At 46.8% G+C, this 229,148-nt stretch overlaps 4 protein-coding genes and 2 pseudogenes across 10 annotated transcripts in view; 1 reads left to right on the top strand and 5 right to left on the bottom strand.

Moving 5' to 3' along the window:
* Positions 1-9,480: 9,480 nt before the first annotated feature.
* Positions 9,481-52,408, bottom strand: LOC144738212 (uncharacterized; annotated as a pseudogene). Its single transcript, XR_013589181.1, has 3 exons — positions 52,253-52,408; positions 27,295-28,312; positions 9,481-13,188 (listed from the first exon to the last, which is right to left on the bottom strand). The product of XR_013589181.1 is annotated as an uncharacterized LOC144738212 (transcript).
* A 19,524-nt stretch (positions 52,409-71,932) lies between these two features.
* Positions 71,933-130,303, bottom strand: LOC144738235 (uncharacterized; annotated as a pseudogene). The gene is made up of 7 exons (XR_013589189.1): positions 130,211-130,303; positions 110,994-112,505; positions 95,432-96,498; positions 91,328-91,538; positions 90,619-90,664; positions 85,949-87,163; positions 71,933-74,004 (listed from the first exon to the last, which is right to left on the bottom strand). The product of XR_013589189.1 is annotated as an uncharacterized LOC144738235 (transcript).
* A 43,500-nt stretch (positions 130,304-173,803) lies between these two features.
* On the top strand, positions 173,804-185,258 carry LOC144738126 (uncharacterized). 3 transcript variants are annotated; one of them, XM_078621051.1, is made up of 2 exons: positions 173,804-175,528; positions 181,131-185,258. In XM_078621051.1, exon 2 carries the CDS (start codon positions 181,141-181,143, stop codon positions 183,553-183,555), a length of 2,415 nt encoding a protein of 804 aa, XP_078477177.1. In that variant the 5' UTR covers positions 173,804-175,528; positions 181,131-181,140; the 3' UTR covers positions 183,556-185,258. The 3 variants fall into 3 exon arrangements, with proteins under 3 accessions (XP_078477177.1, XP_078477178.1, XP_078477176.1); XM_078621052.1 differs by having other exon boundaries at positions 181,128-185,258; XM_078621050.1 differs by having other exon boundaries at positions 181,101-185,258.
* Positions 185,259-192,611: 7,353 nt separating this feature from the next.
* On the bottom strand, positions 192,612-201,271 carry LOC144738186 (uncharacterized). Of its 3 annotated transcripts, none has more exons than XM_078621186.1 (2): positions 201,156-201,271; positions 192,612-194,438 (listed from the first exon to the last, which is right to left on the bottom strand). In XM_078621186.1, the coding sequence occupies exon 2, from the start codon at positions 193,681-193,683 to the stop codon at positions 192,988-192,990; it is 696 nt and encodes a 231-aa protein (XP_078477312.1). In that variant the 5' UTR covers positions 193,684-194,438; positions 201,156-201,271; the 3' UTR covers positions 192,612-192,987. The 3 variants fall into 3 exon arrangements, with proteins under 3 accessions (XP_078477312.1, XP_078477313.1, XP_078477314.1); XM_078621187.1 differs by having other exon boundaries at positions 192,612-194,411; positions 201,156-201,246; XM_078621188.1 differs by having other exon boundaries at positions 192,612-194,408; positions 201,156-201,243.
* A 7,148-nt stretch (positions 201,272-208,419) lies between these two features.
* Positions 208,420-216,195, bottom strand: LOC144738148 (uncharacterized). Its single transcript, XM_078621102.1, has 3 exons — positions 216,155-216,195; positions 214,228-214,422; positions 208,420-210,406 (listed from the first exon to the last, which is right to left on the bottom strand). The coding sequence occupies exons 2-3, from the start codon at positions 214,384-214,386 to the stop codon at positions 209,024-209,026; spliced, it is 1,542 nt and encodes a 513-aa protein (XP_078477228.1). The 5' UTR covers positions 214,387-214,422; positions 216,155-216,195; the 3' UTR covers positions 208,420-209,023.
* Positions 216,196-219,467: 3,272 nt separating this feature from the next.
* The window catches only part of LOC144738141 (uncharacterized), a 20,694-nt gene continuing 11,013 nt past the window's right edge, over positions 219,468-229,148 (bottom strand). The window contains exon 2 of the mRNA XM_078621086.1: positions 219,468-224,298. Within this exon, the coding sequence (XP_078477212.1) occupies positions 222,510-224,270 (1,761 nt within the window). The 5' untranslated portion in view covers positions 224,271-224,298 and the 3' untranslated portion in view covers positions 219,468-222,509. The remainder of the gene's footprint in view (positions 224,299-229,148) is intronic.

Raw genomic sequence — 229,148 nt, 5'->3', positions numbered from 1 at the left:
CGTGTGTGTGTATGTGCTTCCTGGAGGTTGTGAGTGGGGGAGGTGATACGACCCTGGTTCGCAGATTCCTCTCGCCCGTGCGGGTTGCAGCCGCGACTTTCTCCGCAGGGAGGTGAGCGGCGGCGCTTGGCGGCGCTTGGCGGCCCTCGGTAGCTGACGGCGCGGTGGCGCGTTCTTTGTAGCTGACGGCGCGGTGTCGCGCTCTCGGTAGCTGACGGCGCGGTGGCTCGCTCTTTCTCTCCACTGCTGGATGACGAGTCAGTTCTCGTTGGTTGTCGCTCTGGCGATGAACGATGCTTTCGTTCGTTGCTGGTATTGACGTTGGGTTGAAGTTGTTGGCTCGAGAGTGATAGCTGGAATCTCCGTCCGTTTCACTCGCAGCTCGGCGGCTCAGTGTAGTAATTCTTCTTAGGTGGTGCAGACCTCAGCTTGTCAATGCACGTCGCTACCCCGCGAACCTCGTCATTTTGGATGACGGAAGAGCTCCTTCGTTGTTGGCGACGAGATGAGATGGGGGGCCTGAGCCCCGGTGAGAGAGATGGAGGCCTGAGCCCCGGTGAGGATCTGTTTGGTGGGGCCCGTGGCCCGGACGAAGTGTGATGGGGCCAGAGGCCCTGACGATCTGTGATGGGGCCAGAGGCCCTGACGATCTGTGATGGGGCCAGAGGTCCTGACGATCTGATGGTGGGGCCCGTGGCCCAGACGATCTTAGTTGAATGGATTTTTTTCCGGCTTATATTGAGAAAAATCCCCTCCGTTTCCCGAGTTGTTCAAAGTCTGTCATAAAACCTTCCTGTGTGTGACCATCTGCATCCGTGTGTGTGTCCGTCCGTGTGTTTCGCGTGCGTTTATTAGCTTTGAAGACACAGCTGTTGTCGTTCTGGAAGAGGGGGGGGCTCGTGACGGCGCCAACGAAGTTATACATTAGCCAGACCGATGATTCGCGTCGAGTTATATATATATATAAAAGAGATATTCGAATCCATGTTTTTGTTACTGAATAATATTTGTCGCGAAAACCTACGCGTTAAGCGAGCTTAATTATTTCCTCCCTCGCTCGGGGATCATATCTTTTGTCTCACATAGCTTAAGTTGTTTTGGTTTGGAAGTTGAAATGCGACTTATTCCATTATGCCCCAGTTATGCCGAAACCGTGTTCCCGATGTTTCATCGTGACCCGATCTCTCATGGAGATGTTATTCCTTGCGTGTGCAATTTTTGCTGTCCGTGTTGTGGGAAGACAAAGACGGTTGTTTGCAGTGTGGAAGCACCCGGCGCATGCTTTTATTTATTTATTTTCTGAGAACGTGTTAATTTCCTTTGAGCCATTGCCCGGGAGTTTTATTGGTGTCATTCCCCGGCTTTGTGCCTGTGTGTGGAGATCCTCTCGGAAAGAAAAAGATGGCCGTGATTACCCTCTTTCATGCCCTATTTCCTTTGAAATGAGGTGTGCGCACATCTGTGTTAGTGTGTGGGGGCGTGTCCGTTCTCACGTTGCCCCGTGTCTATTAAAAAAACGGTATTATCTATGTTGGCAGAATAATTCTTAAAAAAATATTAATTTTAAAATTAAAAAGGGGGGCATATACACAACAGTCCGCCCTTTTGAAAATTATCAGGAGTCGATTTGGCCACTGGCGAATTTTCAAACAAAGTAATGCCCCCTTTTTATGTCATGCATCCCATCAGCCGCCCTTACTCTCGGCGGTTATTTCTTACAACGCGCGTGCACGTATTACAATCTTAATCTGGTTACATCTGAATTAGCAAAGGAAATAACAACCGTTAACATCGATATTGCGTTACATTGGTTCTCGTACATCATAATTCCGACGAATATTCATTTTTGTTTTTGCTTAACATGGTTACATTTGAATTAAGCAAGGAAAATAACAACACGTTAAAACATCGATATCATCAGTTACATGGTTCCCATACATCATAACTCCGACGAACTTCATCTTTGTTTTTGTTAAATCCTGGGAAACGCTAGGTAGCGGTTTCGAACGCATTTATGCGTTACCTTCCTCATGTTGCCTGGTTTACCACTTATCACTTTGATAATTCGATCACGGTTTTCGGGTTCGTTTTTGTAATTTCCTCTCTCACTCTCTCGCGTCGTGGGAGTGTGTGGTGAAAAATTGTGCTGTACATAATCAGAATTCGCGCACACAACCCACTTTGACACTTGGTTCGTGTCATTCGCTCTCTCTGCGATTACATGCACATTTGCCGAGTTTGTGTGTCGATTTAATTCTGTCCCTCGTAATGTTGCCCTCTTTGTTTTTACGAGTGTGTTAGATTTTAACACCATTCCCGATATGTCATGAACATTCGTCTCCATTTTAGCACTCCGATCCACATACATTTTGGTTTCCCTTGGATATTTTCCATTCAAAGGCTCACGCCTGCGCTCCTCAGGGCGTGTCTCTGTGTTCTCTCTTTGTACTGTCCGATCACGCTTCAATGCAACCCTGTCCTTGTATTCGATCCGCGCGTCATTTACAGGAGCACTGTCCGCGTTTTTGCCCGCCCTGTCACTTGCAGCCTGCCTGTATTTCTCATTGAGCTCCGGGTTTAATACCTCGGCGGGTGGGGCGCGTGTTGGCCGCTCGCTCGCGCTCACTGTGGGTTGTTTATCATGTATTTGGACCGCATTCTGTGTTATTCCTCTATTCCCTCCTGGTATAGCCGGTGGAGGAATTGGTCGGAATTGGATCGATTGTGTTTGACCTCCCATCCTACGATTCTTCTGCATGTTCGCATCCATACCTCCGCGGTTTGTGTAACACCTTCCCGCTAGGTGGTTATCTTGCCATCTCTGTGCGTAATTTGAACCTTGCGTGTGTCGTGGGATGGGGTGTTGATATGGTTCTGTTCTGAACCTCTCCCTCCTACGATTCTCGTACATTTTTGGCCCAGTGTTTTTCCCATTTGGGTGCCAAATTTTTTTTGGATTGTTACTTCGCCATCTCTGTGGGTAATTTTGACCTAGTGTGTGTCGTGGCATGGGGTGTTGGTATGGTTCTGTTCTGAACCTCCCCCTCCTGCGATTCCTCTGAATGTTCGGCTTTGTGCCGCTCTCATTCTCGTGCCAACCTCTCTCTGGTTTATTTTGCCACAGGTACGTGTGTGTTTGCTCTTCTAGGCATTGTGGGACTGTTCGGTGATTTTTATTCCTCTCTGAGAGGCTGGGTTCCTTATCCCTCTCCCTGTGTTCTGGATCCGAATTCTGATTCTTAGCTCTGTATAACCATGCCATGTACGCCTTGCTCTCTATGCGGCGTAAGGATGCGGTTTCTAGATTCAAAACCATTCTCACCCTTTCTGTAATCTCTGGGCTCAAGGATTCAAAAAACATAATTTTGAACATTTTATCTCCTTCGTGGTATTGATTCACATCGCCTGCGTAATACGCTCTTTTAAATTGTACGAGGTAGTCACGTGGATCTTGGTCCATGCCCTGGGTCATCGATTTTACAGCATAAAACCCTTCAGTGAGTGTCGAATATTCTCCAAACTTCCGAATCACTGCCAGGCTCAGTTGTTTAAAATCATTTCTAACCTTGTGTGGTAGTGACTTTACCCATGGAATAGAATCTTTATGTAAGCTTCGTTTCAACAAACTCGCTTTTTCATCCCGTCTCATCAGCCCTCTAATCATTGCCTCCTCTTCCACTGTCGCGATATGTGTGTGGATATCCATAGTCTTATTGTGGGGGTCAAAATCGGTAATTCTGACTAGAGCCTTGTCCATCAATTTAAGGGTTTTACTGTTGAATAAGTATTCCGAAAGTTGATCGCCGTCAGCGTCATCATCAAACAAGTTATCATCAGGCAATCTGTCACTTTTATCTGTTCTGTGTGGGGCGTGATTAAGCGGTGTGCATTTTCTGTGTGCGCGCCCAGTGCCGTGTCGCTCGTGTTGCCATTTCCCTTCAGTTTTTGCCTCTGCCCTTAGTGGAGCACGTCCTGTCGACTTTACTTTAACATTTTGCTTCCCTCTATCTGTGAAGTTGTCAATCTCACATGTTTTTGTTTGCATATGGATCTCTCCATCCCTTCTCTCGAATTGTGAGGGTTTCTGTTTGTCAAGGATTTTTTGTTCGATATCCATAATTTTTTTGCGATTAGTCCCTGGACTCTGTCCACGTACACAAGAGTGTGATTTACTGTTACTTCCATATTTATTCTGTGGATCAACGTCTGTGAGTTTCGCTGGTGTCGCGAGCACTGATTTCTCCTCCCTTACGATGGTGTGAGGACATTTTTCCTCGTTTATTAGAGACGATTTCTCTCCTGTTTCCTTTCCGAATTTTCCTTCATTCCACAATCCCTGTCTGTATGCCTGTGTGAAAAGGAATGAGTCCTGTCCTGCCTTCTCTGCAGCTTTTGCATCGTGTTCGCCTTCGTTACATTTTATCCAGTCAATTAGTTTCCCCCGAGGTGTGTTCGTGTTATCGATACAGCTCCCTTCCCATATGTCTCTCTGACTGTACTGCTTTGTAACAGATTGGTCGGTACGTTTTAATACGAGCTCCCCGTATCCCGTAACCCATTCAAAAATTATTCTTAATCCTAGCATCTTAGGTATGGCAAGAGTTACTTTGACAATTCCTTTTAGAGTGCATATAAAACAATTATCTCACAGAGTGTAGTCAGTTTGACTCGAGCTATTGTTATTTTCCGATTCAGAGTGCGTACCTCTAACACCATTTATCACAGGATGCAATCGGTTTGATACGATATTATCTTAATTCCACTGTCTCTGTTTCAACCTGCTATTCTGGGTTTTAACCTTAGAGGGCGTTTTTTTTGTTTTACGCCCGTTTACAATCACAATGCAATGTTTGGTCACGATATTCTGGTTAACACGAAGTGATTCATTCCATCATCCATGCAAAACACTGTCTGTGAGAGATCCCGGACGTGCCACCCATTATGTTGTATGTGTCGGGTTATGAAATTTTGATGGAAATTAATGAAAATTAATAATTTTGCGAAAAATGCGCAAATCGCATTAATTATGTTAATGTGTGTATTAACATGCATAAATTATGATAATGCGTGTAATGATATGCATAAATTATGATGGTGTGAGTAATTGTATGCATAAATTATGATAATCGCGGAGATAATCGTAGTAATTTATGCGGATGTTAATGTGAGCAGTTGTGGTAATTAGGCTCAGCTTCGTTTATCCAGAGTTATGTCAATCCGGATAACACGATGATCAATGATTAAACGTTTACCGATTATCCTAGTGTGTGTTATGATATTTAGGTCTCCATTTTCATATCTCATCACAGGATACAGTTATCAAGAATAAGATGGTTTTGCATGGACTTGGAAAGAAGCACTCGAACAGTTGGTGTTAAGCAATTTTATTCTAACAAGCATGTGACATTCTATCATGCAGGTCGAACATGCGTCAATAATTCATGAATAACCAAACCCCTATGCATTTTCGATATTGTGCATTCGACTAATATGGATAACTAAAATTCTTATGCAATTACGAGATTAAGCATTGACTAAAATGAATGAATAAACACTTATGCATTTACTAAATTGAATAACTCAAAAACTCTTATGCATTTAACGAACTGAATGACTAAAGAAAAAAAAACCTCCTAACAACCAGGCATCTCATTAGTTCGTTTTGGTATCGATCACAATCGGCGACTGGCCGAGTTTGAAACCAAGCATGACACACTTCATTTTGCGGTAAGAAAAAGCACTTATTGTATCCCAGAGGCGAAAGTATATGTCAATAGATTCGTCGGCAAGTGTGAAATCCTTTTAACGGAAGGTTGGAGTCAATGGTGGGTGCGGCGTGTTGCGGGAGAGCGAATTTGGCTCGGTTTTAATTAATTCTTCCGTGAGACTCTAAGACAAAGAAAACTGGTTTGACAAGATTTTCTCTCTTTGTGCACGGTCGATTCGCAATGAGGATTTCGAGGGTTTTAGTTTGCATCAACGAATCTATTGGTCGTTTATGCGATAAGAGAAACAAAAAAAAGGCAAGAAAAAAACTTCACCCTCTTATAACCGACGGATTCTTAATTACTCAGAGGGCCACGATTCCTTACGGCCAGCTGGTGTTCAAACTTTAATTAGTCTTCTGATGATTGTCTAGGGTTGGTCCCATTGTGAGAGAGGTGGATTGTCTCTTGGATAAATTCTTGCATGCCCCGCGGGAAGTAGGTGTGTGCGTGTGTGTGTATGTGCTTCCTGGAGGTTGTGAGTGGGGGAGGTGATACGACCCTGGTTCGCAGATTCCTCTCGCCCGTGCGGGTTGCAGCCGCGACTTTCTCCGCAGGGAGGTGAGCGGCGGCGCTTGGCGGCGCTTGGCGGCCCTCGGTAGCTGACGGCACGGTGGCGCGTTCTTTGTAGCTGACGGCGCGGTGTCGCGCTCTCGGTAGCTGACGGCGCGGTGGCTCGCTCTTTCTCTCCACTGCTGGATGACGAGTCGGTTCTCGTTGGTTGTCGCTCTGGCGATGAACGATGCTTTCGTTCGTTGCTGGTATTGACGTTGGGTTGAAGTTGTTGGCTCGAGAGTGATAGCTGGAATCTCCGTCCGTTTCACTCGCAGCTTGGCGGCTCAGTGTAGTAATTCTTCTTAGGTGGTGCAGACCTCAGCTTGTCAATGCACGTCGCTACCCCGCGAACCTCGTCATTTTGGATGACGGAAGAGCTCCTTCGTTGTTGGCGACGAGATGAGATGGGGGGCCTGAGCCCCGGTGAGAGAGATGGAGGCCTGAGCCCCGGTGAGGATCTGTTTGGTGGGGCCCGTGGCCCGGACGAAGTGTGATGGGGCCAGAGGCCCTGACGATCTGTGATGGGGCCAGAGGCCCTGACGATCTGTGATGGGGCCAGAGGCCCTGACGATCTGATGGTGGGGCCCGTGGCCCAGACGATCTTAGTTGAATGGATTTTTTTCCGGCTTATATTGAGAAAAATCCCCTCTGTTTCCCGAGTTGTTCAAAGTCTGTCATAAAACCTTCCTGTGTGTGACCATCTGCATCCGTGTGTGTGTCCGTCCGTGTGTTTCGCGTGCGTGTTTGTCCGTGTGTTTATTAGCTTTGAAGACACAGCTGTTGTCGTTCTGGAAGGGGGGGGGGGGCTCGTGACGGCGCCAACGAAGTTATACATTAGCCAGACCGATGATTCGCGTCGAGTTATATATATATATAAAAGAGATATTCGAATCCATGTTTTTGTTACTGAATAATATTTGTCGCGAAAACCTACGCGTTAAGCGAGCTTAATTATTTCCTCCCTCGCTCGGGGATCATATCTTTTGTCTCACATAGCTTAAGTTGTTTTGGTTTGGAAGTTGAAATGCGACTTATTCCATTATGCCCCAGTTATGCCGAAACCGTGTTCCCGATGTTTCATCGTGACTCGATCTCTCATGGAGATGTTATTCCTTGCGTGTGCAATTTTTGCTGTCCGTGTTGTGGGAAGACAAAGACGGTTGTTTGCAGTGTGGAAGCACCCGGCGCATGCTTTTATTTATTTATTTTCTGAGAACGTGTTAATTTCCTTTGAGCCATTGCCCGGGAGTTTTATTGGTGTCATTCCCCGGCTTTGTGCCTGTGTGTGGAGATCCTCTCGGAAAGAAAAAGATGGCCGTGATTACCCTCTTTCATGCCCTCTTTCCTTTGAAATGAGGTGTGCGCACATCTGTGTTAGTGTGTGGGGGCGTGTCCGTTCTCACGTTGCCCCGTGTCTATTAAAAAAACGATATTATCTATGTTGGCAGAATAATTCTTTAAAAAATATTAATTTTAAAATTAAAAAGGGGGGCATATACACAACACAGGGATGATGGGTCCGGCTCCGTCTGCGTCGATGTGCGCGATCATCCCGTCACCAGAAACCACTCGCACCAGACACTGTTGATCCTTGCAGACTGTGGAGCGAGTTGGAGAGACAGCGCCCGTCGTCTCCCCCCCCCCCCCCTCTTCAAGAGAGTCCTCTTCCAGTTGTTTGTACGACTCGTGCTGCACAGAGGACACGCTACAGATCAAGTTACTGTATATCGTTCCGTGTCAGTTTCTGATCCGACCCTCAACTAAACTTCGCCTGTCGGTTGCGATTTCAAGGGGCACTTGCACCAGTTTTCCCTCAAAGGGTTGACTTTGATCTGAGCACAATCCGAACGATTGTCACTCTATGATCAGGTTTGCTGTACAGAACGATCTCGCCACCGGGAATAGTAATGCTTGGCACTCTTCCCCACGTCTGTATTGCAATACTGCGAGCACCAGCCATGGCTGGCAGCCTCAATGACGCAACAAAAAAACTCTCCGTGATGCGTGGCTTCTGACGATGCAGAGCTCCCTATCAATTTGCCAGTCATGAGGGCAATCCCCGGTGCCGACCACTTACAGTACTTCTTTCATATGGCATTGTGAAAAGCAACAGTTTTTATTTTAAATGATCGTCATGAATGAATGCATAGGTTTCTTATCCAGTCCAATGATGTGGTTGATGCAGTGTGAATTTTAGCGATACCGCCAGGATGTGCATGGATGGAGCATTCATCGGTGATGTGCTTGATGGTTTGGACTTCTCCAGTCGTAGTTGGGTGTTTCGTTGAGCAGTGCTGATTTCTATTCTTGCATTCTTGCTTATATATATTTTCCACCTGTTGTATATATTCGGTCTGAAAAATTATAAAAATGTAAAAAATGAAATGAAATTTTTTAAAAACTGTAATGTTCCCGAAATTATGCTAATTTATTTAATCATGAAAATGTTGCATGTATGCTAATTAGGTAGGTGTAATTGTATTCAGTTATGCAAGTGTATGTAATTATGCTAATGAATTCAAATATTATCATTAGCTTCTGCTTTGTTGTCTAGGGTTGTATTATCACTGGTCAACAAAAAACACGTTTTTTTCTGGCCTGGACTTTTGCAGCTGTTCTAGACTAATTTCAGGGTGCTGATTCCAAATCTGATCTCAGATTTGCTCTATCACATCTGATTTTATGCTATCGGCATACCCCATTTTCATTGATTTTACCCGAAATTAACTGTCACATATGATTGCAAGTTGTTGCGAGTCAGTGACTGCTTTAGTGTTAAAATATGGTGCTGTATTTTTAGGATAGTGTGTTTATAATAAATTTATGTAGATATCCACATTTATTTAATATTTTTCTTATGCAGTTTTTATTGAAAATGCAATATTTGATATCTCAAAAACCTGATGTGATAGACACAAACTGATGTCAGATTTGGAATCAGCGCCCCAAAATTACCTTAAGACCATTGGAATACCTTATGCCAGAAAAAGTGTTGACCAGTGAATTATCAATCAGGATAATACAATGATTCTCACTTTAACTTTTACTGATTATGTCTTAGTGTGTTATATCAGGTCTCAAAATTCAGATCTCTCCGCAGGATATAGTTCTTATAATTAATATTATTATGCATGGACTTAGGAAGGCACCACTCAGACTCTTCTGTGTTAAGCAACTTTAATCTCTAAAAAACACGTAACATTCTAATATGTGAACTCTTATGCAAGGAATGCCAACACAGTACTCCTGGAGATGTCCTCATTGAACCGTACATTTAACCCTCAATAATTATGTTTGTCAAACTGGGTAACAGAACAATTGGCTCATTCTTCAGAATAAGGTGATCATACACAGCGACAGGAAATTAATGTGACAATATTCATACGAACAGTAATAAAGAAACATGTGCCTAAGCAAAGGTAGACCTCAATGAATTCATTTTTTAGATTATGCAATTAACGCAATGCCTTGGAACAATGGTGTGCGGTAGTGTGCTTGCTTGTCTAACAAATGTGCATTAATTGGCTAAGGGCTTTAATACATTCGCCGGCAAGATTATGTGATGAAAAGAAAGCTTTTAACACAATTGTATCCCTGTTTGTGTGTATTCGTTTTGGGCAGCGTTCCCCACAATTCCATCACGGGTTGGAAGTGTTTAACATTTTTTGCATCAGACTTGCAGTCGCTGTCAAAAAGGGGCGCTGTGGCCTTTGAAGTCGGGAAGTCGTGACCTACTGTGCAAGGGTGTGCTTGCTGTCACCATGTATTCCGTCCTCTCATCACGGGTTGGAAGTAAAAAAAAAAATATTATTTACAGTGAGGAAAAAAGTATTTGATCCCCTGCTGATTTTGTACGTTTGCCCACTGACAAAGAAATGATCAGTCTATAATTTTAATGGTAGGTTAATTTGGAGAGACAGAATAGCAACAAAATCCAGAAAAACGCATGTCAAAAATGTTATAAATTGATATAGATACAGTAATCCCTCGCCACTTCGTGGTTCAAGTTTCGCGGCCTCAGTGCATCGCGGATTTTTCAAAAATATTCATCGAAAAAAATTCAAAAATACCGCCATACCGGCAGCCGTATTGCGGAAAGCAGCGTTGTTTCATCGTGATGCGCGAGAGAAACAGTTTCCCAGGATGCCAGACAAAGAGAGAAACTCTCTCAGAGGCTTTGTACATACCCACGGGCACTCAGACAAGGCATGTGATTGGTTCCCGGCGCGAGATCGACGAATGAGAGCACGGGTGGATGTATCCCGTGAGCTGGTTGACTGCGCATCATCGTTGTCATTGTCGTCGTCGTCATTACTGGAGTCAAGTCTCAAGATATTACTGTCATTGGTGAGTGTAGAACACCATAATACGTATCGTATGAGAGAGAGAGTGAATGTATAATATTAAGGTTTTATAATTAAATAGATTTAAGTAAAATATATATATAAAGTATAAATATACATATTTTAAACATTCTGGTACCCACACACACATATACGGAAATTCCTAGGGGGCCAATCCTACTTCGCGGATTTTCACCTATCGCGAGGGGTTCCGGTCGCCATTAACCGCGATAAACGAGGGATTACTGTATACCCAACCCACAGGTCTGCAAATACTGCCCCCTCTTACTCTGCAGGTTGAACCTAAGAATTGAGTGTTCAACTTCACATTCTTTCATTAAAGGCCTGTGACAAAGGTGAATCTACTGGGGCTTCATTGTCTCAAGCTTACACATCTACCGGGTCTTCATTTGACTTTGTTTTGTCTAAGAAGTCCACCCACACCTCCACTTCCACAAATTCCTGGGAGGTTCCTCGCTCTGCCTCACAGTCAGAATTCTCCTCCTGCTTCACGTTGCCTCCATCGATGTGAAGGTCCGATTTTGGAGTTGAATCTTCATCTTCACATTTTACCTTCACATCTTCGCTCTTCACCATCACATCTTCACATTTTCCCTTCACTTCTTCGCTCTCCACTATTGCCTCTTCACATTTCACCTTGATACATTTCATAGTGTCCAAGCTGGAATGTACTTCTGGTTCTTTTTTCAGGAGGGTTGGGCTCATTGCAGCACTTTGACTTTCACAAGTAGATTTCAGACTACACTCCTTGGGGATCTTCTGATGCCTGTGTGTTCTCTGGTGTCGATGAAGAACTGATGACTGTGCAAATGCCTTCTCACAGACAATGCACTTGAAGGGTTTCTCTCCTGTGTGTTCTCTGGTGGATCTGAAGACGTGATGACCATGCAAATGCCTTCTTACAGACAGTGCACTTGAAGGGTTTCTCTCCCGTGTGCGTTCTCTGGTGTTTATTAAGATGTGATGAATCTGCAAAGGGCTTCCCGCACAGAGTGCACTTGAAGGGTTTCTCTCCTGTGTGTGTTCCCTGGTGTATTTTAAGATTTGATTCATCTAAAAATGCCTTTCCACACACACTGCACTTGAAGGGTTTCTCTCCTGTGTGTGTTCTCTGGTGCCTTTGAAGATATGATGACCGTGTGAACGCCTTTCCGCACACAGTGCACTTGAAGGGATTCTCTCCTGTGTGTGTTCTCTGGTGCCGTTTAAGATGAGATGAACCTGAAAATACCTTCCCACACAAACTGGACTTAAAACGTTTTTCTCCCGTGTGTGTTCTCTGGTGGATCTGAAAACTTGATGACCATGCAAATGCTTTTTCACAGACAGTGCACTTGAAGGGTTTCTCTCCTGTGTGTGTTCTCTGGTGAATCTGAAGACCTGATGACCATGCAAATGCCTTTTCACAGACAGTGCACTTGAAGGGTTTCTCTCCTGTGTGCGTTCTCTGGTGTTTTTTAAGATGTGATGAATCTGCAAAGAGCTTCCTGCACAGAGTGCACCTGAAGGGTTTCTCTCCTGTGTGTGTTCTCTGGTGTTTTTTAAAACAAAATGAACTTGAAAATGTCTTCTCACACAAACTGCACTTGAAATGTTTCTCTCCCGTGTGTGTTCTCTGGTGGATCTTCAGATCAGATGAACTTGAAAATTCCTTCCCACACACACTGCTCTTGAAAGGTGTCTCTCCTGTGTGTATTTTCTGATGTCTTTTAAGAACAGATGAATCTGAAAATGCCTTCTCACACACAGTGCACTTGAAATGTTTCTCTCCTGTGTGTGTTCTATGGTGTTTTCTAAGATTTGATGACTGTGCAAATGCCTTCTCACACACTGCACTTGACGGGTTTCTCTCCTGTGTGTGTTCTCTGGTGGATCTGAAGAACTGATGAATCTGCAAATGCCTTCTCACAGACTGTGCACTTGAAAGGTTTCTCTCTCGTGTGTGTTCTCTGGTGTGTTTTAAGGGCGAATGAATGTGAAAAGTCCTTCCCACACACATTACACCTGAAGGGTTTCTCTCCCGTGTGTGTTCTCTGGTGTTTTTTAAGAACAGATGAATCTGAAAATGCCTTCCCACACACACTACATATGAAGGGTTTCTCTCCAGTGTGTGTTCTCCGGTGTTTTTCAAGAACTGATGACCATGCAAATGCCTTCTCACACACAGTGCACTTGAAGGGTCCATCTCCTGTATGTTTTCTCTGGTGCTTATGCAGAATTGATGACCGTGAAAACGCCTTCCCACACACAGTGCACCCGAAGGGTTTCTCTCCTGTGTGTGTTCTCTGGTGTATTATAAGATATGATGACTCTGTAAATGCCTTCTCACACATAGTGCACTTGAAGAGTTTCTCTCCTGTGTGCGTTCTCTGGTGTTTTTAAAGATATGATGACACTGTAAATGCCTTCTCACACACAGTGCACTTGAAGGGTTTCTCTCCTGTTTGAGTTATCTGGTGCCGTGTCACACTTCCAGTACAATCCATGCTGTTTGCATCCTGGTCCTATTGTCTTTTTGTACCGGGCTGCGCTGAGTGCCTTTGCTCCATCACACCAAATCTGATGAAGCGTAAAAAGCGTCAGCTGCAGACAGAAAAAATATCCACACCATCTATGTCAGTATCGAGGCACAGAGGAATATATATATATACATAGTCACACATGACTTACACGTCTATATTTATTCATATATTCAAGATATTCCCCAATCCATCACACGGGCTGTTAAGGCACACAATGAGAGGGCAAATGGTTATAAATATGCCTGGAGGCCCTAGTATCTTCAAAATAAATATTAACCCAAAACACCAAACAGACAATTTCGGCTGCCTGGCTACAAAAGCAATATTTATTATAGTAAAATTCAGCTAACATAGCAAAGGCTGTTGAAAATATTACTATTTGTATTACGCAGGAATGCATAAATTAATGTTCAATCACAACTTGGGGTGTGAAGCCTGGCTCAGATTTGCTTGAATGCTTGGATGAACAGATCTAACTTTAGCAGCATATATGCTGTGTTGATTTCCTGACTGTTGCCATTCTTACAAAAAGTTCCAGAGGAAAACTAAAATAAGCTATTGTTTTGATTTAACCTCCATGTTCAATAGTTAATATACTTTACTGCAAATACAAACTTGACACTGTCACACACTGGCATTGTAAAAAGGTGGTGGTGTCCAGAACCATGCCTGGCCACCTTGATCTGCTCAGTATTAATGCTTCCTCACTTCATCATGTAATTAATTTAAGATCAATCAACATAGCAGAGGACCACAATAAGTTCAGCTTTCACTTATCAATCGTGTTTGCTGTCGGCGATAGTCAAACTAATTGTTGAATTCATAATGCAGTGAAATAACTGCGCCACAGCTCCCCACAAAGATAAACTCTTAAATACACATTTCACATGGATCATTACATCTTACCTATACAAGTCAGTTTTTGTTTGTTTTTCTGTCCATCTGTCTGTATACGAAACTTGTGACGGATTTGACTCACGAACCGTGGAGTTTTGTTTAAAAAAAAGTACCCGTGTACCATGCGATAAGCCCCGTGGTGAGCCAGCGCTAATCGTATTTTGCGTCCGTGAACGTTAAAGTAGTTAAATTAACAATTTAGTATAAGAATAGGTTTTCCCATTTTTTTCTGGCAACAAAACGGGTGTTAAGATGTTCAAACACCAAACTTAAACCTTTTTCAAGGAATCATTTCTGCATAAACACGATATATATTTATGGTTAAAATGCAAAAAAAACATGCTCTGATAGTATGTGCATTGTCATAATAATAGGGTTGTTCCCCTTTTATCTGGCAACAAAACCGAAACCTTTTTACAAGGAGTCATGTCTGCATTAACCACAATACTTGCAGTCAAAATGCAAAAAAAAAACACTGATAATATATGCATTGTCCTTGAAACTGATTGGTCCACACCAGAGACAGCTTTCTTTAGAGCCTCGTCTCAATTGGAAGACCAGATGACGCCAAAAGGCGTACAGCTCAAAGACAATGCACTATCAAAGTAATGAGGGCTCAGGGTAAGCATCTACATCATTAGACCTCCTTTGCCAGTACCAAAATATAATAATAGGGTTGTTCCCCTTTTTTTCTGGCAACAAAACTGAAACCATTTTACAAGGTGTCATGTCTGCATTAACCACAATATTTGCAGTCAAAATGCTAAAAAGAAATCACGGATACTATATGCATTGTCCTTGAAACTGATTGGTCTACACCAGAGACAGCTTTCTTTCGATCCTAGTCTCAAACAGTGTTAGACCAGAGGACGCCAAAAGGTGAAGGAGGTCCCATGGTATAACAATTTAGTACTATTAATGATTATATTACTACGCTGAGCGCTCGCCAAAGCACACACCTGCGCATGCGCGAGGCCGGGGCCCCTGCATGGGACTAGGCCTTACCACGGCACTGTTAAGTACTATATTCTTGGTTCTTTCGGTACAGTCACGTAGATAGAAAAATCTTAATAAAAAAAGAAGTTAATTAAAATCGAAATAGTAAAAATAAAAAGAAACACTAATGTAGGCCTGGTTCTTAATCGGAGTTAAGTGTACTGGCAGTCTATATTGTAGACTATGTTTAGGGACAGCCTAGCTCTAATCTCAGAGAGAATAAGATTGCTCCGATTTTAACTTGATAATTTAGACAAGACTCTCTTACAATCACACTTAGCATTAACAGATAAAATGTCCACATCTGATTGGGACCATGTAGATAACATGACAGTTTCTTCAGCTACTTTAATGCAAACTAAACGTAAAGTTAACTTGATTGCTAAATTCAATCTCCTGTCAAAATGAAGCCCAAGCCACACATTAAAAAGTCAGATGTTAACAAGATTTGTATAAATCAGAGTAACAGCCCAATTTCTGACAGCCTAAAATCGGTACTAGCTAAAGGGTTGAATTTCACAGTCTCCCCTAAACACATCCCAGTGTGTGACATCATTGCCCAGGTCGACATAGCCCTCAAAGGTTTGGGACACATCCCGGCAGACGATGCAAGATTTGAAATCGCTGCTATCCTCAAAGACGCTAAGAAACCCTTTAGCAACATCAGCAAGGACGAGCGTTTTGAACTCGCTCAATTAAAAAAGAGAGGTGACATTGTTATCCTCTCAGCCGACAAAGGCAATACCACTGTCATCCTGGATAAAACCACTTACAACAACACAATTCAGGACCTTCTTAATGATGGCAGCTATACCAAAATCAAGAGATCCCACCAACTGCCTAGCCACGAAAACCAACAATATCATCACTAATCCGACTTCTCTAATCAAACCGACCAAGCAGCTCTCTCTAAAACCTTCGGCTGCTAGACCACCCAGATTTGATGGCCTTACAAAAATCCACAAAGTATCGTCTTCACCATTAACTCACCCACCCACAAACTGCCCCGATTTCTGTCTGAGACCCTGCTTCCTTTCATGGGCACGACCACCTTAGCTGTATTTAACTCAGCTCACTTGGTTTCACTAATCAAGGACATCTCACTGTCTCCCGATGATTTGCTTGCCAGTTTCGATGTAGACTCCCTGTTCACCAAGGTACCTGTACCTGACACCATTGCAATCATTGAAGACTTGGTCCAACAGTGACTGAATCCAGATGTACCAACTTTGGTAAGGCACTGCCTTACCAACACTTACTTCACCTGGAATGGTACATTCGACAAACTAAATGAGGGTACCCCAATGGGTTCTCCCTTACTACTACAGCCAGGACACACTGCTTTAGAGTTAGTATAGCTACTAATACAGCCAGTACACACTGCTATAGAGTTAGTCTAGCTACTACTACAGCCAGTACACGCTGCTAAAAAGTATAGTAGCTATACTAACTCTATAGCAGTGTGTACTGGCCGTAGTAGTAGCCATATTAACGCTCAACCACATCAATTCCAAACACCCATCTATCAAATTCACCATAGAAGTGGAAAATTATGGCAAGCTACCATTCCTGGATGTTGTGATCGAGAAGAGACCTGGTGGTTCGTTGGGACACTGTATACAGGAAAGCCATCCACATGGATGCCTATCTAAAGCCTGACTCCCACCACCGTCCAGCCCAGAAGAATTCCCTCATCAAAACACTACACCATAGTGCCCGGCCCGTTGCATCTCCGACCAGCGCCACCTAGCTAGTGAGCTGGAGCACGTACACCAAGCCCTCAGGATGAATGGATATTCTGACACTACAATCCGCAAAGCTGTCTCCCCAGCCATGGGGAGACAACGATCTTAGGATCCAATCAAAACCATCACTTTGCCATACATAGCAGGGGTTACCAAAAATATTTCCAAAAATCGTAAACCAACACAAGATCAAGGTTTGTTTCAAAACAGTACACAAAATCCGTGATTTGATCCCATCTAGTAGTAGGTTTTTACCCTTTTAAACTGGTACAAAACTGACACCTTTATACAAGGCATCATGTTTGCAATAACCACAACACAAGTAGTCAAAAATGCAAACAAAAAGAAGCAACTCTGATGATAATAATATGCACTGTCCTTGAAGTTGATTGGTCCATACCCGAGACGGCTTTCTTTAGAGCCTAGTCCCCATTGGTGTTGGACCAGATGACACCAATACTCTGATATTGCACTGCGTTTGAGTTGTACGCCTTCTGGTGTCATCTGGTCCAACACCAATGGGGACTAGGCTCTAAAGAAAGCCGTCTCGGGTGTGGACCAATCAACTTCAAGGACAGTGCATATTATTATCATTATCAGAGTTGCTTCTTTTTGTTTGCATTTTTGACTACTTGTGTTGTGGTTATTGCAAACATGATGCCTTGTATAAAGGTGTCAGTTTTGTACCAGTTTAAAAGGGTAAAAACCTACTACTATATTTTGCCACTGGTAAAAGAGATCTCATAGTGTAAATTGATCCCATCTGTGAAGGATGTGATTCCTGACATGCAATACTCTCGTGTCTACAAACTAAGTTGTGGCTGCGGCAGCAGTTACATTGGGGAAACGAAACGACATGTCTCGGACCGTGTTCGTGAACACAAGGCAGATCTGAAACACGGTAGGATCAATACCTCTGCCATTGCTGATCATTGTTTTAACGCTGTGGGCTCACACGAAATCGATTTTTCCAAGACGAAGGTACTCTGCAAACCCACCGGCCATCATCAAAGATTTGTTCATGAAGCCATCTAGATATATAAACACAGACACAACTTCAACTGAGAAGATGGGTACAAACTGAGCAATCATTGGAAGGACGTTATTCGCCAAGTAAAGTCTTAACTGACTGTGATGTTTCCATCCTACCTGCCTATGTGAGTTGTTATTTCCGACTCTGTCTCTCTCTCTCTCTCTGTGTCTCTCTCTCACCATGTGTACCTCTTGCTCTTAAGGGTTTTTTGTTCCTGTTGCCGGGCTCTCTGACAATGACATGCTAATCTTCTCATTGGCACACCCCCGGTGGCTGGGCCGTCTCACATTGACATGCTAGTCTCTCACATTTACATTTATGTACAAATTCCTTCTCTAGCTCCGCCCACTTATCCTTGGGTTGGGCCCACCAAAATCCTATGTAAACTCTTGTTGCAGCAGCTCTTTCTCCTACGTCAGCAGTCGTCCTGCTGTTTGTTTCACACCTGATGACAGTTGCTTGAGTTGTGATCGAAACGTCGTGATCTATTATTTTTTCTACCTACGTGAATTTACCGAAAGAACCAAAGAGTATGGATTCCTGCAGTCACGAAAGCTTAAAATCAAGATTAGACTATAGCAATGGTTATTAAGTTGGTTGAGTGTACTGGCAGTCTATAATGTCGCCTGGTTCTTAACCTCGGTGAGTGTACTGGCAGTCTATAATGTAGACTGTAGCAATGGTTATTAAGCTGGGTGAGTGTACTGGCAGTCTATAATGTAGACTAGCATCATTCTTAACCTTGGTGAGCGTACTGGCAGTCGATAATGTAGACTGTAGCCTGGTTCCTAACCTCGGTGAGTGTACTGGCACTCTATAATGTAGTCTGTAGCCTGCTCATTAAGTTTGGTGAGTGTACTGGCAGTCTATAATGTGGATTGTAGCAATGGTTAAGCTGGGTGAGTGTACTGGCAGTCTATAATGTGGACTGTAGCCTGGTTCTTAACCTCGATTAGTGCACTGGCAGTCCATAATGTAGACTGTAGCAATGGTTATTAAGCTGGGTGAGTGTACTGGCAGTCTATAATGTAGACTAGCATTATTCTTAACCTCGGTGAGTGTACTGGCACTCTATAATGTAGGCTGTAGCCTGCTTATTAAGTTTGGTGAGTGTACTGGCAGTCTATAATGTAGACTGTAGCAATGGTTATTCAGCTGAGCGAGTGTACTGGCAGTCTATAGACTTATTCTTAGTTATTAATAACCATTTCTATAGTCTACATCATAGACTGCCAGTACACTCACAAAACTTAATAACCAGGCTACAGTTTACATTAATGGTTATTTTTATTCACGTTATTATTCACTTTATTTGTATTCTTATTTTTCTATCTACATGACTCAACGAAAGAAACAAAGATTACTATTATAGAGTTAGTATAGCTACTACTACAGCCAGTACACACTTCTATAGAGTTAGTATAGACACTACTACAGCCAGTACACACTGCTATGAAGTTAGAATAGCTACGACTACAGCCAGTACACACTGCTATATAGTATAGCTACTACTACAGCCAGCACACACTGATATGGAGTTTGTATATCTACTACAACAGCCAGTACACACTGCTATATAGTATAGCTACGACTACAGCCAGTACACACTGCTATAGAGTTAGTATAGCTACACAAAGTGTAGTATAGCTATACTTTGTTGTGGGCAGGTCGCTTCTGAAAACAAGAGCGGTATAGCAGCTGAAGTGGGCTTGACCTGGTAAGATAAAAAAAACTGTAGAAATATTTAAAAGAAACAAAGTTTCAAAGTAGTGAGCCAGATGAAGACAAATTAAACTTAAGCAGAGAATTAAAGCAAATCCAATCAGGCGAGGGCAGGAGGCAAGGCCCCGCATGGGTAGGCCCCGCGTTGTAATGTTCCAACCTGGACATCGATTCCATCCTCGCTGCTACTCAATTGATATCCCTACGAGAGGAGCGAGGCTCTACCTGGGTAAACAACAACAACAACCACCACGACAACAACAACCACGATGTGAACTTCTCACCTCGGATCTCAGTGAGCGCGCGCGATGATCGGCAGCTTCCTGGTGTCTCGTGACGTCACGCGGCAGCACGAGGTGACATGACGTCACTAGCGGAGTACACCTCCCCATCACGCCGATGAGGTAATGCAGTGGTGACGTCAGAGAGCGGGGTTAGAGTTTAAGTTCATTAAGATCCCTATTCCATTGATCCCTCTAGTGAACATTTACACTTTGGGTGCATGAGCTCAACAACGTGAACATTGTGTGTACAAACTGTGTATACAGTGTGTGTGTGTACAAACTGTGTAAACGGTGTGTGGGGCCGTCCATAAATGACGTCACGCAACTGTGGAGGGGACGGTCAGACATTTGTGACGATTTGTGACGATGGGGGGGGTGTGATAAATGTGACGTCACATCAAAATGCTCAACTTAAATATAGACAACACGTTCGACTTAATTAAATAGACTTTTTAATAAATGTTTTCTATTACAACATCAGAGTGTAGCGCCACATTAAATACGCACTACAATGATAATAGTTTAAAGCGATTTGAAGCATGTTTTTTGGGGGGAGGGTGAGCAGAGCTTTGTGACGTCATATTTGAGGGGGGGGTCTGACTTTTTGTGACGTCGTGTGACGAAGGGGGGGGGGTCACAATCGTCCAAAATCGCGTGACGTCATTTATGGACGGCCTCTGTATACAAACTGTGTACACACACACTGTGCGCGCGCGCACACAATGTGTGTGTACACTGTTGGCACAGTAGGGGGCACAGGTGGTGCATCGGCCAGTCATCTCAGTTGAACCATGGCACCTGAGTCTGCCCTGTGACTTCCTGCCGGCGGGAGTTCGACACTTGACCTGGCCTTAACGTGCACATAGCCTGGCGCAAGCGCCATGGTGACATCACCACCACGTATTGGCGAATTACATTAATTGTTTTTGTTAGTGTGTTTGTGTATACAGTGTATGTGCAGACTGTGTGTACGCTGTATATACATTGTGTGTACACAATACGTCTACCCTGCGTATGTGGACAGTGTGTGGGTGGTCCGAATCAGTCGGGCGGCATTATCTTTTCATCAGCTCTGCAATGCTGTGTGGAAGCTACCTGGCCTGTCGCTCTGCATGAAGCTTTGGGTCTTCTCGGCAACAGTCATGCCCTCCGTTCTCTAGGCATGTGAAACGTGGACCCCCTCTAAATGGAACATCTGCGCTGGTTAGAAACACTGGCTGGCATGCCTACACTCAGATTGAGGGAAGCCAAGTGGTAGAGCATTCTCTATTTATTGCAGAGGTTCAAGGTTCAAATCCGACAGGCACCCCTGGCTACTCCAGTAACATAAACCAAAATATGCACCGTCTGCTTAAAGAGTGGATGTAAAACATACTATTCGGTCATTCAAAACACATAGGTCTTTGCATGTTGGTGTCATTGTCAAAATTTTGGAAATTCCAAAATATTATCCAGAAATTGCACAACTGAAATTACACATCAATTATCGCCCCTGACTGACAGACTCATGCCCACATGCAGACTGGTGCTGGGCCACCTTATGCCACACAGAGGCAGCTGCCACTTAGGGGTGCTCTTCGAGTGTTTGTGATGAGATATGATACAAAACTCCGAATTGCTGAGGCAATTAAGCAAGTTTAATGCGTAGGCTTTCGCGACCAATATCATCTATAAGATTTTTTTTGGGTTAGATCGCGTAAATATAAATGTGCTCTCTCTAGTCGTCTAGCCTAGCCTAAACACAATTCTGACCGTGTAACACCAATGGCGCTGACCGAGACAGCCAACAACTATCCGGCCGTGCAATATCTAGCGAAGACGGCATTGACGAAGGTGGCGAAGATGACAGCCACGACGAGATGAGCCCACTCCCAAAACTGACAGCCATGAGCTCCCACTCTCAGCTGCTTTTATGCTACCCAGTAGGGCCTGACTCCGCCCTGGCTGCGCTTCCCTTCTCGAACCCACTAGCAGGTTCCAGGAGCTTCCAGATGGAGTCTTCCATGATCCTTGCCCCAGTTTTTCTGCCCTGCCGACTAACCCGTGTATATGCTCACTGGCGTGTGTACTATTTGTCCACCGCAGTTGCCGTTGCTGGATAACAGTCGGCGTTATTACACTACACTAGTACAGCACACCGGTGTGTTGGAGAACAAATCGCGAAGTGGAAGGTTTCACCAAACATTGAAATTAACGCGATCTAATTATGGGCTCCATATGAATGCAAATATTATCATAATATAGTGAATGCTTGGGAGCTTATTGGCTCTTACTCCTGGTTAGAGATCTACCCAACCCATAGGTCCACAAATACTGGCTGCTGTTACTCTGCAGGATAAACTTAGGAATTGAGTGTTCAACTTCTCATTATTTCATAAAAGACCTGTGACAAAGGTGAATCTATTGGAGCTTCATTGTCTCAAGCTTACACATCTACGGGGTCTCCATTTGACTTTGTATTGCCTAAGAAGTCCAGCCACACCTCCACTTCCACAAACTGCTGGGATTTGCCTCGCTCTGCATCAGTCAGAATTCTCCTCCTGCTACACGTTGCCCCCATCAATGTGAAGGTCCGATTTTGGAGTTGAATCTTCATCTTCATATTGTACCGTCAATTCTTCGGTCTTAATTCTAGATTTGAAGCTTTCGTGACTGCAATGATTCATATTCTCAGGTTTTTTCGGTAAAGTCACGTAGGTAAAAACATTAAAATTAATGAAAGTAAAATAAAACAAAACAAAATAAAATTCACGACGTTTCGGAGGCAACACAAGTCTCCGTCATCAGGTGGGACCGTCACAGCCGAATTAGCTGCATCAAGTGAAGCAATGATTCAAGATGTAATCCCTTATAAGCAAGTTGAAGGGAGGTGGAGAGGGGGGGAGCTTATCAGGCTGTGGTAGCCAATGAATGGAAACGTATCGGGAGGGAGGAGGAGCGGTGATCAAAGACTGCACGCAGTGCTCAACACAATGAATGGAGACGTGTCGGGACGGAGGGCGAGCGGCGATCAAAGACTGCACGCAGTGCTCAACACAATGAATGGAGACGCGCCGGGACGGAGGGCGAGCGGTGATCAAAGACATCACGTAGTGCTCAACACAATGAATGGAAACGTGGCGAGCGGTGATCAAAGAACAATGAAGAGATTACTGTTAAACACTGTGGATGTTAACACTCGGTGAAGTAAATTAAAATAGTGCCTGTCAGTTAAGATGGTCCAAAAAGTGTAATTAAGTCTTTTTTGCGTGGTTAATAACATCTTTCCAGTGATTACTGAGTTTGTACCCATCATCACGGTTGAAATTATGTCTGTGTTTGTATACGAAGCCATACAAATATACAAACACAGACATAATTTCAACCGTGATGATGGGTACAAACTCAGTAATCACTGGAAAGATGTTATTAACCACGCAAAAAAGACTTAATTACACTTTTTGGACCATCTTATCTGACAGGCACTATTTTAATTTACTTCACCGAGTGTTAACATCCACAGTGTTTAACAGTAATCTCTTCATTGTTCTTTGATCACCGCTCGCCACGTTTCCATTCATTGTGTTGAGCACTACGTGATGTCTTTGATCACCGCTCGCCCTCCGTCCCGGCGCGTCTCCATTCATTGTGTTGAGCACTGCGTGCAGTCTTTGATCGCCGCTCGCCCTCGGTCCCGACACGTCTCCATTCATTGTGTTGAGCACTGCGTGCAGTCTTTGATCACCGCTCCTCCTCCCTCCCGATACGTTTCCATTCATTGGCTACCACAGCCTGATAAGCTCTCCCCCCCCTCTCCACCTCCCTTCAACTTGCTTATAAGGGATTACATCTTGAATCATTGCTTCACTTGATGCAGCTAATTCGGCTGTGACGGTCCCACCTGATGACGGAGACTTGTGTTGCCTCCGAAACGTCGTGAATTTTATTTTGTTTTATTTTACTTTCATTAATTTTAATGTTTTTACCTACGTGACTTTACCGAAAAAACCTGAGAATATTCTTCGGTCTTCACTGCCGCATCTTCACATTTCACCTTCGCCTCTTCAAATTTCACCTTGATACATTTTAAAGTGTCCAAGCTGGGATTTTCTTGTAGTTCTTATCATTAAGGATGGGCGCCTTGCAGCACTTTTGACTTTCACAAGCCGATTTTAGACTCTGCTCCTTGGGAATCTTCTGATGCCTGTGTTCTCTGGTGATTTTCAAGAGCAGGTGAACCTGAAAATGCCTTCCCACACACACTGCACATGAAGGGTTTCTCCCGTGTTTGTTCTCTGGTGGATCTGAAGAACTGATGACCGTACAAATGCCTTTTCACAGACAGTACTTTCTTTGGTGTTCTTTTAGTCTTATTAAATAATCTCAAACACAACTGTCGGCAGTGGCAGAGCATACTTGTCAAAGACACTCAATTGATTTTGATAACGTTGAAGTGTTGTGTAAAACTAATTATTACTGGCCAAGACTAATTAGATAATCCATTGAAATTGAGCGAAATACAAGTAACTTTAATCGCTCTAACAGCTACAGGCTTAGTGCGGCCTGGAAGCATATTATTTTAAAAAGTATATATTACAATTCCCATTCCTTATAGGGGAAACAAATAGCAATTAACAACAATTGAATGATTACCAATCTCCTTATACGTATGTAGTGCCGTAAATGGGCCAAACTTACCGGCAGTGGTAGACGAGATCCATCTGCAAGTGTGCCCCGTACCGCCACCCCTCGATGGGTAAAAGAACATTAAAGGGGACCTCCCCAGTCGATCGGGACCAGTCACAGCTCAAGACCCAAGACCAGCCAGCTTAGGACTCTGGACCCCCTCGCCCCGCTTGTCCTTGTAAGGGCCGGCACGCTGTGCGGGCAGTGGTGGGACTCTGGGACTTCTGGCTCTACGTCCTTGTAAGGGCGAGTTCGGAGGAAGCCAGAGTCGAGACCCGCACCTTGGCTGGGTCGGGTCAGGTAGCCTCCCCTAGGGTAATTGTAGCCGGAGGACCCGAGAGCGTAGCCAGAGTAGGCTGTGTTCCTAGGTTGTAACAGAGGACTGTTGGAGTGTGGTATCGTAATAAAGAAGTTACGTCTACAAGTGTCTCCGGAACCCATTACACATAAAAGGCAAAGTTGTGATTATGTGTGTCTGTTCAAAATGTTTAGCGTACTTCCCGATATGCAACAAACTTGCCATGTGGGTACTTTCCAGACTGTACACACTTTTTTTGGGGGGGAGAGAGCATATATTTTTTGCACGGTGAGCTGTGACATCAAATCTGTCATGTGACCCGCGCATGTGGAAGCGTAACGCATTGTAGTGTAGTGGTTAGCGCGCTGCGCTACGAACCTGGCGATCAGAGTTTGATTCCCGCTCACGGCCACTACCGGTGACGATAATTTGAACTGGTCCTGGGCCTCCCCTAGGTCGACTCAGCCTCAAACGAGTAACTGGTATGGTGTGTGAACATCGCCACTGGGGAGACAAAGGCGGCCAGGCGTAGTGAATCCAAGTCCCGGGCGAAGCCAGGTAGTAAAGCTAGTCAATTATATAATTACAATACCCTCCCTGTCTCGAATCACTGCACCAGATTGAGCTAAAAGATGACGTCACCCTGTTGCTCCATTTAAGACCGGGAGCGAGTGGAGGGCCTCACCATTCTGGCAAATTGCCCGATGATGCTGGATGTAATTACCAGCGAAATGTTGTACTAAAAATGTTAAATGATGTTGATTCACTCAACACACCGGTGGTGGGCTAAAGTAGTGAACTATTTGTCTTGGTAAAAAACGCGACATATTTTTTTTACTGTTTGTCAGTGTCGGGTGGTGGAGGGTTACGACACATTTGACTAATATTGGTCGCGAAAGCCTACGTGTTAAACTGACCATGTACTGTGTTAGCTACTGGAAGACAAAGGCGGTTGGGCGAGGCTCTGATCCCGTGGAATACATATTATCTTGGTCGTTTGATTGACATATTTCGCATTATCTCTTCCGAATGACCCTAGGTCTAATACTTTCATAATTACTTGGTTCGTGCTTAACCAAGATTTGTGGTATACCATAGTTGTTACCAAGGATATTACGAGGGTTTAATTAATATTTGTTCCCAGTCTGTATTGCCAGGGATCCGTGCTTCTTATTCTCAAGTTATATTTTGATATCATGAGGCTTAAGATATAGCTAAGCTTCAAACCTTACTGTTGTATTTTAAAAAACCCCAGTTAACTCGTAATGATTAACTGCCCTTGGGTGAATTTCGCTGTCCAAGGGAGGTTCATGACCCCTGCTGTTTTCGTCTTTTGTTTTATTGTGGGGGTTTTCCTTTATGGCGGCCTTCTCTTGAAGTCAACTGGGGATTTCCCGCATAATCTCATTAGCCCCCCCACCCCCCTTGGGTTTGCCATTTTTTATCACATTTTATGACTTCCCAAACAGGCTTATGAGTAATTATCCTCCAGCTGTCTTTTGCGTGGCAAGGCATGAGGCAGGGGGGGAGACTCACCCTTTCCGTGCCCCAGCACTACATCCCGATCAAAATTATTACAAAACAGTAGAAAAAATAGAAAAAAATCACTCAATATAATTTTATGGAAAAGGCATATATACAACATGTTCTTCGAGTGTTTGTGATGAGATGATACAAAACTGAGTTGCTGAGGCGATTAAGCAAGCACCATATAAATGCAAAAATTATTATAACATAGCATAACATGAGAATGCTTCGGAGTTTATTGGCTCTGGCTCCTGGTTAGAGATCTACCCAACCCACAGGTCTGCAAATACTGGCTGCTCTTACTCTGCAGGTTGAACCTAGGAATTGAGTGTGCAACTTCACGTTATTTTTGTAATAAAAGACTCGACCACGGTATCTGGCTTGGTGTCCTTTATTCGGGTTCGTCTACTTTTCCCACACGGCTCCTTCCCTCTGAGACCCTTCGCTCGGCGCCGACGCTGCTGTCGCTCCCGTAGCCGCTAGCAGCCTCGCTGCTGACCTCCTTGTGCAGCCTCTCCGGCTGCCCTTGCTGCAGCTCCACCACTGCTCTCCCTCTCCGAGCAGTCCCACTGCTGCCTCTTCGTGCAGCCTCGCTGGCTGCGCTCGCTGCAGCCTCGCCGCTGCTCCCTGGGTTGGTCACCGCTGGCCGACGGTGCCAATCCCCTCTCCGAGCGTGTGTGGCGATCTCGCCACTCCTCCCAGCCTTCGCCCTGCGTGGCCTCACCCTAGTCCAGTCTCCAACAACCTCCCTTCCTCTTCCGGTTTCTCCCCTTAAGACCCGAACCCCTCTCCCACGTGACGTAACTCCTCCCCCCCGTGACGTCACATCCGGAAGGTCGCTTACGCCCGCATTACATTTTAATTAAAGGCCTGTGACAAAAGTGCATTTATTGGAGCTTCATTGTCTCAAGCTTACACATCTACCGGGTCTCCATTTGACTTTGTATTGTCTAAGAAGTCCACCCACACCTCCACTTCCACAAACTCCTGGGAGTTGCCTCGCTCTGCCTCACAGTCAGAATTCTCCTCTTGCTTCACGTTGCCTCCATCGATGTGAAGGTCCAATTTTGGAGTTGAATCTTCATCTTCACATTTTACCATCGCTTCTTTGCTCTTCACCATCACTTCTTCACATTTCACCTCTTCAAAATCCACCTTGATACATTTCATTGCGTCCAAGCTGGAATTAAATTCTGGTTCTTTTTTCAGCAGGGATGGGCTCATTGCAGCACTTGGACTTACACAAGCCGATTTCAGACTCCCCTCCTTGGGAATCTTCTGATGCCTGTGTGTTCTCTGGTGTCTTTGAAGATTTGATAACGTTGCAAATGCCTTTTCACACACAGTGCACTTGAAGGGTTTCTCTCCTGTGTGCGTTCTCTGGTGTATTTTAAGATGTGATGACCCTGTAAATGCCTTCTCACACACAGTGCACTTGAAGGGTTTATCTCCTGTGTGCGTTCTCTGGTGGTCATGAAGATTTGATAACGTTGCAAATGCGCTTCCACACACAGTGCACATGAAGGGTTTCTCCCCTGTGTGCGTTCTCTGGTGTGTTTTTAGATGTGATGACTCTGTAAATGCCTTCTCACACACAGTGCACTTGAAGGGTTTCTCCCCTGTGTGTGTTCTCTGGTGGCTTTGAAGATTTGATGACTTTGCAAATGCCTTCTCACACATAGTGCACTTGAAGGGTTTCTCTCCTGTGTGCGTTCTCTGGTGACTCTGAAGATGTGATGACTTTGCAAATGCCTTCTCACACACAGTGCACTTGAATGGTTTCTCTCCTGTGTGAGTTCTCTGGTGCTGTGTCAAACTTCCAGTACGATCCGTGCTGTTTGCATACTGGTCGCATTGTTTCCTTCTTGTACCGAGCTGAGCCGAGTCCCTTTGCTCCATCAGACCAATTTTGGAGAGGAAGAGTCAGAGGAAGCGACAGCTGCAGACAGAAAAACACATCCACACCATCTACGTCAGTATCAAGGCACAGATGAATGCATATATACACAGTCACACATGACCTATATAAGCTCCTAGCTTGATAATGTTCTCATTCTTCGCCTGAGGACGGCTGCTTGCGTTGTGGCCGAAACGTCGTGAGAATTGTTTTATTATGTTTTATTTTTATTATTTTATTACTTCCCTTCTACGTGACTTTACCGAAAGAACCAAGAAGATGAAAAAAAAAAGTCACACATGACTTAAACATCTATTTTCATGATATAGTGAAAATAATTCCCCAATTCATCACGCGGGCTGTTAAGGCACACAATGAGAGGGCCAATGGTCATAAATATGCCTGGACACCCTAGTGTCTTCAAAATGAATGTTTACCAAAAACTCCAAGCACACAATTTCGGTTGTCTAGCTACGACAAGAATATTTATTTAAGAAAAATTAGCTAACATAGCAAAGGCTGTTGAAAAGAATATTATTTGTATTATGCAGAAATGTATAAATTAATGTTCATTTGCAACTTAGAGGTGTGAAGCCAGGCTCAGATGAGCTTGAATGCGAGGATGAACAGATATAACTTCAGCTGCATATGTGCAGTGTTAATTTCCTGACTGTTTCCATTCTTATAAAATCTTGTTCGGTACCTGTTGAATTCCATGACGAAATGGGGCCTTGCATATGTTCTACAAAAAGATCACCTCAATGGGAAAATCTTGACTTAAAACTTGTGATAGCGGGAATTCATATTCTTTGGTTATTTCGGTAAAGTCACGTAGATAGAATATAATAATACGAATAAAGTGAATAGAAGAAAAAAACGACTAATGTAGACTGTAGCTTGATTCTTAACCTCGGTGAGCGTACTGGCAGTCTATAATGTAGACTATTGCTTGTTTTTTTGACGAGACCTTTGCAATGGACTAGACCTTTGCAATGGACTAGACCTTGGCGATGGACACTCACAGCTTTGTATGTAAAAAAGTCCAGGCAGCTTCCACATAGTGTTACAGAGCCTAATGAAAGAATGCTGCTAGACTAATTTGAAGTGAGACTTTGGATGTCAAACCAGAGCTGGTCGTGAACACATTAACCAGGTAGAGGAGCTCCTCAACCATGTGTAGAACAACCTGATTATTCATGGAGAGCTGAGCAGGTGCAATGCTGTATGACATTAAATTCCCAGGGAGGTGTTCTTTGGGTCTTTCGGTAAAGTCACGTCACTTAACCGAAAGACCCAAAGAATATGAATTCCTGCAGTTACGAAAGCTTTAAGTCAAGATTATCCCAGGGAAGTAATCTTTTTGTAGAACATATGCAAGGCCCCATTTCGTCATGGAATTCTCCAAGTACAGAACACGATTCTCCAACTCAATATCATTGAGTAGCCATGACCAGACATTCAACATGCGTAACATGGTTGACCAGCAGGGGACAATCCCTTGACTATAACCAGGCATCGATTAGCGTATCATTTTCTCAGGTTTTTTCGGTAAAGTCACGTAGGTAAAAACATTAAAATTAATAAAAGTAAAATAAAATAAAAATCACGACGTTTCGGAGGCAACACAAGCTTCCGTCTTCAGGTGGAACCGTCACAGCCATGACAGCTGTATCAAGTAAATGAGAGATTGCAGGAGCTACCACTCCGTTTATATAATGGTTGGAGAGGGGGGAAGGGCCAAGTACAGCACACTTTTTATTCATATGGTAAGGTGAGGCTTATGGTTTGTGACAACTAAACATGGTGAACATGGTAAACATGGTACACCTGTAATAGTTGTCTGTCAAATAATAAATAAGATTGGTCAAATAAGTGTAGTTAAATCTTTTTTGCATGGTTAATCACATCTTTCCAATGATTACTCAGTTTATAACCATCATCACGGTTGAAATGATGTCTGTGTTTGTATATTTGTATGGCTTCATGTACAAACCTTTGATGGTAGCCAGGAGGTTTGCAGAGAACCTTGGTCTCGGAAAAGACAATTTCATGAGAGCCCACCGAGTTGTAGCAATGATCGGCAACGGCCGAAGAATCAGTTCTGCCGTGTTTCAGATCTGACTTGTGCTCGCGGACACGATCAGAAACATGACGTTTCGTTTCTCCAATGTAGCAATCACCACAAATGCAACTCAATTTGTAGGCTCCAGGATACTGTAAGTCAGGAACGACATCCTTCACAGATGGAATCAGATCACGGATTTTATGCACTGTACTGAATCGGACTTGGATCTTATGTTTGTTTAGAATTTTGGAGATCTTTTTGGTCACGCCTGCTATGTATGGTAACGTGATAGTTTTGGTCGGAGTTTCAAGTGGCTGTTTCTGTGTGGTGGGAGAAACAGCTTGGCGGATAGTGCGGTCAGAGCATCCGTTCATCCTAAGGGCCCGATGTACATGTCTTAATTCACCGGCCAGGAGGTGTTGGTCAGAAATGCCATGGGCTCTGTGGTATAGCGTTTTGATGAGAGAATTCTTTTGAGATGGGTGGTGGTGGGAATCCAGTTTCAAGTAGGAATCTGTGTGGGTGGCTTTCCTGTAGACAGAATGTCCCAAGGATCCGTCAGGCCTCCTCTCAAACAGAATATCCAAGAATGGTAGTTTACTGTCTTTCTCCACTTCCATGGGGAATCTGATGGATGGGTGTCTAGAATTGATGTGGTCCAAGAAGTGGTTGAATGCTGGGAGGCCATGTGGCCAGATGACGAAAGTGTCATCCACATACCTCTTTCACAGGGAAGGACGCAGGGTGGATGTCTGGATGGCGTCTGATTCAAACTTTTCCATGAACATGTTGGCTATAACTGGTGACAAGGGGGAGCCCATAGGGGCACCCTCATTCTGTTTGTAGAAGGTGCCATTCCAGGTAAAATAGGTGTTGGTGAGGCAATGCCTAACCAGCGCAGGTACATCAGAATTCAATCCATGTTGGACTAAGTCCTCAATTATTGTTAGGGTGTCCGGTACTGGGACTTTGGTAAACAAAGATACTACATCAAAGCTGACGAGGATGTCATCAGGAGATAGTACCATGTCCTTAACCATAGAGACTAATTGGGTTGAGTTGAGTACTGCCGAAGAGGTCTTGCCTGTGAAGGGGAGCAGAGTATCTGATAGAAAACGGGCTAGTTTGTACGTAGGAGAGTTTATCGTCGACACGATGGGTCGTAGCGGGGTGCCTTCTTTATGGATTTTGGGAAGACCATAGAGTCTGGGAGGTCTAGCCGCCAAAGGTTTTAGAGAGGGACGTTTGCTTGGTTCGATTAGGGAAGTCGAACTCGTGATGATACTGTTGGTTTTTGTCGTTAGACAAGACTCTCTTACAAACACCAAAAAGATCTCCAAAATTCTAAACAAACATAAGATCCAAGTCCGATTCAGTACAGTGCATAAAATCCGTGATCTGATTACATCTGTGAAGGATGTCGTTCCTGACTTACAGTCTCCTGGAGCCTACAAATTGAGTTGCATTTGTGGTGATTGCTACATTGGAGAAACGAAACGTCATGTTTCTGATCGTGTCCGCGAGCACAAGTCAGATCTGAAACACGGCAGAACTGATTCTTCGGCCGTTGCCGATCATTGCTACAACTCGGTGGGCTCTCATGAAATTGTCTTTTCCGAGACCAAGGTTCTCTGCAAACCTCCTGGCTACCATCAAAGGTTTGTACATGAAGCCATACAAATATACAAACACAGACATAATTTCAACCGTAATGATGGTTACAAACTGAGTAATCATTGGAAAGATGTGATTAACCATGCAAAAAAGATTTAACTACACTTATTTGACCCATATTATTTATTATTTGACAGACAACTATTACAGGTGTACCATGTTTACCATGTTCACCATGTTTAGTTGTCACAAACCATAACAAAGGCTCACCCTCTTAAGCCTCACCTTACCATATGAATAAAAAGTGTGCTGTACTTGGCCCTTCCCCCGTCTCCAACCATTATATAAACGGAGTGGTAGCTCCTGCAATCTCTCATTTACTTGATACAGCTGTCGTGGCTGTGACGGTTCCACCTGAAGACGGAAGCTTGTGTTGCCTCCGAAACGTCGTGATTTTTATTTTATTTTACTTTTATTAATTTTAATGTTTTTACCTACGTGACTTTACCGAAAAAACCTAAGAATATGAATCCTTGCAGTCACGAAAGCTTCAAATCTAGAATAAGCGTATCATTGTTACTGTATGAAATGAAATTTTTTATAGGGCCATTGTGAGCTTCTCAAAACACATCATTATTTGAAAATGCTACGTAATGTAATGCATGGGGCCAGAGAGAATTTCGGCCACAAGCCAAATTGAACAGGAAAGGGCCCTGACTCCTGGTCACGCAGCTTTAGATGGGCCTGCCTAAATCATAAAAATACTCAACGAATGTGAACAGAGGCAGAGACATCGAAAGCAAAAAAACAATCCAAAACCCCAAGCCTCTTTATGGCACTATAGGCCGTAATTACACCAAAAAAGCAGAGATCTAGTTCCTGCTGAAAATCCGTACTCCTGTGCTATAGCTGATGGACAGAAAATACAGCAGCCCCTTGAATAGCGCGGAGGTTACATTCTTGGAAAGTGCCGATATTTAATATTTAAGCCTTACCTAAATAATGGGGTTAGGTAAACGGCATATAAAATATACATCACAATTGAAATAAGTACTGTACTGTATTCCCAATAAACTAAATTACTAAAATAAATGTGGAGAAACCGTATACAAAAAAATCCAAGATGAGTATAAATGTATATAAATAAAGCAGACTTACTGTGTTTTTTTGAGAACCAAATTGCGCTAACACAATGAAACATACACACATCAAAAATTCCATGCGTACTCAAGGTTAAGTTATTATGTTTTTCACACAATTTTTAGCTTACCTGTTCACCTTCAACACCTGTAACACCTGCACACTCCAACACCCCGCTGCTGCTATATTTTTCTCATTTACCACATTATCCTTACATATTATCAGGCCTGCATTTTTGCCACAAAATTCATTAACTTCCGGCTCCTTACTGTCCGTTCTACTGTTGTGTATATGCCCCCTTTTTATTTTTTTTAAATATTATTTGTTAATATTTTTTTTTAGAATTATTCTGCCAACATATAAAATATCGTTTTTTTTAATAGACACGGGGCAACGTGAGAACGGACACGCCCCCACACTCCCACAGATGTGCGCACACCTCATTTCAAAGGAAAGAGGGCATGAAAGAAGGGTAATCAAGATCATAAAAACTCCCCGAATTTCACACAGGAGGAACAAGGGAGGGGGGAATGGCAGGCGGGGGGTTGGAATGACACCCTCTCGAAAAAAAAGCCGTGCAGGGCCGGGCACCACGGATGAATATATAATTATATTCTTAACAAAGGAAACAACATTGACGATAAAAAAACACAGACGGGTTTTGAACCATGTTAGATAAACAATTACCAACTTAGCCATGAAGAGTAAGCAAACAGTATCCATCTTACTCCAATTGGAAAACAGACTACAGTCTACACCAGAGTCGCGATTCATCAATTGTTAATTAAATACGGACATTACTTACCTTAAATAATTTCTACGCGGCCGGGCCGAAGCACCAAAGAATAATTATGACTTGAGTCACCCCAAAACAAAATTCCTAGACGGGATACCAAATTAAATAATCACGAAGTCAAATAATAAGTACGGAATTAAAGAAGAAGAGGAATCAAGGGCGGATAAGGCTCTCAAAATTAACCAAACACAACACCCATGGGAAGCGAGCAACACGACCGTCTTTGTCTTTCCGAGAGGATCTCCACACGCAGGCACAAAAGCGAGGAAATGACACCCATAAAGGGGGCAATGGCTCAAAGGAAATTAAAACGCTCTCGGAAATAAATAAATAAGCGCATGCGCCGGGTGCTTCCACCGTGGAAACAACCGTCTTTGTCTTCCCACAACACGGACAGCAAAAATTGCACACGCAAGGAAATAACATTTCCATGAGAGATCGGGTCACGCTGAAACATCGGGAACACGGTTTCGGCATAACTGGGGCATAATGGAAATAAGTCGCATTTCAACTTCCAAACCAAAACAACTTAAGCTGTGTGAGACAAAAGATATGATCCCGAGCAAGGGAGGGAATAATTAAGCTCGCTTAACGCGTAGGTTTTCGCGACAAATATTATTCAGTAACAAAAACATGGATTCGAATATTTCTTTTATATATATATAACTCGACGCGAATCATCGGTCTGGCTAATGGATAACTTCGGTGGCGCCGTCACGAGGCCCCCACCCCCCCCCTTCCAGAACGACACACAGCTGTGTCTTCAAAGCTAATAAACACACGGACAAACACGCACGCGAAACACACGGACGGACACGCACACGACACACACACACACGGATGCAGATGGTCCCACCCACAGGAAGGTTTCATGACAGACTTTGAACAACTCGGGAAACTGAGTGGATTTTCTCAATATAAGCCGAAGGAAAATCCATTCAACACAGATCGTCAGGGCCTCTGGCCCCATCACAGATCTCCAGGGCTTCGGGCTCCAACTCTTCTCGTCACCGCCAACGAAGAAGCTTTTCGTTATCCAGAAGGACGAGGTTCGCGGGGTGCCGAGGCGCATCGCCTGACCCAAACGAGTACACGAGACTCAACCCCCTTGCCGTGTCACCACGCCGAGGTGCATCGCCTGCCGCACACGAGTGTACGAGCCCAGCTCCCTTGCCGTGCCACCACGCCGAGGTGCATCGCCTGCCGCACACGAGTGTACGAGCCCAGCTCCCGTGCCGTGTCGCCACGCCGAGGTGCATCGCCTGACCACGCAAACGAGCGCGGCCGCGCCGTCAATCATCGTACGGGGTCAGCCGAGGGCGGAGTCTGCAGCAGCTGATCACCGCAACCGCGACAAGGAGGGCCCTTCTCCGAAAGTCGTTCGTACCCACAACTTCCCCCACCAATAGACCCACACACACGCACGCATCGACGCCCCACTCACCTGTGAGACTATCCTATCTAGTTCACCCTTACCATCGTATCAACCCTAGTCAATTATCAGAAGACTGATTATCAACCACATGAACCATTAGCTGGCCATGAGGAATCGTGGCCCATCCAGTGATTAAGAGTCCGTCGGTTATAAGAGTGAGGTTGTTTTCCGTGCCTTTCCCTCATTCCGCTCATCACATAGGCGATCAATAGACTCGTCGAGGCAAACTCAACCTCCCGAAATCCTCATTACGAATCGACCGTGCACAAAGAGAGAAAATCTTGTCAAACCAGTTTTCTTTGTCAGAGAATCTCGCCGAAGAATTAATTAAAACAGAGCCAGATCCGCTCGCCACACACACACGCCCTCCCCCACCATTATATCAAACAATCCGTTAAAAGGATTTTATACTTGCCGACGAATCTATTGACATATACTTTCGCCTCTGGGATACAATAAGTGCTTTTTATTACCGCAAAATGAAGTGTGTCATGCTTGGTTTCAAACTCGGCCAGTCGCCGATTGTGATCGATACCAAAACGAACTAATGAGATGCCTGGTGGAAAGGTAGAGGTTACCATTGTTAGGAGGGTTTTTAGTCATTCAGTTCGTTAAAAGCCTCATGTCGCCAATGCATAAGTGTTTATTCATTCATTTTAGTCAAATGCATAATCTCGTAATTGCATAAGAATTTTAGTTATTCATATTAGTCGAATGCATAATATAGTTAAATGCATAAGAGGTTTGAGTTATTCAATTTAGTTAAATGCATAGTTTCGCCAATGCATAAGTGTTTATTCATTCATTTTAGTCAAATGCATAATCTCGTAATTGCATAAGAATTTTAGTTATTCATATTAGTCGAATGCATAATATAGTTAAATGCATAAGAGGTTTGAGTTATTCAATTTAGTTAAATGCATAGTTTCGCCAATGCATAAGTGTTTATTCATTCATTTTAGTCAAATGCATAATCTCGTAATTGCATAAGAATTTTAGTTATTCATATTAGTCGAATGCATAATATAGTTAAATGCATAAGAGGTTTGAGTTATTCAATTTAGTTAAATGCATAGTTTCGCCAATGCATAAGTGTTTATTCATTCATTTTAGTCAAATGCATAATCTCGTAATTGCATAAGAATTTTAGTTATTCATATTAGTCGAATGCATAATATAGTTAAATGCATAAGAGGTTTGAGTTATTCAATTTAGTTAAATGCATAGTTTCGCCAATGCATAAGTGTTTATTCATTCATTTTAGTCAAATGCATAATCTCGTAATTGCATAAGAATTTTAGTTATTCATATTAGTCGAATGCATAATATAGTTAAATGCATAAGAGGTTTGAGTTATTCAATTTAGTTAAATGCATAGTTTGGCAAATGCATAAGTGTTTATTCATTCATTTTAGTCAAATGCATAATCTCGTAATTGCATAATAATTTTAGTTATTCATATTAGTCGAATGCATAATATCGCAAATGCATAAGAGTTTGGTTATTCAATTTAGTTAAATGCATAGTCTCGCAAATGAAGAAGTATTTTTAGTTATCCATGTTCGTTAATTGCATAATCTTGCTCAGGAATTATTGACGCATGTTTGACCTGCATGATAGAATGTCACGTGCTTGTTAGAATAAAATTGTTATCACAGAAGCGTATCGAGTGTTCATTCCAAGTCCATGCAAAACTATCTTATTCTTGATAACTGTATCCTGTGATGAGATATGAAAATGGAGACCTAAAATATCATAACACACACTAGGATAATCGGTAAACGTTAAATCGATGATAATCGTGTTATCCTGATTGATATAACACTGGATAAACGAAGCTGAGCCTAATTATCATAACTGCACACATTAACATAATCGCAAGCATCCGCATAAATTACTACGATTATCTCCGCGATTATCATAATGTATGCATATAATTACACACATTATCATAATTTATGCATATTAACTCACACATTAACATAATTAATGCGATTTGCGCATTTTTCGGAAAATTATTAATTTTTATTATTTTCATCAAAATTTCATAACCCGACACATACAACATAATGGGTGGCACGTCCGGGATCTCTCACAGACAGTGTTTTGCATGGATGATGGAATGAACCACTACGTGTTAACCAGAATATCGTGACCGAACATTGCATGGTGATTGTAAACGGGCGTCAAACAACGCCCTCTAAGGTTAAAACCCAGAATAGCAGGTTGAAACAGAGACAGTGGAATTAAGATAATATCGCATCAAACCGATTGCATCCTGTGATCAATTGTGTTAGAGATACGCACTCTGAATCGGAAAATAACAGAATAACGCGAGTCAAACTGACTACATTTTCTGATACAATTGGTTTATAAGTACTCTGAAAAGGAATGTCAGGGCAGCTGACGCCACACGAGAAATGTTAAGGCTAAGATAAATTCTCGAGTCCACGAAAACGGAATCCGACTCACAAGGTCCTAAGACTGGCACCCAAATGAGTGACCCCAATAACGGGGATCAGCCCTCCCGAGGGACGATGGACTCACTAGAGGAAGATTATCGGGAAATTGTGCTGCAACGCACAAGCCGGACTGCCACAGAGCAGGATAAGCATAGAGACGTATGGGAAGGGAGCTGTATCGACGACATTAAGATACACCGGGCAATACTTCTGAAGGATTTGATAAAATGTGCCAAAAGTGAACATGATGTGAAAATTGCGGAAATAGCAAGATTAGACTCGTATCTCCTCCGACAAACAGACCGAGAAAGAGCCTGGAATGAGGAAAGATATGAAAGGGAAAAAATTGAAAGACGGAGCGTGCAAAACGAGGTAGAACACCTCCAAGCCCTCCTGGATGAGCAGGCACACTACCTAGAGACATTGGCAAAAACCACAAATGTTGACACACAGCACACAAGCGGGATCACCAGCCTGTCGCACTTCGACCCACGGGGGTGCAATCCTGGGACAGATCACACAAAATGTATGGGTATCGATCAAAATATCCGTCACAAAGAATACCCCTCACAATTCGAGAGAAGGGAGGGAGAGACACAGACAAAACAAATTGAGACTGACGACCCCGAAGCTGGAGGGAAAGGAAAAATAAAAAAAAAATTGGCAGGATATGCAGTACAAATAAAAACAGAAAAAAAGGAACACGAGCAACACGAAGACAGGGATCACTCACCACAAAGACGCACACTGCGCAAATATGACCAACCGGGTAGTGCAGACAGCTCGCCAGAAACACACTCGACACGTACACACGACCAACGTAGAACCAACCACAGAGATCACTCACCACAAAGACGCACGCTGCGCAAATATGACCAACCGGGTAGTGCAGACAGCTCGCCAGAAACACACGCGACGCGTACACACGACCGACGTAGAACCAACCACAGAGATCACTCACCACAAAGACGCACACTGCGCAAATATGACCAACCGGGTAGTGCAGACAGCTCGCCAGAAACACACGCGACGCGCACACACGACCGACGTAGAACCACCAACAGGGATCACTCGCGAGAGGGACGCGCACAACGCAAGCATGACCAACCAGATAGTGCAGACAGCTCACCAGAGAGACACATGCCACGCAAAACCCACAAAAAAAAACCGACCCGCACCACAGATGACAGCCACAGTGATTACGACAGTCACGACGCACGACACCAACATAAATCAAATACCAGGCTAGGACATCGGAACATAAGCGCCTCGCCGAACAGACACCACACCCATGGTGGACGGCATGAAGGCCGAGCTCAAAAACGCTCACCACACAGGCATGAATCAAGAAGACCACGCACGCCAACACAGAGACACGGGTCACGAGACCAACATAAGAAACACAGGAACAAGCCAAGAGACAGACACGACTCGTCAGATAAAGCGAAACCACGACACAGACAAAGGAAACGCGATAGCAGTGATAGCAGAGACGACTCGAGTGAGCACTCCTCGGAAACCGACGCCACCGATGATGACCAACACTCTTTCAACAGTAAAACCCTCAAGCTAATGGACAAAGCGCTCGTGAGGATTCCCTATTTTGATCCACAGAACAAGAATCGAGATATACACATTCACATCGCTATTGTAAGACAGGAGGCTAAGATCCGGGGTCTGGGTAAGTCAGAAGAAAAAGCATGCTTATTGTCAAGAAGCTTACATGAACATGCCAGACCATGGGTAGCCTCCTTGCCACACAGAGTCAAGAACGATTTCAAACAATTAAGCCAGGCAGTAATTAAAAGATTTGGGGAATATTCCACTCTATCTGAAGGGTTGAACGCGGCAAAACTAATGACACAACGTGCAGACGAAGACCCACGAGATTATCTCCTCCGACTCAAGAGAGCATATTACGCAGGCGATGTAGACAACGCCCAGGAAGAAGGGAAAATATTAAAAGTGATGTTCTTCCAATCACTGAGGCCAGAAATCATGAGAATAGTAGGAATGATGTTAGACCCCGAAACGGCCTCCCTACGCCAGATAGAAAGCAAGGCCCACACGGCCTGGGTGAACGGCCGGAGGACAACCAACATAGTCAAAACACATATCGTCACCAAGGATGAAAAACGCCTCCACCTAGAAGGAAGCGAACCCCCTGAAAACAACAGCAGCATCACACGGGACGAACATGGAAAACCCCAGGAGAGGGCGTCAAACCAACAAGGACCAACACCCACCGGCCAACCACTGAACAATGGATCTAGGGACGAGGCAAGAGTAAGCTGGCACCCGCGACAACCACCATCAGGGAATGCCGACATAAGCGAATCCTGGAACAACCACGGGGGGTGGAGAGCGAACGATGGACCGCCCACACCCCGGGGAGGCCGACGCCCACCAAACCAATTACCATACCGCCTCCCACTGCCGTCTCCACTAGCCATAGAGCATAGACCACCACCAACCAACTGGAATCGATATGCTCACCACATCCGGATGGAAAGGGAACCCCTAGAGAATAAGAAGACTCCCATGCAAACAGCAAAGGCAAGGACATCAACAGAACACACACAGGAAGAGGACGCATTCAACGCAAATATAGCCCAAGTGAATATCAGAAGCTCAAGAAACCCCGAAGCAGTCACTGAGGTGATACCCGAGGGTAGAGGCCACCATCTGGGAGAACTAATTCCTGTAGGACCGGGCGGACGAGTCCACCTGGAAGTAAGACTGCAAGACACTCTGACCAGCCAGGGCCTGTGTGATACCGGAGCAGAAATATCAATGATTTCCGATCACCTATTTGGTGAACTCCAGACTGCCCTCCAGCGGAAAAATGAAGCACTACAGATGATGCCAAGTAAACTGACCTACTCAGGATGCGAAGGAACCCACATGCGACCTTTGGGCAAAGTCATGATGAAGCTCACGTTCAACGGGATAAACATGAACCATCCACTATATGTCGTACAATACCCAGGAAAAGAGCTGATTATCGGGATCTAACTACTGAATCGGCTAAAACCCATTGTGAACCTTGGGTCCCGACAAATCTGGGCACAATCAATACCGGAATGGCATAGAGATCCAGAGGACGAAGAAGAAGAACGAAGCCCCACAGGAACCCAAGTGCTAGCACAAGAACTCAACGACCTACCACCGACAATCAAAGACAAAAACAGAATTCCGGCTGAAATACATACCACTCAACTGATAACCAACGAACGGGGAAAGAACCTTGAGGAAGCCAACCTACGGCCGGTTTTTCCGAAGGACCATCACTCCAGAGAGTATCGACAGCCCACTAGTGGCCATACGGGTGAACAGGAAACAAAGGGAGAGCCCAAGGGCAAGAGCTCATTCCCTTCGAGTGAAGCAACGGTGATCCAACCACCACTAACGCAAGGAAAACACCAAACTGAGCCGCCCGAAACCATGAAGGCCCTGGATCCAAACCAAGAGAAAAGAGTCCTCACAATAGAAGAACAAATAGAACAACAAATTGAAGCTGCAGAAGCCCTAGAGAACGACACTCAACGAGACGAGCTACGACAACTGCTCCAAAAATACAACTCCCTGTTCTCCGAAGACTCCTATGATTGTGGCAAAACCGACCTACATGTGGTATCCATTCCCACACTAGAGGGAGCACCAGCGGTATACGTGAAACAATACAAGATTCCACTGGCCGCCTATGAATCGATCCAAGAAACCCTGGAGAACCTACTCAAAAAGAACATAATCCGGGAATGCAACTCGACCTACAACTCGCCCATTTGGCCAGTACTAAAACCCACGGGAAAATGGAGACTCACCATCGACTACCGGCAACTCAATAAAACAGTTCCCCTATCTCGATGGCCAATGGCAGAAATCGACCACGGTCTCAACCAAATAAAAGGCGCAAAGGTACTCACCACAATGGACCTAGCAAATGGCTTCTGGACCATGCCAGTAAAAGAAACCGATCAATACAAGTTGGCCTTCACCTTCGACGGAATACAGTATACTTGGAATCGCTGCCCGTTCGGATACTCGAACTCACCTGCAGACTTCAACATATTCCTACACAAGGCGATGGGCGACGCAAAAGAGCGAGGCACCATCGTCTACGTCGACGACATACTAGTCAAGGACTCCTCATGGCAAGAACATCTCAAGAGCCTCCAACATACCCTTGAACAATTAAAAGAAGCAGGAGCAAAAATCTCGATACAAAAAGGGCAGTGGGCACGGAAAAGGGTTGACTATCTTGGATTTCAGATTGGCACTGAGGGATTGCTACCCCAAACCAACAGAATTGAAGCCCTCCTCGCACTCAAGTCGCCCAACACAGTCACGACCCTCCGGAGTTTCTTGGGAATCTGCAACTACCTCCGACACTTCGTGGACGACTATGCAGGGATCACTCGACCCTTAGTCAAACTACTACAAAAGGACGAGCCATGGGAGTGGGGACCAGAACAGGAAGCTGCAGAAAAAGAATTGAAACAACAGATCACAAGAGCATCCTGCCTAGCCTATCCCGAGAAAGAGAAGGAATACTACCTCGAGACTGCCTACTCAGACCACAGTATCAGCTCAGTACTGTACCAGAGATCAGAGGCAGAGAAACAAATTATTGCCTATGCCAGTAAAGCACTCCGGGGAGTAGAGACAAAGTTCTCCGAATGTGAGAAGGCAATATTCGGAAACATCTGGGCTATACAACATTTTCGGAACTTGTTGAATGGGGAAAAGATCATCTTGGAAACAAATCATGAATCCTTGGCGTATCTCAACAGCAAGAAGATTCGGGAGGGGCGCGTGACCAGCAGCCGAATAGCCAATTGGGCACTGACCCTCCAAGGTTTACCAATCACAGTAAAATACGCGAAAAATAAGAAAAGCCCAGTAGCCCAAGGACTTGCCGATCTACATGATTGCACCCTAGAGACAGTAGGAGCACATGACGTAGGGATACCTCCCGAGGACAGCCAGCACCTCCCCTTTGACAAAGAAACATGTGCCAACATACCAAGGGTGTACATCGATGGATGTGCCAAAATGAAAGAAAACAAGCTCCACGCTGGAGCAGGAATCATGTGGGAATCCGGACCACTCACAGGTATCCAAGAGGGGTTCCAGCTGGGACCGAAGTCAAACCAGTATGCAGAACTGGCTGGGGTACACATTGCCCTCCAAATGGCAGCCGATAACAAGATACAGACCATGGTGGTGTGCACCGATTCTGACTACGTACAATACAGCTTCCTAAAACACCTACCCATATGGAGGAGAAATGGCATGAAGAACCATAGGAATAGACCGATCCACCATCGGGAACTGTTCGAGGCCATAGACACTATGATCCAACAGAACGACATGAAGATATTTTGGAGGAAAGTAAAAGGGCACTCCAAGATACCAGGACAGGAGAAGGCGGGGAATGACAGAGCAGACGCCCTAGCAAAACTAGGAAGCCTGGAAGGCACCCCATGGAAGCTAGAAGACCAACCCAAACCTAACAGACTAGAAGAGGCGACGAACTCGGACTCTGTCGTTATAGGGTTGGTCACAAGAAGCGGAAAGAACTCAGCAGAAACCGGGACCAGAGCTCACTTGAGCAATACACAACCTCCAGAAGACCTGATCAGGATGCAACAAGAGGACGAAACAATAAAGACACTAGCCGACCATATCCAGGATCCGACAGGAAAACCAATCATGACAGACAACCTGGACAACAACAAGGAACTCGAGACCATGCATAACCAAGTCAGAAGATTTTCAATGCGGAAAGTGCTACTGGTATACACAAACGAAAAAGACGGAAACACCAGATGGGTAGTTCCTTCGCAATATCGGAACACAATGCTACAACACGCCCACGATGAACCATGTAGCGGACATCGGTGCGAGATGAACACAGGACAGATGTTGCGACAGGTGGCCTACTGGCCCCGAATGGGTGAAGACGTACACAAGCATGTGTCCAACTGCCTCGTGTGTTGCAAATACCAGCCAACGAACTCACAACACCGAGCACCCCTACAGAAAAGGGGAACAGACTTCCCTTGGTCTAACCTACAAATTGACTGGATAGGACCTGTCAACAGATCAACCAAAGGAAACAAATACATGCTGACTGTAACCTGTGCCTTTTCCAAGTGGGTGGAGTGCTTACCAGCCCCCAACAACACCGCGGAGACGACAGCTACCCTACTGGTCAACCAGATATTCAGTAGATGGGGCCTACCGTCAACCATCGATTCCGACAAAGGAAGCCACTTCACAGCCGATGTAATTGCAGAAGTGTGGAAGACATTGGGAGTAAAAAGACAACTACATGTCGCATACCACCCACAATCCTCAGGACAGGTGGAAAGAGCCAACAGGACCATTGTGAGCCTCCTAAAAAAATATGTGTCCACTACCGGACGCGACTGGGACACAAAACTACCCCTAGTATTGATGGCCATTAGAGCCACCCCCAACCGGGCGACAGGCAGGACACCCTTCGAGATCATGACCGGAAGACAGATGACCCTTCCAGTACACCTGCTATACGTTCCAGCGGAGGACGAGGCCACGACGGCAATAACACCGACGGAATACATAACCGGATTGAACAGCCACCTACAGAACACGTTCGCGATGGTCAGAGACAAATTGCAAGCCGAGGCTCAAGGGAGCAAAGCATACTACGACCAAAAAGCTAGCCATGCAGAATATCAGCTAGGAGATCAGGTGTTGTACCTCAATTACGAGAAAAGAAAACAAAAATGCAGGAAATTCCTCCCTTCCTGACAAAATATCCCCAGTCGTGTACCAATTAAAAATTACAAAGACAGGGAGGGAGCAGCAATACAAGTGGGTACACATCAACCAAATCAAGTTGTACCCTGTGCAGATGGAACCAGGGAAGTAAATGTAACGGTACAAAAAAAGGGGGGAAGAAACTAAGGAGTGGGGATATCACATTAAAACAACGTATAAATGTTTTCCAGGAAATGGCAGCCCTCCTACTCACGCTCCTGCTAACGTGCATCACCAAGCTAGAAGGCAGCCAAGACCTACTCAAGCCAGGACCAGAATCCGGGGTGATGCTGAGAGATTCTTCCGGTTTCCTAGTAACTGAAACGAAAACAGTAACCCAACAAGTCTATGTTACATTAGACCCTGCCATGGCAGTAGAGAGACATTTCGGGAAGTTACCATCCTCGGCCACCGCAGAAACCCGAGTTTGGTACCATGGCTTCCTAAAATACAGCGAACTGAATATCAGAACGATCCTGGAGCAATTACAGAGAACCATGATACTTCCCCCCGCCACGTTCAACACCACACGGACCAAGAGATCGATCGGCCTGGGAGTGGCCTTCGGAGTCCTGTCCGGCTTTAGCTCCTTAATCACATTAGGAGTATCTATATCCAACGCCGTGAAAATTGAACACCTCACGCAAGGCATCGAAAACCTACAACTCGATATGCTGCAAATCCGCCAACAAATCCGTCACCAAGAAAAAAACTTAATCGAAATGGGTTCCACCCTTAGAGACACCATAGTTCTGGTCAACCTACATTCAGCCATGTTGAACTTAACCATCCAAGAACTGGGGGGTACACTCCGAGACCTATATGACGACGAAAATCTTCGACAACCAATCCAATGGGTAATCCAAGACTTGTTGCGTAGCATCAGCGGAAGCATCAGTGATCTAATCCAAGGTCAAATTCCCTCGTATCTGGTAACTCCAACGCTGATACAAAACGTGCTACAAACAGCCTCCCTAGAAAGAATCAGTCCAACACAAGTACAAATTGCATTTAACATGGGTACAGCCACACCTATATATGTGAACCCCCAAACCAGACAACTGGCGTTCCTGTTAAACTTGCCACTAGTCAAACCCGAACAGGTATACCGATTACGAACAGTATTAAACGTGGGTACATGGAGAAATGACATTTACTCCAAAATGGAGACACCCTCCGTAATAGCCTACCAAGAAGAAAGCCCCCTTAAATACCTAGTACCCGACCTAACCATGTGCCAAATAATGAAAGACGTCCATTGGCTCTGTCCAGGCAAACCCTTCCTAATCAATACAGCTGAAATAATGTGCGGCCTGGCGACCCAAAGCCTCAGAGAGACCTGCAAGTTCAAACTAAGTAAACCTAAAGAAAGAACCGAAACAGTGGCCATGATAGCTGATGCCCAGTGGCTAGTCAGCACGCCTCTGGATACAGCAACCATTTCCACCGATCGACATTCCGTTACCATGAAAGTTCCGATACCAAGCCCTGTCGTGCTAGTCACGGTACCAAAAGGAACATTCGTACACATAGGGGATAAAGTACTATATAATCTGGACAAAGGCCTACATCAAGCAGATGTAGAAACAGTAAACATATTCAGGAGCCACAAGTTTGAAATAAGCAACTCCCTGTCGAACCTATTAAACAGTAAAGAATTCCACACCGTGAGACTAGCCATCAGCGATTCAGAAATTAACGTAACTGACCTCACCTGGGCAACCGATGAATCCGGACACCAGCGGAATCAACAGATGGGACTGGGAATCACCGGAGCAACTGGAATGATCATACTAGCCATGGCTATCCTAACCCTAGCATACCACGTATCCAAGATGAATGCCAAGCTTAAAAGACTAGTCGCAGGCACAAAGCACATACCGTTCGAGCCCAGGAACAAAGGAGGAATCAAGGCCTAAAAACGAGGAAAAGGGGGGGCATGTCAACTGACAGAAGCCACAGTAACCGCAAACCCATACGAAACATAACCAGTAGAATGTACCTTTTTTTTTTTTTCTCTTTACTCTTCTTTGCTTATTTCAAATGTAACCAGGTTAAGATTGTAATACGTGCACGCGCGTCGTAAGAAATAACCGCCGAGAGTAAGGGCGGCTGATGGGATTCATGACAAAAAAAGGGGCATTACTTTGTTTGAAAATTCGCCAGTGGCCAAATCGACCCCTGATAATTTTCAAAAGGGCGGACTGTTGTGTATATGCCCCCTTTTTATTTTTTTTAAATATTATTTGTTAATATGTTTTTTTAGAATTATTCTGCCAACATATAAAATATCGTTTTTTTTAATAGACACGGGGCAACGTGAGAACGGACACGCCCCCACACTCCCACAGATGTGCGCACACCTCATTTCAAAGGAAAGAGGGCATGAAAGAAGGGTAATCAAGATCATAAAAACTCCCCGAATTTCACACAGGAGGAACAAGGGAGGGGGGAATGGCAGGCGGGGGGTTGGAATGACACCCTCTCGAAAAAAAAGCCGTGCAGGGCCGGGCACCACGGAGGAATATATAATTATATTCTTAACAAAGGAAACAACATTGACGATAAAAAAACACAGACGGGTTTTGAACCATGTTAGATAAACAATTACCAACTTAGCCATGAAGAGTAAGCAAACAGTATCCATCCTTACTCCAATTGGAAAACAGACTACAGTCTACACCAGAGTCGCGATTCATCAATTGTTAATTAAATACGGACATTACTTACCTTAAATAATTTCTACGCGGCCGGGCCGAAGCACCAAAGAATAATTATGACTTGAGTCACCCCAAAACAAAATTCCTAGACGGGATACCAAATTAAATAATCACGAAGTCAAATAATAAGTACGGAATTAAAGAAGAAGAGGAATCAAGGGCGGATAAGGCTCTCAAAATTAACCAAACACAACACCCATGGGAAGCGAGCAACACGACCGTCTTTGTCTTTCCGAGAGGATCTCCACACGCAGGCACAAAAGCGAGGAAATGACACCCATAAAGGGGGCAATGGCTCAAAGGAAATTAACACGCTCTCGGAAATAAATAAATAAGCGCATGCGCCGGGTGCTTCCACCGTGGAAACAACCGTCTTTGTCTTCCCACAACACGGACAGCAAAAATTGCACACGCAAGGAAATAACATTTCCATGAGAGATCGGGTCACGATGAAACATCGGGAACACGGTTTCGGCATAACTGGGGCATAATGGAAATAAGTCGCATTTCAACTTCCAAACCAAAACAACTTAAGCTGTGTGAGACAAAAGATATGATCCCGAGCAAGGGAGGGAATAATTAAGCTCGCTTAACGCGTAGGTTTTCGCGACAAATATTATTCAGTAACAAAAACATGGATTCGAATATTTCTTTTATATATATATAACTCGACGCGAATCATCGGTCTGGCTAATGGATAACTTCGGTGGCGCCGTCACGAGGCCCCCACCCCCCCCCTTCCAGAACGACACACAGCTGTGTCTTCAAAGCTAATAAACACACGGACAAACACGCACGCGAAACACACGGACGGACACGCACACGACACACACACACACGGATGCAGATGGTCCCACCCACAGGAAGGTTTCATGACAGACTTTGAACAACTCGGGAAACTGAGTGGATTTTCTCAATATAAGCCGAAGGAAAATCCATTCAACACAGATCGTCAGGGCCTCTGGCCCCATCACAGATCTCCAGGGCTTCGGCTCCAACTCTTCTCGTCGCCGCCAACGAAGAAGCTTTTCGTCATCCAGAAGGACGAGGTTCGCGGGGTGCCGAGGCGCATCGCCTGACCCAAACGAGTACACGAGACTCAACCCCCTTGCCGTGTCACCACGCCGAGGTGCATCGCCTGCCGCACACGAGTGTACGAGCCCAGCTCCCGTGCCGTGTCGCCACGCCGAGGTGCATCGCCTGCAGCACACGAGTGTACGAGCCCAGCTCCCTTGCCGTGTCACCACGCCGAGGTGCATCGCCTGCCGCACACGAGTGTACGAGCCCAGCTCCCTTGCCGTGCCACCACGCCGAGGTGCATCGCCTGCCGCACACGAGTGTATGAGCCCAGCTCCCGTGCCGTGTCGCCACGCCGAGGTGCATCGCCTGACCACGCAAACGAGCGCGGCTGCGCCGTCAATCATCGTACGGGGTCAGCCGAGGGCGGAGTCTGCAGCAGCTGATCACCGCAACCGCGACAAGGAGGGCCCTTCTCCGAAAGTCGTTCGTACCCACAACTTCCCCCACCAATAAACCCACACACACGCACGCATCGACGCCCCACTCACCTGTGAGACTATCCTATCTAGTTCACCCTTACCATCGTATCAACCCTAGTCAATTATCAGAAGACTGATTATCAACCACATGAACCATTAGCTGGCCATGAGGAATCGTGGCCCATCGAGTGATTAAGAGTCCGTCGGTTATAAGAGTGAGGTTGTTTTCCGTGCCTTTCCCTCATTCCGCTCATCACATAGGCGATCAATAGACTCGTCGAGGCAAACTCAACCTCCCGAAATCCTCATTACGAATCGACCGTGCACAAAGAGAGAAAATCTTGTCAAACCAGTTTTCTTTGTCAGAGAATCTCGCCGAAGAATTAATTAAAACAGAGCCAGATCCGCTCGGCACACACACACGCCCTCCCCCACCATTATATCAAACAATCCGTTAAAAGGATTTTATACTTGCCGACGAATCTATTGACATATACTTTCGCCTCTGGGATACAATAAGTGCTTTTTATTACCGCAAAATGAAGTGTGTCAGGCTTGGTTTCAAACTCAGCCAGTCGCCGATTGTGATCGATACCAAAACGAACTAATGAGATGCCTGGTGGAAAGGTAGAGGTTACCATTGCTAGGAGGGTTTTTAGTCATTCAGTTCGTTAAAAGCCTCATGTCGCCAATGCATAAGTGTTTATTCATTCATTTTAGTCAAATGCATAATCTCGTAATTGCATAAGAATTTTAGTTATTCATATTAGTCGAATGCATAATATAGTTAAATGCATAAGAGGTTTGAGTTATTCAATTTAGTTAAATGCATAGTTTCGCCAATGCATAAGTGTTTATTCATTCATTTTAGTCAAATGCATAATCTCGTAATTGCATAAGAATTTTAGTTATTCATATTAGTCGAATGCATAATATAGTTAAATGCATAAGAGGTTTGAGTTATTCAATTTAGTTAAATGCATAGTTTCGCAAATGCATAAGTGTTTATTCATTCATTTTAGTCAAATGCATAATCTCGTAATTGCATAAGAATTTTAGTTATTAATATTAGTCGAATGCATATATAGTTAAATGCATAAGAGGTTTGAGTTATTCAATTTAGTTAAATGCATAGTTTGGCAAATGCATAAGTGTTTATTCATTCATTTTAGTCAAATGCATAATCTCGTAATTGCATAAGAATTTTAGTTATTCATATTAGTCGAATGCATAATATCGCAAATGCATAAGAGTTTGGTTATTCAATTTAGTTAAATGCATAGTCTCGCAAATGAAGAAGTATTTTTAGTTATCCATGTTCGTTAATTGCATAATCTTGCTCAGGAATTATTGACGCATGTTTGACCTGCATGATAGAATGTCACGTGCTTGTTAGAATAAAATTGTTATCACAGAAGCGTATCGAGTGTTCATTCCAAGTCCATGCAAAACTATCTTATTCTTGATAACTGTATCCTGTGATGAGATATGAAAATGGAGACCTAAAATATCATAACACACACTAGGATAATCGGTAAACGTTAAATCGATGATAATCGTGTTATCCTGATTGATATAACACTGGATAAACGAAGCTGAGCCTAATTATCATAACTGCACACATTAACATAATCGCAAGCATCCGCATAAATTACTACGATTATCTCCGCGATTATCATAATTTATGCATATAGTTACATGCATTATCATAATTTATGCATATTAACTCACACATTAACATAATTAATGCGATTTGCGCATTTTTCGGAAAATTATTAATTTTTATTATTTTCATCAAAATTTCATAACCCGACACATACAACACTACACACGCACGGCTCACCTCTAATATACTGCAATATTTTATCATGGGACCTTTGCCAGTACCAAAATATGAGAATAGATTTTCCCCATTTTTCTGGCAACAAAACAGGTGTTAAGATGTTAAAACACCAAACTGAAACCTTTTACAAGGAATCATGTGTGCATTAACTACAATACTTGTGGTCAGAATGCAAACAAAAACACTGATAGAAAATGCATGGTCTGCTGCTGAGGCAGACTGTTGTAAAAGGTTTGAAATGGGTGTAGCCCAAGGGTCATAAAGAAGTGGCCGGGGCTAGTGATGTTAATGTAATAAATTAGCATGTTAATGTGAAATCGAAGAGTAGTGCAATCCAAAGCGGCCTCCCTACAAGACAGAGAAGGAGCGAGACTCTACCTGGGTAAACAACAACTACCACCACGACAACAATAAGCACGATGTGAACTTCTCACTTCGGATCTCAGCGAGCGCGCACGAAAATAAATCACGCTTTCTAACACAGAGCGCACGCCTGGGATACACTGCCGAGATCATCGATGACCTTGCCGCCGAGAAAGTTCAGCAGCATCTGACAAGCACAACGGGGTGGCAGCCAGATGCGAACTGCCCATATCCCCCATTTAACAACCTTGCCGAGCACGCGCACGTGTGTGTGTGAGGGATTTGCTCGCGAGCGTGCGGAATTCCGACGGCTGGGACGGGATAGCACCATTGCAAGTATTCTTCCAGAGGAGGAGGTGAGGGGGGGGGGTACGAGGGAGCCTCCGGGATCCCGTGAGACAACCCCAGGATGGGTGGCAGGGATACAGACCGGCATAGGAGATTTCACAGGCCATGAGACCCAAGTACGCGAGGAGGTAACCCAAGTATGCGGGGAGGTGACCCAAGTACACCTGAATGTGACCAAGCTGCAGTCCACAGCGGAGATAGTCCAATCCGAGGTGGGAGGGCTACGCTCCATGGTCGGGGGGCTAACCAGGCGAGTATCTCAATAGGAGGCAGAACTCGAACAAATGCGCACTGGGAGGGTAAGGGGGAGTGGACAAGGGGCCTCTTATGGAGCCACCGCCCTTCCCCGTGCATGCTATCTATGCAACCAATGGGGGCATCTCGTGAAAAACTGTCCCCAGATCGCCCGCGCGAGAGAAGCACCAGGGTTAAACACCAAGGCCTCCCTAAAGAGGGGACCACAGAGGGGTGCAATCGACGTGGTCCCAACACAAATAAACTGTCGTGATAATGGTGAGCGAGTGACCCCCACGCAGATGCCGACAACAACACCCCAGAATGCGGCGACTGCGGGTGACTGGCTGCGGGAGCTGGTGGCAGGAATAATGGGGGCCACGTCGCTCGTGGAAGGGCAGGTGAACAGGTGGCGTAACCAGATTATGCTGGACACGGGGGCGGTCACGTCACTTGTGAGTGCAACACACTGCAGTGTGGTCGGGGTTGACGTGAGCTGCCTACAGGCCCCGGATCGTGCGCTGCAAACTGAAAGTGGAAGTGGGATGGGACTGCTGGGGAGGGTCACCCTTAAGGGTCGCCTCGGACACCAGGTGTGTAACCAGGAGTTATACGTGTCGAGCGTGTTATGCCACGAGTGTATTGCAGGTACCGACCTCCTAGAAAAGTTGAGGCTCAACGTGCAGCCCCGCCGGCGATGCGCCACCGTGGAGGGCAGCGGGGAGCGGATTCCTTTCTTGGGACAAGAGCCGGGTTGCCCTCGCTTCGAGCCCGTGGCCGCTATCCTGGCGTCGGCCGTCACTGGTGTTCCACTGGGTTTTCCGTTTTTCTCCCAAACCTAAACTCAAAATATATTTGGTGGTGGTCAAACAGTCCAATGCAAAACCCTCCTGAAACATAATTTTTAACTGCTAAATAAGAAATTAAATTGGAAAACCCTCAAACACAGTACACTATTTTTATTTTACCAGGTGAGGCCATCTGAGCTGCATAGCTCTTTTTCAGAATCGACCTGGACACAAATGATAGCTCAACTTAGTGGGTTATAATATGGAAATGTTTTGCAGCAAAATTCTCAAAATGCATGTTTCTAAATGTGGAGAAAAATCAATGCCACTACAGGGAGAGAGAGAAAAAATAAAAAATGTAAACTGCAATTATAAATGCGTCAGGGTTGGAATCGAACCCACGACATTCTGCATACCATGTGAGGTAGTTAACATCTTGCCACCCTAGTACAATATATCACACAAATAAATTACAGTGAAACTTTGGATTGCGAGCATAATTCGTTCCGGAAACGTGCTCGTAATCCAAAGCACTCGTATATCAAAGCGAATTTCCCCATAAGAAATAATGGAAACTCAGATGATTCGTTCCACAACCCAAAAATACTGTATTCATATAAAAATGATTAATACAAAATACCTTTTTATATTTTTATTTAATATAAAGTAATCAAATTTATTAATTACATTTAATCGTGGCTGGTGTGAGGGAAACGAGAGAGAGGAGAGAAGGAGGGTTATTGTGTAGGACGAATTTCACTTGCAGTACAGTTACTAAAGAACAGTCACTACACTTGGACACAAAATAAAAAAATGCTTTACGCACACACACGTGGTCACAACACTATACTGTAGTAAACAGCATACGCTCGCACGGATGGTGACTATACGAGTGAGGCACGCCGACCGAGACCGAGCATGGGAGATGATTACCCACAATCCCGCAGCGAGAGAGAGAGCGAGAGAAGAACCATTGGCTCAGTTGTGTATACCGAGCCAATGGTGTATACTGTACGTACTGCTCGTTTTGCAAGACATCGCTCGTTTATAAAATTATTATTTATTTAAAAAATTTGCTCGTCTTGCAAAACACTCGCAGACCAAGTTGTTACTCGCAATCCAAGGTTTCACTGTACAATGAACACACTGACTCCCTCTCCCTGTACACACTCTACACGCGTGATTCACTCTCAAGCAGAGGTCGCAACCAGGTACCCGATACCCGTACCCTACCCGATACCCGGCTACCCGTACCCAGCTGGGTACGGGTAGGCCGTGAGTCACTGCTGAGTAACCGTTTGTCACTCATTTCGGGTAGGGTACGGGTAGGGAACGGGTACCCGTACCCGGCCGGGTACGGGTATCCATTTGCGACCCTGGTGCGGCCGGGTACGGGAAACGGGTAAGGAATCAAAACCCGTTTGCGACCTCTGCTCTCAAGCACTCGCCCCAACTACTCTCTCCGGTCTGCTCTTGGTGACATTACCCGCCAGACAGAGGGGGAGGCGCTGACTCTGAGGGTGACGTCACCGCGCAACACGACCGCTCCCCATACGACACACACGGGGTACACTCACACAGAGTAGAGTACACTCACACAGAGTATTCTAACACACGGAGTACACTCGCACACAGAGTAGAGTACATTCACACAGAGTACTCTAACACAGAATAAACTGGCACACACACACACAGTACAGTCCACTCACACAGAGTACTCTAACACACGGAGTACACTCGCACACACACACAGAGTAGAGTACATTCACACAGAGTATTCTAACACACCGAGTACTCGCACACATGGGGTAAACTCACACACACAGAGTACACAGACGCACGGGTTAATCATACACACAGTACACTCGCACACACGGAGTACACTCACACACGCAGAGTACACACGCAGAGTGCACTCACACGCAGAGTGCACTCACACACGTAGAGTACGCTTGTGGAGTACACTCACATTATTTTTTTCTTAGGGTCCTTCGATTTTTTCCCTCCACATTTAGTAACATGCATTTAGATTATTTGGCTGCTATAATCTTCCACGTTTAAAGCCATTTCGTTGAGCTATCATCTATGGCCAGGTGGCTTCTGACAAAATATCTAATAGCTCTGTGAGCTTTGGTTGGTAATATAAAAAATAGTTTAAATCATTGGAACCTCATTTGCCAGTAAAAAATATAATTGTTTTTTTTACCCTTTTATCTGGCAACAAAACTGACACATTCTTTACGAGGAGTCATGTTTGCATAGACCACAATACCTGCAGTCATAATGAAAAAAAAAACATAACTCTGATAATGTATGCACTGTCCTTGAAGTTGATTGGTCCACACCCGAGACAGCTTACCTTAGAGCCTAGTCTCACATGGTGTTGGACCAGATTACGCCAAAAGGCGCACAACTCAAAGACAATGCACTATCAGAAAGAGAGAGAGAGACTAGGCTCTAAGGAAAGCTGTTTCGGGTGTGGACCAATCAACTTCAAGGACAGTGCATACATTATCAGAGTTATGTTTTTTTTCATTATGACTGCAGGTATTGTGGTCTATGCAAAAATGACTCCTCGTAAAGAAGGTGTCAGTTTTGTTGCCAGATAAAAGGGTAAAAAAACAATTATAAAAATAGTTGTTCATCGGTCTAAAGGGTGCATCAGCAAAACCAACTCGGCAGAACGCTCCTGAATTAGAGTGCTGAGACTCATTGTGGTCATGTACTCGAGTGTGCACCATGGTGGCTGGGAGATGTTAACTGCCTCTCCTGATTACAGGAGGTGGTGGGTTCGATCGTGACCCCTCCTGTATATTTGGAGTTTGCGTGTCTCTCTCTCCCCGTGGTCGCGTGGATTTTCCTCCGGATCCTCAGGGTTTTCCCCTCCACATTTAGAGTCAACATCACCACGCGTTTAGAGTATTTGACCGACATACATTTCCACACGTTTATAAGCCACTTTGTTCTGGACTGGTAGCTTCAGAAAACAAGAGCGGTATAGCAGCTGAAGTGGGCTTGGCCTTGGTAGGATAAAAAAAAAACTGTAGAAATAATTAAAAGAAACAAAGTTTGAAAGTAGTGAGCCAGGTGAAGACAAATTAAACTTAAGCAGATAATTAAAACAAATGCAATCAGGCGAGGGCAGGAGGCAAGGCCCCGAATTGGTAGGCCCCGCGTTGTAATGTTCCAACCTGGACATCGATTCCATACTCGCTGCTACTCAATTGATATCTCTACGAGAGAGGAGCGAGGCTCTGCCTGGGTAAACAACAACCACCACAACAACAACCACGATGTGAACTTCTCACCTCAGATCTCAGTGAGCGCGCGCGCGGATCAACAGCTTCCTGGTCTCGTGACGTCACGCGGCAGCAGGTGACATGACGTCACTAGCGGTGTACACCTCCCCCTCACGCCGATGAGGTAATGCAGTGGTGACGTCAGAGAGCGGGGTTAGAGTTTAAGTTTATTAAGATTCCTATTCCATTGATCCCTCTATTGAACATTGACCCTTTGGGTGCGTGAGCTCAACAACGTGAACATTGTGTGTACAAACTGTGTATACAGTGTGTGTGGGACCGTCCATAAATAACGTCACGCAACTGGGGAGGGGACGGTCAGACATTTGTGACGAAGATGTGACGATGGGGGGGGGTATAAATGTGACGTCACATCAAAGTGCGCAACTTAAATAAATATAGACAACACGTTCTACTTAATTTAACACGTAGCAGGCTTTCGCGACCAATATTATTCATAATATAGGTTTTTGGGTCAGATCGCGTTATTCATAGCCAATCTGTACATGGAGAACTTTGAAACAAGAGCACTTGCCTCGAGTACATTAAAACCATCCTTTTGATTTAGATATGTTGATGACACTTTGGTTGTCTGGCCACATGGTAAAGACGCACTTAATGATTTTCTAAATCATCTCAATGCACAAAACCCGGCTATCCAGTTCACCATGGAAATGCAGGTAAATAACAGACTCCCGATCCTAGATATTTTGCTGGGACATGGTCTTAATGGCAAAATAACACAGCGTTTACCGAAAGCAAACGCACACTGATGCCTATCTGAATGCAGACTCACATCACCCAGCTCAGAAATCCTCTCTTGTCACAACACTCATACATCGGGCTAAAACAGTGTCAGATGGTGAGAGTCTAGTGAGAGAGATGAAACATGTTAAAGAAGCACTAAGACAGAATTGCTACAATAATGCTCAAATTAACAGAGCACTGAAGGCCAAATCACGAACGCAAAGCAACACTGCTGAAAGCGATAAGATTGTTCAAACAATCAAAATACCATACATCTCAGGAGTAACTGACAAATTAGCCCAGGTTTTGCAAAAACAAAACATTAAAGTGAGATTTGGTACAGTGCACAAAGTCAAAAACAGGTATCTGGCATATTCTTAGGTTTTTTCGGTAAAGTCACGTAGGTAAAACATCAAAATTAATGAAAATAAAATAAAATAAAAAGAAAAATCACGACGTTTCGGAGGCAACACAAGTCTCCGTCATCAGGTGGGACCGTCACAGCCGAATTAGCTGCATCAAGTGAGGCAATGATTCAAGAAGTAATCCCTTATAAGCAAGTTGAAGGGGGGAGGAGAGGGGTGGGGCTCATCAGAATGTGGTAGCCAATGAATGGAACGTATCGGGAGGGAGGGGGGCGGGGCTCAAAGACAGCACGGAGTGCTAAGTACAACGCATCGGGAGGGGGAGGGCCAAAACAATGGACGACGGCTTGGACGCGGTTGCCGCTGCACACGCCAACACAATGGACAGAGAGGGGGGAGGGGAGGTCTGATACACATGATAGACAAAAGAACGAAAATGCCCATGTTTATACCAATGCTGGCTGAACAATGAAGAGAGCACTGCCAAAAAAATATAACTGGGGATGTTAACACTCGGTGAAGTAAAGTAAAATAGTGCCTGTCAGATAAGATGGTCCAAAAAAGTGTAATTAAGTCTTTTTTGCGTGGTTGATAACATCTTTCCAATGATTACTAAGTTTGTACCCATCATCAAGGTTGAAATTATGTCTGTGTTTGTATATTTGTATGGCTTCGTGTACAAACCTTTGATGGTAGCCGGGAGGTTTGCAGAGAACCTTGGTCTCGGAAAAGACAATTTCATGAGAGCCCACCGAGTTGTAGCAATGATCGGCAACGGCAGAAGAATCAGTTCTGCCGTGTTTCAGATCTGACTTGTGCTCGCGGACACGATCAGAAACATGACGTTTCGTTTCTCCAATGTAGCAATCACCACAAATGCAACTCAATTTGTAGACTCCAGGATACTGTAAGTCAGGAACGACATCCTTCACAGATGGAATCAGATCACGGATTTTATGCACTGTACTGAATCGGACTTGGATCTTATGTTTGTTTAGAATTTTGGAGATCTTTTTGGTCACGCCTGCTATGTATGGTAACGTGATGGTTTTGGTCGGAGTTTCAAGTGGCTGTTTCTGTGTGGTGGGAGAGACAGCTTGGTGGATAGTACGGTCAGAGTATCCGTTCATCCTGAGGGCCCGATGTACATGTCTTAATTCACCGGTCAGGTGGTGTTTGTCAGAAATGCCATGGGCTCTGTGGTATAGCGTTTTGATGAGAGAATTCTTTTGAGATGGGTGGTGGTGGGAATCCGGTTTCAAGTAGGAATCTGTGTGGGTGGCTTTCCTGTAGACAGAATGTCCCAAGGATCCGTCAGGCCTCCTCTCAAACAGAATATCCAAGAATGGTAGTTTACCGTCTTTCTCCACTTCCATGGTGAATCTGATGGATGGGTGTCTAGAATTGATGTGGTCCAAGAAGTGGTTCAATGCTGGGAGGCCATGTGGCCAGATGACGAAAGTGTCATCCACATACCTCTTCCACAGGGAAGGACGCAGGGTAGATGTCTGGATGGCGTCTGATTCAAACTTTTCCATGAACATGTTGGCTATAACTGGTGACAAAGGGGAGCCCATAGGGGTACCCTCATTCTGTTTGTAGAAGGTGCCATTCCAGGTAAAATAGGTGTTGGTGAGGCAATGCCTAACCAGCGCAGGTGCATCAGAATTCAATCCATGTTGGACTAAGTCCTCAATTATTGTTAGGGTGTCCGGTACTGGGACTTTGGTAAACAAAGATACTACATCAAAGCTCACGAGGATGTCATCAGGAGATAGTACCATGTCCTTAACCATAGAGACTAATTGGGTTGAGTTGAGTACTGCCGAAGAGGTCTTGCCTGTGAAAGGGAGCAGAGTATCTGATAGAAAACGGGCTAGTTTGTACGTAGGAGAGTTTATCGTCGACACAATGGGTCGTAGCGGGGTGCCTTCCTTATGGATTTTGGGAAGACCATAGAGTCTGGGAGGTCTTGCCGCCGATGGTTTTAGAGAGGGACGTTTGCTTGGTTCGATTAGGGAAGTCGAACTCGTGATGATACTGTTGGTTTTCGTCGTTAGGCTTTTAGTGGGATCGTTTTTAATTTTGGAGTAACTCCCATCATTAAGAAGGTCCAGGATTTTGTTGTTGTATGAATCTTTATCCATGATGACCGTGGCATTGCCCTTGTCTGCCGAGAGGATGACTATATCATCTCTCTTTTTTAGGTCCGCGAGTTCAGAGCGTTCGTTTTTGCTGATGTTACTAGTGGGTTTCTTAGCATTCTTAAGAATAGTAGCTATTTCAGCTCTTGCTACATCCGCATGGATGTGTCCTATGCCTCTGAGGGCTACATCAATCTGAGAAATCATATCCTCTACTGGTATATATTTAGGGGTGACAGCGAAATTTAGTCCTTTGGCCAGTACCGTTTTTAGAGTGTCAGAAATTGGGATGTTACTCTGATTAATCACGGTCTTGTTAACATTCAGCTTTGCGATGTGTGGCTCTGGTTTCTTCTTAGATAGGAGGTTGAATAACCTGATGTTGGCTACCAACAACAAGGCAACTCCTATGACTAATTGGGAATGGGACGCAAGCGTAGGATTGATCACCCTGTCGCTGGCCGCCTTTGGGGAGGGTGTATAGTATGAAAGGCCGAAACACCCTAGGAACCAAAGGGTCACTACTGACGATGCGCTCCCCAAATTTCACCAGGCTCACTGTTCATGAACTCTTGGAAGTGCTTGCACAAAGGATAGTAACATCTCATCCTGTGTTCTTTGGAATATAAATCAAAATTAAAAACGATCCCACTAAAAGCCTAACGACGAAAACCAACAGTATCATCACGAGTTCGACTTTCCTAATCGAACCAAGCAAACGTCCCTCTCTAAAACCATCGGCGGCAAGACCTCCCAGACTCTATGGTCTTCCCAAAATCCATAAGGAAGGCACCCCGCTACGACCCATTGTGTCGACGATAAACTCTCCTACGTACAAACTAGCCCGTTTTCTATCAGATACTCTGCTCCCTTTCACAGGCAAGACCTCTTCGGCAGTACTCAACTCAACCCAATTAGTCTCTATGGTTAAGGACATGGTACTATCTCCTGATGACATCCTCGTGAGCTTTGACGTAGTATCTTTGTTTACCAAAGTCCCAGTACCAGACACCCTAACAATAATTGAGGACTTAGTCCAACATGGATTGAATTCTGATGCACCTGCGCTGGTTAGGCATTGCCTCACCAACACCTATTTTACCTGGAATGGCACCTTCTACAAACAGAATGAGGGTACCCCTATGGGCTCCCCTTTGTCACCAGTTATAGCCAACATGTTCATGGAAAAGTTTGAATCAGACGCCATCCAGACATCTACCCTGCGTCCTTCCCTGTGGAAGAGGTATGTGGATGACACTTTCGTCATCTGGCCACATGGCCTCCCAGCATTGAACCACTTCTTGGACCACATCAATTCTAGACACCTATCCATCAGATTCACCATGGAAGTGGAGAAAGACGGTAAACTACCATTCTTGGATATTCTGTTTGAGAGGAGGCCTGACGGATCCTTGGGACATTCTGTCTACAGGAAAGCCACCCACACAGATTCCTACTTGAAACCGGATTCCCACCACCACCCATCTCAAAAGAATTCTCTCATCAAAACGCTATACCACAGAGCCCATGGCATTTCTGACAAACACCACCTGACCGGTGAATTAAGACATGTACATCGGGCCCTCAGGATGAACGGATACTCTGACCGTACTATCCGCCAAGCTGTCTCTCCCACCACACAGAAACAGCCACTTGAAACTCCGACCAAAACCATCACGTTACCATACATAGCAGGCGTGACCAAAAAGATCTCCAAAATTCTAAACAAACATAAGATCCAAGTCCGATTCAGTACAGTGCATAAAATCCGTGATCTGATTCCATCTGTGAAGGATGTCGTTCCTGACTTACAGTATCCTGGAGTCTACAAATTAAGTTGCATTTGTGGTGATTGCTACATTGGAGAAACGAAACGTCATGTTTCTGATCGTGTCCGCGAGCACAAGTCAGATCTGAAACACGGCAGAACTGATTCTTCTGCCGTTGCCGATCATTGCTACAACTCGGTGGGCTCTCATGAAATTGTCTTTTCCGAGACCAAGGTTCTCTGCAAACCTCCCGGCTACCATCAAAGGTTTGTACACGAAGCCATACAAATATACAAACACAGACATAATTTCAACCGTGATGATGGGTACAAACTTAGTAATCATTGGAAAGATGTTATCAACCACGCAAAAAAGACTTAATTACACTTTTTTGGACCATCTTATCTGACAGGCACTATTTTACTTTACTTTACCGAGTGTTAACATCCCCAGTTATATTTTTTTGGCAGTGCTCTCTTCATTGTTCAGCCAGCATTGGTATAAACATGGGCATTTTCGTTCTTTTGTCTATCATGTGTATCAGACCTCCCCTCCCCCCTCTCTGTCCATTGTGTTGGCGTGTGCAGCGGCAACCGCGTCCAAGCCGTCGTCCATTGTTTTGGCCCCCCCCCTCCCCTTCCCGATGCGTTGTACTTAGCACTCCGTGCTGTCTTTGAGCCCCGCCCCCCTCCCTCCCGATACGTTCCATTCATTGGCTACCACATTCTGATGAGCACCCCCCCTCTCCTCCCCCCTTCAACTTGCTTATAAGGGATTACTTCTTGAATCATTGCCTCACTTGATGCAGCTAATTCGGCTGTGACGGTCCCACCTGATGACGGAGACTTGTGTTGCCTCCGAAACGTCGTGATTTTTGTTTTTATTTTATTTTATTTTCATTAATTTTGATGTTTTACCTACGTGACTTTACCGAAAAAACCTAAGAATATGATTCCTTGCAGTCACGAAAGCTTCAAATCTAAAATTAGGTATCTGGCACTAAAGACGAATTGCCTAAATTATCAACATAAGGTGTATATCGGATTATTTGTTTGTGGCAGATGCTATACTGGACAGACGGGACATAACATCAGCGTAAAATTAAAAGAACACCAAAAAAATATTAAATTATCCCAAACACAACTGTCGGCAGTGGCAGAGCAGGCTTGTCAACAAGGACACTCAATTGATTTTGATAACGTTGAAGTGTTGTGTAAAACCAATTATTACTGGCCAAGACTAATTAGAGAATCCATTGAAATTGAGAGAAACAGAAATAACTTAAATCGCTCTGACAGCTACAGGCTTAGTGCGGCCTGGAAGCGTATTATTATATAAATACAATTACAATTCCTTATAAGGGAAACAAATACCATAGAATAACAATTGAATGATTACCAATCTATATAATTACAATACCATCCCCCTCTTTGCCTCGAATCACTGCACCAGATTGAATTGAATTAAATGATGACGTCACCCTGATGCTGCTCTATTTAAGACCGGAAGCAACAGGAGAGATTCACCATTCTTGCCCGATGAAGCTGATTGTAATTATCAGCGAAACGTCGTACTCAAATTTGAAAAAATGCTGTTGATTCTCTCGTCAGCACACCGGTGGGCTAAAAAAGTGAATTATTTTGTCCTTTGAAAAATGTGACACATTTTTTACTGTTTGGCCGTGTCGGGTGGTGGAGGGTTACGACACATTTATAAATAACGCGATCTGACCCAAAAACCTATATTACGTTCTATTTAATTAAATATACTTTTTTATAAATGTTTTCTCCTACAACATCAGAGTGTAGCACCATATTAAATACGCACTGCAATGACAATAGTTTAAAGCGATTTGAAGCATGTTTTTTGGGGGGAGGGTGGGCAGAGCTTTGTGACGTCATATTTGAGGGGGGGGGGGGGTCTGACTTTTCGTGACGTCGTGTGACGAAAGGGGGGGGGGTCAAAATCGTTTAAAATGGCGTAACGTCATTTATTGACGGCCCCTGTATACAAACTGTGTACACACACACGGTGTTCGCGCGCACACACCGTGTGTGTGTACACTGTTGGCACAGTAGGGGGCACAGGTGGTGCATCGGACAGTCATCTCAGTTTAACCATGGCACCTGAGTCTGCCCTGTGACCTCCTGCCGGCGGGAGTTCGACACTTCACCTGGCCTTAACGTGCACATAGCCTGACACAAGCGCCATGGTGACGTCACCACCACGTATTGGCGAATGGCAGTCGTTTTTGTTAGTGTGTTTGTGTATACAGTGTATGTGCAGACTTTGTGTAAGCTGTATATACATTGTGTGTACACAATACGTCTACACTGCGTATGTGTACAGTGTGTGGGTGGTCCGAATCAGTCGGGCGGCATTATCTTTTCATCAGCTCTGCAATGCTGTGTGGAAGCTATCTGGCCTATCGCTCCACATGAAGCTCCGGGTCTTCTCGGCAACAGTCATGCCCTCCGTTCGATAGGCATGTGAAACGTGGACCGCTCTAAATGGAACATTTGCGCTGGTTAGAAACACTGGCTGGCATGCCTACACTCAGATTGAGGGAAGCCAAGTGGTAGCGCATTCTCTATTTATTGCAGAGGTTCAAGGTTCAAATCCGACAGGCACCCCTGACTACTCCAGTAACATCAACCAAAATATGCACCGTCTGCTTAAAGAGTGGATGTAAAACATACTATTGTGTCATTCAAAACACATAGGTCTTTGCATGTTGGTGTCATTGTCAAAATTGAGGAAATTCCAAATATTATCCAGAAATTGCACAACTGAGATTACACATTAATTATCGCCCCTGACTGACAGACTCATGTCCACATGCAGGCTGGTGCTGGGCCACCTTATGCCACACAGAGGCAGCTGCCACTTAGGGGTGCTCTTCGAGTGTTTGTAATGAGATGTGGAACAAAACTCCGAATTGCTGAGGCAATTAAGCAAGTTTAACGTGTAGGCTTTCGCGACCAATATCATCTATAAGATTTTTTTGGGGTTAGATGGCGTAAATATAAATGCGCTCTCTCTAGTCGTCTAGCCTAGCCTAAACACAACCCTGACGGTGTAACACCGATGGCGCTGACCGAGACAGCCAACAACTATCCGGCCGCACAATATCTAGCGAAGATAACAGCGAAGACGATACTAGCCCACTCCCAGAACCGGCAGCGCTGACCTCCCACTCTCAGCTGCTTTTATTGTACCCAGCTCGGCCTGGCTGCGGCCTGGCTCCGCCCTGGTCGCGCCTTTCTTCTTCAACCCTCTAGCAGGTTCCAGGGGCTTCCAGATAGGGTCTTCCATGACCCTTGCCCCAGTTCCTCCGCCCTGCCGACACACTCGTGTATATGCTCACCGGTGTGTGTACTGTTTGTCCACAGCAGTTGCCGTTGCAACTGCAACTGGTGGACAGGCAGAGCAACCCAAACCCCGAGGAACACCACCAACACGAAAAAACAATTTACCCAAAAAAAAACCTTGGTTGCAACACTTCCCGCGACCATACAGCACAACCGCAGCGTCTCCCACGAATCATAACCATGTAGCACAACCCCGGCGCCCCCCGCGGACCGCCAACAAAAAGGACAACCCGTGGCACCCCCCCCCCCACAAACCGCCAACACGCAGCGCAACTGCGGCATGGGCAAGAACCCCATCATGGACCGCATAACCATGAGGCCCCAACCCCCCCCCCCCCCACGAGAGCTGATAACACAAGCCAAACAATATACACAACCAACCCGAATCCCACCTTACAAGGGAGAGTCTGCCTTTACCAGAACATAGCTCACGTGAGCCGGTCCTTGACACTGGTCACCCTCGCCTTGGCAGGGTTTTGCATTCCTTGGGATTCTGAGGAATGGGAACAAAAAACAATGGCCTAAGGGCACGGCCCATCCCTGAAATCCGCAGTAACATCTAATCAGATCCAGCCCCTGACACTTTGCACACGGCAGTCACGGAAAGCATCAGAGACTCGGATCCGGTGGAGCTTGGGAAAATGTTGCCGGCAGGTCGGAGTGCTACGGTGGTGCTACCTGCACCCTGCTGACACCCCGGCATTCTATGGCGATGTGGCTTGGCTGACCACACCTGAAACACTTGGCCGTGGAACCCCAGGGTGGAGGGGGCTTCGCCGGTTGCCAACCCACCCGCGGGGGCCTTCTCCCGTGCGTCCCCAGGCCGCACACCACAGCCACCATGTCCTCCTCCCGCCACGGCCAAGCCTCCACTTTGGGCCAATGCTGGCGGGCCTCGTGGCCCTGAATTTCCCGGGCCACCTTCAAAGACGTGATCCCCGAGCCTTCCTCTGAAGGGCAGGACGATCCCCGACTCCCGCGCCAGCAGTCTTTCCACCGCCAAGGAGTCGAGCGCCATCTCACCCATCTGGGGATACACAGTCTGCCCCAGCACCAGTAGCGCCTCCCGGAAAGTGAAGGGTGTCTCGGCTTCCCCTCGCTTCCACTGGAGAAATCTCGTGCGGGAATTACACGGGAGGCCAAAAATATCCCCTTGCAGCACCATTAACTCCGCCGCCCCTCCAGCGCTGTCCCGCGTTCGTCGCAAAATAGCGCCCGCCAGCCATGCCAAGCCCTCCACGGGCAAAATGGCACCCACCACATGCGCGGTCTCCGGCCCAGGCTCTTCCGCTCTCCCACAGAGACGGGGATCGCCGTCAGGGTCCCCTCGTGACTCCTTTACACGCCGTTGGCTGTGGCGCGACTCCCACACTTCCCCGCGCTCCCCTCAACACGGTGGTCCTCGGCCATGCCGCGTGTTCGGCGCATGACCGCAGAGGATCGGGCTACTCTCTCGCCAATTTTCCGCCACTCACCCGCCGATCCGCAGCCGCTCACTCTCTGCCAATGGGCTTCGTAACCGGGTTCCCGTTGCTACCGGAGGGATTAATGTTTCGCCATTCCCATCCTCCGATGACACTATAGGTGGGTTCTTTCTTCACCCCACTCCTAACACCAGTTGTAGTGTCATCATTGCGGGAGACAAGATTTCTAAGGGGGCACCTTTATTAATACTTTCACAGGTTTGCCATCGCACTCCCTCGTCGTCAAACCTAGCATAAACACAACCCTGAGCATGTAACACCAATGGCGCTGACCGAGACAGCCAACAACTACCCGGCCGTGCAATATCTAGCGAAGACGGCATTGATAAAGGCGGCGAAGATGACAGCCACGACGAGATGAGCCCACTCCCAAAACTGACAGCCCTGAGCTCCCACTCTCAGCTGCTTTTATGCTACCCAGTGCGGCCTGGCTCCGCCCTGGCCACCTTTTCGAACCCACTAGCAGATTCCAGGAGCTTCCAGATGGAGTCTTCCGTGACCCTTGCCCCAGTTCTTCTGCCCTGCCGACACACCCGTGTATATGCTCACTAGCGTGTATACTATTTGTCAACCGCAGTTGCCGTTGCTGGACAACAGTCGGCGTTATTACACTACACTAGTACAGCACACCGGTGTGTTGGAGAACAAATCGCGTAGTGGCGGGTTTCACCAAACATTGAAATTAACGCGATCTAATTATGGGCAATTAAGCTCCACATGAAAGCAAATATTATCATAATATAGTGAATGCTTGAGAGCTTATTGGCTCTTACTCCTGGTTAGAGATCTACCCAACCCATAGGTCCACAAATACTGGCTGCTCTTACTCTGCAGGTTGATCCTAGGAATTGAGTGTTCAACTTGTCATTATTTCATAAAAGACCTGTGACAAATCTATTGGAGCTTCATTGTCTCAAGCTTACACATCTACCGGGTCTCCATTTGACTTCGTATTTTTTAAGAAGTCGAGCCACACCTCCACTTCCACAAACTGCTGGGAGTTGCCTCGCTGTGCCTGACATTCAGAATTCTCCTCCTGCTTCACGTTGCCTCCATCGATGTGAAGGTCCGATTTTGGAGTTGAATCTTCATTTTCATATTTTACCATCACTTCTTTGCTCTTCACTGCCGCATCTTCACATTTCACCTTCGCCTCTTCAAATTTCACCTTCATACATTTGAAAGTGTCCAAGCTGGGATTTTCTTGTAGTTCTTATCATTAAGGATGGGCGCCTTGCAGCACTTTTGACTTTCACAAGCCGATTTTAGACTCTGCTCCTTGCGGATCTTCTGATGCCTGTGTTCTCTGGTGATTTTTAAGAGCAGGTGAACCTGGAAATGCCTTCCCACACACACTGCACATGAAGGGTTTCTCCCGTGTGTGTTCTCTGGTGGATCTGAAGAACTGATGACCGTGCGAATGCCTTTTCAGACAGTACTTTCTTTGGTGTTCTTTTAGTCTTATTAAATAATCTCAAACACAACTTTCGGCAGTGGCAGAGCATGCTTGTCAAGGACACTCAATTGATTTTGATAACGTTGAAGTGTTGTGTAAAACTAATTATTACTGGCCAAGACTAATTAGATAATCCATTGAAATTGAGCGAAATACAAATAACTTTAATCGCTCTGACAGCTACAGGCTGTGCGGCCTGGAAGCATATTATTTAAAATTATATATTACAATTCCCATTCCTTATAGGGGAAACAAATAGCAATGAACAATTGAATGATTACCAATCTCCTTATACGTATGTAGTGCCGTAGATGGGCCACACTTACCGGCAGTGGTAGACGAGGTCCATCTGCAAGTAGGCCTCGGCAAGGTAAGGTAAATTACCTTTATTACCGGGTAAAAGGGTAAAGGCTTCGACATGCCAAGGGGTAAGGTAAAGAGTAGGGTAAAGGTAGCTCAGAAGAATTACCCGGTAGGGTAAGGGTAGCGCGAATAATTACCCGGTAAATACAGTACCTTGTTTACCGCTAAAAGTTCCGTGGCGCAGTGACGCAGTCCGTGGTCTCCATTTTAAAGTGATGGCGGACCACATGGAGACGGTCCACGTTCTTGAGGTCGAGGTACTAGAGGACGAGGATGCCAGCAACGACTTTTTTGGGGTTGCTATGAACAGCAATCGAAAGAGGCAGCGGTATGCGTTCCCGTGGGAGCACACACACGATTGGATGGAGGGTGATCCGCATGCACAGCAAGGGAAGCGGCAGTGCGTGTACTGCCGCAAGTGGTTTTCCACCCACACGAACGCGTCGGGCTGGAAAGCCCACCTCAAGAAGCACAACGTGCTCGCCCCAGGCAGCGAGATCGGGACGTCGGCGTCGGCGAGCCGCCTAATACAGCAAACGCTGAGCCGGCCAGCAATCCCGGATCGCCTCCTGGTAAAGTTTGAGAACGCGGTGGTGGATTTTGTTATCCAAGGTGCAATCTCTTTGCGAGCCGCCGGCAGCGACAAGTTCAAGACCTTGGTCAACACATTGACGCAGGGATACGAGGGCCCATCGACCCGCACCATCATTCGCAGGATTGTCGAGCATCACGCCATCATGCTGCCCATCGTCGGGGCGTTCTTTTCCAACCTGGACGTCGCCATCTCGCTCACCATCGACGGGTGGTTGAACCGCAACCTGAAGGGATTTTGGATGGTCACGGTGCACTGGATCGACAGCAAATCTGGTGCGTCAAAATCCATACTGCTGACAATCCTCGATGTGCAGTCCAGAAGGGGTGTCGGCAAGCGCATTGGGGCCGCTCTGTTTGAGCACCTCCAAAGCCTCGGGCACAATATCTTGACCAAGCTGCTCGCTGTCACCAGCGACAATGGCTCCGATGCGAACAGTGCTGTCAAGACGTTGTTCGCCCTGGTCAACTTGGACGCCGGATATGAGCAGTTGAGGGCTTGCCACCATATTCGATGTGCGGATCATTCCGTCCAGATCGGTGTCGTCCAAGTTCTAAAACTGATCAAGTCAACAAATGCCGAACTGCGCATCGCGCAGTTCGGCATTTGTCAGGTGCAGCAAGGTCGTCCGGCAGTCGTACCGCCGCGAGGCTGAGGTGCAGCAAGGTCGTCCGGCAGTCGTACCGCCGCGAGGCTGAGATCGCCAAGCTCGCCAGCAAGGAGCCGACGCACCAGGACTCGCCGACCAGGTGGCATTCGACGTTTTACATGGGCGACGACGCCATCAAGAAGCGTGTCCCATTGGACATTATCATGGCGCGCTTCCAGGATGTGATTAGTGTTGGTGCTTTATCTGAATTGCAGTGGGCAAACATCGAGGGCGTGACAGCATTCCTGCGAATGCCGCGCCAGGTCATGGCCTCGTTGTCGGCGGACCACAAGTCGACATTGGATCTCGTGCCGGTGACGATGGAGCACCTCGTCCATCATTGCGATCAAGGTGAAGCCGCCCTTAGAGCGATCGATGAGCCCTTGACTGCGACGGGGATGAAAGCCGAACTGGTGCGGTACCACCACATACTGGTTCAGGAACCCGCCATTGTGGCATCCTACTTGAATCCACAGCTGCCGAAAACGACAGACCAAGACGAGCTGGCTACACTGAAGGCCACAATCCGCTCTGTCCTGCAGCATCGCTACTCGGACGTGCTCACGATCTCGCCGACGGCAGTTGCTGCCCATATGGAGGAGCGGTCGCTGTTCAGCACCCTGTTCAGCAACGTCGGCAACTCCATAGACGACGGCGATGAAGTCGATCGTTTTCTGAGCATGGGCGTCACGACCGCCAGCGCCTTCATTGACGTAATGCAGTGGTGGTTTCTCCGCAAAGAGCTGCTCCCCGCCCACTACAAGATGGCCTGCGACTACTTTGGAGCGCCGGCGACGTCAACTCCCTGTGAACGCGCGAATAGCGGAGCCGAGCGGGAGTTCACATGCATTCGCCAGTCGTTGTCTGCGACGCTCTTCATAAAGTCCATGTGCTTGCGCTCATGGATCACAGCCAGCTGCCTGAAGGTTCCGTCCAACTGGGCTGGAGCGGCACAGGATCTTATTGCCTGTCGTCCGTCCGAGGATGATGGCAATGACGAACTTGATCAGGTTGTTGATGAGATCGCCATCGACCAAGATGACTGGGACGAGGAGGTTATGGAGGACGGTGTCGTCGACAGCCTAATCGCCCGATTCGAGAGTATTCTATATGAATAAAGCGCTCTAACTAGTATTTATCGTTATAAATCTTTTCCATGTTTTTTACCCCAGTAATTACCCTGTAATCGGGAAATTTGTATGGGATAGGGGTAAAAGGTAAGGTAAAGGTAGGCTCGTTCTTTTCTACCTTTTACCTTACCTGCTAAAGGGTAAAAGGTAGGGTAGCACGATTGTATTGTGGTAAGGTAAAAGGTCGGGTAAAGTTTCTGTTGTTTTTTTTACCGTTTAACTTTTACCTTACCTTGCCGAGGCCTATCTGCAAGGGTGCCCCGTACCGCCAAAGGGGGGGGGGGGCTGCAGGGGATCTACGATCCCACGCAACGCCACCCCTCGATGGGCAAAGGGGCATTAAAGGGGACCTCCCCAGCCGATCGGGACCAGTCGCAGCTCAAGACCCAAGACCAGCCAGCTTAGGACCCTGGGCCCCCTCGCCCCGATTGTCCTTGTAAGGGCCGGAACACGGTGCGGGCCAGTGGTGGCACTCTGGGACTCCCGGCTCTACGTCCTTGTAAGGCCGAGTTCCGAGGAAGCCAGAGTCGAGACCCGCACCTTGGCTGGGTCGGGTCAGGTAGCCTCCCCTAGGGTAATTGTAGCCGGAGGACCCGAGAGCGTAGCCAGAGTAGGCTGTGTCCCTAGGCTGTGTCGCTAGGCTGTGTCCCTAGGATGTGCCCCTAGGCTGTAACAGAGGACTGTTGGAGTGTGGTATCGTAATAATGAAGTTACCTCCACAAGTGTCTCCGGAACTCATTACACATAAAAGGCAAAGTTGTGATAATGTGTCTGTTCAATATGTTTAGCGTACTTCCCGACATGCAACAAACTTGCCATGTGGGTACTTTCCAGACTGTACACACTTTTGTTTTGGGGGGGGGGGGGGAGCATATATTTTTTGCACGGTGAGCTGTGACGTCAAATCTGTCATGTGACCCGCGCATGTGGAAGCGTAACGCATTGTAGTGTAGTGGTTAGCCCGCTGCGCTACGAACCCGGCGACCAGAGTTAAATTCCCGCTCACGGCCACTACCGGTGACGATTATTTGAACCGGTCCTGGGCCTCCCCTAGGTCGACTCAGCCTCAAACGAGTAACTGGTATGGTGTGTGAACATCACCACTGGGGAGACAAAGGCGGCCAGGCGTGGTGAATTTAAGTCACGGACGAATCCGGGTAGTAAAGCTAGTCAATTATATAATTACAATACCCTCCCCGTCTCCGCCTCCAATCACTGCACCAGATTGAGCTGTTGCTCCATTTAAGACCGGGAGCGAGTGGAGGGCCTCACCATTCTGGCAAATTGCCCAATGATGTTGCATGTAATTACCAGCGAAACGTTATACTCAAAATTTTAAATGATGTGGAATCACTCTTCAACACACCAGTGGGCTAAAGTAGTGAACTATTTGTCTTGGTAAACACGACACATTTTTTACTGTTTGGCAGTGTAGGGTGGTGGAGGGTTACGACACATTTGACTAATATTGGTCGCGAAAGCCTACGTGTTAAACTGACCATGTACTGTGTTAGCTACTGGAAGACAAAGGCGGTTGGCGAGGCTCTGATCCCGTGGAATACATATTATCTTGGTCGTGTGTGAATGACATATTTCGCATTCTCTTCTGAATGACCCTAGGTCTAATACTTTCATAATTACTTGGTTCATGCTTAACCAAAATTTGTGGTATACCATAGTTGTTACCAAGGATATTACGTGGGTTTAATTAACATTTGTTCCCAGTCTGTATTGCCAGGGATCCGTGCTTCTTATTCTCAAGTTATATTTTGATATCCTGAGGTTGAAGATATAGCTAAGCTTCAAACCTTACTGTTGTATTTTTAAAAACCCCAGTTAACTCGTAATGATTAACTGCCCTTGGGTGAATTTCGCTGTCCAAGGGAGGTTCATGACCCCTGCTGTTTTCGTCTTTTGTTTTATTGTGGGGTTTTTCCTTTATGGCAGCCTTCTCTTGAAGTCAACTGGGGATTTCCCGCAGAATGTCATTAGCCCTCCCCCCTTGGGTTTGCCATTTTTTATCACATTTTATGACTTCCCAAAGAGGCTTGTGAGTAATTATCCTCCAGCTGTCTTTTGCGTGGCAAGGCAGGAGGCAGGGGGGTGTGATTCACCCTTTCCATGCCACAGCACTACATCACGACCAAAATTATTACAAAACAGTAGAAAAAAATCACTCAATGTAATTTTATGGAAAAGGCATATATACAACATGCTCTACGAGTGTTTGTGATGAGATGATACGGAAAAACTGAGTTGCTGAGGCGATTAAGCAAGCACCATATAAATGCTAAAATTATTATAACATAGTATAACATAGAAAATGCTTGGGAGCTTATTGGCTCTGGCTCCTGGTTAGAGATCTACCCAACCCACAGGTCCGCAAATACTGGCTGCTCTTACTCTGCAGGTTGAACCTAGGAATTGAGTGTGCAACTTGACGTTATTTTAATAAAAGGCCTGTGACAAAGGTGAATCTATTGGAGCTTCATTGTATCAAGCTTACACATCTACCGGGTCTCCATTTGACTTTGTATTGTCTAAGAAGTCCACCCACACCTCCACTTCCACAAACTCCTGGGAGTTGCCTCGCTCTGCCTCACAGTCAGAATTCTCCTCCTGCTTCACGTTGCCTCCATCGATGTGAAGGTCCGATTTTGGAGTTGAATCTTCATCTTCACATTTTACCATCGCTTCTTCGCTCTTCACAATCACTTCTTCACATTTCACATCTTCAAAATCCACCTTGATACATTTTATTGCGTCCAAGCTGGAATTAAATTCTGGTTCTTTTTTCAGCAGGGATGGGCTCATTGCAGCACTAGGACTTACACAAGCCGATTTCAGACTCCGCTCCTTGGGGATCTTCTGATGCCTGTGTGTTCTCTGGAGTCTTTGAAGATGTGATGACCGTGCAAATGCCTTCCTACACACAGTGCACTTGAAGGGTTTCTCCCTTGTGTGCTTTCTCTGGTAATTATGAAGATTTGATGACTTTGCAAATGCCTTCCCACACATAGTGCACTTGCAGGGTTTCTCTCCTGTGTGTATTCTCCGGTGTCTTTTAAGATTTGATGAATGTGCAAATGCGCTTCCACACACAGTGCACTTGAAGGGTTTCTCTCCTGTGTGTGTTCTTTCGTGGTCGTGAAGACGTGATGACTCTGTAAATGCCTTCTCACACATAGTGCACTTGAAAGGTTTTTCTCCTGTGTGTGTTCTCTGGTGACTCTGAAGATTTGATGACATTGCAAATGCCTTCTCACACAGAGTGCACTTGAAGGGTTTCTGTCCTGTGTGTGTTCTTTCGTGGTCGTAAACACGTGATGACTCTGTAAATGCCTTCTCACACACAGTGCACTTGAAGGGTTTCTCTCCTGTGTGCATTCTCTGGTGTGTTTTTAGATGCGATGACTGTGCAAATGCCTTCTCACACATAGTGCACTTGAAGGGTTTAGCTCTTGTGTGCGTTTTCTGGTGTCTTTGAAGATTTGATAACGTTGCAAATGCCTTCTCACACACAGTGCATTTGAAGGGGTTCTCTCCTGTGTGCGTTCTCTGGTGTGTTTTTAGATGTGATCACTGTGCAAATGCCTTCTCACACACAATGCACTTGAAGGGTTTATCTCCTGTGTGTGTTCTCTGGTGGCTCTGAAGATTTGATAACGTTGCAAATGCGCTTCCACACACAGTGCACTTGAAGGGTTTCTCCCCTGTGTGCATTCTCTGGTGTGTTTTTAGATGTGATGACTGTGCAAATGCCTTCTCACACAGAGTGCACTTGAAGAGTTTAGCTCCCGTGTGCGTTCTCTGGTGTTTTTTTAAATGTGATGAATCTGTAAATGCCTTCTCACACATAGTGCACTTGAAGGGTTTATCTCCTGTGTGCGTTCTCTGGTGACTCTGAAGATTTGATGACTTTGCAAATGCCTTCTCACACACAGTGCACTTGAAAGGTTTCTCCCCTGTGTGCCTTCTCTGGTGTTTTTTAAGATGTGATGACTCTGTAAATGCCTTCTCACACATGGTGCAACTGAAGGGTTTCTCTCCCCTGTGTGTTATCTGGTGTCGTTTCAGAGGAGATGAACCTGAAAATACCTTTACACACAAACTGCACCTGAATGGTTTTTCTCCTGTGTGCGTTCTCTGGTGACTCTGAAGATGTGATGACTTTGCAAATGCTTTCTCACACACAGTACACTTGAATGGTTTCTCTCCTGTGTGAGTTCTCTGGTGCTGTGTCAAACTCCCCTACGATCCTTGCTGTTTGCATGCTGGTCGCATTGTTTCCTTCTTGTACCGAGCTGCGCCGAGTCCCTTTGCTCCATCAGACCAATTCTGCTGAGGAAGAGTCAGAGGAAGCATCAGCTGCAGACAGAAAAACATAGCCACACCATCTACGTCAGTATCAAGGCACAGAGGAATGCACATATACACAGTCACACATGACTTACACATCTATACTTATTCATATATTCATGATATAGTGAAAATAATTCCCCAAATCATCACGCAGGCTGTTAAGGCACACAATGAGAGGGCCAATGGTCATAAATATGCCTGGACACCCTAGTGTCTTCAAAATGAATGTTTACCAAAAACTCCAAGCACACAATTTCGGTTTGTCTAGCTACGACAGGAATATTTATTTAAGAAAAATTAGCTAACATAGCAAGGGCTGTTGAAAAGAATATTGGTTGTATTATGCAGAAATGTATAAATTAATGTTCATTTGCAACTTAGAGGTGTGAAGCCAGGCTCAGATGAGCTTGAATGCGAGGATGAACAGATCTAACTTCAGCTGCATATGTGCAGTGTTAATTTCCTGACTGTTTCCATTCTTATAAAATCTTGTTCTGTACCTGTTTAATTCCATGACGAAATGGGGCCTTGCATATGTTCTACAAAAAGATCACCTCCCTGGGAAAATCTTGACTTAAAACTTCATATTCTTTGGTTATTTCGTCACGTAGATAGAAAATAATAATACAAATAAAGTGAATAGAAGAAAAAAAACGACTAATGTAGACTGTAGCCTGGTTCTTAACCTCGGTTAGTGTATTGACAGTCTATAATGTAGACTATTGCCTGTTTTTTTGACGAGACCTTTGCAATGGACTAGACCTTGGCGACGGACACTCACAGCTTTGTGAAAGAATGCTGCTAGACTAATTTGAAGTGAGACTTTGGATGCCAAACCAGAGCTGGTCGTGAACACATTAACCAGGTATAGGAGCTCCTTCACCACGTGTAGAACGACCTGATTATTCATGGGGAGCTGAGCAGGTGCAGTGTTGTATGACATTACATTCCCAGGGAGGTGTTCTTTGGGTCTTTCGATAAAGTCACATCACTTAACCGAAAGACCCAAAGAATATGAATTCCTGCAGTTACGAAAGCTTTAAGTCAAGATTTTCCCAGGGAGGTGATCTTTTTGTAAAACATATGCAAGGCCCCATTTCGTCATGGAATTCTCCAGGTACAGAACACGATTCTCCAACTCAATATCATTGAGTAGCCATGACCAGATCATCAAAATGCGTAACATGGTTGACCAGCAGGGGACAATCCCTTGACTATAACCAGGCATCGAATAGCGTATCATTGTTACTGTATGAAATGCATTTTTTATAGGGCCATTGTGAGCTTCTCAAAATACATCATTATTTGAAAATGCTACGTAATGTAATGCATGCGGCCAGGGGGAATTTCGGCCACAAGCCAAATTGAACAGGAAAGGGATCCGACTCCTGGTCACGCAGCTTTAGATGGGCCAGCCAAAAAAATCTTAAAATCCTCAACGAATGTGAGCAGAGGCAGAGATATCGAAAACAAAAAATAATCCAAAACCCCAAGCCTCTTTATGGTACTATAGGCCGTAATTACACCAAGAAAGCAGAGATCTAGTTTCTGATGAAAATCCGTACTCCTGTGCTATAGCTGATGGACAGAAAATACAGCAGCCCCTTGAATAGCGCGGAGGTTACATTCTTGGAAAGTGCCGATATTTCATATTTAAGCCTTACCTAAATAATGGGGTTAGGTAAACGGCATATAAAATATACATCACAATTGAAATAAGTACTGTACTGTATTCCCAATAAACTAAATTACTGAAATAAATGTGGAGAAACAGTATACAAAACATTCCAAGATGAGTATAATGTATATAAATAAAGCCGACTTTCTGTGTTTTTTTGAGAACCAAATTGCGCCAACACTATGAAACATACACACATCAAAAATTCCATGCATACTCAAGGGTAAGTTATTATGTTTTTCACAAATTTTTTGCTTACCTGTTCACCTTCAACACCTGTAACACCTGCACACTCCAACACCCCGCTGCTGCTATATTTTTTCTCATTTACCACATTATCCTTACATATTATCAGGCCTGCATTTTTGCCACAAAAGTCATTCACTTCCGGCTCCTTACTGTCCTCTCTGCACACGCACGGCTCACCTCTAATATACTGCAATATTTCATCATGGAACCTTTGCCAGTACCAAAATATGATAATAGGTTTTCCCCGTTTTTCTGGCAACAAAACAGGTGTTAAGATGTTAAAACACCAAACTGAAACCTTTTACAAGGAATCATGTGTGCATTAACCACAATACTTGTGGTCAGAATGCAAAAAAACCACTCTGATAGAAAATGCATGGTCTGCTGCTGAGGCAGACTGTTGTAAAAGGTTTGAAATGGGTGTAGCCCAAGGGTCATAAAGAAGTGGCCAGGGGCTAGTGATGTTAATGTAATAAATTAGCATGTTAATGTGAAATCGAAGAGTGGTGCAATCCAAAGCGGCCTCCCTACAAGACAGAGAAGGATCGAGGCTCTACCTGGGTAAACAACAACTACCACCACGACAACAATAACCACGATGTGAACTTCTCACTTCGGATCTCAGTGAGAGCGCACCAAAATAAATCACGCTTGCTAACACAGAGCGCACGCCTGGGATACACTGCCGAGATCATCGATGACCTCGCCACCGAGAAAGTTCAGCAGTATCTGACAAGCACAACGGGGTGACAGCCAGATGCGAACTGCCCATATCCCCCATCTAACACCCTTGCCGAGCAAGCGCACGTGTGTGTGTGAGGGATTTACTCGCGAGCGTGCGGAATTCCAACGGCTGGGACGGGATAGCACCATTGCAAGTCGTCTTCCAGAGGAGGAGGTGAGGGGGGGGGCGAGGGAGCCTCCAGGACCCCGTGAAACAACCCCAGGATGGGTGGCAGGGATACAGACCGGCATAGGAGATATCACAGGCCATGAGACCCAAGTACGCGAGGAGGTAACCCAAGTATGCGGGGAGGTGACCCAAGTACACCTGAATGTGACCAAGCTGCAGTCCACAGCGGAGATAGTCCAATCCGAGGTGGGAGGGCTACGCTCCATGGTCGGGGGGCTAACCAGGCGAGTATCTCAATAAGAGGCAGAACTCGAACAAATGCGCACTGGGAGGGTAAGGGGGAGTGGGCAAGGGGCCTCTTATGGAGACACCGCCCTTCCCCGTGCGTGCTATCTATGCAACCAATGGGGGCATCTCGTGAGAGACTGTCCCCAGATCGCCCGCGCGAGAGAAGCACCAGGGTTAAACACCAAGGCCTCCCTAAAGAGGGAACCACAGAGGGGTGCAATCGACGTGGTCCCAACACAAATAAACTGTCATGATAATGGTGAGCGATTGACCCCCACGCAGATGCCGACAACAACACCTCAGAATGCGGCGACTGCGGGTGACTGGCTGCGGGAGCTGGTGGCAGGAATAATGGGGGCCACGTCGCTCGTGGAAGGGCAGGTGAACAGGCGGCGTATCCGGATTCTGCTGGACACGGGGGGTGGAAACGTCACTCGTGAGTGCAACACACTGCAGCGTGGTCGGGGTTGACGTGAGCCGCCTACAGGCCTCGGATCGTGCGCTGCACACTGCAAGTGAAACTGGGATGGGACTGCTGGGGAGGGTCACCCTTAAGGGTCGCCTCGGACACCAGGTGTGTAACCAGGAGTTATATGTGTCGAACGTGTTATGCCACGAGTGTATTGCAGGTACCGACCTCCTGGAAAAGTTGGGGCTCAGCGTGCAGCCCCGCCGGCAATGCGCCACCGTGGAGGGCAGCGGGGAGCGGATTCCTTTCTTGGGACAAGAGCCGGGTTTGCTCTCGCTTCGAGCCCGTGGCCGCTATCCTGGCGTCGGGCGTCACCGTTGGCATTGGTGTTCCACTGGGTTTTCCGTTTTTCTCCCAAACCTAAACTCAAAACATATTTGGTGGTGGTCAAACAGTCCAATGCAGGACCCTCCTGAAACATAATCTTTAACTGCTAAATAAGAAATTAAATTGGAAAACCCTCAAACACAGTACACTATTACTATTTTACCAGGTGAGGCCCACTGAGCTGCATAGCTTTTTCAGAATCGACCTGGACACAAATAATAGCTCAACTTAGTGGCTTATAATATGGAAATGTTTTGCAGCAAAATTCTCAAAATTCATGTTTCTAAATGTGGAGAAAAAGCAATGCCACTACGGGGAGAGAGAGAAAAAATAAAAAATGTAAACTGCAATTATAAATGCGTCAGGGTTGGAATCGAACCAACGACATTCTGCATACCATGTGAGGTAGTTAACATATTGTCACCCTAGTACAATATATCACACACAAACAAATTACAGTGAAACCTTACATTGCGAGCATAATTCGTTCCGGAAACGTGCTCGTAATCCAAAGCACTCGTATATCAAAGCGAATTTCCCCATAAGAAATCATGGAAACTCAGATGATTCGTTCCACAACCCAAAAATACTGTATTCATCTAAAATGATTAATACAAAATACCTTTTTATATTTTTATTCAATATAAAGTAATCAAATTTATTAATTACATTTAATCGTGGCTGGTGTGAGGGAGACGAAAGAGGAGAGGAGGAGGGTTATTGTGTAGGACGAATTTCACTTGCAGTACAGTTACTAAAGAACAGTCACTACACTTGGACACAAAATAATAAAATGCTTTACGCACACACACGTGGTCACAGCACTATACTGTAGTAAACAGTATACGCTCGCACGGATGTTGACTATACGAGTGAGGCACGCTGACCGAGACCGAGCATGGGAGATGATCACCCACAATCCCGCAGCGAGAGAGAGAGAAGAACAATTGGCTCAGTTGTGTATACTGAGCCAATGGTGTATACTGTACGTACTGCTCGTTTTGCAAGACATCGCTCGTTTATCAAATTATTATTTATTTTAAAAAAATTGCTCGTCTTGCAAAACACTCGCAGACCAAGTTGTTACTCGCAATCCAAGGTTTAACTGTACAATGAACACACTGACTCCCTCTCCCTGTACACACTCTACACGCGTGACTCACTCTCAAGCACCCGCCCCAAGCGCACCTCTCAGCTGCTGTCCCCAACTCTTCTCTCCGGTCTGCTCTTGGTGACGTCACCCGCCAGACAGAGGGGGAGGAGCCGACTGAGGGTGACGTCACGGCGCAACACGACCGCTCCCCACACGACACACACGGGGTACACTCACAGAGTACTCTAACACACGGAGTACACTCGCACACACGGGGTAATCTCAAGCACGCAGAGTACACTCACGCACGTAGAGTACGCTTGTGGAGTACACGAACACAAATGAGTACTCACTCACAGTATTTGTTTTTCTTAGGGTACTTCGATTTTTTCCCTCCACATTTAGTAACATGCATTTAGATTATTCGGCTGCTATAATCTTCCACGTGATAAGCCATTTCGTTGAGCTATCATCTATGGCCAGGTGGCTTCTGACAAAAGATCGAACAGCTCTGTGAGCCTTGGTTGGTAATATAAAAATAGTTTACACCATTAGAACCTCATTTGCCAGTAAAAAATATCATCATTGTTTTTTTTACCCTTTTATCTGGCAACAAAACTGACACCTTTTTTTGAGTCATGTTTGCCTAGACCACAATACCTGCAGTCATAATGAAAACAAAAAACATAACTCTGATAATGTATGCACTGTCCTTGAAGTTGATTGGTCCACACCCGAGACAGCTTTCCTTAGAGCCTAGTCTCACATGGTGTTGGACCAGATGACGCCAAAAGGCGCACAACTCAAAGACAATGTACCATCAGAGAGAAACTAGGCTCTAAGGAAAGCTGTCTCGGGTGTGGACCAATCAACTTCAAGGACAGTGCATACATTATCAGAGTTATGTTTTTTGTTTGCATTAGGACTGCAGGTATTGTGGTCTATGCAAACATGACTCCTCGTAAAAAAGGTGTCAGTTTTGTTGCCAGATAAAAGAGTAAAAAAACAATTATCATAAAAATAGTTGTTCATCGGTCTAAAGGGTGCATCAGCAAAACCAACTCGGCAGAACGCTCCTGAATTAGAGTGCTGAGACTCATTGTTGTAATGTACTCGAGTGTGCACCATGGTGGCTGGGAGATGTTAACTGCCTCACCTGGTTTACAGGAGGTGGTGGGTTCGATCGCGACCCCTCCTGTATATTTGGAGTTTGCGTGTCTCTCTCTCTCCCCGTGGTCGCGTGGATTTTCCTCCGGTTTGTCCCTCCACATTAAGAGTCAACATCACCACGCGTTTAGAGTATTTTACCGACAGACATTTCCACACGTTGATAAGCCACTTTGTTGTGGGCAGGTCGCTTCTGAAAACAAGAGCGGTATAGCAGCTGAAGTGGGCTTGGCCTGGTAAGAGCAAAAAAACTGTAGAAATATTTAAAAGAAAAAAAAATTCAAAGTAGTGAGCCAGATGAAGACAAATTAAACTTCAGCAGAGAATTAAAGCAAATGCGATCAGGCGAGGGCAGGAGACAAGGCACCCTCATGGCTAGGCCCCGCGTTGTAATGTTCCAACCTGGACATCGATTCCATCCTCGCTGCTACTCAATTGATATCCCTACGAGAGGAGCGAGGCTCTACCTGGGTAAACAACAACAACAACCACCACAACAACAACAACAACCACCACGATGTGAACTTCTCACCTCGGATCTCAGTGAGCGCGGGCGATGATCGGCAGCTTCCTGGTGTCTCGTGACGTCACGCGGCAGCATGACGTCACTAGCGGAGTACACCCCCCCATCACGCCGATGAGGTAATGCAGTGGTGACGTCAGAGAGCGGGGTTAGAGTTTAAGTTCATTAAGATTCCTATTCCATTGATCCCTCTGTAGTGTTGTACAGACGGACTCTTCAACGTCTTTTGTAGCACACACTTTTATTCGTCTTATGAACACAGTCCCTATGCACTGAGGGGTATTCGGTCCCCTCACCCGTTACACTCAGAACGTACAAGCCTCCGCACCCTACAGGCTACTTAATATCCCGCTCTTCCAATGTCCTCTGACTGGACCTAAGGGATGTCTCCCCGACCACTGGTTACTCTGAACCCTAGCCCTTATAAGGGCTGGAGGGCTTGGTCCAGGGTCCTAGGCTTCTTCCGCCGTCTTGGGTCTTCGTGTAGTCGAACTCCCCGAGAGCTCTGAGCGCTCTGGCTTTATACTTGTTCATGGCCGGGTTGTCCAATCCCCGGCCACCTTGTGGAACCCTGTGATTGGTCGTTACCAATCTGCTTTAGGATCCCAATTCACCCTATCTGACCCTGACCGTTCGGTTGCGCGGGAAAACCTTGTTTACGGTCAGCTCTCACAACTTGTGAGACCCTGACCGTTAGTTTGAGCGGGAAAACCTTGTCAACGATTAGCTCTCCCAGTTTGTGAACATGGAGTGGGTAACTCTACTACATCACCTTCCCCTTCGGAAGCCTCAGCCGTCCCGGCTGTTACAAGCAGAAAATCCCCATCAATGAATCAAAGTGTGTGTGCCACAACCAACCAGAACAAGAACACCCAACAAGAACAGGAACACCCACTATAAATACCCCCCCCATCAACAACGCAACATATGTACCTGGTCAGAACCAATCACAAATAACGACATTCACGACGCACAACGCATGCAGCATTCAGCTGCCGCAAAAAAAAAAAATGGGCAATCAAGAAAACCGACGCGATCTAGCCCGTGTGTATTTCGCGGGCCCGTCGTAGGGAATGGGTGCCCTTTTTCGGGCTGCAGGCTGACCAGACATCCTGGCAAAAATGTCAGCAGGGGCAGGAGGCCTCTCTGCGGAGACCCTTGGAGCAGACGGGTCGGGCAGCCTGGGAAACATGTTGGGCGGGTCAGGCATTCTGGCAAACATGTTGGGTGGGTCAGAAGGTCCCTTTGCAGAGACTCTTGGTGTAGACGGGTCAGGCATCCTGGCAAACATGTTAGGTGGGTCGGGCATCCTGGCAAACATGTTGGGTGGGCCCAGAGGCCTTTTTGCAGAGACTCGTGGCTCGCCCGGCTCCCTCAGTCCCGCATCATCTGCGGGAGGAATGACACGTCTGCGCTGTGGGTTAGGTACTAACGGGGCGACATCCTGCTCGTTGGGCATATCACACGCTCGGCCCTCGTGTTTTGAGTGTGACGCAGAGCCGCGCGGAGCAACAAATGGCTTCAGACGAGAGGGGTGCACGAACCAGCGACGTCGTCCCCAACGGATTTTAACACATTGAGGGCGCATTACCTGGACCACCTCAACCGGACCCCGCCATGGTTTAAGGAGTTTAGCCGATGTGGACACCGGCACCTGGGGGAAATGAAGCCACGCCATATCACCTGGAGCCCACTGATGCACGGACGTGTGAGAGGCTTGCAACCTTGAATTAGTCCGCTGGCGGGAGGCGGAATTTTCGATCGCCGCATCACGAGCCTCAGACAGCTTTTGTAGGTTGAACCGCAAATGGTCAGTGAGCTTCGATGACCGTGGAAGCTGCTCTATCCCAAGCCGTACGTCAGCGGGGGGAATGGCCTCCCTGCCATACATTAGGAAAAATGGGGAGAACCCTGTCGCTGAATGTGGCGCCATGCGGTAAGCAGCGAGGACCCCTGGGATCTGCAGGTCCCAGTCTACGTGAGATTCGTCAACCTGATGGCATAGCATAGAGGTGAGGGTTCTATGCAACCGCTCCACCATGCCATCTGTTTGGGGGTGATAGGGCGAAGGGCGCACCTTCTTAGTGCCCAACAGGCGGCATACCTCACTCAGCAGGGTACTTGAAAAATTTCTTCCCTGATCGGTCAGCAACCGTTCTGGAGCGCCCTTGTCCAGCACATAGCCTTGAACAAAGGCGTCCACCACGGCTGCTGCCGACTGGTTGGGGAGGGCCCAGGCCATAGGCCACCGTGTAAAATACTCCACCCCAACCAGAAGGTACTTGTTACCATGAGGCGTTGTAGGGAAAGGCCCCAAAATGTCGAGAGCAACCAGCTCGTTCACACGGGATACCGTGATGGGCTGCAGCGGTGGGCATGCCGGCTTCGCTGGAGGTTTACGTTGCGCACATTGGGTGCAGCCCGTTAAAATATCAGTTACATCGCGAAGCATGCCCGGCCAGTAAAATTGTAATCCTAGCAACCCAATGGTTTTATGCACACCCAGGTGCGACAAACGCTCGTGTGCCACGCACACAGCTGAACACCGCAAAGCCGATGGCACAACAATCTTTTACTGGCAAGAATCAGCATCCCAATGCATGAGCAGACCGCGGCGCATGGCAAAAGAGTTCGATTTACTTGAACGTGCGGACGAATCACATGCGCGACGACGCAAAGGCAACAATGACGCATCGTTCATTTGGTGCTGACCCCATTCGTCCAACGTTATCCCCAGCAAGTCGTCACTTGCTGGCGGATTTTCGTGGTCCGCACCCGGCGCAGGATCGGAAGGAAGGGCAGCAGAAACCGTTTCAGGAGGTGCAACCGGGCATATTATTTGCGGTTTGCACCGGCCAGAACCCGTGAAACAGGCGCATTGTTCTGACGGGAGGCGAGATAGCGCGTCCGCATTACTGTGCTGTGTACCCTTACGGTAAATCACCATAAAATTGTAGTCCTGGAGGACTTCAAGCCATCGGGAGAGCTGGCCAGACGGTTGGTCAATGCGCAAAGCGTATTGTAACGCAGAGTGATCGGAGCGCACGGTAAACTGTTGACCGTACAGGTATGGCCTGTATTGTTGTATAAAGTAAACAATGGCCAGCAGCTCGCGTCGGGTTACACAATAACGTTGCTCTGCAGGGGGCAAAACCCTGCTTCCATAGGCAACCACCCTCTCAACGCCATCAACGATTTGGGACAGCACCCCGCCGATCCCGGTGTTACTGGCATCTGTGTCCAGAATAAACGGCTTTGCGAAATCGGGGTAAGCCAGGGGCGGTGCTGCTACAAGAGCGTTCCGTAAGGAGTCAAATGCGGCCTGTTCCATGTCTCTCCAATGAAATTTCAGCCCTTTCGCTGTAAGAGCGTGTAGTGGCTTGGCGATTGTAGCGAAACCAGCTACAAAGCGTCGGTAGTACGACGAGAACCCGATAAAACTGCGAACATCCCCAGCAGAGGTGGGGGTAGGCCATTGGCTGACACATTTAGTCTTTTCAGGGTCTGTGGAAATACCCGAGCGGCTGACTATGTGGCCTAGATAGCACACAGACTCCCGCAGAAGGTGGCACTTCTGCGGTTTGAATTTGAGGTCCGCAGCTTGCATTTTCTCGAAAACGGCGCGCAACCGTTCAATGTGATCGTTGAACGTGCGGCCAAAGACGATAACGTCATCAAGATAGATAAGGTATGAGTCCCACTGGAGCCCAGCGAGGACCAGTTCCATGAGCCTCTGAAACGTCGCTGGAGCCGAGTGGAGCCCCATGGGCAATCTATTAAACTCGAAAAGGCCCTGTGGTGTCCGAAAAGCAGTCTTTGGCTTTGACGCTTCGTCGAGGGGGAGTTGCCAAAACCCTGACAGAAGGTCCAAAGTGGAAAAATAACGCGCCCCTGCCAGAGCATCCAATGACTCATCCATACGTGGAAGAGGATATGCGTCAGCCACGGATATTTTATTAAGGTGCCGAAAATCTACACAGAATCGAAGACTGCCATCGTGCTTTTTGACCAGCACTATCGGAGCACTCCAGGGGCTGTTGGAAGGAGAAATGATATCAGCCGCCAGCATGTCGTCAACTGCCCATTTAACATGCTGTTTCTCCGCAGGGCTGAGCCGAAACGGGTTTTGGCGGATAGGGGCAGCGTCACCAGTGTCAATGTGGTGACGCAGCAGCTTGGTGCAGCCAATATCAAATTGTGATTTGCTGAACACATCCGAGAATTCCCGCAAAAGAGCTCGCAATTTACTCTGCTGTGACACGGATAAATCGCCGGCATCCGCGCAAAGAGCGTCAATCCATCCCTCGTCTACGTTATGAGGGCGAGGCTGCTGACTGTTCGCTACGTGTCCAACAACCCCAGTCCCCAGGGGCGCCACTGTCGCATGAGCGAGCACTGTCCCCTGTGGAATGACGGTGTCGGACAAACCGACATTCAAAACTTGCATAAATGGCTCCCTGTCGCCTGCTACAAGAGTCTGTGCGCCCACCAACGATAGGCTCTTAACTGCTTTGTTGGAGGGTCCCAATAAAATGCCATTTACTGAGGCGGTGGGAGTGAGCGGTTCTCTTTAACCGCAAGGGTACGAGCATTTGTGCCCCTGGCGGAATGCGTACGGCGCAAGCCGCAAAAGCCTGTACGGAGGCATTTTCCGTCCGTGAATGCGTGGTTGCGGGTTAAAATGCCATCCGCCGGCCCGACGGAAGTTCAATACATCCCTGATCGATAAGGATTTTAACGGGCATTTTGGCAAGAAAATCGGTTCCCAGAAGGCATTGCACCGCCAGGGAAGAAGATACAAAAACAGGGCCGGCCAATTTAATATCACCAATGGCAATTTGCGCCCGAATTTGCCCGAGAATCCCTAGCGAACTTCCATTTGCGGCAAAAAACGGAACGGAAACCTTTTCCAATGAACGACATCGCACGGGCAGTATGTTGTAAATTAACTCGGAGATGATAGTATCGACAAGCACGCGCACTTCTACCCCCTCGATCGAACCAACAACCACCGAGGAACCCGCCGTCGCTACAACCACTCTATGGGCCAGCTCAGACCACTGCCCGGGTCGTAGTGGTCGCGAAAAGTCGCCCGAACGCCTCGCGTCATACGCCGTATTTCGAGCGAAGTCAATGGTGCGTTGTGGTGTTTATGAGGACCGAGCGTGAGGGGTGGCGCGACTCGCCTGGTTATGCTGCGCCGCTCTGGAAGCTCTGTAGTCCCGGTCTCGGGATCCGGAGAAGCGGCGGCGAGGTGCACGGCAGTCGGAAGAAACGTGGCCTCGGCGGCCACAGTTGAAGCACGTCACGTCGCCGCAGGGGAAAGACCGTCCCCGCTCCCGGTCGTCGCGGCGTCCGATGCGATCCGGTGATCGCTGGAGCGTTGTGCTGAACGTCGAGAAGACTCGATCTGGAGAGCGCGCGTTGTCCCTGCTGGCAGGCCCCACTGTCATAGCTGATGCGGTGATGGTCTCGTCCTGGTCGAGCATCAGGTGAGCATGAATGCTCCGGGCAGCTCGCAGTGAGCACATATCTTCATCATCCACAGCCTGGATGACAAGGCGCAGTCCCCTCGCCATCTCCAACAGCTTCTGTAGGACGAGTGCGTCGATAGCCTCATCGTCCTTGCGGGGGTAAGCCGCTCTTGCCATAGCGAGTAGCGCGGTGCGGAACACCAATGGCGACTCCCTTGGCTTGCACCGTCTCTCGTAGAACTGGTGGCGTGTGGCGGAAGGAGGTCCGTAGACATCAGACAGCCGCTGAAGTGCTGCTTGTAGTGTCGCCCTTTGTCGCTTGGGAATGGAGATGAGTGCAGCGAGAGAGTCATCGTCCAAGGTGGCTGGCAGTGCACGAAGTGCTTGTGCATCCGACCAGCCCACCATCTCCTGGTGGCTGAGGAAGCGACGTTGAAATGGCGCCCAGTCGCCCCCTGTGGACGAGAATTCGCGAAAGACAGACAGTCGTTGCTGTAGAGCAGCTGTGTCGTCGTCTTCGTCAAGGTCGGACTCGGCTCCAAACGCGGCGATCGCTTGGCGTCGCAGCCGTGATGACGCGGTGTTGCTGGAGGGTCCTGCAGAGGCAGCGTCGCTCTCTGATGACGCGGTGTGTCGTGATTGGCCCCCGGAGGTCCCAGCATGCACTTGGCTTCCGCCTCCGGCGGAACCCCGTGACCCATCGGCGGGAAAGACGACCTCTTCCGGGTTTGCGATGGCGGAGACGTTCGCTGTCAGCCGTTCCTCTCCGCCCGCAGCCCCCAGGGTAAGTTGCTCCAGGATGGCTGCTGCAGCATGCAGCAGCTGGGCGAGACGGGCGTGAGCAGCCTGGGTGCCGTCGTTCGCGGCGGTCGGCTGCACTGCTGGTGGTGGGACGGCTGGAGACACGCCAGCGTCTTCAGCGCCGCCCTCAGCACCCACGGGTGAGTCGGAGCTTGCATCGTCGGGACTTCGCGTGCGGTTCGTTCGTCTTGTTTCCATCTTCTGACACCAATGTAGTGCTGTACAGACGGACTCTTCAACGTCTTTTGTAGCACACACTTTTATTCGTCTTATGAACACAGTCCCTATGCACTGAGGGGTATTCGGTCCCCTCACCCGTTACACTCAGAACGTACAAGCCTCCGCACCCTACAGGCTACTTAATATCCCGCTCTTCCAATGTCCTCTGACTGGACCTAAGGGATGTCTCCCCGACCACTGGTTACTCTGAACCCGAGCCCTTATAAGGGCTGGAGGGCTTGGTCCAGGGTCCTAGGCTTCTTCCGCCGTCTTGGGTCTTCGTGTAGTCGAACTCCCCGAGAGCTCTGAGTGCTCTCGCTTTATACTTGTTCGTGGCCGGGTTGTCCAATCCCCGGCCACCTTGTGGAACCCTGTGATTGGTCGTTCCCAATCTGCTTTAGGATCCTAATTCACCCTATCTGACCCTGACCGTTAGGTCGCGCGGGAAAACCTTGTTTACGGTCAGCTCTCACAACTTGTGAGACCCTGACCGTTAGTTTGAGCGGGAAAACCTTGTCAACGATTAGCTCTCCCAGTTTGTGAACATGGAGTGGGTAACTCTACTACACCTCTATTGAACATTGACCCTTTGGGTGCGTGAGCTCAACAACGTGAACATTGTGTGTACAAACTGTGTATGCAGTGTGTGTGTACAAACTGTGTAAATGACGTCACGCAACTGGGGAGGGGACGGTCAGACATTTGTGACGATGTGTGACGATGGGGGGGTGTGATAAATGTGACGTCACATCAAAATGCGCAACTTAAATGAATATAGACAACACGTTCTTCTTGATTAAATATACATTTAATGTTTTCTCCTACAACGTCAGAGTGTAGCGCCACATTAAATACGCAATTTGAAGCATGTTTTTTTGGGGGGAGGGTGGGCAGAGCTTTGTGACGTCATATTTGAGGGGGGTTCTGACTTTTTGTGACGTCGTGTGACGAAGGGGGGGGGGTCAAAATCGTCCAAAATCGCGTGACGTCATTTATGGACGGCCCCTGTATACAAACTGTGTACACACACACGGTGTGCGCGCGCGCACACAATGTGTGTGTACACTGTTGGCACAGTAGGAGGCACAGGTGGTGCATCGGCCAGTCATCTCAGTTGAACCATGGCACCTGAGTCTGCCCTGTGACCTCCTGCCGGCGGGAGTTCGACACTTCACGTGGCCTTAACGTGCACATAGCCTGGCACAAGCGCCATGGGGACATCACCACCACGTATTGGCGAATGGCAGTTATTGTTTTTGTTAGTGTATTTGTGTATACAGTGTATGTGCAGACTGTGTGTACGCTGTATATACATTGTGTGTACACAATACGTCTACCCTGCGGATGTGGACAGTGTGTGGGTGATCCGAATCTGTCGGGCGGCATTATCTTTCCATCAGCTCTGCAATGCTGTGTGGAAGCTACCTGGCCTGTCGCTCCGCATGAAGCTCCGGGTTTTCTCGGCAACAGTCATGCCCTCCGTTCTCTAGGCATGTGAAATGTGGACCCCTCTAAATGGAACATCTGCGTAGAACCACTGGTTGGCATGCCAACACTCAGATTGAGGGAAGCCAAGTGGTAGCGCATTCTCTATTTATTGCAGAGGTTCAAGGTTCAAATCCGACAGGCACCCCTGGCTACTCCAGTAACCTCAACCAAAATATGCACCGTCTGCTTAAAGAATGGATGTAAAACATATTGTGTTATTCAAAACACATTGGTCTTTGCATGTTGGTGTCATTGTCAAAATTTGGGAAATTCCAAATGTCCAAAAATTGCACAACTGAGATTACACATTAATTATCGCCCGACTGACTGACAGACTCATATCCACATGCAGGCTGGTGCTGGGCCACCTTATGCCACACAGAGGCAGCTGCCACTTAGGGGTGCTCTTCGAGTGTTTGTGATGAGATATGATACAAAACTTTGAATTGCTGAGGCAATTAAGAAAGTTTAACACGTAGGCTTTTGCAACCAATATCATCCATAAGATATTCATAGTCTTAGGTTTTTTCGGTAAAGTCACGTAGGTAAAAATGTTACATTAATAAAAGTAAAATAACAAATTTAAATCACGATGTTTCGGAGGCAACACAAGCTTCCGTCTTCCGGTGGAACCGTCACAGCACGACAGCTGTATCAAGTAAATGAGAGATTACAAGAGATACCACTCCGTATATATAATGGTTGAGGGGGGGGGGAAGGGCCAGGAACGGCCCACTTTTAATTATTATGGTAAGGTGCGGCTTGAGACTACGGCTAGACTGTATAACAAATGACTGAGCCTTTATTATGGTGAGGTGCGGCTTGAGACTACGGCTAGCCTACATAACAAAATGCTGCAAATGAGACCGAGCCTCTGCCATGTAGATGGTAAAAGCACAAAAAGCAGGTCAGGAAGAAACAGCCTCCTGCTATGTTGTTTGGTGGGTAAAACTTATAGCAGGAAACCAGTGTGTGAAAAAAGAAGCTAAACCTGGTAAAACAAAACTGGCTGTCTATCAGTAACCTGTATAGTAACTCAAGAATAGTTGTCTGTCAAATAAGATGGTCCAAATAAGTGTAGTTAAATCTGTTTTGCATGGTTAATCACATCTTTCCAATGATTACTCAGTTTGTAACCATCATCACGGTTGAAATTATGTCGGTTTGTATATTTGTATGGCTTCGTGTACAAACCTTTGATGGTAGCCAGGAGGTTTGCAGAGCACCTTGGTCTCGGAAAAGACAATTTCATGAGAGCCCACAGAGTTGTAGCAATGATCGGCAACGGCCGAAGAATCAGTTCTGCTGTGTTTCAGATCTGACTTGTGCTCGCGGACACGATCAGAGACATGACGTTTCGTTTCTCCAATGTAGCAATCACCACAACTGCAACTCAGTTTGTAGACTCCAGGATACTGTAAGTCAGGAACGACATCCTTCACAGACTTTACCGATAAAACCTAAGAATATGAATCCTTGCAGTCACGAAAGCTTCAAATCTAGAATCATGCATAAGATTTTTTTTGGGTTAGATCGCGTAAATATAAATGCGCTCTCTCTAGTCGTCTAGCCTAGCCTAAACACAACCTTGCCCGTGTAGCACCGATGGCGCTGACCGAGACAGCCAACAACTATCCGGCCGCACAATATCTAGCAAAGATGACAGCGACGACGACACGAGCCCACTTCCAGAACCGGCAGCGCTGAGCTCCCGCTCTCAACTGCTTTTATTGTACCCAGCGTGGCCTGGCTCTGCATTGGTCGCACCTTTCTTCTCGAACCCTCTAGCAGGTTCCAGGGGCTTCCAGATAGGGTCTTCCATGACCCTTGCCCCAGTTTCTCCACCCTGCCGACACATTCGTGTATATGCTCACCGGCGTGTGTATTATTTGTCCACCGCAGTTGCCGTTGCAACTGCAACTGGGGGACAGGCAGAGCAACCCCAACCCAGAGGAACACCATCAACACGAAAAAACAATTTACCCCAAAAAAAAAACCTTGGTTGCAACACAACCGCAGTGTATCCCACAAACCATAACCACGTAGTGCAACTCCGGCGCCCCCCGCGGACCGCCAACAAAAAGGACAACCCGTGGCACCCCCCCACAAGCCGCCAACACGCAGCGCAACTGCGGCATGGGCAAGAACCCCATCAGGGACCACATAACCGTGACGCCCCCCCCCCCCCCACGAGAGCCGATAACACAAGCCAAACAATATACACAACCCCCCCAAATCCGACCTTACAAGGGAGAGTCCGCCTTTACCAGAACATAGCTCACGTGAGCCGGTCCTCGACACTGGTTACCCCCGCCTTGGCAGGGTTTGCATTCCTTGAGATTCCGAGGAATGGGAACCAAAAAACAATGGCCGAAGGGCACGGCCCTTTCCTGAAATCCGCAGTAGCATCTAATCAGATCCAGCCCCTGACACTTTGCACACGGCAGTCACGGAAAGCATCAGAGACTTGGATCCGGTGCAGCTTGGGAAAATGTTGCCGGCAGGTCGGAGTGCTACGGTGGTGCTGCCGGCACCCTGCTGACACCCCGGCATTCTATCGCGATGTGGCTCGGCTGACCACACCTGAAACACTTGGCCGTGGGACCCCAGGGCGGAGGGGGCTTCCCCGGTTGCCAACCCACCCGTGGGGGCCTTCTCCCGTGCGTCCCCAGGCCGCACACCACAGCCACCATGTCCTCCTCCTGCCACGGCCAAGCCTCCACTTTGGGCCAATGCTGGCGGGCCTCGTGGCCCTGAATTTCCCGGGCCACCTTCAAGGACGTGATCCCCGAGCCTTCCTCCGAAGGGTAGGACGATCCCCGACTCCCGACGCCAGCAGTCTTTCCACCGCCAAGGAGTCGAGCGCCATCTCACCCGTCTGGAGGAATGCGGTCTGCCCCAGCACCAGCAGCGCCTCCCGGAAAGTGAAAGGTTTCTCGGCTTCCCCTCGCTTCCACTGGAGAAATCTCGGGCGGGCATCACACGGGAGGCCAAAAATATCCCCTTGCAGCGCCTTTAACTCCGCCGCCCCTCCAGCGCTGTCCCGCGCTCTTCACAAAATAGCGCCTGCCAGCCATGCCAAGCCCACTACGGGCAAAATGGCACCCACCACATGTGCGGTCTCCGGCCCAGGATCCTCCGCTCTCCCACAGAGATGGGGATCGCCGTTAGGGTCCCCTCGTGACTCTTTTACACCCCGCTGGCTGTGGAGTGACTCCCGCACTTCCCCGCGCTCCCCTCAACATGGTGGTCCTCGGCCATGCCGCGTGTTCGGCGCATGACCACGGAGGATCGGGCTCCTCTCTCGCCAATTTTCCGCCAATCTCCTGCCGATCCGCAGCCGCTCTCTCTCCGCCAATGGGCTTCATAACCGGGTTCCCGTGGCTGCTGGAGGGATGAATGTTTCGCCATTCCCATCCTCCAATGACACTATAGGTGGGTTCTTTCTTCACCCCACTCCTAACACCAGTTGTAGTGTCATCGTTGCGGGAGACAAGGTTTCTAAGGGGGCACCTTTATTAATACCTTCACAGGTTTGCCATCGTACTACCTCGTCGTCAAACCTAGCATAAACACAACCCTGACCATGTAACACCAATGGCGCTGACCGAGACAACCAACAACTATCCGGCCGTGCAATATCTAGCGAAGACGGCATTGACGAAGGCGGCGAAGATGACAGCCATGACGAGATGAGTCCACTCCCAAAACTGACAGCCCTCAGCTCCCACTCTCAGCTGCTTTCATGCTACCCAGTACGGCCTAGCTTCGTCCTGGCCGCGCTTCCCTTCTCGAACCCACTAGCAGGTTCCAGGAGCTTCCAGATGGAGTCTTCCATGACCCTTGCCCCAGTTTTTCTGCCCTGCCGACTAACCCGTGTATATGCTCACTGGCGTGTGTACTATTTGTCCACCGCTGTTGCCGTTGCTGGACAACAGTCGGAGTTATTACACTACACTAGTACAGCACACCAGTGTGCTGGAGAACAAATCGCGTAGTGGCGGGTTTCACCAAACATTGAAATTAACGCAATCTAATTATGGGCATCTTCTTGGTTTTTTCGGTAAAGTCACGTAGAAGGGAAGTAATAAAATAATAAAAATAAAACATAATAAAATAATTCTCACGACGTTTTGGCCACAACGCAAGCAGCTGTCCTCAGGTGAAAACCAGGTCTATCGAGGTGACAGCGTCTGAATAAAACAGCACCATGCTTGGAGCATATATGTAAGCTGGGTTGGAAGGGGGGGAAAGGGCGCCTTGACAAAAGAATTTGCATATCAAGAGGAATTTAGCATATTTATGGGAAATGCAGGTATGTGATTAGTACTACTTATGCCCGTGCATTATGCAGGATTAGCAGCATCAAAGGGAGGGGATATGGGAAATGCAGGTATGTGATTAGTACTACTTATGCCCGTGCATTATGCAGGATTAGCAGCATCAAAGGGAGGGTATAGGGGTAGCATTAATAAAGGGAAGGAGTGTTAATAGTATGTAGCTGCAGTAACTAAAACCACCACGTAAACAACTAAAGTATAAACTACATAGTATCATCAGTATACTAAATATACTCTACAATAAGCTGAGTTACTAACAGTAAGTAATACATTACAATTCTACGTCGTAAAAAATATAATATGCTTCCATCTAAACTTTATTCTCTTACATCACACGAGTCTACACCATACTATATACTGCCATAGACAAACCCAACGTTAAATTACATACTGTATTGCTATAAAACCACTTTATACATTGTAATATTACACTATGTATTATTCTACCCACCCTAATGTATATCAGACTGCTGTATATTCACTATAGAATTACGATACTATATATTACTTTGTACATTGTATTAAGCATATACATTTTATACTATTTGTCATTATACACTGTACCATTGACCATCGTGTGAAAAATACTAAGAGGAAGCAATGAAATATGTCAATGGGAGAGTAGGGAGAGGAAACTTGCAGCGGAGCAAAGAATCCATTCCCTGCGGAGAATACAATGCCAGTGAGTGGAACGCGGTCTGAAAGTCCCAGTAAACATGAACACAATCAGTTAAGATCCGAAATGGTTTATTACGTCCTTCCAATGATTGCTAAGCCAGAATCCATCTTCTCGGTTGAAATTGTCTCTGTGTTTGTATATGTGGATCGCCTCATGAACGAATCTCTCATGGTAGCCAGATGGCTTGCAGAGAACCTCTGTCTTGGAGAAGTCAATATCATGTGAGCCCACTGAATTGTAACAGTGATCTGCCACGGCTGAGGTGTTTGTCCTACCGTGTTTCAAGTCTGCTTAATGTTCACGGATGCGGTCCGAGACACGTCGTTTGGTTTCTCCAATCTAACTGCTACCACAGAGGCAACTTAGTTTGTAGACGCCAGGGTACTGTATGTCTGGAACCACATATTTTACAGACGGGACCAGATCACGGATTTTATGTACTGTGTTGAATCGAACCTGGATCTTGTGTTTATCAGGATTTTGGAGATCTTTTTTGTGACCCCAGCAATGTAGGGTAAGGTGATGGTCTCGAAAGGCTCCTCAACAGGATCCTTCTTGATGGTTGGAGTGATGGCTTTGCGGATTGTGTAGTTGGAGTAACCATTAGCCTTAAGAGCTTGGCGTACGTGTTTGAGTTCACTGGCAATGTGTTCCTGGTCGGATATGCATTGGGCTCTATGGTATAGAGTCTTGATGAGGGAATTCTTCTGGGATGGTGGTGGGAATCCGGTTTTAGGTAAGCATCCGTTTGGTGGCTTTCCTGTAGACAAAGTGGCTCATTGAACCATCAGGTCTCCTTTTAATTAGGACATCCAAAAAGGGTAGCTTGCCATCTTTTTCGACTTCCATGGTGAATCTGATGGCTGGGTGTATGAAATTGATGTGGTCGAGAAGTTGGTCTAGAGCAGGCCGGCCATGTGGCCAGATGACAAAAGTGTCATCTACGTACCTCTTCCATAAGGTCGGGCGTAGAGTGGCAGTCTAGATGGCGTCAGTCTCAAATTTCTCAAATTTCTCCATGAAAACGTTGGCTACTACCGGAGATAGGGGTGCCCTCAGTTTGCTTGTAGAAAGTTCCATTCCCCGACCTTATGGAAGAGGTACGTAGATGACAAAACAATAGAAAAAAAATCAATCAATGTAATTTTATGGAAAAGGCATACATACAACATGCTCTTCGAGTGTTTGTGATGAGATGATACGAAACAACTGAGTTGCTGAGGCGATTAAGCAAGCACCATATAAATGCTAAAATTATTATAACATAATAAAACATAGAAAATGCTTCGGAGCTTATTGGCTCTGGCTCCTGGTTAGAGATCTACCCTACCCACAGGTCCGCAAATACTGGCTGCTCTTACTTTGCAGGTTGAACCTAGGAATTGAGTGTGCAACTTAACGTTATTTTAATAAAAGGCCTGTGACAAAGGTGAATCTATTGGAGCTTCATGAAGCTTACACATCTACCGGGTCTCCATTTGACTTTGTATTGTCTAAGAAGTCCACCCACACCTCCACTTCCACAAACTCCTGGGAGTTGCCTCGCTCTGCCTCACAGTCAGAATTCTCCTCCTGCTTCATGTCGCCTCCATCGATGTGAAGGTCCGATTTTAGAGTTGAATCTTCATCTTCACATTTTACCATCGCTTCATAGCTCTTCACGATCACTTTCTTCACATTTCACCTCTTCAAAATCCACCTTGATACATTTCATTGCGTCCAAGCTGGAATTAAATTCTGGTTCTTTTTTCAGCAGGGATGGGTTCATTGCAGCACTTGGACTTACACAAGCCGATTTCAGACTCCGCTCCTTGGGGATCTTCTGATGCCTGTGTGTTCTCTGGTGTCGATGAAGAACTGATGACTGTGCAAATGCCTTCTCACAGACATTGCACTTGAAGGGTTTCTCTCCTGTGTGCGTTCTCTGGTGTGTTTTTAGATGTGATGACTCTGTAAATGCCTTCTCACACAGAGTGCACTTGAAGAGTTTAGCTCCCGTGTGCGTTCTCTGGTGGCTCTGAAGATTTGATAACGCTGCAAATGCCTTCTCACACACAGTGCACTTGAAGGGTTTAGCTCCTGTGTGCTTTCTCTGGTGGCTCTGAAGATTTGATAACGTTGCAAATGCCTTCTCACACACACTGCACTTGAAGACGTTATTTCCTGTGTGCGTTCTCTGGTGTGTTTTTAGATGTGATGACCGTGCAAATGTCTTCTCACGCAGAGTGCACTTGAAGGGTTTAGCTCCCGTGTGCGTTCTCTGGTGGCTCTGAAGATTTGATAACGTTGCAAATGCCTTCTCACACACAGTGCACTTGAAGGGTTTATCTCCTGTGTGTGTTCTCTGGTGGCACTGAAGATTTGATAACGTTGCAAATGCCTTCTCACACACACTGCACTTGAAGGGTTTCTCTCCTGTGTGTATTCTCTGGTGTATTTTAATATTTGATGACTGTGCAAATTCCTTCTCACACACAGTGCACTTGAAGGGTTTCGCTCCTGTGTGTGTTCTCTGGTGTATTTTAAGATCTGATGACCATGCAAATGCACTTCCACACACAGTGCACTTGAAGGGGATCTCTCCTGTGTGCATTCTCTGGTGTGTTTTCAGATGTGATGACTGTGCAAATGCCTTCTCACACACAGTGCACTTGAAGGGGTTCTCTCCTGTGTGCGTTCTCTGGTGTATTTTAAGAAGTGATGACTCTGTAAATGCCTTCTCACACATGGTGCACCTGAAGGGTTTCTCTTCCGTGTGTGTACTTTGGTGTGTTTGAAGATATGATGGCTTTGCAAATGCTTTATCGCACAAAAGGCTCCTGAAGGGTTTCTCTCCCCTGTGTGTTATCTGGTGTCGTTTCAGAGGAGATGAACCTGAAAATACCTTTACACACAAACTGTACTTGAAAAGTTTCTCTTCCATGTGTGTTCTCTGGTGGATCTGAAGAGTTGATGACCGTGCATATGCCTTGTCACAACACAGTGCACTTGAATGTTTTTTCTCCTGTGCGAGTTCTCTGGTGCTGTGTCAAACTTCCAGTACGATCCGTGCTGTTTGCATACTGGTCGAATTGTTTCCTTCTTGTACCGAGCTGCGCCGAGTTCCTTTGCTCCATCAGACCAATTCTGCAGAGGAAGAGTCAGAGGAAGCGTCAGCTGCAGACAGAAAAACATATCCACACCATCTATGTCAGTATCAAGGCACAGAGGAATGCACATATATACAGTCACATATGACTTACACATCTATACTTATTCATATATTCATGATACTTTATAGTGAAAATAATTCCCCAATTCATCACGTGGGCTGTTAAAGGCACACAATGAGAGGGCCAATGGTCATAAATAGGCCTGGATGCTCTAGTATCTTCAAAATCAATGTTTACCCAAAACTCAATGCACAAAATTTCGGCTGTCTAGCTATGAAAGGAATATTTAAGAAAAATTCAGCTATAATAGCAAAGTGTGTTGAAAATAATACTATTTGTATTATGCAAAAATGCATAAATGAATGTTCAATCGAAACTTTGAGGTGGAAGCCAGGCTCAGATTTGTTTGAATGCTCGGATGAACAGATCTAACTTCAGCTGCATATGTGCTGAGATATTTTTCTGACTAACAAAAAGTCCCAGAGGAAAACTAAATTAAACGATTGTTTTGATTTAACCTACATGTTCAATAGTTAATATACTTTACGGCAAATACAAACTTGATACTGTCACACACCCACATGGTAAAAAGGTGGTGGTGTGTTCAGAACCATGCCTGGCCACCTTCATCTGCTCAGTATTAATGCTTCCTCACACTTCACCATGTAATTAATTCAAGATGAATCAACATAGCAGGGGCCCACAATAAGTTCAGCTTTCACTTACACTATGTAACACGATTTTCGTCCCTGGATGGCTAGTGTCATTTTGTATTGGTTATGCCCACAAACTTTCCTTTTGTGACCAGGACTTTACGTTAAGGAATGACACAAATGCACACATTTTCTCATTGAAAATAGGTACATTTCAAAATATCACTGTCCTGGTCACAAAAGCAAAGTTTGTTGGGAATAATAGCCATTTTCTGTACTCTTGAGGCACAAGCAATTAGAAAATAACACTTACTACGCAGGGACAATTTTTTTTTACGCAGTGTTATCAATCATGTTTGCTGTCAGCGATAATCAAACTAATTGTTGAGTTCATAATGCAGTGAAATAACTGCGCTACAGCTCCCTATAAAGATAAACTCTTAAATACACATGCATTTCACATGTGTGATAAAACAGGTCAATGACAAGCGACTGTGTCTCCGTCTCTTTATTCTTCAATATGGACAGCTCGCGTTCCGCTCCCCTCAGTCACTCCGCGGCACGTCGCAGACTGACGTCCCGCTCCCGCGCGGCTCTCACGCTTCCCCGCTCCCGCGCACCACTGGCCAAAAGCGCGCTGGGAGCTGTCTCCGCGCTGCCACGTGGCCGATGGCTCGAGGAGACTCCCGACGTGGTCCAGCTTCCAGCTCCCACCAACTGACCACGAGCCCCTTCCGGCTCCCCCTTATATCCCATTTCCACATCACCCAGACTCCGCCCTTCGCCACACCCCTTAAGAACCTTCCAGATAATACCCCTCCCTTAACGCCCCCCGGCTCCACCCCCAGACCCTGCCCCCAATACTTCGTGGCGCCTGATTGGCTTAGGGCTGGGGCAGCGAAACCTTACATACGCTCGCATTACACATGGATCATTAACATCTGACCTATAAACGTCATTATTTCTATCTGTGTGTCTGTCTGTGTACAAAACTTGCGAAGGATTTGGTTAAAAAAAAGAACCCAGGTACCACGCCATAAGCCCTGTAAGTGAGCCAGTGCTATTCCATTTTCGCATCCGTCAACTTTACAGTAGTTAAATTTAACACGTAGTGCTAAAGTCACATACATAAAAAAAAACTATTTACAAACTTATTTATAAAAGTTCGCGTGTGCATGGGTACGTCCATGTGGGTGTGTGAGTCCATATATGTGTGTGCGTTGTGTCTGTGCGAGTTCGTGTGTGTGTATGTGATGAGTCAGATGCCTTCTATGACCTCTTGTCACAGGTGCTAGCTCAAGTGGCCCCATGGGATAGAGTCATCTTGTTGGGTGACTTCCATGCCCGAGTTGGTCATGATGCTGGCACCTGGTCTGGAGTGATTGCAAGGCATGGGCCAGATCAGCTCAATAATAACGGTAGGAGGCTGCTCGATTTTTGTGCAGCCCATGGGCTTGTAATTACCAACATGCTGTTCTGGCATCGGCAAATCAACAAAACATCATGGATGCATGCCGGGTCTAAGCAAGAACATCTTCTGGACTACATAGTGACGGAACAGTGGATGCGGGCCCATGTCCTTGACACCAGGATCTACCGTGGAGCTGATCTGCCCATCGACGTCTCAAGATGGCGGCGGCGTGTGCAGCGGTGTGTGAGTTGTGCTGCGTGAGTGAGTGTGAGCTGTGCATGAGAATGAGCTGCGTGTGAGCTGTGTGTGAGTGTGTGTGAGTGAGCTGTGTGTGTGAGTGAGCTGTGTGTGTGTTTAAATTTTGTTTAAATTGAGATTGGCGGGTGCAGGGGGGTTTAATCGAGACGCCTGCCCTGTGCATTGTGCTGTGAGGAAGGCCCGTTTGCAGACACGTCGCCTCTATATATATTGCCAAACGTGTTTGCGTTTTTGTCTTGTGCACCACTGCCTAAGCAGCAGCATCACGCAACAGGCTGTTATGCGGCGTGTGTGGCTTACGGTTAAGCGGTGTGTGTGGCTTAACGACGAGTGAGGGAGTGAGGCCTTGCCTGGATTGTGCCGAGGCCTCCCCCTTCACCCCACCCCCCCGCCGATTGGAAGCAGTAGCGCAGCGTGGGGAAGAATAAACTCAACTTAAAAAGATACAGCTAAAGGATAAAGCCTACGTGTTCGACAAACTAAACTTGTTCTTTGTTCTAATGTTCACGCTGTCAACTCGCCGACATCTTCGAGATTTTAACGGAGGCTGCTTGGTTGAGGATTCGAAATAACCACCTCACCACGATCACTGTGGGGGTATCGTGAGTAACCGCAGCAACAACTACTGAAGCTGCAGCTGTGCCACGGGTGGGGCGGAGGCAGCGGCGGCGGCTGCAATCCGTCAGGGCTGACTCGTGGCGGTGGTCACTGCGTGGAGAGATGCCACACGGAGGTTGCGGCCGAGCTCGCGCTCCCCACGCACCCCCCTGCTTGCCTGGATATCCCTGCCGGCGAAGATGCGATGCATAGAGACGCCACCCACACCGAGGTTGCGGCCTAGCTCGCTCCCCTCACACTCCTCTAAACATTCTAGCACACGGGCGAGAAGCCGTGTATGTGTGACGAGTGCGGCAAGACATTTCTCAACGCTCGGCCTACAAGTATATATATGTTTTTCTTTTCGCTTGTGTGTTAAACTGTGTGCAATTCTCCTGCTGTGTATCCTACTGCTGTCCTCCCAGCTATATCTAGTGCCACACTCAACTCTACAAACGGCTACCTGCCTAACTTCGCGTCCATACTTGTTGCTCAATTTTCCACTACACCTGCTAATGAAACAGCTTATAGACACTTCTAACCCTATCTTTGTCCCATTACTTCACCAGTACTCCTTCCAAACTTCATTCTGCTCTTAAAAATATCACCAACTGCGAGCTGCTGCTATTCGTCCAATGTTCGCCGCTCTTCATCCTTTCACAGAAAATACCTGTGCAGACTATTAATTCTACTTTTCTTGTTTCTGGGTGGTATTGAGCTTCATCCTGGCACAAATGTCAAGAACTCATGTAATTCTGTAGATTTTTCTGGCAAAAAAGGTGTCGGTGTTCTACATGTCAACATTAGAGGGCGTGTGATTAAATTAAGTCAACTAAAACTTGAAGTGGCAAATCTGGACCGGGCCATTTTTTGCCTAACAGAAACATTTCTCACTCCTGCCGTTAATGACTTGCAGATTACGATTGACAACTACAACCTTTTTCGGCGTGACCGAGGATCTAACAGAGGTGGAATTGCCATCTATGTTCGTAATGCTATTGCATGTTCACCAGCTCACTCCTTGTTTAAAAAATGTTGCTTTGAAAGTCTGGCTCTCAGAATAACTCTCCCAAATAATCAACAGATATTGGTAGTGTGCTGCTATAGACCGCCTAGTGGGAAGGATGTTGAAGCTACGTCTGCACCGAGAGAGCTTCTTGGGGGCCTCCCTAAAGGTGAAATAGTTTTAGTGGGTGATCTAAATTGGAATTGGCTAAACCCACCGACCGTGGCCACAAATTTTGCAGATGAATTTAGCCTGTTTCAATTAATAAATGTCCCCACAAGACCAAACCTAAAAAATCCGGGACAGCCATCTCTGCTAGACGTCCTATTGACAAATGCCCTTCACAATTTCGCACTGACTTGTGCTCTGGCTAATAACACTCCTTCATATTTGGGGTGAGATCATCAGCCAGACCCAAAGCACCCCCTAAATTGGTTGAGAAGCACTCCGAGAGAAACTTTAGCATTCAGGCATTTACTAATGATGTGCTTCACTCAGATATTGACAAGGTCTGTGATATCCCCAACCTGACTACAGCTTGGGAGACCTTCAGATTACACATTTCTCCAAATTATTAACAAACATGCTCTGTTTGTATAGATTTAAAACTAAAGGCAAATGCCCACCATGGTTTGATCCTTTGATTACTAAGCTTATGAAAACTAGGGACAAGGCTTGGGCATGTGCTCAGAAAATTAATTTGATCAATGACTGGCAAGAATGCAGGATTTTAAGGAATAGATGCGTCAAAAAATTCGGCATGCAAAAAATGCCTACTTTTCCTCCACTCTCCGGGAATCACGTGGAAATGCCAGGATCTCCTGGAAAACAAAAAAATGTATCGAAAAGGCATCCAAAACAGATAATCTGCCCGTTGAGCTTAACCGAAATGGGGAATATTTTTCAGAGCCCAAAAAAATTGTTGACAAATTTAACCTGAATTTTTCTGAAGCTGGTAACCTTTTAAGTAATGTACTGGGAGTCACCCCTGCTCATGCAAATTCCTATACCTCTGTCCAAACATTAAACGAATTTAGTTTCCAGCCAATTCACGAAAGTAATGTTCTGAAACAACGGTCCTACCTCAAAGGGTCCTCCCCTCTAACGGAGCAGATAGTATTCCCGTCTTTGCTCTGCTAACTGTTGGTCACCTAATATATAAACCTATAGCCCATACTTTCAAAGAAGCATCAGTACCTCTAGAATGGAAACATTCCTATGTTCATCCACTTCACAAAGGGAGCCCTAAAGATGTTCCAAATAACTACCGACCTATCTCAAATTTGTCCCCGTTGATGAAAATTTTAGAAAAATTATTGAACTACCAAATTAGCAGTTTCCTGTCCGACAACATCTAAAACAATCTGGGTTCCGAAAAAAATACAGCACCACATCTGCTGCATTAGTAGCCTTATCAATATGTAGTACTGCGCCAGTCTTTTTCTTGACTTATTAAAAGCCTTTGATACAGTCTACCACAACACCCTGCTTAGTAAACTAAGTTGCCTCGGTTTCTCCAAACACGCAGTAGAATGGTTAAAAATGTACCTCTTTTCTCGCACCCAAACTGTATTCACAGATGGTTGAAGGTCAGTGTTAAGATAACAAAAGGGATTCCACAGGGTTCCATCCTTCGGCCCCCTCTTGTTCTCTCTTTATGTCAATGACTTGGGCATTGATAGATCATTCCAGGGTACATATTTTTGCAGATGGCACGATACTGATTACTGCTGGCCGCTCTCTGGATGACGTGATTGCTAAGCTCCAGGGTGATTTCAACAAACTACATCAGCTAGTTGCTCTTAAACTAGTTCTGAATACCTCCAAAACAAAGGTGCTATGCTTCTCACCAGGACTAAAGCAGGAAGTTCTTTTTCCCCAATTACATTCCTTAAATAATGATAAAATAGAGCAAGTCAATATCTATAAGTATCTTGGGGTCATCCTGGATTCAAAACTGAATTTTGAAGATCACATTGATCATATTGGTAAAAAGACAAAAATAAAAATTGGTTTTCTGTATCGACACAAGCACTGCTATGTTCCGTTAGGAATTGATCAAATCTACCATACTGCCTCTACTTGATTACTGTGACATCGTATATAAAACAGCTCCAAGTACTGTACTGAAGAAGCTTGACTCAATTTATCACTCGGCCTTAAGATTTGCATTGAACTGCTCATATAGGACTCACCACTGTGATCTCTACATTGGGTCAAACTTAACATCTCTTAACGTTCGACGGCTTGTGCACCAGATCTTATTTATTCACGATGTACTTACAAAAAAATCTGCAGACTACCTGCTGGTTCTACTCTCTGTTTCGAAGATAAAGTATGTGACCTAAGCTCTTCGCTCTTTTACTAGCTTTACATTCCGTACAAAAACTGGAGGAAGGGCCTTTGCTATTGATGCCCCCAGGGTCTGGAATGCTATTGCCAATAAACTGCAACTTGAATCACTACCTATGAGATCTTCACTCGAAACTCCTCTAGAGAAGTTGTACACCCCTAGTTGCCACTGCTATTCAGTGGCCTAAAATCAAAAGTTTCGCTCCGGATGACCGCTGCAAAGTATGATCTTGTGTTTTGATTTAGTGTGCTGATCTTTAAAGGTGCATTGCACATTTTTGATAATCCTACTTATGGAGTGACTCATGCAGCCAGCTATGGCTTCAGGGTTTGGTGGTACATGTTGTTTATGTCGTTTATTGTGAAATTTCGGTCACAGTTCCTATGATCACTGTTAACATTGTTTTTATGGCTTTATTTTGGTTTTAGAAAAGTTTTTTGGTTTGGCCATGTTTGTTTGTAGTACGGAGTTAAACTGATGGCTTTAATCTAAGTTGTCTTGTGGTTGTTGTTTGACTTGCATCCCACTGGGATTTTTGCACAGTGTCGGTGTACGGTGCTTTTTATGGAAGATTTTGCTATTTTTTCCTGGATGTTTCTGTTTGTGCATAGTCACTTTAAGATGTTTTCTTGTTCATGTTTTTTATTTGTTGCGGTTGCACCCGATTCAAGAGCTGAATGGCTCACAGGGATATACCAAATAAATTAAACTGAAACTGACTTGTCATCTGTAAGATGCGCCTGCCATTCTTCCACTCCAGTGGTGGGTGTACACCCAGGACCCCATTCAAGCCCTTAGTGGCATTCTCAGCTAGCTGATGAAAGTTGCAAGTGAGCAGTAAATCTTCGCTTGCGGCTGGGATTGGCATCATCTCCCACTCATCCTGATGTCGAGGGGAAATGGGCGAGGTTTAGGACTGTGGCTCATGCTGCTGCAATGGCTGCTTTGGGTACACGGTCCAGACCTCCCCAGAGATCCTGGCTGACAGAGGAGGTGTTCAAGCTGCCTGAGAAAAAGCGACAGGCCCACTCTCATCGGCTACAGCATCCCACGTCGGAGAATGAGGAGGCATACCGCAGCCTTCGCTCAGAGGTTTGGAGAGCCGTGAGGCACTGCAAGGATGGGTGGTAGTCGCAGGTTGCTGAGTAGATGGAATCTGCCTCAATGGCCCCCGATCACAATTCGCTCTTTAATTCTATAAAAAAAGAAACCTGCAGCGCCACACCTATTACCATCATTAGGGGAAACAGTGGTGATCAAATCTCCGACCCCCAGGAACAGCTTTGCAGATTTGCTGAGCATTTCTGTGAGGTCCTGGGGGAGGGGACATCCCTCAGCCTGTATAACGTGGGAGAAAGTGGGGATGACCCTGCTGAGGCTGCGGTGCCTCAAATATTGTAAGAAGTCACCCCCTGTGAGTGGCTGGCAGAGGTGCCATCTGTTGAGGAAGTACTGAAGGTGATCCAGAGTCTGAAACCAGGAAAGGCACCGGGCAGAGATGATCTCCCAATCAAAATGCTGAAGGTGGCGTTTGTGCAGACTGCCCTACAGTGAGGAAAAAAAGTATTTGATCCCCTGCTGATTTTGTACGTTTGCCCACTGACAAAAAAATGATCAGTCCATCATTTTAATGGTAGGTTTATTTGAACAGTGAGAGACAGAATAACAACAACAAAATCCAGAAAAACGCACGGCAAAAATTTTATAAATTGATTTGCATTTTAATGAGGGAAATAAGTATTTGACCCCTCTGCAAAACATGACTTAGTACTTGGTGGCAAAACCCTTGTTGGCAATCACAGAGGTCAGACATTTCTTGTAGTTGGCCACCAGGTTTGCACACATCTCACGAGGGATTTTGTCCCACTCCTCTTTGCAGATCTTCTCCAAGTCATTAAGGTTTCGAGGATGATGTTTGGCAACTCGAACCTTCAGCTCCCTCCACAGATGTTCTATGGGATTAAGGTCTGGAGACTGGCTAGGCCACTCCAGGACCTTAATGTGCTTCTTCTTGAGCCACTCCTTTGTTGCCTTGGCCGTGTGTTTTGGGTCATTGTGATGCTGGAATACCCATCCACGACCCATTTTCAATGCCCTGGCTGAGGGAGGGAAGGTTCTCACCCAAGATTTGACGGTACACGGCCCCGTCCATCGTCCCTTTGATGCGGTGAAGTTGTCCTGTCCCCTTAGCAGAAAAACACCCCCAAAGCATAATGTTTCCACCTCCATGTTTGATGGTGGGGATGGTGTTCTTGGGGTCATAGGCAGCATTCCTCCTCCTCGAAACACGGCGAGTTGAGTTGATGCCAAAGAGCTCCATTTTGGTCTCATCTGATCACAACACTTTCACCCAGCTGTCCTCTGAATCATTCAGATGTTCATTGGCAAACCTCAGATGGGCATGTATATGTGCTTTCTTGAGCAGGGGGGCCTTTCGGGCGATGCAGGATTTCAGTCCTTCACGGCGTAGTGTGTTACCAACTGTTTTCTTGGTGACTATGGTCCCAGCTGCCTTGAGATCATTGACAAGATCCTCCCGTGTAGTTCTGGGCTGATTCCTCACCGTTCTCATGATCATTGCAATTCCACGAGATGAGATCTTGCATGGAGCCCCAGGCTGAGGAAGATTGAGTTATGTTGTGTTTCTTCCATTTGCGAATAATCGCACCAACTGTTGTCACCTTTTCACCAAGCTGCTTGGCGATGGTCTTGTAGCCCATTCCAGCCTTGTGTAGGTCTACAATCTTGTCCCTGACATCCTTGGAGAGCTCTTTGGTCTTGGCCATGGTGGAGATTTTGGAATCTGATTGATTGATTGCTTCTGTGAACAGGTGTCTTTTATACAGGTAACAAGCTGAGATTAGGAGCACTCCCTTTAAGAGTGTGCTCATCTCAGCTCGTTACCTGTATAAAAACACCTGGGAGCCAGAAATCTTTATGATTGAGAGGGGGTCAAATACTTATTTCCCTCATTAAAATGCAAATCAATTTGTAACATTTTTGAACATGCGTTTTTCTGAAAAAGTTGTTGTTATTCTGTCTCTCACTGTTCAAATAAACCTACCATTAAAACTATAGATTGATAATTTCTTTGTCAGTGGGCAAACGTACAAAATCAGCAGGGTATCAAATACTTTTTTCCCTCACTGTACATGACATCATAACAAGTCTGGACCACTGAATGGGTTCCGCAGGACTGAAAGGATGCCCTAGTGGTCCCGCTCTTTAAGAAGGGGGACTGCACAGACTGTAACAACTACAGGGGTATCTCACTCCTCAGTGTGCCAGGAAAGGTCCTGGCAAGGATTATTCAACATCGCCTTGCTAGGCACGCCGAGGAGAGGCTTGCAGAGCCCCAATGCGGTTTCAGGAAAGGGCGGTCTCTAGCTTTATTGACCTGGTCAAGGCCTATGATATCATCAGTAGGCCTGGGCTCTGGGTTGTTCTTCGTGATTTCGGAGTCCCTGACCCTCTGCTCACGATCATTAAGGACCTTCATGATGGTGAGCGGGCCCGGGTAAAACTAGAAGAATCACAGTTGTGTTCGTTAGTTTCTGAAAACGCTTGTCCTGGTGAGGGTCGTGGTGGCAGCATGCTGAGTAGGGTGGTCCGGGTCTCTCTTTCCCTGGCGAAAGACTCTAGCTCATCCTGGGGAATTCCAAAGTGTTCCCAGGCCAGCCAAGCAACATAGTCTTGGGCCAGCCCCGGGGTCTTCGCCCAGAGGGACATGTCTGGTAGAGTTCCAGGGGGAGTCTATTGGGGGGCATTCTTACTTATATTCTATATTGATATCACCCATAGAGCCAGGCCCAGGGTTGTGTTCACAAAACAAGCGCCTCGTGGCTGTGTGACCCACGTAACTCAGGCCAACTCGAATTGGCTAAGTGGTGCCATCCTGTGCGTCGAACATCCACAGGATGAAGGGTGAGGGGCGGGTGCGACTTTGCGCTTGTGTAGATTTTTTGTGAACCAAATTGCGCCAACACACCCCAAACTTTCCATGTGTACTCACGGGGGAGTTAGTGTTTTTCGTGCTATTTTTAGCTTACCTGCTCACCTTCAACACCTGTACCACCTGCACACCCCCCCGCTCCTCACCTCCCCCCCTCACTTTCTCTTGCCATGTGTTAAAGCCTGGGGCATTCTCACTACTTCCGGTTTGCCACACATGCAAACACATTTTGACATTTCATCTACTAAAATTCCACGCACTCACCATAACATAAGTGTCTCCACTGCACTGCTATATTTGTTCTCACAGATCTCCTTGCATGTCTGACAATACTAGACAGGCTCACCAGCATTGCAACAATGTCATCAACACCAAGATGCAAACCCTGCAAGGTGATGATGGCTACCATTTCCTAGTCCGCCAAACTGACCCAGCAACAAGCTTGCCAAAACAACATAAGATTTCCGCCATGGAGGTCTTTGCCTTCAGGATCATGGTATGAAACGGCGGCTTCAATATCTTCTTGAGATGCAAAGAGCTCTTCCACCAATTTGTCGACATGTATGCCAAAATTTAAGCTTCATTCAATTAAACCCATGAGATGGGAAAACATCCAACATTGTCTATCCTGAAGCTCTCCAAGGGCAACGTATTTAAAAGCTGCCCTCATTATTAAACAAACAAGCCCTGCGATTATATAACACAACCGAGGAACCGTTACAAAAAACTGATTTACCGACTTCATTGTTAGAAATCAATTATTCTAACAAAGCCAGCATGGCAAGACATTACTCATGTTTGATCAATATACTTTCAATGATGTTTGTGCGTGAGTGGGGAGCGGTAGTGCAACGCTTAGCATGCTGAGCTATAATCCCAGCGAGCCGATTTATATTTCCACACAGCCAAGCCACAACATTTGGCTATGGCCTGATGAAGCTGGTTGTAATTACTGGTGAAACGTCGTACTCAGATTGTAAATGTTGTGGCTTGGCTCTCCAACACACAATCGGTGTTCTGTACTAGTGACGAATTGGCCATATTCTGTTTACGTGATAAACCCTTACTACTCTTTGGTTCTTTCGGTAAAGTCACGTATAAAAAAAATAATAATAGCATACTACGACGTTTCGATTGCAACACAAGCAATCATCATCAGGTATAAAAGAAATAGCAACAAAAATTTAACCAGAAAACTATAGACAGACATATAAGCAGACAGATATCACAAAGATACAGAGAGAGAACACGTATCGGCACAAAGAGAGAGATCGTTTCTGTGACGAGGCCTTAAATAAAGAGAGGGGGGCGATGGCGGAGAGAGGGAGGGGGCAAAGAAAAAATTAGCATGTCAATGAGTACGACGACGTGTGGTACGGTACACGCAAGCTTGAAAATTACGAAGACGACGCGTGGTACGGTACGCAAGCTTGAAACTTAGGTGAACGGGAGAGAGACACACTAAAATTAAATAACCTAGCAAAATATCGAAATGTAATGCAACAGAGAGTCGGTCAACACACAATTAACGCATAGCCTGGTTGATTACGTATTTCAAAGATTGCTAAGTTAGAATTTAAGTGTGAAAATTCCAAAGAGAGGACACAGGCAGAGAGAGAAAACAAAAAAACCAGAGAGAGAGAAAAAAAGATAAGCTTAAAACTTCCCCGTAGAAGTGGTTCAATCTTAATTTGGAGCTTTCGTGACTGCAGGGATTACTCTTTGGTTATTTCGGTAAAGTCACGTATAAAGATAAATTAATAAATTAAATAATAGCATACTACGACGTTTCGATTATTGCGGCGGTGTAACTGAATAAATTATGTTAATGACACGTGCCCATGTCCAATGATGCGGCGTGGATGCTCAACCCTTCGCAATGAACTCGCGACGGTATGCATGAATACATTTTGTTAATGAACCAAATGTGAATGAGCGTAGCTTTGCTTAAATAAGGATTTTTACTGGAACGGAAATCGGCAGTGACCAACCAGACGTGACGTCACGCTCAAAAGCGCGCTGGAGGGTTGGGGGGTCGAATACCTTGGTGACATGACGTCACTAGCGAGGCACATCTGCCTCAGGCGTCTCACACCGATGAGATATTGCGGAGTTATGACGTCAAGAGCGGGGGTTTGAGTTTATTTAGATTCCTTTTCCATTGCTCCCTCTCATGAATATTGACCCCTTGGGTGCGTGAGCTCAACAACGTGAACACTATTGTGTGTGTACACATGGTGAGTGTGTATACACTGTGCGTGCGTGTACACTGTGCGTGTGTGTAATCTGTTTGCACAGGAAGGGGCACAGGTGGTGGATCGGGCAGTCATCTCAGTCAGTCGACCCGTGGCACCTGCTGGGTCTGCCCCGTGACCTCCTGCCGGCGGGCGTTCGACACTTCACGTGGCCTTAACGTGCACGTAGCCTGGCACAAGCGGCGCGGTGACATCACCGCCACTTAGTGGCGAATGGCGGTTGTTCTTGTTACTGTGTATACACTGTGTATGTGCAGACTGTGTGTACACTGTGTGTAGATTGTGTGTACACAATACATGTCTACATTGCGTATGTGTGGACACTCTGGGTGGTCCGAATCAGTCGGGCGGCATTATCTTTTCATCAGCTGCCCAATGCTGTGTGGAAGCTACCTGGTCTATCGCTCCGCATGAAGCTCCGGGTCTTCTCGGCAACAGTCATGCCCTCCATTCTATAGGAATGTGAGACGTGGACCCCTCTAAATGGAACATTTGCGTGAGTTAGAAACATTCAGGCTGGCATGCCTACACTCAGATTGAGGGAAGCCAAGTGGTAGCGCATTCTCTATTTATTGCGGAGGTTCAAGGTTCAAATCCGACAGGCACCCGTCTACTCCAGTAATATTAACCAAAATATGCACCATCTGCTTAACAGTGAATGTAAATCAAACTATCGTGACATTCAAAACGCACAAGTCATTGCATGTTGGTGTCATTCTCAAAAATGTGGTTAATTACAAATATTATCTAGAAATGTAATGTAGATTACACATCAATTATCGCCCCCTCGTGACACTCATGCCCACATGGAGGCTGGTGCAGGGCCACCTTATGCCACACATGGCCAGCTGCCACTTGGGGGTGATCTTCCAAGTGTTTGTGATTATTATATTATATAAAACTCCCGAGTTGCTGAGGCGATTAAGCAAGCACCATATAAATGCTAATATTATTATAACATAGTGAATGATTGGGAGCTTATTGGCTCTTGCTGCTGGGTAGATATCTACCAAACCCACAGGTTCACAAATACTGGCCGCTCTTAATCTGCAGATTGAACCGAGGAATTCAGTGTTCAGCTTCACAGTCTTTCATTAAACTATTAAAGGCCTGTGACAAAGGTGAATCTATTGGAGCTTGTCTCAAGCTTACACATCTACAGGGTCTCCATTTGACTTTGTATTGTCTAAGAAGTCCACCCACACCTCCACTTCCACAAACTCCTGGGAGTTGCCTCGCTCTGCCTCACAGTCAGAATTCTCCTCCTGCTTCATGTCGCCTCCATCGATGTGAAGGTCCGATTTTGGAGTTGAATCTTCATCTTCACATTTTACCGTCACATCTGCACTCTTCACTGCCGCCTCTTCACATTTCAACTTCGCCTCTTCAAATTTCACCTTGATACATTTCACAGTGTCCAAGCTGGAATTTACGTCTGGTTCTTGTTTCAGGAGGGATAGGCTCATTGAATCACTTTGACTTTCACAAGTCGATTTCAGACTACACTCCTTGGGGATCTTCTGATGCCTGTGTGTCCTCTGGTGTATATAAAGCTGTGGTGACTGTGCAAACGCCTTCCCGCACAGAGTGCACTTGAAGAGTTTATCTCCTGTGTGTGGTGTCTGGTGTCTTTTAAGATCAGATGAACTTGAAAATGCCTTCCCACACACACTGCACTTGAAGGGTTTCTCTCCTGTGTGCATTCTCTGGTGTTTTTTAAGATGTGATGACTCTGTAAATGCCTTCTCACACATAGTGCACTTGAAGGGTTTCTCTCCTGTGTGTGTTCTCTGGTGTCTCTGAAGAACTGATGACTTTGCAAATGCCTTCGCACACACACTGCACTTGAAGGGTTTCTCTCCTGTGTGTGTTCTCTGGTGTATTTTAAGATAAAATGAACTTGAAAATGCCTTCCCACACACACTGCACCTGAATAGTTTCTCTCCTGTGTGTGTTCTCTGGTGTCTTTGAAGATGTGATGACAGTGCAAACGCCTTCCCGCACAGAGTGCACTTGAAGGGTTTAGCTCCTGTGTGTGTTCTCAGGTGGCTCTGAAGATTTGATGACTGTGCAAATGTCTTCTCACACACACTGCACTTGAAGGGTTTCTCTCCTGTGTGTGTTCTCTGGTGGCTCTGAAGAACTGATGACTGTGCAAATGCCTTCTCACACACACTGCACTTGAAGGGTTTCTCTCCTGTGTGTGTTCTTTGGTGTTTTTGAAGATCTGATGACTTTGCAAAAGCTTTATCACACAAAAGGCACCTGAAGGGTTTCTCTCCCCTGTGTGTTCTCTGGTGTCGTTTAAGAGGAGATGAACCTGAAAATACCTTCCCACACAAATTGCACTTGAAAGGTTTCTCTTCCGTGTGTGTTCTCTCGTGGTCGTGAAGAATTGTTGACCGTGTAAATGCGGTCCCACACACAGTGCACTTGAAAGGTTTTTCTCCTGTGTGTGTTCTCTGGTGGCTCTGAAGATTTGATGACTTTGCAAATGCCTTCTCACACACAGTGCACTTGAAGGGTTTCTCTCCTGTGTGCGTTCTCTGGTGTTGTTTAAGATGTGATGACCGTGTAAACGCCTTCCCACACACAGTGCACTTGAAGGATTTCTCTCCTGTATGTGGTGTCTGGTGTCTTTTAAGATCAGATGAACTTGAAAATGCCTTCCCACACACACTGCACTTGAAGGGTTTCTCTCCTGTGTGTGTTGTCTGGTGTTTTTTAAGATGTGATGACTCTGTAAAGGCCTTCTCACACATAGTGCACTTGAAGGGTTTCTCTCCTGTGTGTGTTCTCTGGTGTCTCTGAAGAACTGATGACTTTGCAAATGCCTTCTCACACACACTGCACTTGAAGGGTTTCTCTCCTGTGTGTGTTCTCAGGTGGCTCTGAAGAACTGATGACCATGCAAATGCCTTCTCACACACAGTGCACTTGAAGGGGTTCTCTCCTGTGTGAGTTATCTGGTGCCGTGTCAAATTTCCAATACGATCCGTGCTGTTTGCATACTGATCGCATCGTTTCCTTCTTGTACAGAGCTGCGCTGAGTGCCTTAGCTCCATCAGACCAATTCTGCAGAGGAAGCGTCAGAGGAAGCGTCAGCTGTAGACAGAAAAACATATCCACACCATCTACATCAGTATCAAGGCACAGAGGAATGCATATATACAGTCACACATGACTTACACATCTAAATTTATTCATATATTCATGATATAGTGAAAATAATTCCCCAATTCATCATACGGGCTGTTAAGGCACACAATGAGAGGACCAATGGTCATAAATATGCCTGGATGCTCTAGTATCTTCAAAATGAATGTTTACCCAAAACTCCAAGCACACAATTTCGGCTGTCTAGCTACGAAAGGAATATTTATATTAAATTCAGAAAAATTCAGCTAACATAGCAAAGCGTGTTGAAAATAATACTATTTGTATTATGCAGATATGCATAAATTAATGTCCAATCGAAACTTTGAGGTGTGAAGCCAGGCTCAGATTTGTTTGAATGCTCGGATGAACAGATCTAACTTCAGCTACATATGTGCTGAGATATTTTCCTGACTGTTTCCATTCTTATAAAAAGTCCCAGAGGAAAACTAAAATAAACTATTGTTTTGATTTAACCTCCATGTTCAATAGTTATTATACAGGGTGTTTTAAAAAGATTGACCGGATTTGAAATCGCTATATCTCTGCAACCACGAATCACCCATTAATGAAACTCTTAACACTTGAAAGGGCGGGGCATAGAGTTTCAAATGATTACCGCTAGATGCCTCTCTCAGCGCACAAACAGCCCCGAGCCTCAGTCAATCGCAAGATGGCGACCCCGCAACACAAGGCGTTTTGCATTCTGCAGTTCAGCAGACTGAATCCGTAATTGCGGTGCAGCGTGCGTTTCAACGGCGTTTTGGTATTGATCCGCCAATGTCAAAGAGGATTCATCGTTGGTACCGACAATTTGAGGAAACAGGCTGTTTATGTAAGGGGGAGAGCACAGGGCGACCACGCACCTCAAAGGAAAACGTGAGAAGAATTCAAGAGTTTTCTGCGTAGCCCGCACAAGTCCACTCGTCGTGCCAGCTGAGAACTTGCGACTTGTCATACGACTGTCTGGTGTGTAAGGCAACGCTTAATCATGAGGCTATACCGGTTGCAAATGGTACAGACTCTTCGTGCAGGTGACAAAGGAAAGCATGTAGAATTTTGTGATGCGATGTTACAGAACATGGAGGACGACAGCGTCTTACCGAGTTTGATTTTTAGTGAAGCAACGTTTCATCTAAGCGGTAAAGTTAACCGTCACAATGTGCACATATGGGGAGAGAATCCACACGAAACTGTAGAGCATGAGCGTAATTCCACGAAAGTAAACGTGTTTTGTGCTGTTTCTCAAAGAAAGGTTTATGGCCCTTTCTCTTTTGAGGGAAACACAATTACGGGGCAAGCGTATCTCGAAATGCTGCAGAAATGGCTCTTTCCACAACTTGATGAATATTCCGATGACTTCATTTTTCAGCAAGACGGAGCACTGCCACATTGGCACCTGCAGGTTTGACGTTTTCTAAATGACACACTGCCTCAACGTTGGATAGGTCGCACGGGACCCCAGGCCTTGGCGCTACACTCTTGGCCCCCAAGATCCCCAGACATCACACCCTGCGACTTTTTCTTGTGGGGATACGTCAAAGACCGTGTTTTTGTGCCACCATTAGCGACTCATCTGGATAACCTCAAAAACAGAATCACGTCAGTGGTGACTTCAGTGGAAAAAGATACTTTGAGAGGCGTTTGGGACAAATTCAACTATCGTCTTGATGTTATCCGTACAGCAGGTGGAGGGCACATAGAGCATTTATAAAATGGGTAGTAAAACTTGATAACTCATTAAACCGTTTGTAACTTTTTGTGTAATTATAACATGTTGCCATTGTGAAATATATTGATTTTAAATTAGGTCCCTATTTTTGAAACACCCTGTACATTACTGCAAATACAAACTTGACATTGTCACACACTGGCATGGTAAAAAGGTGGTTGTGTGTCCAGAACCATGCCTGGCCACCTTCATCTGCTCAGTGTTAATGCTTTCTCACTTCACCATGTAATGAATTTAAGATCAATCAACATAGCAGAGGCCCACAATAAGTTCAGTTTTCACTTACACTATGTAACACGATTTTTGTCCCTGGAAGGCTCGTGTTATTTTGTTATTGGTTACGCCTAAAAAGTATAGAAAATTGGCTATTATTCCCCACAAACTTTCATTTTGTGACCAGAACTTTATGTGAAGGAATGACACAAATGCACACGTTTTATCATTTAAAATAGGTAAATTTCAAAATATCACTGTCCTGGTCACAAAAGCAAAGTTTGTGGGGAGTAATAGCTATTTTCTGTATTTTTGAGGCATAAGCAATTAAAAAATAACACTTACTACCCAGGGACAACATTTTTTTTTGGTTACGCAGTGTTATCAATCATTTTTGCTGTCGGAAATAATCAAAATAATTGTTGAGTTCATAATGCAGTGAAATAACTGCACGACAGCTCCCCACAAAGTTAAACTCTTAAACACACATGCATTTCATATGAATAATGAATATTTTATGTATAAATGTATTTTTTTGTCTGTGTGTGTGTGTGTGCGCACACTTGCAGGGATTTGGCTCTCAAACGGTGGGGTTTACGTTGAAAAATATAGCCAGGCACCACGCTGTAAGCCCCGCGGTGAGCAAGCTCTTTGATTTAGTGTACTTTTCGTTTATTTATGTATTTAATAGCGCGCTATCGACCATACCAACTCACACGCGTTCGGTGGGGGGGCCTGCCAAGTCACACATGTTCGGTGGGGGTGTGGGTGAAATATGCTTTAGCGTTAAACATGCTATAAAAAAAAACACTAAACACCGAGGTAAATTCTTCACAGTGTGATGTCCCCACCCCTCCACCCCAATGCATGCAGTTACTAATATAGAGTTGGTAGATGCTACTATAGGCCATAGATATTACTGCACAAAGGGTGGGGGGATCGTGGGTGGAAGGGGTGAGGGCTAGCGGCCCAGCCCCCAGCCTGCCAAGTTGCCATCTCGCCCGGATCGGCAATATCGGTGAGACCGAGGGCTCTGCGCGGGACTAGGCCTCACCACACCCCTCTGTCAGGTTAATACTTTGTGCTATAGAGTCCATATATACTGCTATAGAGTCAGCTAGTACTGTCGTCATAGCAGGTACCATCACAGTCAGTATGCACTACTGTAATCATTGCAGGTACCAACCACCAGTCTGCACTGCTGTAATCATAGCAGGGACCACCACAGTCTGCACTGCTGTAATCATAGCAGGGACCACCATAGTAAGTATGCACTGCTGTAATAATAGCAGTTACCACCACAGTCAGTATGCACTGCTGTAATCATCGCAGGTACCACCACAGTCTGCACTGTTGTAATCATAGCAGGGACCACCACAGTAAGTATGCACTGCTGTATTCATAGCACGTACCACAGTCAGTATGCACTGCTGTAATCATAGCACGTACCACCAGTAAGTATGCACTGCTGTAGTGAAAGCAGGTTCCACCACAATATGCACTGCTGTAATCATAACAGGTACCACCACAGTCGGTATGCACTGCTGTAATCATAGCACGTACCACCAGTCAGTATGTACTGCTGTAGTGAAAGCAGGTTCCACCACAATATGCACTGCTGTAATCATAACAGGTACCACCACAGTCGGTATGCACTGCTGTAATCATAGCACGTACCACCAGTCAGTATGTACTGCTGTAGTGAAAGCATGTTCCACCACAATATGCACTTCTGTTATCATAGCACGTACCACAGTCAGTATGCACTGCTGTAGTGAAAGCAGGTTCCACCACAATATGCACTGCTGTTATCATAGCAGGTACCACCAGTCAGTATGCACTGCTGTAATCATAGCACGTACCACAATCAGTATGCACTGCTGTAATCATAGCAGGTTCCACCAGTCACTATGCACTGCAGTCATGATAGCTGGTTTCGCCACATTCGGTATGCACTGCTGTAGTGAAAGCAGGTACCCATGCGGGGGTAGAAATATTTTTGAGGGGGAGAGGTCGACAATTATCAGAAACCTTATATATCAGCTATTTACCCCCCCACTTTCTATAACTTTTTGGACTTCTGCAAGCCTGATTTGGAGCTTTCGTGACTGCAGGAATTACTCTTTGGTTCTTTCGGTAAAGTCACATAGAAAGAGAACATAATAAATTAAATAATAGCATACGACGTTTCGATTGCAACACAATCAATCATCAGGTACAAACTGAGGAGAAAACAAACCTACGAAGGCTCCAAGTCTCTCATTGACATGCTAATTTATCTACCCCCGCCCTCTATCTCTCTACCCCCCTCTCTCTCTATTTAAGGCCTCGACACAAAGGCGTTGTTTCTCTATGTGCCTATGTGTGTCTCTCTCTGTGTGTCTCTGTGTTATCTCTCTCTGCTTATGTGTCTGTCTATGCGTCTCCGTGTCTGTTTTTGTCTCTCTCTCAAATTTTATCAATCTTTGGAAGAACGTAATCAACCAGGTAGGGTGTTGACTGTTTGTTAGCCGACTCTCTTGAGTTGTATTGCATTATATTTCTAAGTTTACTAGGTTTGTTTTCTCATTAATTCGTAATTGATTATGATTGCTTGTTGCAATCTAAACGTCGTATGCTATTATTTTATTTATTATGTTCTATTTCTACGTGACTTTACCGAAAGAACCAAAGAGTAATTTCTGCAAGCCTCTTATAATTTTGTTGGTGGAGAAATGGACAAACGGCCCACCGGGCTTTCACAATAGTTTAGTATCTGTGTATGCATATGTAATGTTTTTAAGAAAAGTTTTGAAATATACTCTTTGGTTCTTTCGGTAAAGTTGCGTAGGTAGAAAAATAAAACAAAATAAATAAGTTTTGAAGTATATTTTTCGCCCGGGCAACGGCGGGTACTTCCTGCTAGTCTTACCTATAAATGTGATTGTTTGTCTGTCTGCGTATCGATATGCGACCAAAAGTTGTGAAGGATTTCGCTTTCCAACTGTGGGGTTTACGTAAAAAAAAATTGCCAGGTACCACGCCATAAGCCCCTTGCTGAGCCAGCGCTATTCCGATTTCGCGTTCGTCACCTTTAAAGTAGTTTAATTAGCGATTACATTTTCATTTATTTATTACACAGCGCGCTCGACCATACCAACTCACACACTTTCGGTGGGGAAGGGGGGGCGGGCCCCTACCAAGTTACACGCGTTTGGTGGAGATGAGGGTAGAATTCTCTTTCGTATGGACATTAAGCAAGGTAACACATACACATATTCACAGCTCCCTTCACACATGTGTCACCATGGCTGTTTACTCATCACAAATTGCCTTTTATAGGTTACACATTAACTAACAGGGATGAACCAATGTTGTTAAAGAATAGCCTTATTCTGGACTCTTGAGGCATAAGCAGCCACGCAATATCACTTACTTTACAGATGGCAAACCAATAAATATACTCAATTACGTCTTCAATTTCGATTTAAAGCTTTCGTGACTGCAGGGATTCATCTTCTTGGTTCTTTCGGTAAAGTCACGTAGAAGGGAAGTAATAAAATAATAAAAATAAAACATAATAAAACAATTCTCACGACGTTTCGGCTACAACGCAAGCAGCCGTCTTCAGGTGAAGAATGAGACACTGCCAAGCTAGGAGCTTATATATAAGCTGAGTTGGAGGTGGAAGAAGAAGAGAGCCTTAACAAAAGAATGTGCATATCAAGAGGAATTTAGCATATTCATGGGAAATGCGTAGGAGGTGGGCGGGGGGGTTTCAAAGTCATATTATGCCCATGCATTATGCAGGATCAGCAGCACCAAAGGGAGGGGGGGGGTAGCATTAACAAAGGGAGGGCATGTTAATAGTATGTAGAAGCAATGAAACATGTGAATGGGAAAACGGTGGCAGGAGATCCGCAGCGGAGCAAATAATGCATTCCCTGTGGAGAACACAAGATACACAGTTAATGCCAGTGAGTGGACTGCGGTCTGAAAGTCACCATAAACGTGAACAACAATCAGTTAAGATCCGAAGTGGTTTATTACGTCCTTCCAATGATTGCTGAGCCAGAATCCATCTTCTCGGTTGAAATTGTCTCTGTGTTTGTATATGTGGATCGCCTCATGAACGAATCTCTCATGGTAGCCAGATGGCTTGCAGAGAACCTCTGTCTTGGAGAAGTCAATGTCATGTGAACCCACTGAATTTTAACAGTGATCTGCCACGGCTGAGGTGTTTGTCCTACCGTGTTTCAGGTCAGCTTTATGTTCACGGATGCGGTCCGAGACATGTCGTTTGGTTTCTCCAATGTAACTGCTACCACAGAGGCAACTTAGTTTGTAGACGCCAGGGTACTGTATGTCTGGAACCACGTCTTTTACAGACGGAACCAGATCACGGATTTTATGTACTGTGTTGAATCGTACCTGAATCTTGTGTTTTATCAGGATTTTGGAGATCTTTTTTGTGACCCCAGCAATGTAGGGTAAGGTGATGGTTTTGAAAGGCTCCTCAGCAGGATCCTTCTTGACGGTTGGAGTGATGGCCTTGCGGATTGTGTAGTCGGAGTAACCATTAGCCTTAAGAGCTTGGCGTACGTGTTTGAGTTCACTGGCAATGTGTTCCTGGTCGGAGATGCATTGGGCTCGATGGTATAGAGTCTTGATGAGGGAGTTCTTCTGGGATGGATGGTGGTGGGAATCCGGTTTTAGGTAGGCATCCGTATGGGTGGCTTTCCTGTAGACAGAATGGCTCATTGAACCATCAGGTCTCCTTTTAATTAGGACATCCAAAAAGGGTAGCTTGCCATCTTTTTCGACTTCCATGGTGAATCTGATGGCTGGGTGTATGGAATTGATGTGGTCGAGAAATTGGTCTAGAGCAGGCCGGCCATGTGGCCAGATGACAAAAGTGTCATCTACGTACCTCTTCCATAAGGTCGGGTGTAGAGTGGCAGTCTGGATGGCGTCAGTCTCAAATTTCTCCATGAAAATGTTGGCTACAACCGGAGATAGGGGGGAGCCCATTGGGGTGCCCTCAGTTTGCTTGTAGAAGGTTCCATTCCAGGTGAAGTATGTATTGGTTAAGCAATGTCTCACCAGGGGGGGGTATCCCAGTATTCAGTCCTTGATGAACCAAGTCTTCAATGATTGCGATGGTGTCAGGCACAGGAACCTTGGTGAACAAGGAAACCACATCAAAACTGACAAGCAGGTCGTCTGGGGACAGGGAAATCCCCTTGATTGTCGATACCAGGTCAGTAGAGTTTTGTACCGCAGAGGTGGTTTTTCCAGTGAAAGGCCGTAGGATTTCAGACAAAAAACGAGCCAGTTTGTAAGTGGGGGAGTTGATAGTAGAGACAATGGGACGAAGAGGTGTATCTTCTTTATGTATCTTTGGCAAGCCGTACAATCTTGGTGGCCTGGCTGCAGAAGGTTTCAACGAGAACTGTTTGGTCTGATCAATTAATGCGGTTGAAGCAGAAATGATGTTGTTGGTTTTGGAGACGAGGCTGTTGGTGGGGTCTCTTTTTATTTTTGTGTAGCTGCCATCGTTGAGTAGTTCTTGGATTTTGGTGTTGTATTCTGTTTTGTCCATGATGACAGTGGCATTGCCTTTGTCGGCTGAGAGGATGACAATGTCATCCCTCTTTTTTAATTGAGCTAATTCAAAACGCTCATCTTTGCTGATGTTACTAGCTGGCATCTTAGCGTTTTTGAGGGTTGCAGAGATTTCAGATCTTGCTACGTCTGCCGCGATGTGACTCAGGCCCTGAGAGCTACATCTACTCTAGCAATGATATCATTAACTGGTATGTGTCTAGGTGTGACTGCAAAGTTTAGTCCTTTAGCTAGAACGGATTTCAGACCTTCAGAAATAGAACTGTTACTGCGATTAATTACGACTTTGTTAACATCTAGCTTTTCAATGTCCGGTTTCTTGTTTGAGAGGCGGTTGAATTTGGAAATCAAGTTGTCCTTACATTTAGTCGACATAGCAGCAGCCGAAGAGGCAGTCATTTTATCTACATGTTCCCCGAAGGCGGAGAGGAGGCTCCAGCAGTGACCCCGGAGCCCGGGACCCCGGTGACGGTCCCCATGGAGACGAGCGGGCCGGAGCGGGAGGATTCGGCTGCGGGGAGTGCCAGCTCACCGCCGCCGCCAGAGACGGAGAGCGTCCCCGCAGCTCTGCTGCGGGGTGGAGGCACGGAAGCAGCCAACCGCCCCGCACTCGAGATGGGAGCAACTGTCAACTGCCAACGTTGAAAGCGCCGCCGTTTTCCCAGCGACCGCTCCACCGGAAATGGCCGTCATGTTGGCTGCGACGCAATCCGCGGCGGCCATGTTGGCTCGGGAGCCGTATGCGGCCGCTACTACGGCTGCGACGCGGCGGCCGGCGGACATGGCTGCCATGGCGACCGCGACGCCGCGTCTCTCCACCGACGCGGCCGGGGTTTCTCGGCACGCCGCTCCTGCGGGACCAGCCGCCGGCGACGACGCGGCTCTACATCAAGCTGCGCCCGCCGGGGGGGCCCCGGGTAAGTACGCGCGTGCCGTCCTCGCCGGGCCGCCGGGGTGGGCAGCGGCAGCTGCCGCTGCCCCGTACATCGCCGTGCCGCCGGAATGGGCCGCGGGTGCTGCCATGGCGACCGCGACGCCGCGTCTCTCCACTGACGCGGCCGGGGTTTCTTGGCACGCCGCTCCTGCGGGACCAGCCGCCGGCGACGACGCGGCTCTACATCAAGCTGCGCCCGCCGGGGGGGCCCCGGGTAAGTACGCGCGTGCCGTCCTCGCCGGGCCGCCGGGGTGGGCAGCGGCGCCTGCCGCTGCCCCGTACATCGCCGTGCCGCCGGAATGGGCCGCGGGTGCTGCCGCGGCTCCACCTGTCGCCGCGCTCACGGGGCCGGCCACCGGCGATGCGTCCCTTGTCATGGATGACGCCGCGGCTCCGTGTTATACCGCCGCGTCTTCGGCGTGGCCCGGGGAGGCCGCAACTCCGTGGTGCCTCGCTGCGTCGCGAGAGGTTGCCGCGGCTACGGCCGCTGTCCCGCACCTCGCTGCGCCGGTGGGGTGGGCCGCGGGGGCCGCTGCAGGCCTGATTTATACCGCCGCGTCTTCGGCAACGCCGTGGTCCCTCGCCGCGTCGCAGGACGACGCCGTGGCTTCGTACGCCGCCGCTGACAGGTGGGTCGCGAAAGCGCAGGTGCCTTCACACCTCGCTGCATCTACGGCGTGGCCCATGGGGGCCGCAGCACCACCGCACCTTTCCGCGTCTTCGGCGTGGCCCGCGGGAGCCGCAATGCTGCCACCGCCGCACCATGTCGTGTCCGCCGGGTGGCCCGCAGGTGCCGCTTGGCTTCCACACCTCGCGGCGCCGCGCGGCCAATGGCAGCGCCGGTTACCCGACGTTGCGCCGTTTGTCGCGCAAGGGGGCGACTGGTCGGCCTTCCAGGACCGGTTCGACGCGGCATACATGTCGGTCAGCTGGTCCATGGAGGAGGCCTTGCCGGCGCTTCCGACCTGCTTGGACGAAAGGGCTCTGCAGGCCTTCAAGTCCATCCATCCAGCCAATCGGGCTACACTCCCGGCGGCCTATATCCAAATGGCCAACGTTTTTGAGCCGCCGTCCACCGCGCAGCTAAAGTTTTCATTGCGGCAGTGGGAGGAGGGGGAACTGCCGCTGGCCTTCCGCTGCTCGCTCCTGGCCCTGGCACAGGCTGCATACCCTGACCTGTACGGCAGGGCACTTGATTCTATGGCCTTGGGGAAGCTGCTTGACCTGGCAAGGGAGCTAGGAATTGCTCTGTCGATCAACAATGATCGGCAGATCACATCCTTGGCGGTCGCCGAAAACATTCAGGCGCACCTCTCCCTCCGCCAACGGCCTCAGATGGCGGCGTGTGCGGGGGTCCCGGCGCCGGACGGGGGGGTCACCTCTCAGGGGGTGGACACCCTCGCGGCCCTAGCGATGCCCGATCGTCGAGGAAGGGGGGCGGGTGGTCGCCGTCCGGAGCAGCGGGGGCGGCCGGGACCTTCCCGTCCACAGGAGGCGGACACGGTGGCCTGCTTCCGCTGTGGTCAGCGGGGCCACATTGAGCGGGGCTGCCGGAATGCCCCGGAGGCCTTTGGAAAAGGGACTCCACCTTCTCCCAGACCCTCCTTGGCATCGGGTCCGGGGCCCCAGGCGAGTCGCGACGCATCATCTGCGCGGCCGCTCCCTTCACCTCATGCATCTAGCGGGGCTAGGGCCCATCGTCATGGGGTTGTCCTCGAAGGGTCAGGTGCACCATCGTCATCACCCCCTCAATGGCCCAGACAGACCCGCCACTGGGATGCGCTTGCGCATAGGATGGTGGCGGCAGCTGCCGGCTCCTCAGCGGTGGCAGGATATGTGCAAGGGGTGCACGTTCGCCTCCTGGTGGATACGGGGGCATCGGCCACCATTATTTCTGAGGCCATTTTTGGGCTGCTACCCCACAGCGTGGGTCCGTTAAGGCCGGTTCGCAGGGCTTGTGTCGCCGCGAACGGCGGCAGTTTGGGCATCTTGGGCCACGTTGTAGCGTCAGTTCGGGTTGACGAAATTGAGTTGGCCGGGCCGATTTTGGTCTCCAGGACCTTAGCAGTGCCATGCCTCTTGGGGACCGACTTTTTGTCTAGGATGCCCATCCGAATTCTCGTTGACCAGGGCTGTGTGGAAATGCCGTCAGGGAGGCGGCTGAAATTCCTACAATCGCCTACCGTCCTGTCTCCCTTGGTCGCCGGTGTACGGGCCTTGAATAAAGTGCCGGTGACCGTACCACCGGCATCACAAATCCTGATACCCCTTAGGTTGCGCAAACCGCTCAAAATGGGCTCCACGGAGACGGGTATCCTCCTGTCCCCGTCAAGCTACTTTTCAAGGACGAAGGGGTTGGTGGGCGCCTTGACAGCCGTGTCGGGGGGCCAGGACCTTTTTTTGCAGGTCCTCAATTCGGGACCCTTGCCGGTCGTAGTCCCGGCCGGCGCCGTCCTGGCACACGCGACCCCGGCTCCTCCACCCGAGAGCGCTGCCCCGGATGGAGGGGTCGTGGCGGGCGTGATGCGCACGGGGGACCCCGACGCATCATGGATCGCCACGTTGTGCGACGAGAATGCCTCGTTGTCCTCCGAGAAACGTCGGCAACTCCGCGACCTCATCGAGCGGTTCACCGATGTATTCAGCCAAAGTAAGTTTGATCTGGGTCGCACTACTCTTTTGGACCACCACATAGACACGGGCGACGCGGCCCCTATTCGACTTAATTCCCACCGCTTTAGCCCAGCGGAAAAAGATCATGTACGCTCGGCTGTTGAGGAAATGTTGGCGGCGGACATCATCTCCCCATCTACTAGCCCTTGGGGTGCCCCCATTGTGCTAGTCAAGAAACGGGACGGGAGTCTCCGGTTCTGCGTCCGAACCGACCACGCGGCCCTGCAATATTCGCTGAAGATTAGTCAGCCCTCGAGTCAGCTGTCTCGCTGGCTCGAAGTGCTCCAGGATTACACCTTTGATGTAATCCACAGGAAGGGGACACAGCTTGGAAATGCGGACGGTTTATCCCGGTTGCCGGCAGGCGGTGGGTGTGCTTGCGCCCTGGGCTCTAGCCGTTGCAAGGCCCCAGGGGACGCCGCGGCCCAGTTGGTCGCGTCGGCCGAGGCGGACACCCCTCCAGGTGCGGCGTCGCCCGCGGATTTCAGCCTTGGACTTCCCTGGGAGGTATGGTCCGGCTTGCAGATGGAGGATTCCTCTCTGCTGAAGCTACGGCGCCGTGTCGGACATAAGACCCGGAGCTCAGCTTCGTCGGCTGCCCCGGAGATCGCCGTGCATGACGGACTACTCATGCGTTGGGATGCCCAATTGGAACGCTATTGTGTGGTTGTGCCCACTAGCCTGTGTGGTAAATTAACCCGAGCCATTCACGAGAAGCTTATGCACCTTGGCTACCACAAGACCTTATTGACCCTTAAGCGGGACTATTACTGGCCGGGTGTTGAGGGTGACGTGGCACTGATTTTAAAGGGTTGCCACGACTGCGCGCGGAGGAAGGCCCCAGTTGTCCGGGACCGGGCCCCGCTGCAGTCCATCCGGGTTTCTCGCGTTAATGAGCTCGTGGCGCTCGACATTTTGGGGCCATTCCCTGCATCCCAACGGGGCCACAAATACCTCTTGGTGGGCGTTGAGTACCTCACACGTTGGCCCATGGCATGGCCTTTGGTCGATCAGTTGGCCTCTTCTATCACCGAGGCCTTCGTCCAGGGGTACGTGTTTGACAAGGGCGCGCCGGAACAATTGTTGACTGACCAGGGGCGGAATTTCTCGTCTAGGTTGCTCAAGGAGGTGTGTGACCTCCTTGGCACCAAGAAAATCCGCACCTCGCCCTACCACCCCCAGTCAGACGGGATGGTAGAGCGCTTGAACCGCACCCTTACGTCCATGCTGTGCCACCAGGTGAACACGTCCCAGTCAGACTGGGACCTGTTCGTCCCGGGGGTCTTGGCAGCGTATCGGTTGGCCCCTCATGCCTCCACGGGATTTTCGCCTTTTTATTTGATGTACGGTAGGGAACCGGAGCCCCCGGTGCACGTCCAGATGGACGTTGGCTCCTCCAAGAAGGGGTCGGCGGTGCCGACCCCTTTGAAGGTCGCGCTTGACCGGCTGCGCGAGGCGCGACAGGCCGCTGCCGAGAATTCCGCAAGCCGGCAGGCGGCTAATGAGCGGCTGCCCAAACACCAGGCAGCTGGCCTCCCGTGGATAGCGGGTCAAAAAGCGTGGCTGCATTGTCCCCAGGTCCCCGTTGGCACATCGGCCAAATTGCATCGCCCTTGGCAGGGCCCCGTGGAGGTTGTGGAGGTCCGCCGGCCGCAATGCGTCCGGATTCGGTTCGGTCGCCGGCAGTGGATAGTGCACCCGTCCCGGCTCAAACGTTATGTTCCATCTACCCTGGGGGATCCACCCCCAATTCCGGAGCGGCCGGCTGATGATGTGTCCGGCGTGCCTGACCGGCCGGGTCTCGTTGACGGAGGTGACGTCCGACCTGTGTGTGTGCCCCCAGGCCCCTCCCGAGTGAGGCCGACAGAGACCCCCCGGTCACCGGAGGCCACGGCGGTGGGCCTGTTGCCCGCTGACGGGCCACCTGCACGGGAGGCGGACATCATACGGAGGAGCGGGCCAGCAGCGCATACCCGCTCGAGGGGGATGCGGCTCCGGTGACGGCCCTGATGGCCGTTCAGCGGGCCCAGCCCCTGGCGCCCGTTCGGCGCTATCTGGCGGATGAGGCCTTCGGGGTCTATTTGTTTTGTTTTTTGTTGTTGCTGTTCTGCTTGAGGGGCCGTTCTGCCCTAAGGTTTAGTTTCTAGCAGCCGGTTATACCTTCAGGCACACGAACTCGTGAATATTCGGTCTTCGGTCCGGTGTGGGGCCCCGCTTGCGGGGTGCTTGCAGCCGGGTCGGCTGTTTTTTTTCACGGCGGGGGGTGATGTAGAGGAGTAGAGGAGAGTGGTGGCGTCGCGTGCGCTGTCCGGTGCGGTGACATCACGGGACGTGGGGTCGCACGCGCCGGGCAGTGCACGTGACGTCTCGCCTCAGAGGGTATTTAAGGGAGACCCCGTGACGTAAGCGGGGTCACTGGAGGAACGGGGATAGTGGAAGGGGTGAAGAGGGAACCCTTATAGTGATACTTGTTAATAAACCCTGGCGGAAGCCCCTAACTCACCTCCGTCTCCGAGTACCTCCGTCTACAACAGCAACAACTACTTAACACTATTAACATGCCCTCCCTTTGTTGATGCTACCCCCCCTCCCTTTGGTGCTGCTGATCCTGCATAATGCATGGGCATAATATGCTTTGAAACCCCCCCGCCCACCTCCTACGCATTTCCCATGAATATGCTAAATTCCTCTTGATATGCACATTCTTTTGTTAAGGCTCTCTTCTTCTTCCACCTCCAACTCAGCTTATATATAAGCTCCTAGCTTGGCAGTGTCTCATTCTTCACCTGAAGACGGCTGCTTGTGTTGTAGCCGAAACGTCGTAAAAATTGTTTTATTATGTTTTATTTTTATTATTTTATTACTTCCCTTCTACGTGACTTTACCGAAAGAACCAAGAAGAATTACGTCTTCATTCTATAATATTTACACTTGCCCCCTCAGTAGGGGGTTTGAGTAGTGACGTTATGTCAATTACACTTGATTGGTGCGCATCTGCTCATAGTTACAGGCAAGTGAGGTTAATTTTGTATTCGTTGACTTTCAGTATTTACTGCTCTTGCTCGTAGCAAAATGTTAGCACCAAAATGGCGAAATGCCCTCGCAGTCGCTCCTAATCACTTACTTAATATACATGCGTGCATTTCCCCTCTCCCTTGCTTCTTTCACTAAAGTCACATACATAGAAAACTATTATTTACAAACTTATTTAGTCAATATAAAAGTTAGAGTGTGCGTGTGTAAATCCATGTGGGGGTGTGAGTCTATATATGTGTGTGCGTTGTGTCTGTGCGAGTCTGTGTGTGTATGCGTCAATGTGTGTGCGAGTCAATGTGTGTGACAGTCACTGTTTGTTTGTGTACGGCCATGTGTGTGTGTGCTGTGTTTAAGTCGATGTGTGTCAGTCAATATGTGTGTAAGTCCATATGTGTGTGCATAGTTCCATGTACATGTCAGTCGATGTATGTGTGTGTTTAAGTCGATGTGTTTGTGTTAGACGGTGTGTGTGTGGGTCCATGTGTGTCAGTCGATGTCTGTGTGTGTGTACGTCGAAATGTGTGTCTGCGTGAGTCCATGTGCATTTGTAAGTCGACGTGTGTGTACAAGTCAATTTGTTTGTGTGTGGGTCGATGTGTGTCAGTCGATGTGTGTGTACGTCGATATGTGTGTGAGTCTGTGTGTTAGTCGATGTCTGGCAAAACAACCCCCTACCTCCTCGCGGTGCCGGACGGGCAACTCTGTCATGGACAGTGCTGTGGGGGGAGGGCCAATGCCCACTGGCCTCTCCCCTCATGGCGTCTGTGACCACCACAGTGGCTAAACGGGGGCTCTGGACGGATGCGAGGGGCTGGTAACCCCTCCACCTTCAATTCATTACCACGAAACTACGAATTAAACATAAATATGTAACTAATAAGCTTGTGCCGGAGGCCCCGGGGGGACAGGCGTCTATGACGTCTCCTGGCCAAACCCCAATTGGCGGAGCCAGGAGATTGAATCTTCACCCTCGGGGCTCCTCCAGAAACAATGAAAAGTCACTACGGATGGCCACGTGGAATGTTAGAATGCTCACTGCGGAGGAGAGGCTGCCACTCCTTTGTCGGGAGCTGGACCGGTACCGCCTGGATCTCTGTGGCATTCAGGAGGTCCGGTAGACTGGTTCTGGCTCCTGCTACCATGAGGGGTGGACAGTCCTCTTCTCGGGGCAGGAGACTGCCAAACAACAGGGTGAGGTGTGGTAAGCTGTAAGCCCCAGGCTACTTTGGGCTCGCCTTCCCATTAACCGGAAACGAGGAGTGGTGGTCGTGGTTACTTATGCCCCCACCGAAGACAAACATCCGTGGAGGGATGCAGGCAAAGCCGATGAGTCGGATGCCTTCTATGACCTCCTTTCAGGTGCTGACTTCAATGCCCGAGTTGGTCATGATGCTGGCACCTGGTCTGGAGTGTGTGTGAGTCGCTGTATGTGTGTACGTCGATATATGTGTGTGTAACTCCATGTGTGTGTATCTAAAGTGGATGTCTATGCGTGTGTGAGTCCATGTGTAAGTCCATGTGTTTGTGTGTGTGTGTGTGAGTGAGTCGATATGTCTGTGTGTCAGTCCATGGCCGCTTTGTGTACGTGGCTCTATGTGAGTCATTGTAAGTCAATTACTTTGCGTGTCTGTAGGTCCATGTGTGCGTGTGAGTGAATGTATGTGCTTTATTGACCTGCTCAAGGCCGCTAACACCATCAGTAGGCCTGGCCTCTGGGTTGTTCTTCATTCTTACGGAGTACCTCACCCTTTGCTCACGATCGTTAAGGACCTTCATGATGGTGAGCGGCCCCGCGTCAAACTATGTGACCGTCAGTCAGAGCCATTACCTCTACACCTTGGGGTGTGACAGGGAGGTCCTCTGGCTCCCACATTATTTAACATATCTTTTGACCACATAGTTCGTAAAGCCTTCAATGGCTGTACTGGAGGAATTACCATATGATACAGATACAATGGGAGGCTTATCGATGCCCGGGTGCGGTCAAGGGATGGCTCCCTATTGCTTAAACATGTTATGTATGCCGATGCTCTGGTGATTGCTGCTCACTCAGAGGAGGAGTTGGAGGCACTGCTGCTGAACCTGGAGCTTGCCACTAAGAGGTGGTGGCTTACCATCAGCCCCACCAAAACTAAGCACGTGCCTGGGTATTTTGTACCATCGGACAATCCACCCCCACAACTGACAATTGGTGAACGGCAGTTGTAGAGAGTTTGGAGAGATTCCCATACTTGGCCAATGTGCTCATGACTGGCTCCAGTTTAACAGCAGAGGTCTCACTCCAAATCAGTCGAGCGCCATTATCTTTTTTATCGGCTGCGTTACGCTGTGTGGAAGCTACCTGGTCTCTCGCTCCGCATGAAGCTCCAGGTCTTCTCGCCCACGCTAATTCCCTCCCTTCTCTACACTTGCGAAACGTGCACCCCCCTAATGGAACATCTTCGCCGGTTAGAAACATTTAGGCTGGCCTGCTAACGATCCATCCTGGGTTTAACCATGTGTGCATCTAAGTCGATGTGTTTCTATGTGTGTGGATCGATGTCTGTGTGTAAGTCCATTTATCTATCTGCCTTTATCGCCCGGGCAACGCCGGGTTCTTAACGCTAGTTACTCAATGTTTGATTACTTAGACCTGTGCGAAGCCAAGTAAATTAGCTAGTACTGAATAAATACTATACTTTCGATGATGTTTGTGCGTGAGTGGGGAGTGGTAGTGCAACGGTTAGCATGCTGAGCTATAATCGCAGTGAGCCGATTTATATTTCCTGAGCCAAGCCACATTTGGTTGTCGCCTAATGAAGCTGTTTGTAATTACTGTCGAAACGTCGTACTCAAGATTGTAAATGTTGTGGCTTGGCTCTCCAACACACAACCGGTGTGCTGTACTAGTGACGAATTGGCCACGTTCTGTTTACGTGACAACCCTTACTAGTTGGCTGTGTCGGGTGGTGGGGGTTTAACTACACGATTTAACCCAAACAAACCTGTATTACAGATGTATATTTGGAGTTTGCGTGTCTCTCTCCCGTGGTCGCGTGGATTTTCCTCCACATTTAGAGTCAACATCACCACGCGTTTAGAGTATTTGACTGATATACATTTCCACACGTTGCTAAGCCACTTTGTTGTGGGCAGGTGGATTCTGGAAAAGAGCAGTATAGCTCAAGTGGGCTTGGCCTGGTACAAGAAAAAAAAACTAAATACTTAAAATAAACAAACTTTCAAAGTAGTGAGCCAGATGAAGACAAATTAAACTTAAGCAAAGAATTAAAGCAAATGCCATCAGGCGAGGGCAGGAGGCAAAGCCCCGCATGGCTAGGCCCCGCGTTGTAATGTTCCAACCTGGACATCGATTCCATACTTGCTACTCCTCAATTGATATCCCTACGAGAAAGAAGATGCGAGGCTCTACCTGGGTAAACAACAACAACCACGACAACAACCACGATGTGAACTTCTCACCTCTGATCTCAGTGAGAGCGCGCGCAGTGCAGCAGCTTCCTGGTATCTCGTGACGTCACGCAGCAGCAGGAGGTGACATGACGTCACTTACGGGGATCAACACAATCCCCTCCCCAACGAGCGGCGGTGTAACTTAATACATTATGTTAATGAGCCGCCAGTAACTAAGCGTAGCTTTGTACAAATAAGGATAGAAAAAATAATAACAATTATGGGACCTCCTTTGCCAGCACCAAAGTATGGGAATAGGTTTTCCCCATTTTCTGGCAACAAAAACAGGTGTTAAGATGTTAAAACACCAAACTGACACCTTTTACAAGGAATCATGTCTGCATTAACCAGAATAATTGTGGTAAAAATGCAAACAAAAAAAACGTACTCTTAGACCGGCCCGTATGTGAAGCACGGGACATGCTGCTCACACAACCTACAGCAACAGCAGTTGTGCAACGTGCACTCCGTATGCAGTTGCAGCCCTTCGAGGCTATGGGGCGAGAGCACCGGGAGTGGCGCCGGGAGTGGCGCAGGGGTGACAGGGGGCCATGGCACTCCGGATGAACCCAGAGGGCTGGTTGCCGGAGGTACTGGGGGTGGGGCCCCCAAAGAGGGGGGCTGGGGGACCCCGGGACCGGTTCCAGGGGCCTCTGGAAAGGTCGAGAAGAAGGCGTGCCTAGGGGCGTGGGAGGCCCCGGGACTGGGAATATAAGCCGGACCCCTCAACAGGTCCGGCGGTTGTTGCTGGTCTCAAGACATGAAGACGCCCGGGGTCAAGACCAGGACTCGAGTCGGAGTTCGGCTTGACGGCTCCCTCCCCCAGTCGCGTTAGGGCGAGTTAGGCTGGAGGGACCACCTTCCCAGTTATCTGGTGGAAGGGGCAGCTACCCCTTGTGTTAGAAAGTATTAACTTAATAAAACGTGTTGCCTCCAAGAAGCCTCGCTCTCCCTCTGTACCCACTACATATGCATTGTCTTTGAAACTGATTAGTCCACATCAGAGACAGCTTTCTCTTGAGCCTAGGCTCAGAGACACCTTTCTCTTGAGCCTACGTGACTTTACCGAAGGAACCAAAGATAATGCAATTATCAGAGTACGTTTCTTTTTGCATTCTGACCACAAGCATTGTGGTTAATGCAGACATGATTCCTTGTAAAAGGTTTCAGTTTGGTGTTTACCATCTTAACACCTGTTTTGTTGCTAGAAAAAAGGGTTAAACCTATTCTCAATAATAACAATATCACGACGTTTTGCTCGCAACACAAGCAATCAAAGAAGATGGCGGCGGCAGCGTGTGCGGCGGCGTTTGAGTTGTGCTGCGTGACTGTGTGAGTGAGCTGTGTGTGTGAGTGAGCTGTGTGTTTAAATTGAGATTGGCGGGTGCAGGGGGGTTAAATCGTTTAACTCGGGTTTAATCGTGTGTTCTTTTTCCATTTGTCCGTAATCATCCCTTTCCTTCATCTCTCTCGTGTCAGTATAAATGTACATATCTGTATTCATTACAGTATTAAATACAAATGAATGTTTATTTATTCTAATTGTAACGTTTATTAACGTTTATTTAATGTTAATGAGTTTGAATGTGATTTAGGACCTAGTCCGTAAGCACCTTGCCTAAAGCCCATGGCTTTTTGATTATTTAAAAAGTTTGTAAATTTGTGTAAATTTATGCACAATACATCGTACTCGGGTCACCGGGTTCATAATACAAGATACAAACACACGGATATTTATTATAATTTAAGATTTATTCACTTTGTTTATCGAGTTTAAATGTGATAACGGCCTAGTCCATACTCTTAGGTTTTTCGGTAAAGTCACGTAGGTAAAAATATTAATAATAAAATAATAATAAATGAAAATAATTACATTCAATCACGTTTCGGAGGCAACACAAGTCTCCGTCTTCAGGTGGGACCGTCACAGCCAAATTTACTGTATCAAGTGAAGGGAAATCCAAGAGACTATCTTATATGTAGTGGTGATACGCGCTGGGTGTATATGTCGTGTGCCAGCGCGTATGTACGGGTGTGTGTGTGGTGACGCGCGCTGACGGGGAGGAGCAGGCGTCAGTGCGCGGGTGGGGGTAGTGCTGCTGATTGGCTGTGTGCCGGTGACGCGCCCAGAGGGAGTGATCGGGTAGCAGCGCGGTGTGATTGGTCGGGGAGTGGAAACACGCGCTGAGCGGAACCGGATCGTAGGGATAGCGCGTGGGGATTGGGTAACTGAGGAGCGGTGCCGACGTTGAGGTCCGCATCCGCTCCGTCTCCCGGGAAGAAGGGGTATATAAGGTGATGCACAGAGGAGCAGGGGCAGAAGTGGAACCATCTAAGAATGAAGACGAAGGTGCAGAGATAGAGCCCGGAGAGGAGAGTAATGGAGAGTAGAGGAGAGTAAGGTATAAGTGTGTAGCCAGCGAGAGAGAACGGTCTACACGAGCTGAGTAATGTATAGTGTGTAGCCAGCGAGAGAGAACGGTCTACACGAGCTGAGTAATGTATAGTGTGTAGCCAGCGAGAGAGAACGGTCTACACGAGCTGAGTAATGTATAGTGTGTAGCCAGCGAGAGAGAACGGTCTACACGAGCTGAGTAATGTATAGTGTGTAGCCAGCGAGAGAGAACGGTCTACACGAGCCGAGTATGCATACGGTGTAGCCAGCGAGAGAGGAAGGTCTACACGAGCCGAGTATGCATACGGTGTAGCCAGAGAGAGAGATGCAAAGTCTACACGAGGCGAGTGGAGAGTGTAGCAGAGGCGCAGAGTCTACACGAGGCGAGAGAGGAGTGTAGCCGAGGCGCGGAGTCTACACGAGGCACAGAGAGCCGGCAGCACAGAATCCAGAGTCAAGAGAAGCGCATTGTGAAGAAGAGAGGCCACGCGTTGTATTGTTACAAGTCAAGATTTAATAAAAGAAGTGTGTTCCCGTCAAGGAGTTTCCTGCCGTCATTTTCCAATACTTCATCTGGCGTCAGAAGTGAAACGGGCTTCCAAGTATGGAGACGAGGAAGACCCGTAGGACCCACGGGATTGACCGCGAGGAAGACCTGGACGACTCGGGGCCGCTGGTGGCGGGGGGTGAGGAAGAGGACTTGCCCACGCTGCAGGGTCCGTCGACGGCGCCGGCCGAGCGACCGGGGACAGACGCCGGGCTTCGTGAGGCGCACTCCCGACTGGCGGAGCTGCTGCTCGCCGCCGCGTCCATCTTGGCGGAGATCAGCTCGTCGGGAGGAGCGGGGACGGTGGGGGACATTTTACAAGGTCGCCCCGCAGATTCCCGCCAAAACGAATGGGGGATTCCCGCCATTGCGCCTGGGCCTACTTTTGGCGGGAACGGCGAGCGCCACGTGGTGGTGGGTTCCCAAGCGCGCGCATCGACGTCATCAGCGCGCGAGGGGGTCCGCCATCTTACGTCTGCTGCTGGAGCCGCCATCTTAGACACCGACGGACAGGCGGAGAGGAACCACGAGGCGGATGACTTCATTTTTCAGCAGCGCCTGCCCACGTTGTCAGCCTTCAAGGCGGAAGGCGGAGACTGGGGCCAATTTCAGCGAAGGTTTTTGGCGCATCAAGAGATGTCAGCGTGGTCCGATGCTACGGCGCTGCGGGCATTGCCCGCCATGCTGGACGACGATGCGCTCGCGGCCTTCAGGGCTGCACGGAAGTCGGACCGCTCCACGCTGAAGGATGCGCTGGGTTTGTTGGCCAGGGTCTACGGGCCTCCCTCTACGTGCCGCCATCAGTTCTACGCAAGACGGAAAGCGGCCACGGAGACCGCGCTGGCCTATCGCACGGCGTTGCTGGCTCTTGCTGATGCTGCGTTCCCTCGGATGGACGAGGAGGGCCAAGACGCGATGGTTTTGGAGCAGCTGCTCAAGTTGGCGCAGGACCTGGGGGTCCCTATCAACACAGCTGACGAGATTGATATTTCTTCTTTGAGAGTCGCCACGAGTATTCAAGCGCACGAGGCCCTGCAACGGAAGCAGGGCGTTGGTTGCAACGCTGCTGTCGTCGCAGCCCCGGGTTTGGTGGTCGCCGAACCCCAAGTCGTCAGCCCACGAGAGGAGGCGTTCGCCACGGGACGACCAGGGGACTGGAGGCCGGGGGCCCGGTCGCCTCTGCGATCGGGCCGAAAGTCGGAGCAACCAAGATCTACTCCGACCCTCGTCACGTGCTATAACTGCAGCCTCCGGGGCCACGTGGCGTCCGGGTGCCGCGCTCCGCGGCAGCGCGCCATGGGAGCTCGGCTGGACGACGACCGAGAGCCCAAGTCATCTCTACAATCCCCGGCAAGTCGCGGCACCTCACACGCTCGGCCTGTTTATTCGGCACACATGGGACGCCGCGTTGCGGCGGAGGAGGGCCGGTTAAGGTTCGGGGATTCGGTTCGGCGAGGGGGGTTCGGCCGGGACCAGGGAGACATTGAATGGGCGGAATTGGGGCATAGAATTGTGGCTGCTTCGGCGGGTTCGTCCGTTGTTACGGGATCTATTGATGGGGTTGAGATTAGGGTGTTAGTGGACACGGGGGCATCGGCAACTATTATATCGGACCTCATTTATAATATTCTTCCGGTCCAATGTCGTCCGCTGCTTCCAGTGGATGTGCCATTTTACGCCGCTAATGGGGGATCGTTGGGCATTATCGGTCAGGTTAGGGCGTCCATTTGCATTGGAGATATCAAATTGTCGGGACCCGTTTTCGTTTCGTCTTCTTTGGCAGTTCCGTGTCTTTTGGGCACTGACTTTTTGGCTAAAATGCCCATTAAAATTCTTATCGATCAACGATGCATTGAACTGCCATCGGGTCGCCGGATTTCATTTTTGACGGGCCCTACTGACATTCGGACGGCGTGCGCTACGATACAAGCGGTGGCGACGCAGACAGTGCAAGTGCCCCCGGGTTCACAGATGTTGATTCCCCTCCGGTTGCGGAAACCATGGGTGAGGGAGGCTTCGGGACAGAGTATGCTTTTGGGTCCTTCTAACAAGGCTGTCGGGGGTCTTGATTTATCGGTGGCTCACACTTTGGTGCGGGCTGACAGGGATCCGTTTGTGATGGTTTTGAACGCGGGGTCGCGACCAGCTGTCATTCCGCAGGGCACCGTGCTGGCTCACGCGGCGCAGGTCCCTGGGGATGATGGGTTGGTTGCGCAGGTGGGCTCGAGCCCCGCGCGGAACGTTGAGCCAAGGGAAGACCTTGAGTGGGTCCATTCGTTATGTGCCGCCTCGGACGATTTGTCGGCGGCGCAGTTGGGTGCGCTGCGCGAGTTGCTCATTGAATTCTCTGATGTATTCAGTAAACATAAGTATGACATTGGGTGCACGGATTTGTTGCACCATCACATTGAAACGGGCGATGCGGCGCCGGTCAGGCTAAATCCCTTCCGACTGAGTCCCGTGGAGAAGGAACATGTTCAGTCGGCTGTTAACGATATGCTAGAAGCCGATATTATTTCGCCCTCCTCTAGCCCGTGGGGAGCGCCTATTGTGCTGGTTAAGAAGCAGGACGGGTCCCTGCGATTCTGCGTTGATTTCCGTCGCCTGAATAAGATCTCTGTGGCTGACGCGTATCCGCTCCCCAGGATGGATGAGTCCCTCGATGCATTGTCTGGTGCGCGATATTTTTCGACTCTTGATTTGTTATCGGGGTTTTGGCAGTTGCCGCTCGACGAAGAGTCGAAACCTAAGACAGCATTTCGGACTCCAGGGGGGCTGTTCCAGTTTAACCGGTTACCCATGGGACTTCACTCCTCTCCAGCGACGTTTCAGCGACTTATGGAGCTGGTTTTGTCGGGCTTGCAGTGGGATACATGCTTGATTTATATGGACGATGTCATTGTTTTCAGTAAAACGTTTGAGGAACACCTCCGGCGATTGAGAGGGGTGTTCTTGCGAATGCGATCGGCTAAGTTGAAATTTAAACCGGCCAAATGTCACCTCCTTCGTAGGTCCGTTAGATACTTGGGTCACATTGTCGATTCTTCGGGGATCTCCACCGATCCCGCGAAGACGGATTGTGTCGGTTCGTGGCCGACACCTACGTCCGTTTCCGACGTGCGTAGTTTCATCGGGTTTGCTTCTTATTATCGGCGGTTCGTTGAGCACTTCGCCACTATTGCAAAACCCTTGCACGCTCTAACGGCGAAGGGAGTGAAGTTCAAATGGGGACCGGAGGAGGAGGCCGCGTTTCGCTCCCTCCGGGACGCCTTGGTGGGTGCCCCACCCTTGTGTTATCCCGATTTTGCCAGTCCCTTTTTGCTGGACACGGATGCTAGCAACACGGGCATTGGGGGGGTGCTATCCCAAGTCGTTGGGGGTGTCGAAAGAGTTGTCGCCTACGGTAGTAGGGTGTTGTCTCCGGCGGAGCAGCGCTACTGTGTCACCCGTCGCGAGCTGCTTGCCATTGTTTTTTTGTGCAGCAGTTTAGGCCATATCTTTATGGTCGTCACTTTACAGTCAGAACGGACCACGCGGCGCTACAGTATTCATTGAGGGTCGCCCAGCCCTCGGGCCAGTTGTCGCGTTGGTTGGAAGTCCTCCAGGACTATCAGTTTACGACTACGTACCGTAAGGGGTTGCGACACACGAATGCCGATTGCTTGTCGCGGTTGTTGCCTTGTGATGAATGCGCGTGTTTGTCGGGATCGGCGCGCTGTAAACCGACGCTTGCGGGGGAGATGGGGGCACTGGCTGCGACAGCGGGCGCACCGATCGGGGATGATTCCACTGCCTCTCAGGGTCGGGACTCGCTGCTCTCGCTGTCGCTCAGCGAATGGGGCCGCCTCCAGATGGCGGACAGCTCGCTGCTAGCATTGCGCCGCAAGGTTGGGGGTCCCGAGGGGGACCAGGAGCGTACCGGCTCCTATGTACTTGAGCGGGGCGTGTTATTGAAATGGGACAGTTTGTCCCGGCGGAACGCACTCGTGGTGCCTTCCGCTGTGAGGGGGAGGGTTGTCTTGGCGGCACACGAACGCCTCTTGCACTTGGGAGTTAACAAGACGCTTGCCCTGCTTCAGCGTGACTATTACTGGCCGGGAATGGGAAGTGATGTGGTGCATATTCTGAAGGGGTGCGTTGAGTGCGCCAGGCGTAAACCACCGGCCGTGGCAGCTAATCCACCGCTGCAATCTATTCAGGTCTCGCGTACCAACGAGCTCGTTGCACTCGATATTTTGGGGCCCTTCCCAGTCACGCCGAGAGGGAATAAATATTTGTTAGTGGGGGTCGAATACTTTACCCGATGGCCTATGGCGTGGCCTCTCGCTAACCAGTCGGCAGCGGCTGTGACGGATGCCTTCGTCCAGGGCTATGTCCTGGACAAGGGGGCTCCCGAACGCCTGCTGACCGACCAAGGTAAAAAATTTTCGAGTAAATTGTTGCAAGAGGTGTGCGATCTGTTGGGTACCAAGAAGGTGCGTACCTCCCCGTACCACCCGCAGACTGACGGGATGGTGGAGAGACTCCACAAAACCTTGACTTCCATGCTGTGCCAGCAGGTGTGCGAGGCACATGTAGATTGGGACCTGCAGGTCCCGGGAGTCCTTGCCGCGTATAGAATGGCCCCCCATGCAGCTACGGGGTTTTCCCCATTCTATTTGATGTACGGTCGGGAAGCTGACCCGCCAATAGAAACGCAACTTGGCCTGTCCGCTCCACGAACTAATTCTAATTTGGCAGAACATATTAAGTTTAATATTCACAAGCTGACAGAGGCGAGGGAGGCCGCGCGGCTTAATTCGCGGGCTCGCCAAATTGCTAATGAACGGTTGCGGGCACGGAAGGTGTCCATGCACGAATGGAAACCAGGTGACAGGGCCTGGCTGCATTGCCCTCAGGCACCCTTGGCTACGTCGCCTAAATTGTTGAGACCGTGGAGGGGACCCGTGGAGGTCGTGCGCGTTGCACGGCCCCAGTGCGTTCAGATAAAGTGGGGAAAGCGCCGGTGGTACGTTCACCCCTCCCGACTGAAACCGTTCTCGCCTCCATATGGCCTCCCCTTGTGTCGTGATGGCCGGGCGTGTGACGTGACCGGCGACCCAGAGGGGGAAATGTCTCTGCCTGATCCACACGTATTTTCGCCTGATCTGCTCCCAGGTGTCTCGGAACTGACAGCTGCCGATCACCGGCGGCCGGATCTCCGCGGCGGGGCCGGCCCTTTCAGGCCCGTTCCGCACCGTCTGGAGCAGCCGGAACCGCCGGACGGTCGTCAGTGTCCCGCCCCATACGATGGACCAGCCAGACGGACTCGCGCCAGGTCGTGCTACTTTGCATGACCTGCCTCGTGAGGAGTCGGGGCAGTTGGAGCGCCTCGTCACTGCGTGTAGTCGCAGGGACGTGGGGCGCGTTCGTTTCGAATTTGCTCGTATCGTGTTATTGTTGACTTTTCGGGTTCATTGTCAATCTGTACATAGTTATTCTTGTTGTTGTTGTTGTTGTTGTGTTATGTTACGGGGCACACTCGGGGGGTTACGGGGTTTTTTTTGTTGGTTGTCGTTTTATCGTCGCGGTTGGTTGTTGTTAGCAGCCGGGCCGGCTGCGAGCTATGTGGGAGGGGGTGATGTAGTGGTGATACGCGCTGGGTGTATATGTCGTGTGCCAGCGCGTATGTACGGGTGTGTGTGTGGTGACGCGCGCTGACGGGGAGGAGCAGGCGTCAGTGCGCGGGTGGGGGTAGTGCTGCTGATTGGCTGTGTGCCGGTGACGCGCCCAGAGGGAGTGATCGGGTAGCAGCGCGGTGTGATTGGTCGGGGAGTGGAAACACGCGCTGAGCGGAACCGGATCGTAGGGATAGCGCGTGGGGATTGGGTAACTGAGGAGCGGTGCCGACGTTGAGGTCCGCATCCGCTCCGTCTCCCGGGAAGAAGGGGTATATAAGGTGATGCACAGAGGAGCAGGGGCAGAAGTGGAACCATCTAAGAATGAAGACGAAGGTGCAGAGATAGAGCCCGGAGAGGAGAGTAATGGAGAGTAGAGGAGAGTAAGGTATAAGTGTGTAGCCAGCGAGAGAGAACGGTCTACACGAGCTGAGTAATGTATAGTGTGTAGCCAGCGAGAGAGAACGGTCTACACGAGCTGAGTAATGTATAGTGTGTAGCCAGCGAGAGAGAACGGTCTACACGAGCTGAGTAATGTATAGTGTGTAGCCAGCGAGAGAGAACGGTCTACACGAGCTGAGTAATGTATAGTGTGTAGCCAGCGAGAGAGAACGGTCTACACGAGCCGAGTATGCATACGGTGTAGCCAGCGAGAGAGGAAGGTCTACACGAGCCGAGTATGCATACAGTGTAGCCAGAGAGAGAGATGCAAAGTCTACACGAGGCGAGTGGAGAGTGTAGCAGAGGCGCAGAGTCTACACGAGGCGAGAGAGGAGTGTAGCCGAGGCGCGGAGTCTACACGAGGCACAGAGAGCCGGCAGCACAGAATCCAGAGTCAAGAGAAGCGCATTGTGAAGAAGAGAGGCCACGCGTTGTATTGTTACAAGTCAAGATTTAATAAAAGAAGTGTGTTCCCGTCAAGGAGTTTCCTGCCGTCATTTTCCAATACTTCATATATACTGATTAAGGGGAGGGGGGAGGAGCTTATCTAAATATGGCAGTCAGGGACTGGGAGGGTGGGGGGGTAGAAGGGGAAGGTACCGGTTAAGCACCTCTGCAAGAATTACAGCCGATGTTGGCTTCCAAAACCAAAAAATTGCAGTACTGTTAAACGCTGGGGATGTCAGCAACTCGGTAAAATAGACTAGTACCTGTCAAATAAGATGGTACACATATGCGTAGTTAAATCTTTTTTATATGGTTAATAACATCTTTCCAATGATTGCTCAATTTGTACCCATCATCACGGTTGAAGTTATGTCTATGTTTGTATATCTGGATGGCTTCATGTGTAGTGACATAAGAAGGGAGGGGCTGCTGGGGGCTCTGGGACCCTGGGAGGGCCAGGCGCTTAAGCCTCTTTGCACCAGGCGCTGGGTTCCCAGGCGGGTCCAGACGCTTAAGCCTCTGGGCGCCAGGCGTTGGGTTCCCAGGCGCTTAAGCCTCTTGGCGCCGCCAACGGGGGGGGGGGGGGGGGGGGGGGCTGTGTGTGCTCTGTGGGATGTCTGGTGGCGCACACGGCCCCACCCCCTCGTTGGACTAGGCATAAAAAGAGGAGCTCCCTGGACGATCGGGGCCAGTCATAGCTCAAGACCCAAGACACAAGACCAGCCATCTGAGGACCCTGGGATGTTGTGAGAGCCAGTGGTGGGACTCTGGAACTCCCGACTCTACGACCTTGTGAGGGCGAGTTCCAGAGCGTAGCCAGAGTAGAGTATCTAGGCTGTGTACCTAGGCTGTGTACCTAGGCTGTGTACCTAGGCGGTAACAGAGTATCTGGACTGTTGGAGAGTGTTGGGTTGTAATAAACAAGTTACCTCTACAAGTGTCTCCGGAATCCGTTACATTTGGCGTCAGAAGTGGCTATGGAGACAAGAAGTAAGCCACGTACCTTCAGTCCTGACGGCGATGTCGAGGAACAAGCAGCGATGGGGCGGCCAACGCCGGTCGACAGCGACGCTGCACCGCCGGCTGAGCAGCTGTCTGCTCCGCCGACCGTCCCCTCTCCAGTGTCGGGAGCAGGAATGGAAGAGGCGCTGCTTCGCCTCACTGAGCTGCTCCACGCCACCGTCTCCATCCTGGACAACATGCGTCGCTCACAGGCGGAGACAGGAGGGAGAGAGGCAGCGCAGCGGCCGCGCCATTCCGCCGGCTCCAACACAAAGATGGCAGCCGTTCCCGCCGCAAATACATCCGGGTGTGTCGTCACTTCTGCCGGGGGAGCAATGACCACTGGGAGCGACGTCACTTCCGGGCCCAGCGTGGGCCAACCAAACGATGCCACATCATCAGTGCTGCGTCCCTCACCGCCGGGTGACAGCTGTCTGCAACCTAGCAACGCCGCGTCATCAGCGCTGCGTCCCTCACCGCCGAGTGACAGCACTGCGAACGCGAAGCCAGCTTCAGCCGGGTTGCCAGGCAACGAGCGCGGGGCTCACGTCCAGCAACGCCTGCCGGCACTCAAGGCATTTTCTTCAGAGGGGGGTGAGTGGGCAGCGTTCGAACACCGGTTCGTCTCTCTTATAGAGACGTCCGGCTGGTCGGAGTATGAAGCGCTCCAGGGACTCCCGGCCATGCTCGACGACGACGCCCTCGCAGCACTTCTTGCGGTGCCATGAGCGAAACGTGCCACGCTCACGGATGCCCTTCATCAGATGCGGCTGATTTATGGATCCCCGTCCGAAGCACGTCACAGCTTCGATGCGAGGAGGAAAAAGGCCTCCGAGTTGGCGATGGGGTACCGCAGCGCGCTGCTGGCCATGGCGCGGGTTGCCTACCCTCGCATGGATGAAGACGCTGTGGAGTCACTCGTGCTGCAGAAGCTCATGAGCTTGGCCCACCAGCTTCGAGTTGCCATGCCGACAGCCGACGACGACGACGACTTCACGTCGCTACGTGCTGCCAGGTGCATCCAAGCACACCTACATTGCGATGAGGACACGACCATCGCCGCCTGCACAGGCCCACCTGATGCACAAGCCTATGACGTGCATTCGGGGCCTCATCAGGCCTTCGAGGCAACAGAAAGTTGCGGATCGTCCAACTGGCGATCCCAGCGAGATCACCACCAGCGGGACCGGCCAACCTCGCGCCAAGACGGGGCGTCCATCGTCTGCCACAACTGTGGCCTTCTGGGCCATGTGGCGTCCGGCTGCCGGGTCCCCCGACGCCGGACTTCAGGACCTCCGGCGCCTCGGCCACCACCGTATCCTCGGCATACCCAGGTGAGTCACGACACCTCGCACTCTCGGCCCCCACTTACAACAAGCATGCACCCTCACACCACACAGGGGGGTCATGCTTCGGAGGAGGGGAATTCGGGCCCATCATTGAACAACCGGGCGCTCGGACCAGGTCAATGGTCCGAGTTGGCCCATAGGGTCGTTGCCGCGGCGGCAGTGTCCTCTGCCGTAGTGGGTTCCATCGAGGGCGTTGATGTTCGTATGTTGATCGATACGGGTGCGTCGGCGACCATCATTTCTGACATAATTTATAATATTCTGCCCGATACATGCCGTCCGTTGCAGCCAGTTGACGTGCCATGCTATGCCGCAAATGGGGGTTCGTTGGGCATCACCGGACGGATCAATGCTCAGATCCGCATTGCTGACGTCTAATTAGTTGGGCCCATTTTGGTCTCATCAACCCTCGCCGTTCCGTGCCTCCTCGGAACAGATTTCTTGGGGAAGATGCCCATTAAAATTCTCATTAACAAAGGGTGTATTGAGCTCCCCTCCAGCCGACGCATGGCCTTCCTACCCACACCCACTCGGTTGCACTCCGCATCTACGACGGTGCAGGCGTTGGCGGCCTGCACAATTCACATTCCTCCCGGCTCTCAGATGTTAGTTCCCCTCCGGTTTCGTAAACCCCTTGACTACAATGCGTTCATGGGGGGTGCTGTGATCGGGCCTTCGCGTTCAGCTGAGCGGGTGTCGGACCTCGTGTGTGCACAAACGCTCGTGCGAAGCGACCACGACCCCTTTATCCAGGTCCTTAACGCGGGATTGGAAACGGCCGTTATCTGTCAGGGAATGGTGCTTGCTCACACGACGCCAGCCCCGCCAGAAGATGTGATCGTGGGTCGCGTAGGGGGCGAGTCCTCTTCCGTTGCCAAGCCAGGTCCTGACACAGGATGGCTCGACGCGCTTTGCTCCACTTCTGCCGATTTGTCACCATTACAGCATGCTAAATTACGAACGCTGCTGAGCGATTTCGCCGACGTTTTCAGTCAAAGCAAATTCGACATTGGCTGCACTAAATTGCTAAGCCATCACATCGACACGGGTGATGCCGCTCCAATTCGTCAAAACCCATTCCGGTTGAGCCCGGCTGAAAAGGAACATCTACGGGTGGCCGTCAACGATATGTTGGCGGCCGATGTCATTGCGCCATCAAATAGCCCATGGGGGGCGCCGATCGTTCTTGTTAAGAAGCATGATGGGAGCCTCCGCTTTTGTGTTGACTTCAGGAAACTTAATAAGATTTCTGTGGCCGACGCCTACCCGCTTCCCAGGATGGACGAGTCGCTCGATGCCTTAGCAGGTGCGCACTACTTCTCCACCTTGGATTTCCTCTCGGGGTTTTTGCAGCTACCCCTTGATGACGCATCCAAACCAAAGACGGCCTTTCACACGCCGCAGGGACTGTTCCAATTCAACAGACTTCCCATGGGTCTTCACTCGGCCCCGGCGATGTTCCAGTGCCTGATGGAGCTGGTCCTCGCTGGGCTCCAGTGGGATTCTTGCCTAATCTACCTCGACGATGTAATCGTGTTCAGCAAAACTTTTGATGAACACCTCACGCGATTGAAGGCAGTTTTCCTTAAAATGCGAGCGGCTAACCTCAAATTCAAACCGCAAAAGTGCCACCTCATGAGGGATTCGGTTCGTTACTTGAGCCATATTGTCAGCCGCTCGGGAATTGCCACGGACCCCGAAAAGACAAATTGCGTGCGCTCATGGCCAACTCCTACCTCTGTTGGGGAGGTGCGGAGTTTTATCGGCTTCGCCTCATATTATCGACGATTTATTGCGGGATTCGCATCCATCGCGAAGCCCCTCCACGCATTAACGGCCAAAGGGGTAAAATTCCGTTGGGGAGAGTTAGAACAGGCATCATTCAATGCCGTCCGAAAAGCACTGGTCGATGCTCCTACCCTGTCTTATACAGATTTTACCACTCCGTTCATTCTGGATACAGACGCCAGCAACACCAGAATTGGAGGGGTGCTGTCGCAAATTGTCAATGGAGTGGAGCGCGTCGTCGCCTATGGCAGCAGGGTGCTGTCACCCGCGGAGCAACGTTACTGCGTGACGCGCCGCGAATTGCTTGCTATCGTTTTTTTAATAAAGCAGTACAGGCCATACGTGTATGGCAGGCATTTCACAATACGCTCCGACCACGCGGCGCTACAATACGCCTTGCGAGTGGACCAACCATCTGGACAGCTCTCGCGTTGGCTCGAGATCCTCCAGGACTTTGCGTTCACTGTCATTTACCGCAAGGGGATTCAACACGGGAACGCCGACGGGTTGTCGCGACTGCCGAACAATGGGCGCTGTGCTTGTTTTTTGGGTGCGGGGCGTTGTAGGCAGCTTGATGGGGTACCGCCCCCATCCCTTGCGGTCGCGGCCGGGGATGGGGTCGGGGACCACGGGGCTCCCTCCACGCAAGTTCCGCAGGACGCATTGCTGGGCCTCGGGTTGGACGACTGGGGACGTCTTCAGATGGAAGACGTCTCCCTCCTCAAATTGAGACGCCGCGCTAGGGATGCCGAGGGTCACAGGGGGCAGGGGGGCCTTGTATCATATGTCATCCGGGAAGGCGTCCTCATGCATTGGGATGGGGGGTCCCAATCCCACACGTTGGTGGTGCCCACCTCCCTGCGGGGGCGACTTGTGTGGGAAACCCACAGTCGCCTCTTGCACTTGGGTGTTCAGAAAACACTAGCTAAAATCCAATTGGAATTTTTTTGGCCGGGCATGGCAAACGATGTGGCTGACCTTGTGCAAGGTTGCACAGAATGTGCATGGCGGAAACCACCTGCTAGGCCGTCCTGCCCGCCGCTCCAATCCATTAAGGTTTCCCGGGTCAATGAGATCGTCGCATTCGATATTTTAGGTCCGTTTCCCGCTACTCCTCGGGGTAGTAAGTACCTTTTGGTTGGGGTCGAATATTTTACCCGATGGGCCATGGCCTGGCCACTCCCCAACCAGTCTGCAGCAGCCATTACGGAAGCCTTTTTCCAGGGCTACGTCCTGGATAAGGGTGCTCCCGAACGCCTGCTGACCGACCAAGGGAAAAATTTATCTTCCACCCTGTTGCGGGATGTGTGAAACCTGCTAGGGACACACAAAATTCGCACCTTGCCATATCACCCCCAGACTGACGGTATGGTCGAGCGATTACATAGGACACTTACCTCCATGCTAAGCCACCAGGTGTCTGAGTCACAGACTGATTGGGATCTCCACATACCTGGTGTCGTGGCCGCCTATAGAATTGCGCCCCATGCTGCTACGGGGTACTCGCCATTCTATCTTATGCATGGTAGGGAGTTCTAGATTTGAAGCTTTCGTGACTGCAAGGATTCATATTCTTAGGTTTTTTCGGTAAAGTCACGTAGGTAAAACATCAAAATTAATAAAAATAAAATAAAATAAAAATCACGACGTTTCGGAGGCAACACAAGTCTCCATCATAAGGTGGGACCGTCACAGCCGGATTAGCTGCATCAAGTGAGGCAATGATTCAAGATGTAATCCCTTAAAAGCAAGTTGAGGGGGGGAGGAGAGGGGGTGGGGAGTTAATCAGAATGTGGTAGCCAATGAATGGGACGCATCGGGAGGGAGGGGGGCGGGGCTCAAAGACGGCACGGAGTGCCACGTACAACGCGTCGGGAGGGGGGCGGGGCCAAAAGGATGGACGACGGCTTGGACGCGGTTTCTGCTGCACACGCCAACGCATTGGACAGAGAGGGGGAGGGGAGGCCTGATACACATGATAGAAAAAGAACGAAAATGCCCATGTTTATACCAATGAAGAGAGTAATGTTAAACACTAGGGATGTTAACACTCGGTAAAGTAAAGTAAAATAGTGCCTGTCAGATAAGATGGTCCAAAAAAGTGTAATTAAGTCTTTTTTGCGTGGTTGATAACATCTTTCCAATGATTACTAAGTTTGTACCCATCATCACGGTTGAAATTATGTCTGTGTTTGTATATTTGTATGGCTTCGTGTACAAACCTTTGATGGTAGCCGGGAGGTTTGCAGAGAACCTTGGTCTCGGAAAAGACAATTTCATGAGAGCCCACCGAGTTGTAGCAATGATCGGCAACGGCCGAAGAATCAGTTCTGCCGTGTTTCAGATCTGACTTGTCCTCGCGGACACGATCAGAAACATGACGTTTCGTTTCTCCAATGTAGCAATCACCACAAATGCAACTCAATTTGTAGACTCCAGGATACTGTAAGTCAGGAACGACATCCTTCACAGATGGAATCAGATCACGGATTTTATGTACTGTACTGAATCGGACTTGGATCTTATGTTTGTTTAGAATTTTGGAGATCTTTTTGGTCACGCCAGCTATGTATGGTAACGTGATAGTTTTGGTCGGAGTTTCATGTGGCTGTTTCTGTGTGGTGGGAGAGACAGCTTGGCGGATAGTACGGTCAGAGTATCCGTTCATCCTGAGGGCCCGATGTACATTTCTTAATTCACCGGTCAGGTGGTGTTGGTCAGAAATGCCATGGGCTCTGTGGTATAGCGTTTTGATGAGAGAATTATTTTGAGCTGGGTGGTGGTGGGAATCCGGTTTCAAGTAGGAATCTGTGTGGGTGGCTTTCCTGTAGACAGAATGTCCCAAGGATCCGTCAGGCCTCCTCTCAAACAGAATATCCAAGAATGGTAGTTTACCGTCTTTCTCCACTTCCATGGTGAATCTGATGGATGGGTGTCTAGAATTGATGTGGTCCAAGAAGTGGTTCAATGCTAGGAGGCCATGTGGCCAGATGACGAAAGTGTCATCCACATACCTCTTCCACAGGGAAGGACGCAAGGTGGATGTCTGGATGGCGTCTGATTCAAACTTTTCCATGAACATGTTGGCTATAACTGGTGACAAGGGGGAGCCCATAGGGGTACCCTCATTCTGTTTGGAGAAGGTGCCATTCCAGGTAAAATAGGTGTTGGTGAGGCAATGCCTAACCAGCGCAGGTGCATCAGAATTCAATCCATGTTGGACTAAGTCCTCAATAATTGTTAGGGTGTCCGGTACTGGGACTTTGGTAAACAAAGATACTACATCAAAGCTGACGAGGATGTCATCAGGAGATAGTACCATGTCCTTAACCATAGAGACTAATTGGGTTGAGTTGAGTACTGCCGAAGAGGTCTTACCTGAGAAGGGGAGCAGAGTATCTGATAGAAAACGGGCTAGTTTGTACGTAGGAGAGTTTATCGTCGACACGATGGGTCGTAGCGGGGTGCCTTCCTTATGGATTTTGGGAAGACCATAGAGTCTGGGAGTCACAGACTGATTGGGATCTCCACATACCTGGTGTCGTGGCCACCTATAGAATTGCGCCCCATGCTGCCACGGGGTACTCGCCATTCTATCTTATGTATGGTAGGGAGTTCTAGATTTGAAGCTTTCGTGACTGCAAGGATTCATATTCTTAGGTTTTTTCGGTAAAGTCACGTAGGTAAAACATCAAAATTAATAAAAATAAAATAAAATAAAAATCACGACGTTTCGGAGGCAACACAAGTCTCCGTCATCAGGTGGGACCATCACAGCCGGATTAGCTGCATCAAGTGAGGCAATGATTCAAGATGTAATCCCTTAAAAGCAAGTTGAGGGGGGGAGGAGAGGGGGGGGGAGTTCATCAGAATGTGGTAGCCAATGAATGGGACGTATCGGGAGGGAGGGGGGCGGGGCTCAAAGACGGCACGGAGTGCCACGTACAACGCGTCGGGAGGGGGGCGGGGCCAAAAGGATGGACGACGGCTTGGACGCGGTTTCTGCTGCACACGCCAACGCATTGGACAGAGAGGGGGAGGGGAGGCCTGATACACATGATAGAAAAAGAAAGAAAATGCCCATGTTTATACCAATGAAGAGAGTAATGTTAAACACTAGGGATGTTAACACTCGGTAAAGTAAAGTAAAATAGTGCCTGTCAGATAAGATGGTCCAAAAAAGTGTAATTAAGTCTTTTTTGCGTGGTTGATAACATCTTTCCAATGATTACTAAGTTTGTACCCATCATCACGGTTGAAATTATGTCTGTGTTTGTATATTTGTATGGCTTCGTGTACAAACCTTTGATGGTAGCCGGGAGGTTTGCAGAGAACCTTGGTCTCGGAAAAGACAATTTCATGAGAGCCCACCGAGTTGTAGCAATGATCGGCAACGGCCGAAGAATCAGTTCTGCCGTGTTTCAGATCTGACTTGTCCTCGCGGACACGATCAGAAACATGACGTTTCGTTTCTCCAATGTAGCAATCACCACAAATGCAACTCAATTTGTAGACTCCAGGATACTGTAAGTCAAAAACGACATCCTTCACAGATGGAATCAGATCACGGATTTTATGCACTGTACTGAATCGGACTTGGATCTTATGTTTGTTTAGAATTTTGGAGATCTTTTTGGTCACGCCAGCTATGTATGGTAACGTGATAGTTTTGGTCGGAGTTTCATGTGGCTGTTTCTGTGTGGTGGGAGAGACAGCTTGGCGGATAGTACGGTCAGAGTATCCGTTCATCCTGAGGGCCCGATGTACATTTCTTAATTCACCGGTCAGGTGGTGTTGGTCAGAAATGCCATGGGCTCTGTGGTATAGCGTTTTGATGAGATAATTCTTTTGAGCTGGGTGGTGGTGGGAATCCGGTTTCAAGTAGGAATCTGTGTGGGTGGCTTTCCTGTAGACAGAATGTCCCAAGGATCCGTCAGGCCTCCTCTTAAACAGAATATCCAAGAACGGTAGTTTACCATCTTTCTCCACTTCCATGGTGAATCTGATGGATGGGTGTCTAGAATTGATGTGGTCCAAGAAGTGGTTCAATCTGGGAGGCCATGTGGCCAGATGACGAAAGTGTCATCCACATACCTCTTCCACAGGGAAGGACGCAAGGTGGATGTCTGGATGGCGTCTGATTCAAACTTTTCCATGAACATGTTGGCTATAACTGGTGACAAGGGGGAGCCCATAGGGGTACCCTCATTCTGTTTGGAGAAGGTGCCATTCCAGGTAAAATAGGTGTTGGTGAGGCAATGCCTAACCAGCGCAGGTGCATCAGAATTCAATCCATGTTGGACTAAGTCCTCAATAATTGTTAGGGTGTCCGGTACTGGGACTTTGGTAAACAAAGATACTACATCAAAGCTGACGAGGATGTCATCAGGAGATAGTACCATGTCCTTAACCATAGAGACTAATTGGGTTGAGTTGAGTACTGCCGAAGAGGTCTTACTTGAGAAGGGGAGCAGAGTATCTGATAGAAAACGGGCTAGTTTGTACGTAGGAGAGTTTATCGTCGACACGATGGGTCGTAGCGGGGTGTCTTCCTTATGGATTTTGGGAAGACCATAGAGTCTGGGAGTCACAGACTGATTGGGATCTCCACATACCTGGTGTCGTGGCCACCTATAGAATTGCGCCCCATGCTGCCACGGGGTACTCGCCATTCTATCTTATGTATGGTAGGGAGTTCTAGATTTGAAGCTTTCGTGACTGCAAGGATTCATATTCTTAGGTTTTTTCGGTAAAGTCACGTAGGTAAAACATCAAAATTAATAAAAATAAAATAAAATAAAAATCACGACGTTTCGGAGGCAACACAAGTCTCCGTCATAAGGTGGGACCGTCACAGCCGGATTAGCTGCATCAAGTGAGGCAATGATTCAAGATGTAATCCCTTAAAAGCAAGTTGAGGGGGGGAGGAGAGGGGGTGGGGAGTTCATCAGAATGTGGTAGCCAATGAATGGGACGTATCGGGAGGGAGGGGGGCGGGGCTCAAAGACGGCACGGAGTGCCACGTACAACGCGTCGGGAGGGGGGCGGGGCCAAAAGGATGGACGACGGCTTGGACGCGGTTTCTGCTGCACACGCCAACGCATTGGACAGAGAGGGGGAGGGGAGGCCTGATACACATGATAGAAAAAGAACGAAAATGCCCATGTTTATACCAATGAAGAGAGTAATGTTAAACACTAGGGATGTTAACACTCGGTAAAGTAAAGTAAAATAGTGCCTGTCAGATAAGATGGTCCAAAAAAGTGTAATTAAGTCTTTTTTGCGTGGTTGATAACATCTTTCCAATGATTACTAAGTTTGTACCCATCATCACGGTTGAAATTATGTCTGTGTTTGTATATTTGTATGGCTTCGTGTACAAACCTTTGATGGTAGCCGGGAGGTTTGCAGAGAACCTTGGTCTCGGAATAGACAATTTCATGAGAGCCCACCGAGTTGTAGCAATGATCGGCAACGGCCGAAGAATCAGTTCTGCCGTGTTTCAGATCTGACTTGTCCTCGCGGACACGATCAGAAACATGACGTTTCGTTTCTCCAATGTAGCAATCACCACAAATGCAACTCAATTTGTAGACTCCAGGATACTGTAAGTCAGGAACGACATCCTTCACAGATGGAATCAGATCACGGATTTTATGTACTGTACTGAATCGGACTTGGATCTTATGTTTGTTTAGAATTTTGGAGATCTTTTTGGTCACGCCAGCTATGTATGGTAACGTGATAGTTTTGGTCGGAGTTTCATGTGGCTGTTTCTGTGTGGTGGGAGAGACAGCTTGGCGGATAGTACGGTCAGAGTATCCGTTCATCCTGAGGGCCCGATGTACATTTCTTAATTCACCGGTCAGGTGGTGTTGGTCAGAAATGCCATGGGCTCTGTGGTATAGCGTTTTGATGAGAGAATTATTTTGAGCTGGGTGGTGGTGGGAATCCGGTTTCAAGTAGGAATCTGTGTGGGTGGCTTTCCTGTAGACAGAATGTCCCAAGGATCCGTCAGGCCTCCTCTCAAACAGAATATCCAAGAATGGTAGTTTACCGTCTTTCTCCACTTCCATGGTGAATCTGATGGATGGGTGTCTAGAATTGATGTGGTCCAAGAAGTGGTTCAATGCTGGGAGGCCATGTGGCCAGATGACGAAAGTGTCATCCACATACCTCTTCCACAGGGAAGGACGCAAGGTGGATGTCTGGATGGCGTCTGATTCAAACTTTTCCATGAACATGTTGGCTATAACTGGTGACAAGGGGGAGCCCATAGGGGTACCCTCATTCTGTTTGGAGAAGGTGCCATTCCAGGTAAAATAGGTGTTGGTGAGGCAATGCCTAACCAGCGCAGGTGCATCAGAATTCAATCCATGTTGGACTAAGTCCTCAATAATTGTTAGGGTGTCCGGTACTGGGACTTTGGTAATCAAAGATACTACATCAAAGCTGACGAGGATGTCATCAGGAGATAGTACCATGTCCTTAACCATAGAGACTAATTGGGTTGAGTTGAGTACTGCCGAAGAGGTCTTACCTGAGAAGGGGAGCAGAGTATCTGATAGAAAACGGGCTAGTTTGTACGTAGGAGAGTTTATCGTCGACACGATGGGTCGTAGCGGGGTGCCTTCCTTATGGATTTTGGGAAGACCATAGAGTCTGGGAGTCACAGACTGATTGGGATCTCCACATACCTGGTGTCGTGGCCACCTATAGAATTGCGCCCCATGCTGCCACGGGGTACTCGCCATTCTATCTTATGTATGGTAGGGAGTTCTAGATTTGAAGCTTTCGTGACTGCAAGGATTCATATTCTTAGGTTTTTTCGGTAAAGTCACGTAGGTAAAACATCAAAATTAATAAAAATAAAATAAAAATCACGACGTTTCGGAGGCAACACAAGTCTCCGTCATCAGGTGGGACCGTCACAGCCGGATTAGCTGCATCAAGTGAGGCAATGATTCAAGATGTAATCCCTTAAAAGCAAGTTGAGGGGGGGAGGAGAGGGGGGGGAGTTCATCAGAATGTGGTAGCCAATGAATGGGACGTATCGGGAGGGAGGGGGGCGGGGCTCAAAGACGGCACGGAGTGCCACGTACAACGCGTCGGGAGGGGGGCGGGGCCAAAAGGATGGACGACGGCTTGGACGCGGTTTCTGCTGCACACGCCAACGCATTGGACAGAGAGGGGGAGGGGAGGCCTGATACACATGATATAAAAAGAAAGAAAATGCCCATGTTTATACCAATGAAGAGAGTAATGTTAAACACTAGGGATGTTAACACTCGGTAAAGTAAAGTAAAATAGTGCCTGTCAGATAAGATGGTCCAAAAAAGTGTAATTAAGTCTTTTTTGCGTGGTTGATAACATCTTTCCAATGATTACTAAGTTTGTACCCATCATCACGGTTGAAATTATGTCTGTGTTTGTATATTTGTATGGCTTCGTGTACAAACCTTTGATGGTAGCCGGGAGGTTTGCAGAGAACCTTGGTCTCGGAAAAGACAATTTCATGAGAGCCCACCGAGTTGTAGCAATGATCGGCAACGGCCGAAGAATCAGTTCTGCCGTGTTTCAGATCTGACTTGTCCTCGCGGACACGATCAGAAACATGACGTTTCGTTTCTCCAATGTAGCAATCACCACAAATGCAACTCAATTTGTAGACTCCAGGATACTGTAAGTCAGGAACGACATCCTTCACAGATGGAATCAGATCACGGATTTTATGTACTGTACTGAATCGGACTTGGATCTTATGTTTGTTTAGAATTTTGGAGATCTTTTTGGTCACGCCAGCTATGTATGGTAACGTGATAGTTTTGGTCGGAGTTTCATGTGGCTGTTTCTGTGTGGTGGGAGAGACAGCTTGGCGGATAGTACGGTCAGAGTATCCGTTCATCCTGAGGGCCCGATGTACATTTCTTAATTCACCGGTCAGGTGGTGTTGGTCAGAAATGCCATGGGCTCTGTGGTATAGCGTTTTGATGAGAGAATTATTTTGAGCTGGGTGGTGGTGGGAATCCGGTTTCAAGTAGGAATCTGTGTGGGTGGCTTTCCTGTAGACAGAATGTCCCAAGGATCCGTCAGGCCTCCTCTCAAACAGAATATCCAAGAATGGTAGTTTACCGTCTTTCTCCACTTCCATGGTGAATCTGATGGATGGGTGTCTAGAATTGATGTGGTCCAAGAAGTGGTTCAATGCTGGGAGGCCATGTGGCCAGATGACGAAAGTGTCATCCACATACCTCTTCCACAGGGAAGGACGCAAGGTGGATGTCTGGATGGCGTCTGATTCAAACTTTTCCATGAACATGTTGGCTATAACTGGTGACAAGGGGGAGCCCATAGGGGTACCCTCATTCTGTTTGGAGAAGGTGCCATTCCAGGTAAAATAGGTGTTGGTGAGGCAATGCCTAACCAGCGCAGGTGCATCAGAATTCAATCCATGTTGGACTAAGTCCTCAATAATTGTTAGGGTGTCCGGTACTGGGACTTTGGTAAACAAAGATACTACATCAAAGCTGACGAGGATGTCATCAGGAGATAGTACCATGTCCTTAACCATAGAGACTAATTGGGTTGAGTTGAGTACTGCCGAAGAGGTCTTACCTGAGAAGGGGAGCAGAGTATCTGATAGAAAACGGGCTAGTTTGTACGTAGGAGAGTTTATCGTCGACACGATGGGTCGTAGCGGGGTGCCTTCCTTATGGATTTTGGGAAGACCATAGAGTCTGGGAGTCACAGACTGATTGGGATCTCCACATACCTGGTGTCGTGGCCACCTATAGAATTGCGCCCCATGCTGCCACGGGGTACTCGCCATTCTATCTTATGTATGGTAGGGAGTTCTAGATTTGAAGCTTTCGTGACTGCAAGGATTCATATTCTTAGGTTTTTTCGGTAAAGTCACGTAGGTAAAACATCAAAATTAATAAAAATAAAATAAAAATCACGACGTTTCGGAGGCAACACAAGTCTCCGTCATCAGGTGGGACCGTCACAGCCGGATTAGCTGCATCAAGTGAGGCAATGATTCAAGATGTAATCCCTTAAAAGCAAGTTGAGGGGGGGAGGAGAGGGGGGGGGAGTTCATCAGAATGTGGTAGCCAATGAATGGGACGTATCGGGAGGGAGGGGGGCGGGGCTCAAAGACGGCACGGAGTGCCACGTACAACGCGTCGGGAGGGGGGCGGGGCCAAAAGGATGGACGACGGCTTGGACGCGGTTTCTGCTGCACACGCCAACGCATTGGACAGAGAGGGGGAGGGGAGGCCTGATACACATGATAGAAAAAGAAAGAAAATGCCCATGTTTATACCAATGAAGAGAGTAATGTTAAACACTAGGGATGTTAACACTCGGTAAAGTAAAGTAAAATAGTGCCTGTCAGATAAGATGGTCCAAAAAAGTGTAATTAAGTCTTTTTTGCGTGGTTGATAACATCTTTCCAATGATTACTAAGTTTGTACCCATCATCACGGTTGAAATTATGTCTGTGTTTGTATATTTGTATGGCTTCGTGTACAAACCTTTGATGGTAGCCGGGAGGTTTGCAGAGAACCTTGGTCTCGGAAAAGACAATTTCATGAGAGCCCACCGAGTTGTAGCAATGATCGGCAACGGCCGAAGAATCAGTTCTGCCGTGTTTCAGATCTGACTTGTCCTCGCGGACACGATCAGAAACATGACGTTTCGTTTCTCCAATGTAGCAATCACCACAAATGCAACTCAATTTGTAGACTCCAGGATACTGTAAGTCAGGAACGACATCCTTCACAGATGGAATCAGATCACGGATTTTATGCACTGTACTGAATCGGACTTGGATCTTATGTTTGTTTAGAATTTTGGAGATCTTTTTGGTCACGCCAGCTATGTATGGTAACGTGATAGTTTTGGTCGGAGTTTCATGTGGCTGTTTCTGTGTGGTGGGAGAGACAGCTTGGCGGATAGTACGGTCAGAGTATCCGTTCATCCTGAGGGCCCGATGTACATTTCTTAATTCACCGGTCAGGTGGTGTTGGTCAGAAATGCCATGGGCTCTGTGGTATAGCGTTTTGATGAGATAATTCTTTTGAGCTGGGTGGTGGTGGGAATCCGGTTTCAAGTAGGAATCTGTGTGGGTGGCTTTCCTGTAGACAGAATGTCCCAAGGATCCGTCAGGCCTCCTCTCAAACAGAATATCCAAGAATGGTAGTTTACCGTCTTTCTCCACTTCCATGGTGAATCTGATGGATGGGTGTCTAGAATTGATGTGGTCCAAGAAGTGGTTCAATGCTGGGAGGCCATGTGGCCAGATGACGAAAGTGTCATCCACATACCTCTTCCACAGGGAAGGACGCAAGGTGGATGTCTGGATGGCGTCTGATTCAAACTTTTCCATGAACATGTTGGCTATAACTGGTGACAAGGGGGAGCCCATAGGGGTACCCTCATTCTGTTTGGAGAAGGTGCCATTCCAGGTAAAATAGGTGTTGGTGAGGCAATGCCTAACCAGCGCAGGTGCATCAGAATTCAATCCATGTTGGACTAAGTCCTCAATAATTGTTAGGGTGTCCGGTACTGGGACTTTGGTAAACAAAGATACTACATCAAAGCTGACGAGGATGTCATCAGGAGATAGTACCATGTCCTTAACCATAGAGACTAATTGGGTTGAGTTGAGTACTGCCGAAGAGGTCTTACTTGAGAAGGGGAGCAGAGTATCTGATAGAAAACGGGCTAGTTTGTACGTAGGAGAGTTTATCGTCGACACGATGGGTCGTAGCGGGGTGTCTTCCTTATGGATTTTGGGAAGACCATAGAGTCTGGGAGTCACAGACTGATTGGGATCTCCACATACCTGGTGTCGTGGCCACCTATAGAATTGCGCCCCATGCTGCCACGGGGTACTCGCCATTCTATCTTATGTATGGTAGGGAGTTCTAGATTTGAAGCTTTCGTGACTGCAAGGATTCATATTCTTAGGTTTTTTCGGTAAAGTCACGTAGGTAAAACATCACAATTAATACAAATAAAATAAAATAAAAATCACGACGTTTCGGAGGCAACACAAGTCTCCGTCATCAGGTGGGACCGTCACAGCCGGATTAGCTGCATCAAGTGAGGCAATGATTCAAGATGTAATCCCTTAAAAGCAAGTTGAGGGGGGGAGGAGAGGGGGGGGGAGTTCATCAGAATGTGGTAGCCAATGAATGGGACGCATCGGGAGGGAGGGGGGCGGGGCTCAAAGACGGCACGGAGTGCCACGTACAACGCGTCGGGAGGGGGGCGGGGCCAAAAGGATGGACGACGGCTTGGACGCGGTTTCTGCTGCACACGCCAACGCATTGGACAGAGAGGGGGAGGGGAGGCCTGATACACATGATAGAAAAAGAAAGAAAATGCCCATGTTTATACCAATGAAGAGAGTAATGTTAAACACTAGGGATGTTAACACTCGGTAAAGTAAAGTAAAATAGTGCCTGTCAGATAAGATGGTCCAAAAAAGTGTAATTAAGTCTTTTTTGCGTGGTTGATAACATCTTTCCAATGATTACTAAGTTTGTACCCATCATCACGGTTGAAATTATGTCTGTGTTTGTATATTTGTATGGCTTCGTGTACAAACCTTTGATGGTAGCCGGGAGGTTTGCAGAGAACCTTGGTCTCGGAAAAGACAATTTCATGAGAGCCCACCGAGTTGTAGCAATGATCGGCAACGGCCGAAGAATCAGTTCTGCCGTGTTTCAGATCTGACTTGTGCTCGCGGACACGATCAGAAACATGACGTTTCGTTTCTCCAATGTAGCAATCACCACAAATGCAACTCAATTTGTAGACTCCAGGATACTGTAAGTCAGGAACGACATCCTTCACAGATGGAATCAGATCACGGATTTTATGCACTGTACTGAATCGGACTTGGATCTTATGTTTGTTTAGAATTTTGGAGATCTTTTTGGTCACGCCAGCTATGTATGGTAACGTGAAAGTTTTGGTCGGAGTTTCATGTGGCTGTTTCTGTGTGGTGGGAGAGACAGCTTGGCGGATAGTACGGTCAGAGTATCCGTTCATCCTGAGGGCCCGATGTACATGTCTTAATTCACCGGTCAGGTGGTGTTGGTCAGAAATGCCATGGGCTCTGTGGTATAGCGTTTTGATGAGAGAATTCTTTTGAGCTGGGTGGTGGTGGGAATCCGGTTTCAAGTAGGAATCTGTGTGGGTGGCTTTCCTGTAGACAGAATGTCCCAAGGATCCGTCAGGCCTCCTCTCAAACAGAATATCCAAGAATGGTAGTTTACCGTCTTTCTCCACTTCCATGGTGAATCTGATGGATGGGTGTCTAGAATTGATGTGGTCCAAGAAGTGGTTCAATGCTGGGAGGCCATGTGGCCAGATGACGAAAGTGTCATCCACATACCTCTTCCACAGGGAAGGACGCAAGGTGGATGTCTGGATGGCGTCTGATTCAAACTTTTCCATGAACATGTTGGCTATAACTGGTGACAAGGGAGAGCCCATAGGGGTACCCTCATTCTGTTTGGAGAAGGTGCCATTCCAGGTAAAATAGGTGTTGGTGAGGCAATGCCTAACCAGCGCAGGTGCATCAGAATTCAATCCATGTTGGACTAAGTCCTCAATAATTGTTAGGGTGTCCGGTACTGGGACTTTGGTAAACAAAGCTACTACATCAAAGCTGATGAGGATGTCATCAGGAGATAGTACCATGTCCTTAACCATAGAGACTAATTGGGTTGAGTTGAGTACTGCCGAAGAGGTCTTGCCTGAGAAGGGGAGCAGAGTATCTGATAGAAAACGGGCTAGTTTGTACGTAGGAGAGTTTATCGTCGACACGATGGGTCGTAGCGGGGTGCCTTCCTTATGGATTTTGGGAAGACCATAGAGTCTGGGAGTCACAGACTGATTGGGATCTCCACATACCTGGTGTCGTGGCCACCTATAGAATTGCGCCCCATGCTGCCACGGGGTACTCGCCATTCTATCTTATGTATGGTAGGGAGTTCTAGATTTGAAGCTTTCGTGACTGCAAGGATTCATATTCTTAGGTTTTTTCGGTAAAGTCACGTAGGTAAAACATCACAATTAATACAAATAAAATAAAATAAAAATCACGACGTTTCGGAGGCAACACAAGTCTCCGTCATCAGGTGGGACCGTCACAGCCGGATTAGCTGCATCAAGTGAGGCAATGATTCAAGATGTAATCCCTTAAAAGCAAGTTGAGGGGGGGAGGAGAGGCAAGACCTCCCAGACTCTATGGTCTTCCCAAAATCCATAAGGAAGACACCCCGCTACGACCCATCGTGTCGACGATAAACTCTCCTCCGTACAAACTAGCCCGTTTTCTATCAGATACTCTGCTCCCCTTCACAGGCAAGACCTCTTCGGCAGTACTCAACTCAACCCAATTAGTCTCTATGGTTAAGGACATGGTACTATCTCCTGATGACATCCTCGTCAGCTTTGATGTAGTATCTTTGTTTACCAAAGTCCCAGTACCGGACACCCTAACAACTATTGAGGACTTAGTCCAACATGGATTGAATTCTGATGCACCTGCGCTGGTTAGGCATTGCCTCACCAACACCTATTTTACCTGGAATGGCACCTTCTCCAAACAGAATGAGGGTACTCCTATGGGCTCCCCCTTGTCACCAGTTATAGCCAACATGTTCATGGAAAAGTTTGAATCAGACGCCATCCAGACATCCACCTTGCGTCCTTCCCTGTGGAAGAGGTATGTGGATGACACTTTCGTCATCTGGCCACATGGCCTCCCAGCATTGAACCACTTCTTGGACCACATCAATTCTAGACACCCATCCATCAGATTTACCATGGAAGTGGAGAAAGTCGGTAAACTACCATTCTTGGATATTCTGTTTGAGAGGAGGCCTGACGGATCCTTGGGACATTCTGTCTACAGGAAAGCCACCCACACAGATTCCTACTTGAAACCGGATTCCCACCACCACCCAGCTCAAAAGAATTATCTCATCAAAACGCTATACCACAGAGCCCATGGCATTTCTGACCAACACCACCTGACCGGTGAATTAAGAAATGTACATCGGGCCCTCAGGATGAACGGATACTCTGACCGTACTATCCGCCAAGCTGTCTCTCCCACCACACAGAAACAGCCACATGAAACTCCGACCAAAACTATCACGTTACCATACATAGCTGGCGTGACCAAAAAGATCTCCAAAATTCTAAACAAACATAAGATCCAAGTCCGATTCAGTACAGTGCATAAAATCCGTGATCTGATTCCATCTGTGAAGGATGTCGTTCCTGACTTACAGTATCCTGGAGTCTACAAATTGAGTTGCATTTGTGGTGATTGCTACATTGGAGAAACGAAACGTCATGTTTCTGATCGTGTCCGCGAGGACAAGTCAGATCTGAAACACGGCAGAACTGATTCTTCGGCCGTTGCCGATCATTGCTACAACTCGGTGGGCTCTCATGAAATTGTCTTTTCCGAGACCAAGGTTCTCTGCAAACCTCCCGGCTACCATCAAAGGTTTGTACACGAAGCCATACAAATATACAAACACAGACATAATTTCAACCGTGATGATGGGTACAAACTTAGTAATCATTGGAAAGATGTTATCAACCACGCAAAAAAGACTTAATTACACTTTTTTGGACCATCTTATCTGACAGGCACTATTTTACTTTACTTTACCGAGTGTTAACATCCCTAGTGTTTAACATTACTCTCTTCATTGGTATAAACATGGGCATTTTCTTTCTTTTTCTATCATGTGTATCAGGCCTCCCCTCCCCCTCTCTGTCCAATGCGTTGGCGTGTGCAGCAGAAACCGCGTCCAAGCCGTCGTCCATCCTTTTGGCCCCGCCCCCCTCCCGACGCGTTGTACGTGGCACTCCGTGCCGTCTTTGAGCCCCGCCCCCCTCCCTCCCGATACGTCCCATTCATTGGCTACCACATTCTGATGAACTCCCCCCCCCTCTCCTCCCCCCCTCAACTTGCTTTTAAGGGATTACATCTTGAATCATTGCCTCACTTGATGCAGCTAATCCGGCTGTGAAGGTCCCACCTGATGACGGAGACTTGTGTTGCCTCCGAAACGTCGTGATTTTTATTTTATTTTTATTAATTTTGATGTTTTACCTACGTGACTTTACCGAAAAAACCTAAGAATATGAATCCTTGCAGTCACGAAAGCTTCAAATCTAGAACTCCCTACCATACATAAGATAGAATGGCGAGTACCCCGTGGCAGCATGGGGCGCAATTCTATAGGTGGCCACGACACCAGGTATGTGGAGATCCCAATCAGTCTGTGACTCCCAGACTCTATGGTCTTCCCAAAATCCATAAGGAAGGCACCCCGCTACGACCCATCGTGTCGACGATAAACTCTCCTACGTACAAACTAGCCCGTTTTCTATCAGATACTCTGCTCCCCTTCTCAGGTAAGACCTCTTCGGCAGTACTCAACTCAACCCAATTAGTCTCTATGGTTAAGGACATGGTACTATCTCCTGATGACATCCTCGTCAGCTTTGATGTAGTATCTTTGTTTACCAAAGTCCCAGTACCGGACACCCTAACAATTATTGAGGACTTAGTCCAACATGGATTGAATTCTGATGCACCTGCGCTGGTTAGGCATTGCCTCACCAACACCTATTTTACCTGGAATGGCACCTTCTCCAAACAGAATGAGGGTACCCCTATGGGCTCCCCCTTGTCACCAGTTATAGCCAACATGTTCATGGAAAAGTTTGAATCAGACGCCATCCAGACATCCACCTTGCGTCCTTCCCTGTGGAAGAGGTATGTGGATGACACTTTCGTCATCTGGCCACATGGCCTCCCAGCATTGAACCACTTCTTGGACCACATCAATTCTAGACACCCATCCATCAGATTCACCATGGAAGTGGAGAAAGACGGTAAACTACCATTCTTGGATATTCTGTTTGAGAGGAGGCCTGACGGATCCTTGGGACATTCTGTCTACAGGGAAGCCACCCACACAGATTCCTACTTGAAACCGGATTCCCACCACCACCCAGCTCAAAAGAATTCTCTCATCAAAACGCTATACCACAGAGCCCATGGCATTTCTGACCAACACCACCTGACCGGTGAATTAAGACATGTACATCGGGCCCTCAGGATGAACGGATACTCTGATAGGTTTATATATTAGGTGACCAACAGTTAGCAGAGCAAAGACGGGAATACTATCTGCTACGTTAGAGAGGAGGACCCTTTGAGGTATGACATTACTTTCGTGGATTGGCTGGAAACTAAATTTGTTCAATGTTTAGACAGGGGTATAGGAATTTGAATGAGCAGGGGTGACTCCCAGTACATTATCAAAAAGGTTACCAGCTTCAGAAAAATTAAGGTTAAAATTGTCAACATATTTTTTGGGCTCTGAAAAATATTCCCCATTTCGGGGAAGCTCAATGGGCAGATTATCTGTTTTGGATGCCTTTTCGAAAAAAAATGTTGTTTTCCAGCAGATCCTGGCATTTCCACTTGATTCCAGGAGAGTGGAGGAAAAGTAGGCATTTTTTGCATGCCGTATTTTTTTGACGCATCTATTCCTTAAAATCCTGCATTCTAGCCAGTCATTGATCAAATTAATTTTCTGAGCACATGCCCAAGCCTTGTCCCTAGTTTTCATAGCTTAGTAATCAAAGGATCAAACCATGGTGGGCAGTTGCCTTTAGTTTTAAATCTATACAAACGGAGCATGTTTGTTAATAATTTGGAGAAACGTGTTTCTGAAGGTCTCCCAAGCTGTAGTCAGGTTGGGGATATCACAGACCTTGTCAATAACCGAGTGAAGCACATCATTAGTAAATTCCTGAATGCTAAAGTTTCTCTCGGAGTGCTTCTCAACCAATTTAGGGGGGGCTTTGGGTCTGGCTGATGATCTCACCCCAAATATGAAGGAGTGATCACTTAGGCTATTAGCCAGAACATTAGTCAGTACAAAATTGTGAGGGGCATTTGTCAATAGCACATCTAGCAGAGATGACTGTCCCGGATTTTTTAGGTTGGGTATTGTGGGGACATTTATTGAAACAGGCTAAATTCATCTGCAAAATTTGTGGCCACGGCCGGCGGGTTTAGCCAATTCCAATTTTGATCACCCACTAAAATTATTTCACCTTTAGGGAGCCCCCCAAGAAGCTCTCTCGGTGCAGACGCAGCTTCAACATCCTTCCCACTAGGCGGTATAGCAGCACACTACCAATATCTGTTGATTATTTGGGACAGTTATTCTGAGAGCCAGACCTTCAAAGCAACTTTTTTTTAAACAATTAGTGAGCTGGTGAACATGCAATAGTATTACGAACATAGATGGCAATTCCACCTCCTTTAGATCCTCGGTCACGCCGAGAAAGGTTGTAGTTGCCAATCGTAATCTGCAAGTCATTAAAGGCAGGAGTGAGGAATGTTTCTTTTAGGCAAAAAATATCCCGGTCCAGATTTGCCTCTTCAAGTTTTAGTTGACTTAATTTAATCACAGGCCCTCTGATGTTGACATGTAGAACACCGACACCTTTTCTGCCAGAAAAATCTACAGAATTATACGAGTTCTTTTCATTTGTGCTAGGATGAAGCTCAATACCACCCAGAAACATGACAAGTAGAATTAATAGTCTGCACAGGTATTTTCTGTGAAAGGATGAAGAGCGGCGAACCTTGGACGAATAGCAGCAGCTCGCAGTTGGTTATATTTTTAAGAGCAGAATGAAGTTTGGAAGGAGTACTGGTGAAATAATGGGACAAAGATAGGGTTAGAAGTGTCTATAAGCTTTTGATTTAAAGCTTTCGTGACTGCAGGGATTTATATTTTTGGTTCTTTCGGTAAAGTCACGTAGAAGGGAAATAATAAAATAATATAAATATTATTTTTATTGTTTTATATTAATATTATTTTATTATTTCCCTTCTACGTGACTTTACCGAAAGAACCAAGAATATGTCTATAAGCTGTTTCATTAGCAGGTGTAGTGGAAAATTGAGCAACAAGTATGGACGCGAAGTTAGGCGGGTAGCCGTTTGTAGAGTTGAGTGTGGCACTAGATATAGCTGGGAGGGACAGCAGTAGGATACACAGCAGGAGAATTGCCATCTTTAAAATATCAGGGTTGCACACAGTTTAACACACAAGCGAAAAGAAAAAAAAATACTTGTAGGCCGAGTGTTGAGAAATGTCTTGCCGCACTCGTCACACATACACGGCTTCTTGCCCGTGTGCTAGAGTGTTTGGAGGAGCTTGAGGGGGCGATCTAGGCCACAACTTCTGTGTGGGTGGCGTCGCTCTCAATGCATCGCACCTTCGCCGGCAGGGATATCCAGGCAAGCAGGGGGGTGCGTGGGGGGCGCGAGCTAGGCCGCAACCTCCGTGTGGGTGGTGGCGTCTCTCTCCATGCAGTGAACACCGCCACGAGTCAGCCCTGATGGATTGCAGCCGCCGCCGCTGCCTCCACCCCACCCGTGGCACAGCTGCAGTAGTTGTTGCTGCGGTTACTCACGATACCCCCACAGTGATCGTGGTGAGGTGGTTATTTCGAATCCTCAACCAAGCAGCCTCCGTTAAAATCTCGAAGATGTCGGCGAGTTGACGGCGTGAACATTAGAACATTAGATCAAAGAACAAGTTTAGTTTGTCGAACACGTAGGCTTTATCCTTTAGCTGTATCCCTTTAAGTTGAGTTTATCCTTCCCCACGCTGCGCCACTGCTTCCAATCGGCGGGTGGGGGGGGTGGAGGCCTCGGCCCAATCCAGGCAAGGCCTCGCTCCCTCACTCGTCGTTAAGCCATACACACCGCTTAACCGTAAGCCACACACGCCGCATAACAGCCTGTTGCGTGATGCTGCTGCTTAGGCAGTGGTGCACAAGACAAAAACTCAAACACGTTTGGCAATATATATAGAGGCGACGTGTCTGCAAACGGGCCTTCCTCAGCACAATGCACAGGGCACGGCGTCTCGATTAAGCCGCCAATCTCAATTTAAACACACACAGCTCACACGCAGCTCACACGCAGCTCATTCTCATGCACACCTCACACTCACGCAGCACAACTCAAGTTCAAGTTCATTTATTAGGTATAGCCCTGTGAGCCATTCGGCTCTTAAATCGGGTGCAACCGAAACAAACAAAAACATGAACAAGAATACATCTTATAGTGACTATGTGCAAACAGAAAATCCAAGAAAAGACAGCAAAATATTGCATAAAAAGCACCGTACACCAACACTGTGCAAAAATCCCAGTGGGATGCAAGTCAAACAACAACAACCACAAGACAACTTAGATTAAGGCCATCAGTCTAACTCTGTACTACAGCAAACAAACATGGCCAAACCAAAAAACTTTTCGAAAATCAAAATAAAGCCATAAAAGCAATGAAACAGTGGTCATAGGAACTGTGACCGAATTTTCACAATAAACTACATAAACAACAGGTACTACCAAATTCTGCAGCCATAGCTGGCTGCATGAGTCACTCCACAACAGTAGGAGCATCAGTCGGAGTATCAACATTTTTCAATGCACCTTTTAAGATCAGCACACTAAATCAAAACACAGGTCATACTTTGCAGCAATCATCCGGAGCGAAACATTGTATTTTAGGCCACTAAATTGCAGTGGCAGCTAGGGGTGTACAACTCCTCTAGAGCAGTTTTGAGTGAAGATCTCATAGGTAGTGATTCAAGTTGCAGTTTATTGGCAATAGCATTCCAGACCCTGGGGGCATCAATAGCAAAGGCCCTTCCTCCAGTATTTGTACGGCAATAGGGAATGTGAAGCTGGTAAATGAGCGAAGACCTTAGGTCAAATTTGTTCTTTGAAACAGAGAGGAGATCCAGCAGGTAATCTGCGGATTTTTTTGCAAGTACATCATGAATAAATAAGATCTGATGCACAAGCCGTCGAACATTGTGAGATGTTAAGTTTGACCCAATGTAGAGATCACAGTGGTGAGTCCTATATGGGCAGTTCAATGCAAATCGTAAGGCCGAGTGATACATTGAGTCAAGCTTCTTCAGTACAGTACTTGGGGCTGATTTATCCACGATGTCACAGTAATCAAGTACATGCAGTATGGTAGCTTTTATCAATTCCAAACGGAACATAGGGGGGAAGCAGTGCTTGTGTCGATACAGAAAACCAATTTTAATTAAAGTTTTTTTACGAATATAATCAATGTGATCTTCAAATTTCAGTTTTGAATCAAGAATGACCCCAATATACTTATAGATCTTGACTTGCTCTATTTGATAATTATTTAAGGAATGTAATTGGGGAAAAATTACTTCCTGCTTTAGTCCTGGTGAGAAGCATAGCACCTTGGTTTTGGAGGTATTCAGGACTAGTTTAAGAGCAACTAGCTGATGTTGTAGTTTGTTGAAATCCCCCTGGAGCTTAGCAATCACGTCATCCAGAGAGCGGCCAGCAGTAATCAGTATCGTGTCATCTGCAAAAAGATTTACCATGGAATGATCCAGGTCAGTGCCCAATTCATTGACATAAAGAGAGAACAAGAGGGGGCCGAGGATTGAACCCTGTGGAACCCCTTTTGTTATCTTAACACTGTTTGACCTCCAACCATCTGTGAGTACAGTTTGGGTGCGAAAAGAGAGGTAATTTTTTAACCATTCTACTGCGTGTTTGGAGAAACGGAGGCAACTTAGTTTACTAAGCAGGGTGTTGTGGTCGACTGTATCAAAGGCTTTGAACAAGTCAAGAAAAAGACTTACGCAGTACTGCTTATTATCAAGGCTACTGTAAATGTGATTCAGAGAGTCTAATGCAGCAGATGTGGTGCTGTATTTTTTTCGGAACCCAGATTGTTTTCGATGTAATAAAATGTTGTCGGACAGGAAACTGCTAATTTGGTAGTTCAATAATTTTTCTAAAATTTTCATCAACGGGGACAAAATTGAGATTGGTCGGTAGTTATTTGGATCATCTTTAGGGCCCCCTTTGTGAAGTGGACGAACATATGAATGTTTCCATTCTAGAGGTATTGATGCTTCTTTGATGGACAGGTTGAAAATATGGGCTATAGGTTTGTATATTAGGTGACCAACAGTTAGCAGAGCAAAGACGGGAATACTATCTGCTCCGGTAGAGGAAGACCCTTTGAGGTAGGACAGTTGTTTCAGAACATTACTTTCGTGGATTGGCTGGAAACAATTCGTTTAATGTTTGGACAGGGGTGTAGGAATTTGCATGCGCAGGGGTGACTCCCAATACATTATCAGAAAAATGAAGGTTAAAATTGTCAACTATTTTTTGGGGCTCTGAAAAATATTCCCCATTTCGGTTAAGCTCAACGGGCAGATTATCTGTGTTAGATGCCTTTTCGATACTTTTGATTGTTTTCCAACTGACACCGCTGCACACGCCGCCGCCATCTTGAGACGTCGATGGGCAGATCAGCTCCACGGTAGGTCCTGGTGTCAAGGACATGGGCCCGCATCCGCTGTTCCGTCACTATGTAGTCCAGAAGATGTTCTTGCTTGGACCCGGCATGCATCGAGTAGCCTCCTACCGTTGTTATTAAGCTGATCTGGCCCATGCCTTGCAATCACTCCAGACCAGGTGCCAGCATCATGACCAACTCGGGCATGGAAGTCACCCAACAAGATGACTCTATCCCGTGGGACCACTTGAGCTAGCACCTGTGACAGGAGGTCATAGAAGGCATCTGATTCATCGCACACACACACACGAACTCGCACACACAACGCATACACATATGTAGACTCACACACCCACATGGACGTGCCCACGCACACACAAACTTTTATAGAGTAAATAAGTTTGAAAATAGTTTTTTATATACATGACTTTAGCACTACATTTTTTATTTAACTACTTTAAAGTAAATTTCGATTTAAAGCTTTCGTGACTGCAGGGATTCATCTTCTTGGTTCTTTCGGTAAATTCACGTAGAAGGGAAGTAATACAATAATAAAAATAAAACACAATAAAATAATTCTCACGACGTTTCGGCCACAACGCAAGCAGCCATCCTCAGGTGAAAACCAGGTCCGTCGAGGCGACAGCGTCTGAATGAAACAGCACACGTGCTTGGAGTCTGTCGCCTCGACGGACTCTGTCGCCTCGACGGACCTGGTTTTATTTTTACGTATTTTATTTTTATTATTTTATTACTTCCCTTCTACGTGACTTTACCGAAAGAACCAAGAAGATACTTTAAAGTAGACTGATGCGAAAATGGAATAGCACTGGCTCACTTACAGGGCTTATGGTGTGGTACTTGGGTTCTTTTGTTTTAAACCAAATCCTTCGCAAGTTTTGTACACAGACAGACACACAGACAGAAATAATGACGTTTATAGGTCAGATGTTAATGATCCATGTGAAATGCATGTGTATCTTTGTGGGGAGCTGTAGCGCAGTTATTTCACTGCATTATGAACTCAACAATTAGTTTGATTATCGCCGACAGCAAACATGATTGATAACACTACGGAACAAAAAAAAATTGGCCCTGCGTAGTAAGTGTTATTTTCTAATTGCTTATTATTCCCCACAAACTTTGCTTTTGTGACCAGGACAGTGATATTTTGAAATTTACCTATTTTCAATGAGAAAATGTGTTCATTTGTGTCATTCCTTAACGTAAAGTCCTGGTCACGAAAGGGAAGTGTGTGGGCATAACCAATAAAAAATATAACACTAGCCATCCAGGGACAAAAATCGTGTTACATAGTGTAAGTGAAAGCTGAACTTGTTGTGGGCCCCTGCTATGTTGATTCATATTGAATTAATTACATGGTAAAGTGTGAGGAAGCATTAATACTGAGCAGATGAAGGTGGCCAGGCATGGTTCTGGACACACCACCACCTTTTTACCATGCGGGTGTGTGACAGTGTCAAGTTTGTATTTGCAGTAAAGTATATTAACTATTGGAAATGTAGCTTAAATCAAAACAATAGTTTAATTTAGTTTTCCTCTGGGACTTTTTGTAAGAATGAAAACAGTCAGGAAAATATCTCAGCACAAATGCAGCTGAAGTTAGATCTGTTCATCCGGGCATTCAAGCAAATCTGAGCCTCGCTTCCACCTCGAAGTTTCGATTGAACATTAATTTATGTATTTCTGCATAATACAAATAGTATTATTTTCAACACACTTTGCTATTATAGCTGAATTTTTCTTAAATATTCCTTTCATAGCTAGACAGCCGAAATTGTGTGCTTGGAGTTTTGGGTAAACATTAATTTTGAAGATACTAGAGCATCAAGGCATATGACCATTGGCCCTCTCATTGTGTGCCTTAACAGCCCGCGTGATGAATTGGGGAATTATTTTCACTATATCATGAATATATGAATAAGTATAGATGTGTAAGTCATATGTGACTGTGTATATATGCTATTCATCTGTGCCTTGATACTGACGTAGATGGTGTGGATATGTCTTTCTGACTGCAGCTGACGCTTCCTCTGACTCTTCCTCTGCAAAATTGGTCTGATGGAGTAAAAGGACTCCGCACAGCTCGGTACAAGAAGGAAACAATGCGACCAGTATGCAAACAGCACGGATCGTACTGGAAGTTTGACACAGCACCAGAAAACTCACACAGGAGAAAAACCATTAAAGTGCACTGTGTGTGACAAGGCATATGCACAGTTATCAACTCTTCAGATCCACCAGAGAACACACACGGAAGAGAAACCTTTCAAGTGCAGTTTGTGTGTAAAGGTATTTTTAGGTTCATCTCCTCTGAAACAACACCAGATAACACAGGGGAGAGAAACCCTTCAGGTGCCTTTTGTGCGATAAAGCATTTGCAAAGTCATCATCTCTTCAAAAACACCAAAGAACACACATGGGAGAGAACCCCTTCAAGTGCAGTGTGTGTGAGAAGGCATTTGCAAAGTCATCAAATCTTCAGAGTCACCAGAGAACGCACGCAGGAGAGAAACCCTTCAAGTGCACTATGTGTGAGAAGGCATTTACAGAGTCATCAAGTCTTAAAAGACACCAGAGAGCACACAAGAGCGAAACCCTTCAAGTGCACTGTGTGTGGAAGCGCATTTACAGAGTCATCACATCTTAAAAAACACCAGAGAACGCACACAGGGGAGAAACCCTTCAAGTGCACTGTGTGTGAGAAGGCATTTACAGAGTCATCACATCTTAAAAAAAACACCAGAGAATGCACACAGGGGAGAAAACCTTCAAGTGCACTGTGTGTGAGAAGGCATTTACACAGTCATCAAATCTTGACGACCACCAGAGAACGCACACAGGGGAGAAACCCTTCAAGTGCACTGTGTGTGAGAAGGCATTTACACAGTCATCAAGTCTTGACGACCACCAGAGAACGCACACAGGGGAGAAACCCTTCAAGTGCACTGTGTGTGAGAAGGCATTTACACAGTCATCAAGTCTTGACGACCACCAGAGAACGCACACAGGAGAGAAACCCTTCAAGTGCACTGTGTGTGGGAAGGCATTTGCACGGTCATCACATCTTCAAAGACACCACAGAACACACAGACATCAGAAGATCCCCAAGGAGCGGAGTCTGAAATCGGCTTGTGCAAGTCCAAGTGCTGCAATGAGCCCATCCCTGCTGAAAAAAGAACCAGAATTTAATTCCAGCATGGATGCAATGAAATGTATCAAGGTGGATTTTGAAGAGGTGAAATGTGAAGAAGTGATGGTGAAGAGCGAAGAAGCGATGGTAAAATGTGAAGATGAAGATTCAACTCCAAAATGGGACCTTCACATCGATGTAGGCAACGTGAAGCAGGAGGAGAATTCTGACTGTGAGGCAGAGCGAGGAACCTCCCAGCAGTTTGTGGAAGTGGAGGTGTGGGTGGACTTCTTAGACAATACAAAGTCAAATGCAGACCCGGTAGATGTGTAAGCTTGAGACAATGAAGCTCCAATAAATGCACTTTTGTCACAGACTAAAAGAACACCAAAGAAAGTACTGTCTGTGAAAAGACATTTGCACGGTCATCAGTTCTTCAGATCCACCAGAGAACACACGGAGAAACCCTTCATGTGCAGTGTGTGTGGGAAGGCATTTCCAGGTTCACCTGCTCTTAAAAATCACCAGAGAACACAGGTGTAATGATTGTGGTGTCGCTGCTGTGTACACACGCACACGTGTGACGTCACTGCGTTACGACCACGTGGGTCTGCACACACACATGACGTCATCCCGGCTGGAGGCGGGAATGACGTCAGGGCCGGTGCTGGACACGTGACCGAATCCGAGGGGGACCGAGGGGGGGCACGTGGACAGTAGGGGGGCTTCGAGAGGGTGCTCGAAGGGAGGCGTGGCCAGGGTGAGGCCGGGCACGCCAAGGCCCATATAAGCAGCCTCGGGGTTCGAGGCTGCCCGTGCCGAGAATGAAGATGCCTCGTGAAGATGCCAAGAAGAGAATGCCTACAGTGAGCGGACCGCCAGCAGCCACCTGGCTGGGTCACGCTAGAGTAGCTAAGAGATAAGTGTGTGTTAGCTAGGGTAGGTCGGTGGTCACACCCTATGTGTAAAGTAAGAGTAACTGTTGAGTCACTGTTGTGTTCATTAAGAAATGAGTGTTGTCTCCCAAGAAGTGTGTGCGCCTAATATGAACCCATTACACAGGCATCAAAAGATCCCCAAGGAGCAGAGGCTTGTGAAAGTCAAAAGTGCTGCCAGGCGCCCATCCTTAATGATAAGAACTACAAGAAAATTCCAGCTTGGACACTTTAAAATGTATCAAGGTGAAATTTGAAGAGGCGTAGGTGAAATGTGAAGATGCGGCAGTGAAGAGCGACGAAGTGACGGTAAAATGTGAAAATGAAGATTCAACTACAAAATCGGACCTTCACACCGATGGAGGCAACGTGTAGCAGGAGGAGAATTCTGACTGTGAGGCAGAGCGAGGCAACTCCCAGTAGTTTGTGGGAGTGGAGGTGTGGCTGGACTTCTTAAACAATACAAAGTCAAATGGAGACCCGGTAGATGTGTAAGCTTGAGACAATGAAGCTCCAATAGATTCACCTTTGTCACATGCCTTTAATTAAAATAACGTGAAGTTGCACACTCAATTCCTAGGTTCAACCTGCAGAGTAAGAGCAGCCAGTATTTGTGGACATATGGGTTTGGTAGATCTCTAACCAGGAGTAAGAGCCAATAAGCGCCCAAGCATTCACTATATTATGATAATATTTGCATTCATGTGGAGCTTAATTGCCCATAATAAGAACGCGTTAATTTCAATGTTTGGTGAAACCCGCCACTACGTGATTTTTTCTCCAACACACCGGTGTGCTGTACTAGTGTAGTGTAATAACGCCGATTGTTGTCCAGCAACGGCAACTGCGGTGGACAAATAATACACACGCCAGTGAGCATATACACGGGTTAGTCGGCAGGGCAGAAAAACTGGGGCAAGGGTCATGGAAGACCCCATATGGAAGCTCCTGGAACCTGCTAGTGGTTTCGAGAAGGGAGGCGCGGCCAGGGCAGAGCCAGGCCACACTGGGTAGCATAAAAGCAGCTGAGAGTGGGAGCTCAGGGCTGTCAGTTTTGGGAGTGGGCTCATCTCGTCGTGGCTGTCATCTTCGCCGCCTTCGTCAATACCGTCTTGGGAAGATATTGCACGGCCGGATAGTTGTTGGTTGTCTCGGTCAGCACCATTGGTGTTACATGGTCAGGGTTGTAATTATAAGGTGGCCCGGGAAATTCAGGGCCACGAGGCCTGCCAGCATTGGCCCAAAATGGAGGCTTGGCCGTGGCGGGAGGAGGACATGGTGGCTGTGGTGTGCGGCCTGGGGACGCACGGGAGAAGGCCCCCACGGGTGGGTTGGCAACCGGCGAAGCTCCCTCCGCCCTGGGGTCCCACGGCCAAGTGTTTCAGGTGTGGTCAGCCGAGCCACATCGCCATAGAATGCCGGGGTGTCAGTAGGGTGCCGGCAACGCCACCGTAGCACTCCGACCTGCCGGCAACATTTTCCCAAGCTGCACCGGATCCGAGTCTCTGATGCTTTCCGTAACTGCCGTGTGCAAAGTGTCAGGGACTGGATCTGATTAGATGCTACTGCGGATTTCAGGAAAGGGCCGTGCCCTTCGGCCATTGTTTTTTTGTTCCCATTCCTCGGAATCTCAAGGAATGCAAACCCTGCCAAGGCGGGGGTAACAAGTGTCGAGGACCGGCTCACGTGAGCTATGTTCTGGTAAAGGCGGACTCTCCCTTGTAAGGTGGGATTTGGGGGGGTTGTGTATATTGTTTGGCTTGTGTTATCGGCTCTCGTGGGGGGGGGGGGGGGGGCGTCACGGTTATGTGGTCCCTGATGGGGTTCTTGCCCATGCCGCAGTTGCGCTGCGTGTTGGCGGCTTGTGGGGGGGTGCCACGGGTTGTCCTTTTTGTTGGCGGTCCGCGGGGGGCGCCGGAGTTGCACTACGTGGTTATGGTTTGCGGGAGACACTGCGGTTGTGTTGTATGGTCGCGGGAAGTGTTGCAACCAAGGTTTTTTTTTTGGGGTAAATAGTTTTTTCGTGTTGATGGTGTTCCTCGGGGTTGGGGTTGCTCTGCCTGTCCCCCGGTTGCAGTTGCAACGGCAACTGCGGTGGACAAATAATACACACGCCGGTGAGCATATACACGAATGTGTCGGCAGGGTGGAGGAACTGGGGCAATGGGCATGGAAGACCCTATCTGGAAGCCCCTGGAACCTGCTAGAGGGTTCGAGAAGAAAGGTGCGACCAATGCAGAGCCAGGCCACGCTGGGTACAATAAAAGCAGCTGAGAGCGGGAGCTCAGCGCTGCTGGTTCTGGAAGTGGGCTCGTGTCGTCGTCACTGTCATCTTCGCTAGATATTGTGCGGCCAGATAGTTGTAGGCTGTCTCGGTCAGCGCCATCGGTGCTACACGGGCAGGGTTGTGTTTAGGCTAGGCTAGACGACTAGAGAGTGCGCATTTATATTTACGCGATCTAACCCAAAAAAAATCTTATGGATGATTCTAGATTTGAAGCTCGTGACTGCAAGGATTCATATTCTTAGGTTTTTACGGTAAAGTCTGTGAAGGATGTCGTTCCTGACTTACAGTATCCTGGAGTCTACAAACTGAGTTGCAGTTGTGGTGATTGCTACATTGGAGAAACGAAACGTCATGTCTCTTATCGTGTCCGCGAGCACAAGTCAGATCTGAAACACGGCAGAACTGATTCTTCGGCTGTTGCCGATCATTGCTAAAACTCTGTGGGCTCTCATGAAATTGTCTTTTCCGAGACCAAGGTGCTCTGCAAACCTCCTGGCTACCATCAAAGGTTTGTACACGAAGCCATACAAATATACAAACAGACATAATTTCAACCGTGATGATGGTTACAAACTGAGTAATCATTGGAAAGATGTGATTAACCATGCAAAAAAGATTTAACTACACTTATTTGGACCATCTTATTTGACAGACAACTATTCTTGAGTTACTGTACAGGTTACTGATAGACAGCCAGTTTTGTTTTACCAGGTTTAGCTTTTTTCACACACTGGTTTCCTGCTATAAGTTTTACCCACCAAACAACATAGCAGGAGGCTGTTTCTTCCTGACCTGCTTTTTGTGCTTTTACCATCTACATGGCAGATGCTCGGTCTCATTTGCAGCATTTTGTTATGTAGGCTAGCCGTAGTCTCAAGCCGCACCTCACCATAATAAAGGCTCAGTCATTTGTTATACAGTCTAGCCGTAGTCTCAAGCCGCACCTTACCATAATAATAAAAAGTGGGCCGTTCCTGGCCCTTCCCCCCCCCCCTCAACCATTATATATACGGAGTGGTATCTCTTGTAATCTCTCATTTACTTGATACAGCTGCCGTGCTGTGACGGTTCCACCTGAAGACGGAAGCTTGTGTTGCCTCCGAAACATCGTGATTTAAATTTGTTATTTTACTTTTATTAATTTAATTTTTTTACCTACGTGACTTTACCGAAAAAACCTAAGAATATGAATATCTTATGGATGATATTGGTCGCGAAAGCCTACGTGTTAAACTTTCTTAATTGCCTCAGCAATTCGGAGTTTTGTATCATATCTCATCACAAACAATCGAAGAGCACCCCTAAGTGGCAGCTGCCTCTTGTGTGGCATAAGGTGGCCCAGCACCAGCCTGCATGTGGACATGAGTCTGTCAGTCAGTCGGGCGATAATTAACGTGTAATCTCAGTTGTGCAATTTTTGGATATTTGGAATTTCCCAAATTTTGACAATGACACCAACATGCAAAGACCTATGTATTTTGAATAACACAATATGTTTTACATCCACTCTTTAAGCAGACGGTGCATATTTTGGTTGAGGTTACTGGAGTAGCCAGGGGTGCCTGTCGGATTTGAACCTTGAACCTCTGCAATAAATAGAGAATGCGCTACCACTTGGCTTCCCTCAATCTGAGTGTTGGCATGCCAGCCAGTGGTTCTACGCAGATGTTTCATTTAGAGGGGTCCACATTTCACATGCCTAGAGAACGGAGGGCATGACTGTTGCCGAGAAGACCCGAAGCTTCATGCAGAGCGACAGGCTAGGTAGCTTCCACACAGCATTGCAGAGCTGATTAAAAGATAATGCCGCTCGACTGATTCGGACCACCCACACACTGTCCACATACGCAGGGTAGACGTATTGTGTACACACAATGTATATACAGCGTACACACAGTCTGCACATACACTGTATACACAAATACACTAACAAAAGCAATGACTGCCATTCGCCAATACGTGGTGGTGATGTCCCCATGGCGCTTGCGCCAGGCTATGTGCACGTTAAGGCCAAGTCAAGTGTCGAACTCCCGCCGGCAGGAGGTCACAGGGCAGACTCAGGTGCCATGGTTCAACTGAGATGACTGGCCTATGCACCACCTGTGCCCCCTACTGTGCTAACAGTGTACACACACACTGTGCGCGCGCGCACCGTGTGTGTGTACACGGTTTGTATACAGAGGCCGTCCATAAATGACGTTACGCGATTTTGGACGATTTTGACCCCCCCCCCCCTTTCATCACACGACGTCACAAAAAGTCAGACCCCCCCCCTCAAATATTATGTCACAAAGCTCTGCCCACCCTCCCCCCCAAAAAAAAACATGCTTCAAATCGCTTTAAACTATTGTCGTTGTAGTGCGTATTTAATGTGGCGCTACACTCTGATGTTGTAATAGAAAACATTTATTAAAAAGTCTATTTAATTAAGTCGAACGTGTTGTCTATATTTATTAAAGTTGCGCATTTTGATGTGACGTCACATTTATTACACCCCCCCCCCATCGTCACTTATCGTCACAAATGTCTGACCGTCCCCTCCCCAGTTGCGTGACGTCTTTTATGGACGGCCCAACACACACTGTTTGCACAGTTTGTACACACACACACTGTATACACAGTTTGTACACACAATCTTCACGTTGTCGAGCTCACGCACCCAAAGTGTAAATGTTCAATAGAGGGATCAATGGAATAGGTATCTTAATGAACTTAAACTCTAACCCCGCTCTCTGACGTCACCACTGCATTACCTCATCGGCGTGAGGGGGAGGTGTACCCCGCTAGTGACGTAATGTCACCTCGTGCTGCCGCGTGACGTCACGAGATACCAGGAAGCTGCCGGTCTCGGCGCGCGCGCTCACTGAGATCTGAGGTGAGAAGTTCACATCGTGGTGGTTGTTGTGGTGGTTGTTGTTGTTTACCCAGGTAGAGCCTCGCTCTTCTCGTAGGGATATCAATTGAGTAGCAGCGAGTATGGAATCGATGTCCAGGTTGGAACATTACAACGCGGGGCCTACCCATGCGTGGCCTTGCTTCCTGCCCTCGCCTGATTGCATTGGCTTTAATTATCTGCTTAAGTTTAATTTGTCTTCATCTGGCTCACTACTTTGAAACTTTGTTTCTTTTAAATATTTCTACAGTTGTTTTATCTTACCAGGCCAAGCCCACTTCAGCTGCTATACCGCTCTTGTTTTCAGAAGCGACCTGCCCACAACAAAGTGTAGCTATACTACACTTTGTGTAGCTATACTAACTCTATAGCAGTGTGTACTGGCTGTAGTAGTAGATATACAAACTTTATAGCAGTGTGTACTGGCTGTAGTAGTAGCTATACTATATCTATAGCAGTGTGTACTGGCTGTAGTAGTAGCTATACTATATAGCAGTGTGTACTGGCTGTAGTAGTAGATATACAAACTCTATAGCAGTGTGTACTGGCTGTAGTAGTAGATATACTATATCTATAGCAGTGTGTACTGGCTGTAGTAGTAGCTATACAATATCTATAGCAGTGTGTACTGGCTGCAGTAGTAGCTATACTAACTCTATAATAGTAATCTTTGGTTCTTTCGTTGAGTCATGTAGATAGAAAAATAATACAAATAATGTGAATAATAACGTGAATAATAATAAAAATAACCATTCATGTAAACCAGGGGTCCTCAAACTTTTTAAACAGGGGGCCAGTTCACTGTCCCTCAGACCGTTGGAGGGCCGGACTATAGTTAAAAAAACTATGAACAAATTCCTATGCACACTGCATATATCTTATTTTGAAGTGAAGAAACAAAACGGGAACAAATACAATATTTAAAATGAAGAGCAGTAAAGTTAAATCAACAAACTTGCCAGTATTTCAATGGGAACTATGGGCCTGCTTTTGGCTAATGAGATGGTCAATGTCCGGTTCCATATTTGTCACTGCTAGTCGTAACAAGTGATGCAAGTGTGCATCCGTTAGTCTAGATCTGGTTGGAGATTTCAAATGTTTCATTCTGGAAAAAGTTTGTTCACAGACATAAGCGCTGCCAAAGATGGTTGCCATTTTGAGTGCATGGTTCCTGAGATGAGGATATGTCTCAGAGGGGAGAAATGCATAGAAATTATGAAGGCTGCTTGACTTGAATCCGTCTTTCAGAGAGTCACAATTCTGCAGTTCAGCCAGTTCCATTTGGTAAATTGTATCCACATTTTCAATGTCAATAGAAAATGGGTTACGGAAAAGCTGTATGTCCTGTTCATGGAGATGAAGCTCTTTAAATCTAAATTGGAACTCCTTTTGCAATTTTTCCAGTGAATCCACACATGTTTTGTTTGGGAATGCAACCAATGGTTTTTTCGCTAACAGATTTTGAGTTGTGGGGAGATGGCAGAAGTTTTCCTCCTTCACTTGTTTGATGAGGAGGCCTAATTTTACTTCAAATGCTTTGACATGTGATTGCATTTCACAGATGAGCTTCCCCTTTCCTTGAAGTTGCACATTGAAACTGTTGAGTAGCTCTGTTACATCTGTCAGAAAGGCAAGGTGCCATTTCCATTCTGCATCATTGAGCTCTGGTACTTCTTTGTTTTTTGAAAACAGAAAAGCTGTAATCTGTGGAAGTAAGTCATAGAAACGTTTCAAAACTCTCCCTCGACTCAGCCAACGGACTTCTGTGTGGTACAGAACATCTTCATAGTCAACATTTAGCTCAGACAGAAATTCCTGAAATTGTCTGTGGTTTAGTGCATGAGCTCTAATGAAGTTAACAGAGTCCCACTTGAGTGATTTACTACACAGCGCTTGTTGGTGGATGAGGCAGTGTATGGCTATTGGATGAGAATGGTTATGTTTGTCCATCTCTTGGTTAATACGAGCAATTACTCCTTTCTTAGACCCCACCATGCTAGGAGCACCATCAGTTGTCACACTGGCTAGTTTAGCCCAGTTCAGCTCCAAACCATTCACAGTTTGGCAAACCTTTTCATAGATATCCTCTCCTGTAGTTGTTCCTTTGATGCTTTGCAGTGCAGCAAGCTCTTCTGTGACTTCGAAATAGTCATTCGTCCCACGAATAAAAATTAGAAGTTGTGCAGAATCACGCACATCATTGCTTTCGTCGAGTGCCAAGGAAAAATAGGAAAGTTTTTTTTGTGGAGTTTTGCAAATGCTGATGCAAATTGTGTCCCATTTCTTCAATCCTCCGTATAATTGTAGGTCCTGAAAGACTCACTGTACTAAATAAATCGGCCTTCTCTGGACACATCTCTTTGGCAACAGAAAGAAGGCATTCTTTAACAAATTCTCCCTCCACGAATGGTCTGCCAGTGCACGCTATTAGCTTGGCAACTTGAAAACTTGCTCGCAGTGATGAAATATTTAGCTGCTTCTGCTTCACAAAAGTATTTTGCTGAGTTGTTAATGTATTTTTCAGTTTTAATATTTTATCTTTTCTCACTTCTCCGACCAAACAATCATATTTATCTTTATGTTGAGTTTCATAGTGTCGACGTAAATTGTATTCTTTGAACACAGACACTATATTCTGGCATATCAGACACAGCTCTTTCCTTGTACTGCATGAAAAAGTAATCATAAGTCCACTGTTTTTTGAATATCCTACACTCCGAGTCAATTTTTCTCTTTCTTGACATCATTGTTTCCTAGGGAGTCAAAATTGCTATTAGTAAAATACCAATATATATACAGCGCTACAAAAACAATATACCAGCAATAACTTTGCCCACACAGAGACATACAGACTGCACTGCCCATCAATGCAGTCTGATTGGGGGAACTTTGCTTTTACCCCAGGCTCACACTGGTGCGGGTGCCATTAAAAAGTTAATTACACCTGCAGTTTTGTTCACAGATCGCAGTGCGATCTGCGAACTCGCATAGGAATCTGATCGCATGGGGGAGAAGACTCATGCGATCCGATTCCACTGCAGGAAAAAAGAAGGCACATGTGACTTTTTTCTTCCGAATCTAATGCAAGTTCAGCCATACAAGCACATGGCTGAACTCGCACTGCTCAGAGATCGCAACAGTATGAACCGGGGCTTACACAACATACAACATATAACCTCATATAATTGAATAGCAATCAGAATATAAATGCACTTACTGTCATTTCAATTGGGTTTCCTACTCCTCGGCTGTCTGTCACTGACCAGCACGGGAAAACAGCAGGCAGCCCCTCCAGAGATCAGAGATCACTCTGTTATTACCCCTCTATCATTTACTCAGCACACGGGAATATCACTGGGAGTGGAGCCGAGGGGCAAGTGAGGGAGCTGAGGGAGGGAGAGCCAGTCAAGCGCAGCCAGGGGAGGGCTGGCAGCCTTAGGCCTGGGGGGCAAGTCCAGTCAATTGGCCCATTGAACCATTCACCAGCGCAGCCCAATGAGTGCCCACCGCCGCAGCTCAATCATTGCCCACCGCCGCAGCTCAATCAGTGCTCACCAGCGCAGCCAAATCAGTGCTCGCTACCGCAGCCCAATCAGTGCCCACCACCGCAGCCCAATGAGTGCTCACCAGCGCAGCCCAATTAGTGCTCACCAGCGCAGCCCAATTAGTGCTCACCAGCGCAGCCCAATTAGTGACCATGGGCCGGATAAATGCCCTCGGTGGGCCGCATGTGGCCCGCGGACCGTAGTTTGAAGACCCCTGATGTAAACTGTAGCCTGGTTATTAAGTTTTGTGAGTGCACTGGCAGTCTATGATGTAGACTATAGAAATGGTTATCAATTACTAAGAATAAGTCTATAGACTGCCAGTACACTCGCTCAGCTGAATAACCATGGCTACAGTCTACATTATAGACTGCCAGTACACTCACCAAACTTAATAAGCAGGCTACAGCCTACATTATAGACTGCCAGTACACTCATCGAGGTTAAGAATGATGCTAGTCTACATCATAGACTGCCAGTACACTCACCCAGCTTAATAACCATTGCTACAATCCACATTATAGACTGCCAGTACACTCACCCAGCTTAATAACCATTGCTACAATCCACAGGCCTATCTACATTAGTGTTTTTTAATTATTTTTACTATTTCGATTTTTATTAACTCATTTTTTATTAAGATTTTTCTATCTACGTGACTGTACCGAAAGAACCAAGAATATTAACAGTGCTGTGATAAGGCTTAGACCCATGCAGGGCCCCCGGCCTCACGCATGCGCAGATGTGTGCTTTGGCGCGCGCTCAGCGTAGTAATATAATCATTAATAGTACTAAATTGTTATACCATGAACCTCCTTCGCCTTTTGGAGTCCTCTGGTCTAACACTGTTTGAGACTAGGCTCGAAAGAAAGCTGTCTCTGGTGTAGACCAATCAGTTTCAAGGACATTGCATGTAGTATCCGTGATTTTTTTTGCATTTTGACTGCAAATATTGTGGTTAATGCAGACATGAATCCTTGTAAAAAGGTTTCAGTTTTGTTGCCAGAAAAAAAGGGGAACAACCCTATTATTATTATATTTTGGTACTGGCAAAGGAGGTCTAATGATGTAGATGCTTACCCCGAGCCCTCATTACTTTGATAGTGCATTGTCTTTGAGCTGTCCGCCTTTTGGTGTCATCTGGTCTAGCACCAATTGAGACGAGGCTCTAAAGAACGCTGTCTCTGGTGTGGACCAATCAGTTTCAAGGACAATTCATATATTAGTGGTTTTTTGTTTGCATTTTGACTGCAAGTATTGTGGTTAATGCACGCATGACTCCTTGTAAAATGGTTTCAGTTTTGTTGCCAGAAAAAAGGGGAACAACCCTATTATATTAATTACATGGTGAAGTGTGAGGAAGCATTAATACTGAGCAGATGAAGGTGACCAGGCATGGTTTTGGACACACCACCACCTTTTTACCATGCGGGTGTGTGACAGTGTCAAGTTTGTATTTGCAGTAAAGTATATTAACTATTGAACATGTAGGTTAAATCAAAACAATAGTTTAATTTAGTTTTCCTCTGGGACTTTTTGTAAGAATGGAAACAGTCAGGAAAATATCTCAGCACATTCAGCTGAAGTTAGATCTGTTCATCCGAGCATTCAAGCAAATCTGAGCCTGGCTTCCACCTCAAAGTTTCGATTGATCATTAATTTATGTATTTCTGCATAATACAAATAGTATTATTTTCAACACACTTTGCTATTATAGCTGCATTTTTCTTAAATATTCCTTTCATAGCTAGACAGCCGAAATTGTGTGCTTGGAGTTTTGGGTAAACATTCATTTTGAAGATACTAGAGCATCCAGGCATATTTATGACCATTGGCCCTCTCATTGTGTGCCCTAACAGCCCACGTGATGAATTGGGGAATTATTTTCACTTTATCATGAATATATGAATAAGTATAGATGTGTAAGTCATGTGTGACTGTGCATATATGTGCATTCCTCTGTGCCTTGATACTGATGTAGATGGTGTGGATATGTTTTCTGTCTGCAGCTGACGCTTCCTCTGACTCTTCCTCAGCAGAATTGGTCTGATGGAGCAAAGGGACTCGGCACAGCTCGGTACAAGAAGGAAACAATGCGACCAGTATGCAAACAGCACGGATCGTACTGGAAGTTTGACACACCACCAGAGGACTCACACAGGAGAAAAACCATTCAAGTGCACTGTGTGTGACAAGGCATATGCACAGTCATCAACTCTTCAGATCCACCAGAGAACACACACGGAAGAGAAACCTTTCAAGTGCAGTTTGTGTGTAAAGGTATTTTCAGGTTCATCTCCTCTGAAACGACACCAGATAACACACAGGGGAGAGAAACCCTTCAAATGCCTTTTGTGCGATAAAGCATTTGCAAAGTCATCATATCTTAAAAAACACCAAAGAACACACATGGGAGAGAAACCCTTCAAGTGCAGTGTGTGTGAGAAGGCATTTGCAAAGTTATCAAATCTTCAAAGACACCAGAGAACGCACACAGGAGATAAACCCTTCAAGTGCACTGTGTGTGAGAAGGCATTTACAGAGTCATCAATTCTTCACGACCACCAGAGAACACACACAGGAGAGAAACCCTTCAAGTGCACTGTATGTGAGGAGGCATTTGCAAAGTCATCAAGTCTTCAAAATCACCAGAGAACGCACACAGGAGAGAAACCCTTCAAGTGCACTATGTGTGAGAAGGCATTTACAGAGTCATCACATCTTAAAACACACCAGAGAACGCACACAGGGGAGAAACCTTTCAAGTGCACTGTGTGTGAGAAGGCATTTGCAAAGTCATCAAATTTTCAGAGTCACCAGAGAACGCACACAGGAGAGAAACCCTTCAAGTGCACTATGTGTGAGAAGGCATTTACAGAGTCATCACATCTTAAAAAACACCAGAGAACACACACAGGAGAGAAACCCTTCAGGTGCACTGTGTGTGAGAAGACATTTTCAGATTCATCACTTCTTAAAAGACACCAGAGAATACACACAGGAGAGAAACCCTTCAAGTGCACTGTGTGTGAGAAGGCATTTGCAATGTTATCAAATCTTCAGAGCCACCAGAGAACGCACACGGGAGCTAAACCCTTCAAGTGCACTCTGTGTGAGAAGGCATTTACAGAGTCATCACATCTAAAAACACACCAGAGAACGCACACAGGAGAGAAACCCTTGAAGTGCACTGTGTGTGAGAAGGCATTTGCAAAGTCCTCAAATCTTCAGAGTCACCAGAGAACATGCACAGGAGAGAACCCCTTCAGGTGCACTATGTGTGAGAAGGCATTTACAAAGTCATCATATCTAAAAACACACCTGAGAACGCACACAGGAGAGAAACCCTTCAAGTGCACTGTGTGTGGAAGCGCATTTGCAACGTTATCAACTCTTCGGAGCCACCAGAGAACGCACACAGGAGAGAAACCCTTCAAGTGCACTATGTGTGAGAAGGCATTTACAGAGTCATCACATCTTCACGACCACGAAAGAACACACACAGGACAGAAACCCTTCAGGTGCACTATGTGTGAGAAGGCATTTACAAAGTCATCAAATCTTCAAAGACACCAGAGAACGCACACAGGAGAGAAACCCTTCAAGTGCACTGTGTGTGGAAGCGCATTTGCACAGTCATCACATCTTCAGAGCCACCAGAGAACACACACAGGACAGAAACCCTTCAAGTGCACTCTGTGTGAGAAGGCATTTACAAATCCATCAAATCTTCATATTCACCAGAGAACGCACACAGGAGACACACCCTTCAAGTGCACTATGTGTGAGAAGGCATTTACAGAGTCATCACATCTTAAAAAACACCAGAGAATACACACAGGAGAGAAACCCTTCAAGTGCACTGTATGTGGAAGCGCATTTGCACATTCATCAAATCTTAAAAGACACCAGAGAATACACACAGGAGAGAAACCCTGCAAGTGCACTATGTTTGAGAAGGCATTTGCAAAGTCATCTAATCTTCATAGTTACCAGAGAAAGCACACAAGGGAGAAACCCTTCAAGTGCACTGTGTGTGGGAAGGCATTTGCACGGTCATCACATCTTCAAAGACACCAGAGAACACACAGGCATCACAAGATCCCCAAGGAGCGGAGTCTGAAATCGGCTTGTGTAAGTCCAAGTGCTGCAATGAGCCCATCCCTGCTGAAAAAAGAACCAGAATTTAATTCCAGCTTGGACGCAATGAAATGTGTCAAGGTGGATTTTGAAAAGGTGAAATGTGAAGAAGTGATGGTGAAGAGCGAAGAAGCGATGGTAAAATGTGAAGATGAAGATTCAACTCCAAAATGTGACCTTCACATCGATGGAGGCAATGTGAAGCAGGAGGAGAATTCTGACTGTGAGGCAGAGCGAGGTAACTCCCAGGAGTTTGTGGAAGTGGAGGTGTGGGTGGACTTCTTAGACAATACAAAGTCAAATGGAGACCCGGTAGATATGTAAGCTTGAGACAATGAAGCCCCAGTAGATTCACCTTTGTCACAGGTCTTTAATTACATTAAAGTGACGTTACACACTCAATTCGTAGGTTCAGCCTGCCGAGTAAGAGGGGCCAGTATTTGCAGACCTGTGGGTTGGGTAGATCTCTAACCACGAGCCAGAGCCAATACGCTCCCAAGCGTTCATAATGTTATAATATTATAATGATGCTTGTTTAATCGCCTCAGCAGCTCGGAGTTTTGTATCATATCTCATCACAAACACTCGAAGAGCATGTTGTGCATATGCCTTTCCAAAAAAAATTATGAAGTGATTCTGCCTTTTTTGGTAATAATTTTGATCGGGATGTAGCGCGGGGGCACAGAAAGGGTGAGTCGCCCCCCCTGCCTCCTACCTTGCCACCAGACCGGTGGAGGATAATAACTCACAAGCCTGCTTGGAAAGTAATACAATTTAATTTAAAAAATGGCAAACCATAAGATAGAAACAGCAGGGGTCACGAACCTCCCTTGGACTTTGAAATCTACCCAAGGGCAGTTAATCATCATGAGCTGACTGGGTTTTTAAAAATACAACAGTGAAGTTCGAAGCTTAGCTATATGTTCAACCTCAGGATATCAAAATATACTTGAGAATAAGAAGCACAGATCCCTGGCGATATAGACGGGGAACAAAGGTTAATAAAACCCTCGGAATATACTCGGTAACAACTACGGTATACCATATCTTGGTTAAGCATGAACCAAATAATAATTATGAAAGTATTAGACCTAGGGTCATTCAGAAGAGATACAATGTGAAATATGTCAATCTCACGAACAAGATAATATATTCCACGGGATCAGAGTCTCACCAAACGCCTTCGTCTTCCAGTAGCTAACAGCACGTGGTAGCAGTAAATTATGTATGCAGGGGGGCGTCTTCCCCTAATATATCAAATACCATGCAAGAATTCCAAACAGCGACGTGAGTGCAGTGAATGTTGCTCTAAACGTACTTCGAGTCACTTGTAGAGTCAAAACTGCGGAAAGTGGTACGGTACCAAGCTATAAGAGGTGAATAAAAAAAAAATACTTCCAACTCGTGATGAGAGGACAGCATACATGGTGACAGCAAGCACACTCCTGCACAATAGGTCACGACTTCAAAGGCCACAACGCCCCTTTTTGACAGAGACTGCAAGTCTGATGCAAATTTTTTTGAACACTTCCAACCCGTTATGGGATTGTGGGGAACGCTGCCCAAACCGAATACACACACACAGGGAGACAATTGTGTTAAAAGCTTTATTTTCATCACAGAATCTTGCCTGCGAATGTATTAAAGCCCTTAGCCAATTGATGAACATTTGTTAGACATGCAAGCACACTACCGCACACCATTATTTCAAGGCATTACGTTAATTGCATAATCTAACAAATTCATTGAGGTCTACCTTTGCTTAGGCACGTTTCTTTATTACCGTTCGTATGAATATTGCCACATTAATTAAAAAACGTTTTCCTGTCGCTGTGTATGATCACCTTACTCTGAAGAATGAGCCAATTGTTCTGTTACCCAGTTTGACAAACATCATTTTTGAGGGTTAAATGTACGGATCAATGAGGAGGACATCTCCAGGAGTACTGTGTTGGCATTCTTAGCATAAGAGTTTGCATATTAGAATGTCACGTGTTTTTTTGAGATTAAAGTTGCTTAACACAGAAGAGTCTGAGTGGTGTTTTCCTAAGTCCATGCATAATATCTTTGTAACCTATGAAAGGCATTTTTTGTCCGTCTGCGTACGCTTGCTTGCGGGTGATTTGGCTCTCGTACCGTGGGGTTTACCGAGAAATGTTTTGCCAGGAGGCACGCCCCGAGCCCCGCGGTGGGAATATGCATTTCCGTTTTTTAGTCCCTAAACTTTAAAGCGGTTTAATTATCCATTTAGTGCGATTTCTCTTTATTTATTTAGCACACCGTTGCGCATGTACGAAACGCTGACCAAGGGTTGCCCACCGTTGTTGCAGGGTGGACGCCGTTAAAAAATATGCGCACACATTTACACGCGACGCTGAGGTAAATACATCAAAGTTTCACGTCCTCTACTCTCTCCACCCCCCACCCCAATGTGTGCAATTACTATTATAGGGTCGGTAGATAATAAAATTATAGAGATTAAACTATTATTCTAGCGTGGGGGTGGGGGGTAGCGGCCCAGCCCCCAGCCTCGCCCGGCTGGGCAATCTAGGCGAGGCCAGAGGCTCTGCACGGGACTAGCCCTCGACACCCCACTCTTGTTAGAGTCGATATACCCAGCATTGCCCGGGGGGGAAATACATTTAAAAACTTCTGAAAACTTTAAAACATAACATAGCAATGAAAATGAAACTCAGTAAATTAAAATAAACCCGAGCGTGCCATGAATCGATTCTTTAAATATAGACTGTACAAATAGTTATCAAGCTGGGTGGGTGTACTGGCAGTTTATAATGCAGACTGTAGCCTGCTTATTAAGTAAAGTAGCAGGTACCACCACAGTCAGTATGCACTACTGTAATCATAGCAGGTACCACCACAGCAGTATGCACTGCTGTAATCATAGCAGGTACCACCACCACAGTATGTACTGCTTTCATCATAGCAGGTGCCACCACAGCATGTACTGCTGTCATAGCAGGTACCACCACCACAGTACTGCTGTGATCATAGCAGGTACCACCACAGTCGGTATGTACTGCTGTCATAGCAGGTACAACCACAGTATGTGCTGCTGTCATAGCAGGTACCAGCACAGTGTGTACTGCTGTCATCAGAGCAGGTAACACCACAGTCAGTATGCACTGCTGTAATCATGGCAGGTTCCACCACCACAGTATGCACTGCTGTGATCATAGCAGGTACCACCACAGCAGTATGCACTGCTGTAATAGCAGGTACCACCACCACAGTATGTACTGCTTTCATCATAGCAGGTGCCACCACAGCATGTACTGCTGTCATAGCAGGTACCACCACCACAGTACTGCTGTGATCATAGCAGGTACCACCACAGTCGGTATGTACTGCTGTCATCATAGCAGGTACAACCACAGTATGTGCTGCTGTCATAGCAGGTACCAGCATAGTGTGTACTGCTGTCATCAGAGCAGGTAACACCACAGTCAGTATGCACTGCTGTAATCATGGCAGGTTCCACCACCACAGTATGCACTGCTGTGATCATAGCAGGTACCACCACAGCAGTATGCACTGCTGTATTCATAGCATGTACCACCACAGTCAGTATGGACTGCTGTGATCATAGCATGTACCACCACTATGCACTGCTGTCGTGAAAGCAGGTACCACCAGTCAGTATGCACAGCTGTAGTCATAGGATACCACCACAATCAGTATCCACTGCTGTAATCATAGCAGGTACCACCACAGTCAGTATGCACTGCTGTAGTCATAGCAGGTGCCATCACTGTCAGTATGCACTGCTGTAGTGATAGCAGGTACCACCTCAGCCGGTATGCACTGCTGTAGTGATAGTAGATACTGCTATCGAGTTGGTAGATACTGCTATATAGAGTTAGTAGATACTAAAACAGTCAGTATATACCACTACAGCTCAGTCAATACTGCTACAGTCAGTATATACTACTATACAGTCAGTACATACTAGTACGGTGAGTAGCTATTAGAGTCCGCAGATACTACTATAGAGTGAGTAGATTTTGCTATAGAGTTAGTAGTTACTACTATAGTCAGTGGATACTACTATAGTCAGTGAATACTACTATACAGTTAGTTGTTACTACTATAGAGTCGGTAGATACTACTGTAGGCCCAGTAGATACTACTACGGTCAGTCGTTACTACAATCAATAAATAATACTCCAGTCAGTAGCTACTACTCGCTCAGTAGATACTACTGGACAGTCAGTAGATACAACTACAGAGTCAATAGATACTTCCTCTGTTGTATGTAGGGTGGTGTAAATATAATTTTTGAGGGGGGGTGTCCACAATTTTCGGAAACCTTTTACATCAAATATTTACCCCACAATTTCTACAACTTTTTGGACTTTTGCAAGCTTCTAATAATTTTGTTGATGGAGAAATGTACAAACGGCCCACCGGGCTTTCACAATACCTTAGTGTCTGTGTGTGTATATGTGTAGGGCTTGAGATAGCGCGCCACGCATCCCCCACCTCTGTTGCTATGCGAGCAAGCACAGTACAGTGGGGTGATGTGAGGTAATGGTTGTTGTTGTGACTTTAGGCGAAGTGGGTCGTTAAGAGTTGAAACAGGTGTCAGGGTAGCCGGGAGGACATAGGCCAGTGATTGGCTGGAAAGGTAATTGGGCATTAGACGGCGTCGCTCTGGCGGCGAAAACAAGGCCACGTGACACGGGGGGCCAGGGGGCGAGCGATAAGCAGAGGGTAGAGATAATTAGGGTGATTAATTGGTGTGGGGATATAAGCCAGAGCGCAACGAAGAGAAGGGAGTCCTGTACGAGTTGGCGTCGTGGATGGAGCTGCAGCAACAGTGCCCAGGGAGTCGCAGAGCAAGTGATAGTAGAGTAAGGTGTAGAGAGACAGTGTTAGTAGAGTAAAGCGTAGAGAGACAGTGTCAGTAGAGTAAAGCGTGGAGAGACAGTGGTAGCGAGAACGCAGTGAGCAGACAGGGTAGCCATGCATCGGAAGGATGCAGAGTAGGAGAAACCGTAGAGACGACAAGCGTAGCGATAGTGAGGTAGAGAGACGCAGAGCGACGCGGAGCGGAGTGAGGGCACGGAGAGACGCGGAGCGGTGGCGCAGCAGAGCGACGCGGAGTGGAGCGGGGTTGCGCCGAGACGCGGAGCGGTGGCGCGGCGAAGGTGGACTCTAAGAGGAAAATAGAGAGAAAGACAACCCTTGTACGAGTCCTACATATGTAAGGTTTTTAAGAGACAACAAACTCCGTGATAAGAAGGCTCAGCTAATTGAGTCTCTCACCTTTCTGAAGAGATGCCGCGACTATAAGGTAATACCAATCGCATTTACACTAACCTCTGCTGCTGTAACTCATTCCACAAGTAGTGACTAATCCCATATCTGCATTTTCCATAAATATGCTAAATTCCTATTGATATGCAATTCCTTTGTCAAGGCGCTCTTCCCTCTCCAACCCAGCTTAAATATACGATGCCAAGCCTGGTGGTGTTCATTCAGACGCTGTCTTTCCGACAGACCTGTTCTTCACCTGAGGACGGCTGCATGCGTTGTGGCCGAAACATCGTGAGAATTCCCTTCTACGTGACTTTACCGAAAGAACCAAGAATATGAATCCCTGCAGTCACGAAAGCTTTAAATCGAAAATTTTAAGAGAGGTTTTTAAAGATATTTTTCACCCGGGCAATGCCGGGTACTTACCGCTAGTACCTAATAAATTAAACTGAAAACTTAAAAACATAGTCTAGAACAAGCGTCGTGGTGACGTCACCACCACTTCGTGGCGAATGGCAGTTGTCTTCTTCTTGGTTCTTTCGGTAAAGTCACGTAGAAGGGAAGTAATAAAATAATAAAAATAAAACATAATAAAATAATTCTCACGACGTTTCGGCCACAACGCAAGCAGCCGTCATCAGGTGAAAACCAGGTCTGTCGAGGCGACAGCGTCTGAAACGTGACTTTACCGGAAGAACCAAGAAGATGAATCCCTGCAGTCACGAAAGCTTTAAACCGAAATTGAAGTTGTTGTCTTCTTGCGGCTTCCGAGGCGCTGCGTTCCTTGAAACGAAAATACCTCAGGTGCCCAGCAGGGGCGCTGGGTCAGCGTGTGTGTTGAGCACACGGCGCTCTCGGCTGCTTCGTCAGTCTCTCTCCACCGTTGAGGTGATTGCCGAGTCGGCACGCTGGTCACTGTCGGCAGTGCCCGTGCTGGCAGGTCCGGCTCCGTCTGCGTCAATGTGCGCGATCATCCCGTCACCAGAAACCACTCGCAGCAGACACTGTTGATCCTTGCAGACTGTGGAGCGAGTTGGAGAGACAGCGCCTGTCGTCTCCCCCCTCTTCAAGAGAGTCCTCTTCCAGTTGTTTGTACGACTCGTGCTGCACAGAGGACACGCTACAAATCAAGTTATATCGTTCCGTGTCAGTCTCTGATCCGACCCTCAACACAACTTCGCCTGTGAGTTGCGATTTCAAGGGGCACTCTCACGAATAGTGGTTGCACCAGTTTTCCCTCAAAGGGTTGACTTTGATCTGAGCACAATCCGAACGATTGTCACTATGATCGTGTTTGCTGTACAGAACGATCTCGCCACCGGGAATAGTAATGCTTGGCACTCTTCCCCGCGTCTGTATTGCAATACTGCGAGCACCAGCCATGGCTGGCAGCCTCAATGACGCAACAACAAAAAACTCTCCGTGATGCGTGGCTTTTGACGATGCAGAGCTCCCTATCAATTTGCCAGTCACGAGGGCAATCCCCGGAGTCGAGCACTCGCAGTACTTCTTCTTTCATATGGCATTGTGAAAAGCAACAGTTTTTATTTTAAATGATCTTCATGAATGAATGCAAAGGTTTCTTATCCAGTCCAATGATGTGGTTGATGCAGTGTGAATTTTAGCGATACCGCCAGGATGTGCATGGATGGAGCATTCATCGGTGATGTGCTTGATGGTTTGGACTTCTCCAGTCGTAGTTGGGTGTTTCGTTGAGCAGTGCTGATTTCTATTCTTGCATTCTTGCTTATATATATTTTCCACTTGTTGTATATATTCGGTCTGAAAAATTATAAAATGTAAAAAATGAAATGACTTTTTTAAAACTGTAATGTTCCCGAAATTATGCTAATTTATTTAATCATGAAAATGTTGCGTGTATGCTAATTAGGTAGGTGTAATTGTATTCAGTTATGCAAGTGTATGTAATTATGCTAATGAATTCAATTATGATCATTAGCTTCTGCTTCGTTGTCTAGGGTTGTATTATCACTGGTCAACAAAAAAAACTTTTTTCTGGCCTGGACTTTTGCAGCTGTTCTAGACTAATTTCAGGGTGCTGATTCCAAATCTGATCTCAGATTTGCTCTATCACATCTCATTTTATGCTATCGGCATACCCCATTTTCATTGATTTTACCCGAAATTAACTCTGTCACTTATGATTGCAAGTTGTTGCGAGTCAGTGACTGCTTTAGTGTTAATCATTTTATGTAGATATCCACATTTATTTATTTTTCTTCCGCAGTTTTTATTGAAAATATTTGATATCTCAAAAACCTGATGTGATAGACACAAACTGATGCTAGATTTGGAAGCAGCACCCCAAAATTACATTAAACCCGTTGGAATACCTTATGCCAGAAAAAGTGTGTTGACCAGTGAATTATCAATCAGGATAATACAATGATTTTCACTTTAACTTTTACTGATTATGCCTTAGTGTTATATCAGGTCTCAAAATTCAGATCTCTCCGCAGGATACAGTTCTTAAAATTTATATTATGTATGGACTTAGAAAGGCACCACTCAGACTCTTCTGTGTTAAGCAACTTTAATCTCTAAAAAACACATAACATTCTAACATGCGAACTCTTATGCTAGGAATGCCAACACAGTACTCCTGGAGATGTCCTCCTCATTGATCCGTACATTTAACCCTCAATAATTGTTTGTCAAACTGGGTAACAGAACAATTGGCTCATTCTTCAGAGTAAGGTGATCATACACAGCGACAGGAAAACCTTTTTTAATTAATGTGACAATATTCATACGAACAGTAATAAAGAAACATGTGCCTAAGCAAAGGTAGACCTCAATGAATTCATTTGTTAGATTATGCAATTAACGTAATGCCTTGGAACAATGGTGTGCGGTAGTATGCTTGCTTGTCTAACAAATGTGCATCAATTGGCTAAGGGCTTTAATACATTCGCCGGCAAGATTATGTGATGAAAAGAAAGCTTTTAACACAATTGTATCCCTGTTTGTGTGTATTCGTTTTGGGCAGCGTTCCCCACAATTCCATAACGGGTTGGAAGCGTTAAACATTTTTTGCATCAGACTTGCAGTATCTGTCAAAAAGGGGCGCTGTGGCCTTTAAAGTCGTGACCTGTTGTGCATGCGTGTGCTTGCTGTCACCATGTATTCCGTCCTCTCATCATGGGTTGGAAGTAAAACATATATATACAGCGAGGGCAAAAAGTATTTGATCCCCTGCTGATTTTGTACGTCTGAAGACCTGTCGTGGAGTCACAACACTGCATCACTGGCCAAAAAAGCCCAACAGCGCCTGTACTTTCTCCGCAAACTGAGAAGAGCAGGAGCCCCGCCCCCCATCATGCACACCTTCTACAGAGGCACCGTTGAGAGCATCTTGACGAGCTGCATCACCGTGTGGTACGGCACCTGCACCGTGTCCTGCCGCAAGACTCTGCAGCGCATAGTGAGAGCAGCTGAGAGGATCATTGGTGTCTCTCTCCCCCCTCTTCTGGACATTTATAACACCCGCATCACCAGCAAAGCAATCAAGATTGCAGGTGATCCCACCCACCCATCTCACAGCCTCTTCAGCCTGCTGCCGTCAGGCAGGAGATTGCGGAGTCTTCGGGCCAAGACCAGCAGGCTCAAAGACAGTTTCTTTCACCAGGCTGTCAGGAGACTCAACTCCCTCCCTGCTCTACCATCACTCCCCTCCTCTGCCCACCCTCCCCCCTTTGCCCCCTGACCCCAACCCCCACACACACATTCACTCGTACATCCTGATCTCTGGACTGCACATTGCACTACATCGCACTACCACACCAGTTTAAATATCTTATTTCTTTAAATACTTTATTTAAATAATATTTTACATTTTATAATTCTTGACTGTTGTTTATTTTAAGTCTATTACATTTTTGATTATTTATCTTGTGTTGATCGCCGATTGTTTATTGTTTATTTATGTCTGTTAATTGTGATTCATTTTTTAATTGCTTGGTTGCACCGTGGGACCAAGAGAGAGGACTGTAATTTCATCTGTTGTATGTTATGCATGTAACACACTTGACAATAAAGTGACTTTTGACTTTTTTTTGACTGACAAAGAAATGATCAGTCTATAATTTTAATGGTAGGTTTATTTGAACAGTGAGAGACAGAAGAACAAAAAAATCCAGAAAAACGCATGTCAAAAATGTTATAAATTGATATAGAACTACCCAACCCACAGGTCTGCAAATACTGAATTGAGCGTTCAACTTCACATTCTTTCATTAAAGGCCTGTGACAAAGGTGAATCTAGTGGGGCATCATTGTCTCAAGCATACACATCTACCGGGTCTCCATTTGACTTTGTTTTGTCTAAGAAGTCCACCCACACCTCAACTTCCACAAACTGCTGAGAGTTGCCTCGCTCTGCCTCAGTCAGAATTCTCCTCCTGCTTCACGTTGCCTCCATCGATGTGAAGGTACGATTTTGGAGTTGAATCTTCATCCTCACATTTTACCTTCACATCTTCGCTCTTCACCTTCACATTTTACCTTCACTTCTTCGCTCTTCACTATCGCCTCTTCACATTTCACCTTGATACATTTCATAGTGTCCAAGCTGGAATGTACTTCTGGTTCTTTTTTCAGGAGGGATGGGCTCATTGCAGCACTTTGACTTTCACAAGTCGATTTCAGACGACACTCCTTGGGGATCTTCTGATGCCTGTATGTTCTCTGGTGTCGCTGAAAATCTGATGCCCATGCAAATGCCTTCTCACAGAGAGCGCACTTGAAGGGTTTCTCCCCTGTGTGCATTCTCTGATGTCTTTGAAGATGTGATGAATTTGCAAATGCCTTCTCACACACAGTGCACTTGAAGGATTTCTCCCCTGTGTGCGTTCTCTGGTGACTCTGAAGATGTGATGACTTTGCAAATGCCTTCTCACACACAGTGCACTTGAAGGGTTTCTCCCCTGTGTGTATTCTCTGGTGTATTTTAAGAAGTGATGAATCTGAAAATGCCTTCTCACACAGTGCACTTGAAGGGTTTCTCCCCTGTGTGCGTTCTCTGGTGTATTTTAAGATGTGATGACTCTGTAAATGTCTTCTCACACACAGTGCACTTGAAGGGTTTATCTCCTGTGTGTGTTCTTTGGTGGCTCTGAAGATGTGATGACGTTGCAAATGCGCTTCCACAGACATTGCACTTTAAGGGTTTCTCTCCTGTGTGCGTTCTCTGGTGTATTTTAAGATGTGATGACTCTGTAAATGCCTTATCACACAGTGCACCTGAAGGGTTTCTCTCCCATGTGTGTTTTTTGGTGTTTTTTAAGATTTGATGACTTTGCAAATGCCTTCTCACAAACAGTGCACTTGAAGGGTTTCTCTCATGTGTGCATTCTCTGGTGGTCATGAAGAATTGATGATTCTGTAAAAGCCTTTTCAAACATAGTGCACCTGAAGGGTTTCTCTCCTGTGTGTGTTCTCTGGTGGTTCTGAAGATTTGATGACTTTGCAAATGCCTTCTCAGACACACTGCACTTGAAGGGTTTCTCTCCCATGTGTGTTCTTTGGTGTTTTTGAAGATATGACTTTGCAAATGCTTTATCGCACAAAAGGCACCTGAAGGGGTTCTCTCCCCTGTGTGTTATCTGGTGTCGTTTCAGAGGAGATGAACCTGAAAATACCTTTACACACAAACTGCACTTGAAAAGTTTCTCTTCCGTGTGTGTTCTCTGGTGGATCTGAAGAGTTGATGACTGTGCATATGCCTTGTCACACACAGTGCACTTGAATGGTTTCTCTCCTGTGTGAGTTCTCTGGTGCTGTGTCAAACTCCCTTACGATCCTTGCTGTTTGCATGCTGGTCGCATTGTTTCCTTCTTGTACCGAGCTGCGCCGAGTCCCTTTGCTCCATCAGACCAATTCTGCTGAGGAAGAGTCAGATGAAGCGTCAGCTGCAGACAGAAAAACATATCCACACCATCTACATCAGTATCAAGGCACAGAAGAATGCATATATACACAGTCACATATGACTTGCATATCTAAACTTATTCATATATTCATGATATAGTGAAAATAATTCCCCAATTCATCACGCGGGCTGTTAAGGTACACAATGAGAGGGCCAATGGTCATAAATATGCCTGGATGCTCTAGTATCTTCAAAATGAATGTTTTCCCAAAACTCAAAGCACACAATTTCGGCTGTCTAGCTATGAAAGGAATATTTAAGAAAAATTCAGCTATAATAGCAAAGTGTGTTGAAAATAATACTATTTGTATTATGCAGAAATACATAAATTAATAACTATGGGAACCTCATTTGCCAGTTGTTTTTTTACCCTTCTATCTGGCAACAAAACTGACACCTTTTTACAAGGAGTCATGTTTGTATAGACCGCAATACCTGCAGTCATAATACAAACAAAAGACATAACTCTGATGTGCACTGTCCTTGAAGTTGATTGGTCCACACCCGAGACAGCTTTCCTTAGAGCCTAGTCTCACCTGGGTTGGACCAGATGACGCAAAAAGGCACACAACTCAAAGACAATGCACCATCAGAGTATGAGAGCTCGGCAAGCATCTACACTATGGGAACCTGATTTGCCAGTAAAAATGTGATAATTGTTTTTTACCCTTCTATCTGGCAACATAACTGACACCTTTTTACAAGGAGTCATGTTTGTATAGACCGCAATACCTGCAGTCATAATACAAACAAAGGACATAACTCTGATAATGTGCACTGTCCTTGAAGTTGATTGGTCCACACCCGAGACAGCTTTCCTTAGAGCCTAGTCACATGGGTTAGACCAGATGACGCAAAAAGGCACACAACTCAAAGACAATGCACCATCAGAGTATGAGAGCTCGGAGCAAGCATCTACACTATGGGAACCTCAGAGTTATGTCTTTTGTTTGTATTATGACTGCAGGTAATGCGGTCTATACAAACATGACTCCTTGTAAAAAGGTGTTAGTTTTATTGCCAGATAGAAGGGTAAAAAAGCAATTGTCATATTTTTACTGGCAAATAAGGTTCCCATAGTGTAGATGCTTTCCCCGAGCTCTCATACTCTGATGGTGCATTGTCTTTGAGTTGTGCGCCTTTTTGCGTCATCTGGTCCAACCCATATGAGACTAGGCTCTAAGGAAAGCTGTCTCGGGTGTGGACCAATCAACTTCAAGGACAGTGCACATTATCAGAGTTATGTCTTTTGTTTGTATTATGACTGCAGGTATTGCGGTCTATACAAACATGACTCCTTGTAAAAAGGTGTCAGTTTTGTTGCCAGATAGGTGTATTAAACCAATTATCATGGCACATGAGGTTCCCATAGTGTAGATGCTTGCCCCGAGCTCTCATACTCTGATGGTGCATTGTCTTTGAGTTGTGCGCCTTTTTGCATCATCTGGTCCAACCCATGTGAGACTAGGCTCTAAGGAAAGCTGTCTCGGGTGTGGACCAATCAACTTCAAGGACAGTGCACATTATCATAGTTATGTCTTTTGTTTGTATTATGACTGCAGGTATTGCGGTGTATACAAACATGGCTCCTTGTAAAAATGCGTCAGTTTTATTGCCAGATAGAAGGGTAAAAAACCAATTATACATAAATTAATGTTCAATCGAAATCTTAATTTTTGGAGCTTTCGTGACTGCAGGAATTATTCTTTGGTTCTTTCGGTTAAGTCACGTCTAAAGATAAAATAATAAATTAAAAAAATAGCGACGTTTCGATTGCAACACAAGCAATCATCATCAGGCATAAAAGAAATAGCAACAAAAATCTAACTAGAAAACTATAGACAGACATACAAGCAGACAGACATCACAAGGACACAGAGAGAGGACACATATCGGCACAGAGAGAGGGGTCGTTTCTGTGACGGTCCCTTAAATATAGAGAGGGGGGGGCGGGGACGGAGAGAGGGAGGGGGCAGAGAAAATTAGCATATCAGTGAGTGAACGGCAACATGTTGCTGCTGCGCAAGTAAGATGACGACGTGGCACGGCACGCAAGCTTGAAAATTAGGAGAAAGGCACACTAAAATTAAATAACCTCGCAAAATATCGAAATGTGATGTAATGCAACACAGAGAGTCGGTCAACACACAATTAACGCATAGCCTGGTTGATTACGTATTTCAAAGATTGCTAAGTTAGAATTTAGGTGTGAAAATTCCAAAGAGAGGACACAGGCAGAGAGAACAAATAGCCAGAGAGAAAAAAGATAAGCTTAACTTCCCCGTAGAAGTGGTTCAATCTTAATTTTTGGAGCTTTCGTGACTGCAGGAATTATTCTTTGGTTCTTTTGGTTAAGTCACGTCTAAAGATAAAATAATAAATTAATAAACGTCGCTATTATTTTAATTTATTATTTTATTATTTTATCTTTAGACGTGACTTAACCGAAAGAACCAAATAATAATTCCTGCAGTCACGAAAGCTCCAAAAATTAAGATTGAACCACTTCTACGGGGAAGTTTTAAGCTTATCTTTTTTCTCTCTCTGGCTATTTGTTCTCTCTGCCTGTGTCCTCTCTTTGGAATTTTCACACTTAAATTCTAACTTAGCAATCTTTGAAATACGTAATCAACCAGGCTATGCGTTAATTGTGTGTTGACCGACTCTCTGTGTTGCATTACATCACATTTCGATATTTTGTGAGGTTATTTAATTTTAGTGTGCCTTTCTCCTAATTTTCAAGCTTGCGTGCCGTGCCACGTCGTCATCTTACTTGCGCAGCAGCAACACGTTGCCGTCCACTCATTGATATGCTAATTTTCTCTGCCCCCTCCCTCTCTCCGTCCCCGCCCCCCCTCTCTATATTTAAGGGACCGTCACAGAAACGACCCCTCTCTCTGTGCCGATATGTGTCCTCTCTCTGTGTCCTTGTGATGTCTGTCTGCTTGTATGTCTGTCTATAGTTTTCTAGTTAGATTTTTGTTGCTATTTCTTTTATGCCTGATGATGATTGCTTGTGTTGCAATCGAAACGTCGCTATTATTTTAATTTATTATTTTATTTTTAGACGTGACTTAACCGAAAGAACCAAAGAATAGTTCAATCGAAACTTCGAGGTGGAAGCCAGGCTCAGATTTGCTTGAATGCTCGGATGAACAGATCTAACTTCAGCTGCATATGTGCTGAGATATTTTCCCGTTTCCATTCTTACAAAAAGTCCCAGAGGAAAACTAAATTAAACTATTGTTTTGATTTAACCTACATGTTCAAAAGTTAATATACTTTACTGCAAATACAAACTTGACACTGTCACACACCGGCATGGTACAAAGGTGGTGTGTCCAGAACCATGCCTGGCCACCTTCATCTGCTCAGTATTAATGCTTCCTCACACTTCACCATGTAATTAATTCAAGATGAATCAACATAGCAAGGCCCACAATAAGTTCAGTTTTCACTTACACTATGTAACACGATTTTTGCCTCATGGATGGCTAGTGCGATTTTTTTTATTGGTTATGCCCACACACTTTCCTTTTGTGACCAGGACTTTATGTTAAGCAATGACACAAATGCACACATTTTCTCATTGAAAATAGGTAAATTTCAAAATATCACTGTCCTGGTCACAAAAGCAAAGTTTGTGGGGAATAATAGCCATTTTCTGTACTTTTGAGGCATAAGCAATTAGAAAATAACACTTACTATGCAGGGACAATTTTTTTTTGTTACGCAGTGTTATCAATCATGTTTGCCGTTGGCAATAATCAAACTAATTGTAGAGTTTATAATGCAGTGAAATAACTGCGCTACAGCTCCCCACAAAGATAAACTCTTAAATACACATGCATTTCACATGGATCATTAACATCTTACCTATACAAGTAATTTTTGTCTGTTTTTCTGTCCGTCTGTCTGTATACGAAACTTGTGACGGATTTGACTCACGAACCGTGGAGTTTTGTTTAAAAAAAGTACCCGGGTACCATGCGATAAGCCCCGTGGTGAGCCAGCGCTAATCGTATTTTGCGTCCGTCAACTTTAAAGTAGTTAAATTAACAATTTAGTATGAGAATAGGTTTTCCTATTTTTTTCTGGCAACAAAACTGGTGTTAAGAAGTTAAAACACCAAACTGAAACCTTTGCAATTAACCACATATATTTGTGGTCAAAATGCAAAAAAAAACATGCTCTGATAGTATATGCATTGTCATAATAATAGAGTTCCCCTTTTTTCTGGCAACAAAACTGAAACCTTTTTACAAGGAGCCATGCGTGCATTAACCACAATACTTGCAGTCAAAATGCAAACAAAAAAACACTGATAATATATTAATTGTCCTTGAAATTGATTGGTCCACACCAGAGACAGCTTTCTTTAGAGCCTCGTCTCAATTGGTGCTAGACCAGATGACGCCAAAAGACGTACAGCTCAAAGACAATGCACTATCAAAGTAATGAGGGCTCGGGGTAAGCATCTACATCATTAGACCTCCTTTGCCAGTACCAAAATATAATAATAATAATAGGGTTGTTCTACCTTTTTTTCTGGCAACAAAACTGAAACCTTTTTACAAGGATTCATATCTGCATTAACCACAATATTTGCAGTCAAAATGCTAAAAAAATCACGGATACTATATGCAATGTCCTTGAAACTGATTGGTCTACACCAGAGACAGCTTTCTTTCGAGCCTAGTCTCAAACAGTGTTAGACCAGAGGACGCCAAAAGGCGAAGGAGGTCCCATGGTATAACAATTTAGTACTATTAATGATTATATTACTACGCTGAGCGCGCGCCAAAGCACACATCTGCGCATGCGCGAGGCCGGGGGCCCTGCATGGGACTAGGCCTTATCAGAGCACTGTTAAGTACTATATTCTTGGTTCTTTCGGTACAGTCACGTTGATAGAAAAATCTTAATAAAAAAATAAGTTAATTAAAATCGAAATAGTAAAAATAAAAAGAAACACTAATGTAGGCCTGGTTCTTAATCGGAGTTAAGTGTACTGGCAGTCTATATTGTAGACTATGTTTAGGGACAGCCTAGCTCTAATCTCAGAGAGAATAAGATTGCTCCAATTTTAACTTGATAATTTAGACAAGACTCTCTTACAATCACACTTAGCATTAACAGATAAAATGTCATAAAAACTGATTGGGACCATATAGATAACATGATAGTTTATTCAGCTACTTCAATGTCAACTAAATGTAAAGTTAACTTTATTGCTAAATTAAACCTCCTGTCAAAAAAGAAGCCCAAGCCACACATTAAAAAGTCACATGTTAACAAGATTTTTATCAATCAGAGTAACAGCCCAATTTCCGACAGCCGAAAATCGGTAATAGCTAAAGGGTTGAATTTCACAGTCTCCCCTAAACACATCCCAGTGTGTGATATCATTGCCCAGGTCGACATAGCCCTCAAAGGTTTGGGACACATCCTGGCAGACATTGCAAAATCTGAAATCGCTGCAATCCTCAAAAACGCGAAGAAACCCGTTAGCAACATCAGCAAGGACGAGCGTTTTGAACTCACTCAATTAAAAAAGAGAGATGACATTGTCATCCTCTCAGGCGACAAAGGCAATGCCACTGTCATCATGGATAGAACCACTTACAACAACAAAATTTAGGACCTTCTTAATGATGGTAGCTATACCAAAATCAATAAAGATCCCACCAACCGCCTAGCTAAGAAAACCAACAATATCATCACTAATTCGACTTCGCTAATCGAACCGACCAAGCAGCTCTCTCTAAAACCTTCGGCTGCTAGACCACCCAAGATTTATGGCCTTACAAAAATCCACAAAGTAGGTACCCTGCTCCGTCCTATCGTCTTCACCGTTAACTCACCCACCTACAAACTGGCCAGATTTCTGTCTGAGACCCTGCTTCCTTTCACGGGCACGACCACCTCAGCTGTATTTAACTCAGCTCACTTGGTTTCACTAATCAAGGACATCTCACTGTCTCCCGATGATTTGCTTGTCAGTTTCGATGTAGACTCCCTGTTCACCAAGGTACATGTACCTGACACCATTGCAATCATTGAAGACTTGGTCCAACAGTGACTGAACCCAGATGTACCAACTTTGGTAAGGCACTGCCTTACCAACACTTACTTCACCTGGAATGGTACATTCCACAAACAAAATGAGGGTACCCCAATGGGTTCTACCTTACTACTACAGCCAGTACACACTGCTTTAGAGTTAGTATAGCTACTACTACAGCCAGTACACACTGCTATAGAGTTAGCATAGCTACGACTACAGCCACTACACACTGCTATAGAGTTAGTATAGCTACACAAAGTGTAGTATAGCTACACTTTGTTGTGGGCAGGTCGCTTCTGAAAACAAGAGCGGTATAGCAGCTGAAGTGGGCTTGACCTGGTAAGATAAAAAAAAAACTGTAGAAATATTTAAAAGAAACAAAGTTTCAAAGTAGTGAGCCAGATGAAGACAAATTAAACTTAAGCAGAGAATTAAAGCAAATCCAATCAGGCGAGGGCAGGAGGCAAGGCCCCGCATGGGTAGGCCCCGCGTTGTAATGTTCCAACCTGGACATCGATTCCATCCTCGCTGCTACTCAATTGATATCCCTACGAGAGGAGCGAGGCTCTACCTGGGTAAACAACAACAACAACCACCACGACAACAACAACCACGATGTGAACTTCTCACCTCGGATCTCAGTGAGCGCGCGCGCGGAGACCGGCAGCTTCCTGGTGTCTCGTGACGTCACGCGGCAGCAGGTTACATGACGTCACTAGCGGGGTAAACCTCCCCCTCACGCCGATGAGGTAATGCAGTGGTGACGTCAGAGAGCGGGGTTAGAGTTTAAGTTTATTAAGATTCCATTGATCCATCTATTGAACATTGACCCTTTGGGTGCGCGAGCTCAACAACGTGAACATTGTGTGTACAAACTGTGTATACAGTGTGTGTGTGTACAAACTGTGTGAACAGTGTGTGGGGCCGTCCATAAATGACGTCACGCAACTGGGGAGGGGACGGTCAGACATTTGTGACGATTTGTGACGATGGGGGGGGGTGTGATAAATGTGACGTCACATCAAAATGCGCAACTTAAATAAATATAGACAACACGTTCGACTTCATTAAATAGACTTTTAATAAATGCTTTCTATTACAACATCAGAGTGTAGCGCCACATTAAATACGCACTGCAATGACAATAGTTTAAAGCGATTTGAAGCATGTTTTTTTGGGGGGTGGGCAGACCTTTGTGACGTCATATTTGAGGGTGGGGGTGTCTGACTTTTTGTGACGTCGTGTGACGACGGGGGGGGGGGGTCAAAAGCGTCCAAAATCGCGTAACGTCATTTATGGACGGCCCCTGTATACAAACTGTGTACACACACACGGTGTGCGCGCACACACCGTGTTTGTGTACACTGTTAGCACACTAGGAGGCACAGGTGGTGCATCGGCCAGTCATTTCAGTTGAACCATGGCACCTGAGTCTGCCCTGTAACCTCCTGCCGGTGGGAGTTCGACACTACACGTGGCCTTAACGTGCACATAGCTTGGCACAAGCGCCATGGTGACGTCACCACCACGTATTGGCGAATGGCAGTCGTTTTTGTTAGTGTGTTTGTGTATAGTGTATAAAGTGCATGTGCAGACTATGTGTACGCTGTAAATACATTGTGTGTACACAATACGTCTACACTGCGTATGTGTACAGTGTTTGGGTGGTCCGAATCAGTCGGCGGCATTATCTTTTCATCAGCTCTACAATGCTGTGTGGAAGCTACCTGGCCTGTCGCTCCACATGAAGCACCGGGTCTTCTCGGCAACAGTCATGCCCTCCGTTCTCTAGGCATGTGAAACGTGGACCCCTCTAAATGGAACATCTGCGCTGGTTAGAAACATTGGTTGGCATGCCTACACTCAGGTTGAGGGAAGCCAAGTGGTAGCGCATTCTCTATTTATTGCAGAGGTTCAAGGTTCAAATCCGACAGGCGCCCCTGGCTACTCCAGTAACCTCAACCAAAATATGCACCGTCTGCTTAAAGAGTGGATGTAAAAATACTATTGTGTCATTCAAAACACATAGGTCTTTGCATGTTGGTGTCATTGTACAAATTTGGGAAATTCCAAATATTATCCAGAAAATGCACAACTGAGATTACACATTAATTATCACCCCTGACTGACAGACTCATGTCCACATGCAGGCTAGTGCTGGGCCACCTTATGCCACACAGAGGCAGTTGCCACTTAGGGGTGCTCTTCGAGTGTTTGTGATGAGATATGATACAAAACTCCGAATTGCTGAGGCAATTAAGCAAGTTTAACACGTAGGCTTTCGCGACCAATATCATCCATAACATTTTTTTTGGGTTAGATCGCGTAAATGTAATGCGAGCAAGGACAGGGTGGGCGCTGCCTCCGCACCACTCACGCGGGCCGGAGTATAGGGGAGGGGGAGCCTGATCGTCGGGGTGAGTGGGGGCGGAGTCAGGGTCACGTGAGGAGGAGGAGTCAGGGTCACGTGAGGAGGAGGATATAGGGTGAGAGCCGGAAGGGGATCGGGAGTCGAGAGTGAAGATAGAAGCCACGCGGCGTGCTGGCGGAGGAGTGGCACCATTTGCCACGTGGTTGGAGTCACGGCACCGTCGGCCAGCGGTGTACGTGGAGCAGCGGAGTGGCTGCAGAGTGTGCGGGAGCACACGGGCAGCGGTGTGGCTGCAGAGAGAGCGCAGGACTCGAACGGCGTGCGGGGCACGCGAGGGAAGAGGTGCGGGTCCGACCGGGGATATCGCGGGGTGCGAGACAAGAACCCAATAAAGGACAGACGGAGACCTACATCGCCTAAGAGTCCTTTATTACGTAAATATAAATGCGCTCTCTCTAGTCGTCTAGCCTAACCTAAATACAACCCTGACGGTGTAACACCAATGGCGCTGACCGAGATAACCAACAACTATCCAGCCGCACAATATCTAGCGAAGATGACAGCAACTACGATACGAGCCCACTGCCAGAACCGGCAGCGCTGAGCTCCCGCTCTCAGCTGCTTTAATTGTACCCAGCGTGGCCTGGCTCCGCCCTGGTCGCGCCTTTCTTCTTGAACCCTCTAGCAGGCTCCAGGGGCTTCCAGATAGGGTCTTCCATGACGCTTGCCCCAGTTCCTCCGCCCTGTCGACACAATCGTGTAAATGCTCACCGGCGTGTGTACTGTTTGTCCACCGCTGTTGCCGTTGCAACTGCAACCGGTGGACAGGCAGAGCAACCCAAACCCCGAGGAACACCACCAACACGAAAAAACAATTTACCCCAAAAAAAAAACCTTGGTTGCAACACTTCCCGCGACCATACAGCACAACCGCAGCATCTCCCGCGAACCATAACCACGTAGCGCAACCCCGGCGCCCCCCGCGGACCGCCAACAAAAAGAACAACCCGCGGCAACCCCCCACAAACCGCCAACACGCAGCGCAACTGCGGCATGGGCAAGAACCCCATCAGGGACCACATAACCGTGACGGCCCCCCCCCCACGAGAACCGATAACACAAGCCAAACAATATACACAACCCCCCCGAATCCCACCTTACAAGGGAGAGTCCGCCTTTACCAGAACATAGCTCACATGAGCCGGCCCTCGACACTGGTCACCCCCGCCTTGGCAGCGGTTTGCACTCCATGGGATTCCGAGGAATGGGAACAAAAAAACAATGGCCTAAGGGCACGGCCCATCCCTGAAATCTGCAGTAGCATCTAATCAGATCCAGCCCCTGACACTTTGCACACGGCAGTCACGGAAAACATCATGGAGCTTGAGAAAATGTTACCGGCAGGTCGGAGTGCTACGGTGGCGGCACCCTGCTGACACCCCGGCATTCTATGGCGATGTGGCTCAGCTGACCACACCTGAAACATTTGGCCGTGGGACCCCAGGGCGGAGGGGGCTTCCCCGGTTGCCAACCCACCCGCGGGGGACTTCTCCCGTGCGTCCCCAGGCCGCACACCACAGCCACCATGTCCTCCTCCCGCCACGGCCAAGCCTCCACTTTGGGCCAATGCTGGCAGGCCTCGTGGCCCTGAATTTCCCAGGCCACCTTCAAGGACGTGATCCCCAAGCCTTCCTCTGTAGGGCAGGACGATCCCCGACTCCCGCGCCACCAGTCTTTCCACCACCAAGGAGTCGAGCGCCATCTCACCCGTCTGGGGGTACGCGGTCTGCCCCAGCACCAGCAGCGCCTCCCGGAAAGTGAAGGGTGTCTCGGCTTCCCCTCGCTTCTACTGGAGAAATCTCGTGCGGGCATCGCACGGGAGGCCAAAAATATCCCCTTGCAGCGCCATTAACTCCAGCGCCCCTCCAGCGCTGTCCCGCGCTCTTCGCAAAATAGCACCCACCAGCCATGCCAAGCCCTCCACGGGCAAAATGGCACCCACCACATGCGCGGTCTCCGGCCCAGGCTCCTCCGCTATCTCAGAGACGGGGATTGCCGTCAGGGTCCCCTCGCGACTCCTTTACACGCCGCTGGTTGTGGAGCGACTCCCGCGCTTCCCCGCGCTCCCCTCAACACGGTGGTCCTCGGCCATGCCGCATGCTCGGTGCATGACCGCGGAGGATCGGGCTCCTCTCTCGCCAATTTTCCGCCACTCTTCCGCCGATCCGCAGCCGCTCTCTCCGCCAATGGGCTTCGTAACCGGGTTCCCGTGGCTGCCGGAGAGATGAATGTTTCGCCATTCCCATCCTCCAATGACACTATAGGTGGGTTCTTTCTTCATCCCACTCCTAACACCAGTTGTAGTGTCATCATTGCGGGAGACAAGGTTTCTAAGGGGGCACCTTTATTAATACCTTCACAGTTTAACACGTAGGCTTTCACGACCAATATTATTCATAATCAACATTTCTGGGTTTAGATCGCGTAATTTATAAATGTCGTAACCCTCCACCACCCGACATGGCCAATCAGTAAAAAAGTGTCACGTTGACAAAAGACAAATAGTTCACTGCATTAGCCCACCGGTGTGTTGAAGCATGAAACCACAACATTTACAATTTGAGTACGACGTTTCACTGGATGCAATCCTTGGGGATCTTCTGATGCCTGTGTTCTCTGGTGATTTTTAAGAGCAGGTGAACCTGAAAATGCCTTCCCACATACACTGCACATGAAGGGTTTCTCCTATGTGTTCTCTGGTGGATCTGAAGAACTGATGACCGTGCAAATGCCTTTTCACAGTACTTTCTTTGGTGTTCTTTTAGTCTTATTAAATAATCTCAAACACAACTGTCGGCAGTGGCAGTACATGCTTGTCAAGGACATTCAATTGGTTTTGTTAACGTTGAAGTGTTGTATAAAACGAATTATTACTGGACAAGACTAATTAGATAATCCATTGAAATTGAGCGAAATACAAATAACTTTAATCGCTCTGACAGCTACAGGCTTAGTGCGGCCTGGAAGCATATTATTTAAAATTATATATTACAATTCCCATTCCTTATAGGGGAAACAAATAGCAATGAACAATTGAATGATTACCAATCTCCTTATACGTATGTAGTGCCGTAGATGGGCCACGCTTACCGGCAGTGGTAGACGAGGTCCATCTGCAAGGGTGCCCCGTACCGCCAGGGGTGGGGGGGGGGGGCTGCGGGGGATCTATGATCCCACGCAACGCCACCCCTCGATGGGCAAAGGGACATTAAAGGGGACCTCCCCAGCCGATCGGGACCAGTCACAGCTCAAGACCCAAGACCAGCCAGCTTAGGACCCTGGAACCCCTCGCCCCGATAGTCCTTGTAAGGGCCGGGACGCTGTGCGGGCCAGTGGTGGGAGTCTGGGACTCCCGGCTCTACGTCCTTGTAAGGGCGAGTTCCGAGGAAGCCAAGAGTGGAGACCCGCACCTTGGCTGGGTCGGGTCAGGTAGCCTCCCCTAGGGTAATTGTAGCCGGAGGACCCGAGAGCGTAGCCAGAGTAGGCTGTGTCCCTAGGCTGTGTCCCTAGGCTGTAACAGAGGACTGTTGGAGTGTGGTATCGTAATACAGTAATCCCTCGCCACTTGGCGGTTCAAGTTTCGCGGCCTCAGTGCATCGCGGATTTTTCGAACTGATTTAAAGGCCTCATTATACCTGTGCAGTAACACCATCATCATCATTCATCATCACATTTATCGAACTGCACAGGTCTGTCATCGTCGTCGTCATTGTCATCGTCATCGTCATTACTGGAGTCAAGTCTCAAGATACTACTATCATTGGTGAGTGTAGAACACCACAATACGTATCATATGAGAGATTGAATGTATAATATTAAGGTTTTATAATTAAATAGATTTAAGTAAAATATATATATATAAAGTATAAATATACACATTTTAAACATTCTAGTACCCACACACACATATACAGAAATCCCTAGGGGGCCAATCCTACTTCGCGGATTTTCACCTATCGCGAGGGGTTCCGGTCCCCATTAACCGCGATAAACGAGGGATCACTGTAAAGAAGTTACCTTTACAAGTGTCTCCGGAACCCATTACACATAAAAGGCAAAGTTGTGATTGTGCAACAAACTTACCATGTGGATACTTTCCAGACTGTACACCATGCAAAGATTATAAAAATAAACTTTTTTTGGGGGGGGGGGAGCATATATTTTTTGGACGGTGAGCTGACGTCAAATCTGTCATGTGACCCACGCATGTGGAAGCGTTATGCATTGTAGTGTAGTGGTTAGCGCGCTGCACTACGAACCCGGCGACCAGTTAAATTCCCGCTCACGGCCACTACCGGTAACGATTATTTGAACCGGTCCTGGGCCTCCTCTAGGTCGACTCAGCCTAAAACGAGTAACTGGTATGGTGTGTGCACATCGCCACTGGGGAGACAAAGGCGGCCAGGCGTGGTGAAACCAAGTCACGGGCGAAGCCGGGTAGTAAAGCTAGTCAATTATATAATTACAATACCCTCCCCGTCTCCGCCTCGAATCACTGCAGCAGATTTAGCTAAAAGATGACGTCCCCTGTTGCTCCATTTAAGACCGAGAGAAAGTAGAGGGCCTCACCATTCTGGCAAATTGCCCGATGATGCTGCATGTAATTACCAGGGAAACGTTGTACTCAATTTTAAATGATGTGGAATCACTCTTCAACACACCGGTGGGCTAAAGTAGTGAACTATTTGTCTTGGTAAACGCGACACATTTTTTACTGTTTGGCAGTGTCGGGTGGTGGAGGGTTACGACACATTTGACTAATATTGGTCGCGAAAGCCTACGTGTTAAACTGACCATGTACTGTGTTAGCTACTGGAAGACAAAGGCGGTTGGCGAGGCTCTGATCCCGTGGAATACATATTATCTTGGTCGTGCGTGAATGACATATTTCACATTCTCTTCTGAATGACCCTAGGTCTAATACTTTCATAATTACTTGGTTCATGCTTAACCAAGATTTGTGGTATACCATAGTTGTTACCAAGGATATTACGAGGGTTTAATTAACATTTGCTCCCAGTCTGTATTGCCAGGGATCCGTACTTCTTATTCTCAAGTTATAGTTTGATATCCTGAGGTTGAAGATATAGCTAAGCTTCAAACCTTACTGTTGTATTTTAAAAAAACCCCAGTTAACTCGTAATGATTAACTGCCCTTGGGTGAATTTCCCTGTCCAAGGGAGGTTCATGACCCCTGCTGTTTTCGTCTTTTGTTTTATTGTGGGGTTTTTCCTTTATGGCGGTCTTCTCTTGAAGTCAACTGGGGATTTCTCGAAGAATCTCATTAGCCCCCCCCCCCCCCCTTGGGTTTGCCATTTTTTAAATTACATTTTATGACTTCCCCAGCAGGCTTGTGAGTAATTATCATCCAGCTGTCTTTTGCGTGGCAAGGCAGGGGGGAGACTCACCCTCTCCATGCCACAGCTCTACATCCCAATCAAAATTATTACAAAATAGAAAAAGATCACTCGATATAATTTTATGGAAAAGGCATATATACAACATACTCTTCGAGTGTTTGTGATGAGATGATACAACACAACTGAGTTGCTGAGGCGATTAAGCAAGCACCATACAAATGCTAAAATTATTATAACATAGTATAACATAGAGAATGCTTCGGAGCTTATTGGCTCTGGCTCCTGGTTAGAGATCTACCCAACCCACAGGTCCGCAAATACTGGCTGCTCTTACTCTGCAGGTTGAACCTAGGAATTGAGTGTGCAACTTCACGTTATTTTAATTAAAGGCCTGTGACAAAGGTGCATCTTTTGGAGCTTCATTGTCTCAAGCTTACACATCTACCGGGTCTCCATTTGACTTAGTATTGTCTAAGAAGTCCACCCACACCTCCACTTCCACAAACTCCTGGGAGTTGCCTCGCTCTGCCTCACAGTCAGAATTCTCCTCCTGCTTCACGTTGCCTCCATCGATGTGAAGGTCCGATTTTGGAGTTGAATCTTCATCTTCACATTTTACCATCGCTTCTTCGCTCTTCACCATCACTTCTTCACATTTCACCTCTTCAAAATCCACCTTGACACATTTTATTGCGTCCAAGCTAGAATTAAATTCTGGTTCTTTTTTCAGCAGGGATGGGCTCATTGCAGCACTTGGATTTACACAAGCCGATTTCAGACTCCGCTCCTTGAGGATCATCTGATGCCTGTGTGTTTCTCTGGTGTCTTTGAAGATTTGATAACGTTGCAAATGCCTTCCTGCACAGAGTGCAATTGAAGGGTTTCTCTGTGTGTGTTCTCTGGTGGCTCTGAAGATGTGATGACTGTGCAAATGCCTTCCCACACACAGTGCACTTGAAGGGTTTCTCTCCTGTGTGTGTTCTCTGGTGGCTCTGAAGATGTGATGACTGTGCAAATGCCTTCTCACACATAGTGCACCTGAAGGGTTTCTGTCCTGTGTGTGTTCTTTCGTGGTCGTGAAGATGTGATGACCGTGCAAATGTCTTCTCACACAGAGTGCACTTGAAGGGTTTAGCTCCCGTGTGCGTTCTCTGGTGGCTCTGAAGATTTGATGACGTTGCAAATGCCTTCTCACACACAGTGCACTTGAAGGGTTTATCTTCTGTGTGTGCTCTCTGGTGGCGCTTAAGATTTGATAACGTTGCAAATGCCTTCTCACACACACTGCACTTGAAGGGTTTCTCTCCTGTGTGCATTCTCTGGTGTATTTTAATATTTGATGACTGTGCAAATGCATTCTCACACACAGTGCACTTGAAGGGTTTCTCTCCTGTGTGCGTTCTCTGGTGTATTTTAAGATCTGATGACCATGCAAATGCACTTCCACACACAGTGCACTTGAAGGGGATCTCTCCTGTGTGCATTCTCTGGTGTGTTTTCAGATGTGATAACGTTGAAAATGCCTTCTCACACACAGTGCACTTCAAGGGGTTCTCTCCGGTGTGCGTTGTCTGGTGTATTTTAAGAAGTGATGACTCTGTAAATGCCTTCTCACACACAGTGCACTTGAAGGGTTTCTCTCCTGTGTGTGTTCTCTGGTGTCTCTTAAGAAGTTTTGACTTTGCAAATGCATTTTCACACACAATGCACTTGAAGGGGTTCTCTCCCGTGTGTGTTCTTTGGTGTGTTTGAAGATATGATGACTTTGCAAATGCTTTATTGCACAAAAGGCACCTGAAGGGTTTCTCTCCCCTGTGTGTTTTCTGGTGTCGTTTCAGAGGAGATGAACCTAAAAATACCTTTACACACAAACTGCACTTGAAAGGTTTCTCTTCCGTGTGTGTTCTCTGGTGGATCTGAAGAGTTGATGACTGTGCATATGCCTTGTTACACACAGTGCACTTGAATGGTTTCTCTCCTTTGTGAGTTCTCTGGTGCTGTGTCAAACTTCCAGTACGATCCGTGCTGTCTGCATACTGGTCGCATTGTTTCCTTCTTGTACCGAGTCCCTTTGCTCCATCAGACCAATTCTGCAGAGGAAGAGTCAGAGGAAGCGTCAGCTGCAGACAGAAAAACATATCCACACCATCTACGTTAGTATCAAGGCACAGAGGAATGCATATACACAGTCACACATGACATACACATCTATACTTATTCATATTTTCATGATATAGTGAAAATAATTCCCCAATTCATCACGCGAGCTGTTAAGGCACACAATGAGAGGGCCAATGGTCATAAATATGCCTGGACACCCTCGTGTCTTCAAAAGGAATGCTTACCAAAAACTCCAAGCACACAATTTCGGTTGTCTAGCTACGACAGGAATATTTATTTAAGAAAAATTTGCTAACATAGCAAAGGCTGTTGAAAAAAATATTATTTGTATTATGCAGAAATGTATAAATTAATGTTCATTTGCAACTTAGAGGTGTGAAGCCAGGCTCAGATGAGCTTGAATGCAAGGATGAACAGATCTAACTTCAGCTGCATATGTGCAGTGTTAATTTCCTGACTGTTTCCATTATTATAAAATCTTGTTCTGTACCTGTTGAATTCCATGACGAAATGGGGCCTTGCATATGTTCTACAAAAAGATCACCTCCGTGGGAAAATCTTGACTTAAAACTTTTGTGATAGCGGGAATTCATATTCTTTGGTTATTTCGGTAAAGTCACGTAGATAGAAAATAATAATACAAATAAAGTGAATAGAAGAAAAAAACCAACTAATGTAGACTGTAGCCTGGTTCTTAACCTTGGTGAGCGTACTGGCAGTCTATAATGTAGACTATTGCCTGTTTTTTGACGAAACCTTTGCAATGGACTAGACCTTTGCAATGGACTAGACCTTGGCGATGGACACTCACAGCTTTGTATGTAAAAAAGTCCAGGCAGCTTCCACATAGTGTTACAGAGCCTAATGAAAGAATGCTGCTAGACTAATTTGAAGTGAGACTTTGGATGCCAAACCAGAGCTGGTCGTGAACACATTAACCAGGTATAGGAGCTCCTCCACCACGTGTAGAACGACCTGATTATTCATGGAGAGCTGAGCAGGTGCAGTGTTGTATGACATTAAATTCCCAGGGAGGTGTTCTTTGGGTCTTTCGGTAAAGTCACGTCACTTAACCGAAAGACCCAAAGAATATGAATTCCTGCAGTTACGAAAGCTTTTGGTCAAGATTTTCCCAGGGAGGTGATATGTTTGTAGAACATATGCAAGGCCCCATTTCGTTATGGAATTCTCCAGGTACAGAACAAGATTCTCCAACTCAATATCATTGAGTAGCCATGACCAGATCATCAACATGCGTAACAAAGTTGACCAGCAGGGGACAATCCCTTGACTTCAGCCAGGCAGCGATTAGCATATCATTGTTACTGTATGAAATGCAATTTTTTATAGGGCCATTGTGAGCTTCTCAAAACACATCATTATTTGAAAATGCTACGTAATGTAATGCATGGGGCCAGAGGGAATTTCGGCCACAAGCCATGTTGAACAGGAAAGGGATCCGACTCCTGGTCACACAGCTTTAGACGGGCCTGCCTAAAATCATAAAAATCCTCAACGAATGTGAGCAGAGGCAGAGATATCTAAAACAAAAAATAATCCAAAACCCCAAGCCTCTTTATGGTATTATAGGCCGTAATTACACCAAGAAAGCAGAGATCTAGTTTCTGCTGAAAATCCGTACTCCTGTGCTATAGCTGATGGACAGAAAATACAGCAGCCCCTTGAATAGCGCGGAGGTTACATTCTTGGAAAGTGCCGTGCGAAAGCTAAAATGCCCATATTAAATATTTAATCCTTACCTAAATAATGGGGTTAGGTAAACGGCATATAAAATATACATCACAATTTAAATAAGTACTGTACTGTATTCCCAATAAACTAAATTACTGAAATAAACGTCGAGAAACCGTATACAAAACATTCCAAGATGAGTATAAATGTATATAAATTAAGCAGACTTCCTGTGTTTTTTTGAGAACCAAATTGCGCCAACACTATGAAACCTACACACCCCAAATTTTCCATGTGTACTTAAGGGTAAGTTATTATGTTTTCACGCAATTTTTAGCTTACCTGTTCACCTTCAACACCTGTAACACCTGCACACTCCAACACCCCGCTGCTGCTATATTTTTTCTCATTTACCACATTATCCTTACATATTATCAGGCCTGCATTTTTGCCACAAAATTCATTCACTTCCGGCTCCTTACTGTCCTCTCTGCACACGCACGGCTCACCTCTAATATACTGCAATATTTCATCATGGGACCTTTGCCAGTACCAAAATATGAGAACAGGTTTTCCCCGTTTTTCTGGCAACAAAACAGGTGTTAAGATGTTAAAACACCAAACTGAAACCTTTTACAAAGAATCATGTGTGCATTAACCACAATACTTGTGGTCAGAATGCAAACAAAAACACTCTGATAGAAAATTCATGGTCTGCAGCTGAGGCAGACTGTTTTAAAAGGTTTTAAATGGGTGTAGCCCAAGGGTCATAAAGAAGTGGCCGGGGCTAGTGATGTTAATGTAATAAATTAGCATGTTAATGTGAAATCGAAGAGTAGTGCAATCCAAAGCGGCCTCCCTACAAGACAGAGAAGGAGCGAGACTCTACCTGGGTAAACAACAACTACCACCACGACAACAATAACCACGATGTGAACTTCTCACTTCGGATCTCAGTGAGCGCGCACGAAAATAAATCACGCTTGCTAACACAGAGCGCACGCCTGGGATACACTGCCGAGTTCATAGATGACCTCGCCACCGAGAAAGTTCAGCATTATCTGACAAGCACAACAGGGTGGCAGCCAGATGCGAACTGCCCATATCCCCCATTTAACACCCTTGCCGAGCACGCGCACATGTGTGTGTGAGAGATGTGCTCGCGAGCGTGCGGAATTCCGACGGCTGGGACGGGATATAACCATTGCAAGTCTTCTTTCAGAGGGGGAGGTGAGGGGGGGGGACGAGGGAGCCTCCGGGACCCCGCGAGACAACCCCAATATGGGTGGTAGGGATACAGACCGGCATAGGAGATATCACAGGCCATGCGACCCAAGTACGTGAGGAGGTAACCCAAGAATGCGGGAAGGTAACCCAAGAATGTGACCAAGCTGCAGTCCACAGCGGAGATAGTCCAGTCCGAGGTGGGAGGGCTGCGCTCCATGGTCGGGGGGCTAACCAGGCGAGTATCTCAATAAGAGGCAGAACTCGAACAAATGAGCACTTGGAGGGTAAGGGGGAGTGGACAAGGGGCCTCTTATGGAGCCACCGCCCTTCCACGTGCGTGCTATCTATCCGACAAATGGGGGCATCTCGTGAGAAACTGTCCCCAGATCGCCCGCGCGAGAGAAGCACCAGGGTTAAACACCAAGGCCTCCCTAAAGAGGGGACCACAGAGGGGTGCAATCGACGTGGTCCCAACACAAATAAACTGTCGTGATAATGGTGAGCGAGTGACCCCCACGCAGATGCCGACAACAACACCCCAGAATGCGGCGACTGCGGGTGACTGGCTGCGGGAGCTGGTGGCAGGAATAATGGGAGCCACGTCGCTCGTGGAAGGGCAGGTGAACAGGCGGCGTACCCAGATTCTGATGGACACGGGGGCGGTAACGTCACTCGTGAGTGCAACACACTGCAGCGTGGTCGGGGTTGAAGTGGGCCGCCTACAGGCCCCGGATCGTGCGCTGCACACTGCAAGTGGAAGTGGGATGGGACTGCTGGGGAGGGTCACCCTTAAGGGTCGCCTCGGACACCAGGTGTGTAACCAGGAGTTATACGTGTCGAGCGTGTTATGCCACGAGTGTATTGCAGGTACCGATCTTCTGGAAAAGTTGGGGCTCAGCGTGCAGCCCCGCCGGCGATGCGCCACCGTGGAGGGCAGCGGGGAGCGGATTCCTTTCTTGGGACAAGAGCCGGGTTGCCCTCGCTTCGAGCCCGTGGCCGCTATCCTGGCGTCGGCCGTCACCGTCGGCATTGGTGTTCCACTGGGTTTTCCGTTTTTCTCCCAAACCTAAACTCAAAACATATTTGGTGGTGGTCAAACAGTCCAATGCAGGGCCCTCCTGAAAAATAATCTTTAACTGCTAAATAAGAAATTAAATTGGAAAACCCTCACAGTACATTATTACTATTTTACCAGGTGAGGCCCACTGAGCTGCATAGCTTTTTCAGAATCGACCTGGACACAAATAATAGCTCAACTTAGTGGCTTATAATATGGAAATGTTTTGCAGCAAAATTTTCAAAATGCATGTTTCTAAATGTGGAGAAAAATCAATGCCACTACGGGGAGAGAGAAAAAATAAAAAATGTAAACTGCAATTATAAATGCGTCAGGGTTGGAATCGAACTCACGCACGCAGAGTACGCTCACGGAGTACACTAACACAAATGAGTACACTCGCTCACTCGGATTATTTTTTCTCTGGGTCCTTCGATTTTCCCCTCCACATTTAGTAACATGCATTTAGATTATTTGGCTGCTACAATCTTCCACGTGAAAAGCCATTTCGTTGAGCTATCATCTATGGCCAGGTGGCTTCTGACAAAAGATCTAACAGCTCTGTGAGCCTTGATTGGTAATATAAAAATAGTTTACACCATTGGAATCTCATTTGCCATTAAAAAATATAATTGTTTTTTTTTACCCTTTTATCTGGCAACAAAACTGACACCTTTTTTTACGAGGAGTCATGTTTGCATAGACCACAATACCTTAAGTCATATGCAAACAAAAAACATAACTCTGATAATGTATGCACTGTCCTTAAAGTAGATTGGTCCACACCCGAGACAGCTTTCCTTAGAGCCGAGTCTCACATGGTGTTGGACCAGATGACGCCAAAAGGCGCACAACTCAAAGACAATGCACCATCGGAGAGAGAGACTAGGCTCTAAGGAAAACTGTCTCGGGTGTGGACCAACTTCAAGGACAGTGCATACATTATCAGAGTTATGTTTTTTGTTTGCATTATTACTGCAGGTATTGTGGTCTATGCAAACATGATTCCTCGTAAAAAAAAGGAGTCGGTTTTGTTGCCAGATAAAAGGGTAAAAAAACAATTATCATAAAAATAGTTGTTCATCGGTCTAAAGGGTGCATCAGCAAAACCAACTCGGCAGAACGCTCCTGAATTAGAGTGCTGAGACTCATTGTGGTCATGTACTCGAGTGAGCACCATGGTGGCTGGGAGATGGTAACTGCCTCTCCTGGATTACAGGAGGTGGTGGGTTCGATCGCGACCCCTCCTGTATATTTGGAATTTGCGTGTCTCTCTCCCAGTGGTCGCGTAGATTTTCCTCCGGATCCTCAGGGTTTTCCCCTCCACGTTTAGAGTCAACATCACCACGCGTTTAGAGTATTTGACCGACAGACATTTCCACACGTTGATAAGCCACTTTGTTGTGGGAAGGTCGCTTCTGAAAACAAGAGCGGTATAGCAGCTGAAGTGGGCTTGCCCTTGGTAAGATATAAAAAAAAACTGTAGAAATACTTAAAAGAAACAAAGTTTCAAAGTAGTGAGCCAGATGAAGACAAATTAAACTTAAGCAGAGAATTAAAGCAAATGCAATCAGGCGAGGTCAGGAGGCAAGGCCCCGCGTTGTAATGTTCCAGCCTGGACATCGATTCCATACTCGCTGCTACTCAATTGATATCCCTACGAGAGACACGGAGCGAGGCACTACCTGGGTAAACAACAACAACCACGACCACAACAACAACCACGATGTGAACTTCTCACCTCGGATTTCAGTGAGCGCGCGCACGGTGCAGCAGCTTCCGGATATATCGTGACGTCACGCGGCAGCAGGAGGTGACATGACGTCACTAGCGGAGTTCATCACACAATCCCCTCCCCCAACAAGCAGGGGTGTAATTGAATAAATTATGTTAATAAGCCGGGCCCATGTGGGGTGATTGGGCTTGGCTGGTAAACCCGTTGCAATGAACTAGCGACGGTATTCCTGAATAAATTATGTTAATGAACCGCCAGAGACTGGGCGTGGCTTTTCCCAAAAAAGGATTTTTACTGGAACCGAAATCGACAGTGACCAACTAGACGTGACGTCACGCTCAAAAGCGCGGTAGATGGGGGGGTTGGGGAGTTGAATACCTTGGTGACATGACGTCACTAGCGGGGAACGGCTCTCCCTGGCGTCTCACGCCAAGTTAATGAGTGGTGACGTCAGAGAACGAGATCAGGGTTAGAGTTTAAGTTTATTTAGATTACATTTATATTGTTGCCTCTCTTGAACAGAGACCCCTTGGGTGCGTGAGCTCAACAACAACGTGAACATTATTGTGTGTGTACACTGTGTGTGTGTACAGTGTATGCAATGTGTATGTGTACACACTTGTGTGTGTGCGTGTACACTGTGTGTGTACGCTGTGTGTACAAACTGTGTGTGTGTACAAACTGTGTGTGTGTACACTGTGTGTACAAACTGTGTGTATGTGTACACTGTGTGTGTGTACACTGTGTATACAATGTGTATGTGTACACACTGTGTGTGTATACAATGTGTATGTGTACACACTGTGTGTGTGCGTGTACACTGTGTGTTGGCACAGTCGGGGGTACAGGTGGTGCATTGGCCAGTCAACGGAGTCAGTCGACCCATGGCACCTGGGTCTATCCCGTGCACATGGCCTGGCACAAACGCCATGGTGACGTCACCGCCACTTAGTGGCGAATGGCGGTTGTTGTTCTTGTAACTGTGGAAAGTGCTGTGGGGGGAGGGCCAATTCCGATTAGCCTTTCCCCTCGTGGCATTCGTAGCTACCACATCAGCTAAATGGGGGCTCTGGATGGGTGTGAGGGGCTGGTAACCCCTCCACCTTCAATAAATTACAACTAAACCACGTCTAAGATTGCACTTGAAGGGTTTCTCTCCTGTGTGTGTTCTCTGGTGTTTATTAAGAGCAGATGAAACTGAAAATGCTTTGCCACACACACTGCACTTGAAGGGCAATTTTTTCGGTGTGTTCTCTGGTGGCTCTGAATAACTGATAAACATGCTAATTTCTTCTCACACAGTGCACTTGAAGGGGTTCTCTCCTGTGTGAGTTCCCTGGTGCTGTGTCAAATTTCCAGTACGATCCGTGCTGTTTCCTTGTACCGAGCTGAGTGCCTTTCCTCCATCAGACCAATTCTGCAGAGGAAGCGCAATATACAGTCACACATGACTTACACGGCTATACTTTTTCATATATTCATGATGTAGTAAAAAAAGATTCCCCAATTCATCACAGGGGCTGTTTAGGCACACAATGATAGGGCTAATGGTCATACATATGCCTGGAAACCCTAGTATCTTCAAAATGAATGTCAACCCAAAACTCCAAGCACACAATTTTGGCTGTCTGGCTACAAAAAGAATATTTATAAAAATTCAGCAAACATAGCAAAGGATGTTGAACATATTACTATTTGTATTAATGTTAAATCGCAACTTAGAGGTGTGAAGCCAAGCTCAGAATAGTTTGAATGCTTTGATGAACAGATCTAACTTCAGCTGGAAATGTGCTGTTAATTTCCTGACTTTATCCATTCTTAGAAAAAGTTCCAGAAGAAAACAGAAATGAACAATGTTTTGATTTAACCTGCGTGTTCAATGGAGTTAATATATTTTACAGCAGATACAAACTTGACACTGTCACACACTGGCATGGTAAATATGTGGTGGTCTGTCCAGAACCATGCCTGGCCGCCTTCATCTGCTCAGTATTAATGTTTCCTCACTTCACCATGTAATGAATTGAGGATCATTGAACATAGAAGTCCATAATAAGTTCAGCTTTCACTTATCAATGATGTTTGTTGTCGACGATTATCAAACTCTAATTGTTGAATTCATAATGCAGTGATATAACTGCGCCACCGCTCCTCACATAGATAAAGTATTACATACACATACATTGCACGTGGATCATTAACATATGCCATAAACAAAAATCAGCCACCATTCCAATCAGATGCTTACCCTGGTTTCCCGCCGTTCGTGGCTCCGCCCCCTACCTGCCTGCTAACCCGTCTGTGTTGTGTGTGTGTTAACCGCTGTGGCTGAGTAGCCTCGTCATGACCGTGTAATTTCACGTTAGTTCACGGCGCCGCAGTGCCATTTAACCTCGGGGAAGCCTCAGTCAATTCCCTGGCCCCAGGAAACCGTGGAGAAGGTTCCCCACGAGAAGGGCTCCTGGGTGAAAACCTGTAGGCCAGGTGACTTTCCCGCGAGGCTCTAGGTGGGGGTACGTGCGTGTGTTCATGTGGGGGGTGGTGAGCGAAGAACAGCGTCGGCCAGGCCTCTCCGTGGTGTGGGCATCGCGGATGCGGCGCCGGCAGAGCGGCTTCGCCGCTGTGGCATCACAATATCATCCCTGGGGCCAGCCCAGGGGTTGTGTTGGCCAACAAGCACCTTGTGGCCGGGTGACCCACGTATCCCCGTCTGGCCCAGCCTGAAATGGCTACGTGGCAACATCCAGTGCGCCCGCCATCCTCAGAACGAAGGGTGAGGGGCGGGTGTGATGCCAGTATGGCAGGGAGAGGGATGGTCTCAGATGGACTTGATCTTGGTGATGGACACTCACAGCTCTGAATGCAGCAAAAGTCCAGGCAGCTTCCACACAGTGTTATACAGTCTGATAAAAGAATGCTGCTCGACACATGAACCAGGTATGGGAACTTATTCGCCACTTGTAGAACTGCCTGACTATTAATGGAGAGCTGAGCAGGTGCAGTGTTGTATGACATAGATTCCCAAGCAGGTGATTTATTTTTGTGGAACATATGCAAAGCCCCATTTCATGATGGAATTATCCAGGCATCAGAACAAGATTCCCTAACTCCATCTCATTGAGTAGCCATTACCAGATCAGCAGATGCATAAGGGCTGACCAGCAGGAAATGATCCCTTAACTATAACCAGTCATCGATAAGCGTATTATTGTAACCGCAACGAATGCAATTTATTTATATGGCCATTGTGAGCTTCTCAAACTACATAATTATTGAAGATGCTATGTAATGTGGAATAAACCCCGTTGAGACGACATCGTGAATTGAGAATTCTTTATTCAGTTTCGTTCACAGCTTCCACCACATTCGTTCCTCCAGTTCCCTTGCTCCTTCACGCTGTTGGCTGACAGCGCCACGTGGCAGGCTCCGGACCACAGCACCAGCGTGGATTCTCCGCTCCTTTTAATCCCTGGCCCACGTGATGCCCCGCAGCCAATCCTCAGCCACACCCCTGGAACTTTCCCGAAGCTAATGTACGACTCCAGGGCCACGCCCCTAACTCGACTCCCCATTGGTTGCGGGCTGAGGCCGGCAGAGCCCATCATTATTATCCAGGTGTAACCTTACATTACAAATGTAATGCATTGGGCCAGAGTGAATTTCTGTCACAAGCCGAGTTGAACAGGAAATGGTTCCAACTCCTGGTCACGCAGCTTTAGATGGGCCTGCCCAAAATCATAAAAATCCTCAACGAATGTGAGCAGAGGCAGAGACATCGAAATCAAGGAACCCAAAACACCAAGCCTATTTAGGGTACCATATGCCTTAATTACATCAAGAAAGCAGAGATCTAGTTTCTAGTAAAAATCCGTACTCCCCTGCTGTACTCGATTGACAGAAAATACAGCCGCCCCTTGAATATTGGAGGTTACGTTCTTGGAAAATGCCGCGCGACGGCTAAAAACGCGATATTCAATACTTAAGCCTTACCCAAGTAATGGCGTTAGGTAAACGTCAACTAAAATTTACATCACAATTGAAATACGTACTGTATTCCAAATCAACTAAAAACTAAATTGAAATAACCATTGGGAAACCGTGTCTCATGCTTTTGGTTACAGGTCTACCCAACACTTATGGTCACACATGCTGTCTGCTTCTACTCGACCTTGTCCGAAAAGTCCTCCAAAATCTCCACATCCACAAATGGCTGTGATTCGTCTCGGGCTCCATTAGCGACCTGGAAGTGAAACCCTAGAGCCTTCACAGGTCACCTTCACGAATGGTGACGTTTCCCAGCTGCCATTTTTATTGGGTCCTTGAATCACAAAAGATGGGCTTATGGAACTTCAAATTTCACACGTCAATCTCAGACTCTGCTCCTTGTAGACCTCCTTACGCGTGTTTCAGTTTCAAGACAATTCAAAAGGCCTTCCAAGTGTACATTAAGTGGTTTTTAATGTGTGTTCCCTGGCAGTTGTGAAGATTTGATTACTGTGTAAATGCATTCCAAGACAGTGCAGTCGTTAAGATTCCGTGGAGGCGAGTTCTGCTCTTGGTGACATCACAAGCCAGAGAGAGGGGGAGGCCCTGACGTAACCCACTCGTTAATTTGAGGTGACGTCTTCAGAGGGAGCGTCTACATATTTAAGTAAACATGTGGTAAGCAAGGTGGGATATCAATGCAGACAGATATATCTAAAGTTTTAATTAAATAGAAGTTAAAATTCAATAAAACCTAGGCTAGAATACAAATCTGTAACAAAAATCCACGATGCCTTCAAATGTCCTCTTTAAAGTACCTCCTTGCGAAAAAACAGATCGGCAGACATCTTTCATTCAACGTTCTCTACACGAAACAAAGGAATGTTTTACACAAACTATAAATACCACGGCCTTTTAGGAATGCATGTGTAATGGGTTCCGGAGACACTTGTAGAGGTATCTTCTTTATTACAACACTCCAACAGTCCTGATACTCTGCTACAGCCTAGGTACACAGCCTAGATACACTACTCTGGCTACGCTCTGGAGTCCTCAGGCTGCAATTACCCTAATTGACCCGACCCAGCCAAGGTGCGGGTCTGGACTCTGGCTTCCTCGGAACTCGCCCTTACAAGGACGTAGAGCCGGGAGTCCCAGAGTCCCACCACTGGCCCTCACAGCGTCCCGGCCCTTACAAGGACAAGCGGGACGAGGGGGTCCAGGGTCCTAAGCTGGCTGGTCTTGGGTCTTGAGCTGCAACTGGCCCCGATCGGCCAGGGAGCTGCCCTTTTATGCCTCATCCCCAACGAGGGGTGGGGTTGTGTGCGCCTCCAGATATCCCACAGAGCACGCACAGCCCGCCCGTTGGTGGCGCCAAGGGGCTTAACTGTTTGGGGTGCCTGGGATCCTAGCGCTTGGCGCCGAGGGCTTATCTGCCTAGGATCCCAGAGCCCCCAGCAGCCCCTCCCCTCTTATGGCACTACACATGTGTTCAGTACAAGCCACCTGTGGACTGGTTTTGGTGTACAATGTCTCAACAGTCCGGCTTGCTTCAACTGATGTTCATCGGCAAGGTCCATTTTAAGTCTCAGTTCGACAAAATGTATACGTAATACAAAATAATTATTATTGTTCTTGTGGAGAATGTATCTCCTATACGTAACTTGTAAGTGGCATACCTTAACTGATGAATGATCAAAGACAATGAGTTGCCCCAGTCAGATGCGTCCTGATTCACAAAAATACCCTTTGACCCGTATCACAAAAATAACAGCTCTCACGTGAGTTTTTGTACAGGTTACCACCAAAACAGATACTTTGTCCTGACATCACATATTCCATGTTTGACATTAATACACAAAATGTTGTATGTACGTACAAAATCAGACAGGTATTCTTTCAATTATGATTCAAAATAATCAAAGGGCACATTGGCAACATTTTATTACTATACTGAAATGTACTGCATCATGTTGCAACGTATTTAGAAGTTGATCTGACGAGATTAGGCCTATATGTGCAGCACTCTCATAGAGGGAAGCCAAGTAGTAGTACATTCTCTATTTGTTGCAGAGGTTCAAGGTTCAAATCCGACTGGCATATCAATCATCGCCCCGGACTTACAAACTCATATACACATGCAGGCCAGTGAACCTTGTGGCACACAGGGGCAGATGCCCATTATGGGCACCCATCGAGTGTCTAAGATGAGATATGATACAAAACACTTGAGTCACTCCTGGTTAGAGATCGCCCCAACCCACAGGTTCACAAATACTAGCCACTCTTACACTGCAGTTTGAACCTAGAAATTGAGTGTTCAACTTCACATTATATTCATTAGAAAGGCCTGTGACAGAGGTGCATCCATTTGAGCTTATTTGTCTGAAGCTTGCACATCTACCTGGTCTCCATTTGACTTTGTATTGTCTAAGAAGTCCACCCACACCTCCACATCCACAAACTCCTGGGAGTTGCCACGTTTTGCCTCACAGTTAGAATTTAGTTCCTGCTTCACACTGCCTCCATCTATGTGAAGGTCCGATTTTGGAGTTGAATCATCTTCAAATTTAACCTTCACTTCTACGCTCTTCACTGTTACTTCTTCACATTTCACCTTCGCCTCTTCATATTTCACCTTGATACCTTTCAAAGTGTCCAGGCTGGGGTTGTCTTCTGGTTCTTGTTTCATGAACAATGGGGTCATTGCAGCACTTTGACTTTCACAAGCTGATTTCAGATTACACTTCTTGTGGATTTTCTGATGCGTGTGTGTTCTCTGGTGTTTTTCAAGATTTGATGACTTTGCAAACACCTTCCCACACAGAGTACACTTGAAAGGTTTCTCTCCTGTGTGTGTTCTCTGGTGTGATTTAAGAATTGATGACTTTGCAAACGCCTTCTCACACACAGCGCACTTGAAAGGTTTCTTTCCTGTGTGTGTTCTCTGGTGTTGTTTAAGAGTAGATGAATCTGAAAATACCTTCCCACACACACTGCACTTGAAGGGTTTATCTCCTGTGTGTATTCTCTGATGGGTCTGAAGATTTGATGACTTTGCAAACGCCTTAACACACAGAGTGCACTTAAAAGGTTTCTCTCCTGTGTGTGTTCTCTGGTGTTGTTTAAGAGTAGATGAATACAAAAATGCCTTCCCACACACACTGCACTTGAAGGGTTGATCTCCTGTGTGTATTATCTGGTGGGTCTGAAGATTTGATGACTTTGCAAATGCCTTCCCACACAGAGTGCACTTAAAAGGTTTCTCTCCTGTGTGTGTTCTCTGGTGTTGTTTAAGAGTAGATGAATCTGAAAATGCCTTCTCACACACACTGCACTTGAAGGGCATCTCTCCTGTGTGTGTTCTCTGGTGTTGTTTAAGAGTAGATGAATAAAAAAATGCCTTCCCACACACACTGCACTTGAAGGGCATCTCTCCTGTGTGTGTTCTCTGGTGTTGTTTAAGAGTAGATGAATTAAAAAATGCCTTCCCACAAACACTGCACTTGAAGGGTTTGTCTCCTGTGTGTGTTCTCTGGTGGGTCTGAAGATATGATGACCATGAAAATGCCTTCTCACACACAGTGCACTTGAAGGGTTTCTCTCCTGTGTGTGTTCTCTGGTGTCTTTGAAGATGTGATGACTGTGCAAACGCCTTCCCACACACAGTGCACTTGAAATGTTTCTCTCCTGTGTGTGTTCTCTGGTGTCTTTGAAGATGTGGTGACCGTGCAAATGCCTTCTCACACACAGTGCACTTGAAAGGTTTCTTTCCTGTGTGTGTTCTCTGGTGTTGTTTAAGAGTAGATGAATCAAAAAATGCCTTCCCACACACACTGCACTTGAAGGGCTTATCTCCTGTGTGGGTTCTCTGGTGAGTCTGAAGATTTGATGACTTTGCAAATGCCTTCTCACACACAGTGCACTTGAAAGGTTTCTCTCCTGTGTGTGTTCTCTGGTGTTGTTTAAGAGAAGATGAATCTGAAAATGCCTTCTCACACACACTGCACTTGAAGGGCATCTCTCCTGTGTGTGTTCTCTGGTGCTGTGTCAATTTTCCAGTACGATCCGTGATGTTTACATGCTGGTCGCATTGTTTCCTTCTTGTACTGAGCTGCGCTGAGTGCCTTTGCTCCATCAGGCCAATTCTGCAGAGCGAGGGTCAGCTGCAGACAGAAAAGCATGTCCACACCATCTATGTGAGTATTGAGGCACAGAGGAATGCATATAAACACAGTCATACATGACTTACACATCTATACATATTCATATTTTCATCATATAGTGAAAGAGATTCCCCAATTCATCACAAGGGCTGTTAAGGCACACAATGAGAAGGCAAATGGTCATAAATATGCCTGGACACCCTAGTGTCTTCAAAATGAATGTTTACCAAAAACTCCAAGCACATAATTTTGGTTGTCTAGCTACGACAGGAATATTTATTTAAGAAAAATTAGCTAACATAGCAAAGGCTGTTGAAAAGAATATTATTTGTATTATGCAGAAATGTATAAATTAATGTTCATTTGCAACTTAGAGGTGTGAAGCCAGGCTCAAATGAGCTTGAATGCGAGGATGAACAGATATAACTTCAGCTGAATATGTGCAGTGTTAATTTCCTGACCGTTTACATTCTTATAAAATCTTGTTCTGTACCTGTTGAATTCCATGACGAAATGGGGCCTTGCATATGTTCTCCAAAAAGATCACCTCCCTGGGAAAATCTTGACTTAAAACTTTTGTGACAGCGGGAATTCATATTCTTTGGTTATTTCGGTAAAGTCACGTAGATAGAAAATAATAAAACAAATAAAGTGAATATAAGAAAAAAAACGACTAATGTAGACTGTAGCCTGGTTCTTAGCCTTGGTGAGCGTACTGGCAGTCTATAATGTAGACTGTAGCCTGGTTCTTAACCTCGGTGAGTGTATTGGCAGTCTATGATGTAGACTATTGCCTGTTTTTTTAGGAGACCTTTGCAATGGACTAGACCTTGGCGATGGACACTCACAGCTTTTTAAGTAAAAAAAGTTCAGGCAGCTTCCACATAGTGTTAGAGAGCCTAATGAAATAATGCTGCTAGACCAATTTGAAGTGAGACTTTGGATGCCAAACCAAAGCTGGTCGTGAACACATTAACCAGGTATAGGAGCTCCTCCACCACGTGTAGAACGACCTGATTATTCATGGAGAGCTGAGTAGGTGCAGTGTTGTATGACATTAAATTCCCAGGGAGGTGTTCTTTGGGTCTTTCGGTAAAGTCACGTCACTTAACCGAAAGACCCAAAGAATATTAATTCCTGCAGTTACGAAAACTTTAAGTCAAGATTTTCCCAGGGAGGTGATCTTTTTGTAGAACAGATGCAAGGCCCCATTTCGTCATGGAATTCTCCAAGTACAGAACACGATTCTCCAACTCAATCATTGAGTAGTCATGACCAGATCATCAACATGCGTATGTTGTATGTGTCGGGTTATGAAATTTTGATAAAAATAATAAAAATTAATAATTTTCCAAAAAATGCGCAAATCGCATTAATTATGTTAATGTGTGTATTAACATGCATAAATTATGATGTGTGTAATTATATGCATAAATTCTGATAATCGCGGAGATAATCGTAGTAATTTATGCGGATGCTTGCGATTATGTTAATGTGAGCAGTTGTGATAATTAAGCTCAGCTTCGTTTATCCATTGTTATATCAATCAGGATAATACGATTATCATCGATTAAACGTTTACCGACTATCTTAGTGTGTGTTATGATATTTTAGGTCTCCATTTTCATATCTCATCGCAGGATACAGTTATCAAGCATAAGATAGTTTTGCATGGACTTAGAAAGAAGCACTCGAACAGTTGGTGTTAAGCAATTTTATTCTAAACAAGCACATGACACTCTCTTATCCGAAAGCAAGTATACGTCAATAAATTCATGGACAAGATTATGCAGTAACGAAAATGAATGACTAAAAATACTTCTTCATTGGCGTGATTATGCAGTTAACGAAAATGAATGACTAAAACATTTTTTATTCATGTAACTCGACGACAGCAACTGCTTTGCACGATCAGTTGATATTGAACACACCACCTCAAAATGGCAACCCTTTTTGAAACGCACAGACAATTTTTTTTTTTGTCTTATTCGTGTGCGTGCTGTGTGTGCGTTGTCCCCTTGTAATATTAATTAATTCTTAGAGCCAGGAGTTGTGTCGTTAGCTTGTGTGGTGTGGGAGGATACAAACAGCGCCCAGAAGTTTTCTCTGGGTTGGGCGTGGCCGCCGCGAGCCCCTGCTGCTCCCTCGCTCGGCGTGTCGCTCGGCTTGTGCGCTCTCTCTCTCTCTCCACTGCTGGACGACGAGTTGGCACGACGCTCAATGACGCCCGGTGACGTCCGAGTCGTGCTGCTCTTGCGCTCTCTCTCCCTCTACTGTTAGATGACGAGTTGGCATGATGCAGTCCTTGAAGATGCTCGGTCGCTCGGTGGCACTCGGTGGCGCTCGGTGGCGCTCGGTGTCGATCGGTGGCGCTCGGTGGCGCTCGGTGGCGCTCGTTGTCGATCGGTGGCGCTCGGTGGCGCTCGGTGGCGCAGCTCTGCTGGCGCTCTCCTTCTCTTTCTCCCGGCTGATTGTTCGTTAGCGCAACTCCAGTTGCAGCTGTTGGCATTCGCTCTCAAAATTTATAATTGTATTTGCACACCTCTTAGCCGACTGTGAAAACTTAGTACAATCAACTTATTGCAATCCTTGACTTTGCGAGCAACTCAACACATCAGGATAACTGTAGAAGAGAACTTTCAGCGATACTCTCTCAGCTCGTGCCGACACCTCGTCCCTCCTCTCTGCGAGACACGACACCCATGGTTGGTGTCGGTGCCTGCTGGCAAGCTTCTGCCCCAACTCCCTTCACGAGCCTCCCTCGCAAAGCTGCGTCGCAAGCCGAGTCCCAAGACTGAGCACGACTCGACCCAGACTGCCTGTTAGCTGTGTGCGCCCGTGCCTAACTCAAAACGTGACTCCCCTCTGCGCATTCCTTGCGAGCGGGCAACAAAAAAACACAAACAGAGCGAGAAGAAGCAGACACCCCCGCGACCCCTCCTCGCGACCTTTCCTAACCCTCCAAGCATTCATGGGCCATCTGTTTGTGCAGTTTAATGGCCGTTTCACAGATTCCTGGTGTGCTTGTAGTGGGTTGTTTTCATTATTTAATTTTAAAAAATATATATATAGATATAAAAAAATATAATTTTTTTTTTTAATTATTCTTAATATTAGTAACGGAAAACAGGGCATAGATGTAACAATCCGCCCTTTTAAAAATTATCAGTGGTTGATTCGGCCACTGGCGAATTTTTAAACAAAGTAAATGCCCTGTTTTTTTTCGTTATAAATCCATCAGCCGCCCTCACTCTCGGCGGTTATTTCTCACAACGCGCGCGTATGTATCACAATCTTAACATGGTTACTTTTGAAATAAGCAAAGAAATAAAACACAACGTTAAACATTGGTACTAATCCATAACGCATTCCTTCCAAATCGCGCGCATATGTATCACAATCTTAACATGGTTAACATTTGAAATAAGCAAGGAAAATACAACAAAACGTTAAACATCAACACCACAAGTTACATTGATTCTCAACCATCATAACTACGGCGGATATTAATTTTTTTTTATTTTTGTTAAATCCTGGGAAACGCTAGGTAGCGGTTTCGAACGCATTTATGCGTTACCTTCCTCATATTACCTCGTCGCCATAATTTTTCCAAGCTCCGAGTGTCTGGTTTACCACTTATCACTTTGATCATTCGGTCACGGTTTTCCGGTTCGTTTATGTAATTTCACCTCTCACTCTCTCGCGTCGTGGGAGTGTGTGGTGTAAAATTGTGCTGCACATAATCAGAATTCGCGCACACAACCAACTTCTGTACTCCGTTATCAATGGCATTCGCTCTCTCTGCGATTACATGCACATTTGCCGAGTCAGCGTGTCGATTTAATTCCGTGCCTCGTAATGTTGCCCTTTTGGTTTGTACGAGTGGGTTGGATTTCAACGTCATGGACATTCGTCTCCATTTCAGCACTCCGATCCACATTGATTTTTGTTTCATTTGGATATTTTCCATTCAGAGGCTCACGCCTGTACTTCCCAGGGTGGGTCTCTGTGTTCCCTCTCCCTGCACTATTATCGCTCTCTTTTGCGACGCGTGGTACTGTTTTCCCTGTGCGCTCTGGTTTTCCTCTCTGTCTCTGCTGTCTGTTATCTACTGTCCGATCACACTTCAATTCAGCCCTGTCCTTGCATTTGATTTGCGCATCATTTACGGGAGCACTGTCCGCGTTTCTTACCGCATCGTATGCATTTGATGTTTCCCGGTTGTGGTGGTATTTGCCCGCCCTGTCACTTGCAGCCTGCTTGTATTTCCCAATGAGGCCAGGGTTTAACAAAACTTCAGCGTGCGTGGCGCGTATGGGCTGCTCGCTCTCAATCACTGTGGGTGGTTCATCACGTATTTGGACCGCATTCTGTGTTATTCCTCTATTCCCTCCTGGTATAGCCGGTGGAGAAATTGGTCGGAATTGGACCGATTGTGTTTGACCTCCCATCCTGCGATTCTCGTACATTTTTGGCCCAGTGTTACTCCCATTTGGGTGCTAAATTTTTCCTGGATTGTTACTTTGCCATTTTTGTGGGTAATTTTGACCTTGCGTATGTCGGGGCATGGGGTGTTGATATGATTCTGCCCTTGGTCTCCACATTCTGCGATTCTCCTGAATGTTCGCCTCCGTACCTCCGTAGTCTGTGTACCACCTTCTCGCTAGATGGTTATCTCGACATCTTTGTGTGTAATTTCGACCTTGCGTGTGTCGTGGCATGGGGTGTTGATATGGTTCTGCTCTGAACCTCTCCATCCTGCGATCTCGTACATTTTTGGCCCAGTGTTTCTCCCATTTGGGTGCCAAATTTTTCCTGGATCGTTACTTTGCCATTTTTGTGGGTAATTT

This window comes from Lampetra planeri, chromosome 78 (genome assembly GCF_965212315.1).
Source record: "Lampetra planeri chromosome 78, kcLamPlan1.2.h2, whole genome shotgun sequence".
Taxonomy (NCBI): Eukaryota; Metazoa; Chordata; class Hyperoartia; order Petromyzontiformes; family Petromyzontidae; genus Lampetra; species Lampetra planeri.
The sequence above is the reverse complement of the archived record's forward strand: the minus strand, read 5'-3'. Positions and strand labels throughout refer to the sequence as shown.

Bases quoted from the DNA above. Each gene is read 5' to 3' on its own strand.
- LOC144738126 (XM_078621051.1), top strand. From the start codon at position 181,141: ATGGAGCAAAGGGACTCGGCACAGCTCGGTACAAGAAGGAAACAATGC.
- LOC144738186 (XM_078621186.1), bottom strand. From the start codon at position 193,683: ATGTCTGTGGAAGCGCATTTGCAACGTCATCACATCTTCAGAGCCACC.
- LOC144738148 (XM_078621102.1), bottom strand. From the start codon at position 214,386: ATGCCGACGGTGACGGCCGACGCCAGGATAGCGGCCACGGGCTCGAAG. The intron at 210,407-214,227 runs GTACCTGCAATA...CTTCCTCTGCAG, and splicing joins CCAACTTTTCCAGAAGATCG to AATTGGTCTGATGGAGCAAA.